The sequence below is a fragment of the Pinus tabuliformis genome, chromosome 1_2, assembly GCF_031772625.1.
Source record: "Pinus tabuliformis cultivar Carrire ecotype Pingquan chromosome 1_2, CPIR1, whole genome shotgun sequence".
NCBI lineage: Eukaryota > Viridiplantae > Streptophyta > Pinopsida > Pinales > Pinaceae > Pinus > Pinus tabuliformis.
Window position 1 is genome coordinate 716572144 of NC_142298.1, and position 288358 is coordinate 716860501.

Sequence of the window (288358 nt, forward strand, 5' to 3'; positions counted from 1 at the left end):
GGGAAAGAAAAGAAGAGCGGAAAATTAGAGCTTGTGCATATAGATGTATGGGGACCTGCTTAGGTATCATCTCTCGGTGGCTCTCATTATTATGTTACTTTTATTGATGACGCAACCAGAAAAACCTGGATTTATTGTATTCAAAATAAATCTAATGTATTTGATACTTTCAAGAAATGGAAAGCTTTGGTTGAAAATGAGACAGGAAAAAAGGTTGAAGTGTCTTGAATCAGATAATGGAGGTGAATATTGTAGCAAAGAGTTTGATAGGTACTATTCAGAGAATGAAATTCATAGAGAAAAGATAGTTCCAGGAACACCACAAGAAAATTGTGTGTCAGAAAGGATGAACATGACAATCATGGAGCGTGCAAGGTGCAGGGGGTTGCAAGAAGGATTGCCTTTACAATTTTGGGCAGATGCTGTAGATACTATTGTTTATCTAATAAACAGAGGGCCTTCAAGTTCCTTGGATGGTGGTATTCCAGAGGAGGCATGGACAGGTAACAAGGTAAACTACTCATTTTTAAAGACTTTTGGTTGTGAAGCCTTTGTCCACAATAATAAAGAAAACAGAACAAAGCTTGAAGAAAAATCAAATAAATGTACCTGTATTGGATATGGTGTTAATGATTTTGGTTATCACTTTTATGATTATGAAAAACACAAAATCATTAGGAGAAGAGATGTCATATTCAATGAAAAGGTTTTGTATAAGGATCATATGCAGGAAAAGAAACAAGGAAAAAGAAAATAGAGAATACACAGTGCTTGATGAGATCACAGAAAAAGTGAAGGTTCTTGAAAATCATAATGATCAACAACCAGAACAAATACAACAACCACAACAACAACAAGCACCTCAAACACTTGAAAGTGGTGTTATAAGATCTACCAGGATAAGTAGACCCCCTGAACGATACTCTCCTTCATTATATTATGTATTATTGACTGATTTTGGTGAACTAGAATGTTATGAAAAAGCAGTGCAGGTAGAAACTAGGAAGAAGTGGGAGAAAGCCATGAAAGAAGAGATGGACTCCTTAGCACATAACCAGACATGGGACTTAGTTAGGTTGCCTACAGGTAAAACAACATTGCAGAATAAATGGGTTTACAGGTTGAAGGAAGAAGATGGAGGTAGAAAAAGATATAAAGCTAGACTTGTGGTGAAGGGGTTTGCACAGAAAAAGGGTATAGAATTTGATGAGATATTTTCTCCTATTGTTAAAATGACTTCAATCAGAACTATTTTAAGTCTAGTAGCAGTTGAAGCTTTGCATCTTGAGCAGTTAGATGTAAATACAACCTTTCTCCATGGTACTTTGTAGGAAGAGATATATATGCAGCAGTCATAAGGATATGAGGTAAAAGGGAAGGAGAAAGTAGTGTACAGGTTGAAGAAGAGCTTGTTTGGCTTAAAACAGGCTCCAAGGCAGTGGTATCTAAAATTTGACAGGTATATGTCTGAACAAGGTTATACTAGATGTCACTTTGAGCATTGTATTTATCTCAAAAAGAAAAATGATGGTAGATATATTATATTGTTATTGTATGTAGATGACATGCTTATTGTAGGTTCTAACATGCAGGAAATAAATGTACTCAAAAGAAAATTGGCAAACTCATTTGCAATGAAGGATTTGGGTGTTGCAAAACAAATCCTTGGTATGAGAATAACTAGAGACATGAAGAATCGAAAATTAACATTGTCTCAGAGTGATTACATAGAAAAGGTGTTGAAAAGATTTAATATGCAGAATGCAAAATTAGTTAGTATACCTTTGGCTAGCCATTTCAAACTAAGTAAGGAGGTGTGTCCCAAGTCTCAGGAAGAAATCACTAATATGTCTAAAATTCCATATGCATCAGCAGTTGGAAGCTTAATGTATGAAATGGTCTACATAAGGCTTGATATTGCACATGCAGTAGGAGTTGTAAGCAGGTACATGAACAATCCAGGAAAGAACATTAGATGGCAGTGAAGTGGATTCTCAGGTATTTGAGAGGTACCACAAATCAAGAATTATTCTATGGTGGTTCAAACATTGCTCTACAGGGATATGTTGATGTAGATATGGCAAGTGATAGAGATAACAAGAGGAGCACCACAGGGTATGTGTTTACCATAGGTGGAACAGTTATCATTTGGGTCTCAAAACTGCAAAGTGTTGTTGCACTCTCAACAATGGAAGTAGAGTATGTTGCTGCTACAGAGGCTAGTAAGGAAATGATTTGGTTACAAAGGTTTCTAGATGAATTGGGTAAGAAGCAGGAGTTGGCAAAGTTATACAGTGACAGCCAGAGTGCCATACATCTTGCAAAGAAATATGCATTTCATTCTAAGGCTAAACATATACAACTCAAGTACGATTTCATACAATCAACTTTGGAAGATGGACAATTGAAGATGGAAAAGATACACACTAGCCAGAATCCTGCAGATATGTTAACAAAAGTTATAACAAGGGAGAAACTGAGATTCTGCTCAGTTTCAATTGGTCTTCAAGTATGATGATGAAGATGATAATTAGCCAGGTCCAAAGTGGAGCCATTTTCCAGAAAATGAAGCAGTGGTGGAGTTGTTATAATTAGTCTCCAAGTGGGAGATTGTTTGGTGTGGAGCCTGATTATCTTATTTATTCAAAGGTATTGCCGCACTGGACCCCAGTTTGTAATGTGGCAGAAATGCCGCCCATAAAATGTACATTGCCAGGGGGTCCAAGGGGGGCAACGATGATTATTTGGATCGGATCAGGGTAGCACCCGTGAAGCTAAAAATAGATGTAAAATTTCCTTGTAAACTATTGTAATTTCGTAGTCAATCTGGGCCATTCATTAGGTGGAGATATGATGGTAGAAGTTATGTTTAATTTAGGGGTTTTTACCTAGAAGGTAACCCCTTGCTATATATGAGTGAATTGTATTACGTCTATGCGGATCTATATTCTGAGCGAGAAAGAGAGAGGAGATTGTGTGAGAGCGAAGAGGGAATGACAACGAATTTGTTGTAGGTTGAATCTCTTTAGTTTGCTAGATAATATTAAAGGAGCGACTGGTTGTTTCTCCGTGGACGTAGCCCAAATTGGGTGAACCATGTATATTTGTGCCTCTCTTGTTTTATGCATTTTTTGTGTTTATATTTCTGCAATATTTTATGTGTTCCATTGCTCTATAATATATAATTTTCTAACATGAAGAAGGGATACTCCTTAGACCTATGGAAGATTCCATGGACATAAAGAGGAATTTAGATCTCTGTGGTAGCTTAGCTAGCAACTTTGATAGCAAATAAAATGATATGAATGAAAGGATCTTCTCTAGAAACAATATGATCTCTTATCTAAAAGAGATCAAGGACCTATTAGAGGCAAATCTCAAGCAAAAGGATTAGTTGTGATGCCAAGATATTGACATCCTTTAAAAATCCCATGTGGACCTATGAGTTATGCCCACATAACCTCCAAAATGAAGCAAGGTTACACCCTTTCATAAATTCGAAATTAAAAACTAATTAAATCCCTGTTCACTTAATCTTAATAAACCCCCATCAAATTATCGAAACCCAAAACAATAGAAAAGCTGACTATTCGCCCGATCAACGAAAAACAATGACATAACCTGTTGACAAGCCTGGTCCCACTTCAACTGCATCCGACCGGATCTCAAATAGATTTAACCCGCGTTGATAACATATCGGGTCTGATGTTTCCACAAACATTATCGTGTTAACTCTCCGTTGTTGATCTTACCTTTCAATCCGACGGTTGTTGGTTCACCTGATCAACAAAACTAATCATCGATCCTCCACCGTTGATCAAAGAATACTTGATCCAACAGTTAACAATGATATCGAAAGGGAATCTTGCACGATGTTTAATCGCCCTTACAGAGCCGATAAGGAATATAAATCCTTGATGTATAGATTTTCAGGTGCATTTTTGAAATTAAAGTTCAATCACTCAATGACGCGATATCCATTGGATATAAGAGGCCATCAAATCTACGGTTTACGGGACTTCAACTAGCACATGGTTTAAAAATGGGCTTAACCCCCGCAATCGACTGTGACCTAAGAGTTTGAATATGAGATCGACGACTAGGAGCGAGTGCGGGGCTTCAACCACGATCAAGAAATTCATACACTCCTACCCCCGCAGTTGCTGATCACCATCAGATCTGTCAGCCAATGAACGGTCCTGACTTATTTTGGGGTTTCTTCACAAATTATCAGTCAACTCAGTCTTTTGATGTTTTGGGTCTGTTTCCTGTATTAAATCGCATGCACATTCATTATAAAACACTTACGATGTTCTCACAACCAGATCATCATTGGTCAAACCTGTGATCAATGATGATTCATTCATTCATTCAATCTATGTCTGCTAATCTGGTAGGGATAATCCACATCAACCAGTTTTCTATGTTATATACAGAATACACACTCTTATCCTATATTCTGAGCATCAACAAACACAGTAATTCTCAGATCCTTAATCCAAAGACTAAAAGTTATAAACACACTCAATACTAAATTACACAAAGAAATACACAATCCACACTGTATTCATATTGATAAATACTTACAGAAGAAACAATCACGCTCGACTATTTCAGTTCTGCCCTCACTCATCCATCCTATCTTTCCATCTAAATGTAACCCCCTCACTCATTCCAAAAGATTACAATTTATATAAAATGCGGATTCATGAACCCATTTAGTTCAGATCCAGAAATATCTCATTCTTCCCTAAAGAATCTCTTCACTCCATTGTTTTCTCAAACAAATGCTAATTTAAGCTTTCACATCCCTCATATCCTATTCAAACTAGATAATCTAACTGCTTGGCCTGATCTCCACACAGGGAGGATCAATCAGATACTCATACCCTTTTTTGCTCAGATTTTGACAACAAATAAAACACTCTCATACATTTAAATTAATAAAATTAATTAATCTCTTATCTTCCAACCCTTTGTTAGCCACAACATGTGATTATACCATCACGTTGCTGACTAGGTCTAAATGTTCCTGCATGAGACTCACAAAGTTGAAAGTTTTCATGACCTCCTGGTCATGTGTTTCTTTTGCTGATCATCCAGTATCCCAAACTTTACTTTGTAATTGGTCATCACTTCCATCATGCTGCTGATTCATTTCTTCTGCCTCTGTCACTTCTGTTTTTCTAGGATTCCAAATCTTATGTTGTTGCTGTCCACTTTATTTGTTGATACAAATTTCTTTTGTTAATTTCTCTTCCTTGCTGTCTCTCTTCTTAACTGACTTCATCTTCCACACTTTCTCAACTTCCTCTTTACAATTTGTTCTTAGCTAAACTCCACTGACATCTGTCTACTGTACATTCTCCCTTACCATAGAAATTATGAAATTTCTGCCCAATTCTTCTTCACCTTTGCCATTTACAAATTGTTGCTTGTACTCTACAACTTCCCTTTCATTATCATTAAAGATAATCTTCCCCTTTATCTTATCAGGTTCATCTAATAACTTTTCTAGTAATTTGAATCTTCCCTCATCTCCAATAAGCATATCATTTGCATATGACTCCTCTTTCCTATATAAAACCGAATTTCTGCCACAATTATCAGATTTAAAGTTACTATGGATTTCTGTCTCCACAGATAACTCTGCCATCAAGTCCTTATACTAATCCTCTACAAAATTTATAAAACTGTCAATAAACTTCATTTGAGCACTTTCTTGTTCATTACAGAATATTCCCTATTTTGACACAAAAATGTCATTCAACAATTCAAGAATTAAATTCTCCTGAAATATATCATTGTGAAGTATCCTTTCACCTTTTGTACAACTAATTAATGTTTTTTCATCTTCACCTACAGCAGAAACGAAATTATGGTTTTCTAAAGCTTCATCATGGTTTACAGATTCATAAAAATAATCCACTTTAAAATCACAAAATTCCTGAACTTCTGTATTTGTCAACATCATCATAGATTCCTTCACATTTTCCACACTGTCTAGATCTTCTTCTGAAGATACTTCATTCTGGTTATCATCACAAATTTCCATTTGTTTGTCTTTAGCTTCCTTAGTCATGACAATTTCCCTGTCAATGCCATCATTCTCAAAAGTATTAAATACAAGCTTAAAATATCCTTCTATTTCAACTATTTCCTCAAACAGTTTCACTTCTTCATCAACATGCATAAGCACATTGTCCAATTGTTGTTCATCACCTATCAAACCTAAAAATATACACATCATGTCAGTTTCAAAAATACAAGGCTCTTCATCTGAACTCTCATTGACCAGACCTTCATGATCCTTTGAACTATTCGGATAGTTCACTAAGTTATTGAGAAAATCTTCCTCAACATCTCTGATTTCCTTTTCATCAAAGAAAACTTATGGGATTGTAGCTTCTTGAATTTGCTTGACAATTTCATCAGAAGTCTGCATAACATCCTCTTATCCTTCACAATTTTCTCCAGCACTCAGTTTATCCAAATAAGACAACAATGTCTCCTTCTCTTATATGATAAGACTTTGGTCTTTCAAAGATTTCCTTGACTTAACTTCTTCAGTTGAGTTCTTTGTGTCAGCTTCGCTTCTCTTCAGTTCACAACCCTATAATGCACTAGCTTCTCTCCCTCTGTCCATTTTCCATTGGTTTTCTATCCATGTTAATATTCCTTCTAACATGATCCAATAAGTTTTCACTAGGAGAAGACACAACAATTTACTCATACCTTTTAATTTTCTCCACCAATCAAAGTCTTGAAAGTCTTCCTGCATCTCCTTTTCTATTTTTCTTGTCTCTGCCTCTTTCACAGAGTCAATTTCATTTGGCTACATACCTACAACTTTACATTCACACAAATAATTAATCCCAAAATTATGAGATTCTCTTTCCTGTGAAGATGCTACCAACACCTTTCTCTCATGCTGATCTGTATAGATCATCTCTTCGTCACTATCATCACTATCTCCTTCCCAAGGAGAGATCCTTTCTCTAGTTCACAAATGTATTCTACTCCTTCATCGTCAACTTTTCGAAGCATTAATTTCTCAGCAAAAAATTCTTTGACAGGCCACTTAACTCTTTTCCCCACATAAATTCCCCGTTTCAAGTCTTCTCTAATTCCTTTTTGTACCAGATTCTTCAAATGACTGAGTTCTACCTTCATCTTAGCCAACTCTATGTCCATTTCTTCTTTACTCATTATTTTGAGTCCAACTGCTTTGGCACTCTTTTTTCTCTATCTGTAACTTTCCTCTGTACCCGTGTTATGACTATCAATAGTAAATTCCATTTCTTCCTCTGGTGAAATTTCCTTTTTCACTGGTGAGTTGCAACTAGGCCTTTCTTTCATCTGTAACAAGTCTCCTTCATGCCTGACCAAACTTTTCTGAGTTTAGCCTTTTGGCATCTATTGGTTATGTTCTCAAACCTTTCATTGACTAGCAATTCTACCCAACACTCCTATTGATGGAATTGTTATCTTTAAGACAACTCTACCCACAATCACAATTGTGGAGCTGCCTCAACAACTTCTACCCAATCGTAGTTGGAAGTTGTTCTCAGCATCTCTTGAACACTCTTTGCTCTAGGCTGTTGCATCTTTAATTGCTCACTTCCTTATTTCCTTCAATAATTTCATTTATTGTTGGGTACTGTCACCTTTACTCATCTTAGAGTTCTTCTTGCTTCATCTTCTTTAACATAGCTCATGTGTTATGATGCTGATACAATTCATTCTACCTTCTAGAAATTTCGTTGCTTCCATTGACCTGTACAATATTATCTCAAGATACATCAAAGTACCTTTCAAACCTACCAATTTTCCTTCAAAGATTTCTTAAAACTAATTCCCATTCCATCAGTTAAATCTTTGCCAAATGATTCATCTGTTCACTATTTCATTTAAACTTATCCATTCAAAAGACTCCATACAATCAACAACTATTCTTCATCTTACAATTAAGATTCAATTTGAAATTCACCTATATTTACAAATTCATGACACACTACAAATTCCTTCTGATAATCTGTTGTAAGCAAATCCTATCTTGCTTCTGCAAATTCCAAAATTCATTCCTTGTAGTGGTTCTTCTTTCAGATCTATCAAACCCAATCTCTGTTCTTTCAACCATCAATATCATTGTCTTCAACAATACTTTAAGAAATCCTTAATCACTAAAATTCTCCAAATCATTTAAATGATTTCAGTCATAACAATCCACTCTTCTATTTGACTTAATATTCAAAACCTTTTACTTCAATTTACCTTTTAAATCAAACCAATAATTCAATCAACTTACATGGAAATTTCATTTTCCTGAAAGGAAAACATCTTCTCCTCTGAAATTTCACTCCCTTGTTGTTCTTCAGACATTCAAAACAAATCTCTGTAAAATCACAAAATAAATCTTCTTACCAAATTTGCAATATCTTGTAGTAATTCCCAGATTTCAACAATTCTGACAGAATATCAAACTTCCTCTAATTAAGAATTCTGACAGGTATCTCCAATGTTCTTCTGATCATCCCAAGACTTTTTCCTTATAGTTTCTCTGTTGAAATTGCTTCATTCACTTCTTTATCACGGCTACTTGCTAAGAATAAAATTCAGCCCTTCAACCAAACTCCATAGAGCATTGGTCTGGCTTTGATACCAAAAATGATGCCAGGATACTGACATCCTTTAAAAATCCCATATGGACCTATGAGTTATTCCCACATAACCTCCAAAGTGAAGCAATGTTACACCCTTTCATAAATTTAGAATTAAAAACTAATTAAATCCCTGTTCACTTAATCTTAATAAACCCCCATCAAATTATCAGAACCTAAAACAATAGAAAACCCGACTATTCACCCGATCAATGAAAAAAAAAGACATAACCTATAAACAAGCCCGGTCCCACTTTCACTACATCCGAACAGATCTCAAATAGATTTAACCCGCATTGATAACATATCAGGTCTAACGTTTCCACAAACGTTATCACGTTAACTCTCCGCCGTTGATCTTACCTTTCAATCCAGCTGTTGTTGGTTCACCCGATCAACAAAACTAATTGGCGATCCTCCACTGTTGATTAAAACACACTTGATCCAATGGTTAACAACGATATTGGACGAGAATCTTGTGCAATGTTTACCCACCCTTACGGAGCCAATAAGGAATATAAATCCTTGATGTATAGATTTTCGGGTCTGTTTTTGAAATTAAAGTTCGATCACTCTATGACGCGATATTTGTTGGATATAAGATACCATCAAATCTACCGTTTGCGGGACTTCAACTAGAACACGGTTTAAAAACGGGCTTAACCCCCACAATCGACTGTGACCTCAGAGTTTGAATATGAGAATGACAGCTAGGAGCGAGTGTGGGGGTTCAACCACGATCAAGAAATCCATACAGTCCTACCCCCGCAGTTGCTGATCGCGGTTGGATCTGTTAGCCAATGGACAGTCCTGACTTATTTTTGGTTTTCTTCATAAATTATCAGTCAACTCAGTCTTTTGATGTTTCGGGTTTGTTTCCTGTATTAAACCACATGCACATTCATTAGAGAACGCTTACGATCTTCTCACAAGCAGATCACCATTGATAAAACCTGTGATAAATGATGATTCATTTCTTCATTCATTCTCTATCTGCTAATCTGGTAGGGATAATCCACATCAACCAATTTTCTGCGTTATATACAGAACACACACTCTTATCCTATATTCTGAGCATCAAAAAACACAATAATTCTTAGATCCTTAATCCAAAGACTAAAAGTTATAAACACACTCAATACTAAATTACACAAAGAAATACACAATCCACACTGTATTCATATTGACAAATATTTACAGAAGAAACAGTCACACTTGAATATTTCAGTTTTTCCCTCGCTCATCCATCCTATCTTTCCATCAGAATCTAACCCCCTCACTCATTCCAAAAGATTACAATTTATACAAAATGTGGATTCATGAACCCATTTAGTTCAGATCCAGAAATCTCTCATTCTTCCCTAAAGAATATCTTCACTCCACTCTTTTCTCAAACAAATGCTAATTTAAGATTTCACATCCCTCATATCCTATTCAAACCAGATAATCTAACTACTTGGCCTGATCTCCACGCAGGGAGGATCAATTAGCTACTTATACCCTTTTCTGCCTAGATTTTGACAACAAATAAAACACTCTCATACATTTAAATTAATAAAATTAATTAATCTCTTGTCTTCTAACCCTTTGTTAGCCACAACATGTGATCATACCATCACATTGCTAACTAGGTCTAAATGCTCTTGCATCAAGTTGCATGATTATGTCTTTGAGAATGATGAGTTGAGAAAAATAGTTATAGATTTAAATGCTCAACAAGAAGAGGCTAGTATTTTGAATGATATGTTGACCATTCAACTAAATGATAGATAATTTCACTATAAGGGACTACAATATGAAGTATTCTCATTGAGACATGACCTAGAAAGGGCAAGAAAAAATTTGTCTCAATACCATAAGCTTGAGGAGAGCAGGAAGGTTTTGGATGATATGATTGCTATGAAAAGATACCCTATAATAAAGGATATTTTGGGTCTAAAATAAGATTAAATATCCAATAAGGTAGTTGAAGGTCTAAATTATAGTAGAATAAAAGAGGTTGTTGGTCAACTACAGTAGCAGAATGTTAAGTAGAAACAAGGGAAGAAGCAACAATAGGATGTTGAGCAAGAGCATGAAGGAAGAGAGAGTAATAGATAGAGGAAGTAGTAGCAACACATAATTTCTCAAGATATAAATTCAAATAGTAGTGGAAGGCACATGAATAACCAACAAAGTCCTTTCCTTCTCAGGGACAATGATGTCAGGGAAAAGTTATCTTTAGTTCTGAAAAACCTTTTCATGGTTATTGTTTTTCTTGCAATAAATTTGGATATAAAGCCATAGACTCTAGATGGAATGCAAGAAAACAAAATGTGTTGGGTAGAAACAACCCAAGAATATACAAAGTCTCTAGGAGAATGTATACTAGCCATGAGGGAATTTCTGATAGGAATACTACCAACTACAACAATCTTTTTTCTCCATTCTTAAGCCATATTGAATGTTAAAATTATGGTAACTTTGGACATAAGGAAACAAACTGTTGATATACAAGGACAAAGCTTACTTCTCAGCATATGCATGCACATGTAACAACTCAAGATTTGAAGACAAAATAGAACAATAGAGCAGAGGAATATGATTTTGTCTTCAACGCTACATGTCAAAGGGAAATGCTGAGAAATAGAGGAAGAAATCATTAAGGAGCTGATTTTTATTTGAAGAAAAATCAAAGAGAGACTAAGAAGGATAATCCTCATATTCTAGTGGTTGAAACCCTTATGAGTACCATCTATAATGAGTGTAGGCTTCTGGAAATAAAGAGCGGCAATAGCCTAGTTAATCCATCCTCACAATTAAATCTGAAAGGTTGCAAGAGGACTTGGGTGTAGAAGGAGGAAACAAAGGAGGAGTGCCCTCTAGCCATGTGTAAGCGCGAAAATTCCGACATAAGGGAAAAAGAGAAGCTAGAAGGAAATTCTTCTTCAAGGACACTACCATTAAAGGTATGGAAGAAAAATGAGGAAAATCTACTCTGTGGGAGTAGATACTCTATTTCTCTTCATTGAAAGAAGAGAATTGCATCAAAGTGAGGCAAAATAAATAAGATGAAGGAAGCTATAAGGAATAGGTAGAGAGGTGCATCTGAATGATTAGAGGTATGATTGATTCCCCTTGATGACCATGATAATGAATTTTCTTATTTCAAATGTATCAACATTGGAAGGAGAGGACAATGCAATCAACTTGGTTTTAGGGGGAGTTCACAACACTTTATGTTGTGATAATAAGATGAGTTACAATAGAAGTGTGGAATGGAAAGATGCCCACAGTTAAGTCAACTCCACAGGTTCAGTCTCCATGCAGAAGCAAGGAAGAAAATGGAAGAAATCAAATACCCTTGACCAAGGAAAATTTTAGGGGCTAATATTCATAAATGGGCTAATTTTTCTTATTTTTCAAAAAAAAGATTCGTTAATTTTAATTTTTTCTAAAATTGATTCACCTAAAGTTTATAGGATAAAATTATCTTACCTTAAAAATGGCCAAAATTGCATATAGTCTATATAAAATCATTAGAAATTTGAATATTTTTACAAAAGTATCACCAAATATTTTACAATTTGCATATTAAGGACTAGTAAGATTCGCCAAGGTTTATAAACTTTAAGATAATTTATTGTCCTTAAAAGCTTCCCTGCCATTGACTCAGGGGGATCTACTTTAGTAAGTAGTAGCAGGAAATAATTTTCAACCTCAGGAAGAAAGGTTGCTAAGTAAATGAAATGTTTTCACCTTGGGTGAAATACCCTTATTTCATTGAAGTGGTGAATTCGATTATGCCTAACAATCTGGTGTTCATGAACAGAATTGGTACAAAATTTGCATGTCCCTTAGTTGTCAATTGGTATCTATATGTCAATTGGTAGTCTTGGGTTTAGGTGGAGAAAAGTTTTGGTGTAAATGAACATTTCTTCTTGAGAGGGAGTCATAAGATTTTTCCTAGTACAATATTTGATTTGTATCAATTTCTTGGTGCAAGCAGTATTACATAAGCAACAATCCATATGTGTAGAAGTATGGTCTCATGGGGAGAATATTTGTAGATCAAACTACTCAGGAGAAGTGAGCATAGTCTAATTAGTAGTAGCAACAGTGAAGAGAAAGTCGAAATGCATCACTAATGATTGGTATTTACATGTAGTAGCAATATGACGATCAATTTAATTTTATATCAATTTATTTTTAATTGGTAAAAAAAGATGCATTGACAGAGAAAGTATTCAGCCAACAACCCTAAGTTGTTCAAAATTGGAGGATTATTCTATGTAGAGGTGGTATATGTTTAGGGGGAGCATATCACGTATGTCCAATTTATAGAGCAACAATAGCTACAAGAAAGGAACAAGGAATTGTTTTTTTGGTGTTTAGTATTGTAGGTTTCTTTGCCCATGGTGAGTGAAAATTCTCCTAGATTATAGATTTAAAGGGCCTCATTAGAGATATGAGCCATTTAGAAGAGAAGTTTGCAGAGAAAAATGCACATCAGCAACCAAACCCTTCGGTTAGTAATTGTAAGGAGGATAAGAAGTAACTTGTATCCCTTTTCCATTGATGTCAAAGGGGGAGAGAAACTTATTGGAGAAGTTATGATGGCCCATGTAGAGGAGAGAAATCCATTGGTGTCTCATGCAAGGAGAAGTATGGAAGAAACATGAGGATTGGCCATCAATATGGAGAAGTGATGAGGTGTTTCCATCAATTCCAAAGGGGGAGATTGTTGGACAGTTGGAATTATCTGGGTGGCTAGTGGTGACAAGTGTGTTGGCATTGATGTCAACCAGATTAGCATTGAGGTTAGTGGCATTAGATTTTGGCATTGATGTGCATGGTGTGTCAAGCTCAGGGGGATTCCCATGGTTGTTACAGTCTCTTGTAGAGAACCACCATAGCAACAGACTTAATGGAGAATCCATAATAAGATGACTATGATGGATGGTGATTCCCATAATTTGAAGGCATTTCTACCACGGGAGTCCAGCTCAAATTCTCTTGGAAATGGCATAGTTGTATTTTGGCTTAAAAAATATTTCCAAAGGTATGTGGAAGTCTACAAATGATCTCATAGATTAGAATTTATTGAAAGTCAAAGTCAGGATCTCTAACTTCATATTTGCAGTGCCAAAAGTAGGTAAGAGACTCTTTAGTGGCATGCTAGTTTGGTAGTTTTTCCAACTATTGCGGAACTCCTTAGTTAGGTCGCCAAGGAAGCACCAGGTCAGAAGCCCAAAATCCTAAAACTTATTTAATAAGTGACTTGGATAGTCTGGAGCCAGGCTAGTGGGAACATTTCCTGGAAAGTCGGAAGCCTAGAAACTTGGATTTCTCGGAAGGTGAGAAGCTTAAGAGCCCACAACATTATTAACAAGTGGTCCATAAAGTTTGGAGTTGGGCTAGAGAAAACAAAAATTAATAGAACTGTCAATCGAGGATACCCATGACAAATATTTCCAGGAAATTTAGAAGCCTAGATTACCCAAAAGGTCGAAAGCTTATAATCAATTTCAATTAAGTGTTGGGGATTGCAGTGGGGCCAATAGGTGGAGGTCTTCATTACAAGAGGTTGACAGGTGGAAAGTTGGCCAAGCCCAGAACCTCCATTAACACCTTAAAGGAAGAGGAGTGGTTGTTTACAAGCATGCATTATCAATGGGGTGCACAAGTGGGCCATGACAGAAACCTGCAAGCCCATAGATCTTAAGGAGTGTTATTAAAATTAGAATCGGGCATCCAAGCATATCGGCTCCAACTCAGTAAGGGAATATGTATATGAGTGGTTCCCAGCAAACATCTATGTGGAAATTTCATGTGTTTTTGTGACTAATGACCGTGTTCCAAAGGAGTCTTCAAGCTATATACATAATGTTGTGAGCTTCGGCTCTAGAGTTCAAAAGCATGGATGATTCAATAGGTCTTTGTAAATATGCCATATGTGTCATTGTGCCACACTTATGAATAATGAAGCTTGAAATGGGTTGAAAAGTAAAAAAACCTTATTCCTTTGATAAGGTTCTTGGACACTTAGATGTATGGGACGCCAACTTTGGGAGAAGTCCTCCATCTTTGCTAGGGATGCCATATATCATAGCATGCCATATTCCTCCTTTTGTAGAGTTTGAATGAGCTGGTAGCTCTTGGGAATTGTGTGCCATAATTGGCCATCGCCATAGCTGGATTGGAAAAAGCCTCGGGTAGTTAGATAAATTCTCACAGTAGGGTTGGTGTTATTGGAATAATGGCGATTACAGAAACTGGTGGCAATGGCGATTGTCAAGGAACACTGAGTCAAGGCAGCAAGGATGATGATTGTGCAAAATAATTAATGGATTCTCTCTTAATAGAATTAATCCACCTCCGTTCTTAGTCGCACGCTAAGAAGAATTAAATGAGGAAAATAGCTCATGGATTTGACCATAGCTTAAAAAGACATGCGTAAGGTACATGATGATATCTATGAAGTAATTAAGAACCTTGGAGACCATTGTTAGAGCACACAAATGAACTAATAATTAATTTCCAGCATGAAGAAATGATCAGGTGCCCATTTTTCAATTTAATACGGTTGCAGTGGTTGAGTGAACAAAGCTCATTATTTTCATTAATTCAATTGCAATTGCCATGTATCAGACACTACAACATGAAGTAGAGACATGTGAAGACTACACTCTCGGGTAGTGTGTTTGACAAGGAATGGATTGTTCACTATGTGATAGTGGAACAAAATCAAGGATTACAATTGTACAATTTCGGGGATTGCACCATTGTGGAGAGTTGAGTGGAGAGCTATGAGTGCGTGAGGTTGTTGCAGAGAGAGATCGAGAGTGTGCCAGTGCAAAAATGGAGGTCAAGAGTGTTCTTGTGAGAGGCCAAGAGAGCCTGTGAAATAGAATGAGTTGAGCGCTAAGTGTATGCTACTGACATCCTAGATCTGTGTGTATGTGTGCTGCTGCAGAGAGCATAAACTAGAATGTTGCATGGAATGAGTAAAGATGAGGTTGTAGAGAAGAAAAAACATATGAAAGAAGGAAAAATGAGTGCCAAGGATAGTGAACATTAGTTCCTTATTGAGTGTGGGTTCGATCATGTAAACCAGAGAGTTGGTGCTTCCATTTATTGGGTATCTGAGGAGAGCTTGGAGGTTGTTGCTTCCTGCAAGTGGGTGCTTGCATAAATCTATGAAGTTTGTGTTTCATGGTAGGATAATCAGGTGTCTACAAAAGAAGGAAGTTGGTGCTTCCTACTAGTGGGTGGTAGAAAATAATCAAAGGGAGTTGGTGCTTCTTGTGAGTGGCGGCTCACAAAAAAAATTGTGTAATAGAGTAGGAGCTCATACTTACATTAAATAACAAACAAGCTTTGGTGATTTTTCTCCCGGAAGAGTTTCCATGTTAAACCTTTGTGTCTCATGTGTGTGTTTCTCATGATGAGTGTGTTTGTGTTGATTCATATGGATTTTGTTATGATTTTTTAATGGTTTCTCACATAATGGATTCCAAGTTTGAATGTGAAGAGATGAATTGACATAAAAGTTAAATTATCCTTAATATTGATTCACCTCCCCCTCATTATTAACATTCCAACATATTTTTAGTACCTTGGGGTTTGTATTCACCAGTGTATACTCCATCACTATTTAATGTGGGAATACATCAATGTCTCCAACTTGATAGATTCCTTCAAGTGTTTTACTTTAACACCTCTATTCACACTCGTTAGATTGTACTAGGTACCTTGATGCCCATTATCATTATCATTGGGTATTCTCACATTTGTTAATGGTATACATCAATGACTAATAATCAAATAATTTGTCACATGGTTGAATTCATCTCATATATTCCCATTGTGTTGAAATGTAGCTTTCATGGTTGGTTTTGAATACATTGAGTTGTTTTAGCATCTTTGTTCACTTGCTAGTCTCCTCGATTCTTGATAGTAATACTTATCTTCCTATGATGCTTCTCAGTTTAGTGAAATATTATATGTTGGCACCAATTTTTTTGGATATTTCCACCCTTTTATAGATGACTTTGATACTTCTTTGGAGGATTATTTGTTCACTCTAACATGTTCCATATTTCCTCCAAGGTTTTATACTTAAACATTATTTCTTTCTGTATTTTTTGTGGCTATGATCTATATTACGTGGCTTGGTTGTGTATTTTTTCATGACCATGATTGTCACTTCATGTGTAAATGTACATTAATTTGTAGTGCTATTTAATTGATGACAATGCTCTCCCTTCTTTGAGCATGGATTTTACCTCCTTGGGAGACGAGCTATCTTTCTTGCTTTTTGTTGTAGGTATTGTTTGGCCTAGTAGCTAGTGAACTCCTTTTGTTTCCTATTAATGGTGTCCTCCTAGTTATGGATAATGCATATTATCCATAACCCACCCTTCTAACCATATGAAATAGGGAGCATCTATTATGACACATTTTGCCACACTTTGCTCTGTGATGATTTATTGACCTATTTATTTCCCTGATTCCCTATCATAAATTGGATGTTCCTTGAAAATTATTTAGATACACTTTTAAAAAATACATACACACTCACTATTTTAGCATCCTATGTATGTCCATGAAACTTATAAAATCTTCTCATGTATATAAGAAATTATCCTTAAAAAGACTCACATATGCTTACAAATGCACCAAAAGATTTTTAATATGTGCATTTTCACACATTTTTGGACAACGTTTATAGGTTAGACTGGAAGCCACTTGTTGTATCTCATGATTTAACCACCTCAAGCAAGTTTTGGTGGTATAAAAGGATTCCATTGGTATGAGAAAAGTCATTTTTTTCCACAAGCAACCACACTTTGGCAATTTTTGTATGGTTTAGGTCTATCTATTTATGTGATTTTAAGCATTTCCCATTAGGAAACACTAGTTTCTTTATCTTCCTTATCTCTACCCTATATCATGATTTGTACTTTATCACCTTTGAGAGTGGAAGACTAGAGGGGGAAACCTTCATTGGCTCGTGAGGGAGGAATCTTGAGGATAGTTTTGTGCAATATGTATGATGATGAGTAGATATGTGTGTCTATATCATTGATACTATTAAAGAGTAAAGTAACTCATTCTCATTCCAATATTATTTTTATATGTGATTATTTTCTCTTCTATACCTTGAGATTGATCGAACTAACATTATGAATATATGCATGCTTTGATTCTCCTTGGTATGTTTGTTTTCCACTTGTGTTGTTTATGGGCCTGAGGTTCATGGATAGTGAGATAGGAAGAAGCAAAGACATCTACTACAACATCCAAACCTCCAAATAAGTGTCATATTTAAGAGATTAGTATTTTCCTTATTTTCATGTGATTTTGGTCTAATTTCTTGAATTTGTATTATCCATTATGCTAAGGTTTTCAACCCTAACCTCAGGGGAAGAATTTCCTCGACACTTTCCTAAAAGGTGTTTTTCTTGAAATATATAATAACTTGTTTCATTAATTTATCTCTATGCATTATTTTCTAAAACTCGTATACATGTAAAAATGATCTATATGCCTTAATTTATTAAAATATTATAGGATAAGTCAAAGTATAACCTCATCGGAATGTGCCTACAATACGCATTTAACTATATCATCCACCAATCACAAATATATCATATTAATACTAAATTAAAGACACATCACACCTATATTTGGTACCATACTTGAAAATCTATGGTTAGGAAGGAGTTTCTCCAAGGAAAAACTTTCCCTCTAATCTCTAAATCTGCTACACCTTCATGATGTGTTAACGAATATATAATCGCAATATTGTTTAATCATTCCAAGGCCATGTTTCATGTTTTGGGATTTGATTGAGCAAGGTGTATCGAGTTTATTATTAAATAATTGAATTCAAAATTAGAAATTAAAGCAATTTGTTAATATTTCACCAAAAAATTTTAATAGGGTTTTTTGAAATTTTATTTAAATTTAAATTTGAGAAATTAAATAAATACTATTATATATTTTAAATATTATTGAAAATTTCCCATATATATAATTTCTCACATCCAAATTCATATGTAATATATGAATGGAAGATTATTAATTTAAGGAATATATAAAATGTAACTTTTTTATCCTCACATTTCATTCTAAAGTAGGATATATGATTATGGACTAATTCAAGTATCTTTTCTCTTTATTTTTATTTTTAGTAGTTAACGAAGAATCATTATATTTATGACACTGTTTTTTATGTTCTAAGCAACTATTACAATAATTCAAAGTAATGCTATTAGTCTTAGTTTAATTCTTCTAAGTTTTGATTATTTTTTTTAGATATATTACAAGTTTGAATTGTAAAACTTACATAATTCAAGTGCTATAGGATTTTTTAATGCATTGAATCCATTTATTCAATAAAAAAGCAAAAAAAATACACGAATTTATAAAAAATTGTATCACTAGATTTTGGAAATAAATTTCATAAAAAAAAAAACCAAAACATACCATAGTTGTATTATGCCATGCTATGAAGCTCTTTCTACTTCATGTTAATTAAGTTGATAGAAATGGCTATTTCTAATAGGGATCACATTTTTAATAATACATTTTCAATATCTATTATTTTTAAAAATAATAAATATTGGGGGATTGTAGGATTTAAGAATCATGCAATATTTTTAGTGATAGTTAAGATAAATGAATTGAGATTTATTTCAAAGATAATTATGTTTTTTTTCGTACTTTTCAGTTGTGTTGTTTTACTATATTTTTCTTTTTACAAGTATTTTAAATGTATTTTATGTTTAATTCATATATTAATTCTTTTTATAATTGTTATTACTAATAATAAAATTATAACTTTGTCAATCTTTATAATTCTTTTTAATGTTTGATATTATGAAATGTATTATTGAATAAATATTTTGATATTTATTATAAATTGATATATAACAACATTTACAAATTTTTTAATTATAATTATTTTTAATATTGATATTATGAGATGTATTATTAAATAAATATCTTAATATTTATTATAAATTGATACATATCACTATTTACAAGCTATTTAATCTACATATATGATAATTATATTATTTATCAATTATATATATAATCATATCCTATATAACATGACATGAGATCTATTTTTAATTTTAATATTATTAATTAAAAAAAATTGACCACATTAAATAAATCCAATTAACATTTAAATTTCATTCTATTTTAATACCATTTAAATAATAATAGGTAAAAATACATTTCCAATAAACTATTTCACCATATAAACCCATCTATTATAGTGAAGAGGAATTACACATTTGTAATAATACTTCTTGTAATCGATTTTGTTTTGATGAATTTATTCCACTTCTAATAAATCGTTGAGTATAACTTTTGCTGCAGAGTTTTTTGCGTCCCTTTTGCGAGGCATTGGATTTCCAACATATTCTTCTGTCCATCCTTGCTCCGTACAAACACTCACTGTGTACACAAATTTCTTTGTAGCTGTTGGACCACCTTGCACAGGTCTAAAGAAACATAAATTCGAAAATCAGAAAATAAACTTTGAAATGCATGTCTTATTTATTGTTGTTAATTATGAGAATATCAAATAAAAATTAAAAAAGTAAAATCTCAATAATAAATTATTTAAATATTAAAATCAATTTGTTATTTTCTTCTTATTACTATTATTTAAAAAAAAAAAAATATTAGAAATAAATTAAAACATATTTTTTTTAATAATTTATATTAAACATATTTCCAACTAAAATGTCAATAAAACATTTACAATGAAAATAACATGATAATCTCATATTTTTTAATCAATATTCAGTGAAATTAATATGACTATAATAAATATAATTATTCCAATTAAAATTAATATGAATATAATAAATATGACTATTTTTATTAACGATGAGAAATTTTTTTCCTTTAAATTATTTAATTTAATTAAAACAAATGTTTCCAAAAAAATAATAAAAATTCTAAATGATAACAATTAACCTATTAAATTTAATCACCTTTAAAATAATTGTCCCCCTCCAAAAAAGGATCTCAATAGTTGATGTCAAAAAATTCCTTAATCTTATTATTATAGTCATTATATGGAAAATACTAAAATAGGTGGTGGTGGTGGTGTAATAATGTACTTAATCAAATTGATATTTAGAAGAAAACATGTATGTCATTAATATAAGTGCACTTATTATCATATTTCTCAATCTCTTTAGTATATTTTGTAAAAGATGTTACTATATCATTAATAAAAGTAAAATAGAGATTAGCACAATTAGATATAATGATTAAATTTGTTTTTTAAATTTGCATGTTGATAACTTTATGAAGGAGTACAACTTAAAATGATTTAAATTTCCATTTGAATTGAGACCACAAGTTTGAGAAGAGAACCATTACTCATTTGAAATCTTATCATGGCTTTGAAAACAAATGTAGTACCTTAGTTTTGATTCGAGAACAATTATGTGTAATTTTAAATATTATGAATCACCAAGTGCCAAGAGATGTAATATGTAAATATTGTATATTGAAAATAATAAAATGAAATACATTGTAATTTATATGAAAAACACAAAAAATTTTATAGTAGGATATGACTCCACAAGAGAGAGTGATGAAATGGAGGAATCAAATGGAAATCCACATACTCAATGTTCCAAGTCATTTTTCATTGAACATATTATCATTACTGTTAGGGTCCTATATTTCATAGGATGAATTGATTATAGCTGTAATTTTATATATGAGATGTTGTAAATAATCTTCCATGTTGAAAATTATTTCCAAAAGATAGAAAAAGAAAATCAAGAAAAAAAATGAAAAAGGGGATATGTGTGTGTGTGTGAAAAGAAAAAAAAAATCAAAATATGAAAAAAGAAGAAAAAGAATGAAAATACCTCATAAAAAATATGGATGCAAGTGAGCAAGTCAAAGTGCCACTCAAAAATGAAAAATTTCATTAGAAGTAGCTTAGAAAATTTTCAATAAAGTGTGCATCTTGTTTAAATGCCACATTGAATTAGGAGAAGTAAATTAGTTGTTTTAATCACACAATTTAAGCGTGCTTAAGACAAATCAAATAAAATTAGTTTAGATTAGTGAATAATTAGCCACACAATCTAATCATGGTTGAATTAGATTAGTGAGAATAAAAAATAATTAACCACAATGTTTAACTGTGGTTGATTAAGATTTAGATGTTAATATTAATTGTTAATTTAATCACAATTCTATTTGCAAATAAATTTGGATGTGACGTATTTTTGTCACTATGCAATAAAGGTGTAGCACATGTTCGAACGACCCCTATCCACCTTGCTCGGATCAACAGCGGGGGATGGTCTTCGGCCCTCTAGGCCCCTCCAAGATTTAATCGGTGGGGGGGTCCGAAAGGGCAGAATTGGTTGACAACATGGTGGCTCTAGAGTACTTCATAACCCCACCCCCCCACCTATTCCCGCTTATTGCTCCATCCCCCCTTCGAAAACCACCATCTTGCTTTCCCCCTCGCACGATCGTTGACCTTTGTTGCTCATGCGCCACTAAGCTCCCGCCATGTGGACTCCCCGGTCCCTACCATTTTCTCATACGCCATCCTTTTGCCTCCACTGCCTATCTTCCACCTCACCCCTGTGGACCCCGCTACCCATCCACCTGATCTGTCATCCTTTTGCCATATTCCATTAGTAGGTCTAGTTACCTTTTTCCCATGTCGCACTAGCTGACCCACATTCCTTCCACCAGAACGACCTCCTGTCATTACTTCTCCCTCATTCTGATGATGCCATCTCGCACTCCCACCACCACATCAACAAAATGTTTCTCAATAAATGCTTGTTTGTTTCCCATGACAATGGACCTACTCCATTTAAACGATTAATTAACAACAATAAGTTCATTTTTGCTATATAAAACCAACCAAAACCCGTTCTATTGCCTCTTTTCACCATTTCAGGATAATGGGAATTAGAGGCTTCAACACACAGTCAACCAGCCACAATCTACTTGAGCATTCAGCCAATGACCCATGCCATTACTATGAATAGTCAGCATAACCAACTAGTGCAACCAAGTGCCTTTTAGTGCCTGAATACCATTCTTCACCTTTTCTTTCCCAGATAATTCTGAATTCCTTTTTCTTTTCCCTTCGATAATGGCACCTAAAAGAAAATCTAAATCCTCTGATGACAACCCTAAGCTTTCCCCAACCATAGACCTAGATCATCAACCATTAATGGACCAATACTATAAGATTGTTGAAACCAATTTCGATTTTGACATGTATGAGCTTCATAGTTGGTTGAAGCAAAAGTTTCCTAACCTCAATGATGAATTCGGCCTTTAAGAATCTTCCATGACCCAATTCATCTTCCCAGAGACCTGTCACTTCCTAGAATTTGTGTCCTGGTGCCAATTTCGCTACATTCCCATCCAAAGAGAAATTGTGGCCCATAATGATGACATCATTTTCACCATCACTACAAAAACCATCTCTCAGATGCTACATTTTCCAAATTCTAACTCCCTGTAGCCATTTTCAGTAGATTCCCTCATGGAATTCTACAAAAACCTAACCTTCCCACAAAAAACCAAGATTTCTGAGATTTTTCTCCTGGAGGATGTCCAATTACCTAAGAGAAATCTCCCCTACTCATCCTCTATGTTCCCCGAGATGACTAAATAGGTAATTGCAATTATTTCATGTATACTTGACTATCAATCTGATCAGTGGGTTGATGAGGCCATTTTTGGTTTCCTATCAATATTTACAACTGGTGAGAAACCCCCTATTTTCAATTACAGTGAGTTCATTGTAGAGTCAATTCATGACCAACTCCTCAAGTTCTCTACTGAGGGGACTTTTAAGTATTCTTCAGTGTTGGTGTATTTATTTCTTTACCATCAAGTAGATAGGTTTTCATTCCCTTTGCAGAAATTAGATGATCAAAGTAATCCACAGTCTGTAATCCTTTGGACCTCCTTGGTGAGGAAAAATTCCACCGAGTACACCTTCTCTAATTATGTTGATCAATTCCTACATGCAGTTTCCATCTTACTAAACAATGATGTAGAACCTAGGATAAGACCATAAATACAAAGAATTATGCATCTCAGTGAGTAGACTAAAATAGGGGATTGGTATTTATACCAAAATTATACAAAAATAAGAGTTTATGGGTGGGAGTTGCCACCCTACAGGCTTCCTAAGTTTTTTCCCATGAGAATCTTCTCTTTGGAATATATTAGGTAGAGGGTACATATGGTTGATTTACATTTTGTTGTATCAAAGAAGAAGTCCCAGTTCAAGATCAAGGCACAGGTGGGACTATTTATTTGTAACACTAGGGAAACGAGTAAAGAGGAAGATTTACTCCTTACACAACTGAACTTTAAATTGAGCATTACCTAGTCATATGACCCTTTTGGAATCATCTCCAAGCTGAGAGAGGAACCAAAAACCACTCCCTACACTCACAGTCCAAGACCAGAGATATATCATTTCATGAATCAATGTCAATGGGAGGAGAACAAACTACAGGAGGCAAAAGAATAGGTCATATCTACAACAACCTCACAGAATCCAACACCTCAAGAGAAAAAAGACAAAAGACCAAGGGAAGAGGCTTCCCCTTCAGTGATAGAGATTTGAGTCAAAGAATTTCTGATATACAAAAAGAAGCACAATACTAGTTCTCAACTAGTTTTTCAGCAGGACGATGAGGGGCAGGCCACCATAGTCCTGCCATGCCATCATTCTTCTATAAGAAGAGAAGATATCTTCATAGGATCTCTAGCTTCCTTAGCTTCCCAAGATCCCCCAGATACATCGCATTCATCAAAATTGGTTTAGGACCAGGATGAACCAAATATCTTTGCAAAATATAAAGAAATTAAGAAGACGAACAAGAAGCTCAAAGCCTCCACATATACCCAATTCTGGAAGCAAACAACCTCTTCACAACACATCTTTCAACCTTTAATATAGAAAAGGGGAAAATGCAAATTGCATTCCTTCGAGCATAGATTCCTTTCCCAAGACTCTAATTGATCATAATAAATCAATTTTCTCCTTTGATGCTGAGCATATTCACCCCATTGACCAAATAGACTTGCATAAACAAAGTGCAAAAATGTTGCACTCTACCTTAACCAACACTTCCATGACAAATTCCAAGTTGCAGGCCTCACTCAGCAACATACAGTCACAATTAAAGCTTGAAAAGATTTCATCTTTGGCTAAGGACACCATGATCAAATCATTAGAGGACATGGTAATTAATCTAGGTATGACCCCAAAGATGTAAAAGCAACAGAGGGGATTGTAAGGAGGAAAATAACGGACATCGCAGCATTGAGGAAACAACTCAAACTTCTGTCCACTGAGGACCCCCAAGCTAAGGAAGTTGGGGAGCTTGAAAAAGAAAAAGGGAACATGTTCAAGATAATAATTGAACAAAGAAACTAGATTAAGGATATGGAAGTGGAAATGGAAAAATTTCTCAAGGAAAAGGAGCAGTCATCACAGCTAGCTATAGTGCCTCTAACAACAATACCTATTTTAGTATCAACAACAGTAGGAGCATCTACATCAACTGCAACACCAACACATAGTACATATTCTCCAAATAAGTTAGTTAAAGCCAAGTAAGACCTGTCCATTCAAGGGTGGGAAATTAAAAATTTAATGGATCAACTCAAAAATCTACAGGATCAGAAAATAAAGATATACAATTATTATGTAGCAGAGTTGGCTCACTCTAAAGATTGAATAGCTAGAAAGTGAGTCAGCCATGGCCTAGACTTTGGCACAGGAAAAGGCAACCATATGGATAGAAATTAGTGAGGTCATCAATGAAATATGGCCTTCAATTCAAATTATATTTGAACAAGAAAAGTTGATGAGGAAATAAAAAAGAAGCAATTGCACAAATAAAGGCAGATTTGAGACAAAGGCATGGAGAAGCTACATTTTTGATAAGGATATCTAATTCAGAAGCCAAGGAGGAGTTAGAAGAATTAGAAGTTGCAGATAAAACATAAACAATTTTAGAGGTGAGGAGGGTCATGACTAAGAGGAACCTGATGCTACAATTAGAAAACAAATGTCACAACATGGAGTCTAGTGTCCAAAAATTTCATCTCAATTTTAATGTGCTTAATCTAAAAGGACTGCTAGGACTAATAGGAAATGGAGACCAACTGATTATTTTAAATGACTACTACTATAAGCTATGCACTATTTCCCAATATAAATCAAAGTTTGTAGGAATTAAAGGAAGCATCACAGGGAAGGCTTTTTTGCAGGCTATAAATTTTGACCTATTCATCAAGCATGAGATCAAGCACTTGTTTCTCACCAAGCCTACTTTCAAAAGTATACTGAGGTAGATGAGACTTACAAGAAGTTAATAAATTTTTCTATCCCAAGTGAAGAGCATTGGGATAAATTATGTGAACTGCTAGAGAATTTTTTTTTACCTCCAACAACAAGACACCATGACAACACTTCTTCAAGCCCAGTCATCAGCAACAACCCTCGAGGATAGTGTCAATAGCCACAATGATTTCATATCTCCTATAATTTTGTTTTATTTTTGTAAAAAAATATTTGAGATATTTGTAAAAAATCTTGATATTTTATGTCAAGATATTTAGATAGAATTTGTAGAAATAATTCAGAATTTGAAGTATTGATGTTGGGATTCTTAATGAGAAAGACTACCAATCATTGTAAAGATGTTTACTGAGCTCAAGTGGCCATTTTCATTAATAAAATAAATTTGTTACACAATTAACGTGTCATAGCTGTGTGGCGAAGTTCTTCTTACTCTGATCTTGTATTTTCTCTGTTTTTATATTTCTTTCATTTCTTTATTGTTTTAAGAAGATTAAGCACAAAATTTATTTCAACACACTCTATCCTAGTTTAAAACAATAATCAATGTTTTCCACTAAAGTTTAAATATATCATTCAGGTAACAATGCTCTATATTTGAAGTGATTATTAATCTTTTCTTTCTTCTCCATTTCATAAACTACAAAGATCCAACAACATGCCTCCTTTCCATGTTACACTTAAGATTGATATTTCTGCAAATTGATCACTATAAGCCCCTTTGAATCCATTTCCCAATGGCTTTCCTTGTTGTTCCAACCAAACCATTTTAAAAAACCAAACCTTGAATTTTCACATCTAGCCTAAAATCCTACAAAAAAAACACAACTAAATCTGATAGAGAGATCACTCTCTGAGTTTAGAAGTGCTCGCTTCTAAACTTAAAAGTGGTTTTGTGGTTACTTTTGCAATTTCTTTTACAACCTTAAGAAATTACGAAGAGCTAACATCCTGGTGACCATACCAGGGACTTCAAAAAAATCAATTGTGTTAATTTTTTCCCTGGTAAATTTTTGTTTCAGTACTTAAAGTTATTTCTAGGTTTTGTGGCTTAAGAATAGATTTTTATTTAAGGCCATATTCCACCTCAAAATTTGTATATATCTTATCTGTGAATACTTAATAGTATATTTTTCTCCTAAAAGAATTTATACTAGAGCTAATCCAGATCCAAATCCACTGAAAATTGTAGAAAATCCATAAAAAATTCTTATAAAGAAAAATTTAGCTAACAACCAAGCAAGTAATAATCCTCTCCCTAGAGTTAATTCTCTGCCTAAAGGCTTTGAAATAGTAGAAGACATAGAATTTGATTTACCATTTGAACATAGTCTCTTCAAAACTAAATCTAATAGTTTTGTAGCTAAAACTGTTTTTGATGAAAACATCTTAAAACCCTACACTTCAAAACATAAAACTGTGAACTTAGACTATGAGGATGATGTCATCAAACAATTTAACAAACTTGAAGTGTTTGTGTCTGAACTAGATCAAGTTGTACAAAAATCTCTTGAATCACCTAAATCCTCAAATTCTTCTCTATTGTTTCATCCTCAACTCCTCCATTAATTCCGCTTAGTTTTTCTATTCCATTTGAAATTCCAGTTGTTCATACTACTCCTTTATATATTCCTACTATTGTCTCTCCCATAGATAGCCTTGGATTTCCTACAATACCAGTGCCTGGGCACATCTAAATTCTATGTATCTCATATGATCCTCAAGAAACCGAAGGCATCATATGCATCTTCTACACATAGTAATTACAAATATACAAATATACACATAACAACATGGGTTGGTTCCTTCATCCAAGGATATAAGCCATGTATTTATGGTATCCTTTCACATATACAACTCACAAGAATAAGGAAAAAACAAGTGGAGGCCGAGTAATCAAGGACTTACAATTTAATTAGATTTTGTAGAATAATGAAAAAAAGAAAGAGAATAATAAATCATCATATAGAGCTTGAAACATCAAGAGTTCTATACTTATCTGAGCTAAAGATAGATAGGTGGATGTAAGAAGAGTGAATTCTATGATTTCAGGAAGCGCACATTTAAAGATATAATCTCAGACTTGCATACAGAGATATGTATTAACTAGTTAACACTAATGAGTGTGTAAGAATATAAGAGATATTTCTGGCAGCTACAATTTCTTGAAATCAGAGAGGAAGTGTAAACATAATGGAATTTTAACAGAGAAACAACATACTGTAATACTCGAACATGGGAATCACCACTGTTTCATTCATATTAAGAAAGATGTAGATCTGGAATCCATACAACTTCAGAAGAACACATAATTTTTTCCTAGAATTCTGAACCTTTCTTCAATGTTTCTTCTTGGCTTTTATAAGGAGAGGGAGGGAAAGGAAATCAGTTATAGAAATATCTCCAGGATGAAGTTTAAAGTTGTCTGTATGAATGGTTGTCTCAGTGTGAATCCTTTAATTGTTACAGCAGGGAGATTCCTTTCTTGAAAATAAAACAGAATACAACACATCGATCAAAACAATCAAAACAGAATTAATCCATCAAAACTAAAATGATGGGCTCTAGAAATATCTTCATACCACTCTTCTTTGCTACCCTCTGGTCCGGGCATATTTCTATCAAGTCATGGTTAATCCTCTCTAGGTTGGTTCCTGGTCGCTTTGGCCTTAACTATCGACCCATCACACCCTTTTTCTCTCTGTCCTACACTATCGGTGTCTTGTTGCAGTGTAACAGCCGAATCTCTTAGCCATGGGCCTTTGTACCTCTAAAATAGGTGAACAGGTGACACTTTTGATTTCCACCCTTAGCCCCCTTATTACAACCCCTTTTGTAGTGCTTTGCATATGACCGGGGGCTGGGATCAAGGACTTATCCCTTTGAGCGCTAAGGATTTGCACAACTCCACGGAGGCCTTACTCCTTTCATAACTTGGATTACCTATGATTTCCTGTTACACCGCATTAGCTGACATCCCGAATGCGAACAATTCATGAAATATAGCCTATGGAACATTGCATTCGGGGGGGCCTTTTTCTTATTGCAATCACAGTCCTGCCTCTCGACGCTGAATACATTTTTCCTTAAGTTTCTCCCCTAGGCAGCCGTGATCATTGATATACGAGATGACATCATCATTGCCACGTGTCACCCTATGAGTGGTGACACGTGTCACTTGGAAATGGCCTCATAGGACCCATGAAAGCGCAAAAACCAAGTGACACGTTTCTGCTTGCCACATTAGCATCCATACCGCCACGTCACTAATGACATTAGCTGCCATGTCAGCTCTGAGAATGAATCACATGCCGCCACGTGGCCCCCTGGAGGAGAGAGAAAAATGCCTGCCTAGACCTGTTTTGTCATGCTTTTCCTTTGTATTTGGTTTTCGGCCCTCCCCGACAATTTTTCTCTACATTGCAATATTGGTGATTTTCAACAATTTGGAACAACAATCTTCGTCGATCGCCGATCGCTGATGGCACATGGAGGAGAGAGAATGTGGGCTGCTCGCCTTGTTTTTTCAAGCGTTTCCTTTGTTAACATTTTCATCCCTTTCCCAGCGATACAACATTATATCATAGATCGACCCTTGCAAGTCTTTGAAGTTTTGGATTAAGCATGTGCCCTGGGATCCCGCCGACATGCGATCTCAGCGATTGGCGGATCGCTGCTTATCATTCTTCCATTGTTCCTTGCTTGCTGAATTTTTCCAATAGCCAATTTGTGATTGCGATCAGCCTTCTAGACTTTCGATTGTGATTTTCCCTCCATAGTTAGTCATTTTTGGTTTGTAGAGCTTTTCGAAGGTACACATTCAAAATGCTTTATCGTTTTCTCCAAGAGTCCATTTTTGGACTTCCATATACCGTTGGAAAGCTCTTTCTGAGCACTGTGCAATGGGGAGGGTTTGATTCAGCTATGATATTTTCTATGGCCTAAGAAATGGGTTCCAAATTTCACTTCTCTTGGGAAACTTTGACGATTTGAAACCCACAATGCAGTGAGTGACAACATTGGCTCCAACTGGGGACAGTGCCTTGCTGGAAAGGTGATGAGGACCTGTAGACCAGTAGTCTTTCCTTCCATTGGGCATGGAGTTATTCTTAAACAAAATATAATTCCGTGAAAAGGAATTTTCTGAAAATAAACTAAAAAATTCAAATAACAATCTCAACATACACACTGGATATTTACAATGAGCAAGAGATAGATATCTCTAATTCTGAAAATAAAATTTTAGAAACTGACCATTTACAGGAAGTTCTAGCAGTTCACCATCCAAGTTTTCAAGCATGTAGGTGTTATTTCTCGTTTCTTTTGCAATCTTGAAAGGGTCAAACAATAGTGGACCAAACTTCCCATGTTTTTCTTCGTATTCTTGCCTAACATCCCATCTGAGAAAAAAATCTCCTTGCTAGAGAAGTTTGTCCTTAGCCTTCTTGTCAAATAGATATTTCATCCTTTGTTGGTAGTTTGACAGTTTGGTCCCCACCTGTTCTCTGTTCTTGTGAAGCTCCACCAGCTGATTTATTCTTCTAGTCAAGGCGCTAGGCTCTTCCTTGGCTTCTTGCAGCAACTTAACTACTGTCATTGCTAATTGGATAGGGAAGACAACAACATTTCCATATACTAGCTCAAAATGAGATTTCCCAATGGATCTTTTGGGTGTTACACGTTATCCCAAAGAGAAAACTTTAGTTAAGTGTACTAGTTCCTTTGATTTTCAGTGATGGTCTTCTTTAGAACTCTCATCAAAGTTTTATTAGAAGACTCAGCCAAGCCATTCCCTTGAGGGTAGTATGTAGTGGAGTGTCCAACAATGATGTTGAATTTGTGGCAGAAGTTGGTGAACTTGGCATATTTGAATACTTGTGCATTATCAGTGATGATTTTAAAAGGACACCCAAATCAGGATAGTATGTTCTCATCAATGAATTTTATCACCACTGGATCATTATCATTCCTAGCTTGGATAGCCTCTAACCGCCTTGTGAAATAGTCAGTGGCTGTTAAAATCCATTTGTGTTGGCCACTAGAAGGTGGGTTTCTTTCTCTGATGAAGTCCAATCCCCACTGTCTAAAGGGCTCCTCTACATGCATAGGAATCAGGGGGAGAGGATAAAAATTCTGTCTTTTAGTGAACAACTGGCATTTTTGGCATGACCTGACCTTAGAATAAACATCTCCAAACGGCATGGGCCAGTAAAATCCTACCTTGAGGATTTTGTGTGCTATTTCCTTCCAATTGCAATGTCATCCACATAATCCCCCATGGAAATCCTCAATCACTTCATGGGTTTCTCCCTCAACCAAACACAACAATAATACCCCCACCAGGTCCTTCCAGTAGAGCAGTATGTTGGATATAATGTATTTTTATGCTTGCAATATCAGACTCTGGTAGTTTGATCTATCCAGTCCATATTATAAACAAGAGGTAATGGACAATGTTCTTATACTTGGGTGATACCTCATACTTGGAATAGATCTTTTGTTCAACCATTTTAATTCTGCTATGTTCATCCTCTGGACTACCATCCTTTGTGATCAGGCTTATCCCTAGAGCTTGGTAGTTGGATTCAGACAAAATCTTGGCCAACCCCTGGCCTTTGATGAGCTTGGTAGGCTTGATTTCCAGCTCATATTCCTGTATTTTAGCTATCCATATGCCCCTCTTTCCTTCACTATCTACCTGCACCAAAATTTCTTTGACTGCAGTCATTGGGACAAATGCTGTGATTTCGAATTGCAGTACATACATACAGAATGACTTCAGCACCTTGACTAGTGCATAAGCTTGTTTCTCCAATATATCATACTTCAGCTCAGCGTCCCTTAGGACTTGGATGAAAAATGAAATGGGTTGCTTGCAACCTTCTTTATTTTTTTGTAACATCACAACAATAATGTTATGTGGAGAGGTGAAAGAAAAGATGTAGAAGGGCACTGAATAATCGGGGCTGACTAGCACTGGGGCCTCAACCAAAGCTTCTTTGATCCTTGTGAAAGAATCACAGGGGATGAAGCTCCACTTAACTTTGTTCTCCTTCTTGAGCATATATGTGATACCTTTAACTCTCTCAGCATAGTTGGGTATGAATCACATTAAGAAATTTATTCTCCCCAAAAAGGCTTGGACTTCTTTCTTGTTTCTGGGAAATGGGCTAAAGATGATGGCTTTGACTTATTCAGGATCAATATTTACTCCTTCCTGTGCTAATATGTGTCCATGTAGCTTCCCCTCACTCAGGGCGAACTGAGATTTCTTAGGATTCAGAGAGAGGCCATACCTTATGCACTTCTCGAAAGTGAGTTTTAAATGGAGGATATGCTCTTCATCAGTTTTAAAAAAGGTTGTGATGTCATCTAAGTAGACTCCCACAAATTTCTCTTGCTCACCCACGAAAGCTACGTCCATTTCTCTCTAAAATGTGGCCCCTACATTTATCAACTCGAACGGCATGCATGTGTACATGAAGGTTCCCCATGGGGTGGTGAAAGCAGTCTTTCTCTGGTCTTTGGGGTGGACGCCACTTGGTTATATCCTGAGAATCCGTCCATCATGGACATTCTGGCTACACCTACTACCTTCTGCAATATATTATCCATCTTGGGCAGAGGGTAGTTATCTTTTAGAGGCCTTGTTTAAATTCCGCAAGTCCACGCATAGCCTTATCTCTTCGCTCTTTTGATGGACAGGGACCATATTAGCTACCCACTCAGAGTATCTTAGAGGGACTATGATATTGGCATGCAATAGCTTCCTTAACTCCTTTTCAATGGAGGGGAGTAAGAGTGGATTTATCCCACCCTTCAAAGGAATTTTATGCTGAACAATATTTGTATCAAATGATTTCAAATCATTTTAAGACCAAGAAAATACATCTTTGTAAGTTTTAAATAGATCTAAATACCTCTGTCTATATTGCAAGGGGATTTATTTGGACAACCTGATCATCTAGGGTTCCTCCTTTGATCCGATGTTGTAGTCCTCTACTTTCTCATCCTTATTTGGGGCCATTTGTTTGGACGTTATGTCGTCTTTACTGAAAAGTATTTCAAGTGGAACAAGTCCACAAGGGATGGCGTTTCCTTTTAGTTGCAAATTGTTTTGCCCAACCACTTTGTCTTTCCATGGAGTGGCTTCTTGTTCTGCTTCTTCTTCTTCTTGATCAATGGTGGAGTGGGAAAAATCCCCAATGACTTCTATGAATATTTTGACTTGCTCGTCATCTTTGAATACCTACCAGTGTTTGACATTATCAGGTATTGAAGGAATGTGTCTAGCTTCTATCTCATATCTGAGGAGTGGACTCTATGGTGGCCTAAAAGTTCTTACAGCTACCATAAGAGAGTCAACCATCTTGTTTTCTTCCCTAGGAAGAAACTAGATGTTAAATGGAAAGAATAAATTGTTGATTAAGTCCCACACTTCATTTCAGTACATCCTCAGCCTGGGGTGTTTGGCCTGGGATTGATTTCTAATCTGCCTTACGACCAGTTCAAAATCTCCATAGACTACTAGGCATTCGATATTAATATTTTTTGTTGTTTGTAACCCCAGGAGAAATGCCTCATACTCTACTACATTGTTGGTTGCCTCAAATTCAAGCTTAAATGAGAGGGGTATCATGTTGCCTTCCGGGGATACCAACAATATTCCAGCTCCATTTATCTCTTTTGAATTTTTTCCATCGATGTACAATTTCCATATTTCATTTTCATTTAAATTTTGGTATTTCAACTGCCTTTTTAGGTGCATTGATGCTTCTTCTAAGAGGTTCTCATTTTCTTCTAAGACTAGGCAGGAGATGTCACTGTCTTTCCCATGTACTGGGGAGTTTTCTGAGCCTTTAGTTGGGGTCACAATTTTCAAAAGCCAAGATTCTATGTGCAACCTTCTTTTTTCACCTCCAAAATTGGGAATGGTGGCATAAGTCAGATCTAGCTTGATAGAGCCACCCACCTTGGAACCCCAAGATCTGGATAAGAGCATTCCAAAATGAGGAGGTATATCAACCACCACTATATCCATTACCACACTTTTCACTAGTATCTGAGCCAAGTTTACCACCAGATCGTTTATCATGGCTAAGCACTTGACTCTCTTAGAGTTAAAGGGGTACAAGTCTTTGTATGGTTTGGTGATCTCCAAACCCAGTTGTTCCATTACTGAGAATGGCATGAGGTTGTGGGAAGCTCCCGAATCCAACATGCATTTATGTAGAAAAAGGTCATGGATCACTGAAGTCACATAAAAAGGCATGGTAGAAGGATCTAACTCTTCCACATGCGGCCCAAAAACAACCATTGGCCTTTCCTCCTAGAGGTTTAAACTATGATGGGCTAGTGGTGAGATAGAGGGATGCATAAATTGAGAGATCTAAATAGGATGCTTTAGAAGCTCAGTTAGGGTAACATGAACGTTTACCTTCTCAGGCTCCTTCTAGAGATTGAATGCAAGTTGGACCTTTTCTGTACCTCTTGGATCTGTTCCTTCTTCCTTGCCAGTGGCATTTTTCAGCAGAATAGGTGTCTCTTTTTCTATGTGTCCCTTTGAACTAGTTCTTTCCTCATTAGAGGAGGACTTTATCTTGGAAGGGTCAAGATTTAGCTTACCCTTTCCTTTATTCAGTAGTGGGGGAACAACTTGAGGAGAAGCTTCCCTTTGTTGTTCTGGTTCTCTAGTCCTCTTCTTTGAAGATCTTAGGTCATACTTACGTTGTGGCTGTGATTGCATGAACTCTGCAAACCATTTGCAATAATAATCCATATATTCTTCTTTTTTTGTTCCTTCTCTATCATGGCTAGCCTCCTGGTGAGCCATATTCTCATATTCTTCTTCAGTAAAAGCAAAATACATATTTCCATGCATCTCTTATGTATTTGATGATTGTTCATCGGGACAATATTCCAAGTATAAAGGATGAGGGAATTGATCAAGATGTTCCTTTCTTTCCCTTGGAAGTAGTTGCAGTGGAGGCCTTCTATATTGAGGTTTATATCCCGATTGTTGACTTGAGCGTTTTATTGGAAAAATTCTTGTTCTCAATTTCCAGCTTTCCAAACTTTTGTGTTAAACTCATGATGGGTTTCTCTAGCTAATCCCACTTCGGATCTGATGATTCTTTCTCTTGACCAAAGGAGGATGCCTCCTCTTTCAATCTTTTGGGTTCAATAGTTTCTTGCTTTACCCTTGACTTGCCTGTTGAGACCATATTGGCTTCCACTTCAAGAGCATCAGTCTGAAGTTGTTCTAGAGTGAGAGACTTTCTTTCTCTCAAGGAAAAACCAATGTCAGACTCAAAAGCTCCTAGGAAAACCACACAAGCAATAGTTGGAGGAGGTTTTATGCTAGGAGGTAGGTTATTGTACTAATTATTGAATCTTTTGATAAATTATTAAGTATCCTCCTTTGGCTTTTTTCTTAGGGCATTAAAATCAACGAGGAGGTACTCATGATCCCTCTTTTCTCCCCATTTATGGGTGAAAGCGTTTTCCTTCTCTTCCCAGGAAGTGATGGAGGCATTGGGTAGATCTTTAAATCATTTTTTGGCTTCTCCCTCGAGACTTTGTACAAAAAGTCTCATGACGACATCCAGCTGATCCACATCTAGGATGTAAGAAAAAGAACTAAAGGATTCAATGTGACTCTTTGCCATGTTATCATCTTCCCCATTGAACCTAGGCATCTAGTTTAGGTGGTTTTGGGGAATTACACTTAGAGGCTGAGGTAAATTAAGAGGTGCATACTTATTGAGCAAAAATCTTGGGAGATCCATCTGGATTGGTGGAGGGGGATTAAAATTTTCTTGAGGAACTGGGGTCAAGACCATAGTGGTTGGAGGAGAAGCAGGGTATGTCAGGGCCTTAGGAGTAAGTCCTAAGTAGTGAGAAATAGTGGGCTGAGAATTGGAGGTGGAGGTGGCAAAGGTTGATGAGATGGTAGTACAAGCAGGGGGAGTTTTCTCTTTCCTGACTTTCTTGGACATTAACTTTTTTGGATCAGATACAAATGGGGCTTTATTTTGGGATGTATTTGAGTGAGTATGAGGCCTTTTAAAAGCCAGGGTTATGAATGATAATGAGGGGGGTGTGGAGTCACCAAGGTGATATGAATGAAATCATAATAGACTTCGCTCACCTACATGAAGGGTGTTCAATTTGTCATATCCTGGGGGAAAAATCCTTAAATAGGCTCCCAGACAATGGTGAAAAAAGATGTTGTCTCTCCCAGAGACAACCTTGGATTTCTTACAAGACTAGTGCGTGGGCACATCTAAATTCTATGTATCTCATATGATCCTCAAGAAACCGAAGGAATCATATGCATCTTCTACACATAGTAATTAGAAATATACAAATATACACATAACAACATGGGTTGGTTCCTTCATCCAAGGATATAATCCATGTATTTCTGGTATCCTTTCACATATACAACCCACAATAATAAGGAAAAAACAAGTGGAGGTCGAGTAATCAAGGACTTACAGTTTAATCAGATTTTGCAGAATAATGAAAGAAGGGAAAAAGAATAATAAATCATCACATGATAGAGCTTGAAACATCAAGAGTTCTATACTTATCTAAGATAAAGATAGATAGGTGGAAGTTAGAAGAGTGAATATTATGATTTCAGGAAGTGCACATTTAAATATATAATCTCATACTTGCATACATGCATATGTATTAACTATTTAACACCAATGAATCTGTAAGAATATAAAAGATATTTCTGGTAGCTACAATTGCTTGAAATCTGAGAGCAAGTGCGAACATAATGGAAGTTTAACAAAGAAAAAATATACTATAATACTCGAACATGGGAATCACCATTGTTTCATTAATATTAAGAAAGATGTAGATCTGGAATCCATACAACTTCAGAGGCACATATAGTTTTTTCCTAGAATTCAGAACCTTTCTTCAATGTTTCTTCCTCCCTTTTATAAGGAGAGGGAGGGCAAGGAAATCAGTTACAGAAATATATTCAAGCTAAATTTTACAGTTTTCTATATGAATGGTTGTATCAACATGAATCCTTTAATTTTTACAGCAGGGAGATTCCTTTCTTGAAAATAAAACAAAATACAACACATTGATCAAAACAATCAAAACAGAATTAATCCATCGAAACTGAAATGATGGGCACTAGAAATATCTTCATGCCACTCTTCTTTGTTGGCCTCTAGTCCGGGCATGTTTCTGTCAAGTCATGGTTAATCCTCTCTAGGCTGGTTCCTGGTCACTTTCTTCCTTAACTACCAACCCATCACGCCCTTTTTCTCCCTTTCATACACTATCGGTGTCTTGCTATAGTGTAATGACTGAATATCTTAGCCATGGGCATTTGTACCTCTAAAACAGGAAAACGTGCGGCACTTTTGATTTCCACCCTTAGCCCCCTTATTACAACCCCTTTTATAGTGCTCCGCATATGATCGGGGAATGGGACCAAGGACCTAGCCCTTTGAGTGCTAAGTCTTTCCATAGCTACCTAGGGGCCTTATTCATTTTATAACTTGGAATATGCCTGACACCCTCTTACACCACATCAACCGACATCCTTGGCATGAAAAATTCATGAAATATAGCCTATGGAACATCGTATTCGGGCGCCCTTTTTCTTATTGCATTCACAATCCCACCTTCGGGCGCTTAATACATGTTTCCTTAAGTTTCTCCCCTAGGCAGCTGCGATCGTCGATATGTGAGATGAAATCATCGTTTCCACGTGTCACCCCATGAGTGGTGACATGAGTCACCTGCAAATGGCCCCATAGGACCCTTGAAAATAGTGAAACCGAGTGACACGTGTCTACCTACCACATTAGCATCCATACCGCCACGTCATTAATGACGTCAACTGCCATGTCAGCTTTGAGAACAAATCACATGCCATCATGTGGTCCCCTGGAGGAGAGAGAAAAAGGCCTACCCAGCCGTATTTTGTCGCGCTTTTCCTTTGTTTTTGGTTTTTGGCCCTCCTCAACAATTTTTCTCTACATCGTAATATCGATGATTTTCAAAAATTTGGAACAACAACCTCCACCGAACGCCGATCGCCGATGCCACATGGAGAAAAGAGAAATTTGGCCACTCACCTTGGTTTTTTCAAGCATTTCATTTCTTAACATTTTAACCCTTTCTTGGTGATACAACATTATATCTTAGATTGGCCCTCACAAGTCTTTGAAGTTTTGGATTAAGCATGTGCCCTTGGATGTCGTCGATATGTGATATAAGCAATTGGTGGATCACTGCTTGTCATTTCGCCATTGTTCCTTACCTGTTGACTTCCGTTGATAGCTGATTTGTGATTGTGATCAACCCCCCAGACCATCAATTGTGATTTTCCCTCCATACTTAGTCATTTTTGGTTTGCTGGGATTTTCCAAGGTAGACCTTCAAAATGCTTTATCTTTTGCTCCAGGAGTCCATTTTTGGACTTCCATATACCGTTGGAAAGCTCTTTTTGAGCACTACACAATGGGGAGGGTCTGATTCAACTCTAAGATCTTATGTGGCTTGAGAAAGGGGCTCCAAATTTCACTTCTCTTGGGAAACTTTGACCATTTGAAACCCACAATGCAGTGAGTGACAACATCTGCCATATCTTCCCCTCTAGGTTTTATTGTTGTTTCTATTCCTGTATAAATTCCTTCTATTCCTACTACACCTCTAATAATAACCCCCATTTTCACTACACTCATTTCATATTCAACCACTACCAGTTCTACATCAGCACAACTAAGTGTAATTATACCCCCTATCATACCTTCCATACCCACACCTATTGTAGTTCCATCTACATCTCAAACACGAATCATGGCAGCTCGATATGACCCCTTGGTCCTATCTCCAGAACTCAATGCATTGCATCAAGATTACTAGAGTAGGATTCCTCAATTTGATATCATTGGGCCCATAACTACTCAGCAACATATTGATAAAATGAATGACTACTTAGACCTCCAAGAGATAGATGATGTTGATGTGAAAATGAGATTGTTTGCTCAAAGTCTCACTGGTGAGGTTAAAAAATGGTTTAAAGGGTTACCAACCAACTCTATCCCGGACCTTTCTCAATTTCATGACACCTTCCTTAGAAGATGGGAAGTGAAAAAGAACCCTTTACAAATTTTAGCAGAGTATGAAAGTATCAAAAGATCCCTAGGTGAATCAGTCTAGGACTATTGTATCAGATTTAACAATATCTATAACTCTATCCCTACAAAAATACAACCTCCTCTAGGGCTAGCCCTAATTAAATTCCCAGATGGTTTTGACCCTAATATGTCTTACCAATTAAGAGAAATAAACCCTGCAACCCTTGAGGAAAAAGAAATGTAGTTAGTGTTGAAGCCAATTTGTTAGCAAAGAGAGCTAGAATGAAAATTGAAAGGAGAGTTACTAAAAATAGGAACAAGCTTCTTCTTCCTTTGATGTTAAGTTGGACACTTTAGTAAAGACAAAGGAGAAAATGATGGAGATAATTTCTATAGTTGATATAACCCCTCTAAGGGAAAACCAAGGTGGTTCCCAAATTAGAAATCCAAATTTTAGGAAAAACCAACCTCAGATTAAACAACGAGAGTAGAGAGGCCAAAATGATCAGCAACAGATCAGGCCTCCATTTCAAGAAAACTATGCAGATGAGGAAGATGACATACTTGAAGATACTTAGGAAGATCAAATAAATTTTTTTGAGGAAACCAAAGCTGACCACATTTTCCTGACTTAGGAAGAGAAAGATTTTCCTACTCTCACAACTAGAAACCATTCCATTAGACTCTGAAGACTACAAAAAAGGATATCAAAACATAATTATGGAAGTATATAGACAATATAACTTGAGGAGTAAAAAGACTCCTAACACTCCTCTCAAAAACACTCCTGACAATCCTCCCAAAAATACTCCTAGAAATGCTCCCAAAAGGACCCAAAATGATACCCCCTATACTAGTCAGCCTAAAGATGATTCTCAGAAAGAAACTTCTAAGAAATAGGATGCAGCTATTAAAGAAATAGAAAAAACTCCTACATATTTTATCATTGAAAATGAATTGGCTAAAGTAAAAATCTCCATTCCCCTCACTGAATTAATCAACAAAAAGTCATACAGATCACAGGTTATAAAAGCTTTGAAGATAGGAGAAGGGAATGACACAGTAACTTTGGCTAATGACCGACCTAAGTTATTGTTTGGGCATGAGGTCGAATGAAAATATTAGGATGGCAGTGTACCCCCTTTCTACATTAGCTTGAAAATTCATGATAAAATTCTACACAATACTATGCTTGATTTTGGAGCCTCACATAATCTAATGCCTAGAGCTATTATGGAGAAACTAGGCTTAGACATAACCAGGCTTTACAAAGATTTATATTCATTTGATTAAAGTAAATTCATATGCTTAGGATTAATTAAATATTTATTTGTTACTCTAGTCCAAATACGAGCAAAGAGCTTGGTAATGGACATTATAGTAGCAGACATACCTCCTAAGTATGGAATAATTCTCTCTAGATCCTGGGGAGAAAAATTACAAGGCACTTTACAAATGAATATGACTTATGTTACAATTCTAGTGTTTGGTCAACCAAGAAGATTATATAAGGAAAAATTAATTAATTACATGTTTAGTAGTCAAGACAAACCCAACAATTACCTCGTGTATTCAGTATATTCAAACATGGATTCATTTATTTTTTACAGTAATGAATGTGTAGAAAAGGAAATTTCACACTTAGAAGTTGAAATCAGTGATACAGAGGAAATAAAATTAGATATTGAAGAAAAATATGTAGAGGGAGAGGCTCTTTGGAATATGAATTTTGATGTGGTTGTAAGTAAGGATGGAGTAGGGGCAGGTGTTTTCACTGTAAATTCATCCACAACTATGGAAAAGGGACATGGTTGCAAACTTAATTTTCAGTGCACTAATAACATAGCTGAATATGAGGCACTGATCTTAGGGATTAAAATTTTAAAGAGATTAGGAAAAAAGAAAATTTCTATGCACGGGTGTTCTGAGCTAATAATCAATCGAATTAAGGGTGAATATGTTGCTAAAAACCCTACACTAAGAGCTCATAGAAATGCAGTTTTACTTTTTGGAATGCTTTTCTGAATAAGATTTCTTTGTTATTCCTAGAGGCCAAAATATTTTAGCTGATTCCTTGGCTATGTTAGCCATCACTTGCAAAATGCCTTTTCATCCCAATAGGAAATATGTGGTTTAAGTGAAACACAGGCCAGTTGTTCCTAATAATGTAAGATATTGGCAAGTTTTCAGCAATGATAAACAAATAGAAAATTCTTACAAATGAAGAATTTGAGTCCGTAAATATTCATATAGAAAATGATATAGATGAAAATGAAAAAGAAATAGTGGTTAATGAAATTGATGATAATCAAGAAGAACTTGAGGTTCTGAAATTAAAGGACAATGTGTTACAAAGAGGATTGGTACCATTGGAAGATATTTTTGACTTTGATGATGTAGACAAGAAGCCAAAAATAGAACCTGTCAGAGCTGATGTAGAGAAGTGTAACATAGGAACTATAGAGAACCCCAAAATTGTCAAAATGTCTAAATCTCTAACTCCTAGAGAAAAACAAAAGTACGTTGAGATTTTTAAAGAATTCTCTGATGTGTTTGCATAGAGCTATGAAGACTTAAAATCTTATGATACAAATATAATTTAACACACCATTCCCTTCAAGGAATATCAAAATCCTCTTAAACAAAAATTGAGGAGAATAAACCCAATTTTACTACCTTTGATGGAAAATGAACTCAAGAAACTTTTCGATGCAAAGATCATTGTACCCCTCAGATTTTTAAAATGGGTCTCAAATCTAGTACCTACTAGGAAGAAAATAGGTGAAATTAGGATTTTTGTATATTTTATAAATCTTAACAAGGTTTCTCTGAAAGATAGCTATCCATTGCCCAAAATGGATCACATCCTACAAAAGGTAGTTGGCTCTAGTAGAATCTCAATGATGGATGATTTCTCAGGATACAACCAAGTTCTGGTTCATCCTAATGATCAACACAAGACAACATTTAATACACCATGGGGCACTTTTCTGTATGTAAAAATTCCTTTTGGCCTTATAAATGTTGGGGCTATTTTCCAAAGATAAATGGACATAGATGATATAACTGTGTTTTCAAAGACAGATGAAAAACACTTGCTGCATTTAAGAAGAGTTTTTGAAAAGTGTAGTAAATATGGTATCTCCTTAAACCCTAAGAAAACTCTTTTTGGTTTGGAAGAGGGAAAAATTCTAGGCCATATCATTTCTAAAGAATGTATTAGAATTGATCCTAATAGAGTCGAAGCCACACTGAAAATTGACCCTCCCAAAATCAAGAAAGAAGTTCAATCCTTCATTGGTAGGATAAATTTTCTCAGAAGATTTATTCCTAACTTAGTTGAAATTTTAAGATCCATTACAAATATGTTAAAGAAAGACATGGAAATAAAATGGAATACTGAAGCCAAGAAATCCTTTAGTGAAGTAAAGTTAGCTTTAACTACTGCTCCTATTTTGATAAGCCTTGATTTTACAAAGGATTTCATTATTTTTTCTTTTGCATATGAGCATACTATTGCAGTTGTTTTATTGCAAAAAAATAGTGAAGGCCATGAAAAACCCATAGCTTTTTTTAGCAGAGCTCTAAGGGATGCATCACTGAAGTACAACATCATGGAGAAATAAGCCTTTTCTTTGGTAAATACATTAAAGGATTTTAGAGTGTATACCCTAAATTCTCATATCATTGCATTTGTCCCAAGTGTTGTGGTAAAAGATATTCTCACACAGACTGACCCAGATGGAAGAAGAGGGAAATGGATTGTTGTGATCCTAGAGTATGACATTGAAATCAAACCAACCAAGCTCATCAAAGTTCAGGGATTGGCAAATCTAATTGCTGAGTCCAATTTTCATGCATTGGATATCAATTGTATTGCGACATTGGATGAACAGGAAGAGTTGGTGACTCCATAGGTGCCAGAGACCTTTTCTACCTCACCATGGTATGTAGACATAATCTTTGTATTGCAAAAATTACAAGCTCCTCCTAGTTTAACAAAGACAAAAGCTAGATTTATAAAACTGAAAGCTATGAAATTTGTTATTTTAGATCAGAATGTATATTATAAAGATTCTGGAGGTATTTTACTAAATTGTTCACTGAAAGATGAAGCAGACAGGGTCATGGAAGACTTTCATCAAGGAGATTGTGGAGGCCATTTTTAGTGGAAAACCACAACCAACAAAATCCTAAGGGATTACTTTTACTAGCCTACCTTGTTTGCAGACGTGCATAAAAAAGTCACCACTTTCCAGCAGTGTCAAATATTTGAAGGCAAGAGAAATATTTTGTCTTTACAATTGAAACCCATTTAAGTTGAAACTCCTTTTCAATAGTGGGGCTTGGATTTCATTGGTGAAATCCATCCCAGCTCATCAGGCCAGCATATATGGATCTTAACAGCCACTAATTAGTTTACCAAGTGGATTGAGGATATCCCAACCAGGCAAGCCACAAATACTATCATTATCCAATTTTTAGAAGGTAACATTATATCTAGGTTTGGATGCCCCCATAAGATTATCACTAACAATGTTGCAGCCTTTAAGTCAAAGAAAATGGTTGATTTTTGTAACAAATACCACATAATATTAGGACACTCAACTGCCTATTACCCACAAGGAAATGGGCTAATTGAGTCCCCCAACAAGAGTTTAGTCAACATCATCAAAAAGATACTGCAGTAGAATAAAATATCCTGGCATAAAAAGTTGATTAATGCCCCATGGGCTCACTAAATTAGCACCAAAAGTCTATTGGAATGTCTCAATTCCAGTTGGTCTATGGAGTTGATGCTATGTTTCCTGTTTCTATGGGAGTTTCTGTGTTACAATTGTTACAAGAATCACAAGTGGAAACTAAAGATTTACAAAGAGGGATCAACTAGACTATACAGTTGCAACAATCCATGCAAGAGGTGTATAACAAAACTCAACTTTTTCAAGAAAACATCAAAAAGATCTATGACAAAAGAACAAAAGCAGATGATTTCTAGTTAGGTGACTTGGTGTTAAAGAGGGAATCAAGGAATGAAGACAAGGAAATCATGCTAAGTTCGACAATTTTTGGAAAGGGCGATTTAAGATTGATGCTTTCAGATGCAATAATGCATTTTTATTGAAGGACTTGACTGAAGAAGCACTGCCTGGTGGACCTATCAATGAAAGACTTCTCAAACACTACTTTCCTCAAAGTTAAATAAGTTTCATTTAAAATCATTGTACATATCATTTTACTATTTCTACTACAAAATTGAGGGTGGCTCACATCATAAATTGAATCCCGAAGAGAAGGCCCTAAGTTTCGAATGATTTGTTACCCATATTTATGATTGACAGTAGGTGGATCAGCCTCAGTTGCAGAATAAAGACAGTTTTCCAAATGGATCAAGGCTACTGATCTACAATGTTCTTGACACCACACAAGGAGGGTGCCATCCCCATTGGTGCCACTATTAGGGTCCTATATTTCATAGGATGACTTGATTGTAGTTGTAATTTTGTATATTGTTAGGATATTCCGACACATTGGAAATAGTTAAGTATAACTTGGTCTAGTGTAGAGTTAGGTAAAGCGTGTTTCTTTACTATGTACTTTTGTAGCTTACAATCTGATGATCACGATATGTTCTAGACATGAAGTGATCCGATGATTCATTTTCTCCTCAATATTACTGACACTTGATTCGTGGCTTAACACCCGATTGGTCCATGATCTCTATTTAAAGAGCATGGAGGTTCATTTGTAGGGTAACTGTTCATGAGAGAAGCTTATGTAAATTTGCATTCTTTTATTAATAAATTCCCTAAAGTGGCCATGTTGGCTCAGGCCGTGGACTGTTTCCCTCTATGAGGGTTTTAACCAGGTCAAGAATACTGGTGTATTGATCTGTGATCTGTTTGTGAGTGGTGTCCTTTGGTGTTCTATATGAGGAACATACCCTGTAAATTCCTACAGGGTATCAGAGCTATTTGAGGGTCGTATCCATTCGTGATCCAAATCTGAAGCCGGTACAACTGCATCCAACTGTCATTTCCTAGATCTACTGTTTCTAACTGCTTTCGGGCTGAGAGGACTTCTCTATTGTGTTAGGAGCATATGTTCTAGTGAGTAACCCCTTTTGTTTCACATGAAAAGATTTCTGGTAGCCTTAGATACGTCATTTTTAAGATCTAGAGGTATACAGTCTTTATTTGCAGTTCTAGCTATTCATCTCTCTGTTTATTTCAGTTTATTTAGCTCTGTATTTTTTATTACCGGATATATACCTTTCATTTCTGCATATGCTCTTTTCCCCGCAGCTCTGTGTGATCTGGGCAAATCAGAAACAGAAAGGAAGGATTTTTCTCATGCGTATGCTCTTTTCCACCGTGCCTTAGTGTGATCTCAGAAAATCGGAAGCATTGAGGAAAATATTTAGTTTCCGGCTAAAGCCAGCTTCAAGCCATAAGGTTTGTTTTTTTTTGTACGTCCGTGTTGGATTTTGTGGTTTTTGTTTTGTAGGAAAAAAAGAGTTTTTTCAAGTAAGCATGCACTCCAAAGCTTCAATGACTAAAAAAAAAAAAACCCCCTTCCTCTTTCCCAAAAATTACTAACCTTTTAAATTAGCTCACTTGGTCCAAAGTTACTTTATGAGAATAGAGGTCTTGAGTTCAAGTCTTTCTTTTTTGTTGAGTTACTTTTTCAAAAATCACATGTAACTTATGTTTTAAAGTTACTTTATGAAAATGTGTTCTCACCCATTATAAAAAGTGAGTCACTTATAATTCTAAAGTCTCTTTATCTTTTATTTAAGTTAAATTTAGTGGGTAGCTCATAATGTACCAATGTAAAAGTGACTTTCACTTATTTATTAAAGTGAGTCACATAAAATATATATTTTTTTTAAGTGAGCTAATTAGATTAAGCTTGGAAAGGGGGGGATTTTTTTTAAATATAACATTATCATTCACTTCCGCACATTCACGCACTTCGTCGGCATCTTCAACAATTTTTCTTCAAAAAGCCATAGCTTCTTCGTCTGGAAGCCATTTTCAGAGCCGTTTTTTTTAATCAGCCTAATTTTTTGAGATCTTTCCATTGGAACACTTAGTTTCAGCATCTATAGCTTCAGTTTCTGTTAATTGGAAATTCCATGCCAAGTTATTATTGACAACACCAACTACTTCCAATGGTGGTCCTAGATTGTGGATTTACTTAGAAGTAAAGGTCTTTACAGAATAACCTCAGGCCAAGAAACCAAACCTCAAGATGAAGATAAGTCAGCCAAATGGGAAAATAGGCAAGATCAAGAACATGGGTTGATAGGGATGTCTATTTCTCCAGACCTTAGATTCCATATCGCAGAACTTGATACTCCTAGTGAAGCAATGAAACAACTCGCTAAAGTTTTTGGAATTAAAAATGAAATTAGGGCCCATCAACTTGAAAATGAGATGCTTACATTGGACCCCAATAATATTTCTTCCATTAAAGATTTTTTTTTCCAAGTTCAAGACCCTTATACTTCTCTTGGAAGGTGTTAAGGTTAAGAAAGAAGATGGTAGCCTTATTTATTCCATTCTTACTAAGTTGGGACCAACCTACTCTGTGTTTGCTTCCACCTTCCATTCTACTAGAGAAGCCTTTATTTCTCAAGGGCAAGACTACAAGTCCCCCTCTTTTGATGTCTTTTGTGATTCTTTAATAAGAGAACAAGAAAAGCTCTTATATCTTGGTCTTCTTAATATTGGAAACTCTTCTAAGAAAGCCTTAGCCGCCCAACAGTAACCAAATTCAAAGAATCATAAGAAGCAGTATCCTAAAAAGAATGGTCCTAAACGAAACAAGTGCCCTAAGAAATTTTAGTCTCAAAATGAAAAATCATTTCAACAAAATGATAAGGTAAATAAAAACAAAGGGAAGAAGACTGATAGGAATTGCCACGTTTGCAATCAAGATGGCCACTTAGAATCCAAATGCTTTAAGAAGATGGAGGCCTTGGAAGCAGAAATGAAGAAGCATAACATCCATTTGGAGCACTCTTCAACTTCAACTTCATCTTCAAGAAGAACATTTTTTGCATGTGGTTGTCAAGCATCTCGGTCTGGTTATGCACTAAATGTATCTTTTTCTTCTCATTCTCATGAGTGGCTCATTGATTCTGGAGCTTCTTATTAGATGACCAAAAACAAAGCCATGTTTTCTTCTTTAAATGATTGTAACACAAAACATTTATAGGTTGGTGATGATAGATCTCTTAGTGTTGTAGGGACTAGAACTGTTCATCTAGACAATGGTCAATTTAATGATGTATTATGTGTTCCAAACTTATCCTGCAACCTCCTATCTATATATCAGATAACTCATTCAGGTGAAGGTAAAATCATTGAATTTTCACCTCACGATGTTGTAATTAAGAACCTAAGAGATCCTAGACAGATTTTAGCTACTGGCATTGCTGATGATTCTACAAGGTTGTATAAGTTTAACAACTTTGGGTCATCAAATATTCCCTTGATATTTTTTGCTCATAATGATGAAGTGAGAAAACTTTCGCATGAGCGAATTGGTCACTTAAACTATTGCTCCCTTCAGAATCTATGTAAAGAAAATATGGTCACAGGTCTTCCAATGGCATCTTGTAGAGATGGTGTTTGTTTCGGATGTGTACTCGGAAAACATTGTTGGGATAGTTTTGAAAAACATGCCTCTTGGCACTCCTCAACTTCTTTACGCTTGTGCATAGTGATTTATGTGGTCCACTTCTAGTTGTTTCATTCTCTAGCTGCAAGTATTTCTTAACTTTCATTAATGATTTCTCGAGACACACTTGGGTATACTTCTTAAAACTCAAGAGTGAAGTATTTAACATGTTCTTGGCCTTTAAGGCCTTTGTTGAAAAACAATATGGACATCAAATTCTTAAGCTAACATCTGATAATGGCGAAGAATATGTTAACAACAAATTCATCAACTTTTGCAAAAAGAATGGAATTCAAATGAAACATACTATTCCATTTACTCCACAAAAAAAAGGTGTAGCTGAAATGAATAATTGCACCATAAAGGAAATGGATAATTGTATGCTTCAATCTAAAGGACTTAGTCTTAATTTTTGGGCAGAAGCAATTAATTGTGAAAATTATATAGTAAATCACACTCCTACTAAGGTTTTAAAGAATATCACTCCAGAAGAAGCGTGGAGCTCAATTAAACTAGATGTAAGTCACTTTTGTGTTTTTGGAAGTGAAGCATGGGCCCATATTCTAGATGAGAAACATAAAGCTTTAGAACTTAAGAGTGAAAAATGTATTTTTGTTGGATATCTTGAAGATGTAAAAGGATATAGACTTATTCCACTTAAGTCCAAAGATTTTATCATTAGAAGAGATGTAAAGTTTGTTGAAAATATATCGGCCTACGAGCTTAGTTTGACAGATGTGCCACCTCTCTCTATCCCTTCTACTTCCAAAAATATTTCTTCTTCAAATGATGACAGCGAGGATGACAATCCTCCCCCACCTTCTCAGGATCCTCCTTCAGCTCCCGAGCTTCCAAAATGGGTTCATGCTACTCGGGATGCAGCAAGTGCTCTTGCCAGTGATCCTACAGATCAGCGATGTACACGTTCTCAATTCGATAGAGCCTCTTCTTTACTGGCTCAAGGTTCAGCGAATTATGATCCTGACACCTTTGCAGAAGCTTCAGGCCATCTAGATTGGGACGCAGCTATGAATGAAGAATATCGTTCATTATTGGAAAATGATACATGGGGATTTTGTTCCTCTTCCAAAGGGACGAAAACTTGTTAGGTGAAAATGGGTTTATAGAACCAAGTATGGACCAGATGGAAAATTTGATAAACATAAAGCTCGTCTTGTTGCTAAGGGTTTTCACAAGTTGAAGGCATTGACTATACTGGAACCTTCTCCCCTGTTACCAAAATGAACTCTATCCGCCTTGTTCTTTCCCTTGCTGCCTCTTTCAAATGGGAAGTCCATCAGATGGATGTTAAATCTCCCTTCTTGCATGGGGACTTGCATGAAGAAATCTATATGAAACAACCTACTGGATTTATACAAACAGATTCCAGCCTTGTATGTCGGCTTAAGAAATCCCTTTATGGTCTCAAGCAAAACCCTCGGGCTTGGTATGCCAAAATGGATAGCTTTCTTTTAGAAACTGGCTTTTCTAGGTGTCATTCTGACAATACTGTCTACACCAAGAAAGTGGGGAAGTCTCTTATCATTATTGTTCTTTATGTTGATGATCTTATCCTTATTGGTAGTGATCCCAACCTTATAATCTATGAAGTCCAACCTTAAAAAGAAGTTTGAAATGATAGACTTAGGACACTTTATTTTCTTGGTCTTCAAGTCTTGCAATCTAAGGAAGGTATTTCCCTTTCCTGGTCCAAGTATGCCTATGATATTCTATGCCATTTTCACATGGAAGACTGTAAGCTAGCCTTTTTATGAAACCAGCTCAAGAAAAGATAGAAAAGATAGATCAACGCCTTAGAATTCAGCCTCTTCGAGGGGGAAACCTCCTTTACATTACATAAATGAACAATTCTTGGATGATTCAAATGACAAAACCTCCTTTCTATATATAGGAGTCTAAGGAGTTACAATATAATCCAGCCGACCTAACAATAATAATATAAAGCCACAAAAATAACAATAGAGGAATTCTATGGGGCACAGTAATAACAATATGGGGGCAATAGGGGCACAACAATATTAATAAGGGGTATAACTACAATAGTAATGGGGTAATCACTAGTATTATAGGGACCAAACATGCCCCTCGCCTTCAAAAAAGTGTTGTCCTCAACGCTTGAGTAGTTCTGGATACTTCTGCATAAAATTCTTATCCTCCCATGTGGAATCTTCAGCGGATAAGTTCTTCCACTTGATAAGATACTCTGAAATTGATCGATTTCGTAGCTGTTGAGTTCTTGTTTCTATGATTGCTTCCGGTTCCAATATAATTTTTCCTTCCTCGTCAAGTTCTGGCAATATTGTTTGAACTGGGAGCTTGTCGCCTATAACCTTCTTTAAACATGAAACATGGAAAACTGGGTGCAATAGAGAAGCTGCAGGAAGCTCCAATTTGTATGCCATAGTACCAATCTTTTGCAACACCTTGTATGGACCATAATACTTTGGTGATAATTTATTATCCTTCTTAGCTTGCTTGAGGGACATTTGCTTATATGGTTGTAGCTGTAGGAATACCCAATCACCTACATCAAAACTTCTTTCACTGCGATGTTGATCTGCCTGTTGTTTCATTCTATTCTGTGCCAACACGAGGTTATCCTTTAAGAGTTGGAGGACTTGTTATTGATGTTCGATGTGATGTTCAACTGCCTGAACCTTAGAATTTTCTCTTAAATATGATGTGATGGATGGTGGTTGATACCCATAAAGTGCCATAAATGTGGTCATTTTTGTTGCTGTATGGAAGGAAGTGTTATACCACCATTCAGCCAGAGGCAACCATTTGACCCATTGTGTCTGTTTATCAAATACAAAGCAACGAAGATATCCTTCCAAACATTTGTTTACTATCTCAGTTTGCCCATCAGATTGAGGATGATAAGATGAGCTATGAGCTAACTGAGTACCAAGACAAGAAAATAATTCTGTCCAAAAATTTCCAGTGAAAATGGGATCTCTGTCACTTACAATAATCTTTGGGTTTCCATGTAGCTTTTGAATTGTTTCCATAAATGCAGTAGAAACCGTACTGGCTTTAAATGGATGTGATAATGCACAAAAGTGTGCATACTTGGTAAGTCTGTCAACTACCACCATGATGACACACTTTCCCTCAGACTTGGGTAAACCTGTGATAAAATCCATTGAAACCTCCTCCCAACGTTGGCTTGGAATGGATAAAGGTTGTAATAGACCCAATGTCTTAATTGTTTCAACTTTATTTTGTTGGCAAACCAAACATTCCACCACAAACTTTTGAATATCTGATTTAAGGCCATCCCAAAAAAATTCCTTCTTAACCCTGTGGTAAGTTTTTAAAAATCCTGAGTGCCCTCCTAAGGGAGAAGTGTGCAATTCCATAAGAATCTTTTGTTTTAGCTGGGAATTCTTACAGAGGTATAAGCGATCTTTGTACCATAACGAATCATTTTGCCAGCTAAATGTATCAGACGTACTGGAATCTTGTTGTAGCTTTCGAATAAGTGCCCACACTTCTTCGTCATTCTTCCATTCCTCCCTTGCTTCGTTTATCCAATCTGGTTGGATAATAGAAATGGCGCACAACAATGCTTCCACATCCTCATCCTTTCTTGAGAGTGCATCTGCCACCACATTTTGCTTCCCTTTTTTGTAGATGATTTCAAAGTCATAACCCAACATCTTTGTGACCCACTTTTGTTGCTCTTCAGAGGATAATCTTTGTTCTAAAAAGTATTTAAGGCTATCATGATCCGTTTTTACCTTGAAGTGTCTTCCCATTAGGTAGGGTCGCCATTTCTTAAGTGCATGGAGTATTGCCAACATTTCCTTCTCATAAATAGCTTTTCTTAAAAACTTTCCCTTGATTGGACGACTTTCAAAAGCAATGGGTCTTTCATCTTGCATTAGAACAGCACCAATTCCATTTCCTGAAGCATCACATTCCACAATAAAGGTTTTTGTGAAGTCCGGTGTAGCTAAGACCGGTGCTTGGCACATTGCCTCTTTAAGATGTTCAAAGGCCTTTGTTGCTTCCGGAGTCCATGAAAATGCATCTTTCTTCAATAATGTTGTTAGAGGTGCTGCTATTCTCCCATAATTCTTAACAAACTTGTGATAATACCCTGTCAACCCAAGAAATCCTCGCAGATGCTTTATGGATGTGGGGATTTTCCATTCCTTAATGGCTTTAATTTTGCTAGGGTCTACCTTAACTCCTTCATGAGATACAATATGACCCAAATATTCCACCTCCTGGACTCCAAAGAAACATTTGGATCTTTTTGCATATAATTGTTTCTCCTCCAATAGTTGTAGCACCTTGTCAACATGTTCAACATGATCCTTCCAAGACTTGCTGTAGATTAGTATATCATCAAAAAATACTAACACAAATTTTCTAAGGAATGGTTTGAAAATTGAATTCATCAAACCTTGAAATGTTGAAGGTGCATTGGTAAGGCCAAAAGGCATGACCAAAAATTCATAATGACCCTCATGAGTTCTAAATGCTGTTTTTGGAATGTCTTCAATCTTCATTCTGATTTGATGATATCCTGAACGAAGATCCAACTTGGTGAAGTAAATTGATCCATGCAATTCATCTAGTAATTCATCAATGACAGGAATGGGGAACTTATCTTTAATAGTGAGCTTGTTGAGCTCCCTATAATCCAGACACATGCACCATGATCCATCCTTCTTGTGCACCAATACTACTGGAGCAGAGAAAGAACTTTGACTCGGTTGAATTATACCAGCCTCTAGCATTTCTGCAACCATACATTCAATTTCACTCTTTTGGACATAGGGATATCTGTACGGCCTGATGTTTGGAGGAACACTTCCTGGAATCAGATGAATAGCATGATCATGATCACGCATAGGTGGGAGACCTTTGGGAGTCTCAAATACCTTGGAATGATTGTCCAGGACTTTTTGGAGATCTGGAGAAATAGATGATTCCGATGTGGAAACATCTAGCGAACATAATTGTGCAATTACACCTCTTTGCTCCTTTTTTAGAAGCTTTGTCATACCATTAGAGCTGATTATCTTTCCTGGTTTCCCTGCAATACCCCTTAATTCAACTTCCTTTCCTTCCGTATAAAATTTGATGAAAAGTTCTTGAAAATTAAAAGCTATTGTACCCAAGGATTGTAGCCATTGGACTCCTAGTACAACATCAACACCTCCCATTGGAATGGAAAGCATTGGGCTAGTCAATACATATTCTCCCATGGATAGCTTGATATTATGGCACTTTCCAGAGCAATTTATTGTTCCTCCATTTGCAATCATCACTTGACACTCTGGTGCTGGATATAGGAAGCAATTCAATTCTTTTGCTACCCTACAATGAATAAAATTGTGGGTGCTTCCTGAATCAATCAACACTATTACCTTTTTCTTCTTGATTTGTCCTTCTATCTTGATGGTTTGAGGAGTGGTAATTCCCGCCAATGCATTACAAGATATGGTCGGATTTATTTGTTCTTCATCTAGGCTTTGTTCCTGGAGTATATCCTCTTCCTTTGACCTTTCTTGCTCCTTTTCTTCTTCCTCTTCACAATCTATGTAGAATAATTTCTTCTCAGCACACTTATGACCTTTAGTGTATTTGCTATCACAACTGTAACAAAGCCCTTTTGCTCTTTTTTCTTCCAATTGTTGTGGTGTCAACCTTATAGGTTGTGGAAGACTAGGGGCAACAACACTTCCCTCTTTATAGTTGTGAGTGGTATGCTTCCTGGTTGCCATAATTTTGCTTTCCATTTTTCTTGCTAACTTGAATGCCTTCTCTAATGAATCAGGTTCCCAAAGGCGAACATCATGTTGGATATTATCCTTTAAAGACCCTATGAACACATCAATCCTATGCTCCTCTGGAATATCCTTTACCCTTATGTTCAATTTTTGGAACTCCTCAATGTGCTCCATTATTGAACCCTTTTGTTTGAGACTTATCAATTGGCTAAAAAAAGTGTTTCTTTTTGTATCCTCATAATGTGCTATCAATTCTTCCGTAAAAATTGCCCAAGTGATAAATTGTTTACGAGAGCAAAGCCATTGATACCATACAAACTGATTTGGTTCCAAATATAAAGTTGCCATACGTACCTTTTGTGTGTTTTGCACATTATTGAGATCGAAAAATTGCTCCATCTGTAATATCCATGTTGCAGGATCCTTGCCATCAAACTTCCTCATATCGATTTTTGGAATATGGTGGGGCTTCGATCCAACATTAGAGTCTATGATATCATGATTGACATTTCTTTTTTTCGCATCATGAGTTTCCTTTACTACCTTTTCACCATTAGTAAGTATTTCTTGTAGAAAATTTGTCAAATTTGTCTTCATATCTGTCATGCCTGTCTTCAAGTTTGTATTCAAATCTATCTTCAATTCTTCCATGTCTGTCTTCAAATCTGTCTTCCAATCATCCATCTTAGATTCCATGCCATTTATCTTAGCTTCTGTTAGCTTTTGTGAGCGTGACATTTGTTACACTTGTTCTTGTAATTTTGATATATCATGTAGCATTTCTTCCTCTTCTTCATGAGTCATGCTAGAGCTTTCAGGTTCCTTACTAGGTGTTTGCATTTTCTTTCCTCAGGGCATCAGTCACTGATAATAATGCTTTACTATGCCCTTTGAATTCCTTCAAACCAAGCTTACGCAAAAATTTAAAAAAAACTACACACCTTTTTTCACTTTGTAGAAGCCTGATATTGAATCTGATGTATCTCTGTAATTTCAGCTCCTCCAATTTTGAAATTGTGATCTGTGGTAGCCTTCTATGTCCTCTTTCCAATGCCACAAGTTTGACCCAAATTGGATTCTCCAAGGAAGAGTTATGTGAAATCTCCCACAGTGACTTGATTATAGACTAGTTCAGTAGAGCGAACTTGTACGACGTGCCACAAGTCACTGTTTCGACCTTTGGATCTGAAAAATGCATACAAGAAACTACAGTCCGTCCTCTTTCTTTACCTTCTTACAAAATTTCAATCCGATTCCCAGAGAGAAAGTTATGACGATTTTCCCCAGGTCACCTGTTTTGAATGTAATTCAGGAATCTGCAAAAAGACCAAGTTCCTCAGATCATATCTTCGCAAATATAACGTAAAAAGCTCTGAAATTCGGACCCAAGGTTCAGCGCGATTTCTTCTCAAATGGGTTTTTTTTGTAACTTCTGAAAGGTCACAAAAAAAAAGTTATAGCGAAAATGCCACGATGACCTGTTTGGAGCAGCGAAACCCTAGAATAGAAAGCTCTGATACCAAATGTTATGAAACCAGCTCAAGAAAAGATAGAAAAGATAGATCAACGCCTTAGAATTCAGCCTCTTCGAGGGGGAAACCTCCTTTACATTACATAAATGAACAATTCTTGGATGATTCAAATGACAAAACCTCCTTTCTATATATAGGAGTCTAAGGAGTTACAATATAATCCAGCCGACCTAACAATAATAATATAAAGCCACAAAAATAACAATAGATGAATTCTATGGGGCACAGTAATAACAATATGGGGGCAATAGGGGCACAACAATATTAATAAGGGGTATAACTACAATAGTAATGGGGTAATCGCTAGTATTATAGGGACCAAACAAGCCCCTTCTCCCTTTTTGTCTGGAGCCAAACTTTCAGTCACTTGTACTTCCCCTGAATTTGATGCTACCTTATACTGTCAACTTGTAGGAAAACTTTTGTATCTGACCCATACTCATCCTGACCTTTTCTTTGTTGTTGGCCTTATTTCTTGGTTTATGAAAAAACCACATGAAAGTCATTGGGAAGAAGCTAAAAGAATACTTCATTATGTTCAAGGTACAATTCAGTTTGGGATTCATTATAGTGTAGAAGCATCTCCTCTATTGGTTGGTTTCACTGATTCTGATTGGGATGGTGACCCTGATGACCGGAAGTCTACTGCAGGTTATGTGTTCACTCTTGGTTCAGGATCTATTACATGGGCTTGCAAGAAACAAAGTTCCATTTCTCTTTCTTCAGCAAAAGTAGAGTATCGTGGTGCCGTAGAAGCCAGTAAGGAAGCCCTGTGGCTTCGTCAGATCCTGTCAGAGTTTGGCTTTCAGAAGCAACATCCGACTACACTTTGGTGTGATAATCAAAGTGTCATTCAACTATGCAAAGATCCAGTCCAACATTAGCGCAACAAACACATTGAACTTCACATGCACTTCATCAAAAAGCTCATTCATGACCATGTTCTTGAAATGCAATATTGTTCAACAAATGATCAAGTTGCAGACATATTTACAAGGGCTCTCACAGAGGTGAAATTTACTAAACTTTGATTTATGGTTGGAGTTCAGGAAATTGTCACTAAGGGGGGATAGGATCTAATGCCTCCTTCCTTCTCCTATTGTGTCATATTTGTACATCCTTCAATGCTATCCCAAGTTGTTCATAAGGGGGGATGTTAGGATATTCCGACACATTGGAAATAGTTAAGTATAACTTGGTCTAGTATAGAGTTAGGTAAAGTGTGTTTCTTTACTATTTACTTTTGTAACTTATAATCCGATGGTCATGATATGTTCTATACATGAAGTGATCTGACAATTCATTCTCTCCTCGGTATTACCGACACTTGATCTGTGGCTTAACACCCAATTGGTCCATGATCTCTATTTAAAGAGCATGGAGGGTCATTTGTAGGGTAACCTTTCATGAGAGAAGCTTACATAAATTTTCATTATTTTATTAATAAATTGCCTGAAGTGGTTGTGTTGGCTTTGTCCGTGGACTGCTTCCCTCTTTGAGGGTTTTAACAATGTCAAGAATACTGGTGTTTTGATCTATGATCTCTTTGTGAGCAGTGTCCTTTGGTGTTCTATCTGAGGAACTTACCCTATAAATTCCTACATATATGAGATGTTGTAAATAATATTCCATTCTGCAAGTTATTTCCAAAAGATAGAAAAAAAATTCAAGAAAAAAAAAATGAAAAAAGGGGATATAAAAAAATATATATGTGAAAAGAACAAAAAATCAAAATATGAAAAAAGAATGAAATACCCCATAAAAATTATGGATTTAAGTGAGCAAGTCAAAGTGCCACTCAAAAATGAAAAGTTGCATTAGAAGTATCTTATAAAATTTTCAATAAAGTGTGCAACTTGTTTAAATTCCACACTGAATTAGGAGAAGTAAATTAGTTGTTTTAATCACAGTTTAAACATGATTAAGATAGATTAAATATTTTTTTTTTAGATTAGTGAATAAATCAACCACAAAGTCTAACCGTGGTTGAATTAGATTAGTGAGAATAAAAAATAATTAACCTCATTGTTTAAGCATGGTTGATTAAGATTTAGATTTTAAGATTAATTGTTAATTTAATCACAATTTTATTTGAAAATAAAGTTGTATGTGATGTATTTTTGTTGCTATGCAATAAAGGTGTGGTGCATGTTTGAACGAGCTCGATCCACCTCCACTGGATCAACAAGAGGGGATGGTCTTTGACCCCCACCCCACCCTGAGCCCCTCCAAAATTTAATCACCCGGGGGGGGGGGGGGGTCTGAAAGGGCAGAATTGGTTGACAACGTGGCATCTCTAGAGTACTTCTCACCCCTAACACCCCTCCTATCTATTCTTTCTTACCGCTCCATCCGCCCTCTGAAAAATGTCATCTTTCTTTCCCCTCACATGACCATTGACCTTTGCTGCTCCTGTGCCATTAACCTCCTGCCATGTGGACTCCCCCATCCTTACCATTTTCTCATACGTGATCCTTTCCCCTCCACTACCTATCTACCACCTCACCCCTGCGAACCCTCCTACCCATCCATCTGATATGCCATCCTTTTTCCATATCCCATTAGCAGACCTGGTTACCTTTTCACCACGTCACACTAGCAGACTACACATCCCTTCCGCCAGAATGACCTCCTGTCATTACTTCTCCCCTAATATGATGATTCTATCTCACACTCCCGCCACCACATCAACAAAACGTTGTTCAATAAATGCTTTTCTGTTTCTCGTGACAACGGACCTGCTCCATTTAAACGGTTAAATAACAATGGTAAGTTCATTTTTACTATATAAACCCACCCAAAGCCCATCTTGTTGCCTATTTTCACTATTTAAAGATAACGAAAATCAAACACTTCAGTGCATAGTCAACCAGTCACAATTTACATCAACATTCAGCTAGTGACCCATGCCATCATCGTGAATAGTCAACATAACCAACTACTGTAACCAAGTGCCTTTTTGTGCCCGAATACCAGTCTTCACCTTTTCTTTCCTAGGTAATTCTGAATTTCCTTTTCTTTTCCCTTCAATAATGGCACCTAAAAGAAAATCTAAATCCTTTGACAACCATATGCTTCCCCCTAACATAGACCTAGATCATCAACCATTAGTGGACGAGCAATATAAGATTGTTGAAACCAATTTCGATTTTGACCTGTATGAACTTCAAAGTTGGTTGAAGCAAAAGTTTCTTGACTTTAGTGATGAATTGGGCCTATGGGAATCTTCCCTGCCCCAATTCATCTTCCCACAGACCTATCACTTCCCATAATTCGTGTCCTGGTGCCAATTACTCTACATCCCTAGCCAAAAGGCAATTGTGGCCCATAATAGTGACATCATTTTCAGCATCACTATAGAAACCATCTCTCAGATGCTAAAATTGCCAAATTATGACTCCCTGAAGCCATTTTCAGTAGATTCCCTCATGGAATTCTACAAAAACCTGACCTTCCCATAGAGAGCCAAGATTTTTGAGATTTTTCTCCCAGAGGATGCCCAATTACCTAAGAAAAAACCCTCCTACTCATCCTCTATGTTCCCCGAGATGACTAAATAGATAATTGCAATTATTTCATGTATACTTGGCTATCAATCCATTCAGTGGTTGAGGAAACCATTATTGGTTTCCTATCAGTATTTAAAACTAGTGAGAAAACCCATATTTTCAATTACAGTAATTTCATTGCAGAGTCAATTCATGACCAACCCCTCAAGTTCTATACTAAGGGGACTTTTAAGTATTCTTTAGTGTTGGTGTATTTATTTTCAAGTAGATATGTTTTCATTCCCTTTGCATAAATTAGATGATCAAAGTAACCAACAGTTTGTAATCCTTTGGACCTCCCCGGTGAGGGAAAATTCCACCGAGTACACCTTCTCTGATTATGTTGATCAATTCCTACATACAATTTTCAGCTTACTAAATAGTGATGTAGAGCATAGGATAGGACCAGAAATACAAACAATTCTTTATCTCACTAAGCAGACTAAAACAGGGGATCGGTATTTATACCAAAATTATATATATATAAGAGTTTATGGGTGCGATTTTCCACCCTACAGGCTTCCTAAGTTTTTTCCCATGAGAATCTTCACATTGGAATATCTTAGGCAGATGGTACATATGGATTATCTACATTTTGTTGTAGCAAAGAAGAAGTCCCAGTTCAAGATCAAGGCATAGGTGGAACCATTTATTTGTAACACTAGGGTAGTAGGTAAAATGGAAGATTCACTCCTTATACAACTAAACTTCAAATTGAGCTTTACTTGGTCATATGACCCTTTTTGAATCATCTCCATGCTGAGAGAGGAACAAAAAGCCACTCTCTACACTCACACTCTAAAACCAGAGATAGAGAAGTTCATGAATCAAAGTCAATGGGACGAGAACACACTACAGGAGGCAAAAGAACAAGTCATATCTACAACAACCTCACAGACTTCAGTACCTCAAGAGAAAAAAGACAAGAGACCAAGGGAGTGGCTTCCCCTTCAGTGAAAAAGATTGCTGTCAAAGAAGTTTTGATATACAAAAGGAAGCACATGACTAGTTCTCAACCAGTTTTTAAATAGGAGGATGAGGGGTAGGCCACCATAGTTATGATATGCCATCATGCTTATATAAGAAGAGAAGATATCTTCACAGGATCTCCAGCTTCCTCAGCTTCCCAAGATCCCGCAAATACAACTTAGACATCAGAATTGGTTCAGGACTAGGATGAACCAAATATATTTGCAAAATATAAAGAAATTATGAAGAAGAATGAGTAGCTCAAAGCCTCCACATACACCCAATTCTAGAATCAAACAACCTTTTCACAACACAAGCTTCTTTCAGCCTTTGATACAGAAAACAGGAAAATGTAAATTGCATCCTTCAAGCACAAATTTGATTTCCCAAGACTACAACTGATTACAAGAAATCTGTTTTCTCATTTGATGTTGAGCATATTTACCCCATTGACCAAATAGACCCGTATAAACAAACTAGAGAAATGTTGTACTCTACCTTAACCAACACTGCCATGAAAAATTCTAAGTTTCAGGCCCCACTCAACAACATTCAGTCATAATTAAAGCTTGAAAAGATTTCATCTTTGGCTAAGGACACCAAGATCAAATCATTAGAGGACCTTGTAATTAAGCTGGGGTATGACCCCAAAGATGTAAAAGGAGAAGAGGAGATTGTAAGGTGGAAAAATGCAGACATAGTAGCATTGAGGAAACAACTCAAACTTCCCTCCACTGAGGATCCCTAAGCTAAGGAAGTTGGGGAGCTTGAAAAATAAAAAGAGAACATGTTCAAGAAAATATTTGAACAAAGCAGCCAGATTAAGGATATATAAGTGGAGATGGAAAAGCTTCTCAAGGAAAAGGAGCAGTCATCACAGCTAGCTATAGTGCCTCTAACAACAATCCCTATTTTAGTATCAACAATAGCAGGAGCATCTACACTGACTGGATCACTAGAAAATAGTACAGATTCTCCAAATAAGATAGTTAAAGCCATGGAAGACTTGTCCATTCAAGGGCAGGAAATTAAAACGTTAAAGGATCGACTCAAAACTCTGGAGGACCAAAAACTAAAGATAGACAATTTTTATGTAGTAGAGTTGCAGAAAACTCACAAGCTCACTCTAAATATTGAATAGTTAGAAAGTGAGTCAGCCATGGCCCAGACTTTGGGACGGGAAAAGGAGACCATATGGATAGAAATTAATGAGACAATCAATGAAATATGGCCCTCAATTCAAATTATATTTGAACAACTAGAGTTGATCAGAAAATCAAAAGAAGCAGTTGCACAGATAAAGGCAGATTTGGGACATAAGCCTGAAGAAGCTACAACACTGATAAGGATCTTAAACTCAAAAACTAAGGAGGAGTTAGAAGAATTAGAAGTTGAAGATAGAAAAAAATAATTTTAGAGGTGAGAAGGGTCCTGACTAAGAGGAACCGGATGCTGCAATTAGAAAACAAATGTCACAACTTGGAGTCTAATGTCCAAAAATTTCATAGAAAGTTTAATGCACTTAATCTAAAAGGATTGCCAGGACTAATTGGAAATGGAGACCAACTCATTAGTTTAAAGGACTACTACCATTAGTTATGAACTATTGCACAAGATAAATCAAAGTTTATAGGCATTAAAGTAAGCATCACATGAAATGAATTGCCGGAGGCTATAGAGTTCGACCTATTCATCAAGCATGATATCAAGCACCCATTTCTCACCAAGCCTACTTTTCAAAAGTATACTGAGGTAGATGAGACTTATAGGAAGTTAATAAAGTTTTCTATCCCAAGTGAAGAGCGTTGCGATAAATTATGTGAATTGTTGGAGTAAAATAGTTTCACCTTCAACAACAATACAACCAGACAACACTTCTTCAGGCTCAGTAATCAACAACAACCCTTGAGGATAGTGCCAACGGCCACATCAGTTTCATATCCCCTATAATTTTTTTCTTTTTTTGTAAAAAATCTCTGAAATATTTTGTAATAAATATTTATATTTTATGTCAAGATATTTAGATAGAATTTTTATAAATACTTCAGAATTAGAAGTATTGATGTTGGGATTCGTAGTGAGAAATATTACCATTCATTGTAAAGTTTTTTACTGAGCTCAAGTGGCCATTTTCATTAATACAAGAAAGTTGTTACAGGATTCATGTGTCATAGATGTGTGGCTAAGTTCTTCTTACACTAATCTTGTCTTCTCTCTGTTTTCATATGTCTTTCATTTTTTTATTGTTTTAAGAAGATTAAGTACATAATTTGTTTCAACACACTCTATCCTGGTTTAAAGCAATAATCCATGTTTTCCACTCAAGTTTAAATATAGAATTCAGGTAACAAGGCTCTATATTTGAAGTGATTCTTAATATTTTCTCCCTTCTCCGTTTCATAGACTACAAAGATCCAACAACATGCCTACCTTTCCTTGTTACACTTAAGCTTGATATTTCTGCAAATTGATCACTCTAAGCCCCTTTCACTCCATTTCCCAATGGATTTCCTTGTTGTTCCAACCAAATCATTTTAAAAAACCAAACGCTGAATTTTCACATCTAGCCTAAAATCCTACAAAGAAAACAAAGCTAAATCTAACAGAGAGATCCATCTCTGAGTTTAGAAGGGCTAGATTCTAAACTTAAAAGTGGTTTTGTGGTTACCTTTGAAATTTCTCTTACAACCTTAAGAAATTACAGAGTGCTAACAATTACCATGTAATTTTCCTTTTGGCTCATTAAATACCATTCATTGAATGCATGTGCGAGGTTGGTAATAGAGTCATCTTAGCTACTGATTGAAACACAGGGAGATGCACACTCATGTAAGGGTTATGATAGGGTCAAATTACATATATATTATAGCGTGGAACAAACACAGTCATCTATGAGGACAACAAGAGGCAAGAAACCATGCATGAAAGGGGAAATTCATGTGGGGGTGAATAGGTAGTTTTTTAGTAGCAAGAGGGGAGGGAAATAAAGGAGAGTTCTAGAAAAAGGTGGAAGACATGATTGTATGTTAAGGATAGCTTGTGGAGCTAGTAATTGTTCTAATAACTAGGCTGATTTTCTTCTAAGGAGTTATCATTAAGAAAACTACCCAATATGTTGAATAAAGACTATGTGAGCACATCTGTAATACCTAGATTTCTTGGTGACTAGAAGTAAGAATTTTTTTCTTGCCTTTATGTTGAATCTATATAGGGGATGGAATCTATATAAGGGACTATAGTGCAAAGAATCTAATCTCATCCCTAAGGTTCCACAAATTTATGGGGAATATAGTTGGGTAGTTGGAGGGGTTATAAGAGTCACATCACAATGCGTTTACGAGGTACTGGGCCATGAGAATAGATAGTAGACATGCATAAAAGTTCTCCTATCCTTATGGACTCATAAACTCAACTCAAGAGTTACTTGAAACTAGAATAATTAGAGAAATAGAGTCTATAGTATCGTGAAATGTCTGACATCAATAACTAGTTATGTAAATCATCTAAAGGATAAGTGATCTATTCTCTATGTTATTTATTATGTAAATGTTATGTAATATATTACGTGTATAGCCTAATGTTTGGAAATGGAGAGTTTAGAAACAATTGGACCTTGTGTTCCACTTCCTTCTTTGGAGGTATTCCTTTAGGCTCCTACAACATTCCTTTGAATTATTGTTACAACTCTTCCAGTTGATGTCTCTATTCCAAATTGCACTTGTCCAATGATGCCCTTTTTCTCATTAACTCTTCTATAGATTAATTTTCCCTTAAATAGTAAAACATACTTCTTTTTTTTGTTTGAAGCTCAACTTTGTATTACTTCTTTAAAACATTACATTTGATAGGTCATTGTGCTATTGGCCGCCCTAAAGGGAAACCCACCCAATACCACATATTGAGTTTCTTCAGATTGCAAGTATTTCTTTCGATAAGCTTGCTAGACAAAATGAGGGTTCCTACTACTATGCCAAGAGTTACAAAAGGTTTGTCTCTCTTCTACAGATTCATTTAGACTTTGCCAAAACTTTAAGACAATATTCATTTTTGACTAGAACAAAATGGAGATTCATGATATGACTTGGTATCAATAGGAGGTCATGAAGCCATTTCCCAATAGGGAACCAAAAGATAAGAACCCTAATCCACTGTACAACAAGGGACTATGTACTAGCAACACATGGGGAAGCATGAAGCATGAACCACTAATGGACCATGAGCTGCAAAATTGCTTTGAACCATGAACCACAAGCTATTAAACCACTAAGAACCATTTCCATGAACCTCCAGTTGCAAATGATAGACCAGTGAAGTAGCACAAATGATAATCTAGTAATTGAGAAAAAGTTATGAGTCATGAAGCGACCAAGAAGCAAGGCTAGTCATTCCCAACCACACCTCCCATGGGGTCACATGGAATTTCCTACTACTTGCCACTAAGAACGATTCTATTGTATCCGAGAGCTATGAAGGGAAAGTCATGGGCTAGAGCAAGCCAATAACATGAGCTTGAAAGCACTAGGAATCACAATTATTGAGCATTCTTAGTTGTATGAATTATGGAATCCATACTCTCCATTCCAATTTTGCGCTTGATAGTTGCTCACTTTACATGTTTGTACAAAATCTGAGAGCCATAAGTGACAAGAAGAAGAAACAACCCAACCATAGATAGTTAGTCCTTAAAGCGCCATGAGTCTACATTATTGAAGCCTGTGAATGGTGATAAAACAAATAATACACTTAGAGGGTCGCACCATCATGTTGAAGCTAGGTGGCCAATTGAGAGACCCAAGCCAACCTATAAAATAAGGAGGTCGAGGGTGTTAAAGTGAAAAATCGAGAGTGAGGAAGAAATTCTATTACCAAGAGAGCCAAAGTAGGATTAGGAGCGGACCAATTAAGGAATGCGGGGAGAGGATAAATGAGACAAGCATGATGAATTTGTGATAATAGAACTGATATCATCATTTCCATTAACTAAAATTGATCAGAACAAGAATTGGGTGATAAAAATATACCAAAGAGAGGACACCTACTCATAATTATTCCACTCTCATTCAGCGCAGGAAGGAACCACTATAAACCATCATTCATTGCCATGATTTTCCTTGAAGAAAATCCATATTTTTCGTACAATTCCACAGGTTGGACTAGTGCGAGCATCATATCATAGTTATAACATGCTTGCTTATGAATTAAAGAGCCAAGTGTGCTAGCCAAGTGGTTGTCACTCCTGTTAAGCCTTAATCATCGTCTGGAAAACATTGTGTCTAGGCACCCACAATGGGGGAATTTATAAAACATACTTCTTGATAGAACTAAATAATTTATTTTCTTGGTTGGAACTTAACAATAAAATTTTAGACTTTTCCATATGTGCAAAAATCCTAAAGAAATTTCCATCCTTGATGACTTGATACTAGTTGACTCTTTGCATGATTATTTCATCCTACATGTAGAGATAGGGAATCCCAAATAACACTACACATACATAAACTAGAACTACATCTAACTCTACTTCATGAATAAAATCAACATTAACAACAAATTTTATTTTGCAAGATTTTTTTAGTTTGATTTCTACAAAAATATTTACCCATATCAATAGATATGGGATAGAATGATATTGAACATCCAATCCTAGTTTGTTGACCAAATTTACTACATTGAGATACATCTATGATCCTTAGTTGAACGTACAAGAATTTTTCTTTCTTCTTGACCTATATCTTTATATGGAAGTGTCTACTAATCTCCTTATCTTTCTATCATTGAAGGTGTTGGAAATATGATTATACTCGAAGGGGAAATGAATCAACATTTCTGGCGATAGAAGGAGGGCCTCCACTTGTTTATGGCTGAATGTCCTCTCACACCCACTCGCACTCCCACTCATTCATGCCCGAATCTGAATTTGGTTACTCCTCACCTCCTAGGATTGAACAAGAAATTTCATATCAACACCTTCGCTCTATCTGTCCAATCACCCGTTATTTTGTGAAAGGAGTTAGACTGATCCCGGGAATACAACATCTTCCATACGCATCAACAACGCCAAAAACCACTCCCATAGGGGTTGTTGTATCATCAATGGAAGAAGTAGTTCTTTCCACACTTGAAGGTATGGCAGAAGCTGTTGATAACAAAGAGGAACCTCCAGTCTTCCAACAGGGAGAACGAGACACCCTCGTGATCTTGGGCTCAGAATCCAATAGAGGAGGCAGAGGGGAAGGCAACGGAGGAGGTAGAGGTAGAGAAGAACCAACAGACTTAGAGCCAAAACCATCAAACTCTGAAGAAGAGGAGGAGGATGAAGAGAAAGAAGACATGGTTGAATAAAATCTAGAATGGTTGACTCATGGACCATTGGCTCTCTTGGGTGCTTTGCATAAGATGCCGAAGCAGTCAAAGATAATGAGCACAAATTTCAACCTTGACAACATAGTGAAGGCAGAAGATTACTTAGACAACCTCTACCTACCGCTGCAGACACTTAAGGTATGCCATGATGACATTGCATGTAGATTGGTCCCATGTACCTTGGATAGTCGCACAGCTGTATGGTATCACAACCTTCCTGTAAAATCCATACATAACTTGGGTATGTTCAAACATATGTTTCCGGAAAAGTTCATTGAGGACAAGACCCCAGCTATGTTACTTAAAGAATTGGGAGCTTGAAGGTGGAGGGGAAATAAAAGGTAAAAGATTTAAATCAAAGGCTTCTATGAATATTGAAAAAGTTTGCAAAAGACATGAGACCTCATGACTCCATTAATGTTGATTACTACACATCCATACTACCGACCAAATTGCATAGCTCGTCAAACGAGCCGTGAAACCAACACTATTAGAAAATTTCAAAGAGGCCATCACTGTTAAAAAGGACCAACGTGCAATTGGATTCATCAAGGATGATGAACCAACAAAGGACTCCAGAGAGGCAAGCAAGAAGCCACAGGCTATGACGATCAAGGGTAAGGATAGGGAAATAAGTGATATTGAAACCCTTACTCATCTTGTTAAAAAATTGACAACATAAGTGTTTGAGCTCAAACAAAAAAAAATTGACACATCTGTGAGCAGCCGATTACCTAGACAGAGACAAAGAAGCATGTCATCAGGCAACAATCGCCTCTCCACTAAATCTACACAGAGTTCAGTGTTCCAGCTCGAATAATGTGTGAATGAAAAATTTTGTTCACTTCATGAAGATGATCACTCGGAAGGGTCTTGTTCGGACTGGAAGTGAGTTGCAGGCTTAGTATGAAACCACACACTTGACATAGCGAGCAGAGTGCACAGACAACTGGGAGATATAGACAATGATGAAGATGTTGTGCCTAATGAGGCATCATTCTCTAGGCATGTTGTAAACATGTATCAGTGCTCACAAGCAGCACAGAAGACGAACACCGAGAAGCACCCCTAAAGAAAAATGACCGCTATAATCTTAGAAGTAAGGGGGCTCCCCTTACACTTGGGGAAGTGAAACAAAAGCTTGAACTACTGAGGAAGGTTGATCCATCTGCTGTCCAAAAGTAGAAAACACGAAGCAAGCCCAAGAAGATAGCAATGAACAAGAGTACATCCATGAGAAGAAAACTGCAAAACACTCTATTTGGAAACATGAATACGAGTCTTACCCTAGACACCTTGGTGAGTCTACCCTCTCTGGATTACAACATTGTGGATGAAATGAAGAAAAATCATGCAAACAATAGTTTCTTCGAGTTGGCTAAGATCCAGAGTTAGCAGGACATCCTGTTGCATGCACTGGGACAGACAATAGTGGACAACGAAACCTCTACTAGCATGGGAGTAAACACACCTCCCGAATCACTTTCAACTGTGCTAGACACATTCCGGATGGAAGAAGAAAACTATATTTTCCCTTCATTCCTTCTTTCATTCCAAATCTTCAATTGTAATGTTCACAACTATTTGGTTGATTATGGTGCGGAAGCCAACATCATGCCACTCTCCATTGCTAAAAATATCAATGCACAGTGGAGTAAGACATCCGCTCAGATCATCCAACTTGACCGAAAATCTGTACCAACCATTGGTGAACTTCAGGATGTGATTATTCGACTATCTCATGACGACTGAGTTAACCAGTGAATAAACATTGTTGTTGTGGACATACTAGAAGCATATGGCTTACTACTCAACAGAGATTGGTTGAGAAAGCTCAACGGATACTTTGCTACATACTAGTCGCACATGTGGCTTCTGTACAAGGGAAAAAAATAATCAAATCTAGGTGTTATCCGAGAGATATATGAGGCGCAATGTCACTCCCATCAATGGCAAAAACGAACTGTTTGCCTTTACAGAGCTCATGCTCAACAAATGCCTCTTGGAAACAACACTGGGGTGTTATCCTGCATGGCCAGTTTTGACCCCACCAGACACACAATTGGGTCTTCTTCCTTGCCCAACTGATGGAAATGAAACATGTATAGTACATTGTAATAGTAGTAGTAGCGACAACAGTAGCAGTAGTGTAAATGCATCGAACGGTCCATGTACAGATGAGTTGTGGACGATGTATTTCGATGGATCAAAGACATAGGATGGCTAAGGAGCTAGGTGTGTCTTGATCGACCCAAGCAATAGGAAACATTTGATTTTGAGTCGCTTGGAGTTTGAGTGCACAAACAACATTGCTAAATATGAAGCACTCGTGTTGAGCTTGCAGAAAGCCATTAGCCTGAATGTGGTCGCGCTCAAAGTGGTAGGTGATTTGAAAATACTAGTACGATAGGTACATAACACCATTCACTGTTTATCACCAAATCTCAAAAGTTACCAACAAGAGGTATGACAACTGATCTCTAACTTCCAAGATTCAATATCATTGTTGTACCAATAATGCGTAATGCAGCTGCCAATGCTTTGGCAAACACAGCTTCTAGAATGTCACCGCTTAGGGATAGATTTACTGCTGAAATTTTGTATAGACCATCTATCCCACATAAAATAACTAATTTATGGGTATTTTATGATGATCAACAGATACTGCATTTCATGGCCAACGTTGATACCTTCAAGGATGTAGTGATAGAGGAAGACGAGCACAAGCTATCTTTGCAAGTCAGGGAAAATATCAAGAAAGACCACCTCATCCCTATGGGTGTGGCATCTTTGGAAAAGATCTATGAGTTGCAAGAATGATTTGAGGGGATGAGGAACAACAAAACCCACAACTCTACCATGATGCACGAACTAATCAACTTGGGAACAGAACAAGATTTGATGTTCGTTAACCTCGGTACATGTTGCACACAGCAGGAGCAGAAAGCCTTTGTCCGCTTATTCAAATAGTATGGGGATGTGTTCGCATGGACATATGATGATCTGAAAAATTAGGACATGTGAATAATCCAACACATCATTCCGATCAAAGAAGGGGTCAAGCCATATCAATAGAAGATGAGGAAACTACATTTGTCACTTGAAGCCCTCATATAGAAAGAGCTCACCAAGTTTTTGGATGTACGGATCATATACAAAGTTCATCATTCTACTTGGGTTTCAAATATTGTTCTTGTATGAAAGAAGTCCAGGGAAATCTACTTGTGTGTTGATTTTCGGAACTTGAACAACACCTCAGACAAGGACAACTACCCCATGCTGTTTATGGAGCACATTTTGTAAACAATATCTAGGGCACAAATGTTTTCTCTACTTGATAGGTTTTTAGGATATAATCAGGCTCTGATAGCTGAATTTGATAGACTCAAAACTACCTTCCGTACCATTTGGGGTACGTTCGCATACAAACAAATGTCGTTTGGGCTTGTGAATTCAGGCGCAACCTTTAAATGCGCCATGGAAATTACCTTCCGCAGACTCATCGGATAGATCGTGGTGATGTACCTCGATGATGTGACTGTGTTTTCAAGAAAACGAGAAGACCACATACGCCATCTGAAGAAAACTTTTGAGCGATGTCGGTAATATGGGATTTCCTTAAATCCCAAAAAGAGCATATTTGCAGTGTCTAAGGGAAACCTCCTTGGAAACATCTTTTCCAGGAGCAGGATCAAGGTCGATCTAGACCAATTCCAGATCATCACGCAGATCCCTCATCCAACCAGTAAGAAAGAGATGTAGTCCTTCTTGGGAAAGATAAACTTCCTCTGGAAGTTCATCTCGGATTATGTGCAGATAGTAAAACCAATGCAAGCCATGATCAAGAAGGATGTAGCTTATAGCTGGGGTAAGAGGGAAAAGTATGCATTCACCCATATCAAGTAGGCTATTAAAAAACGCCTTCACTCTACAACGTAGATTTCAACAAAGAATTCCCGCTATACATCTTCGCCTCCGACGAGTTGCTCGTTGCAGTACTCACTTAGAAGGATGAACTGAATGATGAACGTCCCATCTCCTTCATGAGCGCAAGCATGCAGGGACCTAAACTCAACTACATAGTCATTCACAAACAAGCATATGTAGTATACAAGGCGGTGAAACACTTCAAACCCTACTTGCTAAAAAACCATTGCATAGTCTATGTGCCTCACCCAACAGTCCGCTCACTGCTTTTACAACAAGAGCTGGGTGAACGACGTGTGAACTGGATGACAGGCTTACAAGAGTATGATATTGACATCAAGCTAGTTGACACTATCAAAGGTCACGGTGTTTGCAGACTCGCAGCTGAGGCAGTACATGCACAGGAGGAAGAAGAAGAGTTCACCGGTTGAGAGTAGGAAATTGAAATGTATGATGTAGTGCAAGCACCACCCACTATAAACAGAAACTCTTGGTAGATATATGTGTGCCAATACTTTAATAAGGGCACCATACCCTCTCACTTTTCCATCAAAAAGAAAAGGGAATTTCATTTCAGAGCTTTAGCTTATCAGTTGGTGTGCAAAGTGATTTACAGAAAGCACAACAACAAAATATCGCTCAGGTGCCTGGAGGCAGATGAATCAGAGAAGGTTTTGCAAGATTTGCATGAAGGACCTACTGAGGGCCACTTCGCAAAAACAACTGCGCACAAAGTTATGTGAGTTGGGTTCTACTAGCCCACATTATTCAAGGATGCAATGCTCACGCCCACAAGTGCCCAGTCTATCAGCGATGCACTGACAGAACACGAAGGTCGACAACCCCACTGCACCCTATTGCATTGACTAAACCGTTCCAATAATTGTGCTTGGACATCATCGAGGAAATTTTCTCACATTCTTCGAAACAACACCACTACATTCTGACAACAGCTGATTACTTCACATGATGGACATAAGCAGTTCCGCTCAAGTAAGTGAACGATCAGGAGGTCATTAGCTTCCTCCAATAGAACATCATCTCAAGCTTTGGCATTCCGGTATCACTTGTGTTTGATAATGCAATGTACTTTTCATCTGTAAAGTTTTATGATTTTTCATTACAAAATGGTATTGTGCTAAAACACTCATCTAACTACTACCTGCAGGGAAACGGTCTCATAGAATCCACAAACAAAAACCTTATCCACATAATAAAAAGGAATGTTTACTCTGAGTAGTGTAACTGGCACTCTGCCTTAACGAATGCTTTATGGGTTGACCGTGTAATGCCCAAATCCTTTCTGAATAACTCACCATACTTCCAGGTCTATGGTAAAGAAACCATCCTACTGCCCAACATCTACTTGCCTGGCCTTCAGTTGTCTCAAGAATCACAAGGCAAGCCTTGCATGCTAGTTCAATGTAGGATGGATAGGCTTCGCAAACTGCAGGAAGAAAGGATGAAATAAAAATAAAAGTTTACACTCCACCAGAACTGTGTCAAGAGATGGTTCGACAAGAAGTCTGCAGGGAAATTTAACTTCGATGTTGGTGAATTACTCTTGAAATGGGACAAACCCCATGAAGACAAAGGAAGGCATACGAAGTTCCAGTCTCTGTGGATTGGTCTGTACATAGTCCATGAGAATCTTGGCCCACACACATACCATCTACAATTAGTTGATGAGAGTTTTGACAACCTTCCTCTCAATGACCAAGATCTCAAGCACTATTTTCAGTAGGTCGAGCCATGCCCCGCGCCATGTACATAGTTTTCTTACTGCTTGTTGTTTTCGCTTTTTTTGCTTTTCTTACTATTTTTGTTTTGTTTGTTTGGTACCCTGTTATTTTTTTTATTTTTTATTTTATATTTTATTATTATTATTATTATTAATTTTTTTTTTTTTTTTTTTTTTTTTTTTTTTTTTTTTTTTTTTTTTTCTGGAAATAAGTGTTGCCCTCTACTCAGTTCTGGTTTTTGAATGAATATGTGGCTGAGATCTGAAGAGACTTGTGACACTGTATCAATTGGCCAGTCCTGTGCCCGTCTTTGCTGTGCTTGGTTATAACCTTCGGCCGATGAAGCTTTGATTGAAAATACGAGCCGTCTGCAAGGGAAGCTTGGGTCCAACCATGAACCTGTGTCCACACTGGGAGACCCCATACCTGTACGCAGTCTTCTACTCTATGTGATCAAGCTCATCCAACTAGTAGAAACAGATAAGGGGAAAATCTAAATGAGAAAACCTATGTCAAAGGTCTTACATGCTTCTCTGAAGGAACAACCTCTTCTACTCTCAATAAGTTTGGCTTCCTCTTTTGCCCCAAAAATAAATAAGTTCCTATGCACAGTCCTCTTTAAAAAATACAATGGCGAAAGAAGAGAGAGGCTTCCTGCGTAGAGAAGTGAAGCATGCAACTCCATAGGGGTAATGACCAGGCTTGCTGGTAGTGGAGCAATGCATGTGTTCCTATGTGACTCCACCGGGGTATTATCCAGGCCTGCTGGCAGTAGAACAACACTAAAGATGAAAACTTATACTTTGAATTTTTTTAACTCGCGAGCCAAACTACCCTTCCTGATTTCCAAACACTGTGATCAAGCTTAAACTTTTGTTGTGTTTAACTGAGTTGGAAAAACATGAACCATGTTTATCCATGGGGTAAGTGGGAAAGCCAAACTAACCTGCAAAACGATTCAATAATCCCTAAAAGACCAAGGCCCTGTGTTGTCAATGAACCAAAATATAGAAGCTGGAATTCTACTAGTGTGTCGCCAAGTGTTGTAGCGGCTGCAACAACCTCCAAAATTTTGGTCTGCATCCAATTTCAAAGCCTCCCTTGAGTGTTTACTTAATGTTGCAATCACTTGGGTTCACCCCGTGGTCTCATGTTGAGTCTTTGCACCCTCTTTGCTTGAATGTTCAATAAACAACTTGTTGCATGTTGGTCATGATGTCACGCTTGCAACCATGTCCTAATCATGCACAAGGTCTTCACTTTGTGTGTACATGTTGTGTTCGCTATGTAAACATCCATCGCACTCACACACGAAGTTGTATGCATTTTCATGCAAGCATTGTTGTGGTCGTTCAACGATCCATCACAAGCGTCGCACTTGTCACTCGCACCATTGGTCAGCCATGTTGAGCATATGTTGCCTTCATGGTTTGAGGCATCTTGTCATCAAGTTATGTTGAGTGTGTGTCTGCAAGGTCACATATTCAAAAATTCACTCGCTCACACACTTAGTCATTTTGCTGAAGTTCTGACAACTGCATCACCCTTTAACATTTGGACCTTCACCCTGCAATCGTCTCAACCGATTATCACCCAAAACAAAGTAGAAGTGTCCAACAAGCCATTTCAATCTGCGCTACCTACAAGCTAATTAGCCAACCCTCTTTTTGGTTAATCAAAGAGTTTGACTGGCTAGTGACCCCAAGGCTCCCTCCCCTAAAAAATTGCACAGGAGCTGCATACCTTGCTCGCTCCGTTGACTGAGGAAAGACAGAAAAGATAGATGACAAGTGCTCATCCTTGTCTCCCTCCAGGAATTGCATAGTTTTTCCAGCTAGCCACCCAGTTAGTCAGCCAATTGCTCACCTAGAAAACTGCATAGATTTTTGAGCAAGCCCCTCAGTAGCCCAACATCCCGATTAGCTCAAAAACTACACAAAGGTGTTCAACAGGTCAGCCTCCTAGCAATTGCATTTTTTTTGTCTCCAGCAACCTCGTAGACCATTGCCAGCTCCCTCCAGAAATTATGCAGTTTTTGCTCCAAGACATCTCGAAGCTTGCTGCAACCTCCCTCCAAGAATTGCGCAATTTTTGTTGTCAAGCCTCTTGAAGCCCACAACTAGCTCCCTCCAGAAATTGTGCAGTTTTTTCTACCAAGGCCCTTTGCTTCCCAAACTACTTCCCTCTAGAGATTGTGCAGATATGCCCTCCAGTCGAGCCAGATCCTGAAGACAGTCACTACTGATATGGATTTTCCATCTCAGTCTCCCAGTGACCTTTGTGTAATTTTCACCAGTAGTGCTCGAAGCTCACATCCCAGCTTGAAACTTTTCCTACGCCATTTCAAAACCTTGTCCTCTCTTTGGTCACCTGCATACGAAAGCAAATAACCATGCATCATGGTAGACAAGGAGGTTTATGGATTCGATGTTGTCTCATCATGAGTGGCTACAGATACAAGTATATTGATAAGACATGATGTAATGACAGATGGGATGAACAAGGAGAGTACATGCAAGGAGATGTGCTTACAAACGGATGAATGAACGATGCATGCGAGGATGATTTTTAGCAAATGGATGAACATGCGAGGAGAATTTTTCACAAACAGATGAACATGTCAAGCATGCCAAAGTACAAGCAAAGGAGCAACATGCACATGCAAAATCAAGCGAATACCAAGACCATCGAAGACTCCACACACCTTGCCATGCAGAGGTGAAGCTATGATACACCAAGAGCACACCCATCACTCAAGAGAACTACAACTCGCCATGCACACTAGCAACAACATGAACATACCAGCAGTCATGTCGAGTTGTGTCATGATTCATGTCAACGACATCACTACTATGGGCCATACTATGTAAATCAACGAAATGTAACGTGGAAGTCCAAGAGACCCACATGTCATACGAAGAGTCATGTAAGGACAAAGAGTCAAACAAGTCAAACAGTCATGAGGGAAGTCGAGCAGTCACAAGGGACAATTTTACCCTTGGCTCTAAATACCCCCTCATTTGTACACGCAAAGGACTTTTCACCTTGGCTCCTCCCACATAGCCTTGAGAATCTATAATATTTTGATTGAGGAGCAAGTAGTGGCTCCAACGCCCCGCCCACAGGGTCAGTGATGTATGGTGTATTGATGTGTCTTGGAACTTTTGCTTAATTCAGAAGCCTGATAATAGGCCAACATGTTTTCACACGTGTTGTAGCTGTTTGTAAGATTAATCTTGAACATTTGTAATACATGTTACTTTAACATGTGTTAAACAATTGAAATTATTCCGTTGTTCTAATATATATATTTATGAAAATATGTTGTATAAGTAGTTAAAGTTGTCCTACCCATGTTGGTTACCTCCCAGGACATCAGACATAAACCTTCATGTAAACTTGTTATAACAACTGTCGCACTCGTACGGACTCTCCCACTGGGTGTTGTATGTGCTATCTTCCCTAGTGTGTTGTGACTGCTACATTCGTGTGGATTTCTCCTCCAAAAGATGTGCATGTATTGTTTTGTTATGTGCCTCTGACAGAGTTGTGACTTCCTCCCTTCCTATTGGAGGCTCACTCCCACCCTCTCTCTCTGTTGTGAAAGAACCTTGACACAAGTAACACTAGCACTCACTAGGCACGCAAACCTCGTTGTTCAAAAACAAAGTAGACTACTCTCTCGTGATGACAAGAAAGAGCTAAGGCAAACATTTAAGATAATGATAATTAGGCCATCATACCGAATGGGAATCCTACACCAAACAGTGTGAGGTCTAGTTGGTACTTCATACCAGGGAGATCCTCTAAACGTTGGCAGGTCTAGCACTATCAACAGGCACTAAGGTAATGTGGAAGGAAAGTGATGATAGGTGAATGTTAATAATTGGTGTGTAAGGTTGGTAAATTGAATTGACCCATTTATGCTTAATGATGACTTATGATATGATAATTAAGGATTAACCTAAATCTCTAGCGACGCGACCCAAGTGAATATGAATTTTAATTTTCAAAATGGACTAAGAAATCGGGATTGTGATGATGTGGCACAAGAGTAAACATGATGAGATTGCACAGATGAAATGGTTGAGTAGATGACATGGCACATGATTAAAGTGACACATGGCATGTAGATTCATGTCTTTTGGATGGTCAAGTGGCCTATTTTTAGGATGTAACATGTGGGACAACTTAGATGATAAAACATCTCAAGATGTTGTCACCTAAATGTGACGTGGAAATTCAGTGGTGGTGATATGCGATAAGGGGACATGGATGACAATATCACTGATAGAGGATAAAAAAAATTGTCAGTATATCACAGGAAGTCTCTTGACACTTAACAATGTGGCGCTTGCAAAATTTGAAAGGATAATAGAAAGAATGACTTGGGGACCAGAGGATCTTAATGGAAAAATTAGTGGCATATGATGGGAAAATTCACATCCACTGATTGGAATCGTGGTTGTACAACCTTGGCTATATTTCTGAGGATGGCTAATGTATTCACCTAGGTGTTTGTGACCATAATGACATAATCATAAGGATCTAAATTATGGTATTAATCCTTGATCTCCTTAATTGATGAATATGAAGTTGATCGGAGCTAAGAGCCCTTTGGATTGATGCATATGGTTATGGTCATTAGTCATATGATCCAATAGCCAGAGGGTAAGGGGCTACAAAATTTGGCATTCAAGAATTTTAGAAGATTTAAAATTGGTGTTTATGTGCCAAATTTGGTTAACAAAAATTAAATCCCACAGGAAAAAGAGAATTAAAGGAGAAACATACATAAATAGTAAACAAACTTGATGTGAACAATAAGTTCCCATGCACAACGAAAGTGACATCGTTGATGTATTGTCAAACAACTAGTTCAATTTGATCCAAGGAAAATTGGAGGGGATTTGAGATGTAGATAGAGAATGTGATGTTAGATTCATAACAAAAGGAGGAGTGGTTATTCATTAGGGGAATTTTGAGGTATAAAATGGGTCTCCTAAGAAAAATGTACAACCAAAATAAACTTTATAAGAACCAATAGGATTCAATATGATGATGTCAACCATGGAGGATGATTCACTATTTTTGGAGTAAAAAAGTAAAAAGATTAAAAAATAATAAAATAATAAAACTACTTTTTCAACTCGTATTTTCAACTTATCTCCCTAAAGTTTTACTCAAATTTCAAGCAGGATTACTCGTTGGATGCAAAATTTAATTTCTTATCCAAGGAGTATCCATGTTGCATATTTTTCGATGGACCCTGCTACACAAAAAAGGAGAAATATATGAAAAAACGTGATTGCAATCACGTTTTTCAAGTATTTCTCATTTTTCATGTAGTAGGGTCCATTGAAAGTATGCAACATGGGTACTCCTTGGATGAGGAATCAAATTTTACATCCAACGAGTGTTTTCTTCTCAAAATTTGAGTAAACCCATAGAGCTATAAGTTGAAAATATGAGTTGAAAAAATAGCTTTTCATTTTTTCCCTCTAAAATTTGATGATGTAATCTAATGTTATTTTATTATTTCGACTATTATTTTATAATTTCCTTAGGCGGCCCATTTTAGACCTCAAAATTCCCCTAATGGATAAATGTGTGAGAAAATTCTTGAATAGAGGACTCTTCATAGAAAAAAAAACAGAGAGAAAATATGATTATTTTGACTAGATATGGAGTTTGAGGAGAGGAGATGACGAGTAAAGGTTGAGAAAAGATATTAGTGGAGATATGGAGTGGTCTATGTAGAAGATGAGATAGTGTTATGCTACGCAGTGGTTGAGTTTGAGAATAAGAGGTTACTAAAGAGAAAGAAAATAAAAGAGAGTAGATATGAATGTTTTGATCAGATATGGGCCAAAGGTGAAGTTCTAATCTGAGGTAGATCAAGGAAAATTGGAAGATCTGAGATTTTAATAATTATTTCAATAATATCTGAGCAAAGAGCTTGCTAATATGAATTTGAAAATAAGATGAAAAAGGGATCTGCTAGGAAAAACAAGTTGGGGCATGTATATCAGGGAGTGGGTGCTTCCTTCAAGTTGGTGTCTATAAACTTCGGGGAGTTGGTGTTTCCTTTAGGCTTGAGACTATAAAACTCAGGGTGTTGGTGCTTCCTTCAAGTTGGTGTCTATAAACTTCGGGGAGTTGGTGCATCTAACATGTTGGTGCCTGCAAATATTGGGTGTTGGTGGTTCTAGCAAGTTTGTTCTTGCAAAGAAAATAAGGTTGGATCCTCTAGTAGGTTGTGGTCTACATAACTTGATGTAATATGGAGTTGGTTCTTGCACTTAAGTAATAATAAAAAAGAGTTTTTGATTTTCTCCCATATAGTTTCCACGTACAATTTTGGTGTCAAACCTTTTTATGATTAATATATTGTTGTCATATTGAATGTGTTTTATTGACTAATGAATTGGTAAAATTATTAAAATATTGATTCATCCCCTCTCAATATTTCTTGGTTTCCAACATTTTATCTCCAATATTCTCTCAACATCTTGAAAAAAATACTTTGTTTAAAATAAATAATAAATTATTTATATACTAAATTATATCTATGCTTTAATTTTTGGAATCCTATAGATGCGAAAATGATCTGTATGCCTAAACCTCATCCTACGAACTTCAGCTAAAATGGTAGAATCTGCCTACAACTCGCATTTAATTATGTCATCTACCAATAAAAAAAAGTATAGCACAAGTATAAGCATTTATTGATCTCCTTTACTATTAGATTAAAGGCACATAAGACCTGGATTTAGGTCATAATGGTAACTTCCCTTCTGAACCCATGTTAAAAGTGGATGGTTAGGAAGGGACTTCCAAGGGAAAAATTTCCTTTCAATCTCTAAATCTGTTGGATCTTGACAATATGGTAACGAATCTATAATTTCAAGATTGTTCCTTGGTCATGCTTTATGTTTTGCGATTTGGATTGAGCGTTTAATTTTTCAAAATAAACCATTTATTCCCATATGAATGAATATTAATAACATTTATATTCAAATATTTATGACAGTCTCTTTTGGTTTAATTAAGAATTTTTTAAGTTTTGACAACTTTTACTATAACTCAAAGCAATGCTATGAACTATAGTCTATGTTTTCAAAGTTTTGATTTTTTTGGGTAGATTTTCCATAAAATTATTTTCATTATCGGTTAGAATTATAAGTTTGAGTTGTGAAATCTGCATAGTTCAAGTTCTTTATAAAATTTTCAAGCTATTGAATCTAATTATACATTCAAAATTTAAATAACCAATAAATTATAACCGTGCAAAAAATTATATCACTAGATTTATGCAACATATTTCAACAAAGAAAAGCTAAAATGTATCAGAATTATACTATGTCATGTTGTGAAGTTCCTTCTACTTCATGTCAATTATTTGTATAAAGGTTCTTATTTCATAATAACACTTCCAAATTTTTTATTTAAATAATAATATCTATTGGAGGATGGTAGGGATTGAACTTCCATGGAAATTGTTTAGTAATAATTTGGATAATGGGTTGAGATTTGTCACAAAGGTATTTATACCATTTTTACTTTTAATTGTGTTACTTTATTGTATTTTTCTCTTTTTACATTTTGTTAATATATATATCCAATATATCACCCAAATAGAACGGGGAATTGAACTAATGACTTTACATCAAGAATGCCTTAAAAAAACCCCTGATCATCATCTATCCAAGACCCTATGGATCATATATACATATAATACTAATAATAATAAAATTATAATTTACTCCATCTTTATAATATACATATTTTTAATTTATAATATATAAAAATACATATTTAATAAACAAAATCACAATGCATTCATATACATAAATTTTGATAAAACTTCTGATAAATAACCAATAATTTAAGGTAAACATAGCTATTAAAGTAAAGAGGAATTACACATTCTCGGAAAATTATTGTAATAGAATTTGTTGTGATGGCTTTATTGAAAAAACTAATTCCATTTTGCATAAACGTTTTAACTAAAATCGTCGAGTATGGCTTTTGTTGCAGAGTTTTCTGGGTCTTTTTTTGGGAGGCATTGGATTTCTAACATATTTTTGGGTCTATCTATTTTTTTGTATAAATATTGATTATCTAGATATTTTTTCTTGTGGCGTAGTTTAACTTATAGATGAAATGACATTTTTCTCGATGTTTTTTCTGGTTAATTTTAATCAAAATTCGACAAAGAATTTTTAAGGCTTGAGCTTAAATTGTTTAATCTGTATAATTTGAGTGCCCTAGGGGTTTTTGTGAATCCATTTATGCATTTAAAAATGTATTTTAAACAACAAAAAATCTTGAAATTGTATTTCCATATTTTGTTGAATTCCGTGAAAAAGGTATTTCGTCTATAAGTTAGACTACACTTTTCTTTGTAGGTGATGGGTTTTTTTAGTATAAACTACTATTTGCATCAAAAGGGTGTAAAGACACGCCGATAGAAATGTAGATGAGTGTAGAGCGATAAAAACATATATAAATGTATAGCAACACAAAATCATAATTACATGAAACAAGTATTATATTTTTTATTTTAATATATCAAAATAATAATAATAATAAAAATTAATATTTTTGACATAAATTTAATGGAAAAATTATTAGATAAAAGTATTGATATAATATAAATAAGGAAACTTTTATTACTACTGGTTAAACTAGTAAATTTAAATTAATAAAATAAATATTTTTAATTAAAAGATGAATTAAATAAGATTTAATATATTATAATAATTAAAATATATAATTTAATATTTATCAAAATATATGATCTTATGAAAACCCTTACTTTTATATGTCGGCAAGTGTCCATAAAATAACAATCACCGAGGCTAATATCAATATTTGGAGCAATTATTCACCTAAAGTGAACCTAGAAGAATAAACCAAGCTCTGAGAAGCTCACGCAATAATAAAGTCTATCATTTTCAATTATAGAGTAAACAAGCAATCAAGGATAAATCATGGATCAATGCAAACCTTCTCACATACAACATAAATCATGGATCAGTGCAAGCCTTCTCATATACAACATATGACCATCTTTGACATCGACAATCTTCTTTTGTTAAAGCTTTACAATACTCTTTCAACTGGGTATCTACTTTAGTTGATAACCATTTCACCACATAACTATTTTACTGATCCAGAGCATTGGCTTCACTACATGTAAACTTATAAAACACATGTCATTTCTATCATCCTACAAGTTTTACCAAAAGTATACTTGTGTCCACTCTTCTCTATAAAAACATAGATTGATGAGATCGCATATACACTGTGTTCAAGCCCTCAAGGTCTTTGTCCTTATAAATTCTACTAATTGAGTTTCTTTTACCACGAAAGCAGCTTCTTTGAACCAACAAAAAAAGAAGCTTGTCATGGAATTTATGTCAGATAGTTGTACTATTTTGGTTTGGTTCTTGTAGTTTGAGGATGAAAAACATCAATAGAATTATAAACTTTACTTGTATTTTTGTAATAATTAAGGGAGATCTTCAGAAGAATTAGAATTTGAATTGCACCTTTCACAGAGATGAAAATATCTGAAAAGAGGTCAAAGCCACTAAAAGCCATGCATGATACCATATATTACCCTACAAGTCATATTTTTCTTTATAGCTTGGACACTTGCAATATCCCTGTGTTTTAGGTTTTCTTTCAAATTAGTCTAAGTGTTGTTGAATAGAACTATGTCATAAGATTTACCTACATTTGTTATAATTGTATCGGGCTAGGTGATCCTAGTGGATATTGGTGGTCAGCTGCCTATTCCACTTGGATCCCCACCATTGTTTATTTTTAGTTTCCTTATTTGTAGCACAACTTACTATTTTTGGCAGTTTTTTGAGTCATAAACTTCCAGAGCCGTTTTTATGGACTAAAAGGTGTTTTTAGGGAAAATAGAGAGATTGGAAAAGTCCAAAATTGGATTATTAGTAATTTTTTGGCCTCCTCTTTGAGATCTCCAAAATGGGGTATTATGATAGCCAAACGGAGATAGTATGCCAAAGTTACGACCCTAGGAAGTTGATGTACCAATTTACCCAAATGGGGCCCACAATTTTGGCGCTTCATCTCTTAGGGTTAGGTTTTTGGATATTTAGGGTTTTCCATTGTTTCTCAATAATAACTATGCCTTTGAGCCTCATTGTAACACAATTTAGAGTAATGTAGCCACCACATCTCTTCTCATAGATAAGCTACCATCGCCTAAGCTAGTTTATTTCCATCCTGTATGTAAACATATTTCAGTTCTTGATATTAATGAAATGAAGTGCTATTTCTGTTGCAACTCTTTATTTATGGTTATATCTATATTTTGTTGCATTCCTATTTAAGTTCGGATCACTAGGTGAAAGTGACGAGCTGGAGCAACAGCCGTGGCCAAGGCCATTGGTGCCTACAACAAAAATTGAAGGTCGTTGGCACCTACAATAGAAATTGAAGCTTCTAGCACGGAGTTGCATCAAACAGGGCATCACCACGCTTGTGTAAAGTAGATTTTTATAGTGTGAATCTCATTCTAGCTCATGTGGAGAAATGTGCTTATGTAAATTGTGGAGATGTGTTTAGCTTCGGGGAGATTTTCTGCAAATGATTGATCTTGAGTTGATCTAGAAGTTTTGTTCAGTCAAACGTTGCAAAGAAGGGGAAACACATCAACATGATCATTTTGTTGTTGAATTTGTCTTCGACTGTAGTCATGTATGAATGCATGACAACTCTGGTTAGTCTTTCTTCAACCCTAACGATAATGAAAGGTATGGGAAGTATGTATTTCTAGTTGCTTTTTTCGCAGGGTGACAACAACGTGAAACTCATTGTATGATCTAAAATTAATAATTGAAGGTTTCTTGAAAAATTTTGCAAGATAGTTTATGTTTTATGGGCGATGGATCGAAATAATGAAAGCACATAAACTTAATGATTTTAGTTAAATTTTGCAGATATAACTAGAGAAAAATAGACAATAAAAGTATCACACAATCAATAATTTGATGACAAAGTTCATGCCTCCTAAGATACATCTCCAGGTCCATCTTCCAATGTTGGCCCTTTATATTATATGCTCAAAATGTAAATTACATCAACATACAATGCTCAAATCATAAAATAATGTTGCTATTGTGTCCAAAACACCCAGAAACCCATGCATAGGCTCTTCTTGGGCTCAAAAAGACCAAAAAATGACCAATTTAGGCCACCTTATACCTTTTTCTACTATTAGTCTGCAAACTGACAAAATTGGCTAACCAGGCAATGAAACACTTCCTTTGGCAAGTCTGCAAGTGACAAATTCATGTGTTTTTGATGTTGACTCCACTGTGATTGGTGCAAATTGCCGAATAAATAAACACGCCAATAAGGGATGCACTCTTGTTCCTCTAGCCTTAGGTCATATGGTTATTAATGTGACTAGAGGTTGGGTGTAACAGGGTGCCACAGGCCCACCCCCTCCTCTATAGCGCTCGGTTCTAGGTTGACACATGTGACCAGGGTTGGGGCCACGTGCTCTACCCCTCCACCTTTGATCCCTCTACCATACCATTAATTATATTGTAATAAATGGGACTGGGGGCTGGGCTAACTGCGCACCTCGTCTTCTTCTACCACTCAATCATGTGGTGCCATGTAACCAGTGGTTGGGGCCACATGCCCCGCCCCCTACTACTAATGTTAAAACATTGAAATTTAAATACAATGTTGCCCATTGCATTTAATAAGTCATATGCTAGGTTCAATGGTGGAGAAGTTAGTTTGTTTGACGAATGTCATGGGGTTGAATCTGGTGGAGGCTTGTCGGTAGACCCATTCAAATTTTTGCATGAACCCTAAGGGCCATGTATCACCCTTTCATTAGGCCACGTGGCACTCTCGATTAGTCCACCTCAAAAACTCACTAACCAATGAAACTGCAACATTTGTCCTCGTATGGTCATGCCACATGTTAGTACATGACTGGCCCATCTTTCAGTCATACAACCCAGTCATATTTTTGACATCAACACCATTTCACTTTATGTATTGCCCAGTCAACAACCCAGTCAACCCAGCAAGTTGACATTTTAGTTGTTTTCCAAAAAATTCAAAACATAATAAATTTCTCATATGATGTTGGATTGAGGAAATTCAAGTGTCATTGGGATCAAAACAATGAGATCTACGATTAGGTGCTATTTTCGGGAGATTTTGAGAACTTTCATTTCTAAGCATATTTTTTATCCCCTAGATCATTCCTCCATAGTGGAAGCTTTTGGGCCACAAAAAGTTTGTTTTCTTTCTCAACAAGTAAGTGAGCATACAACTACCTCAATTTCCCAATCTCTATCTACCTTGATTTTCTTGGATTAGTACCTTTGAATCCCACTCGAAGATACTCCACATTGCCTCTGCATGAAGTCCTTATCCTCTTGTAAAGAATAGTGTCTTTCTGCAATTCTTTTGAATATTTAGGAGAACATTATTCTATAGATGGAATATGAATATTCTCTTCATGATCATCAATAATCAGAGGCTTATACAATCTCAAGTTTTCCACATTCACAATAGAATAAATTTGCATATAAGGTGGAAAATATAATTGGAAATCATTGTTACCAATCTTCTCTAAAATTTTGAAAGGACCATATTTGATTGGCTTGAGATTTTTACTTCCACCTTTAAGTCTTTCCTTGCTAATGTACAACCAAACTTGATCTCCCACTTGGCAATCATGATCAACTTGATGTTTGTCATGTGTTTCTTTGTATTGACTTTGCTTTTATTAAGCTTCTCTTGTACTCTTTGATGCACTAGTTAAATTTGTACAATGAAATTCTTGGCTTTGTCCACATCACTATGTACATAGACTGCAATATCTTTACCAAAGATGAAATCTAAAGGGGAGTTTGGAAAATAACCCAAACAAGATTCAAATGGAGATACTTGCGTAGATGAATGCTTGACATGATTGTAGGCATGCTAGATGTAATGCAAATGCTCATACCAAAGCTTAGGATGCTTACCACAATAGCCATGAAGTAGATGCACTAATGTTATTTTTACCACTTTTGCCTGGAAATCATTCTGTGGATGAAATGATGTGCTCTTCTTCAAATTTGTGTCCATGAGTTCCCATAAAATTGAGAAAAAATTCCCAACAAATCGAGAATCTAGATCAGAAATAATATAAGTGGGTAACACAAAGTGAACCCATACATTTTGGAAGAACATCTTTGTTGTCTGTTCAATTGTAATCTATTTCTTACATGGCATCAACACACACAATTTTCTAAAATGATCCATAACAACATATAGATAATCATTACCTTTTCTAGACATTGGTAGTCCTCCTAGAAAATCCATAGAAATACTTTCCCAAGGACAGGAATGAATAGGAATGTTAGGTCCCTATACTATTAGTGTAACCCCTTATTGTTATTAGTACAACCCTCTTATTATATTGTTGAGCCCATGTAGTCCCCATATTGTTATTATTCTGCCCCATAGAAGCCCACTATTGTTATTATTGTGCCCTTACATTATTATTGTTATGTTGGCTCTGATTATGTTATGACCCCTTAGACTCCTATATATATAAAGGAGGCCTTGTCATTTGTATCATCCAAGAATTGTTCATTTGTGTAATGTAAAAGAGGTTTCCCCCTTGAAGAGGCTGATTTCTAAGGTGTTGATCTTTCTTTTCTATCTTTTGGTGAGTTGGTTTCATAACATTTGGTATCAGAGCTTTGGATTCTAGGGTTTCGCTGCTCCAAACAAGTCATCGTGCCATTTTCACTTTTTCTGCGACATTTCAGAAGTGAGAAAAAAAACCCATTTGAGATGAACTTGCACTAAACCTTGTGTCCAAATTTCCGAGCTTTTCTGACTCTATTTTTGGAGATATGATGTAAGGAATTTAGGGTTTTTGCAAGCTCTAGAATTTAAACTTAAATAGGTCATCGCGGGATTTTCGCTATAATGGCTTGGTTACAAAGTTTTAGAAGCTAAACCGAAAACCCATTTGAGAAGAAATCGGTCTGAACCTCGGCTCCGAATTTCAGACCCTGTCTCACTATAGTTTTGGAGATATAGTCTGAGGAAGTTAGGGTTTTTGCAGACCCCTGAATTACATTCCAAACAGGTCACCTTGGGAAAATCATAATAACTGTCTCTCTGAGCATCAGATTGAAATTTCGTAAGAAGTTACAAAAAGAGGATGGATTATAGTTTCTTGTGTATAAGTTTCAGAGCCTAAGGTTGAAAAGTGACACGTGGCACTTCGTACAAGTTCGCTCTTCTGAACCAGTATATAATCAGGTCATCGTGGGATATTGTGTATAAATCTTTCTTGGAGAAATTTTTTTTGCTCAGACTGGTGGCATTAGAAAGAGGACGCAGAGGGCTACCATAAGTAGTAATTTCAGAACTGGAAGATTTGAAGTTACCGAGTTACAGTCGTTTCAATATCGATCTCCTAAAACCAAGAAAAGGCAATATGAGGAAGTTTGATGGCAAGGATTCGGTAAATTGGATACTATAGATGGAGCAATATTTTGATCTACATGAGGTGAAATGGTTACAAAAGGTACATATTTCATCTTATATTTAGAACCGGAGCAATTTTTATGGTACAAAGGGCTTTGTTCTAGTAAACCACTTGTTATGTGGTCAATTTTCACGGAGGAAATGATAGCACATTATGAGGATACAAAGCGAAACACCTTCTTTAGCCAATTGATAAATCTCAAACAAAAGTGTTCAATGGCAGAGAAAATTGAGGAATTTCAAAAATTGAATATAATGGTAAATGATATTCCAGAGAAGCAAAGGATTGATGTCTTCATAGGTACTTTAAAGGATAACTTTCAACATGAGGTTCATCTTTGGGATCCTGATTCATTGGAGAAGGCATTTAGGTGGGTAAGAAAAATTGAAAGTGAAATTATGGAAACAAGGAATCCCACCACTCACGACTATAATTATGGAAGTGTTTCTTCTCCTAGCCTTCCACAACCTACAAGTTTTACACCACAACAATTGGAAGAAAAAAGAGAAAAAGGGCTTTGTTACAATTGTGATAGCAAATGCACTAAAGGTCATAAGTGTGCTGAGAAGAAATTATTTTACATAGAGTAAGAAGAGGAGGAAGAAAAGTATCAAGAAACATCAAAAGAAGAGGATATACGCCAGGACCCAACCCCAGAGAATGAAGAAATGAATCTGACCATATCTTGTAAAGCATTGGCAAGAATTACCACTCCTCAAACTCTCAAGACAAAAGGACATATCAAGAAGAAAAAGGTTCAAGAAGTGAAAGATCACATAAATAAAGAAGAAATGAATCCAACCATATCTTGCAATGCAGTGGCCAAAATTACCACTCCTAAAACTATCAAGATAGAAGGACATATCAAGAAGAAAAATGTTCAAGAAGTGAAAGATCACATTGAGCACCAAGAAATGAATCCAACCATATCTTGTAAAGCATTGGAAGAAATTACCACTCCTCAAACTCTCAAGATAGAAGGACATACCAAGAAGAAAAAGGTTCAATCAGTGAAAGATCACATCGAGAATCAACAACAAGTTCTCCAAATTTTATAGGATAATGCCACTTTGGTGCAGAATCGAATGAAACAACAAGTAGATCAACATCGTAGTGAAAAAAGTTTTGATGTAGGTGATTGGGTATTTTTACGGCTACATCTCAAGCAAGCTATTTATAAGAAGGAATTGTTGGCAATATTACATGCACTTGAGAAATGGTGACCTTACCCAATGGGAAGACACTTCAAGGTAAAAATGGATCATGATAGTCTTAAATACTTTTTAGAACAAATATTATCTTTAGAAGAACAGAAAAAATGGGTCACAAATATGTTGGGTTATGACTTTGACATCATCTGTAGAAAAGGGAAGAAAATTTTTGTTGCATATGCACTCTCAAGAAAGGATGAGGATGTGGAAGCATTATTCTGTGCTATTTCTATTATCCAACCAAATTGGATAAACAAAGCAAGGGATGAATGGAAGAAGGATGAAGAAGTGTGGCCACTCATTCAAAAGTTGCAGAAGATCCCAGTTCAAACAATATTGCTAGGACTTGATGAGGAAGGAAAAATCATATTGGAACCTAGAGCAGTCATAGAAACAAGAACCCAACAGCTATGAAATAGATCAATTTTAGAGTATCTCATCAAGTGGAAGAACTTACCTGCTGAAGATTCCAGATGGGAGGACAAGAATTTTATACAGAAGCATCAAGAACTACTCAAGCATTGAGGACAACACTTTTTTAAGGAGAGGGGCATGTTAGGTCCCTATACTACTAGTGTAACCCCTTATTGTTATTAGTACAACCCCCTTATTATATTGTTGTGCCCATGTAGTCCCCATATTGTTATTATTGTGCCCCATAGAAGCCCACTATTGTTATTATTATGCCCTTACATTATTATTGTTATGTTGGCTCTGATTATATTATGACCCCTTAGACTCCTATATATATAAATGAGGTCTTGTCATTTGTATCATCCAAGAATTGTTCATTTGTGTAATTTAAAGGAGGTTGCCCCCTCGAAGAGGCTGAATTCTAAGGTGTTGATCTTTCTTTTCTATCTTTTTGTGAGCTGGTTTCATAACAAGGAAGGAGTGTACAAACACAATTTCATATTGCTAGGCTTGCTAATAGTACACATGGAACATCCTCTTACATATCTTGAAACACTTTCATTCATGTGAGGCCAATAACAATACCTATGAATTTGTACAACTATTTTGCCTCCACCAAAGTGACCAACAATAAGGGAAGTGTGGGCTTCCCTTATGACATTGACTCTTTCACCCTATGGAACACATAGCATGCAAAAATTATAGAACAACTTTTTATGAATATGATAATCCAACTCTTCAACATGATTTCCTTGAATCAAAGTTGCATAAACATATTTAAAATTGTCATCTTGAGCATATTGTTGAATATAAATTTCATGCATGATTGAGTTATGCTTAAGAATGATAGATGCATTAACAATAGGCCTTGGTAACATATCAACAACTTTTTTGTATATACATTTCTTGTACCTAATTACCAAATGAAATTTCTATAGGAATCCCATCCACTTGAAATTTCTAGCTTGTTGTAGCTTAGTTTGCAATTGTAAATATTGGAAAGGTTGATGGTAAGTATGAATAACCATTTGTTTACCCATCAAATACTGCTTCCATTTCTTCATGCTTTATACCAAAGTGTTGGGGCAAGGTCCCCTAGGGTCAATTTTGGGGCAAAAGCCCAAGTTTTGGGGCAAAAATCACAAGTTTTGTTGTATAGAATGTAAAGTCTCCGTAAATTGTGGTCGCGGGGCGCACAAATAGTAAAGTGTCATAAAGGGTTTCACTCTTCTTTTATGTAAGATGCATTGGATTTTATAGATCTACCCATGGCCCGTGGACCATGGGACTATATAAGTAGGAGAATCTTAGAGAGCCTAAAGGGATAACAAGTTGCGATTGTTAGGGTCCTATAATAATAGGATTCATAATTTTGAATTGACTATGGTCAGTATTGTAATATTATACATACCTTTTCTTTCTGCAAATGTTTTCTATATTAGAATTAAAAAATGTAAAGAGGGTATGTCCTAAAAGAATAATCAAAGGACAAAAAAAAGAAACAAAAGGACAAAAAGAATAAGAAAAGATCAAAAAATGAAAATATATGAACCCCAAATACAAAAACAGATCATGAAAGTGTGCAAGTCTAAATGCCACTACTATGTTACTTCTTCTGCAAATAATGGTTGTGTGCAGCTTGTCACACATGCCACAACCCATGGTAGTCAAACTGCTTAATCTTGACTATGTCATGCTTTGAATTTTATGTTTATAGTTAGAGAATAAAATCTGACCAAACAACTTAATCTTGGCAAATCAGTAGATAGGTAGAGAAATAAAAGGAACTCATCAGTTTAATCTAAGCCCTTGGAAGATATAAGGTTAGAAGTAGATAGTTTGTTTTATAAAAGAAAAGGAAAGAAAAGGGTATGCTAGCCTAAATGCACCCAAATAAGTATAAAGAAGAATAAAATGTTAGGGTAGGTAATGGGTAAGTAGAAGAAAGGTTGCTAAAGTATAAAGTTGATTGGATAAAAACACATTCATCATGCTTAGACATATGTGCTAATATGTATGATCAATTATGAAGGCAAAATCAAAGGTTTACAAATTAATTTAATTAACTACCCCTCAGTCATCTTTTTCCCTATACTTACTAATTTCCTGTTCACAAGTATGTTCTAAGTATTTTAAACCCTTCAAGTCAAAGAGGCTCAGAGCATTTCTCTTACTTTTGGTGGGACCGAACCCTTGGCTTAATGACTTATGGACATCAAGTGTTAGAATCCCCTTTATAAAAGTCATCCCCCTTAATTTCGCTAATAAAACTGTTTTTCCTAAGGATAAACTCCATTAGCCTATGAAAAGTGAGAAATGCCATGTTAAATCCCATTTCATTCAAAAACCCACAAAAGATTTTGTCCTATGTTTAGTGAATGAAAAGGAAATGTACAAATATTACATTACACTTAGTACTATTTTCATCTCGCTCATTTCATTTCATATTAATTTCTAATTTAATTATATAACTCCCATAATCCCCTGTTTCTCCTATATAAATAAATCCTTATGTATTATCTCCACCCACAGTTTAACTATAAATTATAGTTTTATTCTATTCCCCCTGATGAAACCCACTTAACCCATCAATTCTTCACGAAGTTAAGTTAAACCTTCATTAAAACCCGTTCGATCCCCTAACCCCATGATTAACCCCGCAATAATCACAATCCGTCATAATTAAAGCCCCTGGCCCCCCCCAAACCTTCGTCCATTTCCTCTGCGCTAGTCTGCCACCCAACTACCATCCAATCATCTACATCCAAATCAAATGGCACACAATCATATCGGGCTCGCCGGATGGCCGATCGCTACCTGCCCGATAAAGTAGTTTTCCCCTGAACCTGAAATGCTACATGTCAGGCACAGAGGTAGATTGAGTGATCCCTCCTCAATACCACCTTCGCCACAAAAGTGGTGTGATGGCCTGGGAAACCGCTTCCCCGCCCAACACGAGAAACCACTCACTATTCATAATATAAAAATTCCGTGCCAATTTACCCATTACCCGTTAAAACCCCGAAAACCCTCATTTTCATGCCTTTTACTCAGTTACACAATGAAACCTATCAAACCCTTCTGGTGCCACCCTGAGCCTCTGAGACATGATTTCACCATGGATTCCCTCCCGAACACCTTTCGGACTCTGTCCACAGTTCTTCCTAGTTTCAATACGGCCTCCGATCACCTCCTCGTAGACCTGTGTTGTATTAACAAATTGTTGTATTTTACAAGTAATTAGCAGAAGACCAGAGCTTGGATAAATAATTTTGATTCTAGTCACAAAACTTGTTTACTCCAAGACTTGAAAGGAAATCTATTTAAAAACCTTCATTCAAAAGAAGAAAACAATTATACACAGAACATAGAAAGAAATCATTCACACAGAGACATTGACTGTTAAAACAAAGGAACTAGACAGAGCATACAATCAAAAGACAAATAGATCAAACATACAGAAAGTTGATCAGTATCCATTACCATATGTTGATACATATAAAAAACTATATAATTTACTGTTGAAATACATAGTAAAAAGCTGAAATGTACAGTAAAAGTAAAAACATAGTAAAGGATATTGACAGGTCATCAAAGTAAAAGTGTATCAGATGAAAAGCTAAAGTAAATGAAGAATCCAACGTGAAAGATCAAACAACAAAGCAAAATATTAAGGCCAGTAGCACCAAAATAAAAGGGACAACATGAAAAACAGTTCAATAGTTGTCTCTATCTTCTTGCATAAAGATATTTATTTTTCCCTAGATTATTTCTGAATATAGTTTCAGATATTTTGTAACTTCATATGTATAAATACTTCATAATTCGAAGTATGTAGGGTGGATTCTTAGACATTTCTATAGACTTCTTGATCAAAAGGCTCTAAAGCTATTGTATCATGGACTGAGCCAACAAGCTGGATTGATGAATAAAGACAAGATATTTCACAGGATTCATGTGTTGAGCGAAGTGCAGACATGTATTTTCCCCTGCTGTTGTTATATTTATTAAATTTTTTCCACAATCTTTAATGTATTTCTGAATCTGAATGCTATAACTAGAACAATATCTCAGAATTTATTTAATTACATTTTGTTTTAATAGTTATTCTTATAAATGTTTTCAATTGATATCTAAGTTAAGGAATTCTTAATTGCTCCTTATTTTAGGTTGTTTCTTGCTAATCTAGATCAAAGGATTCTTAATTGCCCTTTGCTTTTGATTACCCTCCATTCCTCGTTTATATCTCGGTCTGAGAATTCTTAATTTCTCTCTCACCCTGATTAAAACCATTTCACCCCCCTTGTTCCAAAGACCTACACTTTACTCTGCTAGCTTGCCCTTTAAACATTCTCTTTAGTGAGTTGATCTAGTTCTGCTTCCTTTCTGTATGACTCCATAGCCCAATGGTCTAAAAGGCATCATTCTATCCATCTGTTTAAAGAATCCCACCACCCAATCTCAAATACAAATCAAAAACCTCAAGAACAATCATAACTAGCCTAAAATTCAAACAAACAAAGTTAAATAATACAGAGAGAGCCCTCTCTGAGTATAGGTTGGCTATATCCTACGCTCCAAAAGTGGTTTGTGGTTACCTCGGTGATTTCTTTCTTTAATCTTGAGAAATTATTGAGTGATGACATAGTGGCCATTCCGCTGGGGAAGACTAACATTTTTTTTCAGAAATATTTTATAGGTTCAGATCTGATCTATGATGGTGGATAGTGATCAGACACACAAAGGTTAAAATCACCCACCTGGTGACTCCAAATCAATTTCACAATCAAGACTCCACTGGAGGAATGAACTTGAAAGAACAATATGGGAAGATCAAGTTTCTAACTTGGATTGTTATCCAAGACATCATGTTTTTTCTCATCAAGAAGGTTTTTCAATGTATATTGTATTTTAGAGAAGATCTTAGATTAGTTTTTAATTATTTTCCTTTGAAAATCATAAATATAAAATCTCCTTACACATTTGAGCAGCATTATTCTAAATCTTATGTGATCATTTTCCAATTAAGAAATCTCAAATAATCAAGAATGACCTTACAATCCTTGTACATATTCCTGTACCTTGGAAAGTTCCTAATAGGTATAAGCTAGTCATCTTACCTCCTACACTCCATGCTTTCCCTAACAATTATTACAAGTATCTCCCTAGGTTTGATGGAGAAGATGGTAAAATCACTGCCCAAAAACATATTCAAGGTTTTGAGAATTATCTGGACTTATTTGAGATTGATGAAGATGATGTTAGAATCAGACTTTTTGCTCTCTCTTTGCAAAGTAGAGTAAAGAGTTGGTTCAAGAATTTACCTATTGCAAGCATCTCAAATTTCCAACAGTTTGTCAAAATTTTCCTTGATAGATGGACAATCAAGGTTAATCTTTTTGTGATCATAGAAGAATATAATCAGTTAAAAAGACAGCCAAATGAAACAATACAACAATTTTCTGACATATTTAATCAAGTCTATTATTCAATGCCATCAAATATAAGACCTCCTCCTGATTCAGCTCTCTTGCATTATCCAAAAGCATTTGATCCAGAGATAGAATTTTAGCTAAGAGAAAGAAACTCCTCAACACTGGAACAAATGCAGAACATTGTGGTAGATGTAGAAGTTAATCTGAAAATTAGAAGAGAAAAGTTGAAAGTAGGAGCGAAGAAGAACAACATTGCAGAGGTAAAACTTGACATTTTGGTAAGAAAAATAGAGGAAAGGATACAAAATATCACCATGAAAGATAATTTTTTTTCTCAAAATCACCATAACACATTTATTTCATAAAAAGAAGAGGTTGATAGCCATGAACGAATTCCTGCTAATTCCAACTACCATAGACCAGAAGATAGATTTATAGAGCAATATGTGGAGAAGAAATCTGTTGATCTAATGTGTATGTTTGATGATATTACTTCTCTTAATGATTTTCCTAAATATGATCAGTATGATGATAATTATGTTCTTCAAATCCAAACTAACTTTACAGAGCAATCAAAAACTAGTTTTTGGAAATAAAGTAATTTAGTTTCAGCAGCTTGAAAACAGTGATCATCTTATCCATATTAGCTATGAAAGTGAGGAAGAAAGTGTAGAAAATTTGGAAATAAGTGAAGCTTCTTTGTCTCTTTGTTTTTCTTTCATTTCAGTTCATCAGAGAAAACTTTAAAGAAATAAAAAATCAGTAGTCTTTAGGTATTAATATTGACAACAAAGAAGACAATGAAAATCTTAATCAGGATTATTTAGTTTCACAAGTGCAGTTATCAAATTCTATTGAGATGTCTGATCAGATGACACGGGAAAGTCCTATACCACTATGTTTTGAATCATTTTAGTTTTTAAAGGAAATTTGGTATAAAATCTCTAAAGAAAAGGATGAGTAGCTTGTAGAAATCTATGAAGTTCCATTCAAACCTATATGCAATAAGTTGCAGCAATCCTTCCAAGTTTTTTATGATCCAATAGCTGATATGTTGGATAATGAATGCAATCATAATTTTTCTCCATTAACTGACTATGAGAGTCAAAATCAAGATGATAAAGGTTTCACCAGACAGACATTTCAATCAGTAGAAATATCATCACAAAGCTTATCTGAAAATCTGCAGGGTGTTAAAGATAAAAATGACATTTCAGTTTCATGGCATGGAGGCCATCCAAAACAATTGTACAGTTGCTTAAATCAGTTGAAAAATAGTGTATATATTTTGGAAGATCCTTTTGTATAGTTTTTAGAGTCCACAAAGGAAATCAAGTATTTCCTTATCTTCTCATTGGTTGACAAGGTTATATTGGGTTGTAGAACTTTAGTTTTAATCACAAACAAGCACAAGTAGCAAAATCCACCAATGTATATGATGCTTGAATGGTTGCATTGGCTGTTTCATTTTACCTAACTAGCAGTTGGACAACTGATTAGAGTAAGTAGGTAGGATTTTAGTTTGATTAAATACAGTTTTTTAGCAGCAAGTTTATTTCAGATCAGATTTCAGTACAACATGTGTCAGATTTTAGTTTGCAGAAAAGGGTGTATTTTCAGTTCAAGAGTTTCAGTCACAGAGATTATACAACAAAGCATATACATGTTTGGGATTGGCCCAATGGATCAAGCTACTAGTCGACAGTGTTCTTAACATCTCACAAGGAGATGCCATCCCCATGTGAAGCCACTGTTAGGGTCCTATAATAATAGGATTCATAATTTTGAATTGACTATGGTTAGCATTGTAATATTATACATACCTTTTCTTTATGCAAATTTTTTCTATATTAGAATTAAAAAATGTAAAGAGGGTATGTCCTAAAAGAATAATCAAAGGACAGAAAAAGAAACAAAAGGACAAAAAGAATAAGAAAAGATCAAAAGATGAAAATATATGAACCCCAAATACAAAAACAGATCATGAAAGTTTGCAAGTCTAAATTCCACTACTATGTTACTTCTTTTGCAAATAATGGTTGTGTGCAGCTTGTCACACATGCCACAACCCATGGTAGTCAAACTACTTAATCTTGACTATGTCATGCTTTGAATTTTATGTTTATAGTTAGAGAATAAAATCTGACCAAACAACTTAATCTTGGCAGACTAGTAGATAGGTAGAGAAATAAAAGGAGCTCATCAGTTTAATCTCAGCCCTTAGAAGATATAAGGTTAGAAGTAGATAGTTTGTTTTATAAAAGAAAAGGAAAGAAAAGGGTATGCTAGCCTAAATGCACCCAAATATGTATAAAGAAGAATAAAATGTTAGGGTAGGTAATGGGTAAGTAGAAGAAAGGTTACTGAAGTATAAAGTTGATTGGATCAAAACACATTCATCATGCTTAGACATATGTGTTAATATGTATGATTAATTATGAAAGCAAAAGCAAAGGTTTACAAGTTAATTTAATTAACTCCCCCTCAGTCATATTTTCCCCTATACTTACTAATTTCCTATCCACAAGTATGTTCTAAGTACTTTAAACCCTTCAAGTCAAAGAGGCTCAGAGCTTTTTTCTGACATTTGGTGGGACCAGACCCTCGAATTAATGACTTATGGACATCAAGTGTTAGAATCCCCTTCATAAAAGTCACCCCCCTTCATTTCCCAAATAAAACTCTTTTTCCTAAGGTTAAACTCCATTAGCCTATGAAAAGTGAGAAATACCATGTTAAATCCCATTTCATTCAAAAACCCACAAAATATTTTGTCCTAAGTTAAGTGTATGTAAAGGAAATGTACAAATATTACATTACACTTAATAGTATTTTCATCTCCGCTCATTTCATTTCATATTAATTTCTAATTTAACTATAAAGCTCCCATAATCCCCTGTTTTTCCTATATAAATAAATCCCTATGTATTATCCCCACCCGTAGTTTAACTATAAATTATAGTTTTTATTCTATTCCCCCCGATGAAACCCACTTAACCCATCAATTCTTCACGAAGTTAAGTTAAACCTTCATTAAAACCCATCCGATCCCCTAACCCCATGATTAACCCTGCAATAATCACAATCAGCCGTAATTAAAGCCCCTACTCCCCCTTTAAACCCTTGTCCATTTCCTCTGCGCTAGTTTGCTGCCTGACTATCATCCGATCATCTATGCCCAAATCAAACGATGCATAGCCATATCGGGCTCACCTGATGGCCGATCATTACTCGCCCGATAAAGCAGTTTTCCCCGAACCACAAATGCTACGTGTCAGGCGCGGAGGTAGATTGGGTGACCCCTCCTCAATACCGCCTTCACCACAAAAGCGGTGCGATGGCCTGGGAAACCATCTCCCCTCTCAACCTGAGAAACCACTCACTATTCATAATATAAAAATTCTACGCCAATTTACCCATTACTCGTTAAAACCCTAAAAACCCTCATTTTCATGCGTTTTACTCAGTTAAACAATAAAACCTATCAAACCCTTCTGGAACCTCCTTAAGCCTCTGAGACATGATTTCACCATGGATTCCCTCCTGAAGACCTTCCGGACTCTATCCACAGTTCTTCCTAGTTTCAGTACGGCCTCCGGTCACCTCCTCGTAGACCTGTGTTGTATTAACAAATTGTTGTATTTTGCAGGTAATTAGCAGAAGACCAGAACTTTGATAAACAGTTTTGATAGTAGTCGCAAAAATTGTTTACTCCAAGACTCAAAAGGAAATCTATTTAAAAATATTCATTCAAAAGAAGAAAACAATTATACACAGAATATAGAAAGAAATCATTCACACAGAGACATTGAATGTTAAAACAAAGGAACCAGACAGAGCATACAGTCAAAATACAAAGAGATCAAACATACAGAAAGTTGATCAGTATCCATTACCATATGTTGATACATATAAAAAACTAAATAATTTACTATTGAAATATACAGTAAAAAGTTGAAATGTACAGTAAAAGTAAAAACACAGTAAAGGATATTGACAGGTCATCAAAGTAAAAGTGTATCAGATGAAAGGCTGAAGTAAATTAAGCATCTAGCGTGAAAGATCAAACAACAAAGCAAAATATTAAGGCCAACAACACCAAAATAAAAGGAACAACATGAAAAACAGTTCAATAGCTATCTCTATCTTCTTGCATGAAGATATTTATTTTTTCCTAGATTATTTCTGAATATAGTTTCAGATATTTTGTAACTTCATATGTATAAATACTTCATAATTCGAAGTATGTAGGGTGGATTCTTAGACATTCCCATAGACTTCTTGATTAAAATATTGTAAAGCTATTGTATCATGGACTGAGCCAGCAAGCTGGATTGATGAATAAAGACAAGCTATTTCACAGGATTCATGTGTTGAGCGAAGTGTAGACATGCATTTTCTCATGTTGTTGTTATCTTTCTTAAAGTTTTTCCACAATCTTTAATTTTTTTTTGAATTTAAATGTTATAACTGGAACAATATCTCAGAATTTGTTTAATTACACACTGTTTTAATAGTTATGCTTATAAATGTTTTCACCTGATATCTAGGTTAAGGAATTCTTAATTGCTCCTTAGTTTAGGTTGTTTCTTGCTAATCCAGATCAAAGGATTTTTAATTACCCTTTGCTTTTGATTACCCTCCATTCCTCATTTATATCTCAATTTGAAAATTCTTAATTTCTCTCTCACCCTGATTAAAACCATTTCATCCCCCTGTTCCAAAGCCCTGCACTTTACTCTGCTAGCATGCCCTTTGAACATTCCCTTTAGTAAGTTGATCCAGATCTGCGTCCTTTCTGTATGAATCCATAGCCCAATGGTCTAAAAGGCATCATTCTATCCATATGTTTAAAGAATCCCACCACCAAATCTCAAATACAAATCAAAAACCTCAAGAACAATCATAACTAGCCTAAAATTCAAACAAGCAAAGTTAAATCATACAGATAGAGCCCTCTCTGAGTATAGGTTAGCTAGAGCCTGTGCTCCAAACGTGGTTTGTGGTTACCTCGGTGATTTCTTTCTTTAACCTTGAGAAATTACTGAGTGATAATAATGATGATGAAGATGAATGTAATGGGTCAGTAGAAGAAAGAGCGAAGAAGTCTTAGAGTAGAAGAGAGTCTCTGTAACTATGTGCACAAAGGCCTAGAGTAGAGTCTGCAGCTGAGTGCGTGGACCCCTGCAGCTGAGTGTGCAGGGAAGTCTTGAGTCTATAAGCATAACTAAAGTATTAATAAAGAGATTATTCCAAAAAATCCTGTGTTTTGTCTATTTATTGTTGTTATGAATGACTACGCTTTTATGTTATAATGAATGATGGGTCTATGAAATAATACTGTATTAATGCGTGACTTTGCATGATTTATATTGTTATATGAACACAAGTAATGGTAATTGTTTATGCAAAGAATATCTTATTATATGCGGAAGTTATCAAACATTTAAGCCGATATGGGTAAATATAGAATTAGGAATAATGATAGAGGTGCGTAACTGGTTGATTCATTTGTTTAGGGTCTGCGAAAGACAGTCGTAGACCTTCACGAAGGTATAGAGGGTGGATAAAGGAAGGCATATCGATAAGCCTTAAAGGCTTATCGATCTACATGAAGGAAGGTTTAGGGCATAAAACAACATCACACTCATCTCTAGGTGCAGAAACTTTGTTCCAACATCCCCCCATACTTCTTCGACTGAGAATTCAGTTCGTGCTCCGTGGATTGATGATAAAAGGGCCAGTAGTGTAGGGATTTGTTTGGAAAAACTAACTCTGAACCTAGGTTAGGACCCACTAAGGCAAAAAATGGTTCCATTACTGGGACTTGAACCCGGGTCTCTCATGTGAGAGCCGAGTATCCTAACCAGCTAGACTACGAATGCCACTTGTTCCAGAAATTTGTGTAGACACCGCAACAACTTTTCTGCAACTTTTGCAAATTGGTGGGTCACGATGAATGTAACTATCGTAGCTATGAATTGATGATGGAATTTACGTCTGCATATTGAATGCAGATAGAAAATCGGCCTCCGGATCAAGGTGTTGGGGGAGCGCGCAGAGGATATCAAGGACACAGACGAGGCCGAGGAGGAGGAGGACCCAGTAGAGGTCGGGGACAAGTTATTTTCTACAATTTCAGAGTGCCAGGACAGTACGCACGGGAATGTATGAGCCATATGCACCTTTCATGATGATATTTTAGTCAGTTTGATCACATGATAAAAGACTTCCCTGTATTGATAGTGAAGATGTAGGAGAAGGGGGTACAACCTCAACAGCCTACCCAGAACCTGCAGATGATTAAGGTTGAATCCATAAAGAGGATCCTAATGTGAATATCGTGTTGCGAAGCGGAATGATGAATGGTGAGGATAAAGGAAAGCATCCTGAAGAAAGTGAGTGGGTGCGCAAGGCCTTAGAAAAATAGGTTGGGTTTGACTTGGAGCGCGTGAAAGAAACGTTCATGGAAGCGAAGAAAATCTTTGCTGAGGTTTCTACCTCAGGAACTCAAGACAAGCTATCTGAAGAGGCTGACCCCTCCATGCTTACCGCCTTCTTGGAGGCCTGTATGAAGTTGCTACGCGATAGCAAGGTTGTGAAAGGGTTACAAGAGTTGATAAATAAATGTGCTGGTAAAGAAAATGCTCCTGAAGGACCTTGCGTAGTTAGAAAAATTGGTAAACGCAAGGCCAGAATAGGGCATGAGATGAGGCTCATTGCGCAAATAGGAGAGTATGAAATGGATCAAGTTATTCTAGACTCGGGGTTAGATGCAAACGTATTTCCTAAACAGACATGGGAAAGAATGGGGAGACCTACACTACAATGGTCTCCGATTCAATTGAGGATGGTAAATCAACAGAAGATTATCCCCATGGGAATATTGCTAGGAGTGATAGTAGATATTGAAGGCACGAGCGTGTTGGCTGATTTTGAAGTAATAGAGATTATTGATGACATCAATCCATACCTTGCACTCCTTGGGATCGATTAGGATATTTACATGAATGGGGTAATCAATATAAATAAGCGGACAATGTCATTTGAAAGGAAATCACTCCATGTAGTAATAATTTTGGACCCTGCAGAACGACCACGCTATACTGAACCAGTCCGTGATTATGAATGCGACGATGATTTGGACCAGATCTACAAAATAACATCGCGAGAGCGAGATTGGGTTAATTCGACAGCAGATAGACGTATTGCATGGGACCACGAAATTTCCTGTACATCAGATTTGGATGAGGAATTGGAGGACTGGCAGAATGTATTGCACGAAGTATCTACATTGCGTTGTAACATGATGACTACATTATTGCACTGTGTATCGTCTGAGGTAAGAAGTTTGCCTTATTAGGATGGTCTAACTGATGTAGATAAATTTTTGGATGCATTTGAAAGGGAAGTATGAGAGAAGCATCACTTCCAAGCCTTGGATTTGGCATTGCACGCTATGTCTGCAAGATGGTGGGGTATGCATAAAGACAGTTTTGATGGATGGCGTGAGTATAAGAAAATGATGTGATTGCAGTTTGGTTGACCAAAAGTCCGGTTAATAGAGAAATATGATGGAAGGAATGATCTACATGATCATTTAGCAAAATGGACTATCCTTTATGGGATGGATCCACAACCTAAGTGGGTACATTTATTCTATCACACTTTGGATGTAATACCCATGAATTAGTACCCGAAAATAGAGCTCCACCATGACATTGAAGAGTGGGACATTTTGAGACACGGATTCTTGATGACATTCAACTTTGAAGATGGGTTTGAATGTATTGATGAAGTGCTACAGAAGGTCAAGGAAACAATATTCAGAATACCACATGATCCTTTGGATTTGATTCAACTAGATTGGAGCACCCAGCTATGCAATGCGTTGGAGTGCTATAATGTGAATATTGAAGAAGAATATGAGGATCCAAGGAATATTAATATCCCAGTGGCAGAAGGCCACCGTGAAGTTGAGGGACCACAGATAGAGAATCCAGATATCACCGCGCCACTAAAAACTAGACAAGTGAACATTGGCATAGAGGCAAAGCCGAAGTTTGCAAAGATATGGGACTATTGGGATGATGCTATAGTGGACAAGGTCGCTAAGTTTCTTCGCGAATATCAAGATTTGTTTCCCACAAAGTTTTCAGAATTAAAAGGCATCATAAGTGATTTGGGAGTAATGAAAATAACTTTGAAACCAGATGCGAAGCTTGTTAAGTAGAGACCATATTGCCTTAATCCCAAGTACAAGGAAAGGGTCCACTTGGAGTTGGACAAGATGCTTGCAGCTGGTATTATTGAACCAGTGGAGGAAACTGATTGGGTAAGTCCAATGGTAGTCTAGGAAAATAAGCAGAAGGATGAAATAAGTATTTGCATAGATCTCAGGAAGCTAAATGACGCTTGCATTCATGATACTTTTCAAACTCTATTCACAGGCAAAGTACTAGATAATTTTGGTGGGGAAGAGGCCAATTCATTCACTGGTGGGTTCTCTGGGTACCATCAGATAAAGATCGTGCCAGAAGACAGGAGTAAGACTACCTTCATGACTAACTGGGGATGCTTTCAGTATATGGTAATGCCATTTAGACTTGAGAATGCACCAACAATCTTCTTGCGCATAGTCATTGCGGTGTTTAAGGAGTTCATTCACAAGTTCTTGGAGGTATATTTTGATGATTGGACAATGTTTGGACTTGTAAAACACCATGTAGCTAGTTTACACTTGATGCTGGATATGTGTTGGAGGTATTAGATCATGCTAAACTTGAATAAGTTCTTATTTTGCGTCCCTTTCATAATCTTGCTGGGTCATGTAGTGTGCAGACAAGGATTAATCATGGACCCTACTAAGATCATGGTTATCATTAATTTGGAGGCACCAAGGAGTGTTAAACAATTACACGCAACACTAGGCCATACATGATATTATTGGAAGTTCATTAAAAGTTATGCTTAGATTACTGTGGCAATAGAAAAGCTACTAAAGAAGGATGCTACATCCTGTTGGGATGAAGAATGTTGGTGGAGTTTGGATGTATTAAAGGAGAAGTTGGTCACCAAACTGATCCTAGTCTTCCCAGATTGGAAGAAGGAATTTCATGTACATGTGGATGCATCATGTATTGCGCCAAGGGCAGTACTGACACATGCCGGTGAAGGAGAATTGGACCACCTTATAGCATTTGCAAACAGGAAGTTGTCTAAGGCAGAAAATAATTACTCGACGACAGAACGCAAAGGGCTGGCTATGGTGTACGTGCTCCAGAAGTTTAGACATTACCTGCTAGGCAGACATTTTAAGATGTATACAGACCACTCTACATTAAAGTACCTATTCAACAATCTTGTGTTGGGGGGGAATATGCAGATGGCTGCTATTGTTTCAAGAGTATGATTTCGAAGTAATTGTGATGCCAGGGCAATTGAATGTAGGACCAGACCATCTGTCACATATTGAAATAGGAGAGGAACCTACCAATTTGGAGGAAGGGTTGCCTAACGTGCAACTCTTTGCGGTGCACATAGCAGATAATCACTTTGTCGACATTACCACTTCCTGACTACAGGAATGGCTCTAAAGGGATACATGAGTCAACAGAAGAAAGAAATTGTAGTGCGTGCTGCACACTTTTCAGTTACTGTAGGGCATTTGTACAAGATGTGGTTGGACGAAATACTACGACATTATGTGCCTAATTTTAAATGGAATAGTATCCTTGTTGAAGCTCATGGAGGAGATGCAGGAGAACACTTTGCAGGGAAAGAAACTGCTCAGAAGATTTTACGCATTGGGTTGTGGTGGTTGATGTTACATAAGGATTCCAAAACATATTGTAGGGCATGCGATGCATGTCAGAGAACGGGCAAGCCGTTGTGGAGGGACAAGTTTCCTTTGAATTTGTAGGTATCATTGTAGCCATTTGAGAAATGGGCAATTTATTTTGTAGGACCAATTCAGCCTCCAGGAAAGAAGACAGCTGTGTGGTATATCATCACCGCGATCGATTATTTGACCAGATGGGCAGAGGCGTAACCCGTGAAGGATGTATAGGGGCGACAACAGTGAAATTTTTATTTGAATATGTGTTGACTTGGTTTGGTTGCCTGAAGATCTTGATGAGCGATCACAGTACGCATTTCCTTAATTAAACGATCAACGCGCTGACTGAAGAATTCTAGGTTTATCACCAGAAGAGTACACCATATCATCCTCAGGCCAATGGGATGGTTGAGGCGTTTAATATGATATTGGAGAACTCATTGACAAAGGTTTGCAATGTGTAAAGGAATGATTAGGACGTGTGCATACCAGCAATGTTATGGGCTTATAGAACTACTTGTAAGAATCTTACTGGTCAGAAACCTTTTAGGATGGTCTATGGTGTAGAGGCTATGATGCCTATGGAGTACATTGTGCCTTGTCTACGCATAGTGGATTTTACAGGAATGGCACATCACGGAGCCCTAGAAGAGAGGCTTGTGCAGCTAGCAGAGCTCAAGGAAGATGGATTTTTGGTTGGATTCCATCAACAGGTTTAGAAGGAACGTGAAAAGGCATGGCACGATCGATACATCAAACTGTACACCTTCAAGGTCAATAATTTAGTTTTATTATATGACAGTGAGTTTGATAAATTTCCAGGAAAATTTTAGATGCATTGGCTAGGGCCATATGTCATCAAAGATATCACCGATGGTGGAGCAGTTCAACTCGTAAAATTGAATGGAGATCCATTTCTAGGAAAGGTAAATGGAAGCTGATTGAAGCCATACATCGGGGATCTGGCCCAATGACTACATGATGGGAACACAGTCCTAGCACTCCAACAAGCTACGAGGAGGCACAAGACTATAAACTACACTGCCCTGTGTGTAGAGCTGTGCGAAATAGGAGGGTGTCACAGTACCAAAAGAAGTGCAAAGGGAGTTACGCTATAGGGGGAGAGACTGCGCAATGCAACTAGAAAGTGATTGTTATCGTCACTATTCATGATTTGACAGTGAGGAGATGGTTAAGAGGAGCGGGGGAGGGGGGGGTGGCGTTAATGGCATTTAAGGTTGAATTTAACAGTGAAATATTTGCAAATATTCTGCCAATATATAATTTATGGATGGATTTTGGGGGCAACAGTTGAATTTTATTTCTCATTTGCCTATAAATTACGTGTGGACGTCCAACGAAAAACACTTTGCATTTTTAGAATTTTTGCACTGTGCCGTCGATTGCCTATGAATCGTTCATATTGGGAGGATTTATTCATGAGACCTACATTTTCCAAGTTATCAGAGGTAAGTCAGACATTCAATCTGGAAAAGATGCTAGGACCAAGCCTCGCAAAAACTATGAGTACTAGTGGAGATGTCACTTTTGAGGGAGCGGTTTCGGAAGTTGTGAGCATGGAGGTTCCAGTAGCTGTGCCTACGGCACCGAGGTCACCTAGGCCGAAGCCTACGCCGATGACAGAGGTCCCCAAATTGAATAAGGAGAAGAAAAAGTAGATGATTCCAGCGTGAGATTCATGGCGAAAGCACTCTGCTACACAAGCTCAGAGGAAAGAAAACCCGAGCGTAAAGGAGAGGGGAAAAGTGGTGAATCTGGAGGTTGAGGAAGGCGCGGAAGATATAGCATTGAGGGGGTGGACCCTATATCTAGGTTGTGAGAGTATATACCTCCACGTAAGGGCAAAGTGAAGGTCCCGAAGGACCCAGACACAGGACAGTTCCTCGTCAACACACCCCTATTCTGCCTATTTACTCTATACTCGCTGATCAGGCTCAGCGCGTGCTATTCCCGGGTCTTGACTTATACTATCACACTTGCTTGCAGTGTGTGAATAAAATTGCCAAGGAGCATGGCCAGGTTGAGGCCAATATTCTTCAAAGAGCTAACAATAGCCTTGTCAGTGGTTGCCTCTGCGCTCAAATCTCCATCAAGCAATGCAACTGCCCAGATATCCAATGCTCGAACCATCTCTTTTGCTTGAGTGGTCCCTGGTGCCAAAATGGTTCTTGCAATGCTACTCTGTCCTGCACCTTCCTGGATTCTAGTTGTCTAGATCTGCAGCTCACGCAGATCCTTCTGGATGGTGCTCAGTTCCTACTTCTGCTACTATTTGAACTACTGCAGTAGTTCTTCTATTTTATCCAGCACCTTGTCTCAAATTTCATCCAAGCAGTTGCAAGGTGGCATGAGAATTTAAACTACACTACCTGGTGTGTAGAGTTGCACGACAAGGGGTCTATGCGAAATAGGAGGGTGTCACAGTACTAGAAGAAGCGCAAAGGGAGCTGCGTTATAGGGGGAGAGACCGTGTAGTGTAACCATAAAGTGAATGTTACCATCAATGTTCATGATTTGACAGTGAGGAAATGGTTAAGAGGTGCGGGGGGGCAACATTTAGGGCATTTAAGGATGAATTTAAGAGTGAAATATTTGGAAATATGCTTCCAATCTAGCATTTATGGACGGATTTTGGGGGGAACGGTCAAATTTGAATTCGAATTCACCTATAAATTACACATGGCCATCCAACAAAAAACACTTTGCATTTTTAGAATTCTTGCGATGTGCTGTCGATTGCCTATGAATCTCTTGTATTGGGAAGATTTAGTCATGAGCCCTACATTTGCAAAGTTATCAGAGGTAAGTCAAATGTTCATTTTGGAAAAGATGCTAGGACCAAGCCACGCGAAAACTATGAGTATTGGTGGAGATGTTTCTTTTGAGAGAGTAGTTTCGGAAGTTGTGAGCGTGAAGGTTCCAGTAGCAGGGCCTATGGCGCCGAGGTCCCCAAACTGAAGAAGGAGAAGCAAAAGCAGCCAATGCTGGTGTGTGGGTCACTGCAGAAGCACTCCACTACATAGGCCCAAAGGAAAGAAAAGCCGAGAGCAAAGGAGAAGGGGAAAGTGGTGAATCTCAAGGTTGAGGAAGGCACGGAAGATATAGACATTTAGGTGGTGGACCCTATATCTATATTTCTGAAGTATATCCCTCCACACAAGGGCAAGGTGAAGGTCCCGAAGGACCCAGACACGGGACAAATCCTCCTTAACACACCCCTGTTACTAGAGAACATAACCATTGAAGGTCCGCGCTTGGCAGAGATCCCACATTTAAAGCTAGAATATTGGGATTTGGAAAACCATGAGCAGTTCCCCTACCTGGCTATAGAAACCTATATGAAGAGGGTCTTCTACAAATATTCTGGTGTCATCGTGCTAGAGCCTGTGGAATGGATTCGCGGAGTAAACATGTCAGGGTTGCTGAACTTGTTATGGGTGCCCCACTACCATCACTCAAATATAAACCTAATCGTCATTAAGCAGTTTTTGTGCATGGTGCATGATGGGTGCTTATGGTTGAACGTGCAGATCCCTGTCACAGATATGCTAATCCATCGGATCATGCTATTTCCACATTCAGGATCAAATCCGGCCAAGGCGTCTGGCATATAGACTAGTGAGCGCGACCTCACTGAAAAGATGAAGGACAAGTTTAATCTTGTGAAGAATTCACTCAGTACTCGAAAAGGTTGCCATGCAAATTTTGGTTGGCAAGGTGATGAGCAAGTGTTGCACGAATGAGGTGCCAACAACAATGGTTTCGTTAGCAGCACAGTGTGTGGAGAGAATATAGTTCAACTGGGTGCGCTACTTGTTTAGTGAGTTCATCTCAAACTGCAGAGAGGCATAGGACGAAAGTAAGGCATTCCACTATTCATGGCTGTTCCTCTTAATAGTGCTCATCGCATGGGATTTGTCGGAGGATAGCCAGTTTCCTCCTGTGGAGAAGGATTTACCAGAAGCATCAAAGTTTACATCTCTCTAGGCCACAAAAGATGCTGCGTGGGTCACATAGAGCAAAGTATTTTGGGTGTTGATGGAGGTGAGCATTCTCATGGCTATCAACTAGAAGCCACGAATGTCACCAACCGTGTTTGAACAACTTTTAGTGTACGTGGAGTTCAAAAAAGATTTCCATCATGTGTATATCCGGGTGTGGAAGGATCGAGAGCAAATGTGGTTCAACCTTCCCTACCTTGCTATGGATGACGCTATTGCAGAGGTCATCAAGCGCTTGCCAATAGGGTGGAATTCTAAATCCGATGTGGCTGTCAAGACTAGCAAGTCCGTGGAGAAGAAGAAAAAGGAAGTGGCTAAACTAAAGGTTCAGCAGTTGGTTGAGAAGAGGAAGAAAGAGGCCGAGGAGAAGGCCCACGTAGAAGTAGAGTGCGCTGTGTAGGAATAGGCAAAATAGGAAGAGTACGACTCTTAAAGAAGTCAAAACTCTCCTTCACCCCAAACAGAGGAGGAAGATCGGTCAGAGTAGGGTAGCGGTGAGAAGTAGGAGAGCACTCCCTTCCGAGTGAAGCGGTACAAGGAGTAGGAAAAGGAAGGACTGTGGAAGAAGACAAAAGCCACCAAGTTGTTGCTGGAGATGATTACTTTGATGGATGGCGACTTAGATCAAATTGGAGATAAGGTGTGGGATAAAATAGAAGAACTATTGCAGAAGTAGTAGAAGCAATCATTGAGCACCATGTAGAAGGATCTGTGTGAGCTGCAGATCCAAACAACTAGAATCCAGGCAGGTGCAGGACAGAGCAATGCTGCATCAACCAGTTTGGCACTAGGGACCACTCAAGCAGCAGAGATGGTTTGGTCATTGGATATCTGGGGCAGTTGCACTACTTGATGGAACTTTGAGTGCGGAGGCGGTTGCTGACAAGGGTATTGTCAGCTCTTTGAAAAATATTGGCCTCAACTTGGTTTCACTCCACAGCAAGTTTCTTCACACACTACAAGCAGGTGTGATAGCAGAAGTTAAGGCCTAGGTGCAACGTGTGATGAGCCTAATCAATGAGTATAGTGTCAACAACGAAAAAAATTTCATGGAAAAATGAGCAGTGCTGGAGGCAGAGAAGAAATTTTAGGCGCAGAACGACCAACTTATAGTCATGGTAGCCGAGGCATGTAGAACAGTTCTTGAACTACATATTTCGGAGGAAGCACTGTTGGAGGCAAATATCAGGAAGTTGGTTGCAAGTGTGCATGACGCAAAGACGAAAGTGGCCAAGGTTCAGTTTGAACTGAACTTGAAAATCACTGAGTTAGAGTTGAAGTCACAACCTTCAACTCCAGCGGAGATCGGAGAATAGCACGAAGCCGCTATGAAGGATGGAGTCGCAGTAGTGGATGCTGCGGTAATGGATTGCACTATGCTCTTCAAGAAATCCATGGAGGTAGTCACAGCTCTATAGGAAGATCCTAACCTTCACTGGTTAAAAATACAAGCCCGTCAATTGTAGCAAAATTATGATGAAGCGAGAGCGAAAGCACACATCGTCGCCATAACATAACTATTGGCCAAGTTGCATGAGGAAAAATAGTTGCTTGAACAAGTGGAAGCAGCACAGAGGAAATAGGTGTTCTTCAAGGCTAGATGGGGACTTGGTTGGATGAGGCCTACATTATCTCGGTCAATATTGAGAAGAATTTGGCAAGCCTATAGAGAATACAACAGAAAATCAAGGAAGATAGCGTGGGACCATCAACAGAGTAACTAGTGGAGTGGATAAAACAGGAAGCCACGCAAAGCATGACTAAGGTAGTAGTAGCACAAGTAGAGTTGGGAGGTCTCCGTAGTAAGATCTCTATGCCAACAGAGTGACTCGAGGGCGAGTCACGATCTTTGTGTTGGGGACCTATTGTGGCAGGGTCCCCTAGGGTCAATTTTGGGGCAAAAGCCCAAGTTTTGTTGTATAAAATGTAAATTATCTGCAAGTTGTGGTTGCAGAGTGCACAGATAGTAAAGTGTGTCGACTTTTATGTAAGATGTGTTGGCTTTTATAGATCTACCCATGGTCCACGGACCATGGGATTGTATAAGTAGGAGATTCTTAGAGAGTCTAAAGGGACGATGAGTAGCGATGATGAAGACGAATGTAATTGGTCAGTCGAAGAAAGAGCGAATAAGTCTTAGAGTAGAAGAGAGGCTCTGTAGCTATGTGCACAGAGGCCTAGAGTAGAGTCCACAGTTGAGTGTGTGGATCCCTACAACTGAGTGTGCAGGGAAGTCTTGAGTCTATAAGCAGAATTGAAGTATTAATAAAGAGATTATTCCAGAAAATCCTGTGTTTTGTCTATTTATTGTTGTTATGAATGATTGTGCTTTTATGCTGTAATGAATAATGGGTCTATGAAATAATATTGTATTAATGCGTGACTTTGCATTATTTATACTGTTATATGAATGCAAGTAATAATAAGTGTTTACGTGAATAATATCTTATTGTATGTGGAAGTTATTAAACAATTAAGTCAATCTGGGTAAATACAGAATTAGGAATAATCATAGAGGCACGTAAGTGGTTGATTCACTTGTTTAGGGTCCACGAAAGACAGTTGTAGACCTTCACGAAGGTCTGGAGGGTGGATACATGAAGTCATATCGATAAGCCTTAAAGGATTATTGATCTATGCAAAGGAAGGTTTAGGGCATAAAATGACATCACACTCATCTCTGGTGTGGAAACTTGGTTCCAGCATCTCCCCATACTGCTTTGGGTGAGGCTTCAGTTTGCGCTCCATGGATTGATGCCAAAAGGGCCAGTAGTGTAGGGATTTGTTTGGAAAAACTAACTCTGAACCTGGGTCAAGACCCACTAAGCCAACAAATGGTTCCATTGCTGGGACTTGAACCTAGGTCTCTCAGGTGAGAGCTAAGTATCTTAACCAGCTAGACTACAAATGCCACTTGTTGCAAAAAATTATGTAGAAACCGCAATAGATTTTCTGCAACTTCTACAAATTGGTGGCTCGTGATGAGTGTAATTGCCATAGATATGAATCGATGATGGAAAGAATGCCCACATATCAAATGCAGATAGAAACTTGGCCTCTGGATCAAGGAATTGGGGAGCGTGCGGAGGATATCAAGGGCGCAGATGAGGCCGTGGAGGAGGAGGACCGGGTAGAGGTTGGGGATAGGTTATTTGCTACAAATACGGAGTGCTAGGACACTACGCACAAGAATCTATGATCCAGACACGCCTGTCGTGCCAATATTGTACTCAATTTGATCACGTGATAGAAAACTGCCCTGTATTGATAGCGAAGATGTAGGAGAAGAGGGCGCAGCCTGATCAGCCTACCTAGAACCTGTAGATGATGAGGGTTGAACCTTGCAAAGAGGATCCTAATGTGAATATGGTGCTGCGAAGCGGAATGACGACTAGTGAGGATGAAGGAAAGCAACTTGAAGAAAGTGAGTGGGTTTCAAGGTCCTAGAAAAAGAGGTTGGGTTTGACTTGGAGCATGCGAGAGAAATGTTCACGGAAGCGAAGAAAATCTTTACAAAGGCTTCTACCTTAGGATCTCAGGACAAGCTATCTGAAGAGGTTGACCCCTCCATGCTTACTACCTTCTTGGAGACCTGGATGAAGTTGCTATGCGATAGCAATGCCATGAAAGGGTTACAGAAGTTGATAAATAAATGTGTCAGTAAAGAAAATGTTCCTGAAGGACCCTTCGTAGTTATAAAAATTGGTAAATGCAAGGCCAGAATAGGGCATGAGATGAGGCTCACTGCGTAAATAGGAGAGTATGAAATGGATCAATTTATTCTGGACTTGGGATCAGATGCAAACGTATTTCCTAAATAGACATTGGGAATAAAGGGGAGACCTGCGCTACAGTGGTCTGTGATTCAATTGAGGATGGTAAATCAATAGAAGATTATCCCCATGGGAAGATTGCAGGGAGTGATAGTAGATATTGAAGGTGCGAGCACGTTGGTTGATTTTGAAATAATAGAGATTGTTGATGACAATAATCCCTGCCTCACACTCCTTGGGATTGATTGGGCTATTGACATGAATGGGATAATCAATTTAAAGAAGCGGACAATGTCATTTGAAAGGAAATCACTCCATGTAGTAATACCTTTGTACCCTACAGAAGGATTGCACTATACTGAACCAGTCCACGATTATGAAAGCGACGATGATTTGGACCAGATATACAAAATAACAACTTGAGACCAAGATTGGGTTGATCCGATAGCAGATGGACATATTTCATGGGACCGCAAAAGTTATTGTACATCAGATTCGGGTGAGGAATTGGAGCACTGGTTGAATCGGTTGCATGAAGTATGTACATTGTGTTGTAACATGATGAGTCAATCGTTGGGCTGTGTATCATCTGAGCTAAGAAGTTTTCCTTATTATGACGGTTTAACTGATGTAAATAAATTTTTGAATGCATTTGAGAGGGAAGTACCAGAGAATCATCGCTTCCAAGCCTTGGATTTGGCATTGTGTGCTACGCCTGCAAGATGGTGGGGTACGCATAAAGACTATTTTGATGGATGGTGTGAGTATAGGAAAGTGATGTGATTCCAGTTTGGTTGACCAAAAGTCTGGTTAATAGAGAAATATGATGGAAGGAATGATATGCTCGATCATTTAGCAAAATGGATTGACGTTTATGGGACGGAGCCGCAACCTGAGTGGGTACATTTATTCTGTCACACTTTGGATGTAATACCCATGAATTTGTACCTAGAAATAGAGCTCTGCCACGGCATTGAAGAGTGGGGCATTTTGAGACAGGGATTCCTGATGACATTCATCTTTGAATATGGGTTTGAATGTATTAACGAGGTGCTATAGATGGTAAAGGCAACAATCTTTATAATACCGCATAATACTTTGGATTTGATTCAACCATATTGGAGCACCTAGAAATGCCATGCACTAGAGTGCTATAATGTGGTTGTAGAAGAAGAAGACGAGGATCCAAGGAACATTAATATCCTAGAGGCAGAAGGCCACCGCGAAGTTGAGGGACCACAGATAGAGAATCTAGATATCACTGCGCCACTGAAGACTATAAAAGTGAACATTAGCAGAGAGGTGTAGCCGAAGTTTGCAAAGATATGGGACTAGTGGGATAATGTTATGGTGGACAAGGTCATTGAGTTTCTCCACGAATATAAGGATTTGTTTCCCATAAATTTTTCAGACTTAAAAGGCATCATAGGCAATTTGGGAGTAATGAAAATAACTTTGAAACCAGATGCAAAGCCTATTAAGCAGAGGCCATATCGCCTTAATCCAAATTACAAGGAAAGGGTCTACTTGGAGTTGGACAAGATGCTTACAGCCGGTATTATTGAACGAATGGAGGAATCTGATTGTGTGAGTCCAATGGTAGTCTAGGAAAAGAAGCAGAAGGATGAAATAAGGATTTGCGTAGATCTCAGGAAGCTAAATGATGCTTGCGTTCATGATCCTTTTCCAACTCTGTTCATAGATGAAGTACTCGATAATGTTGGCGGGCAGGAGGCCTATTCACTCACTGATGGGTTCTCTGGGTACCATCATATAAAGATCACGCTAGAAGATAGGTTTAGGACTAACTTCGTGACAGAGTAGGGATGCTTTCAGTATATGGTAGTGCCATTTGGACTTAAGAATGCACCAGAAATCTACTCGCACGTAGTAATTGCAGTGTTCAAGGAGTTCATTCACAAGTTCTTGGAGGTATATTTTGATGATTGGACAATGTTTGGAATGGTAAAACACCATGTAGCTAGTTTACGCTTGACACTGGATACATGTTGGAGGTATCAAATCGCGCTAAACTTGAAGAAGTGCTTATTTTACATCCCTTTCAGAATCTTGCTAGGTCATATAGTGTGCAGAAAAGGATTAATGGCAGACCCTGCTAACATCGTGGTTATCATTAATTTGGAGGCACCAAGGAGTGTTAAACTATTGCACGCAACACTGAGCCATACATGATACTATCGGAAGTTCATTAAAAGTTATGCTCAGATTACTGCGCCAATGGAAAAGATACTAAAGAAGGATGCTACATTCTGTTAGGATGAAGAATGTTGGTGGAGTCTGGATTTATTAAAGGAGAAGATGGTCACCGCGCTGATCCTAGTCTTCCCGGATTGAAAAAAGGAATTTCATGTACATGTGGATGCATCATGTATTGTGCTAGGGGCAGTACTCACACAGGCCGATGAAGGAGAACTGGATCACCCTATAGCATTTGCAAGTAGGAAGTTGTGTAAGGCTGAAAAGAATTACTCGATGACAGAGCGTGAAGGACTGGCTATGGTGTATGTTCTCCAGAAGTTTAGACATTACATGCTAGGCAGACATTTTCAGATGTATACAGACCACTTTGTATTAAAGTACCTAATCAACAAGCCTGTGTTGGGGGGGGGGGGGGGATATGGAGATGGCTGCTATTGTTTCAAGAGTATGATTTTGAAGTAGTTGTGAAGCCAAGGGCAATTGAATTCAAGACCAGACCATCTGTCGTACATTGAAACATGAGTGGAACCTACCAATTTGGAGGAAGGGCTGCTTGACGGGCAACTCTTTATGATGCACATAGCGGATAATCACTTTGTCGACGTTATCCACTTCTTGACTATAGGAATGACTCCAGAGGGATATACGATTCAACAGAAGAAAGAATTGGTAGTGTGCACTACAAAATTTTCAATAATTGTAGGGCATTTGTACAAGATGGGCTCAAATGAAATACTACGACGTTATGTGCCTAATTTTGAATGAAATAGCATCCTCGCTGAAGCTCATGGAGGAGCTGCGGGAGGTCACTATGCAGGGAAAGAAACAACGTGGAATATTTTACGCACTAGGTTGTGGTGGCCGACGCTGCATAAGGATTCCAAAGCATATTGTAGGGCATGTGATGCATGTTAGAGAATGGGCAGGCTGTCACATAGGGATGAGCTATCTTTGAATCCACAGGTATCATTGCATCCATTTGAGAAATGGGCAATTGATTTTGTAGGACCGATTTAGCCTCTAGGCAAGAAGATAGCTACATAGTATATCATCACCGCGAACAAGTATTTGACCAGATGGGTGGAGGTGCAGCCTGTGAAAGACTGTACACGAGCAACAATAGCAAAATTTTTATTTGAATATGTGTTGACCAGGCTTGGTTGCCCAAAGATCTTGATGAGCGATCATGGTACGCATTTCCTTAATGAAATGATTAGTGCGCTGACTAAATAATTCCACGGTTATCACTAGAAGAGTACGCCATATCATCCTCGGGCCAATGGGATGGTTGAGGCATTTAATAAGATATTGGAGAATGTGCTAACAAAGGTTTGCAATACGCAAATGAATGATTGGGATGTGCTTGTACCAACAATGATATGGGCTTATAGAACTACTTGTAAGAATCTTACTTGTCATACACCTTTTAGGTTGGTCTATGGTGTACAGGCTTTGATGCCTATGGATTACATTATGCCTACTCTATGCATAGTAGCTTTTACAGGAATGGCAGACCATGAAGACTTAGAAGAGAGGCTTGCGCAACTAGTAGAGCTCGAGGAAGATAGATTTTTGGTTGGATTCCATCAAGCGATTAAGAAGGAATGCAAAAAGGCATGGCACGATCAACAAATCAAACTACGCACCTTCAAGGTAAATGATTTAGTTTTATTATATGAAAGTAAGTTTGATAAGTTTCCATGAAAATTTCAGATGCATTAGCTAGGGCCATATGTCATCAAAGAGATCACCGATGGTGGAGCAATTTAGCTCGTAAAATTGAATGGAGATCCATTTCCGAGAAAGGTAAATGGAAGCCGATTGAAGCCATACACCGGAGATCTGACCCAATGACTACATGACGGTAGCACAGTCTTAGTGCTCCAAGCAGTTGCGAGGAGGCACAATGTTAGGTCCCAATAATACTAGTGATTCCACCATTACTATTGTCATTGTAGCCCTTATTGTTATTGTTGTGCCCTATTGTCCCCATATTGTTATTATTGTGCCCCATAGAAGCCCACAATTGTTATTGTTGTGCCCTTATATTATTATTGTTATGTCACATTTGATTATACTGTGACCCCTTAGACTCTTATATGTAGAAATGAGGTTTTGGTCATTTGTATCATCCAAGAATTGTTCATTTGTGTAATATAAAGGAGGTTTCCCCCTCAAAGAGGCTGATTTCTAAGGTGTTGATATTCCTTTTCTATCTTTTTGTGAGCTGGTTTCATAACATTTGGTATCAAAGCTTTGGATTCTAGGGTTTCGCTGCTCCAAAGAGGTCATTGTGGAATTTTCGCTATAACTTTTGTTCTGCAACATTTCATAAGCTAAAAAAAGACTCATTTAAGCTGAAATTGTACTAAACCTCGGGTCTGACTTTCAGATATTGTCTCGCTATATTTGGAGATATATGAACTACGGAAGTTAGGGTTTTTGCAGACTCTCAGATTACATTCCAAACAGGTGACCTTGGGAAAAGTGTCATAACTTTATCTCTGAGCATCAGATTGAAATTTCGTAAGAAGTTACAGAAAGAGGACGAATTGTAGTTTTCTGTGTATACTTGTCAGATACGAAGGTTGAAATAGTGACATGTGTCACGTCGTACAAGTTCTCTCTACTAAACAATTCTATAATCAGGTCATATTAGGAGATTGGGTATAACTCTTTCTTAGAAAATCCAATTTTCGTCCAACTGGTGGCATTCAAAAGAGGATTCAATGGGCTACTGTAGGAAAAAATTTCTGACCTTGGGGATCCACAGTTACAGAGATACAATAGATTCAATATCAATCTTCTACAAAGAAAAAAAAGGTGTGTAGTCTTTTTAAAATTTTGCATAATTTTGGGTTGAAAAATTAGTTTGAAGTTCAAAGGGCATAGTGAAGCATAATTATCATTAATTGATGCCCCGAAGAAAGAAAATGGAAACACCCAGTGAGCAACTTGAAAGCTCTAGCATGACTCATGAAGAAGAGGAAGAGATGAAACATGATATATCAAAATTATGAGACCAAGTGCAACAAATTTCACTCTCACAAAAGGTAACAAAAGCTAAGATTGATGGTGTAAAGAAAGGAGTGGAAGCTAATATGAATGGTGTGCAAGTTAAGATGGATGGTGTGGAAGCTAAGATGGATGGAATGGAAGCTAAGATGAATATCATGGATGCTAAGATGGATGGTATAGAAGAAAAACTGAAAGGCAACATGGAAGATTTGAAGATAGATTTGACTAAGTTGCTACAAGAAATGCTTACTATTTTTGAAAGGGTAGTAAAGGAAACTCATTATGAGAACAAAAGAAATTTTAATCATGATTTCATAGACTCTAACATTAGATTAAAGACCCACCATGTTCCAAAGATCGATATGAGGAAGTTTGATGGCAAGGATCCCGCAACATGGATACTACAAATGGAGCAATTTTTCGATCTCCATAATGTGCAAAACACACAAAAGGTACGCATTGCAACTTTATATTTGGAACCAAATCAATTTGTATTGTATCAATGGCTTTTCTCTCGTAAACAAATTGTCACTTGTGAAATTTTTACAAAAGAAATGATAGCACATTATGAGGATACAAAAAACAACACTTTTTTTAGCTAATTGATAAACCTCAAACAAAAGGGTTCAATGATGGAGCGCATTGAGGACTTCCAAAAATTGAATATAAGGGTAAAAGATATTATAGAGGAGCATAGGTTGATGTGTTCATAGGGACTTTAAAGGATAACATCCAACATGAGGTTCGCCTTTGGGAACCTGACTCATTGGAGAAGGCCTTCAAGTTGGCAAGAAAAATGGAAAGAAAAATTATGGCAACAAGGAAGCCTAACACTCACAACTATAAAGATGGAAGTGTTGTTGCCCCTAGCCTTCCACAACCTACAAGGCTGACACCCCAACAATTGGAAGAAGAAAGAGCAAAAGGGCTTTGTTACAATTGTGATAGAAAATACGCTAAAGGTCATAAGTGTGCGGAGAAGAAATTATTTTACATAGATTGTGAAGAGGAGGAAGAAAAGGAACAAGAAAAGTTAAAAGAAGAGGATATACGCCATGAACAAACCATAGAGAAATAATAAATGAATCCGACCACATCTTGTAATGCATTGGAAGGAATTACCACTCCTTGAACTATCAAGAAAGACGAACATATCAAGAAGAAAAAGGTAATAGTATTGATTGGTTCGAGTAGTACCCATAATTTTATTCATTGTAAGATAGCCAAGGAATTGAATTGCTTCCTATATCCAACACCGAAGTGTCAAGTGATGGTTGCAAGTGGAGGAACCATAAATTGCTTTGGAAAGTGCCATAATAATAAGCTATCCATGGGAGAATATGTATTGAATAACCCAATGCTTTCCATTCCAATGGGTGGTGCTGATGTTGTACTAGGAATCCAATGGCTACAATCCTTGGGTACAATAGCTTTTAAGTTTCAAGAACTTTTCATGAAATTTTCTTCGGAAGGAAAGGAAGTGGAATTAATAGGTATCACAAGGAAACTAGGAAAGATAATCAGCTCTAATGGAATGACAAAACTTCTAAAGAAAGAACAATGAGGCATAATTGCACAATTATGTTCACCAGGGGTTCCTGCATCAAAATCATCTATTTCTCTAGATCTCCAAAAAGTCTTGGACAATCATTCCAAGGTATTTAAGACTCCCAAATGTCTCCCACCTATTTGTGATCATGATCATGCTATTCATTTGGTTCTAGGAAGTGTTCCTCCAAACATCAGGTCTTACATATATCCCTATGCCCTAAAGAGTGAAATTGAACGTATGGTTGCCGAAATGCTAGAGGCTGGTATAATTCAACCTAGTCAAAGTTATTTCTTTTCTCCAGTAGTATTGGTGCACAAGAAGGATGGATCATGGTGCATGTGTCTGGATTATAGGCAGCTAAACAAGCTCACTATTAAAGATAAATTTCCCATTCCTATCATTGATGAACTATTGGATGAATTGCATGGATCAATTTACTTCACCAAGTTGAATCTTCATTCAGGATATCATCAGATCAGAATGAATACTGAAGAGATTCCGAAAACAACATTTAGAACTCATGAGGGCCATTATGAATTTTTAGTCATGCCTTTTGGCCTTTACCAATGCACCTTCTACATTTCAATTTTTGATGAATTCCATTTTCAAACCCTTCCTTAGAAAATTTGTGTTAGTATTTTTTGATGATATATTAATCTATATCAAGTCTTGGAAGGATCATGTTCAACATGTTGACAAGGTGCTCAAACTATTGGAGGAGAAACAATTATATGCAAAAAGCTCCAAATGTTTCTTTGGAGTACAAGAGGTGGAATATCTGGGCCATATTGTATCTCATGAAGGTTTTAAGGTAGACCCCAGCAAAATTAAAGCCATTAAGGAATGGAAAATCCCCACATCCATAAAGCATCTGCAAGGATTTCTCGGGTTAACAGGGTATTATCGCAAGTTTGTTAAGAATTACGGGAGAATAGCAGCACCTCTAACAACATTATTGAAGAAAGATGCATTTTTATGGACTCCAGAAGCAACAAAGGCCTTTGAACATCTTAAAGAGGCAATGTGCCAAGCACTAGTCTTAGCTACGTCAAACTTCACAAAAACCTTTATTATGGAATGTGATGCCTCAAGAAATGGAATTGGTGCTGTTTTAATGCAAGAAGAAAGACCCATTTCTTTCGAAAGTCATCCAATCAAAGGAAAGTATTTACACAAAGCTATTTATGAGAAGGAAATGTTGGCAATACTACATGCACTTAAGAAATGGCGACCCTACCTAATGGGAAGACACTTCAAGGTAAAAACGGATCATGATAGCCTTAAATACTTTCTGGAACAAAGATTATCTTCAGAAGAGCATCAAAAATGGGTCACAGAGATGTTGGGTTATGACTTTGAAATCATATACAAAAAAGGGGAGGAAAATGTTGTGGCAGATGCACTCTCAAGAAAGGATGAGGATGTGGATGCATTGCTTTGTGCCATTTCTATTATCCAACCAGATTGGATAAACAAAGCAAGGGATGAATGGAAGAATGACGAAGAAGTGTGGGCACTCATTCAAAAGTTACAACAAGATCCTAGTACATATGATACATTTAGTTGGAAAAATGATTCGTTATGGTACAAAGATCACTTATACCTATGTCAGAATTCCCAACTCAAACAAAATATTCTTATGGAATTGCACACCTCCCCTTAGGAGGGAACTCAAGATTTTTAAAAACTTACCACAAGGTTAAGAAGGAATTTTTTTGGGATGGCCTTAAATCTAATATTCAAAAGTTTGTGGCACAATGTTTGGTTTCCCAACAAAATAAAGTGGAAAGAATTAAGACCCTGATTCTATTACAACCTTTATCCACTCCAAGTCAACATTGGGAGGAGGTTTCAATGTATTTTATCACAGGTTTTCCCAAGTCTGAAGGAAAGAGTGTCATCATGGTGGTAGTTGATAGACTTACCAAGTATGCACATTTTTGTGCATTATCTCATCCATTTAAAGCCAGTACATTTCCTATTGCATTTATGGAAATAATTCAAAAGCTACATGGAAACCCAAAGATTATTGTAAGTGGTAGAGATCCCATTTTCACTGGAAATTTTTGGACATAATTATTTTCTTGTCTTGGTACTCAGTTAGCTCATAGCTCATCTTATCATCCTCAATCTGACGGGAAAACTGAGATAATAAACAAACGTTTGGAAGGATATCTTTGTTGCTTTGTATCTAATAAATAGACACAATGGGTTAAATGGTTGCCTTTTGCTGAATGGTGGTATAATACTTCCTTCCATATTGCAGCAAAAATGACCCCATTTATGGCACTTTATGGATATCACCCACCGTCCATCACATCATTTTTAAGAGAAAATTCTAAGGTTCAAGTAGTGGAAGATCACATCGAGCATCAACAACAATTTCTCCAACTCTTAAATGATAAACTAACTTTGGCACATAATAGAATGAAACAACAGGCAGATTAACATCGCAACTAAAGAAGTTTTGATATAGGTGACTAGGTATTTCTATGGATACAACCATATAAACAAATGTCCCTCAAGCAATCTAAGAAGTATAATAAATTATCACCAAAGTATTATGGTACGTACAAGGTGTTGCAAAATATTGGTACTATGGCATACAAACTGGAGCTTCCAGTAGCTTCCTGAGTGCACCTAGTTTTCCATGTTTCATGCTTAAAGAAGTTTATTGGTGACAAGCTCCTAGTTCAATCAATATTGCCATAACTTGACGAGGAAGGAAAAATCATATCGGAACCTGAAGCAGTCATAGAAACAAGAACTTGACAGCTGCGAAATCGATCAATTTCTGAGTATCTTGTCAAGTGGAAGAACTTACCCGCTGAAGATTCCACATGGGAGGATGAGAATTTTATTTAGAAGCATCTAGAACTACTCAAGCATTGAGGACAACACTTTTTTGAAGGGGAGGGGCATGATAGATCCCTATAATATTAGTGATTCCCCCATTACTATTGTAGCCCTTATTGTTATTTTTGTGCCCTATTGTGCCCATATTGTTATTATTGTGCCCCATAGAAGCCCACTATTGTTATTGTTGTGCCCTTATATTATTATTGTTATGTCGGCTTTGATTATATTGTGACCTTAGACTCCTATATATAGAAACGAGGTTTTGGTCACTTGTGTCATAAAAGAATTGTTCATTTGTGTAATGTAAATGAGGTTTCCCCCTCGAAGAGGCTAATATCTAAGGCGTTGTTCCTTCTTTTCTATCTTTTTGTGAGCTGGTTTCATAACACGCATGACTATAAACTACACTGCTCGATGTGTAAGGCTGCGTGACAAGGGGTCTGCACAAAACAAGAAGGTCTCACAGTACCAGAAGAAGCACGAAGGGAGATGTGCTATAGGGGGAGAGACCACGCAGTGCAACTAGAAAGTGATTGTTACTGTCATTGTTCATGATTTGACAGTGAGAAGACGGTTAAGAGGAGCGTAGGGGGGAGGCATTTCAGGCATTTAAGGATGAATTTAAGAGTGAAATATTTGGAAATATGATTCCAATCTAGCATTTATGGACGGATTTTTGGGGGAACGGTTGAATTTGAATTTGAATTTGCCTATAGATTACGCGTGGCCATCCAACGAAAAACACTTTGCATTTTTAGAATTCTTGTGATGTGCTGTCGATTGCCTATGAATTGCTCATATTGGGAGGATTTAGTCATGAGTCCTGCATTTTCCAAGTTATCAGAGGTAAATCAGACGTTCATTATGGAAAAGATGCTAGGACCAAGCCCCACAGAAACTATGAGTACTAGTGGAGATGTCACTTCTGAGGGAGTGGTTCCTGAAGTTGTGAGCATGGAGGTTCTAGTAGCAGTGCCTATGATGCAGAGGTTGCCTAAGCTGAAGCCTACGCTAGTGACAGAGGTCCAAAAAACGAATAAGGAGAAGCAAAAGTAGCCGATGCCGGTGCGTGAGTCACCACGGAAGCACTCCACTACAGAGGCCCAGAGGAAAGAAAAACTGAGTGCAAAGGAGAAGGGGAAAGTGGTGAATCTGGAGGCTAAGGAAGGCGTGGATAATATAGACATTGAGGGGGTGGACCCTATATCTAGGTTGCCGAAGTATATCCTTCCATGCAAGGGCAAGGTGAAGGTCCAAGAGGACCCAGACATGGGACAGTTCCTCCTCAACATACCCCTGTTACGAGAGAACATAGCCTTTGAAGGTCCACACTTGGTGTAGATCCCATATTTAAAGCTAGAATATTGGGATTTTTCAGACCACGAGCGGTTCCCCTACCTGGCTACAGACACCTACATGAAGAGGATCTTCTACAAAGAGTCTGGTGTCACCGCATTGGAGCCTATGGAATGGATTCATGGAGTAAACAAGTTAGGATTGTTGAACCTGTTGTGGTTGCCCCACTACCCTCACTCAAATATAAACCTGATCGTCATTAAGCAGTTTTTGTGCCTGGTTCATGACGGGTGCTTGTGGTTGAACGTGTCGATCCCCATCACGGATATGCTGATCCATTGGATCACGCTATTGTCACATTTAGGATTAAATTTGCCTAAGGTGTTTGGTGAAAGACAAGTGAGCGCAACCTTGCTGAAAAGATGAAGGACAAGTTTAAGCTTGTGAAGAAGTGTGCGAGTACTCGATTACCTCCATTAATGACCCCACGATAAAGGTTGCCACGCAAATTTTGGCTAGAAAGGTGATGAGAAAGTGCCACATGGACGAGGTGTCGACACCAGTGTTTTTGTTAGCAACATAATGCATAGAGGGTGTACAAGTCAACTGGGCGCCTACTTGTGTAGTGAGTTCCTCGTAAATTGCAGAGAGGCACATGATGAAAGTAAAGCATTCCACTATTCGTGGATGTTGCTCTTGACAGTGCTTGTCGCGTGGGATTTGCTGGAGGACAACCAATTTCCTCCTATTGAGAAGGATTTAGTGGAAGCAACAAAGTTTGCATCTCTCTGGGCCACAAAAGATGTCGTGCAGGTCACAGAGAGCGAAGTCTTTTGGGTACTAATGGAGGTGAGCATTCGCATGGCCATCAACCAAAAGCCGTGGTTGTCACCAACCATGTTGAACAACTTTTAGGGTGCGTGAAATTCAAAGCTAACTTCCATCATGTGTATATCCAGGCGCGGAAGGATCCAGAGAAAAACTAGTTCAACCTGCCCTACATTGCTATGGATGACGCTATTGCAGAGGTCATCAAGTGCTGGTCAATTGTAATGAATAAAATATATAAATAATATAAATTTAATGTAAATGATAATAATCATAATTAATTATTAGTTAATTAGTAATTAGGCTGAAGAGGCATGTCTAAATGATACGTGACTCTTCATGAAGAGACACTTGCATGGTATATAAGCAAGCATCTTGTTCTCATTTTAAATCATTCATTCTCATTCTTATTCATTTTAATATAATATTTATATCCTCAATGGATAATTTCATATTCCAAGTTTTCTGGAGTAATTAGTTTTTAGAAGGAACTTTGTTCACTTCATTTGGTATCAGAGCAATTCGGTCCTCTAGGTTGCTTAACCGGTGCACAAAGCTCGTTCTCCGATCCAAGTCTTTGGCTATCAACTCTTCGTCAAATTTATTGTTGTTGCAGTTCAAGCGTTTCGCTAAATATTTGGGAGTTTCTCCTTTTCTCCATTTTTCTAGGCCTTTGGCCATAAAAAAAATTAACCAAAAAAAAAATATAAGTAAATAAAATAAAATAAAAAAGAAGAAAAAAAAAAGTAAAAGAAAAAACAAAACTGATACAAAATCTCATACCAAGTATATTTAAAACCTTTTACGTGGAGAAGCCCGTGGTTTTAAAAACAACCCATGGTAATAGCCCATCGTATTTTAAAAGTTAAAGAAAAACAAGGATACAAAAGCTCTTACGTGAAAGGTAAATATTACTTTTTACAGGAGGTTTTAAAAACAACCCATGGTAATAGCCCATGGTATTTTAAAAGTTAAAGAAAAAATAGGTATACAAAAGCTCTTACGTGAAAGGTAAATATTACATTTTACTAGAAGTTTTAAAAACAACCCATGGTAATAGCCCATGGTATTTTAAAAGTAAAATAAAAAACAAAAGGGATACAAAATCTCATACCAAGTGATATTTAAAACTTTTTACGTGGAGAAGCCCGTGGTTTTAGAAACAGCCCATGGTATTTTAAAAGGAAAAGATATTTTGATAACATTGGAGAAAAAAGGTGTGATGTAAATAATTTTAATCATTCAAATCTAAAGATTGTGACCGTACCAAGAGTCACGTCTCATCCAAATTAGTCACGTCTCACCCAAATTTTCTGAGGAAAAAAATATTATTATAATTATAAGAAAGGATACTATATAAGCCTTATATAGTTACATATAAAAGGAAAAGTGGGTCTCAAAAAAGTATATATAAATTTTATATAATTCTAATTTTATAATATATATAAATTAAAATTATATAATATATATAATTTATTTTTATATATAAAAAAAGTTATTAGTATATAAATTTTTTTATTAAAAGAGTGAAAAAAGAAGAAGAAGAGAGAATATATATATATATATATATATATATATATATATATATATATATATATATATATATATATATTAGATTTTTATAAGAGAGAAGTGGAATATATTTTATAGATTAAGAGAATATATTAAAAAAAAAAGAGTGATTTATTAAAATATTTAATATTCAAGAAGCAAAAATAGAGACTAGTAATGAAAGGTTTCCTAGAACCTTTAGTAAAAGTGTTGATACATTATTTAAAATCAAAGGATCGCTCGTAGGAAGAGATATCATAATCACTATCAGTCCTGCTGAAAAAAGTAATTATGTTAGTCCTAAATGTGCTAACCAATTGGTGATTCCTGAATCAAATGTAGTTGAAAAGAATACTCTTGGCGAATATGACAAACAATATGACATAAGAAATCTACACCTAAGTATTGGAGATTACACTTTTACCTCACAATTCACCGTGAAAACCTTATATTCTAATGATAGTGACATTATTTTGGGATCCCCATGGATGGAAACTCTAGGTTCCTTTATTCTAAATACAAATTTTTTTTTGACATTTTCTTACAAAAATAAAAAAATAACGCTCCAAGATTTTACACTGGAACCAAACTCAGTAACGCCAAAAGATATCTCAGATATTTCAAAAGTAATTTCTCAAGAATGTAAAAAAGTATTACAAAATATGAAAAACGAAATTAATAAAATCACTGTTGATAAAAATGAAGAAGTTTCCAGACTTAAAATCCATAGTGAAAAATTGCTGACGCAATTAAGAAACTTAAGAAGGATAAGAAGTCATTAGAAAACTAGGTACATCAATTCACTCAAGAAGAAGCATTGAAATATCCAGTTGTAACAGTCCAAGTTGAAAATAAGGGAACGAATACAGATCTAGTGAATATGACAACTCAAGAAGACAAGTCAGTTGAAGAAAAGACACACTTAGATGTTGCAGTTCAAACAATGAACATCCCAAGTGAATGTTCCATAACCAACTCAACAACGTCTTCGCCAGAAGAAAATATAAAAATTGCCACATGCCCAATAAGGGAAAGTCAAACCAAAAAAGTTCCATATCGGCATCCGAATCATGAGAACAGATGAATCAACCATGCTACATATTTGAACCAGTCAAAAATGAAACAACAAATTGATGTTCCAGATAATAGTGATGTAACCTCAATCCAATCTTATGCTAACAAGTCATTACAAAATTCTAGTGATCAGAATATTATACAAAGGATTAATCTGGGATGGTCTGATCCCTTCTCAGTGCGACATTTTTGTTTGTCACTAAGAAGATCATACTAACTTGTATTGACGAGGATGACTATTTCGAGAGAGAAAGACATTCGAAGCCGAAAAAGAGATCAAGCCCTTTTCATCAACAAGCTTTGAGGACAAAGCTCTTTGAGGAAGGAGGCAATGTAACAAATAAAATATATAAATAATATAAATATAATGTAAATGATAATAATCATAATTAATTATTAGTTAATTAGTAATTAGGCTGAAGAGGCATGTCTAAATGAGACATGAATCTTCATGAAGAGACACTTGCATGGTATATAATCAAGCCTCTTGTTCTCATTGTAAATCATTCATTCTCATTCTTATTCATTTTAATATAATATTTATATCCTCAATGGATAATTTCATATTCCAAGTTTTCTGGAGTAATTAGTTTTTAGAAGGAACTTTGTTCGCTTCACCAATAGGGTGGCATTCCGCATCCGATGTGGCCACCGGGACTAGCAAGTTTGCGGAGAAGAAGAAAAAGGAAGCACCAAACAGAAGGTTCAACAGTTGGCTAAGAAGAGGAAGAAATAGGTCGAGGATATGGCCCGTGTAGAAGAGGATCCCGCTGCACAGGAACATGCAGAGCAAGAAGAGCACGACTCCGAAATAAATTAGAAGTATCCTTCACCCCAAACGGAGGAGGAAGAGCAGTCCGAGTAGGGCAACGGTGAGAAGTAGGATAACACTCCCTTCTTAGTGAAGAAGTACAGGGAGTAGGAAAAGAAAGGATCGCGGAAGAAGACAAAAGTTACCAAGCTGTCGCTGGAGATGATTACTTTGACGAATGGAAACCTGGATGAAATTGGAGACAAGGTGAGGGATACAATAGTAGAACTATTGTTGTAGTTCGAGAAGCAGTAGAAGCAGGCATTGAGCACCATCCAGAAGGATCTACGCGAGCTCCAGATCCAGACAACAAGAATCTAGGAAGGTGTAGGACAGAGCAGTGTTGTATCAACCAATTTGGCACCAGGGACCACTCAAGCAGTAGAGATGGTTCGGTCATTAGATATCTAGGAAGTCGCACTACCTGATGGAGCTTTGAGTGCAAAGGTGGCCACTGATAAGGTTATTATTAGCTCTTTGAAGAATATTGGCCTCAACCTAGCCGCGCTCCCCAACAAGTTTCTTCACACACTGCAAGCAGGTGTGATAGCAGAAGTTAAGGCCCGAGAGCAGTGTGCGCTGAGATTGATCAGCGAGTACAGAGTCAACAACGAACATATATTCGTGGTAAAATCAAAAGCGCTGGAGGGGGAGACGAAATTTCAGGCATAGAACGACCAAATTGCAGCCATGGTAGTCGAGGCATGCAAGACATTCCGTGAACTACATATTCTAGAGGAAGCGTCGTTAGAGGTGAAGATCAGGAAGTTGGTTGCAGGTGTGTGTGACATAAATACGGAAGTGGCCAAGGTTTAGTTTGAATTGAACTTGAAAATCATAGAGTTAGAGTTGAATTCACAACCTTCAACTCCACCAGAAATCAGAGAAAAAGGCGAAGCCGCTATGAAGGATGGAGTCTCAGCAGTGGATGTCGCGGTAATGGATTGCACTATGCTCTTCGAGCAATCCATGGAGGTAGTCATGGCTCTTCAGGAAGATCCTAACTTGCGGAGGTTAAACATAGAAGTTGTAGAAATTTTGAATAATATGACACTTATTCATAGAGATTATCCCAATTATACACTATTGCGGAATACATGCATAATACATAACCTCCTCTACATTGATCATAAATTTAGCAGCATTAAAAACAATGAAACATCAATCGCATGTGCACATTAACACAGTATGTAACCCAGGGAAAGCATACAGTTGAAAACCCCACACTATTTGTATATTATAATGATTGAGAACATGTAACAATACATAGTACAATACTCCTCACAAGTACTCAGTACTATCTCCACCTGTTACACACAAAACTAGCTCAGATCCGAACAAGTCACAGGTTCAAATCTCCTCCGCTACTTTTCCTGCCTCCACTGCACAATGCTGCAAGAGAATCATGTGAGCACAAGCTATAATTGCCTTGATGTTGGCCCACACTGCACAATCCTCATTGGCATTACTCAATCCATGCATGTGCAAATCTCATGCACAATTGATAGTCACAACTCACCCTTTCACTTACCTCTAACACCTGTCTCTGTTGAACTGTCCATGCACTGAGTTAACTGATGTATTATTTAGTTTCTTTATGAGTTAATAATTAGTGAATTAATTAATATTTAATTCACACAACTCATCACTAGTGTATTCTTTAGTTAGACTAAAATACAACTAGTTCAACTAAGTCAAATTGAACACAACTCCATCAACTCCACATCCAACTCCACAGAACTCACATGCATGAGTTCTAACTGAAGTCCTCCATGCAATAGATCAACTAAACACATAAGAAACCATGTGATTCCTTTTGTCAGCTGCATGTGCCACATCCAAAGCTCGAACTGAAGTGCTCCAAGAGAATAAGATAATGTTTAGAGTCCAAATATTACTAAGGGCTAATAATATTTGACTGTTTCTATTTTTAGCCTGGCAGTCTAAAAATAGACTCTGATCACTCTGCTGTGAACCAAAAATAGAAGTCCATCTATTTTTCCCAACATGACCAATCATCCATAAACATCATCCTGCAACTCATAGACCATGATCCATATGTCTAAAAATAGACATAGTCTAAAAATAGACATTGCACCAAAAATAGCCTGCGGGCCCACTTAGTGAAGGTGACTCCTTTCCACTAAGATCCATCATCTTGTTGCATTCTCAACACTCCCTCTCAACAAGATATGGATTATCTGCAACCCCTATCCTACCTCTGTAATGTTCTGCATGCAACACATTTGCCCGGTCCACTTGCTCCAACAACACTTGGAACAAAAACACTCCCAGCTGACCACTCTGTTGAGCTAGGAACATACTCTGATGCTGAAGCTCTACCTGCTGCTGACAAGTACTCCCTCTCTGACATCTGCGCTACTGCAACATCTCCATGCATCTCGCACCATTGCACACTTCTCTGTGCCACCTAGCACTGTGCAAAACACTTGTGCCTCTCACATTGTTGCAGCCTGCTAGCTATGCGCTGTCCTGGGATTCCCTACACTGTCGCTCTCTCTGCCGCTCCATCCGCATCTGTCTTTACCCAATCAGTCAGTTCCTGCTACTCCATATCGGGGCTCCCGTAGCAAGGTCTTATCTATGAGGTTGGGTACCTCAAGGATCCTGCCCCTCCTCCTTAGGATGATCAATCCACATCACCCCACCTCCTACCTGGAGGTATGGCTTCATGTGATCCCTCAGCCCACTTGGCTCGAAGTTTCCCCCTAATGGAGGTCTCTGCATGAGTAGATGTCTCTACTCGATCTCCTCTCAGCTTCCCCTGTTGTGGCTGCTCCACAACCTCCTAAAGCTGCTGCACCAATCATGGCTCCTCCACAATCGTCTGAGACTTCTTCTGGCTCTGCATGTTGAGAGGTAATATACCCTCCCTCTCAACCACCAAGTCTCCATCAGTTGCCTTGCTGCTCAAGGCTTTGCATGCATCTACATGCAACTGATAAAGGTTCCTGACTCGAACCCCTATCTTCTGGGTTTCTCCAGTTGTCTTGCTGCGCAGGAAAGCCTTTCCCTTGCTGAAGACAACATCATATCCCTTGTCTTCTAACATTGCCACAGAGATAAGATTCTTCTTCAATCCTGGAACATGCATCACTTCCTTCAATCTGAAGGGTTTACCAGACTCCCTCTCAAAGGAAATGGTACCGATACCGGTTGCACTGTATCTACCATCATCGCTCATCTCGATGTGCACTCCAAGATCTTTCTCATCCAGATCAGAAAAAAAATCTTGATCTCCTGTCATGTGAGAAGACACACCACTGTCCAAGAACCATACCGATCCCATCACACTTGATACCAAGCATGCGATCAGCGAAAAATCCAGCTCAAACTGCGAGGCTAAGGCCTCTCCCGCTGCAGATCCAACAACTTGCTTATTTTTCATGTTCTGCGGACAATCTGTGGCATCTCCATTCTCAGTTTTGATGTTTCTGAGTTTATCCTTGAGCACCATTCCACCAGCTCAAAACTCAACTGCTTCTAATCTAAAATTCGTGAGAACAAAGTATTTCTTGTACAGAAATCGACTGTATGGGCATTCACCGGATATCTCACCTTCCAAAAGAAGGATGAATCCAAAAGCTACCTGGCCCGATTACAGACTCTGCCTAAAGAAATAAAATGTAAACACTTTCTGAATAATAGATTTGATGATCAATCCCGCTTTGATATCTTGTAGAACTTTTTCTACAAATCAACCAGCTCTGATACCATGTAGAAACTTTTTCTACAAATCAACCAGCTCTGATACCATGTAGAAATTTTGAATAATATGACACTTATTCATAGAGATTATGCCGATTATACACTATTGCGGAATACATGCATAACACATAACCTCCTCTGCGTTGATCATCAATTTAGCAGCATTAAAAACAATGAAACATCAATCGCATGCGCACACTAACACAGTATGTAACCCGGGGAAAGCATACAGCTGAAAACCCCACACTATCTGTATATTATAATGATTGAGAACATGTAACAATACATAGTACAATACTCCTCACAAGTACTCAGTACTATCTCCATCTGTTACACACAAAACTAGCTCAGATCCGAACAAGTCACAAGTTCAAATCTCCTTCGCTGCTTTCCCTGCTTCCACTGCACAATGCTACAAGAGAATCACATGAGCACAAGCTACAATTGCCTTGATATTGGCCCACACTGCACAATCCTCAATGGCATTACTCAATCCATGCATGTGCAAATCTCATGCACAACTGATAGTCACAACTCACCCTTTCACTTACCTCTAACACCTGTCTCTGTTGAACTGTCCATGCACTGAGTTAACTTATGTATTCTTTAGTTTCTTTATGAGTTAATAATTAGTGAATTAATTAATATTTAATTCACACAACTCATCACTAGTGTATTCTTTAGTTAGACTAAAATACAACTAGTTCAACTAAGTCAAACTGAACACAACTCCATCAACTCCACATCCAACTCCACAGAACTCACATGCATGAGTTCTAACTGGTGTCCTCCATGCAATAGCTCAACTAAACACATAAGAAACCATGTGATTCCTTCTGTCAGTTGCATGTGCCACATCCGTAGCTCGAACTGAAGTTCTCCAAGAGAATAAGATAATGTTTAGAGTCCAAATATTACTAAGGGCTAATAATATTTGACTGTTTCTATTTTTAGCCTGGCAGTCTAAAAATAGACTCTGATCACTCCACTGTGAACCAGAAATAGAAGTCCATCTATTTTTCCCAACAGGACCAATCATCCATAAACAACATCATGCAACTCATAGACCATGATCCATATGTCTAAAAATAGACATAGTCTAAAAATAGACTTTGTGCCAAAAATAGCTTGCGGGCCCACTTAGTGAAGGTGACTCCTTTCCACTAAGATCCATAATCTTGTTGCATTCTCAACAGAAGTGTCTCAATTGGAGCAGAAGTATGATGAAGCGACAACGATGGCAGACATCATTTCCATAGCACAACGATTAGCCAAGCTGCATGAGGCAAAACAGTTGCTTGAACAGGTGGAAGCATCACAGAGGAAAGCGGTGGTCCTCAAGGCCAGATTAGGGCCTTAGTTGGATGAGGCCTACATTATCTCTGCCAATATTGAGAAGAAGTTGGCAAGCCTACAGAGCATGCAACAAAAAATCAAGGAAGATAGCGGGGGACTAGCAACAGAGTAGTTGGTGGAGCAGATCAAATAGGCAGCCACGTAAAGTGTGTCTGAGGTAGCAGTAGCACAAGTAGAGTTGGGAGGTCTCCGCAGTAATATCTTCACGCCAACAAAGTGAGTCAAGGGTGAGTCACGATTTTTTTGTTGGGGTCCTATTGGGGCAGGGTCCCCAAGGGTCAATTTTGGGGCAAAAGCCCAAGTTTTGGGCCAAGAAGCCCAAGTTTTGTAGTATAAAATGTAAAGTCTGCACAAGTTGTGGTCATGGGGCGCAAATAGTAAAGTGTCATAAATGGTTTCACCCTTATTTTATGTAAGATGTGTTAGCTTTTATAGATCTGCCCATGGTTTGTGGACCATGGGATTGTATAAGGAGGAGAGTCTTAGAGAGTCTAAAGGGATAATGACTAGCGATGATAAAGACAAATGTAATGGGTTAGTAGAAGAAAGAGCAAAGAAGTCTTAGAGTAGATGAGAGTCTCTATAGCTATGTGTGCAGAGGCCTAGAGTAGAGTCCGCAGCTGAGTGAGTGGACCCCTGTAGCTAAGTGTGCAGGGAAGTCTTGAGTCTATAAGAAGAACTGAAGTATTAATAAAGAGATTATTCTAGCAAATCCTATGTTTTGTCTATTTATTGTTGTTATGAATCACTGCGCTTTTACACTGTAATGAATGATGGGTCTATGGAATAATATTGTATTAGTGCGCAACTTTGCATGATTTATATTGTTATATGAATGGAAGTAATAGTAACTATTTACGCGAAGAATATCTTATTGTATGTGGAAGTTATTAAACACTTAAGCTGATCTGGGTAAATACATAATTAGGAATAGTCATAGAGGCATGTAACTAGTTGATTCACCTGTTTAGAGTCTGCAAAAGATAGTCGTAGACCGTCACAAAGGTCTAGAGGGTGGATAAAGAAAGTCATATTGATAAGCCTTAAAGGCTTATCAATCTGCACAAAGGAAGGTTTAGGGCATAAAATGACATCACGCTCATCTCTGGGTGCGGAAACTTGGTTCCAACATCCCACCATATTGCTTTGGGTGAGACTTCAGTCCGTGCTCCACGTATTGATGCCGAAAGGGCCAGTAGTGTAGGGATTTTTTTGGAAAAACTAACTCTGAACCTGGGTCAGGACCCACTAAACCAGCATACAACTCTTTATCATAAGTTGGATAGTTAATTACTGCATTGGTAAAGGTTTCAGAAAGATAAAAAATAGGCTTACCATACTGCATCAAAAACTTCTCCCATGATATAATCACTTGCATCAATTTGGATCTCAAATAGTTGCTTAAGATATGGAAGTGCTAGAACTGGTGTTGTACGGATTTTCTATTTCAATATATTGAATAATTTATGTTGCTTGCTTCCCCACTGAAAGACCTATTTCACACTTGACAAACCATGTAATGGTGCAGCAATGAGTGAGAAGTTAGCTATAAATTTTATCCAATATTGGGTTGCTCCCAAAAAGCTCCTAAATTTTGTTACATTGTTGCATTTAGTCCAATTTACAATAATTGCAACTTTTGAGGGACCAATCTTCAATTCACCCCTTCGTACAATATGACCCAAATAAACCAAAGAGGTTTCTGAAATTCACACTTATACATCTTCAAATACAATTTCTCTTTCTTCAAGACATTTAAAACTTGTTTCACATGTTTGACATGCTCTTCATGAGTCTTGTTGAAAATCAAAATATCATCTAAGTAGACTATGACAAAATCATTAAGGAATGGTCTCAACACATCATTCATAACTCTCATGAATGTTGCAGGTGCATTCCAAAGCCCAAACAACATAACTAACCATTCATACAAACCTTGTTTTGTATTGAAATCATTTTTCCAAATATCACCTTCAACAATCCTTATCTAATGATAACCTCTTCTCAAATCTAACTTAGTGAAGTAAACAACATCTTTTAGCTGATCTAACAATTCATCAATACGAGGAAGAGGATAACACTTTTTTACTGTGATTTTGTTCAAAGCTCTAAAATCCACACACATGTACCATGTACCATCCTTCTTTAGAACCAAGATAATATGAGACCCATAAGGAGATGTAATAGGCTTGATGACCCTTTTTTCAAGAAGATCTTGAATTTGGTTCTTGATTTCTGCATTCTCCAAAGATGGTATTCTCTACATCTCAATGTTTGAAAGAGGTGCATCCTGCTGGAAATGAATCTCATGTTGGATTCCTCTTTTAGGAGGAAAGCATACAGGTTCTTGAAACATCTTGTCATAAGTGTTAACAACTTCAACCAAATCATGCTTGAGTTTAGAATCACATCTCGTGAAAGCTTCAAACTCAACAATATCTTTAGCTTTAATCATCAATAACACAAAATTATTACCAGCATTTACAAGCCTTTTCATTTGACCAAAAATTACAAGAGATAAGTTCATCTTCTTGCGATGTGCTCTAACAATATAATCAACTACATATTTAAAAAGATGTTATTTTTTCTCATGATGATAGAATATGGCTTTTTGGTCATACAAGTATGGACTCCCTAAAACAATTCCACATATGTCAAGTGGGACAACATCAAGATCTACCTCATTTATAAAGTTTGCAGTGATGGCGAATTTAAGTTCACTTTTTCTTGTCACTTGCAATTTGGAATTTTCACATACCCAACCCAAAGGGTAAGGATTAGGATGAGGTGTAGTTTCTAATTTTAGTTTCCTGACAATTTCTTCAGAAATCAGTTTGACTTGGGATCAACTATCGAACAAGGTATCAACTTTTGTATTTTTTGTAATGACCCTAATATGGAAAAGCTCAATTCTTTATTTTTCCTTTTGAGACTCAATAGGCTTAATAAAAGAACTAGTACTTGCATTAGAAGATTTACCTTGAATTCCCATGGCTATGATTTTGGTTTCATCACCTGATCACATCCTACATCCTGTTGAGTTGTAGCAACAATCTTTTGTTTTCCCTTGTTATTGAACTTCTTTGGTCTCATTTTAGGATGTAGTTTCCAACAATGGTCTTCATCATGGCCTTATTTTGAGCAATGTTTACAGGTAAGTCTCTCTCCCTATTTCTTGACTATAGCAATTTTTTTTCCTTTGCCTTTAAGCTTCCCCTTTCCTTTGTCTCCAGATTTGGATGGTTTCTTGCTAGTATCTTGAGAAACATTCTTACCTCTAGCTTCTAAATGAGTTTCTTGAACACATATTTCATATAGATTAGTGGGATTAAACATAAGTATAATATGTCTCAAATAACTATGTAATCCACCAATGTATTTAAGGAGAGTGACTTGTAAAGATAAATAACTATGTATTTAATTATAGTATGTCTGAAATAACTATGTAATCCACCTATGTATTTAAGGAGAGTGTATTTATTGATGTCAGTGCCATGTCAGTGTATGACCTGCTCAGTCAGCAGCCCAGTCAACCCTACAAGTTGAATTTTTAGTTGTTTGCCAAAAAATTCAAAATGCAATAAATTTCTCATACGATGTGGGATTGAGGTGATTCAAGCGTTGTTGGATTTAGAATGATGAGATCTACGATTTTGTGCTAGTTTCAAGAGATTTTTAGTACTTTCATTTTTTAGCATATTTTTTATCCCCTAGATCATTGTGATGGATATGTTATTCGAGCTTAAGGTATTTCACATGGATGTTATGGTGGATATGATCATGGGTGATTTCAAGTATAAATCTATATATGGAGGAATACTATGGATATTTCCTTATATTAGATCACTCCCAACAATATCAATGAGGTTTTCAAAATGCTGAAGGACGAGCTCATGAAAACTTAGAGCAGAGAATTGGGGAAATATGGAGAATACAGGTGATCACCATGGTGAAAATGAGGATGATCATCCCCATTAGAATTCAGTGTTGCAAAAGGTGAGACAATACTACAAAAGGTGAAAAACAAAGCTACAATAATAATAATAATAATAATGTCATCGAAATCTTTACAATGTTGGACAACGAATCTCTACATTGTCCATCTCTACAGTGGAAGACAAAAAATATCTAGTGTCCATAAGAAGAACCTCACAATAAAACACCTATCCGCATAATTAGAAAATCAGAATATAAACTTTGAAATATATTTTTTATTTATTGTTGTTAATTATTTAATATCGAACAAAAAAATGTGACAAAATTATAATTCTTATTTACTTTTAAAGATAATAAATAATATATTATCTAACATATTATTTATAGTATTAAAATCAATTTCTTGAATTATATTATTGTTTATTTTATTTATATTTAAAATTTAACCTTTTAAACTAAAAAACAAAGAAGATAAATTTTAATTTTAAAAAAATATTAATAATTTACATTAAACACGTTTTTATTTAAAATGTTAGTAAAACATTCACAATAAAAATGAGATGATAATTTCATACTTTTAAATCTATAAAATTAATGACCCTAACAAATATGACAATTCTAATTAAACATCTATCATAATTAACTTTTGGAAAAAAAAAAAATTCCAAAATTGTTTTATTTAATTAAAAAATAATGTTTTGAAAATAATAACGATTTTTTTTAAGAATAATAATTAACGTGCTAAAATTAATCACCGTTTTGACATTTAAAATAAAGGCTCCCAAAAACCAATCAAGATCTCAATAGTAAGCCCCATTGGCTACCCAAAAACAATATCAATAGTTATGTTAGAAAATTCTTTAATTCTATTATTATAACCGTTATATAGAAAATACTAAAATAAAAGTTATATGGTGTTATGATCAAAATTTAAAAAGAAGAAAAAGATTAATGTTGGAATGCAATGTAATAACAAAAATGATGAATGATTATCATATTGTTCTTTATAAGGGGCCTCTTTTTTCCCACCCTTTTGGCATCTACTTGATCAAGTTTCTATTTAAAAGAGCAAGGTTATATCATTAATATAAGTAGAGGTATTATCATATTTCCCCTGGTAGGTTATGGAAAAACTATATACTAAATTCAAACTTTTTAGCACTTTTCTAAAAGATGTCACTAAGTAAAATAAACATTATAATACTTATTTTTTTTCCAAATATATATGGTGATAACTTCTTCAAAGGGTGCAATTTTATTAATATTTAAATGGGAATTACAATTTTGAGAACAGAATCATGGTTAGTTGGAAATCTTAACATGGTTTCGAAAACAAATGTAGTACCTTAGTTTTGATTCCCAAAACAACTAGGTATAATTTTAAATCATCATTACCATGTAATTTTCCTTTTGACTCATCAAATACCAATCATTGAATGCATGTGTAAGGTTGGTAAAAGAGTCATCTTAGCCAACCATTGAAATATGGGGGTATCTACACTAACGTAAGAGTTTTATGAGGGTCAAAATACATAGTTATGATAGCGTGAGATAAGTACAATCATTCATATTGACAACAAGAACCAGTAAATCATGCATGAAAGAGGAAAATCAAGTTGGGGTGAATAGGTAGTCTTCTTGGTAGCAAGAAGGGAGGACAATAGAGGAGAGTTCTAGAAAAGGAGGAATATATGATTTTATGTTAAGTATAGCTCATGGATCTAGCAATTGCACTGATAACTATGTTGGTATATCCCTATGAGAAATTATGATTTATAAAACTACCCAAGACCTTGCATAAAGGTTATGTAAGCACATTTGTAATACATATATTTCTTGGTGACCCTACCTAAAAACAAAATTGTTGGTCTTTTGTTGGATCCCTAGAGGAGATGGAGATTGTCTAAGGGACTATAATGCAAAGAAGGAAATTTTATCCTTGAGTTTGTGTAAATTGACGGGGAAGAGAGTTGGGTGGTTGGAAAGGTTATAGGAGCCATATCACTATGGTTTTACTAGGTATTGGCCTATGTGAGTAGATAATAAACATGCACAGGATCTTTCCTATCCTTATGTACTCATAACCTCAACTCAAGAGTGAGTTCCCACTAAAATAATTGGAGAAACATAGTCTATAGTAGGGTGAAATGTTTGACATCCATAACTAGTTGTGAAAATAATCTAAAGGATAAGTGATCTATTTTCTATGTTCTTTATGACGTAAATGTTATGTAATAGATTACATGCATAACATGATGATTAGAAATGGAGAGTCTAGCAAAAATTTGAACTCATGTTCCGCTTCCCTCTTTGGTAGTATCCATTTATTCTCCTAGAACACTTCCATATATGCATGTAGAAACTCTTCTAGTTGATGTATCTATTATGTATTGCACCCCTCTAAGGATGCCTTTTCTCTCACTAACCCTTCTACAAATTGATTTTCTCTTAAAATAATAAAACATACTTCTTGCTAGAACTAATTAGTTTATTGGCTTGGTTAGAACTTAGCGGTGAAATTTTAGACATTCCCTTATGTGCATTCGTGTTGAAGGACTTTCTATCCTTCACGAGGTGATACTAGTTGTATCTCTGCATAAATATTTTATCCTACATGACATATAGATAGGGACTCCCAAACACCAATCCACATACATCTAGTAGAACTACATTGAATTCTAGTTCATCAATAAAACCAACACTAACAACAAATTTTATTTTACACACACAGGCTTCACTATGGGAGAAATACCATACCAAGTGCATTCATGTTGGGGGATATATATTGAGGAAAAAAATATATAATATATTGAGCATATAATAGGAGGTAAAGGGTTTTTATATTTCCATGTATAAAAAATGGAGCTCAAAGTTAATGAAAAATATAAAGGGGTATAAAAAAATGTTAATGAAAAAATGGATACCTACAATATCTAGTGAAAGTAGGGGTTTTCTAAATTGGGAATTTGTATTGGGTTCATATTGGTAGGGGGTTAAATAATGTGACTTTTAGAGGTATTTTCCAACATGTAGTAAAATTAAGGGTATTGTTTAGTATGCCATGAATGTATATAATATGTCATAGGTTCATTAAGTGAAGCCCCCTTGATTTTACACTATTTTGTTAGTTCAATTCCTACATCCTTATTTACCCATCTTAATAAATAGGGGCTACAATGATATTAAGAATCTAATAACAATTTGTTGAACAAATATACTACAATGAGTTTCATTTGTGATTTTGAGTTGAATAAATAATATTTTTTTATATTCTTGACCTGTATCGTTATATGGAAGAGTCTTTTCATCTCCTTCTCTTCCTATTTTTGAAGGTTATACAAATTTGCCCCCTTCTTCATTGATGTATAGACAATATTATCATCCACATTCATTGTATTTTTCTTCTTTACATCCTTCTTCCATTTATTTAGGTTGACTCTGAATGTAGCTTCCAACAATTCTCCTTTGTGTGACCATCAACATTATAGTGGTTGAAATCATTGCTAGGATATTTCGATAGGCATGTTGTGTCTAATGTCTTGATGTCCATCCACCCTTTCCATTTATTTATCCCTTCTTTGGAATATTCATGGTGTTCCTTCTGTTTTGAACTACTTCCCTTTATTTTAGCCTATATTTTCTAGGAATTATGCATACTACCCAAGCCCCATTCACAATTAAAAGTTTGAACAACAACACTCTCCTTCGTAGGTGTTTGTGCTGACCCCCAAATACTAAAGCAGTACATCTATGTTTTTGGGAGAGATTTCGAACACTATTTCAATCTTCTTGAATTTTGTGATGTACTATTATACATTTTTCCCTTGTCTCTACTTAAAATAATTCTATTGGATCCAGTAATCCTCTAGATACCTAATAGAGTAGAATTGAAACTTTATCAAAGTCTTAAAATCCTCCCAGTTAGTGATTGGAGGATCACTTTCTTGCCTTATGTTTTCTATGTGGCTTTCCTACCTATTGAGTGCATGACCCTCTAGATTCAAATGAGTGAAAGAAAGTATATGTTCCTCCTTTGTATGGTGAGCATTAGAATAAAATTGTAACTAGTAAAAACAATGATTTAATTTCAAAGCATAAATTTCACCTTAATACAACTTAATGTTGACCTTCGCTTCCATGTTTAATAAGGACTATGAATGGTCCATAAAACTCAATTTGGTTTTTCTTTTTTCTAGTTCTTTGTTAGACCACTTCTCTAGTTCCTTTCGATCCCTTGATTATATCTATAAATTGACCTCTGAGTTGAAAACTCTATATTCTATGATTCCAATCTTGTTTTCTAGAGCTAGCATTAGGAAGGGAATATTACCACTGATATCTATGACCTACTCTTGCAACCTCACAACTTTCTCCTTTGCAAAGTCTGAAGGGTTATTGAAAATAGATTTGTCAACCATGGGTAGATTTTTATTACTTTTTTTCTTAAAAAAAAATATAGATTCTTGGCCACTTCCTTGAAAATACCCAAAGAAACCTAGCTTTGATACCAATACGATCTCTAAATTAGCATTGATGTTCCATTGGAGAGTTTGTCACAACATATTTGACAAAAATATACTAAAATACGAAATATATACTAGGAATATTTTTTCTTAGATTGATATATTTATTAAGTTATTATTTTCTTCTTATTCATGCAATAAATAAAATGTGGAAAATAGAGAAAAGGCTCACTCACAAACCATAACAACACCAAGATATGACCTAAAAGAAACCCTTTCAAGAGAAAACCCAACTAGAAGGTGAGGTTCCCTTTGCCTTTCTCTCTCTAAATGGAAATGAAACAAATACAAAGGAGTGAAATCCCTAGCTTGTGGACCACTACAAAACACAAAGCCTCTTTGTTCCTATCTATCCCCTCTCAACTACTCTACTCTAAAATAAAATGCACTAGAATAAAAGTGAGCCCCTTTTCCTTGTAGTGACCCCATTATAACATAGCCTAATAGCCATCTAGGGGTTAAATTTGGCCTATTCAACCCTCTATATGACTTACAAATCAACCCTTTTAGAGCCTTATTATAGGACCCATGTGCCTAGCCATTTTCTATGAGTAACGAGAGCTGGCATGCCATCCTCTTAAATTATGGTGGTCAAACATGGTAGGTAAACTTATGGAATGAATACATTTGTGTATTAACTTTGATTGATATGATTCTTACACTGTTGTAAACATATTTCCATATTGAATAGTGTCTAAGGATTTTATGCTTTAAAAACAAAGCTTATTCCCCAAAAAATGTTATTTAAGACATCAAACAAACCCTAGAAAGTTTTTTACTCCAATTCTCTAAACTGGGCCCCACCACTAAAATTATTCCTATAAGCTAATTTCTTTAGTTTTTCCACCCTAAAAGCATCAAGATGGATAAAAAAAGTATAATGATACAATATGGATCAATTATTGTCTTGAATGAGGATACCATGACTCAATGAAAACAAGGAGAATAAAAGTTAAAAAGAGAATGGAGATAAACCTGTGTTTGATAAGGCCTTCAATAAATGAATTTGTTTATATATATATATATATATATATATATATATATATATATATATATATATATATATATATATATATAGATATAGATATATATTACAAATTTATTTTAATTTCAAATTTATTAAATATCTTTAAAAGAATTGAGATATAATTGTTTTCATATTAAAAATATTTTAGTTTAAAATGTACTTATTTTACATGTCTGTATATTAATTAATTTTTAGTATAAGGAATTGATTTGACTAGTTATTATTATGTTTATTAAATATTGTTTAAGGTGATTAAATTAAATATCCTTGGGTGAAATACACTATTTTAGTACTGACTTGCAATAGGGTTGGTTGGTTCTGACTATTATCAGTGCAACATCTAAACGTGTTTCCAATTGACCTGCCCAATAATTAAAAACCCAAAAATTTTAGTCAATCAATTATAATCAATATTATTTAACATTTAACTACTTCCATGTCTGATTTAAATTGCAATTTTTAAAATACAGAAAATTTATATTACTAATTTATTAAAATTCATATGAAAATTTATTAAAAATCTTTTAATTATTAATTAAATTTTATAACCTAAGTGACTTGCAAAAAGAGATTATTCCATATCAATTAAATATTATCTATACTTAACAAGGAAATAGCTGCAAAGCTGCTTATCCTCCTAAATTAAATTTCGACAATAATTTTGTCTTTTGCAGGTGGTAAAGGTTTTGAAGTTAGCTTGGAAGAGATAAAAGCTTTTGTTATGGAAAAGTTCCACAAATGTACTTGGGATAAGGAGCTAGGAAGAAAGAAAAATTACACGTACTTGGGATAAGGAGCTAGGAAGAAAGAAAAATTACTATATTGAAGTGTTTAATCCCACTCATAATCATCAACCAAAAGCACACATAGAGGCCAATATCTCTTGGAGAGCCAAAATTCTTATTGTTCAGTTAAGGACTAATTCTCATCAACTCCGCTGTGAAGCAGGGCGTTGGAAAAGGCCAAAGGAAGTGTGGGAGGAAAGGGTATGCATTTTTTGTTCTTCCAGAAAAGTGGAAATAGAAAAACATTTCATTTTAGAATGTGAGGCCTTCAAAGACAACAGGGAAAGTGATGCAGATATGATGATAGCTAGCTCTTGAGATAATTTATTTAGCAAGGGGTTTATCGAGAAGCTGGGAGTATTTATTGTGAAGCTTCACAGAAAAAGGACTGAATACATTAAGCAGATGAAGAAGCAATCTGTACCATAGGCTATCTCTAGCCTCGTGGACATTAAAATAATTTATTTCTTTCTTTCTTCTTTCTTCTTCTATCAGTGAAGAAATTCCATTTTCATTTGGAGTGAAATTTGTTTGAATTTACAGTTGTGGGAATGATCGTTAGTCATCTCATTATCAAGATTTGTAAGTGCAATAAAGAATTCACAATGCCTTTATTGATAAAAGATGATATACAAAAAAGAAATATTGATTTAATTTTTTTTTCTAATTACCATGTTCACATGAAGATTTAATTTTTATACACTGCATGTCTATATATATGTGTGATCCCAAAATAGAAAAAGCTTTCAGATTAAAAAGATAATAAGAAAGTACAATAAAACAGGGATGTAGATCCCGTTAGTTCACCATTTTGGATGAAGCAAATCGGTTTCTTATTCTTCATTGATTATGCTCTTCAATTTATAAGAAGAGTAAGAAAAGTCCTATTTATAGTTTCTGAATCACAAAAAGATGAAACCTATGAAAAAATAGATAGGCTTAGATCAGAATGTCCCAATCGTTGAAAAGAGCCAGAGGCAAAGTATTGGAAGAAAATCTTGTTGTAACCTTCCTTTGAGAGGTGATCTGCTTCACTATTCTGGCTTCAATATATGTGAGTGATAGAGACAGAGCTGAAGGTCTAGAGAAGGATTTTGATTCGTCCAGGTTTGTTGAGTCGAAGGAGCCGTGATTGTTTGCCCATTCAATTATGGATTTGGAGTCTCCAAAAATAGTTAGAGTTGTAATGCCGAGCCAAGATGCATAGAAGAAGACCCCATAGAGCAAGGAGTTCTGCACGAGAATTAGATCCCATACCACAGTGCCAATGAAACCTATATAGACTCTCGGCGCTTAGATGGATAGCCATGCCGCATCCACAAGAGTCAAACAAAGAGGCCCCATCAAAAAACCGACTAGATAGGAAGACTAGATGTTTTAGAAGGAGAGGGGTTGATTTTTTGACGGGAGAGTATTCTCGAGAGTAGGAGAATATGTTGTAGCTAGTTTGGTTTGCCAGATGTTAGGAAGCACATTATCAAAAGTAAGGGACTTTCTAGATTTCCTGATTCCCCAGATGATGATGAAACCTAGCGTTCGGTGTTGTGGATGGTCCATAGACCAACAACCAAGGAATGAGAGGATGCCACTATGGTCCTAGATTATAGAGGGGTTTGTCATTTGAAGCACACTTTTCCAGACAGAGGAGGTAGGGGTGGAGTATGAAGAGATGATTGATGTCCCGGTAGAGGTAGCATCTTCCCGGTCCCTGAAAGGCCCTCTTGCAGAGTATTTCCCAAGTTAAATTTTTGTTGTGAGCCACTCACCAAGAAAACACTTTATTTTATGAGGGAAATTTCATTTCCAACTTCTAACCAACCAATGGAGGAGATAAATTTGCCTGAGAGACTGGTAGATTATCTTGTATGCATGACTCGATCTTGTAGTGAGCTGCCGCACCAAGTGAATTTGTCCTCTTTTGTGGATAGGACAATCCCTGATAGCTTTAGTTCAATGATATATGAAGTCCATTCCTGGAGCAAATGAACAGAGATTTCCAGCTCTTCCACGTCTTTCCAGTGTGTAAATGTGGAGGAAGAAAGATTTTTATTTGCAATGTCATATATCACAGAAAAACGGTGATTATGTCAAAAAAAAAAAATAGCGAAAAAGATAATAGGTGTGGACCTGATAGGCTAGATAGAAGATCCAGGCGGATTTTTGGAGTAGAACCCTTATAAAATTCTTTATATTTGAATATTCTTTTAAAATATCCCTCCTTTTAGCAGTCAGATACTAAGAATACCCAAGTGTATATCGATGCAAATATTGGATCTTTATGTGCACCGAAAAAAAATGTACATTGCATATTAAAAGAAACCGACAACCATTTCATTTTTCTAGAGGCTTGTTTTCATTTTCATGCTAGAGGATTTGTTTTCATTTTAATTTTGATGAAATATTATTGTGTGTGTGAGTATTCATATATTTAATTATTTGTGGTCAAGGTATCCTACCTTACATTGAAATTGATTTCAATTTTCTTTAATAAACTGGTTAATATTGATAATGAGGCCATTTACATTGGAATTTGGTTACTATTGTTTTTACAAACTCTTTGTTATGGAATCACCACACTTCTATGGAATCCATAATTTTTACGCATGGATCTTAGTTATCGGTTTGGAAAGTTTACTAACATATGTGGGTTTTGGTGTAGGAGAAAACCTCTTCATGGTATCGGAGTCTGGACCTAAGTTCGATTTGAGAGAGGGGTGTTGGGGGAATCACTACACTCTATGGAATCCATGATTTCCATAGAGGAGTATCAATGGAGATGGGGTTTCTAGAGCACCTTTTCAACTAAAGAAATCATGCCTAGAGAAACTCTCATGCATATATAGTCCTATTTGGGATTGGACCACAAAACCTGTGGGACTAAACTGGGTTGCTAGAGCACCTTTTCAACTCAAGAAATCATACCTAGAGCAACTCTCATGCATATATAGACCTATCTGGGATTGGACCACAAAACTTGTGAGAGCAAACTTCCTCACCTAACTGTTAAACCACATCCTCAGAATCCTCAGACTCATCTAAAACACCTTGTCCATCTAAGAAAATGGTTTTAAATAGTTTTATGTTTCGAGTGGTGTACTGTACCTTAAATGCAAAATAGATGAGAGAAATTTTCATCCAAGCAAGTTGGACCTGTAAAATATAGGGAATCCTATTGAAAAAATACATTTTTCCTATCAACCATATGGGGATAGTTGCATTGGTTTAAGCAATTTACCTCCTAGCAAACTCTGGATCCCAGAAAGAATTACTAGGAGTAGGATAGGAAAAAAACATAGCAACCAAGGAAAAGGTAGGTGTAAGTACATTTTTCACTGTATCAACTTTACCGCCACCAACGGCATAGGCATTTGATTTTGTCATATGAATCGATAGTCAAGAGCAAGGTAGACAAATTCAGCCTTAAATTTGGTTTTTTGAATGGAAAATGTTTTTGTTAGAAAATGTCTATAATCCCTACAATGAAATAACCATGTGGTCTCAACCATGTGGTCTCAACTATGTGGTCTCCCAATAGGAATAGGCCAATGTTGTGCACTACCATGATGATCATGAGTAGAGAAAGAAATATGAGGTTACAAAATGGATTCTTCATTTAGTCTACAAATGTTAGAGGAGATTCCTGCATGATGCTCAGTTTCAAGGGAAATATTCTAGCATATAAAATATATTTACATTTAAGTAGATATACATAATTTTTCCAGTTTAGTCCAATTAAGCTATACATATATTTAACTACATTCTTACACATCTCATCTCCACTATGCTATAAATGCACCTTTACACTTTTGCTTATTGCTTATTTTAAATATGTTTTTAAAAAACTTTCCAATTTACTTTATGTATAAGAAAACATGTTTTATCGAATCCTACACATGTTGATTTTGTGTCAATGACATTAAAACAAGTAATTATCCATGTGCTGATTTTGTGTCAATGAAATTAAAACAAGTGATTCTCCATGTGTTGATTGTGTAACAATGACAATAAAATAAGTAAGGAATGTAATTTTTTTTTTTGTTGACAGGGGAATCAGCAACTAGGGCAGCCTCGCAACTCACGTAACATGGGGTCGTTTTTGGCCACTACCACTATAACCCCTGGGAGACTGTGCCCGCCCCTCTCCACAACTCCAGGTTAGTCTGGGGGATTTGAACTCGTGACCTTCAATACAAAGCCCGCCTTTGTAACGAACTTCACCGCAATGTGATTACCAACTCGCCTACTGCCGTGGGGCTAAAGGAATGTAAATTATATGTTAAATATTAAACAAGAATAGTTTGTAAAATAGTGTCGACATGGTTTTTTTTATGATTAATTTATAAAATACTATTTAGGTTGGACACTTGACATTGCTAGAATGGAAAATGGCATCAAGGGTATTAGTATTGGTGTGAACTAGGCTAGCATTGATGTTCATGAAAAGATGATTGTGCTATGGGAGATGACTAGTGATGTGGCAGTTACAATCTTTAATAGAGAACCATCATAGTAGCATGTTAAGTAAAGAAGCTACAAATCTTATAACTATGATGATTGGGAGTCCAAAGATTTGAAGGAATTTCTACCTTAGGAGATTAGCTCACATTCCCTTGGAAATGACATAGTTAGACAATGCTCAGAAAGAACTTTCTAAGGATATTTCGAAGTCCAAAAAATGCCTCCAAGATCAAAAGTTATGTTCGGTCAAAGTTAGCAAGCCAAAAGTCAAAATTAGTGACCTCGCCATGGGTCCCAGCAACATGGTCATTGTACATGTGGTGGAATATGAATAGGTGGTAGATTTGTATTGGCCATTTTTAGCTCAAGAGGAAGTGTGCGGGTCTTGCCCAAGACATGTAACCCCAAAGGGTCTATCCCAAAAGTTACAAAGGTTTGTGCGAGGTGAAGTTTCAAGGTGACTAAGCAGTGGGAGGATGTGGAACTTTTCATGCTAGTGGATGAAGTGTTGATTGGAAATAGTCATTATAGGGACAAACCCCACTTAACACATAACCCCAGTGGAAAAACCCCAGAAGCTACAAAAGTTGGCACAAGGTTGAAGTGCTAGAGTGACGAGGCACTGGGTGAGATGGCATGCAACTGAAGGAATGGGCCTTGATTGGTGCAAGACTATATGAGAGGATCCCACTAGCCACATCACCCTAGAAGATCCAAAGGATTCACAAGGCTAGGTATGATGTCAGCATGATGTAACAATGAGCACGTGGCAATCTAGGTCCATGATACATGGCATGAAGATTCAACATTTTTGGGTACCCAAGAAGGCTGAAAATGGATAACACATGGCACCATTTAGAGAGTGACACATGATAGTTGGTATAGGTGGCAGACAAGTTAACATGTTGGATGTGACACATCATCGCAGGCAGTTTACGATTGGTGAAAGTTTGAAGAAAGGGGACCACGAAGGCATGTAATATTGGAGGTCTTATGATGGATAGTTTTGAAGGCATATCACTGTGAATTGTTGAGGTGACCAAGTGCCGAGGCATGTGGCAAGAACAGGTGGAATACAAACCAGGGATTTTGGAATAATATAATTCATGCATGTGGTTATAAGGCGATCCCATATGACACACAATCCTGGAGGTTACTACCCGGGAGTTTGAGTTGTAGTGCATATGTAAAATCCTAGGGTGATGAAGTAGTGAGACATGGTGGTATTGCAGTGAAAATTACAGGTCACACTGGCAATTGGTTAATTGGTTAGTAGCTACAATGGGTGGTCATAGGGGCACATAACCCCATTGGTTTTTCTCCATTGATTTAGAGGGCAGACATGTTCAAATAGCGTTGGGGGATAACAATGAGTTTATGACTTGGTTTTGTGTGCATTAGGTGACCAAGGGTGCAAAGGTTGGTGCATATTGATTAATCCCTTAGGGTATATAGCTTAAAGGGGATGAACATGTAGTCTAGCGATGGTTTTGCGATGGTTTTTATGTTTTATGTGACCAAGGGCTTTTGAGTCATATAGAAAGCATTACGATCTCACGTAATGAAAATCATTATGCAAATTTTAAGAGGAGTTGTGGGCTTAAGCATTTTAGGCCATTAATAATATAGAGAAGGTTTGGATAGGTCGACAATGTACTTGGCAGGGTCCCTCCATATTTAGCAGGTATGCCAAATTAGTTATTCACCATAATTGGATTATGGAGGATTAAACCAACTCACAAAAATATAGAAAAGATAGTTGAACGCCTTAGAATTCAGCCTCTTCGAGGGGGTAACCTCCTTTACATTACACAAATGAAAAATTCTTCAATGATACAAATGAAAAAACCTCATTTCTATATATAGGAGTCTAAGGGGTCATAATATAATCAGAGCCGACATAACAATAATAATGTAAGGGCACAATAATAACAATAGTGGGCTTCTCTGGGGCACAATAGTAACAATATGGGGACTACATGGGTACAACAATATAATAAGGGGGTTGTACTAATAACAATAATGGGTTAGACTAGTAGTATAGGGGCCTAACATGCCCCTCTCCTTCAAAAAGTGTTGTCCTCAATGCTTGAGTAGTTCTTGATGCTTCTGTATAAAATTCTTGTCCTCCCATGTGGAGTATTCTACGGTTAAGTTCTTCCACTTGATGAGATACTCTGAAATTGATCGATTTCGTAGTTGTTGGGTTCTTGTTTCTATGACTGCTCCAGGTTCCAATTTGATTTTTCCTTCCTCTTCAAGTTCTGGCAATATTGTTTGAATTGGAATATTTTGCAACTTTTGAATGAGTGGCCACACTTCTTTGTCCTTCTTCCATTCATCCCTTGCTTCATTTATCCAATCTGGTTGGATAATAGAAATAACAAGAAAGAAATGCTTCCACATCCTCATTCTTTCTTGAGAGTGCATCTACAACAAAAAATTTCTTCCCTTTTCTGTAGATGATGTCAAAGTCATAACCCAACATATTTGTGACCCATTTTTTCTGTTCTTCTAAAGATAATATTTGTTCTAAAAAGTATTTAAGACTATCATGATCCATTTTTACCTTGAAGTGTCTTCCCATTGGGTAAGGTCGCCATTTCTTAAGTGCATGTAGTATTGCCAACATTTCCTTCTCATAAATAGGTTGCTTGAGATGTCGCCATAAAAATACCCAATCACCTACATCACAACATTTTTCACTGCGATGTTGATCTACCTGTTGTTTCATTCGATTCTACACCAAAGTGGCATTGTCCTTAAAAGTTGGAGAACTTTTTGTTGATGCTCGATGTGATCTTTCACAGCTTGAACCTTTTTCTTATTGATATGTCCTATCTTAAGAGTTTGAGTAGTGGTAATTTCTTCCAATGCTCTACAAGATATAGTCGGATTCATTTCTTGATGCTTGATGTGATCTTTCACTTCCTGAACATTTTTCTTCTGGGTATGTCCTATATTGATAGTTTGAGGAGTGATAATTCCAGCCAATGCATTACAAGATATGGTTGGATTCATTTCTTCTTTCTCGATATGATCTTTCACTTCTTAAACCTTTTTCTTCTTGATATGTCCTTCTATCTTAAGAGTTTGAGGAGTGGTAATTCTTGTCAATGCTTTACAAGATATGGTCGGATTCATTTCTTCTTTCTCTGGGGTATGTTCCTGGCATATATCCTCTTCTTTTGATGTTTCTTGATCCTTTTCTTCCCGCCCTTCATATTTTATGTAAAATAATTTCTTCCCAACACACTTATGACCTTTAGTAGATTTGCTATCATAATTGTAACAAAGCCCCTTTTCTCTTGTTTCTTCCAATTGTTGTGGTGTAATACTTGTAGGTTGTGGAAGGCTAGGAGAAGAAACACTTCCATAATTATAGTCGTGAGTGGTGGGATTCCTTGTTTCCATAATTTCGCTTTCAATTTTTCTTGCCCACTTGAATGACTTCTCCAATGAATCAGGTTCCCAAAGACAAACTTCATGTTGAATGTTATCCTTTAAAGTACCTATGAAGACATCAATCCTTTGCTTCTCTAGAATATCATTTACCCTTATATCCAATTTTTGGAAGTCCTTAATGTGCTCTGCCATTGAACACTTTTGTTTGAGATTTATCAATTGGCTAAAGAAGGTGTTTCTCTTTGTATCCTCATAATGTGCTGTCATTTCCTCTATGAAAATTGACCATATAACAAGTTGTTTACGAGAACAAAGCCCTTTATACCATAAAAATTGATCCAGTTCTAAATATGAAGATGCAATACATACCTTTTGTAACAATGGTACACCATGTAGATCGAAATATTGCTCCATCTAAAGTATCCAATTTACCAGATTCTTGCCATCAAACTTCCTCATATCGCCTTTTCTTGATTTTAGGAGCTCGATCTTGAAATGACTATAACTCTGTAATTTCGGCTCTTCCAGTTCTAAAATTGTGACTTGCAGTAGCCCTCTGTGTCCTCTTTCCAATGCCACCAGTCTGATCAAAATTGGATTCTCCAAGAAAGAGTTATGCACAATCTTCCAAGATGACCTGATTATATACCTTTTCAGAAGAGAAAACGTGTATGAAGTGCCACGTGTCACTGTTTTGACCTTAGGATTTAAAAAATATACACAAGAAACTATAGTCCGTCCTCTTTCTGTAAATTCTTATGAAATTTCAATCTGATGCTCAAAACAAAAGTTATGACGATTTTCCCCAGGTCACCTATTTGGAATGTAATTCGAGAGTCCACAAAAAGGCCAACTTCCTCAGATCATATCTCCGTAAATATAGCACGAAAATATCTGAAATTCGGACCCAAGCTTTAGAACGATTTCAACCCAAATGGGTATTTTTAGCGTCTGCAACGTCACAGAAAAAAAGTTATAGCACAAATTCCACGATGACCTATTTGGAGCAGCGAAACCCTAGAATCCAAAGCTCTAATACCAAATGTTATGGAACCAGCTCACAAAAAGATAGAGAACATAGATCAACACCTTATAATTTAGCCTCTTCAAGGGGGCAACCTCCTTTACATTACACAAATGAACAATTCTTCGATGATACAAATGAAAATACCTCCTTTCTATATATAGGAGTCTAATGGGTCATACTATAATTAGAGCCGACATAACAGTAATAATGTAAGGGCACAATAATAACAATAGTGGGCTTCTATGGGGCACAATAGTAACAATATGGGGACTACATGGGTACAACAATATAATAAGGGGGTTGTACTAATAACAATAATGGGTTAGACTAGTAGTATAGGGGCCTAACACGTTAACATGTTGGATGTGACACATCATCCTAGGCAGTTTATGATTGGTGAAAGTTTGAAGAAAGGGGACCACGAAGGCATGTAATATTGGAGGTCTTATGATGGAGAGTTTTAAAGGCATATCACTGTGAATTGTTGAGGTGACCAAGTGCCAAGGCATGTGGCAAGAACAGGTGGAATACAAACCAGGGACGTTGGAATAATATAATTCATGCATGTGGTTATAAGGCGATCCCATATGACACACAATCCTGGAGGTTACTACCCGGGAGTTCGAGATGTAGTGCATATGTAAAATCCTAGGGTGACGACGTAGTGAGACATGGTGGTATTGCAGTGAAAATTATAGGTCACACTGGCAATTGGTTAATTGGCTAGTGGCTACAATGGGTGGTCCCATAGGGGCACATAACCCCATTGGTTTTTCCCCATTGATTTAGAGGTCAGACATGTCCAAATAGTGTTGGGGGATAACAATGAGTTTATGACTTGGTTTTGTGTGCATTAGATGACCAGGGGTGCAAAGGTTGGTGCATATTGATTAATCCCTTAGGGTATATAGCTTAAAGGGGATGAACATGTAGTCTGGCGATGGTTTTGCAATAGTTTTTATGTTTTATGTGACCAAGGGCTTTTGAGTCATATAGAAAGCATTACAAGCTCACGTAATGAAAATCATTATGCAAATTTTAAGAGGAGTTGTGGGCTTAAGCATTTTAGGCCATTAATAATATAGAGAAGGTTTGAATAGGTCAACAACGTACTTGGCAGGGTCCCTCCATATTTGGCAGATATGCCAAATTAGCTATTCACCATAATTGGATTATGGAGGATTAAATGCATCAACAATATTTGATGACTTCACCAAGTTTAACAGCACACCAGAGGCATTGCTCGAGTTAATGGAGACTAAAAATAATTAAGAAGCAAGGAAATGAGAAGGGATCAAGGGCCATGATTTTCCTGAGTTAATTAATGGAGCGTGGTTGAAACAAGAACAAGTAAAACTAGTACTAGAATAAATGGTGACAAAAAGGAGTTGAGAAGCAAGGCAACAAAGAAGGAAACAATTTTCCCAAGTTAGTTAATGGATCTTGGTTGGAAGAAGAACAAGTAAAACTTGCTACTGGAATTAATTGCGATAATAAAGAGTTGAGAAGCAAGGAAACGAGGACCATGATATATAGAAGAGGGTTAATGTAGATTAGACCAAAATATTAGAATGCCATGTCAAAGTACATCTCGAGCATTGGACAAACATGTTGTTTGTACAAGAAAAATTTAATGGAGGAGCTCCATGAGTGGTCAGGTTAGACTGAGATTTAATTCTCAGCATGGGAAAACACTCTAAATCCCATTCTATACATTAAATCAACTACAATGATTGATAAAAATATGTAACATCAAAATGATAACCCATTCTGAGAGTACACTTAAGTAGAGTGACGCATAAAAGGTCCAACATTGTTCCTTGTGTAACAGAGGAACAAAACTTAGGAACACTAAGTTTGAGAATGGGGCAATGAAACATTATTGAGAGTTGATAAGAAATATCTGAGTGAGTGTGTATTGTTGAGTGTGGCCAAGTGTTCTTGCGTAGAAGAGAAGGTCAAGAGCTCCTGATCATGGTGGATGTATGAGGGTTGATAATACAGAACAAAGTGTTGTTGCAGAATGGATAGAATGAGGAGAAGGCTGTGAGTATGTTGTTGATAAATATAGAGGGTCAATAATTTGTGATGGGCACAACATAAAATTAGGAAAATTTAGTGCTAGTAAAAAGGGCCAAGGATTGAGATAGACATAACTAAAATCAGGCCAAGTGGGTGCCATTACAGAGAGCAGGCATTTCCTTATTGAGTGTGGGTTGGAGTCTACAAAATAGCGAGTTCTATTTTCCATCTAGTGGATTTCTAAGTAGAGCTTGGAAGTTGGTGCCTCCTACAGGTGGTTGCTTGCATAAATCCATGAAGCTCCAAGTTGGTTCTTGCAATAAATCCAAGGAGTTGGTGCTTCAATTGGTGCTTCCATCAATCTCATAAGGTGCCTACAAAATAATGGAGTTGGTTCTAACGAAAAATCTAAGAGATTTTGTGCTTCCTGTGAGTGGTGACTTGCAAAAAGAATGGTGTAATAGAGTAGGAGCTCATATTTACATCATAAAACAGAGATTGGTGGTTGTTCTTTTTTGGGTTTTCATGTTAAATCCTATATGTTCATATGAGTATGTTGCTCATGGTATTATGATGTGTTTTATAATGATGCTACATGATACATTGTTGATGGTTTCTCACATGAATGGTTGCCTAAGTGAAATGAATATATAAATTGGGATAAAAATAAAAATTAACCTTAATACTAATTCACCCCCCTGTCAATATTAAACATTGTTTCCAACAATATGCATGGTTTTTCTATGGCTATCTTCTCCAATTCCAACAATGGCTTCCTATATATCAAAATGAATCCTTATGGGAATTTGAAGCACTATTTGGAGACAATATTGAGATTGATAGTCAACATGGATATTTACATGGATATTTTTCTTGTTTAGTTTCAATCAAGGTAAACATTTAAACATCTCAACTAATAGATATACTAACATCTCAACTAATAGATATACTAAGTGTTGTATATTGATATTGTGCAAATATATGTCCTCATTGAAGTTTCATTTTCTTTTATTTTTATTGTAACCATACTTTCATCCACTTTGCTTGAATGACCTTTAGCTATATAGCATTCCATGTTAGTGTTTCAATAACTAATGTTTTCTATGCATTTTTCCTTATGCATTTATGTTATATTTCTCTTTCATTCCATTGGATCAATCATTGCCTTCATTAGGTCAAAAATTGCTTCCTCACTTAGATGGGAGAAACTAGTCCCAAAGGAGGTTTCATTCAAAAGAAGTATCGTTCAACTTGTGGATGAAGGTCAAGTTATGGAGAGGAAAGAAGTAAGATGGTGATGCACTAGGTGATTTATCCACACTATTTGAAGAAAAGGAGAAAAGAGTTGATTTGTCCACACTATTTGGATGAGAGGAAGAAGGAGTATCAATTGGGTGATTTGTTCCCACTCATTAAACTAGAGGAAAAAAGGGCAACAAACATGGCACAACCTAACTCTCATTCTTTCATGGTTTGCTACATTTCTAATTTGCCTTAGTTTGTCATTCTACTTCGTACTTTATTTTTTATAATGATTTGGTATAACACAATCTGAGCATAGTGATTCGGGTGTAAATATGAACAATGCCAGGTGTAAAATTGAACAATGCCAGGTAGTGAGGAGATGGAAAGACCAAGAAAGCTATATTGAAGCACACCATCTGAGTTAGAGTATTTAGGAGATTTGATTGAAACACATTGTCAAAAATAGAATGTTTAAACATTCACAAATTACCAGAAATTAATTATTAAATTATAATAATTCAGAAAAATAAATTGCATACACCAAAAAAAAAATTCATATCTCCCAATCACAAATTTCATTCCTTAAATTCAATGAATATGAAATTTAATTGAATTTTTGGAATAAATCATATAATTGCAATATTCAAATAAACTTTAGATAAAGATTTAATTTTTTATAAAAGTGTACATGGTCAAAAGGCCTTAACTGTCAAGGAAAAAACTATAGTACCTGGGAGGGACGGACTAATAATATGAAATTACACGTAAACAAAGGATCTTAACTATCGAGACGAAGATTATATAAAAAATTATAATATATAAAAATGTAAAAAAGTAATAATACCTTATAAGATAACTAACATCCCGTCATTACCTTGCACAACAATTAACATCCCCTTATGTTACATGATTAAACTATACGTTGAAAGTACTAAAAGTACTAAAAATGTGTTTTGTGACCCCTCAAAAAAGATATATATATACCTTTTAGATGGTTGCATTAAGAAATTTTGTGGCATTGTAGATGATTATTGGATGAGATCAGTTAATTCTAAATTGAATATGGTATTATACCATATGTATTATTCTAACATTTATTTCTAATGATTGATATAAAATTTTGGTGATTTTGTGGATGATTGTAATTAAAAGCTTTTAGAATGGGATAGATTTTATATTTAGTTTTTAATAATTTAATTTTTAGACGAAGGAAAATGGGTAATCATTACAAATAGGAAAGCTATTATTAGGGATAGAGACTAAAAGGAGAGTAATCAATTAGAATTTGGAATAGTTTGGATTGATTTTGGGAACTGTCATGGATTTTCATAGAATAAAGGTCCTATGTTAAGTTGGATCCCTAGTCAAATTGATATTATCTTTTAGATGAAACTTGGGAGCATGATGAGTCTAAGGTCCCTCCCATAGATGGATACATTTTGTGGCTCAGAATTGTCATGGATTTTCATGGCATAAAAGTCCTATGTTAAGTTAGATCCCTAATGAAATTGATATTACCTTGATAGATGAAACTTGGGAGCATGGTGAGTCTAAGGTCCCTCCCGTAGATGGATTCATTTTGTGGTAAACTTGGAAGAAGCAATCCTCTAACAAGGGAACTGGATGAATACTATGTTATAGAAAAAAGTGCAACTCTCGTCACACTCATATTCATAATATAAACACCCTAAATCAATACATTTGGATCAAAATATTTGACATTAACACTAAGAGGATTTATATTGTAGCTTGTTAAAAATCTAGATAAGAATTTTTGTTATAATACTTTAGAGTAGGATATTCATAATCTAAGAAATGATGGTTATATCCTCTTTCTAGGAGACTCTAATGCTAGAACTACATACAACTAAGCTATCTTATGTAATTATTCAAACCCTAATCCCCTCCGACTAGATGATGACCTTGGTTTAGATAGTAGATTCAACAAAAACTTTGAATATGTAATTGAGAATTTATTTAGTATTGAGTTAGTCAAATATTTTATTTCTCAAACCTTTATAATTTGCAATGGTGTAATCTACGTGGCCAAACTCCAACAATATGACTTGTACCCATCGTTTTCAAAATGTAACATGTGGATTATTTGATATATGATATCCCTATTTCCAACCAAATTGTAAATGTTGACCTCTTAAATGACTATGAGACCCACTCTGGTCATAGACCTTTAGCCTTAACTATAAGAATTTCCATACAAAACAAGCACACACATGAGAATTGCAAGAGTCAAAGCCACATGATTTATGATATGAGTAAAACGGTTCTCTTCTGAAAGGATCATAATAGCGATTTACACTACTCAAATTATAAGAATAACATTGAGTACCTATATCATTATTTTATTACAACTCTCTCTACTTCCATTAACAATTTCTCTACCAAGGTGCCATATTAAAACAATAATAGAACTACCAACTCTTGGTATGATAATGATTGCAAAATTACTAGAAAAGAAATTAAGGATGCTCCTAATGAAACCTAAAATCTTGATAAGATAAATGTGTACAAAACTATTATTTAAAGAAAGAAATAATACTATATAAGTAAAAAACAAGAGTAGTTACTGCACCTCTATAAGCCTTAACCTAGAAAATTTTGGATGAAAATTATGATTTATAAGACTAAAGAAAATCATTTGATTCCTTTAAAGAGCTGGAATATTTACCTTGAAAACATCTATGAATACCCTAACACCTTGGAAACCATTTTGAATCCCACTATAGAGGGTAATATATTTTCTTTAGAAGATACTAAGTTTGGGGTTAAGTGGCCCACTAATTGGAAATATAAGGACACTAAAGGCTACTGAGCAGAAATTTTTAAAATGGGAGAATTTATTCTCATCCCACATATGCAAACGATCTTTAATTTAGTAGTGAAGCAAGACTTCTCTCAACCTTGGACATAAAGTAGTGTTGTTCCTATAATTAAAAGTGGGGATAAAAGAATTCCTTCTAAGTACACGACCATTATGATTAGCCACATTATATAGAATTTATAGATGCTTATTATGGAAAAGAAGATCAGTCTTTGGCTTGAAATCTATGCTAAAATAGCTATAAGACAAGATGGGGTTAGGAGATATCATTCAATTTTAGAGCATCTTGTTACTCTTAGGATAACTCCAAAGGAGTGACAAAATAATGAAATCAATGTCTTCTATTGTTTTTTTGACATTAGAAAATCTTTTGACACCATTCCTAGAACAAAGCTATGGAAAAGCCTAGAAGAAATAATGTTTAATGTCTAGGTGAGAGTTATTGTGACAGATCTATATGAGACTTTTATTTCCAAGATTAATACCATTGACTATTGCTTGGAGGAAATTAAATGAAATATTGGAGTCAAGAAAGGTGTCCCTTATCCCTTACCCTTTTTGGCATATACATTGATAAGCTAGAAGGGTGTTTGTAGGATGTAGGCTGTGTTGGCCCCACCTTCACTCATATGTGTTGGAAAGTGTAACTAGTTTCGGTCCTCATAATTGTCATTATACTCATATAGTTTTGCATATCTTATGTAACAAGAAAAATAAGAAAGACAAATATTATTTTCATTGATGGGTTTCATGCTCCATTTGAATGGCCAATTAGGTCAAGCATGAATTTCATGCTCCTAGGGTTTCTCAACTTAAGAGAATATTTTTCATGAGTCAATGATCAGGATTTAAATAGGAATGCAACAAAATATAGAGATAACCATATACACAAAGATGCAGCGGAAATAATACTTCATTTCATTAATGGAATACTGAAATATGCTTACAAACAATAATGGAAATAAACTAGCTAGGGCGATGGTAGCTTATCTCTGAGAAGAGATGTGGTGGCTACATGCCTCTGAAATGTTCTACAATGAGGCTCGAAGGCCTATTTATTGTTGAGAAACAATGGGAAACCCTTCACATTCCAAAACCTAACCCTAGAAGATGAAACGCCAAATTGTGGGCCCCGTTTTTGGGTAAGTTGGTACATCAACTTCCCGGGGTCGCGAATTGGTCGTATTATTTCTGTTTGACGCACATGATAGCCCGTTGGAAATATCTCTCCGAGGACTACGATGGAAAAGACGATTTTTTGGCAAAAACATTGTTGGCGTTAGATTTCCCAAAAAAGTTGTTTAGGGCCTCAAAATGGCTCCGGAAGTTTAGGACCCGAAAAAACTGCTAAAAATAGTAAACTGTGCTATAATTAAGGAAACTGAAAAAACTGAACGAAGAACTAGAGGGGATCCAAGTGAAATTAGTGAGTGGCCACAAATATCCACCTGGATCATTCCTCCCCCCTTAGGAAGCAATGGTCCCCATTGCGTTGAGTTCCTCCATGAGATGAGGGAACTTCTGCTGCACTTGGTCCCTGGTGAGCCACTTGCCCTGGTGAAGGAGTTGTCCTGCTTTGACAACTCGATATAGTTGGATATTATGCTGGCGAGTGTGCTTGATCTGTGTGTCCATGATCCGATTAGTTGTAGCTTGTTCCATGCAAGCTGGATTTAACTCTGTGGGTGTGAGTTGTTCTGCAATGTCGGATGTGTCTAGTAATGGTGGGAAGCATGGTCGACAATGGTCCACATTGAACACTCGGTGCAAGCGAAGGAATGGAGGAATGTTGTGCTTCAAAGCATTGTTGCCCGTAGCCTTGGTACTAGTGTAAGGACCATGTCGAAGTGGTCGGAGCTTCTGATGGGCTCTTGTAAGGCATTCTTTCTGCAGATGTAACCAAACTTTGTCACCCACCTGAAACTTATGTGGTACCCCTGTGGGTGAGGAGAAGTTGTTCATGTGTTCTATCATGACCGTATCCCTTTGCTGCTGCTTTTGTGTGGATGAACCCTTTGCGAGGGTCATGGATGTAGCAACGATCTTCCCCTTACTTTGGAAGTGAGCCAGACAGATGAATTTCTTGGTCTAGGAGATGAGCTTGGTGCCTTTCTTAGTAGTTATCAAAGAGGTGGCGGTAGGTGGGGCTACCTCTGGTATCCTGTATAATGAATCACCCAAAGAAATAATGACAGCGCGAGGCCTTGACTCATACACAGCATGTCGCCTCCACAAGTATGGCTAGCCTAATAGTACATTGCAAACATCCAGAGGTGTAACATCACACAATACCTCGTCTATGAAGGGCTTGATGCTGTAGGGAAGGCGGCACTACTGGCGAACTTTGAGATCTCGTCCTTCATGAAGCCACCCGATACTGTACGGCTGCGGGTGTGGTGTAGTCGGTAGGCCCAATCGCTTCATGACCTCTGCTGAAACAAGGTTCTTCTGGCTCCCACTGTCAACAATGAATTGCAACGGTGAACCCTTCACCCACATTTGTGAGTGGAAAAGGCGCTCCCCCTCCTCTGGGTCTTCAGGCTCATTCTTCTGGATCTTGGTGGTGGCAACAGTGGCACTGGGCTCCGCATCAATGATCTGCTTCCCTTTGCCATTCCCCTTGTCGGGTTCTGGCTCAGGGTCAAAACATGCATCTGATTCGGAAGCCTTCAACTCGGCCACCAGCGACTGCTTGGTCCGACACTCACTTGTGTTATGAGTGGGACCCTTGTGGAACGCACACCACTTTCCTGTGTCCTTCTTTGGCTTTGTGGTGTTGTTCTTTTCTTGCGGCTTCGACGAGTTGTTTTGGGTCACCTTGCCTTGGCTTTGTCCTTTGGGCTTTGGATTTGCAGATCCAAAGTCTCGCTTCTTCTGTTTGAACTTTTGCTCGATTTTGACAGCGTATCGGTATGCTGTGCCGAGTGAGGAGATGTTCAAGAACTCCATCTCTTCTTGGATGTATCTGTGTAGGCAGTCGCGGTATTTGAGTACCAGATGTAGCTCAGAATCTTTGATACCCAACTGTGTGCGAAGGGTATGGAAAATGTTTGTGAACTCTGGCACATCTTGGTCTCATCCCTGCCGCAGTGTGGTCCATTTGATGTATTTGTCCTCATAGCTTTTGACAGGGTAGTACTGCTCCTTGATGGCATCCCGAAAGTCATTCCAAGTGGGTGCGGCTGAAAATAGTGAGCCTGTACTTTCATCCTTCTGCTCGCAGTAGGTTTCCCACCAGTCCTTGATGTGGGGGGCTGCTTTGAGAAGAGCGAAAACAATCTTTTCCCGACTTGAAAATTCATGAACAGAAAAATACCCATCTAGCAAATTTAACCATTTATCTACGGCATCTGCGTCTATTCGACCCTTGAAGATGGGGATTTCAAAATTAACTTGTACCTTAAATGGTGTGGCGTTTCCAGAGTAGTTGTTGGAAGTCGATGCGTCGCCTCTAGGTAGCCGCTAAAGGATCTACGCAAAGCTATCCATCATCGCGTTCCTTTGCCGCTCGAGGGCTTCTTCAAGCAAGATTTTGATAGGATCTCCTGCCCCCTCGTATTTCTTCTCATCCGCCATGGGAGGTCGTCGAGATTTGCGAGGCTAGTCTTGCAAAGGTTCGACCAGTTCAAGCCCTAACTCCTTATATCCCGACCTCATTGGGGACATGCAAAGAAAAACAGAGAAAAAGCAGACTGCTTTGATACCACTGATCCAGATTTAAATAGGAATGCAACAAAATACAGAGATAACCATATACACAAAGATGCAGCGGAAATAATACTTCATTTCATTAATGGAATACTGAAATATGCTTATAAACAATAATGGAAATAAACCAGCTAGGGCGATGGTAGCTTATCTCTGAGAAGAGATGTGGTGGCTACATGCCTCTGAACTGTTCTACAATGAGGCTTGAAGGCCTATTTATCGTTGAGAAACAATGGGAAACCCTTCACATTCCAAAACCTAACCCTAGAAGATGAAACGCCAAATTGTGGGCCCCGTTTTTGGGTAAGTTGGTACATCAACTTCCCGAGGTCGCAAATTGGTCGTATTATCTTTGTTTGACGCGCATGATAGCCCGTTGGAAAGATCTCTCCGAGGACTACGACGGAAAAGACGATTTTTTGGCAGAAAAACCGCTGGCGGTAGATTTCCCAAAAAAGTCGTTTAGGGCCTCAAAACGGCTCTGGAAGTTTAGGACCCGAAAAAACTGCTAAAAATAGTAAACTGTGCTATAATTAAGGAAACTGAAAAAACTGAAAGAAGCACTAGAGGGGATCCAAGTGAAATTAGCGGGTGGCCACAAATATCCACCTGGATTAGTCAAGAGAGTCAGTATAATTTGAATAAGATCCATTTGGGCAAGTTGTAACATGTAAAAGAATTTATTTTTGAGTTTATAAAGTCATTTGTAACCTCCAAGACTGAGACGGCCCTTCCAGAGAAAGTCAGCATACAAGAGGCCTAACTCGACTTGAGAAGCATATATATAGAAGGAACTTCGACCTCATCAGCACACAATTATCTCATCTTCGATCTACAGTAAGTCAGCATAGAAGAGGCCTTATTTGACTTGAGAAGCATATATATAGAAGGAAATTCGACCTCATCAGCACACAATTATCTCATCTTCGATCTATAGTAAGAAATGAGAAGAAAAAGGGGGCGAAGGTCTAGGAGAAGGAAACATCTCAAGAAGAAACCTAAAATTTGATTTTTGATAACATTTTTTCTCACACATGCAAGAAAGCTAGGTTTTTGTAGTCTGTTGGGGGTCGAACTTGGAGGTATGAATTTCAAACCTAAGGTAGAGGGCCAAAGCTATGATTTGGAGTAAATTGAAGGAGTTTTGACCTTTGTCGAATTGGTTGATCTTTGAATTGCTTGGAAGAGATCATTGGAGGGATGACTTGGTTCTTAGAGGAGATCTTGGTATTGAAATTTGGGTCTTGGATTTCTCATTTGATCTGGTTCAATAACAAGAGAAGGGATTCTTTTGGTTTCTCCCTATGGAGGGGTTTTTCCTTGGTTTGGAGCCTACTTCTTGTGTCTATTGTCTTTATTCTTTATGCTCTTGATAATTGTTTGATGAAAAGAATCTAATAAAGAACAATAAGAAGCTAACTAAAGTTCACAAGAAATTATTAAAGATAAGGAGAATTGTTTAAATAGATTCCCTACTTGATTCTCCATCAGTATGGTCATAACTCTTCTCTTTTATGCTGATGATATTGTTCTCTTGGCAAGGAACCGTTATGATCTTGGAAAGAAACTCAAAATCCTAGTATATTTTAGCTCCAAGATGGATATGACTGTAAATACTGACAAAACAAAAGTCATGATAATTGAGTTAAAAAATATCACCTATGATACTTTAATTTATGATGACAACTCCTTGAAGGAAGTTCCTTCATACAAATATCTGGAAATTGACATCCATCATAAGCTCAATTAGAAATATAACATTTAGAAAAGGATAAATAGAGGTTTGAAAGCTTGCTATGTGCTTCAAATCAATTGTAAGTTGGAAGATATTTGGATTTGGGATAAAAGGAAGCTCCTCTTTAAGACTTTTGTCACTCGTATTATTTTATATGGATGTAAGGTCTAGGGTTGTAGTATATTCAGAGAATCATGGAGGAAGATTGAACAAATATGAAAGTAGTTGGTAACCTGTAACTTCAAGATTAGGGAAATACTACCTATAAACTACCCTCATGATTGAAGCAAGCGCTTCACCCATTGAAACCTTGCATATGACTAGGTACCTTATGTATAAGAAGAATTTGTACAACATGGATGCCAAGATGTTTCTTAAAATTGGTACTAAATCTAGCCAAAACCCCCACCTTAGACTCATGCGAGTGTGGTATAACAATGCCCAGTCTTTGGTAGACCATTGGGGAATTAAGGAGGAGATCATCTTATAGAATTTAGATAATATTAAAAACATTACTAATTCCAAAATTAAGGAGAAATTATGGAGAAATAAAGAGCTAGAGAGAAAAAAGAAACTATGATATTATAAGGAGGTACCACAATCTTGAAAACCAAAATTATCTATGTCTTAACTAATGTTATGAAGAAAATGAACATTCCAATGGTTATACCTAATTCTCATGAGATTCATAATAAAATTAGGCATTGTTCAATTTTGAAAACACCATGGGATGAAAGAGTTTGTCATTTGTGCAATCCTCGAAGGGTTGAAGATGAAATGTGTTTTCTCATAGATTTTTCATCTTATACTCACATTAGATCTAATTTTCAAAATATCTATTACACTTGACCTTTTAACTCAACAAAATTATGGTGATCTAAGAGCTATTCTCCCACTGCTTTTTTAGCATAGAGATACAATGCTAAAACCATATAGAACTTAGTCTACATTAATCATCATCATTGTCATATATATATATATATATATATATATATATATATGAAAAAAATGCTAGAAAAAAAATGTTTAATATTGTAATTAATTTTATTATAAATTTTTGAAAAATAAAACAAGATAAGTTAAAATATATTTCTATAATCATAACTAAAATATAAAATTTTAAAAGTTGCCCATGGGGCTCTGGATTGATGGTGAATGGGTGCACTGTTAAGGCACTCCTCTTTCCTCATATAACCAAGTCCATATAGAGGAGGACAAGTTGTAGGTCCCAAGTATGTGATCCAATAATTAAGTAGGGAGATTTGTTCCCATAGATTTTGTGGTCCAATCCTGGGCAAAACTATATATAACTCAAAGTTACTCTAGACATAATTTCAACATAATTTTAAATTAACCTAAAAGTATAACAAGAATTATATATATATATATATATATATATATTGGTTGATGACGTTTTTTATTATCTTTAACTTTATTCATGGACTCACTTTGTGCATACAAAGTATGAAATTTTTATTTATTAATTGTGATTTAATATTTGTATTAAAAAAATATTTAAAAAAATATCAATATTGTTTAGCAAATATAAAAAATAATATTGTTTTTTTTTAAATAATACTAACAACATTATTTTTAAAATTTTTAAAATAAAATATTTTATTTTTTTATTTTTAAAATTTTTTTATTATATTTATATATTATATATAATATATATATATATATATATATATATATATATATATATATATATATATATTTTAAAATAAATGATAACAATTTAATTTAAAAAAAAAAATTGCATTTAAATTTAAATTCTTAACTATCAAACATCTTTTATAAATATCATAACCATCCCATATTTATATTTAGAGTACTCATAAATGTCTCTCTAATTGATTCAAAGTTATTAAGGATGATAGGAATTTTGTATTTATTTTCATTAATTATTTATATTATTTCATATTTATAGTACTCATAAATGTCTTGTTAGTTGATTTTTATATTCAGAGTACTCACAAATTTGTTGAGAATGACAGGAAGTTTGTAATTACTTTTATTAATTATTTAAATGTGTTTATACTTAATTAATTTTTTATATAAGATAATATTTAGATATATATTATTTTATAATTTTCATAAAATATATGATTTTTAATTAAAAAAATAAAATTCAAAAAACAATTTTGAAGATGGATCGCCGGTTACTTCTATTCTTTCAATTTCTTCCATTAAAAAAAATACAGATATTTAAACATATTTTCAAATTAGAATTCTAGGAACACTTTCTTCCAACTTTGTCATAATATCATACGAGAAAATTAAATATATATTACTAAAATTTCATCTAGTTAAAAAAAAAAAATTTGTTTTAGAAATATAATTTTTTAATAAATAAAATATTTTTAAATAGCTTAAGTGGGTTTAATGGTTAAGAGTATGTGTTTCCTTTTAAAAGGTCACAGCTTCAAAACCAGAGGGGGTAGAGTATGTATCCCTTCGTAGACTTAGGGTCCCTTGTCCCAAGTCTCATACTTTAGTGTTTGACTTGGCTGTGACCTTAAAAATGAATATTATTATTATTATTAAATACTTTGAATATTATTATTATTATTAAATACTTTGAGTAAAAATGTTGAATTGAAAAAAGTTGAGTTAAATGGAATCCAAGAGAGTAAAGATAAAGATTTGAGAATAAGTTGAGTTAATGGAATCGAACAGACTAAAGATAAAGCTTTGAGAGCGAGCTGAGTTGAGTTGTATACAAAGGAAGTAAAGTCGTACTTGTAAAATGGCGGAGGCCAATGATTCCGGCTGCAAAAGGTGTTCAACTGACAGGTGCTATGCTTCTCCTCTTCTCGTGCCTTTTTTACTCTATCTTCCTCCTTTAGCATCTCCTTTAATTCCTTCAGAGCATGTTTAGCGGCCGCTTTCTGTGCCAATTCTTTTTTCTGGTCTTCACCAATCGCAACCCCTTTGCCATCGATAAATACCTTCACCCTCACTTTATTGCCCTTTCTAGAGTCTCTGTATTGTATTTGTTTCCTGTGCTTTTGGCAGAGTTCATTTAGTTCACTCACGGGATGCTGCTGCAGCGTCTCCGGGGTAACCAGAGGTTCTAACAAGGGCATGAATACCTGCAACTTGCATACAATTCTGAGATAAATCACTGTATACAACACTGAGATGACTCTTCAAATGGTAGGGGAACAAAGAATTTAAGGTAAATAAGTACCTCCCACACTCGATCCACAGAATGCCCACTATCAACCAATACTGCACCAGCTATAGATTCCAGTATGTCCGCCAGAACTTTGGGAGGATCGAAATACCCGCCATGTAAGGATTCGGATTCAGGCTCGTCTTCAATGGCTTTGACAAAGTTCTCAATCTGTACAACGGGAGTCATCTCATTATTCATCACAAAATCAATACGGAAACTTATGGATTTTTCTGACATAGAGATAATGAATTAGGCATTTAACCCTAAAATTCTGTAGTGAGATTCAAAACACTTAATTCCTAAATCTAGTTTATTGAATTTCTATATACAAAATTCTAATACGAAATTCAAAACACTCAATCATCAATTTTTATTTACAATCATTCAAAACACTCAATTACATAATCTAATTCATTGAATTTCTATCTCCAATTATTTAAAATTCTAATCCGAAATTCAAACAACTCACTTAATAGATCTAGTTTACTAGAATTTGTATTTACACTCAATTACTCAATCTAATTCATTGAATTTCTATTTTTTTTTCCAGGAAGGAAAAAACTTTATCTTTGTATTAAAAGAAAAAGAAAAAACTCTATCTTTGTATTAAAAGAAAAGGACAGTGTATAAGTTAGATTTAGTTCTTTACATCATATTTCTTCTAATTTTTTGTTCTATTGTCATTTCTAAGTTTTATATATCTATTTTCTGCTTTACAAAAGTGTCTTTCTTAACATCAAACTGTAACTTATAACCCTTATAATTTCTCATAAATGAACACTTTCATGGTTTAAAGAAACAAACCTTCCTTCAAAATCAAGTCTCTGTTAAAATGTCTCTTAAGAGTAGTTGATGCTGCCTGCATTTACCATGATACCTTGGTTGAACACTCAGTTTTTTTTACCTGTTTCCTTAGAAATACTTCATTTGGATAGGATATTTGCTGTCCAATTATGTTCTCTGTATATATGCTGGAAATGTGTATGATTAAAAGTCCTAACCAGGTTCAGGATCATGCATATATGCTAGAAATGTATATGATTAAAAATCTTTACTAGGTTCTGGATCCTCGTCATCCAATTTGCATGTATTGGTGGATCGAAATTAGTATACTTGTTTACCCAGTCAATAATTCCAAGTATCAGTGAATTGAAATCAGTATACTTGTTTACTTAGTCAATAATTCCTTTTGCATGTCCATATACCTATATTTTATCTAGCTTTAGCTATTTTGCTGCTATAAAAACTCCACATAATGCTGTAATCTCAACTTTGTTATTAAATCACATTCAGCCCTCCAACCAAAAAGAGTCCCCATAATGCTATAATCTCGGCTTTGTTGTTAGTTCACATTCCGCCCTCTCAAACCAGAAATAGAAAAAATTACTTGACTCAGTAACTATGACTAGTCAAACTATAACTAATATTTAAAAATCTAATATGAAATTCAAACTACTCAATCACTAGATCTAATTTACTGAATTTGTATTTACAATCATTCAAAATTTTAATATGAAATTCAAATCACGTAATCATCACTCGACTATATGTTTTGCTAGATCTAGTCTACTGAATTTGTAGAAATTCAAAACACTTAATCATCACTCGGTAACATTTCTTTTTAGTAGATCAGGCTTTTTTTACATAGAAATAGTAAATCAGGTATTTAAAGATAAAATTTTATTTTGAAATTCTAAACACTCAATCACTGGATCGATCTAGTTCAGTGAATTTTTATTTTATTTTATTTTTTTAAACGACACTTTTTTCCTCTACCTATTGAGGAATTGAGGAATCTAAAACTTAATCCAGATACATAGTCAACATTATAAGAGGCTCCAGAAAATTGATATTATAAATAAAAAATCTAAATAAAGAAGTAAAGATGACAACAATTTGTCCCACCACTGGACCTATCTACAATCCTTTAAAATTCTAATATGAAATTCAAAACACTCCTTCACCGAACTTTCTGTCTACACACACTTTTGAAATTGGACAGGAAGGCTTCTTCTTTTATCCATTTAAATTACAACCAATTTATAGATTTACATTACGTTAAGGCTCAGGTTCTGGTTCCATGCGGAGGTATTGATACTTATACATCTAAACTAGAACCAATTTATAGAGTCAAAGTTTAAACCATTACTTACATTACGTTGAAGCTCTGGTTGTTTCTTCATGCGGAGGTATTGATAAAATTTGTGCTTTACAGATACTCTTGCAAACTTCTCGTTATCGACGTTGCGAGAACGCAAGAATGTTAAATCGCCCTCGTCAAGTTCAGGGTACCTCCAGTAGAGATGCTTTGTTACGAGGTAGCTTAAAACAGAATCCCCCAAAAACTCGAGCCTCTGGTAGGATTTGGTGTCATTCATGGATGAATGTGTTATCGCTTCTTCCAGGAGGCTTTTGTTGTTGAATTTGTAGTTTAAAATCTCTTCTAGTTCAGCCAGATCCTCATCCTCACAGATACTGACAGACTGCAACGAACGACATATTTGATCCATATTATATGATCCTCAGTTTCGAAACCCAGAAACAGGAAGAGTTCGCCAGCAATAGCCGGAATGCAAAGTGCCAAGGGAATCGGTGCGCCCGTGGAAATTTATGTAAACGGAAAACCCGGGTTGTACAATTTCTTGGAATGCAAGGAAAGGTTCAAGTAACAGCTGAGAATTCTCTGTCACAACTAAAAAAAAGCGAATTCTGTGTCACAACTAATAATAATAAAAAGCGAAAGCGATTTAGAGAGAGGATTAACTTAAACTTGAAAGCGAAGTGTTCAAAGGTAAGGGATTAATCTAAACTTGAAATGGAAGTCATTACAAGGTTTTTCAGAATGTTGAATGTTAAATTCATATACAGTTAAAAAAACCAGTTTAAATAACACAAATCAAAATTTCACTTCAAATTTTTTCACAAATTTTCAAAATCTAAAAATTTTCATTTAAAAATTCCATAGTTACAGAGTTACCACTCAAGGCATTGGAGAGCACGTACCCAAAGCTCCACCGCTCATGGCAGTTTGGGAGCTGCTCGGCTCCAAAACCACAGGGAACTTCAACGTGTACTCTGGAGCTTTTTGGGAGCTTCACTGCAACAGATTTTTGATGTTTGGCAGCTTCACTGCAATAAATAACTGCGAAAGTAGGTGAATTTGACATTGCTAGCTTGGGCGTTGTTTCAACTGATGGAACCATGTGAAGCTAAGGGTATGCCGCTAGGTTTAGATTTGGATATGGGTCTGGAACTAAGAGAAACAACCTGTTTATGGAAAACCCTTCTATCCAAATGAAGATGAGGCATCTGGCCAATTGTGATTTTTGTCATTGGAAAGCTATTCATTCTCCTCATATCCCCGGATGGCCAATGAATATAAAAGAATTTAGGAAGATTGTTGGGCACCAGAAAAACCATCATTATGGCCCACACTGAATATACAAAAGATGTAATATAAAAGAAAAAAAATAGTTGAAATTATGAAATATAGATATTATTAAAGAAACAAATTTTATTTTAATTTTCATATTTATTTAAGTATAAAATATATATATTAACTTGGAAATCTATAATTTTATTATACAAACCCTTTTTAAAATAACATTAGATTTAAACTCTATTGTTTTAATTTATTTAATTTCTATTAATATATATTTTATTTTTTCTTATCTCTATTATAATTAGATGTAATATATATAATATTGGTGAGGTTACATCAAGGGCGAAGAATTGAACCAATGACTTAACATATAGCATTGCATGAAATCACCTAATAATCGAGTAATACCAATCTTTTTTCCAGTTTGAGAGTTCAGCATGTTTCTTTGCTAGGAAGGAATTTGATTGAGAAATTGTTGATGCATTAATATTTTGATTTTTTTTGGCAATGTTTCAAAGGTCAATCTTTTACATGTTTCTTTGCAATATGGAATTTGATTGACAAATTTTTGATGGAAATAAATAAATTATTTTATTTTTATTTTTAATATATAATAAATTTTAATATATTCTATTATTGCCACTCCCAACTTTATTTTACTTGTAAATTTAGACAATACTTCTAACCGTACTATTTCCACCTATCAAAAATACCCGTGTACCAGAAATTTATGCAACATAGAAAAATTCACTATCTGAAAATTGTCAGCAAATTCCCATACCTAAAATTCCAAAAATTCTCACTTAAAAATTCACTATCACAACTAATAAAGCGATTCAGAGAAAGTGGATTAACCTAAACTTGAAATCGAAACCAGTGTATCCTCTCAATAGGGTAGAGAGAAGATAACGTCTGTCTCTTTAATATTGAACGGAATACGAATTTTCACCATTTCTGTTTAATGCTCACCAGCAAGGTAAGAATCAATGAAGGACGAAATCACTATGTTCAAATCTCGAGGCGTGACTTATACACTTTACACCATAAGTCATATACGTTACCCCATTAAGTCATTAAGTCCATAGTGCAGGGAATATAAACAATATAAAAGTAAGGGGTAGTTTATCGAAAAATTTTCTCGATATTTAAAAGTGGTAGGAAAAAAAATTTCAAAAAATCTTGTAGATGCAGTGTTTGAATCATGTTTTTGATGACCGAAACAGATTCAACACCATCAAAAACCTTTAGGGCGCCTAAAATTATGAAGTTTGACAGCTTTTACTTGGATTTACAAAAATCCCTGCCATAGTTTTTCAAAATATGACCGGAATTTCCATATCTTTCGGGGCAAAACAACATAATTTTTAACACCATCAAAAACCTCTAAGACACCTAAAATTATGAAGTTTAATGGTTTTTACTTAGATTTAAAAAACTCTTTCCATACTTTTTCAAAATTAACTAGAATTTCCATAACTTATTAAGCAAAAACGCATAATCTTTAAACTACTGTTAAAAATAAATCCCATCACAAACACAGACTCCAATTTCTGAAATTTTAATGTTTGGAATCTATTAGCCAACAATCCCAACCTCATTACAAGTAATCATTAAACCACCCGTGGTGTTTGGAATCAATTAGCGAGTAGTCCCACCCTTATTACAAGTGGCCATTAAACCACCTTGAAAGTGTGGCAAGAAATTTACCGTTCCAACTTTAAATACAAGAAATTCCTTTTCATACATTAAAAAAGCCATATAAAAGAAAGTGATAGAAGACTTATTTTAACATTTTAAATTTAAAAATTCATTAATAAAAAAATAACGTGAACATCTTAATTTAAACTTATTTTATTTGTGTTTGTATATATTTACGAAAACAAATTAAAATTGATATTTTTATTTGCTTGGTAAAATATTTATATCTATTTTATCTTAAATTTTAATATAATAAAGTTATTTCATTTTAATTTTTAAAACAACAAATTTATAATAAAATACATTGAATTAATTTTAATATTTTTAAATTACTATTTTAGTTAAACAAATTAAAATTATAGATTTCAATAAAAATAACAAATTAATGTAATAAATTTTATTGAGATATAAAGTTTAATGAAAAAGTTTATTATAAGAATAAGGGAGATAGTTGTATATAATCATTTGTGGTTGAATAATTAAACAATTTGTTGTAAAAGAAAATGAATAGGTATTTTAAATAATGAGAATGGATGGAAAATCATGAATAGATGGTAAAAAAGAAAAGAAATGGTGAGAATAAGATCAAAATAATTTTTTAATTTTATCATTAAAATATTTCTAATAATTTATTTACCATTTACTATGATAGAGTATAAAAAATATATATTCTAGAAAAATGTTTAAAAATTATTTTGTCACAAAATTGATATCAATAAAAAGTTAAAAATATTTTACAACTCTTAAATATATAGGAAAAAAATAAATGACATTTGATGACTGCAATTAACTTGCCTATATCCAACAAAAATAATATTCACCCTTTTAACATGCAACAATGTGACACATCATGGTGACGGTCTAAACACTCAAATGATTAGTTCTCTAAATTGATAAACTATTTTGGCTTTCCAATTCCAAATTCCAAAATCAAATGGCACTAAAATAGTGATGAGGTTAAATTTACTCAAATCATTCAATTAATAATCCATAGTAAATAGGTTCAATAATTATTATTTAAACTTAAAGTGTGTTTATCCCTTAGATTTACCTTGGAATAACTGGCATCTTCATGAGTTCATGTAAGAACACACTTACTTGTAATATCAAACATAGTTTGTTACACTTAAATTTAAAGACTTTTTTTGTTTTGTAAACTTGGTAGGACTACATGTTTTTGGTCAAACATAACTTGTTACACTTATATTTAAGGACTTTTATTTTGTAAGCTTGGTAGGACTACATCTTTATCATGTGCAACTTCACACACTTATATTTAAAGAATTTTTTTTTGTAAGCTTGGTAGCGCTACATCTTTATCATGTCCAACTTCACACACTTATCTTTAAAGATTTTCCTTTTTGTAAGCTATTTGAACCCAAAACTTCCGATTCGGTGAGACTTCAATTCGATGACCATTGCCAATTGAGCTACCCCAAACATACTATATTTAAAGACTTTTATAAACATGAACATGTAGTTATATATTTTCCATTTATATCCACAACCTCCTCTTGCATTTAAGCATGGTTTAGGCTAGATATTTTTCACCTAGGGTAAATATGAAGTTCTATAGTATTTATATTTATATGTTTCTATCAATTTAAACAAAACAACATAGCTAAGGAGTTTACAAATATCTATACAATTAGTAAGGGAGTGAAGACCAAAATAAATCATATAAATAAGAGAAGCTTTCATTACGATTCATATAATCTTATTATAGGATTTTTATATATTTCTATGAATTTGAGTAAAACATCATAGTTAAGGAGTTTACAAATATCCATACAATTGGGGATGGAGTGACGAACAAAATCAATCATATAAATAAGATAAGCTTTCACTACGATTCAGATCATCTTATTATAGGAATTTTCTCAATTGGTTTAGCTTAGTTTTTGAGTGAAAATTTACATTAAATGCAACAAAGTGTTGGACATTAGATAAACCAATGCTCCCCATGTGTTTTGTGACATGGAATAATTGACTCTCGTGGATGCTTATCTTTGGCGATGTGATCGTTGACTAACACCTATGGGTTTTGGTTTAAAGACAATCAGGATTCCCAACAAGTGGTGTCAAAGTGTAGGTCACAAGTTTGATACACACCTGGCTCGCGTTAGGGGGGAGATTATTGGACATTGGATAAACCAACGCTCTCGTGTGTTTCATGACATGGAATAACTGCCTTTCATGGATCCTTATCTCTGGCGATGCGATCGTTGACTAACACCTGCGAGTTTTGGTTTAACGAAAATCGTGATTCCTAACACAAAGATCATGGGCAAGGACCAATAGCTAATTAACATCACAATATAGATTAAAAATCAAATAATCACATTCATAAAGATACATTGAATAAATATTTAAATGAGATAGATAGTAAATTCTATAGCAATAAAAGCTAATTAATCAAGTTATGCAACATTTATAAAAAAATAAATACACCTTTGGCATAGCCTCAGAATATGAAAAATCCTATTGGGTGTAAGAACAATCATAGTAAAAGTTATCCACACCCATGATATCGGTAACCCATGATATGTGGTGTAAGCTATGAAGTATGCAGAGTAATATAAAAAGTGATATGGAAAAGTTGAATGGGACCAATTTTTCTTTGTGGAAATCACATATGGAGAATGTTATAATTATGAAATAGCAATATTTTCCAATCGAAGAAGTGTAAAAGGTACCCTCAACAGTGAGAAATGAAGCTTGGATTCATTAGACAGGAAGGCCATTGCTACAATTCGACAATGCCTAGCAAAGAGTTTCTACTTCAATGTAGCAGGTAATAAGACAACAGAAGGACTATGAAAGAAGTTTCATTATTTGTATGAGAAGAATACAACTTCAAATAATTTTTTTTTGATGAAGAAGCTATATAACCTAAATATGAACAAGGGTGCTTTAATTGTAAATCATTTGAATGAATTTAGTATAATTACTAGGCACTTTTTCTTTGTCAGAATTGTTTTAGAAAATGAAATGAATCCCATCCTACTTTTGTGTTCCATGCGAGATAGCTACAAGAATTTGATAGTAGTTATGAGTACTTCAACACATGTTGTGACCTTGAAGTTTGATGATATTAGCAACATTTTAATGAATGAGGACTTGCAATGAAAATTAATTACAAAAAATAGGGGAGAGAATCTCTACACTTAGCTCATTGTGGAAGGAAAATGGAATGTAGGAGACATGGGTATTCAAAATGAAGAGGTAGATTGAAATGAACGACATGAAGACACATTTTTTTTCACTGTGGGAAAGAAGGACATAAGAAAAATGATTTTTGGTTTTGGAAGAAGGAAAAAAAGGAACAAAAATCAATCAACACATAAAATATCAAGTAGCACAAATGAAAGTGAGACCACTATTGTATCTTTTGAAAGTGATGTCATATTTCCTATTTTAGTAGAAGAAACATGTTTATATACTTCTACCTATAACCTGATTTCGTATTTGACTCTGGGAATATCACCATGTGACAAATGGAAGAAATATTTTATTACATATGAAGCGAGTGATCATGGTAGAGTACATCTAGGAAATAATCATTTTTGTAATTATTGTTGGAGGGGGAGATATCTAAATTAAGTTAATGAATGGACAAGGTATCTTCATAAAACATGTTAGGTATGTCCCAGAGATGTGTATGATTTTGATCACTATGGGATGATTGGATGATGAAGGATGCTCCACAACCTTTGGGAAATGTGGTTGGAAAATTAGTAAAGGTTCATTGGTGTTGGATAAAGGATTCAAGATAGGAACCTTGTATACAATAAGGGGAGCAAAAAAGATACCATATGAAACTATTATTGCAGAGGGAGGAAACTCAATGGAGTTATGGCATAAGCGCTTGGGCCACATGAGTGAAAGGACCTAAAAGTTCTTGTTGGTAAAAATCTACTTCGAGGTATGAAACCTTATGAATTTGATTTTGTGATCAATGTATTTTATTGTAGGGAATGAAGAGTTTCTTTTATGAGAGGTTTTCATTAAAGATTTTTCTTTCATTAGAATTAATACACTCTGATTTGTTTGGGCTAGTGAATTTTAAGTATTTTGGAGGAGCCTCATATTTTTTCACATTCATAGATGATGAATCCAATAAGGTTTGGGCCTACCCTATGAAAAGTAAAGGTGAGTTGTTTGAAATATTTCAAAATTTTCATTTTCTTTTTATAAGTTGAATTTCTATTACCTACAATTTGCAAAATTACAACCCAAATATATCTTCCCTCTAATTATGTTTTGCTAACAGAGGAAGGTGAACCTCATTTTTTTCAAGAATCTTGTGAAGTGAAAACTAACAAAAAGTAAAAGAAAGTAATGTAGGAAGAAATGGGCTTTCTATTGGAAAAAGAAAATTTTGGAGTCAGTGAAGCTTCAAAAGGAAGAAATTCCCTACAAAACAAATGGGTATATAGGATTAAACATGAGGGTGAAGAGAATAAGGAGTGACACAAAGCAAGGCTAGTGGTGAAGGGATTTTCCCAGAAGGAAGGTATTGACTTTACAAAAAAAAATCACATATTTTTAAAATGTCATCCATAAGAGTTATCCTTAGTATTACTACTTGTTTATACTTGTAATGTAAACAAATAGAGTTGAAAAAAACTTTCCTCATGGAGAATTAAAGGAGGAAATTTATATGGAACAACTAAATGGATTCACGGTAAAAGGTAAAGAGCACCTTATATGTTGGTTGAAGAAGAGACTTCATGGGATAAAACAGGCACCTCGCCCATGGTACAAGAAAATTGATTCATTTACGCTAGAGAATGGCTTCAAAATATTAGAGGCTAATCATTGTATCTACATCAAAAGGTATGCATAAGAAAGGTATATTATAATTATTATTTCATGTGGATGATATGCTAGTTATTGGGCATGATGAAAACAACATTTGAAGGTTGAAGAAATATTTGAGGAGTCAATTAGCAATGAAAGATTTAGGTCCAACACAACAAATATTGGGCATGAGGATTATACATGATAGAAAGAGACAAATGTTGTGGATTTCAAAATAAAAATATATTGAGAAGGTGTTAGACAAGTTCAATATGAAGGATGCCAAACCAATTGGTACATCCATACAATCACATTTCAAACTTTGTGCTGATTTGTGCCCTTATGACAACAAGAAGGAGGAGCAAATGACCAAAATCCCTTATGCTTCAGTGGTTGGTAGCTTGATGTATTCCATGGTATGTAGTCATCTAAATATTACATATTTAGTGGGAGTAGCAAGTAGGTTCCTTGGAAATCTAGACAAACAACAATACCAGGTGGTATAGTGGATTTTAAGGTATTTCAAGGGTACTAGTAGTTATTGTTTATGTTTTGGTAATAATAATGTTGTTCTTGAAGGTCAAACTGATGCTAATATTGGTGGATATGTGGATACTAGAAATTCCAACACTGATTATTTAGATATGATTGGAGATGTAACAATGTATTGGATGTGTAGAATATAGAAAGTAGTAGCCTTCTCCACAACACAGGTACAATACATAACTACCAAAAAAGTTTGCAAAATAATTTTGTGGATACAACGATTCTTAAGAGAAATGGGAATAAAAAAAACACAAATATGTGTTGCATTGTGATAGCCAAAGTGCTATTCATTCAGCAAAAAATCCAACATATCATTCGAAGACAAAGCACATTAATGTTTGATATTATTGGATTGACAAATGTTAGATGATTGCTGCTAAAGTTGGAGAATATATATAATAAAGAAAATCTAGCTAATAAGTTGATGAAAAATATCTTGGGAAAGGACCAGTAGAAAAGAGAGAGAAAGAATGTCAAAAATATTCATGCAATCTTCTATTTTGTCTCAAGTGGGAGATTGTTTGGTGTGAGATCAAATAAAGGTAAACAATGTATGGACCCATGCTATTAGTAACCCAATGTATTGTCCCAAGGTATTGGGGCCATGGTATTATAATGATATCTATTTTTAGAAGGCTGTGAGTAAAAAAAGGTGGGTGAAATGTGATATTTTAATTTTTTTTAATTAGAAAACTACTAATCCCTTTCCTTTCCTCGTCATTTCCCTAATAAAGTTTCTTACATAACATAAATCTTGTATCTATTGTATGAGTATTTTTATTTTTTAGATTATTTTTTTGTTATCTCGTATTAGCAATCCCAAGACATGTAATTTCCTCTTATTATTATAACTTGTTTACAAGTAATCTACTAAATAAACCAAACTATGAATTCTATAATTCTTTTATTGTAAAATGGATAACCTTTTTAAATGATACAATTCTCGCATATGCAGAGAGAGTAAACTCAAAATATCTTAGAGATAACTAAGTATGAACATTGTCTTAATTTTAACAAATAATCAATATTATTAGGTATTATCTAATGAATAAACCAAACTATGAATCTGTTGAAGCCCTGAAAATCGGGTCGACAACAAGGGGGAACCCGCCCGGTCCGGACCTTGGTTGGTAGCACCTTATCCGTTTGGTATAGCGGGTCCGACTGGGGATAACGGGACCAGTTTCCCAATCTATGAGTGTCTGTGTGTAGAATTCGATGTTGTTGATCTAGCAGTTCCTATTTAAGATATTCTAATTCAAACATTAATCTAATTCTATGCTATTCTAATCTAATAAGCAGTAACATCTAAGTCTATACTAACCCGGGATGTAATTCTTTTATTATGCGATCTAAAGAGATTTCAAATAACAACTGGTAATAAATATCATTAAGCGATTATAAGAAAGGAAATCAATAAAGATGAACCACTTCGCATAAAAAGTTAGACGAAACAGTTGTGAAAAACATATCGCATAATGAGCTATTCATACATTAAGCATAAATAAAAGGCTATCACCATACAAAAGTGCCAAATGATAACTCAGGCATTCATGCAATAATACATAAACAATTAAAAACCGTATATCACTTTAACATATAAGCAGAAATGGTCAAGAGATAAAAGTACCATTTATGACTAGTCCTACTCATAAGCTTCAAGCGACAATAATTTATCTCTCCTTGCTCTAACATCCACTAAGAGTACAGAAGTGCAACATCAGTAGCAGATATCAAATGCAAACATCAACAAATCTTGATCCATTCATTCACCAAAACCTCCTCTGAGGGTGCAAAATTGCATGTTCTGAGGACAAGTTTTTGATAAATTTCTAGACCCTTCTCTAAATGCATGAGAAGGGTTTAAATACTACTAACTAAATCTAATAATAACTTATTTACAAAAATTTAGGATGCGGTTTAAATGACCGCCCTTTTTCTAAGCAAAATTAAAGCGAAAATTGAATCCATAACTAAACTACTTCTGTATTTGGTCTTTAAAACTGCATGTATGCAGCATCGGTTTAAGGAGAATCAGCTGGTTGAGTTCTGCTTTTAACTGAGCTGAGAAAATGAAATTGATGAGAGCTGGTGCCATCTTTTTGGCCACATTTATGATACACTTAACAGTCATCCACTGGCTATGCGGCTTCACCAAGCATGCCCAGTAATATTCCCAATTTAACCTGTTCAACCCTTGAATTGCTTTTGCCTTTTCTTGGGCTCTCTGTTTCCATTCTGCCTCTAGTTGTAGTTTGTTCGGTAAATATCCTGGGGTGGTTTCTGCGATCAAATTTTCCCTGTGCAAATTCTCATTTACACAATCAATAAGACTGCTTGCTGCCGTGGCTCCTGTTTCTGCCGCTTGTTCTACCTCCCTGATTTGATCGTCCCATTTGTTAAAGAGCAGTTCTTTATGGTTCTCATTTATCCTTGGTGCGCCTGCTCTTTTTCCCTCATCTTCATCCTACCAAGTCAAGTACTCAGTCACTCGTTTATCAATCATATCATAGTCACTTCGTAAATCGACCACTTGATTAGTGATCTTATCACTAATTTCACAATAATAACTCCACTGTGATATCTTTTGGCCCAACACTTCTTGCTGCTGTAGTAATTGTTCATTCAAGGAAATAGATTCTGAAATAAAATCTGTAAGCTTAGGGTCGTCTTTGTGCATCTCTTGTAAATCCTATAACTACTTTCCTTTCTCATCCAAACTTTTCTGATATCCTATCTGCATTTGTTGGAAGTCCTGCTGCAACCTTTCAAGCTGTTTCTGTGCTTCATTATTGGTGTTAGCTTGTTGCAATTGTTGTTGCAGTACTTGTATCTGATCTTCCCGTTCTTTTAACAATTGCTGTACTTCAGATGCTTTATCAATAGTCGCAGAGGCATATGCTCCTGCGATTTGAGATATTTTGGTGAGATTTTCAGTAGGATTGCTAGTGGGATCTTTCCACAAGACGTCTAATTGTTCTGTGTCTTGAGAGAGTGTATTTTCCAATTTCCTTTTCTTTCTCTATCTTCTTACCGCTGCTTTATGCTGTGGACTATAAAATATATCCAGAGGGGGAATTTCTTCTATGTTGAGTATAAGCTCAGAAGATGGGGCAACAGTAATATGCTGCGTATCTGAGACATCGCTGACTATTGTTGTGACTATTTCTTGTGTTACCTGTGTATTGCTCACAGGTGTTTTCAGGGCTTGTCCTTCAAGATTGATCAGTTCGTTGAAGGTTTCCCATTCTTTATCTAATTCGGTTGTGACTGGTGGTGCTTGAATGATGAGAGGAGGAGGATCTCTTTGCGGGGAGGCAATAACCTGCTGTTGTAGAAGTTCCATTGACTGAGCAGTATCCTTAGCTGACTCTTCACTCCTATCCTGGTCATTTCCGGATCTTTTAGAGTGTTCGGGAATTTCTTGTTCAGACTTGGATTTAGATCCGTTAGTGCTTGAACTCCCACTGAGACTAACGCTTGGAGTTGGTTCTCTTGCGAATAGTCGTAGTTTCTCTAGAGGAATACTGGCTAATCTTCTTTCTCTGTATATCATGAACTTTTGAAAATCTTCTGGAGACAATTGCAATTGGGCTTCGCGCAAAATATCTTGAAGTGTGCTTTTCTGTTGGAATATATCATCAAATAAATCCTTTTTCCCAACGAACACTTTTATCTTGACTGTAGTTGTGAAATTCTGGGCAACCTCATTCGGGTCAAATGGTCTTCCCGAGAATTTAAATAGTTGTAAACATGTCATATTATGTACTTCAGTGAGCGCATGACCTACATCAAATAGCGAAAAGGCCCCACAGGCTACAGGAAACTATGGCCATATAGCCTTCTTTTTGTCCTTTAAGTCTTTAGTTAGGCCACCTTCTCCATAGGTTTGATATGCAATCTCTCGAGCTAGGAGTTTATCAGGGATATACAAAGGTAGAACATGAGGGGATGCAATACTTCTAAATACCCTAACATAAGTAAACAATTCCTCTCCGAACCATCTTGCGACGGGGAGGATATCTACCTCTGCTTCAGGTGAGCACCTCGGGGGGTATTTATCATACAACATTCTATACAAGGGCAGCATAATTCCATGACAAATTTGGTAGAAGTATGGAGTGAACTGAGAGTCCCACAATTCCTTATGATAGACATGGATGGGTAAGGGGTCTTGAGTTCTCCACTTCCAACCCATAACAAGAAACTTAGAAACATAACATATTGAATCCATAATATATGCAGCCAGGTAAAAAGGAGGATAAATTCTTTGAGACGTAGCTCTTTTGGACCAGTAACTGACAATAGCCGTGATTAGGTTATTAGATAAAATTTTGGCCCAATCTATAATAGTGGCATTTGTGGCAGCATCTAGTACCGGTAACCATTCAGATGAAAATTTATTGATATCTGGCATTCCAAATATTCTACAAAGCATGGCAGCAGCAAAGCAATATGGGGAGGTAAGGGAACCAGTACTGTACATACCATGTTTATCTTTCTTGAGTGGTTTGTCTTTCCTGGACCAGTATTTGGTGGTTTCTGCCAGGTTCTGGTTCTCCTTTACGAATTTCTCTATGAATTGCGTGTTATAAGTTGCCTGCATGGCTTAGGAAGATGATAGATGAGCTTTAAATCCTGCGTAGCGAATGAACCGATGAGTCCTTGACCATGAACCTTGAACTGTCTATTTTTTATTTCTGTGCTATCAAGTACCCACTTGACCATATCTGTGTATGGGAGGATTTTTGGCCTCGCTGCTATCCGATGTAGGAATGAGCAAGCTAGCTCTGTTAGGGTTGCTTTAGAAGAACTCCGTGAGCCCGCAACAGCAATAACTTCCATTACTCTGGGGTTCTCCTCTTCGAGTAGCCTATACATGCCTTCCCATGTAGCTATTCCTGCGTCTCTGTTACAAGTCATGTCTGTATACAAAGGTGCCATTTCCTTTTCTTCGGAGCTCGGGGCTTTGTTTTTCTTTCCCATTTCAATCCGTGTATTGCTTTGTATCGTCCTCCGTTCTCCGTTCCTGCAATTCACAAGTAAAGTAGAAATGAATGACCAGGGAGGGTGATGGGAGAGTTTTAAATGCCGCAGACATACCAAATACACCACCTTACGTGAAGTGATTCTTCAAAAAGCACGCGTTCATATTCTATTAATAACTGACAACTAAATCCTTTATTAGCATTTAAAGCGCATAATCATGTGTGAGCTTATGGAAAATACTTTTCTTGAATATCATGCCCGAAAGATCTGCGATGGAGCGATTTTGCGATTTGCTTCACAACATCGCAGATCGCACCATCGCATATCACAACATCGCAGCATCACAGCATCGTTCAAACACAACATCGCTATGTTGATCTGGCCTGACATCGCAATCATTGCTTTATCGCGAGATTGAAATATCGCAATATCGCAGATCGTAGGAGTTTTATGTATAACAAATTTCGTTAACCTGTTTCTTGCGAGATGCGATCTTGCGATCGGCGTCATCGCAAATCGGTAAATTCTGAAGTGTTTCATATAAGTTTTGCTGAATGCGACGCGATATTTGTTCAATGCCACGATCTTGCAAATGCCGGGATTGCACTTGAACGGTGGCATCCTACTATCTTTTTACGATGTGATAATAAAGATTTTTCCCTCATCATAAACTTAGATTTTAAGTATTCAAAGGAGTTTCCTAAGCTTATGATGGTAACTTTATTTGCGGAAAGGAATTTAAGCACTACTTTTGCTTTTCCTAGATTTTAACTAAGGGTCCCCACACATTTAGCATTTCGAATGATGCTTAAATGAGAGGGGGGGTGTTGTTGGTCACAACAATTGGCGATTCACTTGGAAGAACCAGTTATCTCTGTTTTCCTGTTGAATTTTCTAAACTTCCAAAATAGAAAATTTTCCGAAAAGTTAAACTTTGTTATGGAAAGATAAAGTACATTATGCTCTAACCTGTTAATGACATTTTGTTTCGACTATTTTCAATTTTTATTATTTTCTTCCTCAGGCTAGTTCTTGTATTTACATCAGTCACTACTTGGTCTGTAAAAGATAAAACAAAGTCTTCTTTGTAAACAGTTTTAAATATGCTCATTTGTCGTAGGTAGAGCCTCTGCTACCAGCAGGCGTTTATAGCCTCGACAGGGTTACCTGTTACCCAACAATGATCCTGTATCCTACTTAAGGTAGCCTACAACTTTCAAAGAAAAATCCATATCCACACTTATTGCTTTGATTTTTTTTTTACTCTTAAAGAACAATGTCTTGGTTTGGTAGCCAAATTATGACACAATCATTCACTTGATTTATAACTTTGCTGAACAAGCTGGCTCGTGATGAGACCCCTTGTCTTTTGATTGCAACAATCTTGAGTCATTGCCCTGTTGTTGTGTACAGTATGGAAAAGTCAGCAAGTTATAATATCTGTGATTATGATAAGCCGGCTCATGATGAGACCTCTTATTCTTCAAGATAAAGTGTATCCTTGGGTTGTTCCTCTGAAAGTTGTGATTTCCTTAGCAGGGAGGAAGTCATTGTTTCCTTAAGATAGCTCTGGACGACAATAATAGAGTTTTTGGAAACAACTGTTCTACAGAGAATCTTTATTTTGTTATTGATACCTTTCATTGTATTGAGATAAAACAATTTCTTCACTAAAGGTTGCTTTCATCAAACTTTATGAAGTTGAAACTAGTATCATATCTAGACTAGAGTCTTTAACTGTATCTATCAATAATAAAGATCAGTTTTCTAGAACATTTGCTATTTATACAAGTGAAAAGTTCAAAATCTGAAAGAGAATTGGTGTCTTTTCGTAAATGCCAAATGCAGTTATCGATAACAGATTTTATTATGGAAAAACATATTTAAGAAAATGAGAGGTAACTATTCCCTTGGATTATTTATATGATATGAAGAGGACTAATTACTTCTTTTATTTTTCCTGCAAACTGTTAAAAATAAACTATCAACCTAACAACCTAACAAAATTAATTCTACTCCTATTTTAACTATATACATAAAATTGACTAGGTATAATGATATTTCCAGTGTAACCATTTTCTTATTTTTATTCCTAGACATATATACATTTCAAATATTAGTACTAGCAATAACATTTTTCCTGAACTGAAAACGTTAAATGTGAAATTAGAATGCACAACTATTGTCAGAATTTTGCTCGCAATCTCCTTCTTATGAAATTTTCTTTCTAATTGAATACCTATTGGATCATAAAAATCAGGATGAGTTTCCATTATGGATTGGTAAACGTTCAATAGGAAAGATGACAGGCCAGATTAAGAATATGAATTTTTGGATTTAATAGCCTGTAATGTATTATTAATGTTATGTGTGAAAGCTAAGCTTTTGACAATTTCTAGTGAAAGAAAAGTTTCCAAATATATCTCTCTGAATGGATCAATGAAGAATGGATGGAAATCTCTCAAAGGAAAATTATCAATTAAATTGAATTGCTGGCAATTTTCTAAAAATACATTCTTTTGTTGATATTGTATTGGATAAGATAGAAGCTTTTCAAAAAACATTGATATTGATTGGAATTGAAATTGAAATAGTTCTACATTCTTTCGAAAAACTTCAATTTTCCAAAATGCTAAAACATCACTCGAATGTTTGATAGTTTTGTGCTCAGTATGCCAGAGTAATGTGTCAAGAGTCTGAAAATTAAAATCTAAAGCAAAATCTAGTTTTATACAAAATGAGGGCAAATGGAAAAGAATGCAATGATTATCTGTACAACTAGTTTTATAACACAATTGGGATCGTTTTGAAATATTTTCTTTTTTCAGAAGGATTGGCCAGAATTATGGAATTCGAGTAATTTTGAATTCCATCTTGTGAATTAGAAAACAAATTATGATTGTGAACAGGTGTGAAGGTTTGTTCATGATATGAATCATAGATTGGGATATTCTCTTGGATAGTGAAATCATGCAGATGATTTGCTGCTTTAGAATGAGGATCGGTTGAAATGATTTTTGATTTAAAATACCTCTCATTCTCAGATGTTATTTGAAGTTTTTGATGATTCTCTCGAGATAAATCAACATCTTCAATATCAAAGTAATTATCATAAATGACTTCACAATATTCCCTAGATTGCTCTTTTTCATCCAGTATATTCAAACAAGGAGGGACAATCCTTTCATGTTTGTTAATGGCAAAAGGGTGTTCTATAGCTAGTTCTCTATCTTGAAAATTTAATGGTGATTCATTTAGATCAGTCTCTATATTTTCTGAAATATCGTTAATATTGAGGGGAGAAAAATTACCATCATTAAAAATATCAGGATAAAGAGAAAAATGTGACTCTGAAATAATGCATTTAAAAATATCTTTCTGTGAGAAATCTTGTGCATTACATTCATCGTAGATTTCAGGTTTTATATCATACCTTTGTGTGCTCATGTTTTTTGGAAGAAGATTATTTTGCTGTTCTAACCTTTGCATTTGCATTTGTCGAGTTGCGATCATATTTTCTGAATTTTTCTCAAAGTTGCTTTCTGATTCCAAGGCAACCTTTCTTCCAAAATTACCACTTTTGTCTTCTTGTATTGGATCAGACATATCCTCTAAGCTTTGGGAAACTTCTTCATCATGATTTATTTGCACATCCAAATTGGATTTCTCATTTATATTAGAAGAAAATGGAACAAAGCTTGGACTAATTTCCACTGGATCGGGAATAGGAGGCAGAGAATAATTATGATCAACACAATCTAGTGATTCTTCACTTATGGGTTCATTTTCAACATCATATTTCAAACAATTAAGATGAAATCGAATATTAAAATCTCTAACAGACTCATCTTCTTTGCGTAGATATTCAATTTCATCATATACCTGATCATAATCATAGCAATCAAATTTACAAACGAAAACCGTGACAAATTGATCCCAGTTGTGAATTGAGGCAACCGGAAGGGTTCTACACCAGTTTCTAGCTTCCGCTACAAATGTGAGAGTAAAAATTCTGCATAAAATTCCTTCATCAATTCCTTGAAAATTTGAATTTGAAACATTTTGAATAAATTGAAGGGCATGATTAAAAGCAAAAGAATTTCTCTTACCATTGAATTTTACTTGAGACAAGAGTCTTACCACTTCGTGTGGAGTGTTGGAAGAGTCACGAACATGGATACAACTCCAAATGGGAAGTTTAAGAGAGGCCATCCTAATTCGAATGTTATAATTGAAAACAAACCCCAACAGACAACATGTTTCACGCCCTCCTTCTAGTGCCAAATATGTTGAAGCCCCGAAAATCGGATCGACAACAAGGGGGATACCCGCCCGGACCAGACCTTGGTTGGCAGCTCCTTATCTGTTTGATATAGCGGGTCCGACTAGGGATAATGGGACCAGTTTCCCAATCTATGAGTGTGTGTGTGTAGAATTCGATGTTGTTGATCTAACAGTTCCTATTTAAGATATTCTAATTCAAACTTTAATCTAATTCTATGCTATTCTAATCTAATAAGCAGTAACATCTAAGTCTATACTAACCCGGGATGTAATTCTTTTGTTATGCGATCTAAAGAGATTTCAAATAACAACTGGTAATAAATATCATTCAGCGATTATAAGAAAGGAAATCAATAAAGATGAACCACTTCGCATAAAAAGTTAGACGAAACAGTTGTGAAAAACATATCGCATAATGAGATATTCATACATTAAGCATAAATAAAAGGCTATCACCGTACAAAAGTGCCAAATGATAACTCAGGCATTCATGCAATAATACATAAACAACTAAAAACTGTATATCACTTTAACATATAAGCAGAAATGGTCAAGAGATAAAAGTACCATTTATGACTAGTCCTACTCATAAGCTTCAAGCGACAATGATTTATCTCTCCTTGCTCTAACATCCACTAAGAGTACAGAAGTGCAACATCAGTAGCAGATATCAAATGCAAACATCAACAAATCTTGATCCATTCATTCACCAAAACCTCCTCTGAGGATGCAAAAGTGCATGTTCTGAGGACAAGTTTTTGATAAATTTATGGACCCTTCTCTAAATGCATGAGAAGGGTTTAAATACTACTAACTAAATCTAATAATAACTTATTTACAAAAATTTAGGATGCGGTTTAAATGATCGCCCTTTTTATAAGAAAAATTAAAGCGAAAATTGAATCCAGAACTAAACTACTTCTGTATTTGGTCTTTAAAACTTCATGTATGCAACATCGGTTTAAGGAGAGTCGGCTGGCTGACTTCTGCTTTTAACTGAGCTGAGAAAACAAAATCGATGAGAGCTGGTGCCATCTTTTCGGCCGCATTTATGATACACTTAACAGTCATCCACTGGCTATGCGGCTTCACTAAGTATGCCCAGTATTATTCCCAATTTAACTTGTTCAGCCCTTGAATTGATTTTTCCTTTTCTTGCACTCTCTGTTTCCATTCTACCTCTAGTTGTAGTTTGTTCGGTAAATATCCTGGGGTGGTTTCTGCGATCAAATTTTCCCTGTGAAAATTCTCATTTACACAATCAATAAGACTGCTTGCTGCCGTGGCTGCTGTTTCTGCCGCTTGTTCTGCCTCCCTGATTTGATCGTCCCATTTGTTAAAGAGCAGTTCTTTATGGTTCTCATTTATCCTTGGTGCGCCTGCTCTTTTTCCCTCATCTTCATCCTGCGAAGTCAAGTACTCAGTCACCCGTTTATCAATTGGATCATAGTCACTTCGTAAATCGACCACTTGATTAGTGATCTTATCACTAATTTCACAATAATAACTCCACTGTGATATCTTTTGGCCCAACACTTCTTGCTGCTGTAGTAATTGTTCATTCAAGGAAATAGATTCTGAAATAAATTCTGTAAGCTTAGGGTCATCTTTGTGCATCTCTTGTAAATCCTATAACTGCTTTCCTTTCTCATCCAAACTTTTCTGATATCCTATCTGCATTTGCTGGAAGTCCTGCTGCAACCTTTCAAGCTGTTTCTGTGCTTCATTATTGGTGTTAGCTTGTTGCAATTGTTGTTGCAGTACTTGTATCTGATCTTGCCATTCTTTTAACAACTGCTGTACTTCAGATGCTTTATCAATAGTCGCAGAGGCATATGCTCCTGTGATCTAAGATATTTTGGTGAGATTTTCAGTAGGATTGCTAGTGGGATCTTTCCACAAGACGTCTAATTGTTCTGCGTCTTGAGAGAGTGTATTTTCCAGTTTCCTTTTCTTTCTCTGTCTTCTTACCACTGCTTTATGCCGTGGACTATAAAATATATCCAGAGGGGGAATTTCTTCTATGTTGAATATAAGCTCAGAAGATGGGGCAACAGGAATATGCTCCATATCTGAGACATCGCTGACTATTGTTGTGACTACTTCTTGTGCTACCTGTGTATTGCTCACAGGTTTTCTTAGGGTGTTTCCTTCAAGATTGATCAGTTCGTTGAAGGTTTCCCATTCTTTATCTAATTCGGTTGTGACTGGTGGTACTTGAATGATGAGAGGAGGAGGATCTCTTTGTGGGGAGGCAATAACCTGCTGTTGTAGAAGTTCCATTGACTGAGCAGTATCCTTAGCTGTCTCTTCGCTCCTATCCTGGTCATTTACGGATCTTTTAGAGTGTTCCGGCATTTCTTGTTCAGACTTGGATTTAGATCCGTTAGTGCTTGAACTCCCACTGAGACTAACGCTTGGAGTTGGTTCTCTTGCAGATATTCGTAGTTTCTCTAGAGGAATACTGGCTAATCTTCTGTCTCTGTATATCATGAAATTTTGAAAATCTTCTGGAGAAAATTGCAATTGGGCTTCGCGCAAAATATCTTGAAGTGTGATTTTCTGTTGGAATATATCATCAAATAAATCCTTTTTCCCAACGAACACTTTTATCTTGACTGTAGTTGTGAAATTCTGGGCAACCTCATTCGGGTCAAATGGTCTTCCCGAGAATTTAAATAGTTGTAAACATGTCATATTCTGTACTTCAGTGAGCTCATGACCTACATCAAATAGCGAAAAGGCCCCACAGGCTATAGGAAACTATGGCCATATAGCCTTCTTTTTGTCCTTTAAGTCTTTAGTTAGGCCACCTTCTCCACAGGTTTGATATGCAATCTCTCGAGCTAGGAGTTTATCAGGGATATACAAAGGTAGAACATGAGGGGGTGCGGTACTTCCAAATACCCTAACATAAGTAAACAATTCCTCTCTGAACCATCTTGCGACGGGGAGGATATCTACCTTTGCTTCAGGTGAGCACCTTGGGGGGTCTTTATCATACAACATTCTATACAAGGGCAACATAATTCCATGACAAATTTGGTAGAAGTATGGAGTGAACTGAGAGTCCCACAATTCCTTATGATAGACATGGATGGGTAAGGGGTCTTGAGTTGTCCACTTCCAACCCATAACAGGAAACTTAGAAACATAACATATTGAATCCATAATATATGCAGACAGGTAAAAAGGAGGATAAATTATTTGAGATGTAGCTCTTTTGGACCGGCAACTGACAATAGCCGTGATTAGGTTATCAGATAAAATTTTGGCCCAATCTACAATAGTGGCATTTGGGGCAGCATCTAGTAATGGTAACCATTCAGATGAAAATTTATTGATATCTAGCATTCCAAATATTCTACAGAGCATGGAAGAAGCAAATCAATATGGGGAGGTAAGGGAACCTGTTGGGTCCCTATAATACTAGTGATTACCCCATTACTATTGTAGTTATACCCCTTATTTATATTGTTGTGCCCCTATTACCCCCATATTTTTATTTCTGTGCCCCATAGAATCCCTCTATTGTTATTTTTGTGGCTTTATATTATTATTGTTAGGTCGGCTGGATTATATTGTGACTTCCTAGACTCCTATATATAGAAAGGAGGTTTTGTCATTTGTATCATCCAAGAATTGTTCATTTATGTAATGTAAAGGAGGTTTCCCCCTCGAAGAGGCTGAATTCTAAGGCGTTGATCTATCTTTTCTCGAGCTGGTTTCATAACATTTGGTATCAGAGCTTTGGATTCTAGGGTTTCGTTGCTCCAAACAGGTCATCGTGGCATTTTCGCTATAACTTCTTTTCTGTGATGTTTCAGAAGTCGCAAAAAAAACTATTTGAGAAGCAATCGTGTTGAACCTTGGGTCCGAATTTCAGAGCTTTTCGCAGGATATTTACGGAGATATGATCTGAGGAAGTTGGTCTTTTTGCAGACTCCTGAATTACATTCAAAACAGGTGACTTGGGAAAAATCATCATAACTTTCTCTCTGGAGATCGGATTGAAATTTCGTAAGAAGGTACAGAAAGAGGACGGACTGTAGTTTCTTGTGTGTGTGTTTTAGATTTAAAGGTTGAAACAGTGACTCGTGGCACGTCGTACAAGTTCGCTCTACTGAACCAGTCTAAAAACAAGTCACTGTGGGAGATTTCACATAACTCTTTCTTGGAGAATCCAATTTGGCTCAGACTTGTGGCATTGGAAAGAGGATGCAGAAGGCTACTACAGGTAGCAATTTCAGAATTGGATGATCTGAAATTACAGAGATACATCAGATTCAATATCAGGCTTCTATAAAGTGAAAAAAGGTGTGTAGTTTTTTTTTAAATTTTTGTGTAAGCTTGGTTTAACGGAATTCAAAGGGCATAGTAAAGCATTATTATCGGTAACTGATGCCCCGAGAAAAGAAAATGCAAACACCTAGTAAGGAACCTGGTAGCTCTAGCATGACCCATGAAGAAGAGGAAGAAATGCTACATGATATGTCAAAATTACAAGAACAAGTGCAACAAATGTCACGCTCACAAAAGCTAACAGAAGCTAAGATAAGTGGCGTGGAATCTAAGATAAATGGCGTGGAATCTAAGATAAAGGGCATGGAAGCTAAGATGGATGATTCGAAGACAGACTTGAAGAGAGACATGGCAGATTTGAATATAGATATGAAGACAAACATGGAAGAATTGAAGAAGTTGCTACAAGAAAGGGTCACTAATGGTGAAAAGGTGGTAAAGGAAACTCATGATGAGAACAAAAGAAATGTTAATCATGATTCCATAGATGCTAATGTTGGATCGAAGAATCACCATATTCCAAAAATCGATATGAGGAAGTTTGATGGCAAGGATCCCGCCACATGGATATTACAGATGGAGCAATTCTTCGATCTCAATAATGTGCAAATCGCACAAAAGGTACATATGGCAACTGTATATTTGGAACCAAATCAGTTTGTATGGTATCAATGGCTTTGCTCTCGTAAACAATTTATCACTTGGGCAATTTTTACGGAAGAATTGATAGCACATTATGAAGATACAAAAAGCAACACTTTTTTTAGCCAATTGATAAGTCTCAAACAAAAGGGTTCAGTAATGGAGCACATTGAGGAGTTCCAAAAATTGAACATAAGCGTAAAAGATATTCCAGAGGAGAATAGGATTGATGTGTTCATAGGGTCTTTAAAGGATAATATCCAACATGATGTTCGCCTTTGGGAACCTGATTCATTAGAGAAGACATTCAGGTTAGCAAGAAAAATGGAAAGCAAAATTATGGCAACCAGGAAGCATACCACTCACAACTATAAAGATGGAAGTGTTGTTGCCCCTAGTCTTCCACAACCTATAAGGTTGACACCACAACAATTGGAAGAAAAAAGAGCAAAAGGGCTTTGTTACAGTTGTGATAGCAAATACACTAAAGGTCATAAGTGTGCTGAGAAGAAATTATTCTACATAGATTGTGAAGAGGAAGAAGAAAAGGAGCAAGAAAGGTCAAAAGAAGAAGATATACTTCAGGAACAAAGCCTAGATGAAGAACAAATAAATCTGACCATATCTTGTAATGTATTGGCGGGAATTACCACTCCTCAAACCATCAAGATAGAAGGACAAATCAAGAAGAAAAAGGTAATAGTGTTGATTGATTCAGGAAGCACCCACAATTTTATTCTTTGTAGGGTAGCAAAAGAATTGAATTGCTTCCTATATCCAGCACCAGAGTGTCAAGTGATGATTGCAAATGGAGGAACAATAAATTGCTCTGGAAAGTGCCATAATATCAAGCTATCCATGGGAGAATATGTATTGACTAGCCCAATGCTTTCCATTCCAATGGGAGGTGCGGATGTTGTACTAGGAGTCCAATGGCTACAATCCTTGGGTACAATAGCTTTTAATTTTCAAGAACTTTTCATCAAATTTTCTACGGAAGGAAAGGAAGTTGAATTAAGGGGTATTGCAGGGAAACCAAGAAATATAATCAGCTCTCATGGTATGACAAAGCTTCTAAAAAAGGAGCAAAGAGGTGTAATTGCACAATTATGCTCGCTAGATGTTTCCACATTGGAATCATCTATTTCTCCAGATCTCCAAAAAGTCCTGGACAATCATTCCAAGGTATTTGAGACTCCCAAAGGTCTCCCACCTATGCGTGATCATAATCATGCTATTCATCTGATTCCAGGAAGTGTTCCTCCAAACATCAGGCCGTACAGATATCCCTATGTCCAAAAAAGTGAAATTGAACATATGGTTGCAGAAATGCTAGAGGCTGGTATAATTCAACCGAGTCAAAGTTCTTTCTCAGCTCCAGTAGTATTGGTGCACAAGAAGGATGGATCATGGCGCATGTGTCCGGATTATAGGGAGCTCAACAAGCTCACTATTAAAGATAAGTTCCCCATTCCTGTCATTGATGAATTACTGGATGAATTGCATGGATCAATTTACTTCACCAAGTTGGATCTTCGTTTGGGATATCATCAAATCAGAATGAAGATTGAAGACATTCCGAAAACGGCATTTAGAACTCATGAGGGTCATTATGATTTTTTGGTCATGCCTTTTGGCCTTGGAAAATATTCGTGACATGCCAGAGGATGACTGTAACTCATGTTTGATAAAGATGTCAAGACACCTTGATGATCTAGAAACTCTTGACGACTTATGTGACATACACATGATGACGTATCTTATCTCGAATGATCTTGATGATGGAAGATTTTATGATGATATGGAAAAGTCAATGCTGCATATGCTTAATGGAATATCACTATCTTGATGACATTATAAGCCTATGATGACAAAACCTAACAAGAAGCCAAACCATGAAGAAGCCTAACTGCCCTACCTCAAAATCTGCACTAATAAATAAACAGTCACATTAAAAAATAGGTTTTACTACCTTAGAGGAAGAACTTATCTATGAGACCTTCACCATGCTTTAGAGCATATTTTTATCTTTCCAATGAGCTCTTACTTGGCCTGAAACTCCACATAGTTTGGGAGATATTTATTTTTTAAGTTAGAAATATTAATCTGGTCCTTGAACCGACCTGTGCTAGGCCTCTCATGTTGGCCTCCTTCAAATAGACATGTCCCTTCAGATTTTAAACAAAATCACTATATATATACAGTTCAAAATCCTCATTCTAGCATCCTTTTTTGGTGAACATTTCAGAGACAAGGCAGAGAAACAAGACAAAAAGCCGATGAGGACAGTTGAGGGATTTTTTTGGCATACTTCAGTGTTGGATATCTTTGAAGCTATGGAATTGCAGATCTATGAAGAACTTGGATCTGTTGTTAAGCACATAATTTCCACCTTATTTACAGACATATCTGTGAAATATTGGATCTGTGATTTCATCCTTGTGAAACAGAATTCGAGCCTGCAATTTCATTTTTACACCGATGAATATTTCTATAAATTTTGTCTATAGTGGAGACTGTATGTTCGAACCCTCTTTTTTGTGGAGCTAAATTTCAAACCTTTGGCCACCTCCTTGGAACAAAATCTTGGCCTTATATGAGCTTATGAAGGGACGTTTAGACCTGTGCATAAGACTGTGGAAATTGCAGATGTACATATATTTTTGAGGTAGGATCTGTCAAGACACTTCAGAATTCAGACTTACTAACCTCTGAAAATACCTTATTTTTGGACCTATGGTAAGAAGGCTCAAACCTCAGTTCAGTGGTGTTACACCTTGAAATTGAAGATGTAATACAACCATAGTGTAGAAGCTCGAACGACATTTTTGTGGTATTACACAAGAAGCAATACAACTATGGAGGCTGAGAAGGGTTATACCTATTTAGGTTATCATTTGAAGAGAGCCGAAGAATTCACCAACGTTGAAGGATCATCTAAGGGATAACTATGTTGAGATCAGACTTCTGAAGGCTTAGACTTATGCGAAGTCTATTATACTCGGACCCTATCATAGCTTTGGAGTATGAAACATCGTTAAACTTTGAAGAAGGCTTGGATACTGTGGACAGAGACTTTCTATGGGTTAGGTACAATGGATAGTGGCTTAGATGGCTTAGTTTGTATGAAGAATTGAAGGCAAAATGTTGTGACAAATGCTACTCTCAGACTGTGGAGATCATGCCTAGATTCATAGTTAAGTTATGATTATAGCATTAACACTCTTATATCTACAATGAAGATATAGCTATAATGAAGGAAGGTGGTGGAGACTTATATTGGACAGTCAAGCATAGTTTTTGGAAATTTTCACATGACTGTGGAATGGACCTCCTATGGTGAACACCTGTAGTGATCTATGTGATTGGAAAGAAAAAAAATTGGGATACCTTGAAGTCACCCTTGAAACAAATCATTGAACATCATTGAAGTATATGGAGATTTGAGCCCAGACTAGGTGAATTTGGAATCTTGTACTAGTGTAGTGGCTTTAGAAGCCCTTAGAAAATGAAGTATTAGGACCTTTGGAGAAATGAAATAATTAGAATGCTTGAAAAGTACTTCAAGCACATTCAAGACACCTTGAAGCATGTTGCAAAGATACTTTTGGAGATCATGATGCATTGATGATGTCATCATGATGCGACCTTGGAGAATTGTGTTTTGGATACTATGAAGGACAACAGAGACACATTCATGTGAAGAAGACAAGGTTGTCATTGATGAAGTGATTTGGAGAAGGCATTGATGAAGAGATTGACAAGGATCGTTGAAGAAGACATTGGGAGCCGTAAAGTATAAATAAATATATCTTAACGAAGTAAAGCAAGGGTTGGTGCCCAATAGGTTGGAGCCTAGAAAACACAAGGTTGGTGCCTTAGAGGATAGGGTTGGAGCCCTAGAGGATTAGAGTCATCCAGAAACCAGGTCGGAGCTTGAACCAGATATAGGGTTGGAGCCCTTGAGGTTGGGGCCTCAAAATTGATAAGGTTGGAGCCTTGGAAGTCCATGTTGAAGCTTGGAAAATACATGTTGGAGCCTGGGAGATTGAATATCGGTGTCTTCATCTAGGGTTGAAGCCCTACATATATTGTACTTGATTTATTGAAGAAATTAATAAAAGAATTTATTCTTATTGTTCATTTTGTGTTCTAAATATAAGTGATCTAACTGGTAAAAGTAATAATTGAAAAGGAATATTGATTCACCCCCCCGTAGTATTTCCAACAATTGGTATCAGAGCCAGTACCTTCACTCAAAGCCTAACAACTTGAAGGTTGATCCTAAACAGATCAAGGAATGGCAAAAATTTGATTCCATCATTAGTAATACTGAGCATTCAAGGATTCAGGACACCTGAGGTGAAAAATGGTCAAAAATTAGTAATCAATACAATTCCGATTGATGGAACAAGCGGCCCACCCATGACTCATAAGGATGTAAAAATAATCCCAGAAAATCACTCCGATGAAATTATTTTACATGTAGAAAATATGCCACCATTAGTGTCTTATACAACCCTAAGCATAAGGCTGTAATCAAAAGACAAAGGAAAAAGAGGAAAGCTAATTAATCTCCTCTTTTGACTTCACAAATGAAGATAACAAATGTGGTATGGAGAGAAGAAGTTAATCCTTCTGAATATCTCACCAAACTTTCTCTGTATGCTGGAGCATACACAGCGGCTACAATGGATAAAGCATCAGAGGTCAGTAATTTGTTAAAAGAAAAATACCAAGCAATCATTTTGCTAGAAGCACGGGCACAAGAGAAATAATAGAAGATATAACAACTGGAACAACAGATAGCAGTCCAGAGGCAGTTAAATTACCAATTGAATGAGAATTTGCTCAAAGAAAAGCAAAGGATTGATGAGCATGCAATTCATAAGCAACAGGAACTATCCCAAGCATTGAGTAAGTTGCAATAATTAAATGAACAATTGACTAAATCAAAAGAACAACATATCACTAAACTATCACTCTAGATAGAAAGATTCAAGGAGTATCCCCAAGTGGGAGAATTCAGATCGAAGGCCCTACAAATTACCAGGGCATTGTCTAGTCAGTTGAGCCTATTATGTCATAATATCTCGTTCTTCTTTTGTGGGAAATTTCATCATCCATGGTTGAAAAACCAGTTGATAGGAGACTAAACTTGGAAAAAGCAGATGAAATATTAACAAATTTTCTCTCTTGGTAAGAAACTAAAGAGGGAAAACCAATCTACGACAAATTCTAGAATCGCATAAAGAAATTCTATTTACTGAATGGAAATCTCAGCTAATGAAGGCAGAAAGAGCGACATCAAGATGCATATCGGCAATAGGCAACGTGGTTGAATTGATTAATAATAGTCTTTATTTATCAAATTTAATAACAGAGTGTTCTCCAGGGAAACTTCCATCAGTAAAAACATTAGAACGGACATGGAAACAAGAGCTAGAGCAGAGGGAAAGATTGATCGCAGGTATTCAAAGTTTAACATGGGAAACCTTTTGGTTTTTCCTTGTCAAACCATATAGTCAGCGGACAACAATGAAATGCCTTACCGATGCAATCAGCCATACGATTTCTGAACTTACTGATGCCACATACACTGCTTAGTTACACTCACGCATGAGTCATCCACCAGAACTTCAACCGATGCTCACCGTTTGTTAGCTCTGATCACAAGATGATCACCCAATACAGTGAACCATTTTGACCGGCTACAACATGCCTATTTCAAGAAGATTTCACATTTTTGTGATTTGGTTATACTAGCGCATAGCATATTTATTTCATAGTTTGTTAGTTTAAATAGTATTTATAGACCCTTTCATGTTTTTAGAAAGGGTCCTCAATTTTTTGTATTAAGACTTGGATCGGAAGTTGCATTACTGTACTTCCAATATATTTATTTTTTATAAAAAGTGGACTTGAATTCTGAGTTCTGATGGAGAATTCTTTTATATGATATGCACTATTGCTTCCTATAAAAGTATTTCGAAGTTAAAAGGAGGTGTCTGAATGCGATTCATATCGGAGGAGACTCAAATGCATATGGTACTACTATCAATGTTTTTGCTTCATGCTTTTGTGTGAATCATCATTTATTTATTTTTCTATTATTGATATATGTATATGTTTTTACAACAATTCTTTGACTTATCACTATTGAATGTTTAAGAGTTGTTATTTTCATACATATGTATGTCAATAATATATAAATATTAGTGTGATAATGTTTTAATTATTACTTTGTTCAACTACTTGAACAAAGTAATTATCACATGAATGGTTATGTCATAATATCTCACTCGTTCTTCTTTTGTGGCAAATTTCATCATCCATGGTTGAAAAACCAGTTGATACGAGACTAAACTTGGAAAAAGCAGATGAAAGATTAACAAATTTTCTCTCTTGGTAAGAAACTAAAGAGGGAAAACCAATCTACGACAAATTCTAGAATCGCATAAAGAAATTCTATTTACTGAATGGAAATCTCAGCTAATGAAGGGAGAAAGAGCGACATCAAGATGCATATCGGCAAGAAGCAACGTGGTTGAATTGATTAATAATAGTCTTTATTTATCAAATTTAATAACAGATTGTTCTCCAGGGAAACTTCCATCAGTAAAAACATTAGAACAGACGTGGAAATAGGAGCTAGAGCAGAGGGAAAGATTGATCGCAGGTATTCAAAGTTTAACATGGGAAACCTTTTGGTTTTTCCTTGTCAAACCATATAGTCAGCAGACAACAATGAAATGCCTTACCGATGAAATCGGCCATACGATTGTCGAACTTACTGATGCCACATACACTGCTTAGTTACACTCACGCATGAGTCATCCACCAGAACTTCAACCGATGCTCACCGTTTGTCAGCTCCAATCACAAGATGATCACCCAATACAGTGAACCATTTTGACCGGCTACAGCATGCCTATTTCAAGAAGACTTCACATTTTTGTGATTTGGTTATACTAGCGCATAGCATATTTATTTCATAGTTTGTTAGTTTAAATAGTATTTATAGACCCTTTCATGTTTTTAGAAAGGGTCCTCAATTTTTTGTATTAAGACTTGGATCGGAAGTTGCATTACTGTACTTCCAATATATTTATTTTTTTATAAAAAGTGGACCTGAATTCTGAGTTCTGATGAAGAATTCTTTTATATGATATGCACTATTGCTTCCTATAAAAGTATTTTGAAGTTAAAAGGAGGTATCTGAATGCGATTCATATCGGAGGAGACTCAAATGCATATGGTACTACTATCAATGTTTTTGCTTCATGTTTTGTGTGAATCATCATTTATTTATTTTTCTATTATTGATATATGTATATGTTTTTACAACAATTCTTTGACTTATCATTGTTGAATGTTTAAGAGTTGTTATTTTCATACATATGTATGTCAATAATATATAAATATTAGTGTGATAATGTTTTAATTATTACTTTGTTCAACTACTTGAACAAAGTAATTATCACATGAATGAATATTTTTGTTTATGAGTAGAGTCATCTATATGCCTACTTGTCAATAAGAACCATTAAAAATTGCACTAAGAAAAAGAGTTCCGGGATAGATTAGTTACTTTTATATTGTTGCATTTTATAGATAATCGATCATTCCCATTAGATATTAGAAAATCGATCACTTATCCATCCCACTTATAAATCATTGGGAAACTGGTCCCATTATATCCAGTCAGAGCCACCACACCAAACAGAAAAGGAGCTGCTTTTAAGGTCCAGACCGGGTGGTTCTCCCCGATGTTGATGTAACAATTTTCGAGGCATCAACATTTTTGGCACTAGAAGGAGGGCATGAGCTATGAATGGTGAGAAAATTTAAATTTATAATCCATTCTGAGAGTAAATCTCCCTCCACCTCACCTTTGACTTCTCCCTCGCATGCTAAATCTCCAGTTTCTAAGCGAGAAGTTGAGGAAACAACAACCACTGCTCAACTCCAAAACATCTTAGATAAATCAACTCTAGAATCTCCTAAAGTACAGTCTCTAATTCATAAACTTCAAGGATTCTCAATATCACCACAGAAATCTAAGTTATCTCAAGGCAGTGTGACTTCGCAATTCATTCCTTCTCATCCCCTCACCAGACTTCAGAGTGAAAAGCTTGGTATTGAACCTACTGAATTACCTTTTCCTAAATGAAAAAGAGCAAGGAAGACAAATGAAGGGTCTAATAGTGAAACTTTCTCATCATCATCATCCATTTCATCTTCTCCATTGCAAAGTCAACCATCCACTCCCCCACTCCAAATTGTCATTCAACAGGGTACTGGAACTTCAACATCTGCCTCTCAACCATCTGGAACTTCAATATCTGCTCCTTCCCAACCATCTGGGACTTCATATGTGCTATCATCCATTAGTAGCTCAACAATGGCACAGAACCAATGGAACAATCCTGGTGCGGTCACAATGCTTGCACCTTTGAACCCATTACTAGCTCATCCTGAGAAATGGTTGCCAAAATTCAATCCAGATGCATGCATGTAGGCAGATGAACACATAAACAACTTTATGTTGTCAGTCAATTTAAAAGGAGTTACTGAAGAAGACTTGGTTGTCAGAATTTTCCCGTATACCCTATAAGGATCAGTCGGGTCTTTGTACTTTTCCTTACCATCAGGATCCATTACTAGTTGGAATATTTTCCAAGATCAGTTCTTAACTGAATATGGTGATGACAGATTTGTAGCAACGTTAATCAATGATCTCTCAAATCTCAAAACGGAATCTAGAGAGCCTATAAAATAGTTTAATTCACGATTTAATAAACTCTTAAATAAGATTCCTACTGCCTCAAAACCTAGAGAACAGGTTAGAAGTGAATGGTATATATCAGCCTTACCTTCAAACATAGCTATCTTTGTAGATAGAGCTGCAAAACCTACTCTAGCAGAGAATATGAAAGAGGCAATTGTTGTGGAAAAACGTATCATCGCCTTAGAAAAGAAAGCTACTCTTGAAGATAGAAAATCTAAAAAAGTCACCTTCAAAGATGATTCAAAGAAGAAAATGGCTAAAGATCCATACGATATGGAAGGTCTCCAAAAGGTTCTAAAAACTATGTCAAATGAAATGATAGAAATTAAGAAACAAGTAGCTGAGACCTCAGCTAAGAAGCCATTTAGAAACTTTAAGAAACCAAAATGAAAACCCCCTAATGCTATATCGAACACAAAGTCAGACCCTGAGGACGATGAAGAAGAAGACATAGTCTTATCATCTAAAGAAACTGAAGAAGAGGTAGCTGTAGAATGTCATGGGATGTGGGACTTTATTTTGCCCAATTCTGATGCTGAAAATGAACAAGAAGCTTTTCCAGTAAGTAACATGAGTAAAGGGACTCCTAAACCTATTCAAACAACTCAAAAGAAAAAGAACATGGGTACACTACTAAAGAAAGGGCTCCTACAAAGAAGTCTACAACGATACCTACTCAAAATCAACCATCAGCTTCCAATCCACCTTCATCATCTAAAACATTAGTAGTTGCAGACTCTATGGATTACAACATCATTGAAGACATGAAGAAAATGAAAGAAAATATCACGATGTTTGATCTTGGTAAGCTTAAACATCAACAAAAATTGTTGCTCAATGAATTAAATGTAGTACCTTATTCTCCTCTTTCGAACGTTGTATTGTCCAAAGCTGCTAATAAGACAGGTAAGCCACCAACAAGTAGAGTAGAAGCTACTGATGTTGTTCTAATCAGAGATAGATCAAATTCCCATACTCCTCCTTTTCTTCTGACCTACGAGATTTATAATAGAAATCTGCACAATTGCCTGATAGACTCAAGGGCTTCATCAAATATAATGTTAGATTCAGTTTGTTTTAAACTGAATATTGAACCCCAAAATTCTGTAGTGCATATTATCGAGTTGGATAGAACTAAGGTCCAAGTATTGGAAGAAATCAACTCAGTTACCATTAGGTTATCAGTTGATCCAAGAGTGGTTCAGAGAATTGATATATTAATTGCTGATATTCCTGAGTTTTATGTTTTGATTTTAAGCAGAGACTGGTCTGAGAAACTTCATGGTTACATTTCTACCGATTAGTCTCACATGTGGCTTCCCTATAAGGGGAAGCCAAATCATATTAAGATTGATCGGGAGAAGCATATGACTCATACCATAACCGATTTTGAACAAGAAAACGAGCCTATAGCATTCAACAATAATATTCTTGGTAACTACTCATCTGAATCATTCTTTGGTAATTTTAATGCTCAATCATCACCTTTCTTAGTCAATATTTTGACATCTCAAATTGAAATTTTTTCCCAAACAGATACATCAAGATGTGTTAAGATTGCTGAGGAAATTGTAAATAAAACTGTAGATAAACTTTTGTTTTGGTCATTATATTTTGATGGGTCTAAATCTAATGACGGTGCAGGAGCAGGATGTATTTTAGTTAGTCCTGAGGGAGAAAAGACTATGCTATCATGTATATTAGAATTTGAGTGCACAAATAATAATGTTGAATACGAAGCCTTGATTCAAGGACTTTACAAAGCAATAGCTCTTAAGGTACAATATTTGAAAGTGTTCTGTGACTCTAATATTGTTATAAAGCAAGTGAGAAATACTATATATTTCCTTTCTAGTTACCTTAAACATTATCAATCCCTGGTACAAGACCTTGTATCTCATTTTCTAGCATTTAATATTTCTCCCATTCCTAGATCTTAGAATGCATCAATAGATTTACCAGCCAATGTTGCTTCTAAGCTCCTTCTATCTGAATATTACAGTCCCGATAGATTTTCAGTAGAGTTAATTTTTAGACCATTGATTCTCGATAATGTCACTAACTAGCGAGTGTTCAATCATGACGATGACATTTTAAATTTTTTAACTTTTGAAGTCCTATGATGATCAAATTATTGATGAAAGTGAGCATGATTTTCAAATGAAAGAAAAAGCTGAAGAAAATTCAATACCTAAACTAGTGGTTAAACTTGAAGACATTTATGACATCAAAGATAGGTTTAAACATGTTACTAATTGAAAGCTTTAAAGTTCTACTTTGAGATTTGAATTAATAAATCTTGGCACAGAGGCCAAACCACAAAATATCAATCTGGGATTAGGACTTACTTTAGAAGAAAGATTTGCATTTATCAGATTATTGAATAGATATAAAAATGTCTTCGCTTGGAATTATGATGACTTGAAAACATATGATACTTCTATCATACAACATACAATTCCAATGATATCTGAAGAAAAACCAGTACAACAAAAATTAAGGAAAATTCATCCGAACCTCGAAAGTAAAATAAAAGCTGAGTTAAACAAACTCTTGAAGGCTAAGATAATTTTTCCTGTTAGACATTCAAATTGGGTGTCCAACTTGGTGCCAGTGAGAAAGAAGAATGGTGACATTAGAATTTGCATTGATTTCAGAAATCTTAATAAAGCGAGTCAAAAGGATAACTTCCCACTACCAACAATGGAGCAAACTCTGCATTCAGTAGTTGGTTCTGAATTAATGTCTTTTTTAGATGGTTTTTCAGGGTATAACCAAATCTTGGTGCACCCCGATGATAGACTCAAGACTACTTTCAGAACTAAGTGGGGAACTTATGCCTATCAAAAAATGCCTTTCGGTTTAATTAATGCTGGAGCTACCTTCCAAAGAGCGATGGATATAACATTCAAAGGTATGATTAATAAATCAGTAGTTGTCTATTTGGATGACATTACTGTCTTCTCTAAGAAAAGAGAAAATCATTTACATGATTTGAAACAAATCTTTGAATGTTGTAAAAGGTACAGGATTTCACTAAATCCTAAGAAGTTAGTTTTTGCTCTCAACCAAGGTAAACTCTTGGGATTCATTGTTTTAGAAGATGGTACTTATATCGATCCAGATAGAATTAAAGAGATTTCTGATATTCCATTTCCACATAATAAAAAATCAATGCAATCATTTTTAGGTCAAATAAATTTTGTAAAAAGATTTGTTCCAGATTTTTCACAGATTGTTTTACCATTACAAATCATGATTTATAAATATTCAATGTTTAAATGGGGGCCTATAGAGAGGGAATTTTTTGATTCGATCAAGCAAGCAATCATAAATTCTCCTGCATTAAACACTCCCAATTTTTCAAATCATTTTATTTTATACACTCTGGCATCTGATTCATCTTACGCAGCAGTGCTGACACAAATCAATGAACAAAACTTGGAAGCACTAATATCAATTTATAGTTCAAATATTCAAGGTGCTGAACTTAATTACTCTGAAGTTGAAAAGCAAGCCTTTGCTGTATTCAAAGCCATTAAACACTTTAGGCCCTTTCTCTTAAAGGCTCACACAAAAGTTATAGTCCCTTTTTTAGCAGTAAGACAGTTACTAGTTCAAAGGGAATTGGGAGAAAAAAGGGCAAACTGGGTCACAACATTACAAGAGTATGATTTGGATATTAGACCAGCAAAGATTGTCAAAAGCCAAGGTTTTTGTAGGTTGTTAGTAGGATCTTCTAATATTCAGGAACATGAAGGTACAAAAAATATTGAAGAAATGAAGGAGATAAGTACCATCATATCTGAATCCCAATATGCATATTTGATATTTTATTTGAAAAAATGATATAGTCCTTCTAATATTTACTATAAAAATAAACGTGCCATATGACTCAAAGAAAAACACTTCATGATGGTTGATTATGTGTTGTTTAGAAGGAATTATGATTCGATTTTGTTAAGATGCTTAGAAAAACCTGAAGCGCAAAAGGTCTTGCAGGAGTTACATGACTGTCCAACAGGAGGACATTTTGGAGCTGATACAACAGCTCACAAAATTATTCATGTTGGGTATTGTTGGCCTAACTTATTCAAAGGTACCCATGAATATGTAAGGAAATGCAGAACATATCAAACTACCAGTGGATGACAAAAGAAGCCAGCTTTTCCTTTGCAACCAGTCAACATTGAGCAACCCTTTGAACAATGGGGATTGGATATCGTTGGAGAAATTAGTCCACATTCATCTAAATAGCACAGGTATATCCTTACAGCTACAGATTACTTTACTGAGTGGGTAGAAGCAATTCCTTTGAATACAACAAACTTTGAAGCAATCATTGAATTTATAGACCAGTTCATTATTACCAGGTTTGGTGTGCCAAACGCTCTTATTTTTTATAATGCATCTTATTTCTCTGGTAATTCCATACATGAATTTGCTATCAAAAGAGGATTCAAATTGAATATTCTGCAAACTACTACCCTCAGGATAATAGTTTAGCAGAATCCACCAATAAAAATCTTATCAAAATCATTAAGATAACTATTGATCAGAATCATAATAATTGGTATAAGTCTTTGATATTTGCATTATGGACAGACTGTATAACATAGAAGGCCTCAATAGGCACTTCTCCATTTAATCTAGTGTATGGAAAGGAGGCTGTCATACCATCAAACTTAGTACTTCCATCACTAGCTTTAGTGCAGTTTGTTGAAGAAAATCCCTCATCTTCTTTTCAATTGAGACATAATCAGATCCTGAAATTAGAAGAAGAAATGGAGAAAGCCTGAACTACACTTGCGAAGCATCAAAAAATTATTAAGTCTTATTTTGATACAACTTCCTCCGGCCCAAAACTTTTACAAGTTGGTGATCTTGTTTTGAAATGGGACAAAGCCCGCGAGGATAAAGGAAAACACACTAAATTTCAGAAAATGTGGCTCGGACCATTTCAAATCAGCAAGAAAATAGGCCCATCAAAATTCATATTGCAAGATCTATCAGGAAAGAGAGATTCTCTTCCTGTCAATGGGCTTATTTTGAAAAAATTCTTCACTTGAGGAGGTAACCCCTTCTCACTTTATAAATATTCAATTTTCAGCTATATTTATGTGAGTAATTAATTTTATTTCTTTCTTGGGAAATAAAGTTATAAATAGCCCTCCATTGGTTTTTACTATTTTGAAAAGGTTACTTAAAAGAAAAATAGTGTTAATATTTACTTTTGATAGATGAAAGCCTTGAAGGAAAAGAAGAAAGTTCTAAGAAATTAAGTATAATTAAACTCTGAAAACCCTATTTATTTTTGTAAAATATTCTCAAAACTTGAAAATACTGTAAATCATTCTAAGTTTTAAAAGCCTAAGAAAGGTTATCAATAGAAAGCAAAAACTGATCCAATCTTAGCATCTTCAACTCTTAAAATTGTCATCCATGTTCTCTTATGGAGAAAATTATTCACACCATCCATCAAAGTTTATAATTTTTTAGAGTGTAATTCTAAAATATATTGGATATAAGAGATAAGAGGTCTCATTATGAGCGTGCTGACCATGATCATAGGGGACTAGTTCAACTGACATTACCGATACTGCATACCAAAAAAAGGGTGATGGCTTATAATTATAAGACAAGGGGTCTTATCACAAGCCAACTTGTTCATTGAAATTACAACCAGTGAATGGCATTGTCAACAGCTGGCCAACAAACCAGGACAATGGCTTTTTATCTTACAAAATAAAGAAATAAGGAAAAAAAGGAAAATTCAATACAAAATGTGTGGAAACATATCTTTTAGATTCATTTTTTTAAATTATACTCTGAAATGGATGGGACAATGAATGATCAAATGGTTAAAAGGTAACTCTTTCGAGACTATAAACGTTTGCTGGCAACAGGGACTCTACCTACGACAAAGGAGTCATAATAAAAGCTAATTTAGAGAAGTCTCTTGTTTTATCATTATCAACCAAAAAAAGATTTACTTAAACTTAGAATGTATGAAATTTTGAGATGAGAAAAGAGATAACAAAAATAGTTTTCATTATATTTAGAGTTTATGATTACCTAGTTATATTAGATTTTCTCTATCCATTAAGGTTTTCAGATTAAGAAGGTTAAAATATTACATTACTTTCTCAGAGATAACTGTTTCTTCCAGTGAATCGCCAATTGTTGTGCTGTACAACAACCCCCCATTTCTAAAAAACTTTTACACAAATTTTTTAATAAGAAATGGGTCCCTTTTTGAATAATCTTAGTAAGATTTGTGAGTTGATAAATAAAATTGGTATTGACCTCATTATAAGAAAAATCTTTATCAAAAGGCTCGATGTAAATAATTCATTTTGTAAAGCCTTTTGAAAAGTACAAAGTGTTCCTTTGAAAAATATTATAAATAATTCTACATTGTGATAAAGCGATTGGAGATCGCGTATCGCAATGACAAAGGGACACACATAAACAGGGCCTCATCAAATCCTCCGATCCGATAAAGGTAAGTGAAATTGGCAATCAGAGATATCATATGACAAAGGGCTAAAAGCGCAAGCTAAACCCCCGATTGCGATCAATCAATAAGGCGCGCATCTCAAGAGGAAAACATACGTTAAATGGTTTGCATGCATAATACTCCACTTTATTATGATATCACTTTATCAGCAATCAGAGATATTCATTGCAAGTGATGAAGCCTATCCCTTTGAAACTCTCGATTGCGATTTGCGATTTATCGCCGATCGCCGATCGAGGAAATCTAGAGACACGCTTGAGGTAATCATTCAATATATGATCGATGAGACTAGTATTTATGATATTGATTCATCACGATTGGCAGCTCAAACGGCTATTAAATTTCACGGTTAAGAGTAAATCCTTCAAAGATTTCACTCATGGTGGTTCTTAACTACATCCGACTTATCATATGTCAATCACCTTAATTCTGTTCATTTTCATATTGGCTTTTAGCGGAAATATCCCTGTGTTACGATTTGTAATTGTCTGTGTAGAGTTTCTTTGAACTCATGAACCCAGAGAAAATGGGGAAGAAATCTAAGAAGGCCAAGGCAACTCCTGTAGCTAAAGAACCAAAACCAAGAAAGAAGGGACTAATATCAGATACAACATGTCTCGGTCTGGGAAATACGAGCTGGGAAAGCATCTACAATTTGATAGAAGCAGAGGAGCCCAAAGAATTGGAAGAGGAAGCCACAGTCGATTCCACTAGCAAGTCAGAAGGAACTCTCAAAGAATTGGCCTATTGATACCTTCACAGGATAGCAGCGCGGGCCAAAATTTTGTCATACATTGATGTGGTTAGATGGGTCATCAAGAAAATCCCAACTTTAGATAGAACATTTTCTGTGGCTGATGGAAAGATGTTCGGGTCATTCCAACCTGAATATCTCAAGAAAATGTACCATCTACCTCCGCCCGAGAAGCGATATAACAAGGAATTCCTAGAAGCATTTGCAAAACAAAATGACTTGGAATCGGACCCGATCAAACATTGGAGGCATTTCCAGGAGTAACATAGGTAGGAGTCATCTATTAAGTATTCTGTTGACTCATTAGCTTCTCTTTATTGCTATGCTGGCGCTATGATGCGTAGACTGTGGGGACAACATGATTCTACAAGATTTACTATAAATATGGTCCCGTTAATGGAAGCTGTGATTAATAGTTATGTTATGGATTGGGAAAATATTCTATCTGATAGACTAGCCATTGAGATATTAGAATACAGAAGGAAAGCATATACAACTTCTTGGATCATTCCTCCTTTCTACTACAATGCATATATTCTAGATATTATTTGTTTTAACTCTGAATACCTTGTACTCAGATGGAAGTGGACTTCCCAAGACCCTAATCCTATTCATATCTATCACAAATAGTTGTGGAAGGCCCACTATAAGAATCAGTTATATAGAATTTGCAACGGTTTTGTCCTACCTGTATATTATTCTATCTTCAATAGGCCTACCCCTAGGATATCTCAAGAAGTAGAAATTGACCTAACAACAGTGGGTAGCTGGTTCGGACAAGAGAAATTCACTTATGTGAGGCTTTTTGGTAGTCTTACCAAACCCCATGTTCTTCCTCTATATGTTCTTGATAAACTGTTAGCCCGAGAATTGGCATATAAGATAAGAGTTGAAGGAACGTCAAGAACCCTGAAGGATTCCAAGAAACATATGTGGCCTACATTCCCCCTACGGTGTGGCATTTTTACCTTACATGATTATAAGCATGCAGAGAAAGAGGCAGAGAAGATTCAGATGCTGAATCTTGCCACCATTCCGAATAGGAAATATGACCCAAGGAAGGTTGCCCATAACGTTACCTCTCAAGCTAAACTTACCAAATTTGATCATGAAGCAGATGACTTTGATGATTTATTTGCTTCAGCCAAAATATTTTATCGGGTTAAAGGATTGGCTAGGATCAAATATGGAGATGAAGGGTTAGAAAAATTCAATAGGCTCAGAGCCCAGAGGTTGCAAACTCTACCTTTGGACCTATTAGCTACAGCCCCAATAGTTCAGCCATAGAGTTAAAGTGAATAGAAAGCTGCTGATAATACTCCTGCAGTGGAGAAGGTTCTTGAAAAGGAAAAGTTGCCAGAGTAGGATTAGGGACAAGAAACAAGTATTGGACTCCTCGATTCAAGCATTTATGTTGATCCTAAACTGATCAAGGAATGGCAGCAATTTGATTCCATCATTAGTAATACTGAGAGCCTTCAAGGATTCAACACACTTGAGGTGACAACTGGTTAGAAATAAATCCCTCGAAACCTTTAGAAGCGTAGTATCATAGGTTTTTGAAATTAATAAGATTAATAAGATTAATTAATTAATTAATTTAATTTTAATTAAATTAAACTAATTAAAATTACATTAATCAATTAAAATAGTTAAATTAAATTAAATTAATTAAAATAAATAAATTAATTTATTTTTTAAAATTTATTGTTTTAATTAATTAAATTAATTTGAATTAATTAAATTAATTTTAAATAAAAATAAAAATTAAAACTGAAAGTTAAATAAAAATTAACATTTGATAAAATAAAATAAATTAAAAATTAAAAATTAATTAATTAATTGATGAATTAATCAAAATAAAAATCTACTTATTTATCAATTAAACAATTAGGGTTAAATAAAATTAACAAAATTATGAATTAAATTAATCAAATAAAATAAAATTAATCAACTAATTAATTGAATTAATTAAACAAGAATGTTTCTTTATTTGATACTTAGGATTAATTAACTAAAATAATAATAATAATAAAAACAATGGATAGAATTATAATTAATTAATTAATTAATTAAAATAATTTATGAATCAATTATATTAATTAAAATATATTTTTAGATTCTTAGGTTAAATAAAATAAAAATAAAAATAAGAAAATTAATAGAAAGGAAGATAAAAAATTAAAACAATAAAACTAACCTATAATCAAGGGAATAAGTAGGATTAATAATCTACATATTAAAATCAATTAAGTAAAACAATTAAAATAAAATCAAAATTAATTAATTAATCTAAAATTATTAAAATATTCATATGTATATATAAGGGTCGGCCTCTAGTTATAGCCCACATAGCGGACCAGGAGAATACTTCCATTTTTATGCAGGCATGGAAATCATCAGCACAACTAAACCTGCCCCCGGAATGGCATCAAATCTGGGAGGACTATACAAATGCATTAAGTGAATCCCATATTCGTATCAAAGAAGGACCAGACGATCTCATGTGGGATAAGGCAGATCACGGTTTTTATACACCAAAGGAAGGATACCTGGTTTTGATTGAAAATAAAAAGCCAGAAATAATACAGAATTGGTGGATGATCATGTGGAAATTAAAATCCCCTCCCAGAACTAAACTCTTTTTTTGGTGTTTACTCCGGAACAAGATCCCCACTGGGGAAGCACTCATGCACAGATCTGTACATGGACCCACCTGGTGCATCCTGTGTAAACAGCAATCGGAATCGACTACACATCTCTTCCTTGCATGTGAAGTCACTAAACAGATATGGAAGACAGTAACATAGGAGCTAGGAATTGTGAGTAAATGGGAAAATGAAACCATCTCTACAGCATGGGAGAATTGGTATCAAACACACTCCGGTTCAAATGGCGCGTGCCTTCCCCTTATCATCAGCTGGGCGATCTGGCTGGCAAGAAATAAAATGATATTTGAGAATGGATCGATTCGCTGGCAATCGGTGACCACCAAAATTATCGCAGCATACCATGAATTGCCAGCCATCACACCTCCTCGCATTCGCAGACCCGCTGACCCGGATCCAATTGATCAATCTATACCTTGGGCCTTCTTCGATGGAGCCGCTCAACAGCATGGATGTGGCGGGGGGTTCCTTCTTAATATAACAACGAATCATCATTACAAAGTGAAGATGGGCTTAGGCATGGGAACAAACAATTTTGCTAAACTTATATCCATCAGACATCTTATGCACTTTGCATTAAACCATGACTGCAGAGAGTTACAGATATTTGGAGATTCAAACATTATCATTAATTGGATCAATCTAAAAACTAGATGCCACGCACACACACTCTTAAATATATTGGATGAAGTGATGCACCTCAAAGCACATTTTAACTCCATTATTGTTCATCATATTTACAGGGAACACAATCACTGTGCCGACGGATTATCCAAGGAGGCCACGCACCTTCCAGCAGGACAGTGGATAATCAGCGAACAAAGGGGTAATGCACATTACCAATACTTCCACAGGCCCCACATAGATCAAGTCTACCCTCGGGTGGATGACCATTGATACTTGTGTTTTTTTTGTAATGTATATAAGCTGTTAAATTGAAATCTAGCAGCATCCTGCGAGATGCAAGTATATATATTGCCTATTTACATACACCCTGCGTGGTGTTTTTTGACATTTTGAAACAACATCATCCTGCGTGATGATTTTTTGGATATGACAGAGACATGTACAGGAAAGACCATAGACTTTTATAAGTCACGAAGAATTAGCATATGCTGAATAGCATTTACTACATGTAATTTTTCACCACATAATGAAAGATTACGATTTTTCCTTGGGAAAAAAAAAATAAGGGTCGGCCTCTTTATAAAATTTATCAAGGTTTAGGTTTATTTATACTCTGGTCGCAAGATTCTTCTCTCAAGGAACTATCAATCATATTCTAAAATTAGTCCTGATGATGGACTCCCTTTGGGGTTTGAAACGTCGATAGAATGAACATGATACTGTGGATAATCTGGATCATGCTACTCCAAGAAACAACCAGAAAAGCTTAAAATCCAACAATCAATACAGTTCTGACTGAAGGAATAAGCGGCCCACCCATGACTCATAAGGATTTAGAAATAATCCCTGAAAATCCCTCCGATGAAATTGTTTTACATGTAGAAGAGATACCACCATTAGATGTATTCTACAGCCCTAAGCATAAGGCTGTAATCAAATGACAAAGGAAAAAGAGGAAAGTTGATCAATCTCCTCTTTTGACTTCACAAATGGAGATAAAAAATGTGGTATGGAGAGAAGAAGTTAATCGTTCTGAAGATCTCACCAAACTTTCTTAGTATGCTGGAGCATACATAATGGCTACAATGGATAAAGCATCGAGGGTCAGTAATTTGTTAAAAGAAAAAGGCCAAACAATCATTTTGCTGGAAGTACAGGCACAAGAGAAAGAACAGAAGATAGAATAGTTGGAACAATAGTTAGCAGTCTAGAGGCAGTTAAATGACCGATTGAATGAGAAATTGCTTAAAGAAAAGCAAAGGATTGATGAGCATGCAATTCATAAGCAACAGGAACTATCCCAAGAATTGAGTAAGTTGCAATCATTAAACAAACAACTTACTAAATCAAAGGAAGAACAGATCGCTCAATTATCACTCCAGATAGAAAGATTCAAGGAGTATCCCCAAGTGGGAGAATTCAAATCAGAGGCCCTACAAATTACTAGGGCATTGTCTAGTCAGTTAAGCCTATTATGTCATAATATCTCACTCGTTCTTCCTCTGTGTGAAATTTCATCATCCATGCTTGAAAAATCAATTGTTGCGAGACTAAACTTGGAAAAAGCAGATGAAAGATGAACAAATTTTCTCTCTTGGCAAGAAAATAAAGAGGGAAAAGCTGCCAATCTACCACAAATTCTGGAATCACATAAAGAAATTCTATTTACTGAATGGAAATCTCAACTAATGAAGGCAGAAAGAGTGACATCAAGATGCAGATTGGAAACAGGCAATGTGGTTGAATTGATTAATAATATCATTTTTTTATCAAATTTAATAACAGAGTGTTCGCCAGGGAAACTTCCATCAGTAAAAGCATTAGAACAGACGTGGAAACAGGAGCTGGAGCAGAGGGAAAGATTGATCATAGGTATTCAAAGTTTAACATGGGAAACCTTTTTGTTTTTCCTTGTCAAACCATATAGTCAGCGAACATCAATGAAATGCCTTACTGATGCAATCGGCCATATGATTCCAGAACTTACTAATGCCACATACACTACTCAGTTACACTCACGCATGAGTCATCCACCAGAACTTCAGCCGATGCTCGCCGTTTGTTAGCTCCAATCACAAGATGATCACCCAATATAGTGAACCATTCTGACCGACTGTAGCATGCCTATTTCAAGAAGATTTTCACATTTTTGTGATTTGGTTATAGAGTGCATAGCATATTTATTTCATAGTTTGTTAGTTTAAGTAATATTTATAGACCCTTTCATATTTAGAAAGGGTCCTCAAATTTTTGTATTAAGACTTGGACCGGAAGTTGCACTATTGTATTTCTGTTGAAGCCCCGAAAATCGGGTCTACAACAAGGGGGATACCCACCCGGTCTGGACCTTGGTTAGCAGCTCCTTTTCCATTTGGTATAGTGGGTCCGACTGGGGATATGGCACCAGTTTCCCAATCTATGTGTGTGTGTGTGTGTTGAGAATTGATATTTCCTTCCTAATGATGTCTAAGTAAAATGCTTTTATTCTAAATCTAATCTAATTGTATTCTAATAAACAGAAATATCTAATTCTAAACTAACCTGGGATTTAGTCTTTCTGTTATACGATCTAAAATAGTTTCAAATGACAATTGGTAATAAAGATCATTCAACTGCTATGAGAAAAGAATTCAATAAAGATAAATCATTTCATATAAAAATTTAGACGAAAGAATTGTGAAAAACATATCGCATAATAAGTCACTCATATATTAAGCATAAATAAATAACTATCATCGTACAGAAGTGCCAAATGATAACTCAAGCATTCACACATTCATATATAAATAACTGAATATGAATATCAACTTAACACATAAGAAAAAATAGTTAAGAGATAAAAGTACCATTTATAACTAGTTCTACTCATGAGCTTCAAGCAATAATGATTTATCTCTTCTTAATCCAACATCTACTAAGAGTACAAAAGTGCAACATCAGTAGCAAATATTAAACGTAGATATCAATAAATCCTGTTCCATTCATTCATCAAAACCTCCTCAGAGGGTGCAAAAGTGCATGTTCTGAGGGCAAGTTTTTGACAAATTTCACGACTCTTCTCTAAATGCATGAGAAAGGTTTAAATACTACTTAGCTAAATCTAAAAATAATTTATTACAAAAATGTAGGATACAGTTTAAATAACCGTCCTCATTTTAGGAAAAAATAAAGCAAAACTTAAAAATAAAACTGAATCTAAAACTAAACCGAAAACTAACTATCTATGTATCTGTTCCTTGTAGTCACAAGCGTTCAACATTTGCTTGAGGAGAGTTGGATGGCCTACCTCTGACTTTAGCTGTCCTGCGAAAACGAAATCAGCAAGAGCTGGCGCCATCTTCTTGATAGAATTAATGATACATTTGAGATTCATGCACTCGCTATGTGGTTTTACCAAGTACGTCCAGTAAGAATCCCAATTCAACTTGGTTAACCTTTTGATGGACTCTGATTTCTCTTGAGCCTTCTGTCTCCATCTTGTCTGTAGATGCTGTACATTTGGTAGATATTTACATACCACTTGCAAATACTTCTGATAAATACCATTGGTTTTAGAGTTCAGGTTTTTCTTTTCGGTTTTAGCGCCTTTTTATACAAATTTTCAGGCTTACAGGTGACTGAGCAATTAGAGGATTTCCTTCTCGAGGGGTTTTGAATCAGAAAGTGCCTCCGTTTCTTGATCTGGGCTTCACTAATGTGATTTTTGCTTCTTGCGCGGTTTTTGTTAGAGGATATAAACCTTAAATTTTGTGGAAAGAATGATTCCATGAATTCTTGGTTCTGAGTCTTAAAACATCTGTTTGTGATATTAGCGCTATCCAGTACCCATTTGACCATGTCCGTATATGGAAGAATTTTGGGCCTCGCCACTATCCGGTGCAAGAACGAACATGCCAGTTTTGTAATCGATGCCTCCGAAGACCCATGTGAGCCTGCAGTAGTTGTAACCTTCATTATTGTGGAATTTTCTTCCTCGAGTAGATTGTACATTCCCTCCAAAGTACTAATATTGGCATCTTTGTTACAGGTGGTGTCTATGTACAAGGGCGTCATTTCTTTATCTTCAGAACTCGGAGCTTTACCCTTCTTTCCCATAATGTTCTAAACACTGCTTTATATATTTCTCTGACCTTCACTCCTGCAGTTTACAAATGATGCAAGAGTAATGATAAGAACAAAAAGGTGACGGGAAAGATTTAAATGCTTGAAAGCATATAAAATATATCACCCTATGTGAAATGGCTCTTCAATCAAATCAAAACCATATTCCATTAATGATTACTAACTCACTCATTAATTATCATTAATGTGCATAATTGGACATCGGTTTATGGAAAAAGCTTTTTCAAACAATGAACCCAGTAAATTTGCGATAGGGTGATTTTGCAATTTTCTTCACAATATCGCTAATCCGTTGCGTGTGGCAATCGTTTGTTAATGTGTTTTCTGCGAAATGTGATTTGCGAGACACGCCATCGCATATCGGCGGTTCGAAGTATTTTACCTTAAGTTATATTTGAGACATGTGATGCGATGAGGGTCTTATGATTTCAGATCGCGATTTCACAATTTTAAGATTCCGCTTGTAGGAAGAGATCCATTACCTTTTTGCGATGCGACGCTCTTTATTAAAGGAGTGGTTTTATTTGAACTTCATCATAAACTTAAGTGTTTTTTGGGTTTTTTGGAATCCTCCTAAGTTTATGATAGTAAGTTTTATCCAAAAAAGGGAATAGAAGCACTAAAAAAAAATTAATAAGGGTTCCCACTTATTTAGTATTAATGATAAAACTAAATAAGAAGGGGGGTTGTTGCTAGCCACAACAATTGGCGATTCACTTGGAAGAACCAGTTATCTCTGCTTTTTTTTTGAATTTTCTAAACTTCCAAAATAGAAAATTTTTCAGAAAATCAAACTTTATTATAGAAAGATAAAGTACACCATGCTTTCAGCTGCCAATGATAGTTTGTTTCTTCTATGTTAACTTTGGTTATTTACTTCCTATAGCTAGTCATTGCATCTACATCAGTCACTACTTAGTTTATAGAGATAAAGACAAAGACTTCTCTGTAAATTAGTTTTAAATATGCTCATTTGTCGTAGGTAGAGCCTCTACTGCCAGTAGGTGTTTATAGCCTCGACAGGGTTACCTGTTACCTAGCAATGATCCTGTATCCTACTTGGAGAAATATACGATTTTCAAAGGGAAATCCATATCCACACTTATTGCTTTTATTTTTTTTAATCCTTAAAGAACAATGCCTTGTTTTGGTAACCAAATTATGACAGTGCCATTCACTTGATTTATAACTTTGCTGAACAAGTTGGCTTGTGATGAGACCCCTTGTCTTTTGATTATAATAGTCTTGAGTCATTGCCCTGTTGTGGTATGCAGTTTTGGCAAAGTCAGCAAGCTATAATATCTATGATCATCATAAGTCGGCTCGTGATGAGACCTCTTATTCTTTAAGTTGAAGTGTATTGTTGGATTATTCCTTGAAGCTCGTAATTTCCTAGGTGGGGAGGAAGTCATTGTTTCCTTAAGAATAGCTCTGGACGACAATGGTAGAGTTTTTGGAAAGAGCTTTTCTACAGAGAATCTTTGTTTTGTTATTGATACCTTTCATTTGACTGATATAAAACAAATTCCAACTAAAGGTCGCTTTTTATCAAAATTTACAAGGTTGAAACTAGTATCATTTTTAGGCTTATAGCCTTTGACTGTATCTTTGAATAATAATGACCAATTTTCTAAATCAGTTCTATTTATACAAGCGAAAAAACAAAATCTTAAAAAGAAATACTTGTCTTTTTCGTGAATTCCAAATGTAACCATTTACAACTGGTTTTATTATCAAATTAAAAGAAAAACTAATTTACAAAAATAGAAGAATGATCTCCTATGGAAAGTATTTTTTGAGGATCTACCCGTTAACAGGTAAAGATTCTCTTTTTCCTGTTAAATCCTATAACATAAAAGTAGATGAACCTATGATTTCTGCAATTTGAAAAGGGCTAAGCCACATTCGTTGAAATTTCGTATGTTTTCCCTCTTCCTCATGAGCCTTATCCCATTTTAAAACGAGATCTCTAATCTGAAAGTCCTTTCTGCTTATCATATTTGAATCAAAAGAAGCTTTTACTAATGCTTGGTGATGAGCATGAGTTATTTTAGCCTGTTCTCGTTGCTCTTCTAGCTTGAGGATTTGCAGCTGCCTTAGTTGTAAAGAAGAATTTGGTGTTTCATCAATATATTGAACTAAGGCCAAAGAAGGAATCGCTAGATGAGTTGGGAGGACCAATTCTTTCCCATAAACTAAATTAAAGGGAGAAATGCCAATGGAGGCTTTCTGCGTTATTCAGTCTACTCATAGAGCATATATTAAGGATTTGTGCCAATTCTTATAAGTTTGATCAATGGTTTTCTTAATGATTCTGATTAAGTTTTTATTCATTGATTCAGCTAATCCATTTCCCTGTGGATAATAATTGGCAGAGTACTTAAGCTTAAAACCTCTTTTGAGCGCAAATTTAGTCATAGCATTGCCAGAAAAATACGATGCATTATCAAACATTAAAGCAAAGGGTAAACCAAACCTGGTGATTATGAACTGATCTATGAAATCAATGATGTGTTCGGCATTAGTTGTTCTGAGAGGTACTACTTCTACCCATTTAGTAAAATAATCTGTAGTTGTAAGGATATACGTATGCTGTTTAGAAGAGTGAGGAATGATCTCACCTGTTATATCCAATCCCCATTGATCAAAAGGTTGGTCAATATTGATTGGTTGCAAAGGCAAAGATGGCTTCTTTTGTCTCCCAGCAGCAGTTTGAAAAACTTGGCATTTCCTTACGTAGCTATGTGCATCTTTGAATAATGTAGGCCAATAGTACCCTGCACGCAAGATTTAATGTGCGGTAGCATCTCCAGCATAATGTCCACCTGCTGGTCCATCCTGGAGTTCCTGCAACACCTTTTCAGTTTCAAATTTCTCAAGACATCTAAGGAGAACATAATCATAATTCATCCTAAAAAGTACATCGTTCACGAGTTGATATTGCTTAGCCTTCAACCTTAGAGCTCTTTTCTTTGTATAATCAAGGTTTGAAGGAGTGTATCCATTCTTTAGATACAATATGATATCAGCGTATAATGATTCAACATCATTTAGGCTTACCTTATACGTTTGTATTTCTGCAGATGGTATTTCAGAAATGAGCGATGCTCCAGCCAGCATTTTACAAAAGCCTTGACCTTTTACAATATTTGCTGGTTTAATTTTTGTTTCATATTCTTGTAAGGCAGTAACCCAATTGGCTCTTTTCTCACTCACGTCTTTCTATACTAAGAGATTTCTTACCACTAGAAACGGTACTATGATTTTTGTATGGGTTTTTAGTAGAAAGGGTCTGAAATGTTTGATCGCTTTGAAAACAGCATAAGCTTGTTTCTCGACGTCTGAATAATTTAATTCAGCCCCTTGTAGATTTGAACTGAAAAAGGCAATTGGGATTTCTGCCTTGTCTTGATTTGCTTGAGTGAGTATCACAGCATATGATTTATCAAAGGAAAATGTATATAAAATGAATGGATCGGAAAAATTTGGAGTTGCTAAAGGTGGAACTTTTACAATTGCTTGTTTAATCAAATTGAATGCTTCATATTTGTCTTGGCCCCATTTGAAGATTGAATTCTTTTTCATCATTGCTTGTAAGGGAGATACGATTCTTGAAATATATGGAACAAATCTCTTTACAAAATTAATCTGGCCAAGGAAAGATTGCATAGCTTTCTTGTTGTGAAGTAAGGGTATTTTGGAAATCTCTTTGATTCTATCAGGATCAATATGTATTCCAGATTTTGACACTATAAAACCAGGAAGTGAAATTCCATACCTTTGGCAACGTTGGAAGATCTGTTTTAAATATTTAAGATGATTCCCTCATTTCTTGGAATATACAGTTATATCATCCAAGTAGATTACTACTGATTTGTTTATTGATCCCTTAAATGCGATGTCCATGGCCCTTTGAAATGTGGCGCCAGCGTTGATCAGACTGAAAGGCATCTTTTGATATGCATAAGTACCCCATTTGGTTATGAACGTGGTCTTTAATTGGTCATCGGGATGAACCAAAACTTGGTTGTAGCCTAAGAATCCATCCAAGAAAGATATTAATTCTGAGCCTGCAACTGCTTGTAATATTTGCTCCATAAGAGGCAAAGGAAAATTATCCTTTTGGCAGGCTTTGTTAAGATTTCGAAAGTCAATGCAAATTCTAATGTCTCCATTTTTATTTCTAACGAGAACCATATTGGAAACCCATTTAGAATGTCGAACGGGAAAAATGGTCTTGGCTTTCAATAATTTATTGAGTTCAGATTTAATCTGGTTTTCCATATTAGGGTGGATTTTTCTCAGCTTTTGCTGGACAGGTTTTTCATCATTTATCATTGGGATAGTATGTTGGATGATAGAAGTGTCGTAAGTCCTAAGTTCATCATAGTTCCAGGCAAAGACACTTTTGTATTGTTTCAAGAGACAAACATACGCTAGTTTTTCCTCAGGGGCTAGGCCAAGACCTAGATTGATATTCTGCGACTTGGTATTAGTTCGTATATTTACTAATTCATTGTTCAGAGTTGAACCTTTGAAGTTTTGAATTGGTAGATCTTTTGAATCGGTCTTCCAGATCATATAGGTCTTCCAATTTGACTACTAATTTTGGCATAGAATTATTAGTGCTATCTTGTTGCAATTGTTTGTCATGTTGGTCCTCATCAATTATCTGATTACTGTAAGATCCCTTTGATGTGAGGAAGCTTACAATATCAGGATCATCGTTGAAAATTCTCCAATTTGTAATGTTATCAGGAATCGAGGGTCTAAAAATCAATTCGATTGAAAATCTATCAGGGCTATAGTCTTCTGAAGGAATGAGCTTAGAAGCTACATTTGCCAAGAGGTCAGCACTAGCATTCTGGAGTCTAGGAATTGATGAAATATTGAATGCTATAAAATGTTCAGTCAGATCTTGTACTAAAAATTGATAATGCTTTAAATGACCTGATAGACAATGTATAGTATTTCGTACCTATCTGATTACAATTTTAGAATCTCCGAAGACTTGTAGATACTTGATATCTAATCCGATTGCTTTGTATAATCCTTGGACTAAAGCCTCGTACTCTGCAGTATTATTGGTGCAATCGAATTCGAGTCTACAAGTTAGCATATTTTTGTTTCCCTCTGGACTGATTAATATGCATCCTGCTCCTGCTCCCTCGTTAGACTTAGAACCGTCAAAAAATAACTTCCAAAATAAAGATTTATTTACAGGACTATCTATAAAATTAATACATTTAGAACTATCTGTTTGAGAAAAATTTTCTACTTGAGATAAAACAGAATGTTCTAAGTAAGGCGAAGTATGAGCATTAAAATTTCCTAAGAAAGAATCAACAGAATAGTTTCCAATTATATTGTTGCTGTATGCTACAGGTTCATTTTCTCCTTCCAATTCTGTTACTATGTATTTCTAATGTCTTTCTCGCTCAACCTTTATTTGATTTGGTTTACCATTGTAAGGGAGCCACATATGCGACCAATTAGTTGCAAAATATCCGTGAAGTTTTTCAGACCAATCTCGGCTAAGAATTAAGGCATAAAATTCTAGAATATCTGCAATTAAAATGTCGATAACTTGACATACCTTTGGGTTAGATGACAGCCTTATGGTAACCTGATTTAGTTCGCCAATCACTTCAACTTGCAACCGATCTAGCTGAACTATGTGCACTATAGATTTTTGAGATTGAACGTTCAACTTTGCACATATTGATTTAGGTAAGAAATTAGATGAAGCTCCTGAACCGACTAAACAATTATGCAATTTTTTGTTGAAAACTTCATAAGTAAGAAGAAATGGGGGAGTATGAGATCTTGACCTTCCTCCAATTAGAGCGATATCGTTTGGATCAACTTTATTAGTCGCATTGGTTGGAGGCCTTCCCATCTCATGAGAAGCTTGTGAGATTACAGCTGCGGGTAAAGGTGCAACTGGTACTGCATGCAATTCTTTCAAAAGTACCTTTTGCTGATGTTTTAACTTGCTCAATTCGTAAAAAGTGATGTTAGCCCTAGTCTTCTTCATGTCTTCTATGATATTATACTCCATCTCATAAAAAACAATCAACATTTTAGATGGAGTTGGTGAATCTGTTTGGACTGGGCTTGTTTGAGTCTCTTTGGGTGACGTTTTCTTAGCTGTGACTTTATCCTTGGGTGTTGAGCTTGCGCTCTTTGGCTTAGGAGTAGGTTGAGGAGGATCAAGTTGATTTCTACTTCTAGTACTACCTGGTGATGCCTCTTGATCCTCTTCATCTGGTAGGATTAAATCCCACATACCTTGTACTTCTACAACTTCTTCTTCATTGGTAGGCTCTTCGTTAGCAATTTCCTCTTCTTCCTCTTATGATTCAGCATTTGTAATAGAATTGGGAGGCTTTGAATTAGTTGAAGGATTTATTCTATAAGGCTTGTATGGCTTTTTAGAAGAAGTTTCTGCTACCTATTTCTTAATGTCAACCATTTCGTTAGACATGGTTTTCAAAACTTTCTGCAATCCTTCTAAATCGAATGGGTTTTTTGATTGTTTCTTCTTTGGATCTTCTTTGAAAGTGACCTTCTTAGATTTTCGTTCATCAACAACGTTTTTCTTTTCTAAGGCTATGATACGTTTCTCTATTGCTATTGCTTCCTTCATAATTTCGGCCAAAGTTGTTTTGTTAGCCCTATCAACGAAGATTGCTATGTTTGATGGTAAAGTAGAGATGTACCATTCACTTCGAACTTCTTCACTAGGCTTGGAAGCAGTAGGAATTTTGTTCAAAAGTTTATTGAAATGTGAATTAAAATCTTTGATAGGTTCCTTTGACTTAGCCCTAAGGTTAGACATGTCATTGATCAATGTCGCAGTAGACCTGTCATCACCAAACTTAGTCAAGAATTGTTCTTGGAAAATATCCCAACTAGTGATAGATCCAGAGAGTAATGAGAAATACCATGATTTGGCTGCTCCTTGCAAAGTGTAAGGAAATAGACGGACAACAACATCTTCATTATTAAACCCATTGAGATTTATAGATAACATAAAGTTGTTTATATGTTCTTCTGCTAGCATGTCTGCTTCAGGATTGAATTTAGGTAGCCATTTTTCAGGATGGGCCAGTATTTGACTCAAGGGTGCAGGCATTAAGACTACCCCTGGGTTATTCCATGGAGTTTGGGCCATCGTTGAACTATTAACAAAGGAAATCACAGAAGATGATCCTTGAGGTTGGGAAGATGAGGATATTACAGTTCCAGATGATTGAGAAGGAGAGGTGGAAGTTCCAGTGGACTGGTGTACAATGATCTGAAGTGGAGGGGTGGATGGTTGACTTCGCGGAGGAGAGGTTGAGATGGATGATGATGACAAAAGAGTCTCGCTATTAGACCCTTTAGGTGATTTCTTTGCTCTCTTCCTTGTAGGTAGAGGTAACTCAGTTGGTGCAATACCAAACTTTTCGCTCTTCAATCTGGTAAGAGGATGAGCAGGGTTATATTCCGAAGTCACACTACCTTGAGATTTTTCAGATCTTTGGGGTGATATAGAAATTCACTGAAGTTTATGGATCAAAGATTCAACTTCATGAGGTTCAATACTAGATTTCTCTAAAATATTCAGGTTTGTGGCAGTGGTTGTTGTTTTATTGACTTCTTGATCAAGATTTAAAGATTGTAAATGCGATGGAGAAGCAGGGGGAGATGGTGAGGGTGATTTACTCTCAAAATGGTATTTAGATTTATATTTACTTGCCATTCACAGTTCGGGGCCCTCCTTCTAGTGCCAAATATGTTGAAGCCCCGAAAATCGGGTCTACAACAAGGGGGATACCCAACCGGTCTGGACCTTGGTTAGCAGCTCCTTTTCCGTTTGGTATAGTGGGTCCGACTGGGGATATGGGACCAGTTTCCCAATTTATGTGTGTGTGTGTTGAGAATTGATACTTCCTTCCTAATGATCTCTAAGTAAAATGCTTTTATTCTAAATCTAATCTAATTATATTCTAATAAACAGAAATATCTAATTCTAAACTAACCAGGGATTTAGTCTTTCCGTTATGTGATCTAAAATAGTTTCAAATGGAAATTGGTAATAAAGATCATTCAACTGCTATGAGAAAAGAATTCAATAAAGATAAACCATTTCGTATAAAAAGTTAGACGAAATAATTGTGAAAAACATATCGCATAATAAGTCACTCATATATTAAGCATAAATAAATAGCTATCACCGTACAAAAGGGCCAAATGATAACTCAAGCATTCATGCATTCATATATAAATAACTAAACATGAATATCACCTTAACACATAAGCAGAAATAGTTAAGAGATAAAAGTACCATTTATAACTAGTTCTACTCATGAGCTTCAAGCAATAATGATTTATCTCTTCTTAATCCAACATCTACTAAGAGTACAAAAGTGCAACATCAGTAGCAGATATTAAACGCAGATACCAATAAATCCTATTCCATTCATTCATCAAAACCTCCTTAGAGGGTGCAAAAGTGCATGTTTTGAGGGCAAGTTTTTGACAAATTTTAGGACCCTTCTCTAAATGCATGAGATGGGTTTAAATACTACTTAGCTAAATCTAAAAATAATTTATTACAAAAATGTAGGATACGGTTTAAATGACCGTCCTCATTTCAGGCAAAAAATAAAGCAAAACTTAAAACTAGAACTGAATCTAAAACTAAACTGACAACTAACTATCTCTGTATCTGTTCCTTGTAGTCGCAAGTGTTCAACATTTTCTTGAGGAGAGTTGGCTGGCCAACCTCCGACTTTAGCTGTCCTACGAAAATGGAATCAGCAAGAGCTGGCGCCATCTTCTCGGCAGAATTAATGATACATTTGAGAGTCATGCACTGGCTGTGTGGTTTTACCAAGTACGTCCAGTAAGAATCCCAATTCAACTTGGTTAACCTTTTGATGGACTTTGCTTTCTCTTGAGCCTTCTGTCTCCAGCTTGTCTGTAGATGTTGTACATTTGGTAGATATTTACATACCACTTGCAGATATCTTTGATAAATACCACTAGTTTTAGAGTTCAGGTTTTGCTTTTCTCTTTTAACGCCTTTTTCTACAAATTTTCGGGCTTACAGGTGACTGAGCGATTAGAGGCTTTCCTTCTTGAGGGGTTTTCCCTAGCGATCCGTTTCTTGATCCGGGCTTCACTGGTGTGATTTTCGCTTCTTGCGCGTTTTTTGTTAGAGGATATAAACCTTAAATTTTGTGGAAAGAATGATTCCATGGGTTCTTGGTTCTGAGTCTTAAAACGTCTGTTTGTGATATTAGCACTATCCAGTACCCATTTGACCATGTCCATATATGGAAGAATTTTGGGCCTCGCCGCTATCTGGTGCAAGAACGAACATGCCAGTTCTATAATTGATGCCTCGGAAGACCAATGTGAGCCTACAATAGCTGTAACCTCCATTATTGTGGGATTTTCTTCCTCGAGTAGACTATGCATGCCCTCCCAAACAGTAATGTCGACATCTTTGTTACAGGTGGTGTCTGCGCACAAGGGCGTCATTTCTTTATCTTCAAAACTCGGAGCTTTACCCTTCTTTCCCATAATGTTCTGAACACTGCTTTGTATATTTCTCTGACCTTCGCTCCTGCAGTTTACAAATGATGCAAGGGTAATGATAAGAACAAAAAGGTGACGGGAAAGATTTAAATGCTTGAAAGCATATAAAATATATCACCCTACGTGAAATGGCTCTTCGATCAAATCAAAACCATATTTCATTAATGATTGCCAACTAACTCATTAATTATCATTAACGCGCATAATTGGACATCGGTTTATGGAAAATGCTTTTTTGAACAACGAACCTAGTACATCTGTGATAAGGCGATTTTTCAATTTGCTTCGCAATATCGCAGATTGCAATATTGCTAATCCACTGCGTGTGGCATTCGTTCGTTAATGTGTTTTTTGCGAAATGCGATTTGCGAGACACGCCATCGCATATCAGCGGTTCGAGGTATTTTACCTTAAGTTATATTTGAGGCATGCGATGTGATGAGGGTCTTATGATTTCGGATCGCGATTTCGCAATTTTAAGATTACGCTTGTAGGAAGAGATCTTTTACCTTTTTGCGATGCGACACTCTTTATTAAAGGAGGGGTTTTATTCGAACTTCATCATAAACTTAAGTGTTTTTTGGTTTTTTGGGAATTATCATAAGTTTATGATAGTAAGTTTTATCCAAAAGAGGGAATAGAAGAACTAAAAAAAAATTAATAAGGGTCCCCACTTATTTAGTATTAATGATAAAACTAAATAAGAAGGGGGGTCGTTGCTGGCCACAACAACTTCCGATATATTTATTTTTTATAAAAACTGGACTTGAATTCTGAGTTTTGATGAAGAATGCTTTTATATGATATGCACTATTGCTTCCTGTAAAAGTATTTCGAAGTTAAAAGGTGGGATCTTAATGCGATTCATATTGGAGGAGACTCAAATGCATATGGTAATACTATCTATGTTTTTGCTTCATGCTTTTATGTGAATCAACATTTATTTATTTTGCTATTATTGATATATGTATAGGTTTCTACAACAATTCTTTGACTTATCACTATTGAATGTTTAAGAGTTGTTATTTTCATACATATGTATGTCAGTAATATATACACATTAGTGTGATAACGTTTTAATTATTACTTTGTTCAACTACTTGAACAAAGTAATTATCATATGAATGAATATTTTTGTTTATGATTAGAGTGATCTATATGCCTACTTGTCAATAAGAACCATAAAAAAATGCACTAAGAAAAAAGATTTCCTGGGATAGATTAGTTACTTTTATATTGTTGCATTTTATAGATCATCCACCATTCCCATTAGATATTATAAAATTGATAACTTATCCATCCCACTTATAAATCATTGGGGAACTGGTCCCATTATATCCAATCAGAGCCACCACACTAAACAGAAAAGGAGCTGCTTTTAAGGTTCGGACCGGGTGGTTTTCCCCGATGTTGATGCAACGATTTTTGAGGCATCAACACATACACATGGTGACATATCTTACATCAGATGATCTTGATGATGGAAGACTTTATGATGATATGGAAAAGTCAATGTTGCATATGATTAATGGCATATCACTATCTTGATGAAATTATAAGCCTCTGATGAAGAATCATAACAAGAAGCCAAACCATGAAGAAGCCTAACTGCACTACCTCAAAATCTGCACTAATAAATGATGAGTCACATTAAAAAATAAGTTTTACTACATTAGAGGTAGAATTTCTCTATGATAACTTCACCATCCTTTAGAGCATATTTTTAGATTTCCAATGAGTTATTACTTCGTCTGAAACTCCACATAATTTGGGAGATATTAATTTTTTATGTTAGGAATATTAATCTGGTCCTTGAGCCCACCTCTGCTAGGCCTCTCATGTCGGCCTCCTTGAGATAGATGTGTCCCTTCATATTTTAAGAGAAATTACTATATATATACAGTTTAGACTCCTCATTCTAGCATCCATTTTCGGTGAATATTTCAGAGACGAGGCAGACACACAAGATAAAAACCCGAGGAGGACAGTTAAGGATATTTTTGGGTATACTTCAATGTTGGATATCTTTCAAGATGTGGAATTGCAGATCTATGAAGAATTCAAATCTACTATGAACAACAAAATTTCTGCCTTATTTACAGAGATATACGTGACTACTCGGATCTATGACTTCAGGCTTTCGAAACATAACTCGAGCCTACAATCTCATTTTAAGACCTGTGAATATTTTTGTAAATTCTCCCTATAGTGGAGATTGTATCTTCGACCTTTTTTTTGTGGAGCTGAATCTCAGACCTTCGGCCACCTCCTTGGAATAGAATCTTGGCCTTGTATGAGATTGTGAAGGGACATTTAGACCTATGCAAAAGACCATGGAAATTTCAGACGTACATATATTTTTGAGCTCGGATCTGTCAAGACACTTCAGAATTCAAACTTACTAACCTATGAAAAAATATTATTTTTGGACCTGTCTTAAGAAGTCTCAAACCTTGGTCCAATGGTGTTAAACATAAGAACTATGGTGTTACACCTTGAAATTGAAGATGGTAATACAACCATATTGTAGAGGCTTGAAGGTTATTTCTGTGGTAATACAATAGGGGAAATACAACTGTGGAGGCCAAGAAGGGTTATACCTGTTTTGATTATCATTTGAAGAGAGCTGAAGAAGTCACCAACGTTGAAGGATCAGTTAAGGGCTATCTACATTGAGATCAGACTTTTGAAGGTTTAGACTTATGTGAGGGCTATTATACTTGGACCCTATGACATCTTTGGAGTATGAAACATTGTTAAAATTTGAAGAAGGCTCAAATACTATGGACAGAGACATTCTATGGGTCAGGTATAGTGGACAATGGCTTAGATGGTTTAGTTTGTATGAAGCACTAAAGGAACAATGTTGTGACAAATGTTGCTCTGAGAATGTGGAGATCAAGCCTAGATTCAAAGTTGAATTATGATTGCAGCATCAACACTCTTATATCTATAGTGAAGGAAGGTGGTGGAGACCTATATTGAACAACCAAGCACAGTTTTTGGAACTCGTCACATGGCTTTGGGATAGCCCTCCTATGGTGAACTCCTGTGGTGATCTATGTGATTGGAGAGAAATAAAATTGGAATACCTTGAAGTCACTCTTGAAGCAGATCATTAAACATCGTTGAAGTATATGGATATTTTAGCCCAGACTAAGTGAATTTGGAAGCTTGTACTAGTGAAATAGCTTTGGAAACCCTTAGACAATGAAGTTTGAGGACCTTTGGAGCCGTGAAATACTTCAAACTCTTGAAGAGTACATGGAGCACATTGAGGACACCTTGGAGCATCTTGTGAAGATACTTTTGGATATCATGATGCGTCGATGATGTCATCATGAAGTGACCTTGGAGAATTGTGTTTTGGGTACCATGAAGGACAACAGAGACACCTTCATGTGAAGAAGACAAGGTTGTCATTGATGAAGTGATTTGAAGAAGGAATCACTGAAGAGATTGACAAGGCTCGTTGAAGAAGACATTGGGAGCCATGAAATATAACCAAATATATCTTAAATAAGTAAAACAAGGGTTGGTGCCCAAGAGGTTGGAGCCTCGAAAAGACAAGGTTGATGCCTTAGAGGGTAGGGTTGGAGCCCTAGAGGATTAGAGTCCTCAAGAAATCAGGTCAGAGCCTGAACGAGATATAGGGTTGGAGCCCTCGAGGTTGTTTCCTCAAAATTGACAAGGTTGGAGCCTAGGAGATTGAGGATTAGTGTTTTCATCTAGAGTTGGAGCCCTACACATATTTACATGATTTATTGAAGAAATTAATAAAATAATTTATTATTATTGTTGATTTTGTCTTCTAACTATAAGTGATCTAACTAGTAAAAGTAACAATTCAAAAGGAATATTGATTCACCCCTCCTGCTCAGTATTTCCAACATTTGGTATCAAAGCCAGTACCTTCACTGAAAGCCTAACAACTTGAAGGTTGATCATTAGAACACAAATCGCAAAGCCAAGGAAGAAAGTCTCCAATCCTCGTAATGATGTGTCTCCCTCAACCATCGAAATTGAAGTCAATCAATTTGTGAAGGCTCCATTGTTCAATGGAAACTTTGATATATGGGAGGCAATAATGAGGAATTTCTTAAGGAATCAAGGCATTGAAGTCTGGAAATTGGTGATTGTTGATAGAATGATGGATGGAGAATCCAAGTAGCACAATACGAGAGCAATGAAAGCAATCTTGAATGGGCTACTTGATTTTATGAAGGCCAATTTTGAAAAATGTTCATCAACAAAAGGAATATGGGATAAAATTCATTATCTTCACTCAAAAGGAGCGTTGACAATGATCTCTAGTCAAGAAAATGATGGAAAACAAGAATGAAATTCACAGCCCATCAAGGAAGTGGAAGATAAGATTGATAACATCAAGGCTAAAGAATACCTAGAAGATGAAGAGAATGAAGAATATTTTGAAGAATATCTCCTCACTAAACTTATGTCTTCCATAGAAGAGATTAATAATTTGAAAAACTAAAATGAGGAACTTAAGAAGAAAGCGTAAGTTGGTGACTAGGAAAAGACAAGGAAGGAAGTTGACCTTTTCAAGCTTCAAGTACAAGAAAGAGATGAGGATCTCACCAAACTCAAGGAGGTATTTCATCAAAATAAAAGAAAGCATCATGAATAAGTCATATCCATGACAAATTAATTGGATAAGGCAAAGAAAAGGGAAGAATATTTGTCAATCCACCTTGAACAAAGATTCAAGAACTTCAAAAAACTTGAAGCAGAGGTTGGTCAATACAAGGAAGAGGTCTCCTCCCTTAAATCACGACTAGAAGAAGCAAGGAAATAAGCACAGCGAACTGAGAAGGAAATGGAAGAATTGGCATTCATAGAAGGACAAATTGATAAAATAGAAAAGGAGAACAACACCATGACATGCCAACTAGAAAAGAAGGATGATGACATCATCAAGTTAAGAGTAGAAATCATCTCACTTAAGGCCCAATCATGTGAAGCAACCAAGATGAAGGAATAAATGGAGATCATACTCCCAAAAAAATATGAAGAATGCAAGAAAATGAAGGAAGAAATTGTCTTTCTTAAAGAGGAAGTTGATTTATTGAAAAAGAACTTGATGACTTCACAAACCCTATATAGCACCCCAAGTCATAAAATGTACCCCCTTAATAAATAAGGCCTTCGCTATGCAGGTGAATCCTCAAGGAAGAAGGAAAATTCTTCAAACAAAAAGGATGTGAGGAAGCTAGGAAGAAATGTTGATGCTCCAAGCAAAGGAAAGAGTCAAGTTGACATTAGAAAAAATCCATCTCCAAGAAGAAATGAAGATGGTGGCAAGGATGCAGGAAGCAATGGTTATCATCAAAGGATCCCAAGGAAAAAAGAATTCAGAAGTACATCAAGGAAACCTTCTTCTCCTAGTTACCAAATATATTTCTTGGTTATTGCTATTCTTGTAAAAAATTTGGGCACATGGCAAAAGATTGTAGGGCATATCACAAAGACATATTTAATGGTCCTCATCAATCTTCGAGAAGCAATTTTGCAAGAAGTCACAAATTCTTATTCATGAACAACATAGAGTGCTTCAAGTGTCATAACATTGGACATATGGCACATGATTGTAACTTGACTTGGACCCCTACACAAGCTAGAACCGTGCCAGAGAAGAAAGTTACACAAGTATGGAGAAGGAAGCAAATTGAATCCAGAAGTCTCTTGAACACTCCAGCCAACAACACATGTTGTTGACCTGATGAAGTTATCCTTGATATTCCAAGTATTTGATGGGGAGACTCTACCAAAAGGAAGACCATGCATATAATTAGGGGGATCTTATGATGATTAATCATTCTTGTAGAAGCCATCCGTGAATGGGCCTTATGAAATCCTTGATGAGCTATATTGAAAATCATTCTTTGATAGATCATTTCTCAAGAACACTCCATTGAAGAACATGATCTCTTATCTATCCAATGGATTGTTGTTAAATATGTCTCCCACTTGATTACTAAGCAGGTGATATTTCCTGAGCTAGAGGAGGTTGTGTAGACAGGGAGAGTTAGTTCATCAGATAAAGGAATCTAAGCACATCTATCATGAACTACATTGCCAGAAAGAAGAGCATCGTGACACAGGGAATAACATAACTATGAAGAACTACTATTCATGAAGAAAAGAAGCAACTTGATAGGAGGAGTAGTTGGGCACCCCATTTTCCATTGATGTCAAAGGGAGAGAGAATATTGGAAGGGCAAGAATATTTCCATCGATGACAAAGGGGGAGATTTTTAATCTAGGTTTTCATTGGTGTAAATTTGGCATTGGAAAATATTCTTGACAAGCCAAAGGATTACTATAACTCATGTTTGATAAAGATGTCAAGACACCTTGATGATCTAGAAACTCTTGATGGCTTATGTGGCATACACATGATGATATATCTTACCTCGGATGATCTTGATGATGGAAGACTTTATGATGATATGGAAAAGTCAATGTTGCATATGATTAATGGCATATCTCTATCTTGATGACATTATAAGTATATGATGAAGAAGCCTAACAAGAAGCCAAACCATGAAGAAGCCTAAATGCTCTACCTCAAAATCCACACTAATAAATGACCACTCATATTAAAAAATATTTTTTACTACCTTAGACACATGATTTAACTATGAGACCTTCACCATCCTTTAGAATGTATTTTTTTCTTTCGCATGAACTCTTACTTGGCCCGAAACTCCACATAGTTTGGGAGATATTAATTTTTTAAATTAGGAATATTAATCTAGTCCTTGAGGCGACTTGTGCTAGGCCTCTCATGTCAGCCTCCTTCAAATAGATGTGTCCCTTCATATTTTAAGCGAAATCACTATATATATATATCTATATATATATATATATATATATATATATATATATATATATATATATATATATATATATATATATATATATATATATATATATAGTTTGGAATCCTCATTCTAGCATCCATTTTCAATGAAGGTTTGAGAGACAAGGCAGAGAAGAAAGATAGAAAGTTGAGGAGGATAGTTAAGGATATTTTTTGGCACACTTCAGTGTTGTGAAGCACATAATTTCTACATTATTAATATAAATATCTGTGACAGCTCAGATCTGTGATTTCGGCCTTGTTAAATTAAATTTAAGCTTGTAATTTCATTTTCAAACCTATGAATATTTCTGTAAATTCTTCCTGTAGTGGAGATTATATCTTCGACCCTTTTTTTTGTGGAACTAAATCTCAGACCTTCAGCCACCTCCTTGGAATAGAGTCTTGGCCTTGTATGAGCTTGTGAAGGGACATTTAGACTTGTGCATAAGACTATGGAAATTGCATACGTACATATAGTTTTGATCTCGGATCTGTCAAGACACTTTAGAATTTAGACTTACTAACCTATGAAAAATCTTATTTTCGCACCTGTGTTAAGAAGTCTCAAACCTCGGTTGGGTGGTGTTAAACTTCAGAATTGTGGCGTTACACCTTGAAATTGAAGATGGTAATACAACCATAGTGTAAAGGCTCGAAGGGTATTTTTGTGGTAATACAACAGAATTAATACAACTGTGGAGGCTAAGAAGGGTTATACTTGTTTGGGTTATCATTTGAAGAGAGCTGAAGAAGTCACCAACATTGAAGGATTAGCTAAGGTATATCTATTTTGAGATCAGATTTTTGAAGGCTTAGACTTATGTGAGGGTTATTATACTCGGACCCTGTGATAGTTTTGGAGTATGAAACATCATTAAACTTTGAAGAAGGCTCAGATACTGTGGAAAGAGACTTTCTATGGGCCAAGTATAGTGGACAGTCGCTCAGATGGTTCTGTTTGTATGAAACATTGAAGGAAAAATGTTGTGACAAATGTGGCTCTCATACTGTGGAGATCAAGCCTGCATTCAGAGTTGAATTATGATTGCAGCATCAACACTCTTATATCTAGAGTGAAGATATAGTTACTGTGAAGGAAGATGGTGGGGACAAATATTGGATAATCAAGCCTAGTTTTTGGAACTCGTCACATGGTTGTGGAATAACCCTCTTATGGTGAACTCCTATGGTGATCTATGTGATTGGAAAGAAAGATAATTGGAATATCTTGAAGTCACCCTTGAAGCAGATCATTGACCATCATTAAAGTATATGGAGATTTGAGCCTAGACTAAGTGAATTTTGAAGGTACCAGTGCAAAACTTCTGAAGCCCTTAGATAATGAAGTATTAGGACCATTGGAGCAGTGAAATACTTAGAAATCTTGAAAAGTACTTGGAGCATCTTGCAAAGATAGTTTTAGAGATCATGATGCATCGCTGATGTCATGATGAGGTGACCTTGGAGAATTCTGTTTTGGGTACCATGAAGGATGCCAGAGACACCTTCATGTGAAGAATACAAGGTTGTCATTGATGAAGTGATTAGAAGGAGGCATTGTTGAAGATATTTACAAGGCTCATTGAAGAAGGCATTGGGATATGTGAAGTATAACCAAATATATCTTAACAAAGTAAATCAGGGATTGGAGCACAAGAGGTTGGTGTTGTGGAGGATAGGGTTGGAGCTCTAGAGGATCAGAGTTCTCAAGAAACTAGGTAAAAGCTTGAACTAGATATAGGGCTGGAGCCCTTGAGGTTGGTGCCTCAAAATTGACAAGGTTGGAGCCTTGTAAGTCCAAGTTGGTGCTTGGAAAATACAGGTTGGAGCCTGGGATATTGAAGATCGGTGTCCTCATCTACGGTTGGAGCCCTACATATATTGTACTTGATTTATTGAATAAATTAATAAAATCATTTATTCTCGTTGTTCATTTTGTGTTCTAAATATAAGTGATCTAAGTAGTAAAAGTAACAATTGAAAAGGAATACTAATTCACCCCCCCTCTTAGTATTTCCAACAGTAATATGGTGTGACTAATATGTCATACCTAATAGAGCCTTATTATGAGTTTGATAAAAAAACACATGGTTGGTTTCATCTCCATTATCACATGAAGGATTCATCAAAACAAAACTTAGGCAACAAGCAAGTTAGGAAAGAAGACAACAAAGGTAGTCTCCATAAAGTGTGAATTCATTACTATTGAATCCAAGGTAACGAGATCAATTCTAGGAAACATTGTTGGCCTAAACGCGGTGTATGCTATTCGTAGAATCCAACAACCAAACCTTCATTGTTGCTCTAAGATTCTAGCAACCAAATTTACATGTATTGTTTACTAATCCTTCAGGATTATTATTGTACATTATGTAATTAGTTTTTGATTTAGTTATTACCCTTAATAAGTTACCCAGACACAAATGCCTCGTACCTAGATTTCATATGTATAAATAGGTGATTGTTTATCATTAATACAATCACTCTTTCATTATGGAGTTTATTCATCCTATGTACAGTAGTATCAAAGCTTCCATATTGTTCATAAAATACATGCAGCTGTGTTCCTCTGATCCTATTGGTGTGATTATTCAGAGGTTCGTGTAGAGCAAGATAATGGGTGAATAATATTTTGAAGGTTTTAAAAGAAGTGGGAAAATACTTCCTTCTATATGCATTTGGGGTTTGATGCAATTGATCAAACTTGTGATCGCAATTGTCCAGCTGAAGTTTTGGATTGACATCTGTCAATCCTCAAGGTAATCATGGGATTGTAACTACCATCAGGTCATGTGGAGAACCATCTATGTGTTTATGATGATATTAGTTGGTTTGACCTAATGGATGTCATCTAATTATCATAGTGGTGAGGTTGAGAGGGTGATGACAATGAGGGTTGAACACCAGGGAAGGACGAAGACTAGGGAATTTCTACTACTGCATTTTCTCTCCCCTTGTTGCATGTCGATGCAAAATTTGAAGGGGCTTCCTCTAAAGAAAGGAAGTTTGTCAAAGGGTGTGCAATTGGTTAATAATTTGTTATGGTTTCTGCTACTAAATGAGCCTTAAAAGGTGTAATTCACATCATTATTTATGACTCATGTTTAAAATGTTTGTGAATGATATAGTTGTAGCAATTAAATATTGTCCTTGTATTTTATTTGAGGTGGAATTCAGAAAACATAATTTTATTTCCGACGATGGTGTATTTGGAGATTAATTGAATCATAAAGTAAGCCTGGAGTTTATAGTATGTATATATATATATATATATATATATATATATATATATATATATATATATATATATATATATATATAGATATTTAAGGTCATGGTGTTAATTTTAAATAATTTTTTAAAAATGAAAGAGAAAATTGATTTTTCATTAAGTTTTTTAAAGGAGGAAGCAGTGAGATTTGAACATAGTTCTTTGTTGGGTTATTTTTGAAGCCCACCATTAGATCACAACAAACATTTATTTAAATTAAAAGGATAAAGAGACTTGTGTTTCTCTTCTTTAAAGAATATTGCACATAATTCATATTTGCAAAAGGATTTGTTTGTCTGCAAACAATCATGACCACTTCGATATCAATATTGGAGTTATGCTTAACAAAAAGGAGAATTACCAAGAATGGATTAAAAATATTAAAAGTGCAATTATTTTTAACGATTTGTGGGAAGGATTTTGTTAGGGAATGAAAGAGAGAGATGACAAAGAAATTGCACCTAAGCCACCTGATGATGAAAATTATCATGTAATTTGGGAGACAAAAGACAAGAAGGCATATGCATTAATCACTACATCAGTGACAGAGGAGGTAAGAAAATATGTTGTTTCTTGTGATATTGCATTTGAAGCATGACAAAAATTGAAGGAACTTTATGATTCATACTTAGAACTTGAAATTATTCAGTTATTGTTAAGATTTTTTAATTTGGAGATGAAAGAAAATCATCCTTTGAAGATGGCCTCTAAAACAAAAGTTATTTTTCATGACACAAAATCCACTGGTGTTGAAGTAGATTTGCAATTTATTTCTTTCGTTAAAGCTCTCCACCCTATCTATTCACACTACCTGGAATCTCTTCAAGTTAGTGGATGATTGAAAGATATTAAATTTGATAAACTTGTGAACAAAATTGCTGAGAGAGCGAAGACCTGTGGGAAGAAAGAGCCTCCAAAAAATTCTAATGTAGAAAATTTATGCCTTGCACAAAAAGATCAGAAGTCTCATGGTGAAACTTATAAAGGTGAAAAATGTACTAGAGGTTGTGGTAGAATAAATTATAGAGGAAGCGGGGGGGGGGGAATTGATAAGGGATATAGAGAAAAAAGAAATTTGAATAATATACCAAGTATCAAATGTTTTAGATGTGGTAAAGTTGGTAACACTGGTGCTAATTGTCAAATTCCTTGGGAAAAATTCATTGAAAGGAGAGAACAATTGAATGAAAAGAAATATCATTCACCACCAGATAAGGGAAAATCATCAGAGTCTACACATTACATTTTTTCCCATTGATATTTTAATATTAATGATGTCTTTAGTAAAACATTTTCTTCTTGGTAAGACAGTTGGATTTTGGATTTAGGTGCCACATGTCATATGACATTTAGAAGAGAATTTTTTGAAGAATTCAATGACGAAGTTGATGGAGTAGTATACTTTGCTGACAAATCTCAAATTAAGCCTTTAGAATTGGATCCATTCATTTGTAGATACTAAAGCTTGAAGATTATGTTCTATAGGATGTCATTTACGTTCCACAATTTCAATGAAATCTAATCTCTTTTATACATATTTGACAGCAAGAGCATTCCATACATATCTTCAATGGCATCATTGATATACATAGAGCATCTAATCATGCAGTTATTATGACCAATGTTGAAGAAGGTATGCCTTTAAAATTGAATGCTACATCATCTGCTATATATTCTCATGATAGTTCTGCTCTTTTAGCACAACAAAGTGATATTGTACCTTCTAGTTTATTATGGCATACTCGTTTTGGTCACATTAACTATGACAATAGCAAAATTATGAGATAAAAAGGTGTAAAAGGATTGCCTATAATTTCAAGAAAGATTACACCATGTGATGCTTGTATTTTGAGGAAACATTCTAAGTAACCTTTTCACAGAAATTCTTCTAGAGATTCAAGAAAATTATGTCTCATACATTCAGAACTATGTAGTCCTATGCCTGTTGTAACTGCCAATGGTAATAAATATATGTTGACATTTATTGATGATTATTCGATAATGTATTGGGTGTATTTGTTAAAAGATAAGTCACACATATTTGAAAAATTTAAAACTTTTCATTTGATGATAAAAAATGAAACTCGACTGAACATTCGCATTCTTATAGTTGATAATGGTTTTTGAGTATTCTTCTAATGCTTTTGAACAATATTTGAAGGACAATGACATCAAACATTAGACTACAATACCTTACAATCTATAGCAAAATGGTGTTGCAGAGCGTATGAATAGGACATTACTTAATATGGTTAGATCCATGATGTTTTTTTAAGAATGTTAAGTTGATGTTTTGGGGAGAAGTAGTTATGTGTGCAAGTTATATTCACAAACATTGTCCTTCTGTCATTAATAATAAATATCCTTATCAAATATGGTATAATCATATTCCTGTTATTCAACATATTAGGGTCTTTGGTTATCTATTCTATGCATTGATTCCTAAACATGAGTGCAACAAGTTGGGTTCCAGGAGTCACAAATCTATTTTGCTAGGATATTCTGCTACTTCCAAAGCTTATATGTTGTATGATGATGAGAAGAAGAAATTTGTTATTTCAAGATCGACATATTGAAGTGGGGGTTCCCATTCTAGATCGATATGTGGTCCTTCCATCTTTGACTCATGAGAATGTTATTACTGAAAATGATGTTCGACATAATTTGATAATGATGTTCGACATACTGAAGTGGGGGTTCCCATTCTAGATCGATATGTGGTCCTTCCATCTTTGACTCATGAGAATGTTATTGCTGAAAAAAATTTGGATGATAGTAATGTTTCTGTAGGACCCGAAATTGCCCTTGAAGAGCCTATTCTTGAGCCTTCTTTTTAAGATGAGCAACCATCACAACCACGTCATCAACCTTTACGAAGATCCACACATGTTTGGAGATTTCCAAGAAAGTATGATGACTTGGAAACATGAAATTATTCTAAAGGTGATGTTACTTTGAGTTACGGTAATTTTTTTCTTAACTGTGGGTTCAATCATTCTACAATTAGTGAATCCATTTGTTTTGAAGAAACTGCTAATTGTGATGAATGGAAGGATGCAATGAAAAAGGAGTATGATTGTTAGGTCCCTATAATACTAGTGATTCCCCTATTACTATTGTCATTTTATCCCTTATTGTTATTGTTGTGCTCATATTGTCCCCATAATGTTATTATTGTGCCCCATAAAAGCCCACTATTGTTATTGTTGTGCCCTTATATTATTATTGTTATGCAGACTTTGATTATATTGTGACACCTTAGACTCCTATATATAGAAATGAGGTTTTGTTATTTGTATCATCCAAGAATTGTTCATTTGTATAATTTAAAGGAGGTTTTCCCATCGAAGAGGCTGATATTGAAGTCGTTGATCTATCTTTTCTATCTTTTTGTGAGCTGGTTTCTTAACATTTGGTGTCAGATCTTTGGATTCTAGGGTTTCGCTACTCCAAACAGGTCATCACAAAATTTTTGTTATAAAATTGTTTCTTCGACATTTTAGAAACTGAAATTAAAACCCATTTGAGTTGAAAGCTCGATGAAGCTCGGGTCTGAATTTCTGATATTTTCTCACTATATTTTCGGATATATGATCCAAGGAAGTCAGGGTTTTTTTCAAGCTCACGAATTACATCCCAAAAATGTGACCTTGGGAAAATCGTCATAACTGTCTCTCTAAGCGTCAGATTGAAATGTCGTAAGAAGTTATAGAAAGAGGACATAATGTAGTTTGTTTTCTATAATTTACAAATCTAAAGTTAAAAACAGTGACGCGTGGAACTTCATACATGTCTTCTCTACTGACAAAGTATATAATCCATTCATTGGGAGATTGGACATAACTCTTTCTTGGGGAATCCAATTTCAATCAAACTAGTGGCATTGGAAAGAGGACTCAGAGGGATAGCGCAAGACACAAGTTCAAAATTTGGAGATCTGAAATTACAGAAATAGAATATATTCAATATCGAGCTCCTACAAAGCGAAAACAAGTGTGTAGTCTTTTTAAAATTTTGCATAAGTTTGGGTTGAAAAAATAGTTTGAAGTAATTCAAAGGGTATAGTGAAGCATAATTATCATTAGTTGATGCCTCGAATAAAGAAAATGGAAACACCTAGTAAGCAACCTGAAATTTCTAGCATGACTCATGAAGAAGAGGAAGAAATGCAACATGATATATGAAAATTACAAGACCAAGTGCAACAAATTGTACTCTGAAAAAATGTAACAGAAAATAAGATGGATGGTTTAAAAAAGGCATGGAAACTAATATGAATGATGTGGAAGTTAATATGGATGGCGTGGAAGCTAATATGGATGGCATGGAAGCTAAGATGAATGGTGTGGACGCTAAGATGGATGGTATAGAAGAAAAACTGAAGGGCAACATGGAAGATTTGAAGATAGTTTTGACAAGGCTGCTACAAGAAATGCTTACTAATGGTGAAAGGGTAGTAAAAGAAACTTATTATGAGAACAAAATAAATGTTAATCATGATTTCATAGACTCTAACATTGGATTGAAGACCCACCATGTTCCAAAGCGTTATCACTCAGGTTTTCCCCAAAGTTGTAAGAAAGGGAAGGATGCCGAGGTAACCACAAACCAATATTTTAGATACATAATTTAGCCAACTGTATCCAGAGAGGGATCTCTCTTTATGATTTAGCTTTGTTTTTAAAGGTATTAGGCTAGTTGTGAAGTTCAAGGGTTTTGTTTTGGGTTTGGGTGGTGAGATTCAATAGAACAGAGAGGTAAGATAGAATAGTTCAGTCCATTGGACATGATGGAGTCAAAGAAGATGGCTTTCTGAATTTGGTTTCTTAAGAGAGGGTGGCTTCACAGAGCAAGGTAGTCAAACAGGGAACAAATGAAGGATTGAAATAGATGGAATAGGCTTAAATGGGTGAAGGGCAGTTAAGAATCCTTCAACATATTGAAAGAGGGAAAATGGGTGATTACTGATAAGGAGCAGTCAAGAATTCCTTAGCAAATAAACAACATGAAAGAATCAGGAAACAGGAGAAATTAAGAATTCACTTCTTATTCTAATTCTGAAGAAAACACAGAGAATAATAAAGACTAAAAACAGAGTGCGATCAAGCATATTCTGAATTAACTATTTTCTTTATCATTCAGTTTATGAAACACAGTTGATATAACAAACCAGAAAACTGTAAAACACAAGATATAGGGGACTTATTGATCCGGAGTTTGATTCATGAATTCTGTGACAAGTCCTCTACTTCAATTCTTCATCTAGTAGGCCAGACAATAGTTGATTCCAACAACTCTTTATTCCAAAATTTCGGTATTACAACACAGTCTAGGAAATCCACAAACCCCAGACCACCCCAATACTCCAAAGGAGGGTGTATTTATACAACAAAATATGTACAACCTATATCTCATAACAACTGTGAGATAATATCTAGGGTGACTAATAATAATTTACAAGAAAAATAGAAACAACTAACTGATGTAGTGCTGGAGGCAGGCCTTTAGGGTTCGGCTTGCAGCTGTCTTCAGTAGTAGCTCTACGCCCAATGCTTGTCTTAAATGTGCTCTTTAATTCTGATCTGTTGCTTTTAATTTTGCTCTGACACTCTTTATTTCTGATTTGATACACTTTAATGCTTGAACTAATACTCTTTGACTTGTTTTGATGCTCTTTAATGCTGAACTGACCCCTGCTCACCGCTGTCTGGCATTTCGCCCAAAATTTCCTTTTTCCAATGGTAACGATGTAACTATGGAAAAACACCTATTTTGGGGGCACTGGAGGTTGTTCTGCACCTTTTGATTCATAACACTTAGCTCTTTCTATGGTTGGTATGCTAACTTCCTGCAGAGATTGCTGAGAAGCCCTGGCAATCGATGCGCTGATGGCCATGTATTGAGAAAATTTACATGTACTTGTGTCAAAAAGGAGGAAACCGTACACTGGAGGGTTGGTTGACAGGTGGAGGGGCTCGTTGGTGGAACATTTTCTAGTCCGGAGGCGGTCGAGAATGAACTGCGAACATGGTAGATATCATGCCCGGAGCGCCGTTTGCAGCAAAACATAGCAAAAATGACCTTTTTCCCTTTTATTTTGACACATTGAAGTTTTGGTGGGAACTTATGATTTGAAGGATGAATGACATCAGCGAAAGTACGGGGTAGGTGACATTAGGAAGAGGACAATATGACGTGGCGGGTGATGACAACAGATGGTGGTAAGCGATTTGGCCCGCACCGCTTTTGGGGCTGGGTGGTTTCGGGCAGGGAGGGAGTGAGCACCCCGGATGGGTGACGTGTGTCCTTGGTATGGCGAAAAAACCACTCGCGGATCACACGTTAAAAGGCAGAGGTTAGGGGGGTCGTGAAATGATCATCGACCATTAGATGCGAGGGCGCTGATCGGACGGTGGACGAAACATGAACTTGGCAGGAGGTTAGTGCGCGGGCCCGAAACAAATAAACCATGTTTTAACTTTTCCGGGTTTGCTTTTTCGGTCGGGGTTTGGTTATTTAATCAACCCGGTTGGTTAATTAAACCCAGATGGCATGCAATGGAGGCTATTAACAAGTTCCATAGAAACTTACTAATCCTTGTTTGAACAGTGATATGATCGTATTCGACCAGAGGCGGGGATACATAGTATTTGGGGTTTTTTTATTATATGTACATAATACGGGACAGGGTAATTTTGCTAAGGGATTTATATAATAAGTGTTAAAGTTAATATGACTTATGAAATGATAATATGCGTTAAGTTTAAAAAACAATTTTGACTTTTGTATTTAAAGTTAGGCTAGAGCTAAAAAAGGGCTTTTATGGAGAATATTTGCCATTTTCCTAAGCAAAATAGGGTTTTTATTTGGGCTTTTGATGAAAGTGGAAGGAGTGGCTTTTTAGTGATATTAAGCAGATCTTAATACCTTTGGGGGGAAATTAGTAAATGATTAGGGGAAAGTATGAAGGGGAATTAGTTATGAAACCTTGCCTCACTTGAGCTACATCAAGAGTAATGTCTGCCATGGCACTTGTGACAAAAGTAAAAGTTAACACATTGAAAGACATGATCCATCACAAGTATCATTCTGCAACACCAATCTACCTACCCTGCCTACTTTAGTCTTAGCATTTTTTGCTTCTTTCTTTGGGTGCACTTAGACTGGCAAAACCCTTAACAACTTTTCTTTTCTTTGCATGGTAAGCCTACCTAAGTCTACATTTATTAATTCCAAGGGCTCAGATTAAACTATTGAGCTCCTTTGCTTCTCTACCTATCTACTTATCTGCCAAGATTAAACAGTTTGGATAGATTTTATTCTCTATGTCTAAAACATGAAATTCAAAACATGAACTAGCCAAGATTAAGCTGTTTGGCTATTCATCAACTGTAGCATGAATTTAACAAGCTGCACACAATACTTATTTGCAAAAAATGGAAAAGTAGTGGCATTTTGGACTTGCACACTTTCCTGGTCTTTCTTTACTTGGGGTTCATTTCTTTCATTTTTTTCTTTTTTGACTATTTTATTCTTTTTACCCTTTGATTTTTCTTGTAGGGTATACCCTCTTTACATTTTTTAATTTTTTTGATAATATGGAAAACCTTTGCAACAAGGAAAGGGATGAACATATTACAGAGCTCAACAAGTCAATCATGAAATATGACACCTATTGGTATAGGAGTATAACAGTGGCTCCACTTAGGGATGGCTTTCCCTAGTGGAAAGTCAATAATAGTAGGTCAGAGAGCCTTGTGAATAACTTTTGCTATGCTATGAAATCTTCCTTTGTTGGTTGCTTTATTGTATATATGACAGCACACTTGTGAGGCTTAGGGCCTTCTCTTCGGGCTTCAACTGCAGCAAGTTACTATCCAATCCGAACTGTGACATTTGTTAAGGATATAGTATGTACATTTTAGAGTCAAAATGCATTAAAAAACTAGATCAAAGTAATGTTTCAGTGTTTGACCATTCACTGGTCCTTCTTCTGTTTCTGTGCCATCCAGGCTCTTCAGAAGTAAGTATTGTTCCCTTGCAATGCCTGGATGATAAACGGCCCTTTCCACAGGAAGTCAAACTTCCCATGTTTTCTTTTGTCTTCTCTCCTAGAATCCCACTTCAGAACTTTGTCTCCAACGTAGAAGTCTTCTACTTTGGTCCTTTTATCAAATATTTTCTTGAGTTTTTCTTGCAACACTTGGTATCTTTGGTGCACTTCTTCTCTGGTCTGCTACAAATGGATGGCCTGATTTATTCTCATTTGAATGTCATTGGGTTCCACCCGAGCTTCTTTTAGTAATTTCATTGCAGGAACTCCCAAAGATGAAGGAAACACAACCTCCATGCCATAAACTAACTCATAAGGGCTAGTTCCAATAGATCTCTTTGTAGTAAGTCTGTCTGGCCATAGTGCATTTGTGAGTTTCTTGTGTCAATTCTTCTTGTTCTCTTCCAACAATTTCTTAATAATATTGATCAGGATTTTATTGGAAGACTCATCTAGACCATTACCTTGAAGGTAATATGCTGTGGAATGGCCTAAAGTGATATTCTATTTGTTACAGAAATTTATCAGCTTCTTGGACTTGAAGGCAACAACATTATCGATTATGATCTTTTCAGGACAACCAAACCTAGAAAAGATGTTGGTCTCTAAGAATCCTATAATCACTGTATCATTGGCTTGTCTAGCAGGAATGGATTATATCCATTTGGTGAAATAGTCTGTGGCAGTAAGAATCCATTTATGTTGGCCAGAAGAGGGAGGATGGATTTCTCCAATGAAGTCCAAACCCCATTGTTGAAAGGGTCTTTCAGTGGCAATTGGTCTCAAGGGTAAGGGTAATAGTTTCCTTTTGCCTTCAAAAATTTGGCATTTGTGGCAAGCAGTGACAAACTTCTTTACATCAGCGAACAAGGTTGGCCAGTAAAATCCAGCCCTTAGGATTTTGTCTGCAGTTGATTTCCAGTAAAGGTGTCCACTGCAGTCCCCTGCATGAAATTCTTTGAGAACTTTGTCAGCTTCTTCCTTTATTAAACAATTCAATAGAATACATTCATGATTTTTCCAAAAAAGAGCATTATCTAAAATACAGAATTTTGAAGCTTTCATTTTTAAAAACCTTTTCTTTGTTCTGGATAACCCTGGAGGAGCCTGCAAGTTTAATAATACATGAATTATATCAGCATACCAAGGTGATTCTAAGAAGGCCTATCTGATTTGTTGAGTCACCATCTCCTGTTCGTTATCCAGTTCATTAATATCCAGGGCTTGAAAGTTTGTTTCAGTCATGAGTTTAGCCAATCCCTGTCCTTTTATCAGCTTTGTAGGTTTTATTTCAATATCATACTCCAATATTTTAGCTATCCATTTACCTCGTTTGCCTTCATTTCCATCCTGAGTCAGGATGTCTTTGACAACAACATTTCGTACATAAGCTACTACATGTGAGTACAATATATAGACTCTGAAGTCTTGAATAGCTTTCACAAGTGAAAAAGCCTGTTTTTCCATTATTTTGTAATTTAAAGGTGCATCTCTAAGTGCTTTACTGAAAAAGGCTATGGGTTTTTCACATCCTTGATCATATTTTTGTAGTAAAATAGCTGCTATAGTCTGTTCTGATGAAAATGAGAAAATTATGAAGTCTCTATCGAACTTTGGACTTGTGAGGACTGGTGTTCTGGTCAAAGCCATTTTAATTTCTTCAAATGCTTGTTTGGCTTCTACTGTCCATTTAACCTTTGAATACTTTTTTAACATATTGTTCAGTAATCTTGTTAATTCAGCCAAATTAGATATGAATCTTCTCAAAAAGTTAATCTTCCCTAGGAAAGCTTGAAGTTCTTTGACATTTCTGGGGTGGGGGATTTGCAGAATAGATTTTATTCTAGTAGGATCAATTCTGATGCTATATTTGGAGATGATATGGCCTAGTAGTTTGCCTTCTTCTAGACCAAACAAAGATTTTTTAGGATTCAGTGAAATACCATACTTTCTACATTTTAGGAACACTTGTCTCAAATAATCTAAATGTTGCTGATTTGATCTAGAAAACACAGTGAGGTCATCTAGATATACAACCAGAAAATCATGAATTTCTTTTGCAAAAGCTATGTCCATTGCTCGTTGAAAGGTTTCCCCTGCATTCTTAAGTCCGAATGGAATTTTAACATATTTGAATGTACCCCATAGTGTTGTGAATGCAGTCTTTTCTTGGTCATCAGGATGAACCAAAATCTGATTAAAACCTGAAAACCCATCCAAAAGTGAAATCCTAGAAGCACCTACTACCCTTTGCAAAATATGATCCATCTTAGGTAAAGGGTAATTGTCCTTTAAAGAAACCTTGTTTACATTTCTTAAGTCAACACATAATTTGATTTCTCCTGTTTTCTTCCTAGTAGGCACTAAATTAGACACCCACTCCAAAAATCTGATTGGAGCAATTATCCCTGCATCATGCATTCGTTTGATTTCTTTTTCAATTAAAGGAAGCAGTGTAGGGTTGATTCTTCTGAGTTTCTATTTGAATGGTTTTGATTTTCCTTGAGGGGTATTGTATGTTGAATTACAAAGGTGTCGTAAGATTTCAGGTCTTCATCGCTCCAGACAAAAACATCTTGGAATTCTTTGATCAATTCAACATATTTAAGTTTTTGATCAAGGGGCAAAGATTTGGACAATTTCACCATTTTTGGATTCTTTTTAGTTCCTATGTTGTAGTCTTCAATGTCTACTTTTGGAGGTTCCGTCTGGGGTTTCTTTGGAATATCGTTGAAATCAAAGAGATCTTCCAAAGGAGTTAATCCTTTGGGCAAATGATTGTCTTTCAAATTGATAATTTCAGATTCTCCTTCAATAATCTCATCAACATCTGTTTCTTTAAGATCCTGTATTTCCTTTTTAGTAAATTTCATTGGATGAAGCATTTGAGTTGCATTTTCTGCTGAAATGTCTGTTTCTATCTGATTTGTTAGATCAAACTCACTAACTCACTTTCAAACACTTTCCAGTTCTCTTCATTATCAGGTATGGTTGGCCTGTGTCTAATTTCTGCTGTGAATTGATGATTTGGTTCAAATGGTAATTTACAGGTGCTGGTAAACATTGCTAGGCTATGAGCTTGCAAGTTATGTTTTCTTGGGATTTTGGCAAGCTGAGTTTCTAGAAATGTATTGAGGATCTCTATAGCTATTCCTCTGTACTCTCTCAATCTGGGATCATTTGTTAAGAACTTCCCTTTTATCTGTTGAATAATTAAATTAGAATCTCCTAGGATTGACACTCTAGTTGCTCCCAATTTCTTGACCAGTTTAAGACCTAGCAGTAGAGCTTCATATTCAGCCATATTATTAGTGCACCTAAAGTTTAATCTGTAGGCATGACCTTCAGCATGATTGTTCTCAAGATTGTGCACCCAGACTCCTGCTCCTGCTCCTAACTTGTTCACAGAACCATCAAATTCTAAGTACCAAAGGATTTCAAGTTCATAATTAGTATCTGGAGTTTCAGGGATCTGTTTAATAGAGAGATCTAGTTTTTCAGTTTCTTCTGGTTTATCTGATGTTTCATGATTTTCAGAAATTTCTTGGATTCGAACACTAGACTTTTGATTTGTAATTCTTTCTGTTGCATCTGCTAAACCTTTCATTTCATGTGGGGGACCAATTTTAGCATTGTAAAGGATAAAAGAATCCATATCTGAATGTACTGAGTAGATAGGGAAATTTTGAGGTTTCTCTTGACTACTTACTACATACTTCATTAAGGTTTCTTTGTATAGTCTTTTGGGTTGACCAAACACTGAAATAGTACCGTAAGACATATCTAACTATAGAGATCCTTGAAGCTTTGCACCCCAAGATCTAGACAATAACATACCATACTTTGGTGGAATATCAGCTACTACTATGTCCATTAAGATGGTTTTGGCAGGATATTGGACAAGTGACACACATAAGTCTTTGATTAAACCCAAACATTTGACCTGACTTGAATCAAAAGAGAAAAGGTCCTTATATGGCCTGGTGATGTCAAGATCAAGTTTCTCCATTACAGATTTAGGCATTAAGTTATGGGAAGCACTAGAATCAAACATGGCATTATGGAGTATTTTATCATGTATGTTTAAACCTACATAGAAAGGAGGAACTTCTCCCTCTACTATTTTTCCGTTTACTCCAGGGCCAAATATCAATTCAGGTTGGGTGTCAAAAACGTTTATTGAATCTTCGTTCACAGAGATTTTGAGTGATTTGCTGATTTGACTTCTGTAGACATCATGTTTAGCTAATTCTAATAATGGAACAACTATCTTTAGTTTGCCTACTTCTGTGTCAAGATTGAAAGGTTTTTCGTTCTAAGTTCTTGTATTTCGGACAGCTGAATTTTCTGTGTTTCTCTCCTCTTCAGGCATGGGATTACGAGCTGAAGTTGTTTCCAAATCAAGTTTTAGAGGCTCTTCTTCTTTTCCTTTAGAAGGAATAGGAGTGGAAGGTTGTCTGTTATGTGGCTGATTGTCTAATATATCTTCAACGATTGGGTTATTAGGGTTCAGACCTGTTTTAGAAAGAATATGTACAGGTGGGGTACTGATCTTACCTTTGTTAGGCTGCTTGGTATCTTTCTATTTATTGGTTTCAGGGACATCTATTCTTCTGCTCCTCAGATTGTATTGTTTTTGGACTTCATAAATGGTTGTATCATATCCCTCCCTAAAGTCAAATGATTCACCTGACTGAGTTTGGAATTGTTTAAGGATGTGAGCTTCTTGATCCTCTTGGGTCAAGAAAAATTGTTGCTCATTGTTGAGTCCCAGTAGATTGATTTGAGTGTCTTCTCTTGGTTCATCAGAAGTTGAGGCTTCAGTATAATTTTCTTGAAATGGGGGCCTAATATTTTGGTCAGGTCCTGTCTTTCCAGTGTTAGGATTTTGGTTCTTCCTGAAATTTGGATTTCTCCCAGTATTGCTTGGTTGACCATCCCAAGGGAATTTTCTCTCAATTGTTTCTAATTTATCTCCAAGTTTATCCATTCCTTTAATAATTGCATCTAATTTATGTTCAAAGGTAGAAGGTTCTTCTTTGAAAGGTGTTCTCCTTTCAGCTCTGGCTCTAGATCATTTAGATATTAGGTTGGCCTCCACACTGACATCTATACTTTTCATCTCTTCTAAGTTTCGAGGAGCTCTTTCCCTAAGTTGGTATGCCATATTAGAATCAAATGCATCAGGGAATTTAATCAAGGCCAAATCTAGAGGAGGTCTGAGATTTTGAGGAATAACATTGTAAACATTATTGAATCTGGTACAGTAATCTTGGACAATTTCTTGTGTGCCTCTTCTTAGGTTTTCATACTCTGATAAAATGTGGAGAGGATATTTCTTCTTTTCCCATCTATTCAATAATGTCTGAGCTTGTGGGTCATTGATATTGTTTGCAGGGAGGGCTCTAAACCAGGTTCTAACATCACCAGTTAAAATTTGAACAAATACTTTCATTCTAACATCATCATCATCAATATCATAACTTTCAAAATAGTCAGTCATTTTCTTGGTATGTTGTTGAGCCATGTAAGTACCAGTACCTTCAAAATAGGTGATTTTGCTTTGATAGTCTTGGGACAATGCCTCTGGATTGGCAGGTAAGTTTAGGGGAGTATATCGGTTTGCCATGGTGGCAAAACTTGATGTGACGACTAGAGGAATAGGGATAACAATGGGACTGTGTGTTGTCAATGGAGGAGTGGAAAGGGTAGTTGGAGAAGCTGATGGTAAACTTGGAGAAGCTGTTGTAATCACAGAAAGGTTTGTTGTTCTTCCAGAGGTAAGCTCAGATTGAATGGAGTTCTACAAATGTCTGTCAAGGTGTGAACTAGCAGAATTTTCTTGGCTCTCTTGTCTTCTAAGAATCCTAGAAATCAGATTAGGATTTTCAAACACAGGTGGGGGATTAGGATCAGGATTTGATTTGGTGTAATGAATCCTTTCTGAAGCCAATTTCTAGGTATGTTTTGGTTTTTTCTTGAAATAGTTTTAACAATACAATTTTATACAGTCTCCTCTAGGAGGTTTTAGATGCGGGAGTTTTGAACCTTCCTAAATACTTCTTCTTTTTTTTTGAAAAAAGGAACTGATCAAGTATTTGAAACTAGATGTTTAGTCCATAAACTAGACTGGAGATAGACTGAAGCAGCATTCATTTACTTCTACAATTGCAAAGAAAAAGCATTTCAAAGACTACCTGGCTAACTTCAGGCTCCATCTGTAGTTTATGTAGCAAACAATAGTAACAAACAATTATTCAGGTCCCCAGTGAAGTCACCATTGATGTTATCACTCAGGTTTTCCCCAAAGTTGTAAGAAAGGGAAGGATGCCGAGGTAACCACAGACCAATATTTTAGATACAAAATCTAGCCAATCTGTATCCAGAAAGGGCTCTCTCTTTATGATTTAGCTTTGTTTTTAAAGGTATCAGGCTAGTTATGAAGTTAAAGGGTTTTTTTTTGGGTTTGGGTGGTGAGATTCAATAGAACAGAGAGGTAAGATAGAATAGTTCAGTCCATTGGGCATGATGGAGTCAAAGAAGATGGCTTTCTGAATTTGGTTTCTTAAGAGAGGGTGGCTTCACAGAGAAAGGTAGTCAAACAGGGAACAAATGAAGGATTGAAACAGATGGAATGGGCTCAAATGGGTGAAGGGCAGTTAAGAATCCTTCAGCATATTGAAAGAGGGAAAATAGGTGATTACTGATAAGGAGCATTAAAGAATTCCTTAGAAAATAAACAACATGAAAGAATCAGGAAACAAGAGAAAATAAGAGTTCACTGCTTATTCTAATTCTGAAGAAAACACAGAGAATAATAAAGACTAAAAATAGAGTGCAATCAAGCATATTCTGAATTAACCATTTTCTTTATCATTCAGTTTATGAAACACAGATGATATAACAAACCAGAAAACTGTAAAACACATGATATAGGGGACTTATTGATCCGGAGTTTGATTCATGAATTCTGTGACAAGTCCTCTGCTTCAATTCTTCATCTAGTAGGCCAGACAATAGTTGATTCCAACAGCTCTTTATTCCAAAATTTCAGTATTATAACATAGTCTAGGAAATCCACACACCCCAGACCACCCTAATACTTCAAAGGATGGGGTATTTATACAACAAAATATGTACAACCTATATCTCACAACAGCTGTGAGATAATATCTAGGGTGACTAATAATAATTTACAAGAAAAATAGAAACAGCTAACTGATGTAGTGCTAGAGGCAGGCCTTTAGGGTTCGGCTTGCAGCTATCTTCTGTAGTAGCTCTGCGTCGACTGCCTGTCTTAAATGTGCTCTTTAATTCTGATCTGCTGCTTTTAATTTTTCTCTGACACTCTTTATTGCTGATCTGATACACTTTAATGCTTGAACTGATACTCTTTGACTTGTTTTGATGCTCTTTAATGCTGAACTGACCCCTGCTCACCGTTGTCTGGCATTTCGCCCAAAATTTCATTTTTCCAAGGGTAACGGTGTAACTATGGAAAAACACCTGTTTTTGGGGCACTGGAGGTTGTTCTGCACCTTTTGATTCATAACACTTAGCTCTTTCTGTGGTTGGTATGCTAACTTCCTGCAGAGATTGCTGAGAAGCCCTGGCAATTGATGCGCTGATAGCCATGTATTGAGAAAATTTACAGGTACCTGTGTCAAAAAGGAGGAAACCATAAATTGGAGGGTTGGTTGACAGGCGGAGGGGCTATTTGATGGAGCCTTTTCTGTTCCGAAGGCGGTCTAGAATGAACTGCGAACCTGGTAGATATCATGCTCGGAGCACCGTTTGCAGCGAAACATAACAAAAATGATCCTTTTCCCTTTTATTTTGACACAATGAAGTTTTGGCGAGAACTTATGATTTGAAGGACGGATGACATCAGCAGAAGTATGGGGCAGGTGACGTCAGCAAGAGGACAATATGACGTGGCGGGTGATGTCAGCAGATGGTGGTAAGCAGTTTGGCCCGCACCGCTTTTGGGGCTGGGCGGTTTCGGGCGGGGAGGGAGCAAGCACACCGGATGGGTGACACATGTCCTTGGTACGACGGAAAAACCACCGGCCTATCATGCGTTAAAAGGTGGAGGTTAGGGGGGTCACGAAATGATCGTCGACCATTGGATGCGAGGGCGCTGATCGGATGGTGGACGGAACATGAACTTGGCGGGAGGTTAATGCGTGGGCCCGAAACAAATAAACCATGTTTTAATCGTTCCGGGGTTTGCTTTTTTGGTTGGGGTTTGGTTATTTAATCAACCTGGATGGTTAATTAAACCCAGATGGCACGTGGTGGAGGCTATTAACAAGTTCCAGAGAAACTTACTAATCCCTGTTTGAACAACGATATGGTCGTATTCGACCGAGGGCAGGGATACATAGTATTTGGGCTTTTTTATTATATGTACATAATACAGGATAGGGTAATTTTGGTAAGGGATTTATATAATAAGTGTTAAAGTTAATATGACTTATGAAATGATAATAAGCGCTAAGTTTAAAAAACAATTTTGACTTTTGTATTTAAACTTAGGCTAGAGCTGAAAAAGGGTTTTTATGGAGAATATTTGCCATTTTCCTAAGCAAAATAGGGTTTTTATTTGGGCTTTTGATGAAAGTGGAAGGAGTCGCTTTTTAGTGATATTAAGCAAATCTTAATACCTTTGGGGGGGAATTAGTAAATGATTAGGGGAAAGTATGAAGGGGAATTAGTTATGAAACCTTGCCTCGCTGAGCTGCATCAAGAGTAATGTTCGCCATGGCACTTGTGAAAAAAGTAAAAGTTAACACATTGAAAGACATGATCCATCACAAGTATGATTCTGCAACACCAATCTACCTACCCTGCCTACTTTAGTCCTAGCATTTTTTGCTTCTTTCTTTGGGTGCACTTAGACTGGCAAAACCCTTAACAACTTTTCTTTTCTTTGCATGGTAAGCCTACCTAAGTTTGCATTTATTACTTCCAAGGGCTCAGATTAAACTGTTGAGCTCCTTTGCTTCTCTACCTATCTACTTATCTGCCAAGATTAAATAGTTTGGACAGATTTTATTCTCTATGTCTAAAACATGAAATTCAAAACATGAATTAGCCAAGATTAAGTTGTTTGGCCATTCATCAATTGTAGCATGAATTTAACATGCTGCACACAATGCTTATTTGCAAAAAATGGAAAAGTAGTGGCATTTTGGACTTGCACACTTTCCTGGTCTTTTTTTACTTGGGGTTCATTTCTTTCATTTTTTTCTTTTTTAACCATTTTATTCTTTTTACCCTTTGATTTTTCTTTTAGGATATACCCTCTTTACACTTTTTACATTTTTTGATTTTTTTGATAATATGGAAAACCTTTGCAACAAGGAAAGGGATGAACATATTACAGAGTTCAACAAGTCAATCATGAAATATGACATCTATTGGTATAGGTGTATAACACAAAGATCGATATGAGCAAGTTTGATGGTAAGGATCCCATAACATGGATACTATAGATGGAGCAATATTTCGATCTCCATAATGTGCAAAACACATAAAAGGTGCGCATTGCAACTTTATATTTGGAACCAAATCAGTTTGTATGGTATTGATGGCTTTGCTCTCACAAACAAATTGTCACTTGGGAAATTTTTATGGAAGAAATGATAGCACATTATGAGGATATGAAAAGCAACACCTTTTCTAGCCAATTGATAAATATCAAACAAAATGGTTCAATGGTGGAGCACATTGAGGACTTCCAAAAATTGAATATAACAGTAAAAGATATTCCAGAGCAGCATAGTATTGATGTGCTCATAGGGAATTTAAAGGATAACATCCAGCATGAGGTTCACCTTTGGAAACTTGATTCATTGGAGAAGGCATTCAGGTTGGCAAGAAAAATGGAAAGCAAAATTATGGCAACAAGGAAGCCTACCATTCACAATTATAAATATGTAAGTGTTGTTTCCCCTAGCCTTCCACAACCTACAAGGTTGACACCACAGAAATTGGAAGAAAAAAGAGCACAAGGGCTTTGTTACAATTGTGATATCAAATACACTAAAGGTCATAAGTGCGCTGAGAAGAAATTATTTTACATAGATTGTGAAGAGGAAGAAAGAAATGAACAAGAAATGTCAAAATAAGTGGATATACACCAGGAACAAACCTTAGAGAAAGAAGAAATGAATCTGACCATATCTTGTAATGTATTGGCCATAATTACCACTCCTAAAACTATCAATATGGAAGGACATATCAAGAAGAAAAAGGTAATAGTGTTGATTGATTCGAGTAGTACGCATAATTTTATTCATTGTAAGATAGCCAAGGAATTGAATTGCTTCCTATATCCAGCATGAGAGTTTCAAGTGATGGTTGCAAGTGGAGGAACCATAAATTGCTCTGGAAAGTGCCATAATATAAAGCTATCCATGGGAGAATATGTATTGAATTTCCCAATGATTTCTATTCCAATAGGTGGTGTTGATGTTGTACTAGGAGTCCAATGGCTACAATCTTTGGGTACGATAACTTTTAATTTTCAAGAAATTTTCTTGATTTTTTTTTGGAAGGAAAGGAAGTTGAATTAAGGGGTATCGCATGGAAACCAGGAAACATAACTAGCTCTAATGGAATGACAAATCTTCTAAATAAAGAACAATGAGGCGTAATTGCATAATTATGTTCACTTGAGGTTCCCACATTGAAATAATCTATTTCTCTAGATACCCATAAAGTCTTGGACAATCATTCCAAAATATTTGAGACTCCCAAAGGCCTCCCACCTATTTGTGATCATGATTATGCTATTAATTTGACTCCAGGAAGTGTTCCTCCAAACATCAGGCTTTACAAATATCCCTATGCCGAAAAGAGTGAAATTGAACGTATGGCTGCAGAAATGGTAGAGGATGGTATAATTCAACCTAGTCAAAGTTATTTCTCTGCTCCAATAGTATTGGTGCATAAGAAGGATGGATCATGGCGCATGTGTGTGGATTACAGGGAGCTCAACAAGCTCACTATTAAATATAAATTTACCATTCCTATCATTGATGAATTGCGTGGATCAATTTACTTCACCAAGTTGGATCTTCATTCAGGGTAACATCAAATCAGAATGAAGATTGAAGACATTTTGAAAACAACGTTTAGAACTCATGACGACCATTATGAATTTTTGGTCATGCCTTTTGGCCTTACCAATGCACCTTCTACATTTCAAGGTTTGATTAATTACATTTTCAAACCATTCCTTAGAAAATTTGTGTTAGTATTTTTTGATGATATACTAATCTACAACAAATCTTGGAAGGATCATGTTCAACATGTTGACAAGGTGCTCAAACTATTGTAGGAGAAACAATTATATGCAAAAATCTCCAAATGTTTCTTTGGAGTACAAGAGGTGGAATATTTGGGTCATATTGTATCTCATGAAGGTGTTAAGGTAGACCCTAGAAAAATTAAATCCATTAAGGAATGGAAAATCGCCACATCCATAAAGCATCTGGGAGGATTTCTCGGGTTGATAGGGTATTATCACAAGTTTGTTAAGAATTATGGGAGAATAATAGCACCTATAACAACATTATTGGAGAAAGATGCATTTCCATGGACTCCAGATGCAACAAAGGCCTTTGAACATCTTAAAGAGGCAATGTGCGAAGCACCGTCTTAGTTACATCCGACTTCACAAAAACATTTATTGTGGAAAGTGATGGCTCAGGAAATGGAATTGGTGTTGTTTTAATGTAAGAAGAAAGACCAATTTCTTTCGAAACTTGTCCAATCAAAGGAAAGTGTTTACACAAAGCTATTTATGAGAAGGAAATGTTGGCAATATTACATGCACTTAAAAAATGTCGACCCTACCTAATGGGAAGAAACTTCAAGGTAAAATGGATCATGATGGTATTAAATACTTTTTAGAACAAAGATTATCTTCAGAAGAGGAACAAAAATGGGTGGCAAAGATGTTAGGTTATGACTTTGAAATCATCTACAAAAAATGGAAGAAAAATGTTGTGGCAAATGCACTCTTAAGAAAGGATGAGGATGTGGAATCATTGCTTTGCACCATTTCTATTATCCAACCATATTGGATAAATGAAGCAAGGGATGAATGGAGGAATGATGAAGAAGTGTGGTCACTCGTTCCAAAGTGACAACAAGATCCTACTACATCTGATACATTTAGTTGGAAAAACGATTCGCTATGGTGCAAAGATCACTTATACCTATGTAATAATTCGCAACTCAAATAAAAGATTCTTATGGAATTGTACACCTTTCCCTTAGGAGGGAACTCATGATTTTTAAAAACTTACCACAGGGTTAAGAAGGAATTTTTTTGGGATGGCGTTAAATCTGATATTCAAAAGTTTGTGGCGGAATGTTTGGTTTGCCAACAAAATAAAGTTGAAACAATTAAGACCACAGGTCTATTGCAACCTTTATCCATTCCAAGTCAACGTTCAAAGGAGGTTTCTATGGATTTTATCATAGGTTTATCCAAATCTGAAGGAAAGAGTGTCATCATGGTGGTAGTTGACAAACTTACCAAGTATGCACACTTTTGTGCATTATCTCATCCATTTAAAGCCAATATAGTTTTACTACATTTATGGAAACAATTCAAAAGCTACATGGAAACCCAAAGATTATTGTAAGCGACAGAGATCCCATTTTCAGTGGAAATTTTTGACATAATTATTTTATTGTCTTGGTGCTCAGTTAGCTCATAGTTCATCTTATCATCCTCAATCTGATGGGAAAACTGAGATAGTAAAAAATTGTTTAGAAGGATATCTTCGTTGCTTTGTATCTGATAAACAGACACAATGGGTCAGATGGTTTCCTCTGGCTAAATGGTGGTATAACACGCCCTTCCATATTACAGCAAAAATGACCCCATTTATGGAAATTTATGGATATCACCCACCATCCATCACATCATATTTAAGAGAAAATTGTAAGGTTCAAGCAGTGGAAGATCACATCAATCATCCAAAACAAGTTCTCCGACTCTTAAAGGATAACCTCACTATAGAATGAAACAATAGGCGGATCGACATTGCATCGAAAGAAGTTTTAATGTATGTGACTACATATTTCTATGGCTAAAACCATATAAGTAAATGTCCCTCAAGAAAGCTAAGAAGGATAATAAATTATCACCAAAGTATTATGGTCCGCACAAGGTGTTGCAAAAGATACTATGGCATACAAATTGGAGCTTCCTGCAACTTCCCGAGTGCACCCAATTTTCCATGTTTCATGCTTAAAGAAGATTATAGGTGACAAGCTACCAATTCAAAAAATATTTCCATAACTTGACGAGGAAGGAAAAATCATAGTGGAACTTGAAGCAGTCACAGAAAAAAGAACTTGACAGCTACGAAATCGATCAATTTCGAAGTATTGCATCAAGTGGAAGGACTCACCCACTGAAGATTTCACATGCGAGGATGAGAATTTTATACATAAGCATTTAAAACTACTCAAGTGTTGAGTGAAACACTTTTTTGAAGGAGAGGAGCATGTTAGGTCCTTATAATACTAGTGATTCCCCCATTACTATTGTCATTGTAGCCCTTATTGTTATTGTTGTGCTCTGTTGTCCCCATATTGTTATTATTGTGCCCCATAAAAGCCCACTATTGTTATTGTTGTGCCCTTATATTATTATTGTTATGTCGGCTTTGATTATATTGTGACACCTTAGACTCCTATATATGGAAAGGAGGTTTTGTCATTTGTATAATCCAATAATTTTTCATTTGTGTAATGTAAAGGAGGTTGCCCCCTCGAAGAGGCTGATTTTGAATTTGTTGATCTATATTTTATATCCTTTTGTGAGCTGGTTTCTTAACATTATGCACTTATTAAGAATGGAACTTGGAGGTTAGTGGATCCTCCTATTGGTGTCAAACACAATGGTTGGAAATGGGTGTATAATTTCAAGTACAAGGAATATGGTTCACTTGATAAATACAAGGCAAGGATTGTAGCAAAAGGCTATGCTCAGAAGGAAGGCATTGAAAACACAAAGACGTTTTCTCCTACAACAAAATGGGGTACAATTAGAACTTTATTTTCTCTTGCATCTCAGAATATCTAGAAGATAGACCATATGGATGTTAAAATAATTTTTTTGAATGGTGATTTGAAGGAGGATGTTTATATGTTTTAGTCTGAAAGTTTTTCTATTAAAGGTAAAGATAAAAAGGTATGTAAGTTGGTGAATGAATTGTATGGAATAAAACATGCATCTCGTGCATGGTATGCAAAACTAACTGAACACCTTCTCAAGTTGGATTATAAGTTGTTTGATCTACATGATGCAACTCCTTTTGTTAAGAAAGTTGGAAAGTTGATTGTATATTTGGTTGTCTATGTAGATTATTTGATGATCAAAGGAAATAATGATGACTATATAACATCCGCTAATAGAGAGTTAATGCAAATTATTGACATGACAGATTTGGGTTTATTATATTATTATTTAGGGATTGAAGTTGGCTAGAAACCCAAATACATTTTTATTTCCCAGAAGAAGTATATTCAAGACAACTATTGGAAATATTTGGGATGGAGGATTATAACCCCATTACTACTCCAATGGAGTAGAATTTGAATATTACTTCAATTTAAGGAACTACATTTGAAGATATAACAAAGTATAAGAAACTTGTTGGAAGTTTGAATTTTCTAACTACTACTCTACCTGACATTGCTTTTGTTGTAGGGATAATTTCCATATTCATTCATCAACCATGTGAAGGTCATTTGAATGTGGTGAAACAAGTGCTGAAGTATTTGAAAGGCACTCGAACATATGACATCAAATATTCCAAATTTGTAGATTTCCATCTCATTGAATATTTAGATTCTGATTTTGATGGAGATAAGGAGAATGGGGTCTCTACTTGTGGTTATTTGATGAATATTGGAGCAACAACCATCAATTGGAGATAACGCAAGAAATTTGTTCCTGCTGATTCTACTACCGAAGCCAAATATGTTTTACAAACTCAAGCTACAAAAGGAATCATTTGTCTTCACAAAGTACCTGAAGGCTTTCAGGAGAAACAAAAGGATTCAACTCCACTACTGATTGATAACTCTTCTACAATTCAGTTAGCCAAGTAACCCAAGTTTCATGATCGAAGCAAGCATATTAATACCAAATACCACTTGATTTTACATTATGTAGAGGCCAAAGTTATTCATTTGACACATCATCCTACTTGAGAGCAAATTGAAGACATATTTACTAAGGCTCTCGCAAGTGAAAAGTTTGAAAAGTTTAGAATGTTACTTGGCATGTCAGACATCCCTTCAGATTATCGGGGGAATGTTAACTAATCCTTCAGGATTGTTACTGTACATTATGTAATTTGTTTTTTTAATTTCTTACCATTAATAAGTTAACGAGACACAATTGTCTTGTACCTAGATTTCATATGTAAAAATATGTTTTTTTATCATTAATATAATCGCTCTTTCATTGTGGAGTTTATTCAGCTTGTGTATTGTTAAAGAAAGATAGCTCAGAGATTATTTTATGTATAGAGTCCATAGTTGTGATTAGAAACCATATTTATTCTTTGGTTTAGTTCATGAACTCCAAATAAATAAACTAGTAGGCATCCCTTTTATTAACAAAGATTTGGATGGTATATATATATATATATATATATATATAGATATAGATATATATATTCTTCAATAATTAGTAGTTCCTAAGCATACATTATTTTCCTTTGTGTTTAATTAAGAGTATATCATGAGGAAGTATTTTTATAAAAGAGGTGGTGTAACATGTTGTGCCCTATGTGTAAATAAGTGTAAATATCTCCTGGTCAGTATGGGTTCTCATATGTAGTCGAAGGTAAGCATCGGTATAATTGCTAAATTTCATTACTATTATATTAATCTATTTGGTTAGACATTTTTTATGCCAAGAACTATATAGGGAAACTTATCTTCTATGTGACCATCCTCTAGTTAACATTCTTCCACTTGGAATGCATTTGACTTCAAATAGGTTAATATGATGAGTGATTTTAACTTCTGTTGTCTGATGAGATGCCTAAAATATTATATCCAATCTTCTATGGGTAAGGAAAACCCCCTCTCTCTTAGTAGATAGGCTAATGAATTATTAAAATAACCTTTGCTATTGAAAAAAAATGAAAATGTTGGTTTCTCTTCAAATGTTGTCTAAAAATGGAAATGGAATGAAAAACAATGTTTTCTATAATTGTTTCCATTTTGAAGGGTAAAAAATCATTTTTATCGGATGGCTCCACAAAGGTTTGTGGCTGGTCATCATCCACAATCTTAGCAAGGTGATTTTGGGCTTTTGACACAGACAAAAAAGGCTCATGAATTACACAATCATCTAGATCATCTCAGCGATAATGGTCCAGGTAATTCTCCATATGCCCCTTCCTCAAGCATTGATGTTTCTATTTCACATGGTTCTGATGCTCATAAGGGTCCTATTCATTTGGGTGAAGATGTTCACAAGATGGTCAATACTTCCTCATGTGTCAACCCTATGATTTGAGTTGGTAGATTGAGGATTTGTGAATCTTTGTCTCATGACAATGTCCTTCATGGGGAAACTAGTGGATCTGTTCATCCTCATCTTGTGTCTTCCTCTAAAGTTCTTTCTTGGGACAAGGATGATATGTCCCTCTTGATCTGCAACCCTTTGTCTCAACTTATCATATTTGGGTCATTCCAGTAGAAACATTCCTCCAGTATGTCTATAGATTCTGAACTCGGTGCACTTCCAAGGGTGGAGTTAGTTAGGTTGGAACCACTAGCTATTATGAAATCATTCTTCGAGACAAAGGTCGAAATCATTAGCCATAACTGGAGGAAGAATATGAATACTTGTGAAGAGAAGGGAACTAAATTTAAAAATGTGTCAACATGCTCACATACATCCCAGGATCTACAATTTTCCTTTTTAGTGGTAGACGAAGATCCTGTACTTTCTCACATTGATACATGTTACCTTTTTGGAGAAATCATGGTATCATATTTCTCTCGATCCTAGGTCCTTACAGGGATATATTACATTAATCTTCCACTCTAATGATCATTACATCACTCAACATAAGGGGACTAGGATTAGCATTGAAAGTACATTCCCTTCGAAATATTATAAAGATGCAGAGATAATGGTTGCATGGGAAAAGCCTTCAAAAGTTTTATTAAATATTTGCGTTGACTATAATGTATGTGAGACTAGTACATTTTGCCACTCAGGGGGATTTCCAATCATGTGGGACCCAAAACATATTAATCTTTAGGCTTTTAATTCTATTGCATGGATCATTTTGACTAGTTTTGCAAGCGGGTGTAACGCCCATCTTCGTACTATCAATATTTATGCCCCTTTTTCTTATAGAAAGGCTTTCTCTAATAAAAAGGATTTATTTGATCATTTAGAACAATGTTGTTTGATGGATATGAATTCATTAATTATGGATGACTATTTTAATATAACCATTGAGTATGATGAGATTTGGGGGATTAAGAGCAAGGTGGACTTATTGGGGTTGGGTTGTGTTATATTCTTTCCACGACTAGCCCACGTAGCTAACCGAGGGATTAGAGGGGGGATGATGCCCCCCTTCTTTGTGCCGATTATGTAGCAGGGGGGGTCACAAGGGGTTTGAGGGGTACCTATAACCCCACTTTATGGGGTCCGGGGTAGCGCTCCAGAAAATTTTGGTTTTGGACCCTATGTTAGGTTGGGCGGAAACACCTATGGCTTTGTGCATGATTTTCGTAGATGTTTTTTGGGCAAGATGGTTTTCGGTCCATGGTATTAGACGCGATGGTTTTCGGTCCATGGTATTGGATGCTTCGACATGTATAAATATGTATTATAACATTGAAATGAACATCATGAAAAATCAAGCTGGTAGTCCCAGTTTTGGGATCCAGGGGAAATCTCTGTGTATATGTGTTTTATGTGTTATGATCTCGCATTGTTTATTTTTTGTGTTTTAGAATTCATATGTAGGTAATTTTTGTACGGGGTTAAAACCTACATTTGGTATCAGAGCAGTTTTGGCTTCAAGGGGATGCCTTTGTTGCTGAGGGGTTTCACTCAGGCCTGTGGTAGACCCTATTCAGTGGGAGACCTGCGAGATTGATTCTGGTGGTGAAAGAAGATGGCGAGTAGTGGAAAGATAAAGTTCAAGAAATTTAATGGTCAAAGTTTTGAGTTGTGGAAACTCAATATGCAGGATCTATTGGTGGATAAAGGTCAGTGGATTGCGGCAGATCCGAGTAGTAAACCAACGGGAGTGTCCGATGAAGAATGGAAGAGGTTGGATCAAAAGGCAAAGAGCACAATACGATTGTGTGTCTCAGATTCAGTATTGCTGAATGTATTAGGGGAAGCTACGACGAAGGCTTTGTGGGACAAGTTAGGGACTTTGTACCAATCTAAGTCTCTGGTGAATAAACTGTTCCTACAAAAAAAGCTGTATAACTTGAGGATGAAAGATGGAGACTCAGTGACAGAGCATTTGAACGCATTTAATACTGTGGTAAGTCAGTTAGCATCTATTGATATTAAAATTTCAGATGAAGATAAGTGCATCAGTTTGTTGTTTTCTCTACCAGATTCGTGGGATAGTCTAGTTATTGCAATAGGTAGCAATGCAACTACCTTGCAGTTTGATGAAATAGTCTCATCCTTGCTGATGGAGGAGATGAGATGGAAAAATATGGAGAGACAGAATGGTGATGCTTTGTCTATATGAGGACGGTCCCAGAACAAAAACAAAAATAAGTCATCGAGTGGGAGATCTAAATCTAGAGCGAGATCTAAATCTCCAGGAAAACCTGTAAATGTGGTGTGCTGGAAATGCGGAAAGGAAGGGCAATACAAAAGGGACTGTAAATCTAAAGCTCCTGATAAAGGAAAGGGATTTGATGATGCACCTCCTGCAGAGGCGAAAACCACCTCAAATGAAGGTGGGGATGTGTACTTGGCTTCTTCAAGTACACATGTATATCATGAGGCATGGTTGATTGACTCAGGTGCATCCTTTCACTTCACTCCCCATAGAGAGTGGTTCTATGAGTATGAGAAATACGATGGTGGTGATGTCTTCTTAGGGGATGATAGGAAGGCTAGAATCATTGGTCGCGGAAAATTAAAGTTGAAGTTGCAAGGTCGAAGGGTTAGAACACTCCCGGGTGTTCTGAATATTCCTGCATTGGCCAGAAATCTGATTTTTGTAAGCAAGTTGGATGATGCAGGTGTAAAAACAGTGTTCGAGAATGATACCTACAAAATGGTTTGGGGAGCACTGGTATTAATGCAGGGAGTATGAATTGGAACTCTGTACAAGCCGTTGAAAATAATACTGAGAGGGGGGGGGGTGAATCAGTATTATCTAATTCTTTTAAAAATATCTTCCTTATTTATACTTTGAATTATTCTTCAGATATTGATCGTTACTTTGTATGTCAGTATCATAAAATAATGAGCATGAACAAGAAAAACAGATAGTCACACCAAAGAACACCAGATATAAGGTGGAAACCCAATGTGGGTGAAAACCACCTGCTGCAATATGTCTCTATCTTCTTTCAATTAGAAACTTCTTTTACAATGATTTTGTACTGGTGCAGTCCTTTACCAGTACGCAGGCTGCAACCTGCAGAGAGCTACAATTCTCTCTCGTTTTCTAGTTTCTCCTGGAAGGGAGCTACAACCCCCTACTTCTTTTTATTCAAGGACCACTTTTCATCAATTTTCAAACTGGATCCAAGAAGATCAAATAACCATCAAGTACATGCAAATCACCAAAACTCCTTATACAATCAACCAAAGAATCACCCAACTTCTCAGAATGCTGTAAACAGAAAGATAGAACCAGAAATATAAACCCAGAACTCTGCAGCAATAGATAAAAGATACTCAACAATGTTTTAAGACAGATCCGCAGTTTTTCCTTATCTGAGCTGCGTGACTCCGCACTCCGCCTTCTGCTTTCCTGCGTATCCACGCAGAGGGCCTTCTGTTACACTGCGTACATCCACTCTTCACCTTCTGTCTCGCTGCGTACCTCTACTGTAACTCCGCACCTGTACCTTCTATCGCGCCGCGTACGCCTACTGTATCTCCGCAGCTGTGCCTTCTATCGCACCGCGTGCCTCCGCAACTGTACCTTCTGTCGCACCGCGTACTTCTAATGTACCTCCGCACTGTGCCTTTCTGCGCTCCACGTGTCTCCGCACTGTGCCTTTTTGCGCTCCGCGTGCCTCCGCACCTGCACCTTCTTCTGGACTGCGGACCTCTGCAACTTCACTTTCACTGGACTGCGAACCTCCGCATCTGCACTGTGAATTGCCTGCGGACTTTTGATTTGAACCAGATTAACACCCTTCCAATGTTCCACTGACAGTCAGATGCACAGATCTGATCATGCGCTCATGAGATCACGACTTGATAGATTCACCTTCAACTTTACTTTGATTTAGATCAATTTTTTAACATTGATAACCCAATATTTTAGATCTTAAGATATTCAATTTGCAAAGATGCATTAGCCAAGTGATCTCGTTCCCTATTTATAGTCAAGCCCTTATTCACACCATGGGACAAAACCATCAAAAACCAATACAAGGGATCCAAACCGGGGCTTAATTAGATCCTATACCACGGGCCAAAACCATAGGATCGTGAACAACGGGCTAAATACCATGGGCCAAACATAAGAAACCCCATGTGAGCGCACTTCTCTGCCTTGAAGTGAGTGAACTGGGGGACCACACCTTCTGAACGGATAACTTGTGGGTATGACCGCACTTCCTAGACGGAGAACCTGTGGGTCCACACCTTTTGAACCATTCACCTGCGAACCTCTTGATTTCCATCATTTTGAGAGCCTGAACAGAGCTTTGCCACTTGAGTGAGTTTCCATCAAGTACAACACTTATATCATAGATCCATACTAGAACCATAATGCCAACAATCTCCCCCTTTGGACTTGATGGCAACCTCAATATCCTCAACGTCATTCTCCCCCTTTGACATCAAGGGCAAAGGATTATGCTCCCCCTAAGAACATGCTCCCCCTGACTATAAACCAGATCTGCAAGGAAGAACCATAATCCACCAAACACCATAAATGACCATGAAAGAGATAGAGACATATTGCAGAAATATTCCTTTTGTACTTCCTCCATAATGCCAACAATGCATTATATTCTCCCCCTGAACCTGTGTCATTCGATCGTTGACCAATCCGCAACTCAGCAAATGTACGCATATACCCCGGATGAACCTTGCGTACAACCAACAATCAGAAGAGAGTCAACAACAAGATGATGCATCAACAACCCCCAGCTTTTGCCTGAGGTATTCAAAGGTCTCCCTGGGCAATGGTTTGGTGAGTATATCAACAACTTGTTCCTTAGAAGGAACATACTCCAACTTGACCTTCTGTTCAAGCACTTGTTCCCGGAGAAAGTGATACTTGATTGGTATGTGCTTGGTCTTTGAATGCATGACTAGGTTCTTTGAAATGCTGATTGCACTTGTATTATCACATAAGATGGAGATAGGTGGTGTACAAGTGATTTGAAAATCCTACAAGGTCTGCATCATCCAAAGGAGTTGAGTGCAGCAAGATGCAGCAGCCACATATTCCGCTTCAGCTGTAGATAAAGCAATTGAACTATGTTTCTTGCTGAACCAAGATACTAATCTGGAACCCATAAAGAATGCACCACCACTTGTGCTCTTCCTATCATCCACGCTTCCAACCCAATCTGCATCCGTATAAGCATGAAGCGTGACATCTGTATCTCTAGGATACCATAAGCCATAGTTTTGAGTCCCTTGAAGATATTTGAAAATTCTCTTCACTGCTTGAAGATGAGTTTCCTTTGGATTTGCCTGAAATCTTCCAACTATTCCCACTGCATACATGATGTCTGGTCGCGTACCTGTCAAATAAAGTAGACTTCCAATCATAGATCTGTAGGTTGGTTGATGCACTGCTGCTGATTCATCATTTGCACTGAGGCTACATCCTGTGACCATGGGTGTACATACTGGTTTTGCATCTTCCATGCCATATTTCTTCAAAATCTGCTTGAGATACTTGGTTTGAGAAAAGAAGATCCCTCCTTCATTTTGCTAGATTTGCAATCCAAGAAAATATGTCAGTTCTCCAAGCAAGGACATTTCGAATTCTTTCTGCATCACCAAGGCAAAGTTTTGACTCATAGCTTCTTCATTGCTGCCAAAGATAATATCGTATACATACACAACAAGTATTAGCAATTTGTCATTTTCAATTTTTATATAAAAATTGCTATTTGTTGATCCTTTTGAAAAACCTTGTTGATGAAGATATTTGTCCAAACGATAGTACCAAGCCCTTGGAGCTTGTTTAAGGCGATAGAGAGCCTTTTTCAGTCTGCATACAAGATTTGGATCATTTCCAAGAATGAACCCATCTGGCTGCTCAATGTATACTTCTTCTTCTAAATCTCCATTCAGAAAGGCTGATTTCACGTCCATTTGAAATACTTTGAACTTTTGAAAACTTGAGAGAGAAAGGAACATTCGGATGGCCTCAAGTCTTGCAACAGGAGAAAAAGTTTCTTCAAAATCTATTCCTTCTTGCTGGGCATACCCTTTACAAACAAGTCTACCCTTGTTTCTAATTACTTCCCCATTTTCATTCAACTTATTCTTGAAGATCCATTTTGTCCCTATAACATTCTTATTCTTTGGTCTAGGAACCAACTCCCAAGTGTTATTCTTTTCGATCTGCTCAAGTTCTTCATCCATTGATTTGACCCAACATTCATCTTTGCATGCCTCTCTTACATTTTGTGGTTCAGTGGAGGAGAATAATGCCAAATAGCTTGAAGCTTCTCCAATTGTTCTTCTTGTTTGTACACCTGCTTCTTTCTGCCCCAAAATCTGAGATTCTGGGTGATTCTTCTGAACATACCTGGATGGAGTCTTCTCTTCTATCCCTATTTGTTCCTCTGGTGCTTCTTGAGGTTCTTCTTCTTCATCATTCTGTCTTTGAGGGTAGTCTTCTTCTTCTTCGATATTTTCATGATTTACTTGCCTAGGAATGTATCCTGTTTCATCAACCACTACATCAATGTTGTCAACAATTCTTCCAAGCCTTTTATTGTAGCACTTATATGCTTTGCTGTGTGGAGAATAACCAAGAAGAATGCCTTCATCTGCGCTAGGTTCAAGTTTGCCAAGTTGCTCATCAGTATTCTTAATATAGCATTTGCTCCCAAAAATTTTGAAATGCTTTACCGAAGGAGTCTCACCATACCAGAGCTCATGAGGAGTTTGAGTGCTGTTTACTCGGACATTTTTTTTGTTGAGAATAACAACCGCAGCATATGCAGCTTCACCCCAGAAAGTTGCGGGAGCTCCAGACTCATCAAGCATAGCACGAGCCATTTGTTGGACTGTTCTGTTCATCCTTTCCACCACTCCATTTTGCTGAGGAGTTCTAGCTGTAGAGAATTCTCTTCTTATCCCATGTTCTTCACAGAAATCGAAAAATTCATTTGAGGTAAACTCCCCACCTCTGTCGGACCTGAGGCACTTAATTTTATAACCTGATTCATTTTCAACCAAGGTTTTGAAGGATTTGAATTTTTCGAATGCTTCGTCTTTGTGCTTCAAAAGTCTTAACAAAACAAACCTGGAGAAATCGTCAATGAATAATATCAAGTATTCTTCTCCTCGAGGTGACCTTGTCCTGAAAGGACCACATACCTCTATATGGACTAGTTCAAGAGGCCTGCTAGCTGATCCTTCCTTCTCAGGGAAGTTGGTTCTGGTTTGCTTACCAAACTGACATGATTTACATATGGTGTTGTCTGGAATTTTGATATCTGGAAGACCACGAACTGCCTGATATTTGCATGCCTTTCTTATTTGTGAAAAGCTTAGATGCCCCAACCTCTGGTGCCATAACCAATGTTCATTATCCTTGCTCAAATAGCATTGTTGTTGTCCTTCTTCAAATATGTATAGATTATTTGGAGTTCTTCTGCCTTTGATCACTATTTTCCCTGTATCAAGATCACGAACACTACACCCCTTTGATCAAAATATTACTTTGGTTCCTTGATCGCACATCTGACTGACACTTAGAAGATTATGCTTCAAGCCATCAACATACAAAACATTTCCAGCTTTGACCTTTTCTTTCAACTGAGCAATGCCTTTTCCTTTTATAGCTGCAGGAGTATCATTTCCAAAAGAAACTTTCTTTCCCTTTCCTAAAGCAGAATATGATTCAAGTTTTTCTTTATCACCTGTCATATGCTTCGAACATCCATTGTCGATGTACCATAGATTTTCCTGTCCTTCTGCATAAAAGGCTATCCCACATCTTTCTGTTTGTGGTTCCTTTATTCTCCATGTTCTGGTGCTTGAGGCTTGTTCCTTTGTCTGCTGAAACCTGCTCCTGCATTCAGAATCTTCATGACCGAAGTTATTGCAAATAGAACATTCAATTTCATTTTCAAGAGCCGAAAATTTGTTATAGGTCCTTTTTGTAATCCCAGTCATACTTCTTTGTTTTTGAGCTTCTCTAGTCATGATAGTTTTATATGCAACACATTGAGCTGCTTTGTGACCAAAGTTATGGAAAGAGAAGCATTGTCCATTGAAGAAACTTCTGCGGTTATCAAATCTACCTGGCAAACGATTATAATTTCTATTGTCATCCATTCTTGAAGCAAATTGAGAAGATTTTACCTGTGGCTGGTTGTAGCTTTTGTTCACCCTTAAGACGGATTGCCCCTGTTTTACCTGATAGTCTTTGTTTGTTCTTGATGTAATTCGTCCCTGCTTTACCTGGTGATCTCCATTGTGCTTTTGCTCATTCCTTCTTGATGCATCAAGATAACTCTTTGAGGTGGATGCTTGAGATGTTTCTCCATTATACCCCAGACCTGTCGTGTTTAGTGGAGAACGCTGTACATTGATGATCTCATCCAGAGTTTCAGATCCTTTGACAAACTTAAGATTAATAGCCTTTGTTTTCTCAATTTCTTTTCTAAGGCCAACAATTTCACATTCTAACTTTTCAAGAAATTTTTCTTTTTCATCAATTTGAAATTGTAGAGTATCAATGATCACATTCTTTTCTTCTATACATGTCTTGAGTCTAGAAATCTCTTCATAAAAGCTATCCACATCTATAGCATCCATGTAATCCTCATCTTCAAAGGCCATTAAAAGTTTATAGTCATTACCTCGTTCATCTTCATCACTATTTGATAGACCATCACTGTCTTCATGAGTGTAGTAGCTTTTCTTATTTGCATTCTATTTCTTGTTCCATCTGATAGGTTCCTTTCCCTTGTCGATCTTATCCTTATGAGGAAATTTGGCAGCATAGTGACCTACTCTTCCACAAGCAAAGCATTTGAAGGGTAACTTACCTCTGAACTGTCCAGCACCCCGTTGAAGATTTCTGACAAAATTTGATTCTTCTTCTTCTTCTCACCCATGTCCTGATTCATAGTACTCTTCTTTGCCTGAAGCCTTGAAGGCAGCTTCTCTCCTGTCAGATGGGCCTCCTTTCCTCATTTCATAAGTAGTTAGAATTCCATGCAATTGTGACATTTTAAGATGTTGTAGATTCTCTTTTTCTTCTATAGCAGAAACTTTAGATTCAAACCTAGGTGACAAAGATCTTAGAACTTTTTCAACCACAACAGCCTCTTTTATTTCTTCACCCAAATTTTTCATACAATTAACAATCTCATCCACACGAAGAAAATATATAGCAACACTTTCATCATTATACATCCTGAGATTTTCATACTGAATTCTGAGGGTTTGAAGTTTTTCCCGTTTTACCTGTTCATCTCCTTCATATCTCAAAACAATCTTGTCCCATATCTCTTTTGCGGACTTAAACTGCATTACCTTAACAAATTATGATTGAGATAGGCATCCTAAAAGAGTATTAACTGCCTTTGCATTTGTTTCATATTTCTTCTTTTCAGCCGGATCTGTAGGAGTTGCAGAAGGAAAAGTATACCCTGTATCTATGATATCCCAGACTTCTGTACCAAGAGATTGAAGATAGGCAGTAACTCTTACCTTCCAATAAACGAAGTTTGTCCCATCAAAAATTGGTGGCCTGATTGATGCTTCCCTCTCGTAGTTTCTCATGATGATAGATCTTCCTTCAAGCAATCAAGCTCCTTCAGAAGGACCTGCTCTGGTACCAATTGTTGAAAATAATACTGAGAGGGGGGGGGGGGTGAATCAGTATTATCTAATTCTTTTCAAAATATCTTCCTTATTTATACTTTGAATTATTCTTTAGATATTGATCGTTACTTTGTATGTCAGTATCATAAAATAATGAGCATGAACAAGAAAAACAGATAGTCACACCAAAGAACACTAGATATAAGGTGGAAACCCAATGTGGGTGAAAACCACCTGCTGCAATATGTCTCTATCTTCTTTCAATTAGAAACTTCTTTTAAAATGATTTTGTACTGGTGCAGTCCTTTACCAGTACGCAGGCTGCAACCTGCAGAGAGCTACAACTCTCTCTCGTTTTCCAGTTTCTCCTGGAAGGGAGCTACAACCCCCTACTTCTTTTTATTCAAGGACCACTTTTCATCAATTTTCAAACTGGATCCAAGAAGATCAAATAACCATCAAGTACATCCAAATCACCAAAACTCCTTATACAATCAACCAAAGAATCACCCAACTTCTCAGAATGCTCTAAACAGAAAGATAGAACCAGAAATATAAACCCAGAACTCTGCAGCAATAGATAAAAGATACTCAACAATGTTTTAAGACAGATCCGCAGTTTTTCCTTGTGTGAGATGCGTGACTCCACACTCCGCCTTCTACTTTCCTGCGTATCCATGCAGAGGGCCTTCTGTTACACTGCGTACATCCGCTCTTCGCCTTCTGTCTCGCTGCGTACCTCTACTATAACTCCGCACCTGTGCCTTCTATCGCGTCGCGTGCGCCTACTGTGTCTCCGCAGATGTGCCTTCTATCGCGCCGCGTGCGCCTACTGTATCTCTGCAGATGTGCCTTCTATCGCGCCGCGTGCCTCCGCAACCGTAGCTTCTGTCGCGCCGCGTACTTCTAATGTACCTCTGCACTGTGCCTTTCTGCGCTCCATGTGCCTCCGCACTGCGCCTTTTTGCGCTCCGCGTGCCTCCGCACCTGCACCTTCTTCTGGACTGAGGACCTCCGCAACTTCACTTTCACTGGACTGCGAACCTCCGCATCTGCACTGTGAATCGCCTGCGGACTTTTGATTTGAACCGGATTAACACCCTTCCAATGTGCCACTGACAGTCAGATGCACAGATCTGATCATGCGCTCATGAGATCACGACTTGATAGATTCACCTTCAACTTTACTTTGATTTAGATCAATCTTTTAACATTGATAACCCAATATTTCAGATCTTAAGATATTCAATTTGCAAAGATGCATTAGCCAAGTGATCTCCTTCCCTATTTATAGTCAAGCCCTTATTCACACCATGGGACAAAACCATCAAAAACCAATACAAGGGATCCAAACCGGGGCTTAATTAGATCCTATACCATGGGCCAAAACCATAGGATCGTGAACAACGGGCTAAATACCAAGGGCCAAACATAAGAAACCCCATGTGAGCGCGCTTCTCTGCCTTGAAGTGAGTGAACTGGGGGACCGCACCTTCTGAACGGATAACCTGCGGGTATGACCGCACTTCCTGGACGGAGAACCTGCGGGTCCGCACCTTTTGAACCATTCACCTGCGAACCTCTTGATTTCCATCATTTTGAGAGCCTGAACAGAGCTTTGCCACTTGAGTGAGTTGCCATCAAGTACAACACTTGTATCATAGAGCCATACCAGAACCATAATGCCAACACAAGCTGCAAGGTAGCACTGTTATTGATGGGTGCAACAGTTTTGTGGTTCCTGAAAGTGGAGCAGAAAATCTAGTGGTCTCTGGAGAGAAGACCATGTTGTGGCATCAAAGGCTTGGACATATTGGAGAGAAGGGCGTTTGAATACTTCATGGTAAAGGTATGGTAGAAGGTATGAGTAATATCTCTTTGGATTTTGATTTCTGTGAAAATTGTGTATATGGGAAGCAGAATCGGGTGAGTTTCCCCTCTAGTAGTAGGAGGGTGAAACATATATTAGAACTTGTGCATAGTGATGTGTTTAGACTTGTGAAGGTTCCATCATTGGGTAAGTCTGTGTTCTATGTATCATTTATAGATGACTTCTTAAGGAATACATGGATATATTTCCTTAAGAAGAAATCTGAAGCCTTTGACAGGTTTAAAGAATTTAAGGCTCTCATGTAAAATCAAATAGAGAAGAAGATAAAGGTGTTGAGGACAGATAATGGTGGAGAGTTTTGTAGCAAGGAATTTGAAGAATTCTGTAAGAAGTGTGGTATAGCATGACAGAAGACTACTCCATATACACCTCAGCAAAATGGAGTTGCAGAAAGAATGAATAAGACGTTGATGGAAAGGGCAAGAAGCATGCTTAGTGGTGGCGAGTTAGGACAAGAATTCTGGGCAGAGGCGGTGGATACTGCATGTTACCTAGTCAACAGGTCACCTTCATCAGCGTTGGAGGATAAGACTCCATAATAGGTATGGACTGGTAAGAAACCCTCTCTTTCACATCTGAGGGTATTTGCATGTGATGCATATGTACATGTTCCATAGGAGAAACGAACCAAGTTGGATAGTAAATCTGAAAAGTGCATCTTTATTGGGTATAAGGAAGGTTTAAAGGGTTATAAGCTTTGGAACCCAGTTACACGGAAGGTTGTGTACAACCAAGATGTGGTTTTCAGAGAGGTAAAATATGTTATTAAACATGAAGTCCAACCAAAGGAACCTGAGAAGATAGAGTTTGAGCTTAAGGAGGAAGAATCAGAATCTATAACAGAGGAGGAATCAGAAGATGAAGAGCCACAAACTCCCGATGTGAGAAGATTAGTTTGAGAAAGAAGGCAGCTAGAAAGGTATAGTTCATATGCTTTCTGTTCAAATTTTGCTTTATCTATTACTGACGATGATCCCATAATTGTGAAGGAAGCAGTGGATTCAGAGGATGGAAAACTCTCGAAAGAGGCCATGGTTGATGAAATGACATCTTTGTACAAAAATGAGGCTTGGGATCTAGTGGAGTTGCCAGCTGGAAGGAAACCCATTGGCAGCAAATGGGTGTTCAAGAAGAAGACAAATGCAGAAGGAAAGGTGGAGAAATACAAAGCTCGGTTGGTAGCAAAAGGTTATTCCCAGGTGTCGGGAATTGATTTTGGTGATATTTTTTCTCTTGTTTCCAATGTAACTTCTATTAGATTACTTTTATCTGCTGCAACTGCTTTTGATTTTGAGGTAGAACAGATGGATGTGAAGACAACATTTCTTCATAGGGATCTGGAAGAGGAAATATACATGAAGCAACCTGAAGGCTTTGCGGTGAAGGGTAAGAAAGAACTGGTATGCAAGTTAAAGAAGTCTCTGTATGGGTTAAAATAGTCACCAAAGATGTGGTATCAGAAATTTGATACATTTATACGGGGACTTGGCTTCACCAGAAGCAAAGCAGATCACTGTGTGTATTTTAAATTAATTGGTGACCATGTTATTTATCTGGTATTATATGTGGATGATATGTTGCTGGTTGGAAATGACAAAGAAATTATCCAAGATTTGGAGACCCAATTGTCCTCCAAATTCGACATGAAAGATCTTGGTGCTGCAAACTATATTTTGGGCATGGAAATTAAAAGAGATCAGGCAAAGAGGAAGCTTTGGTTAAACCAGAGGAAGTATGTTGAGACAATACTATAGAGGTTTAATATGCAGGATAGTAAACCGGTGAAGGTTCCTATTCCTGTAGGTGTGAGGTTATCTGCTGAACAGTGTCCCAAGACACAAGAAGAGGAAGAGGACATGTCCCGTGTTCCATATGCAAGTGCAGTTGGTAGCTTGATGTATGCAATGGTTTGTACTAGACCAGACATTCTACATGCAGTGGGAGTATTGAGCAGGTTTATGTCTAAACCAGGGAAGGAGCACTGGACAACAGTGAACGGGTTTTCAGGTATTTGTGTGGAACTAGTGATTATGGTTTGTGCTACCAAGGAAGATCAAGATTGGACAGAATGTTGGATATTCGTGGCTTTGTTGATGCAGACTGGGCTGGAGATCTAGATTAGAGAAGATCTACAAGTGGGTATGTGTTTAACCTATTTGGAGGTGCAGTCAGTTGGATGAGTAAGAAACAATCTGTAGTGGCACTATCAACTATAGAGGAAGAATACATTGCAGCCACTCATGCAAGCAAGGAAGCAATTTGGTTGTAGAGATTGTGTTCAAGTATGGGGTTAATACAAGGAGTTATAAGGATAGTCTATGACAACCAAAGTGCAATTTTCTTGGAAAAGAACCGGGCCCGCATATCATTCAAAGACAAAGCACATTGATGTTCAGTATCACTTTGTGAGGGATATGATAGAAGACAAAAAGGTGTTGCTTGTAAAGGTGGACACTTTGAATAATACTACAGATGCATTGACAAAATCTGTGAGCTCTGAGAAGTTCTCTTGGTGTAGAGAGACAATGTGTGTTTCAGGGCTAGAAAAATGACTAAGCTCTCTTGTGGCCCCCTGTGGAAAGAAAACAACAAGTGGGAGAATGTTGGGTTGTGTTATATTCTTTCCATGACTAGCCCATGTAGTTAACCGGGGGGTCAGAGGGGGGGCGAAGCCCCCCTTCATTGCGCCGATTATGTATCGGGGGGGGGGGGGTCACAGGGGGTTTGAGGTGTACCCGTAACCCCACTTTATGGGGTCCAGAGCAGCGCCTTGGAAAATTTTGGTTTTGGACCCTATGTTAGGTTGGGCAGACCCACCTATGGTTTTGTGCATGATTTTCACACAAGTTTTTTGGATGCGATGGTTTTTGGTCCCTGGTATTGGACGCGATGGTTTTCGATCCATGGTATTGAATGCTTCGAAATTTATAAATATGCATTATAACATTGAAAGGAATATAATGAAAAATCAAGATGGTAGTCTCGGTTTTGGGATCCAGGGGAAATATTTGTGTATATGTGTTTTATGTGTTATGCTCTCGCATTTTTTATTTTCTATGTTTTAGAATTCGTATGCAGGTAATTTCTGTATGGGGTTAAAACCTACAATTGGGATCGTATTTTAATGATATATTCAATCTATATATGTTGAAGAACATCATCCTTTGTTTGAAGAGACCCACTTGCACGGTGGCTTTACTCAATGAACCTCTGACATATCATGTGTCGTTGTGACATATTAAACAATACCCTTGATTTGACTACATATTGGAAAACACCTCTAAAATCACATTATTTAACCCCTCCCTATATGAACCCAATACACCTTCCCAATTTAAAGAAACCCCTACTTTCACTAGATATTGTAGGTATCCATTGTTGATTAGAATTTTTTATGCCCCTTTTTATTCTTTCATTAACTTTGAGCTCCATTTTTTATAGCTTCCAATATAAAAACCATTTACCCCCCTTTATATGCTCAATATATTATGTCATTTTTTCCTCAATTATATATATCCCTTAATATGAACGCATGTGTTATGGTATTGATCCTCCAGTGATTTCCTCGTGCCCACATGGCATAATGGATGATTTGAGACAGAGGGAATTTCTAAGAGATTGGACAAATTATTTGTCCATCCAAATCTAGTAGGTACTTTGAAGGATTTGAAGTCACACATCTCACTCTAAAATATTTTTGATCATGAAACATTTTTCTTGTCTTGCACAGGAGAAAATTATCATATGGATTTTCCATTTAAGTTTAAGAATTCATGTTTGAAACTAAAAGACTTTGATGACCTGGTTACATCATGTTGGAGCAAGCCCCTATGTTTTCCATTTCGTAGCAGGATGGAATCTATAAGTTCCAAACTCAAATTATTAAAACTAGGAAAGAAAAAAGAAAAAGGAATTAACACATGAAATGAATGACATAGATTTAACTCTTAAGGATTTAAATGACCCGTCCAATCATTTATATTTCTTAGATTTTTCAAAGAAGACAGTGATGGATTTAAAAGTGAGAATGAGCTAAATCCTAAAGATGCAGGAGGAGGAATGGAGGTTTAAGAGAAGGGCCACCTAGGTGGCAGAAGGGGATAAGAATGCCATATATTTGCATAGACATGGATCTAAAATAAGGAAGGAAAATGGAATTTAGGGAACAATGGATGATGAAGGAAAATATATCACTTCACAATCCAATATTTAACATGCAACAATGGTATTTTTTAGTAAGCATTTCAGAGAGAAAATTTCTAACTTTTCAAATAAGATGGAGTTCATTCAACACATTCCAAGAATGCTTGAGACTAAGGATAATGATCACATGGGGATGCTAATTACTAAGAAATAAATTATAGAGGTTTTTAAATTCATGTGCTAAGGACAAAATCCCCGACCTTGATGGTTGGACAATGGAACTATTTCTATATTTTCTGGATTTGATGATTACTGATCTTCATGAGGTGGTAGATGAATCCTAGATTATATGTTCAATTACAGGCTCTATTAATGCCAAATTTATTACCCCTATTCCTAACACTCCTGAGCCTTTTACATTTCCAAATTACATGCCCATCTCATTATGTAACTTTGTGCACAACATAATATAAAAAATAATTGTCAACCGATTCAAGACCACAGTCGAAACATATATCATCGGAGCAATGTGGTTTTCTTGAATAGAGACATATAGAAGATGTTGTTGCAATCACAGAAGAATGTATACATTATACTATGTCACATAAGCTAGAAACTTTCGTTATATGGATAGATCTTGTGAAAGCATATGATGGTGTGGGCTGGGAATTTCTAAGATTGATTCTCCATAATATTGGGCTCAGAGTATAGGTGATTGAATGGATTATGGCATGTGTTATCTCAGTAAATTATGTGGCTATCATCGATTCTCTTCCATTAAATTTTTTTAAGGCATCGAGGGGTCTTATAGAGGCTTGTGCCTTGTCCCCACTTTTATTCTTGCTCATTATTGATGATTTGAGTAGTAGGATTGGTGATGCTCACTACAAGGGCTTGATTAAAGGATGTTGGTTGACTAGGAAAATCAACATTAGACATTTGATGTTCATGGACAACGTATTGTTCATTGGAGAGGTCTCCATTGTTAAATGGTACAACTTTTATCATATTATTTCTTCTTTTGGGAAGGCTTTAGGGTTACTCATGAAGAAATACAAGTCAAATTTGATATCGAATTCCAAAGAGGAGGCAACGGTCAATGAGATCCGTCATATATTTGAGTAAAATCGATCCCTATGGATGGTTTTTGATATCCTAGTTTTATGTTGAAAGCTAATAATTATGGAAATATGGATTGGGATTGGTTGATTAGAAAATTTGATAAGAATTTATCTTTGTGGAAAAACATGTGGCTCTCTTTAGGCCAGAGATTTATATTAATCAAGTCTATTTTACAAAGTATTTTTTTGTATTGGATGCATCTCTACATGCTTATGAAAGAAATCATTCATAAAATTAAATCTATCATTGCCAAGTTTCTATTGGACGGGCCTAGTATTTTGAGGAAAATACACCTTTTCCACTTGGCAGTGATTTCCTGCAAGGTGGAGACAAGTGGTTGGGGTATTAAGGATACTGAAGGTTTTAGTGGGGCATTACATATCAAGAATTTATGGATGGATTTAAGTGAAAATGGTTAATGGAAACAAATAATCAATGGTAAATATCTATATATAAAAAAATGAGATGTGGATCAAAGAACAAAGACAGGAGAAAAAGACAACATCATCTATTTGGTGCAGTATGATGAAGATTAAGCATTCGTTTCTTGGGAGCCTATAATGGGAGGTAGGTTCAAGTACAAATATAGAGATTAGATTGGATTTTATTAAAGGATTTGTTGATAACCATACACTATCAACCCCTCTTCTTCAAAATATACATAATATTGGTATTTTCTTTCTTAACCAAAATTATGTTGATCATTTTCATTTTCCTGTTTCTCACTCATGGCGCAACACTAATGAGATTGGACTTAAAGGACCGTTATTTTATGAATGGGAAAATTACATTTTATAGCTAACTTAGCTGACACTAATTTTTATAGAGAATGGGGATGATTTGGCATGGGAGGTTCGTGTATATAAGGGACATATTTTTCTAAAAGAGGTATACAACCTATTCTCTCTAGTATGTAGCTTGTTGGATGACTTTTTATGGTTTTAGAAATCATGGAAATGGGATATCCCACAAAAAATTAAATGTTTTTGTTTCCTGGTTTTACATAAAAAAATTCTCACCCAGGATAATCTCCTCAAAAGACAAATTGTGGGACTAGGGATATGTGTTCTTTGCATGTCAAATATTTAGGATGTGGGATATCTATTTCTCACATTCCCATTTACAATTTTGGTTTGGCTATAGGTCATACGTTTGTTCAATATTGATGCAGTCTATATTACAAGCTCAAATAATGAATGTTTCTCACATTGGTTTGACTATTACAACGAATTATGTATTCTACCCTTTTATACATTTGGGGTATATGGCGAAGTGGTAATTCAAATATATTTGATTAGAAGTTAGTAGATGTGAGAGGCACAGTTGAGAAGATTAAATCTTATTTTGAAGAGATTGGCCTTGGAAAGAAGCTACAGGCTAAGAGATATGTCTAGTATAAGGAGTTGTAGCATAACTTCCTCGTCAGATTTTTTGACAAGGCATCATCACAAAGGATTGGTGGTTGCAATGATTTTATAGTCTTGTGGCCTAGTAGGCATTACCATTTATGGTGCACTGGTGGTGAAGGCTGCAATAGTCGTGCCGAGCTAATAACGCTTTGGGGAGTCCTCATTTACACCAAATGGTTGGGTATTGATGAGTTTCATGTTTATGGTGATTCAAAAGGGATGATTGGCTGGGTATTGGGCTTTCTCATTTTGACCCACCTTCTCTCTCCAATTGGATGTGACATATCAGAACTATGGAGAAGACTTTCCAGAGTATATCTTTCATCCATATATATATATATATATATATAATTGAATTAGGCTACCAATTATTTGTCAAAACAAGGATGTTCTTCATCACCGAGCTAGATCAAATTCTATACTTTTGAATATGGAATTCTTCACAATTTGGGGAGTATCAAAATACTATATTTCACATAGAGTTAGATAGGATAGGATTTTTTTATGGCATATTGTTTTATTTTTTGCTGGTACATGGACCATGGCTTGTATGTCTTGAAAGAAAAATTTTATACATTTTTTCTATAGAAAGAATTTAATGAAGATAGATAATACTTTATGTTAGATAGACAACTATGACATATGAGGGACATTTAAGAAAATATGATGTTAACGTAGATCTTGACTGAGAGATTTTGTATTTGAGGAACAACATGGGAAGAACATAGATAGTAAAAGGCATATATAAAATATTTTATTAATAATATTATGTCATTTTCTTCCTCTGAAAAAACATCCATTTTTAACTAAACAACTCTCATTTTTTAAGGATGTTTATAGTTTTTCAAGTGCCATAAATTGTTCTTATTCATTTACCTCAAGTCTATGTCTACCCAAAGATATGGTAAATCCCTCATAATTATGTTTTCCAAAGCTTATATTATGTCAACAAGCCAAAATGTTATTTATTTTAAATAATATTTTTCCATCCCATTTACTCTAGATAGTCCAAGGACTTAAGAGATTTCCTTTTTTTATTTAATGCACCAATAAATTAATCAGGTTGAATAGAGCTACGCAATGTAGTGTTGATTGAGTTTGTCCCCAACCTATATGGTGTTACTTATTCTCCCTCGTACGTATGGGTTCCCACGAGATCATCAAATAAACCGGCTCTCTTGGTCCATTTGTGGATTCCTATGAATCATCACACGTCAACATGCAACCAATGCATTAGCCATAGTATCATAGAAAATAATCCACATGTCAAGTCTTGCATGTCATCATGAGAACATTCATCATTGTTAATCAAAACATTATGAATAATAACGAACTTTATGCTCATGCATGTCATAAATTTGTATGCAACTATCACATGCTTCACCTCATGAAATACACATTAACATCATAAGTTATAACATTAACATATTTGCATCAAGGACATATCATGACTTCACATAATAAATGAACCACATGTCAATAAACCTCATATTATAGCATCATAATTCCTATGCATATCATCACGTAGTAAATGAATATGTCAATATACCTTGACATAACATCATAATGCCTATGCATATCATCATCGTCATAAGGATACATCATCACTATTGTAACAACTATATAAATATGAACCACATGTGCATGATCACTCTCATACCATCATATCATGAAACATTATCAATATGAGAACATCTCAATACTTATAGAATAATGCTCTATAAGCATTCTTATCATGATTCATCAGAAAAAAAATCAATTTCATTTACTTTACAAACATTCAACTATGAACTAAGATTATTCAACATCCATCTAGGATCTTTGTTATCTCATCAGTGTTATTAGTGTTATGTTTTCATCAAGATACCAATTACTTTTTCAATAATCATTTCCACTTCTTTCAACTAGGAAGTTGACCCCTTATACCATAGGTATAATCATCTAAGTACATTGTTAAATTTCACATGAGCCTCATCATCTTGAGTCTTAATCTCTCATCATATATTCTTCCTCCCCCAAGGAAATTCTGGTGAAATTCATTGTTAAGATATTACTAGTTATACAATCATTATTTAAATCATCTATCTCAAAATTGAAATCCCTTGGTTTTACATCCATTTACCCTTTGGCCTACTGATTCCAATACCACTATATGCAGTTGCGTATAAATGCTAGGTCATCATGATTTAATTTTATATCATGCTTAATTTACTTGCATGAGGGTTTGTTGATCCATGTTGACTTATACATACATCACTTAACCATTATCATTTTCATCCAAAAAAAATATTTTCTTATCTCGTCAAGTTCCTATCTCAATACCACTTGATTGCTTTATCGTAAATTCACCCTTCTTCAAGTTGGACAAGAGACTCTTTCTCATTAAAAAGTAGATTTTGAAACAGTTGGAAACACTACTACCATCATTGTCCATGAAAAATTTAAATGTGTGGTGTTATGTGGAAACAACCTTTTTTAATGCTATGGGAACAAAACGTCTTCATATTTTTAAACTATGTAGATCATCACTATGACCATTACCAATCATGTTTCTCGGTCCACTCATCAATACCCTCAAAAGAACATTCTTCTTGATAGAACATCCCTTCATTTCCTCCTACCAGATATTCATAGATATATTTTTATTTTTCTCCTAGTCTTAATTTCCTAATATTCCATGTCTATTAGCTTCAAAAATGGAAATTTCTTCACTTCATTCTATTTATTAAATTGACTTTAATTTCTCACTTCCAGTCATTGTGGTTTCTTTTCCTTCTCTCTTAAAACATAGCACTGATATACTTTGGAAATGTTATTACTATTTTCCAACTTGGGTAATACCTGATAAATAAATTCATTAAGATGGTTACCAAATGTAATCCGCTTATCATTTCCTATTTTAAGACATCAACATAATAAAATTGCCTGATCATACATCTTGTTATCCATAATTCATGTATATAGTTAGTCACCTATGGAAAACCTTACAATGTGGCTCTCCCATTAGAGGGAAAAACTATTATAGATGTTGTCATGCCCATAACTTATCTCCTCCAATTGATCAATTTTTCTTTGTTATTATACCTTCTAGGTTCCTTCAGAATGACCTTCATTATTACCATGATTATTCAACTTTATTAGTTGATTGCCAATATTTTCTTCTTTATGTGCATCATCCTTAGATAGACCTTATAGTGATACCTTTAGAGTACCAAGTTCCATTATGTTCTAAAATAGGTTGCCTCTTCTTATTGATTTCTTACCCTTCTTGTGACACTTCCTCTCAACCACCTTAAGCATCTGATCCAAGTTGGCCATAATCACATGAACTATCATTAGTTATCATCATTAGAAAAATTGCAAGTTTCTCCTTTCCATTTCTTGTTAGACAACTTTATCCACTATATGCAATTAACCTTGTATCACGAAACCTCTTGTAACATTATACTCAACATCATAACAGTTAATTAAACTAAACTGAACCAATAAATCGTATCAGCAAGTGGGATTACCGAATTAGAACAATGCTAACAATCCCATACCATTAAATGTAAATTATCCATTCATCATGCGTGTTAACAGCTGAAAAAGAACTCAAGAAAATTCGTGCTCATTTATTTAGTATCTACGTAAAACTATTCGTTCCTCTATGGTGCCAGGTCTCAAATGGTCATAAGGGTGAACTATTTAACTCAGTTAATTATGAAACTATGTTTGGGTTTCTACATCAGTAATGAGAGATCAATTACATAGACACCACGAAACTCTATTTAAAGAACTGATTTCAATTGAAGAAAATACATGCAACCAGAGAATGAAATAACAACAATAAATTAATTCTAATGCAAATCAAACATTTAATCAAGCAAACTATTCCAAATCTGTAAGATTTTGCCACTGAGACTAAAATATACCACCATGTAGTTTATATATATACTCTGTAATTTGTTTACTTAATGCATAAAATCATGATCCGATGCTAAAATCACCAAATCACATACGTTTGCAACTCTAATTATACTCTTTTCAAAGTAAGTAACTGCATCATATCAATGATATGATAACAATGGCCACTGCGTAAAGTGATTATCAAAAGAACGCCTATTTCTTGGTTTATTTCTCGTTCTAATTGATTTAGTCATTGAAACTTTCTTCCTTTTCTGCAATTGTTAGGGATGGTGGATACTGTATATATATAAATAATTTTTTTTTTGTAAAAATCCCAGCCAAAGTTATATGATATATCAACACGCTTATCAACAAATATAGTTTGAACTTTGAACATCCTTAATGAAATATTCTCCAAAGCCTAGATTTAAAATTTAAAACAGTAAATGGACACGTGGACTTTCATATGCTTTTTCCGAGATCAATTTAATGGGATGGTATCCTAACCAATATTCTTTGTCCATGGTATACTTTTGAAAGGAACAATGAGATTATCCAATATATATTTGCCTACATGAACCTTGTCAATTTTATTCTAAGTATGTTGCACAACATGTACTTTGTTCTAGCAACCAGAATTTTTATGAGAAACGTCTTCAAATAATAGTTGACTAATATAATCCTTAAAAGGAAGATTTATGGCTCAGACATACAAGAAGATTCGTCAAGTATTCTCAGGAAGATAAGAATGAATTAAATTATACGTACGTACAAATAGTCTCTAAAGCAAAATTGTTTAGAGGAATAAGGTGTAACTACCCAGAGAAAGTTTTTAAGAATATTTATTATTTCTGATAGGAAGTTGTCATGCACTTATGAAAGCTTGACAAGTTAGAAAAACAAATATGCCAGTGGAGCAGTTCACACAAAGTCTCACTTGCTGAAAAATGTCTCAAAATAGACAATGATTTTAGCAATTTTCTAACATAAATATTGGGAATGTTGGATGGCTTTTCAGAATTGGCATTACATGCGGTTATTAAATTTGGTACAAAGCTTATGGAATACTGCCTTTTGGATGTTAGCAATAAGTGAGTAATGTTAAAATAACTATTATGTTATGAGTGGAGAAGTATAAGTAATAAGACTTGGAATCAAAGTCATCGAAAATTAAGACTTCAGTCAACAAGCCACATACAGGCTTAGATTTCAATGTGCAAAATGTTTGCCATCGCCCATTTGGCCATAAACGGTGAGATTTTTGTTTTATACACCTGAAAAAGTGTTTTTTTTCACTAACAATGTCCACTGAGTTTCCTATAGTATGATAGTGTGAAGATATGTTTCCTATAGTTGGGGTTATTCATATTATACTATTATTTGATTATCAATATGAAGTTTATTTGAATTTTGTGAAGTACTTGGCGCACTATACGGAAAAGAAGAATTTATTCTAGTCACATTTACAAATATACAATCACAGGAAAATAAAAACAACTTCATTTACACATCCCGATGTTGCATTAATCGTTATCGGGATAATATCGGCGCGAGGAAAAAATTGGAAAACATCGTAATTATTGGGAAATAATCGGGAAAAAATCGTTTGGTACAAAAATATTCATTTTTTTCAATTTTTTTAATATTTAAACCATCTACAACATAAAATAAATACATTGACACATAAATATGATAAAAGAACTAATATATAAGATGTTTAATATCATTTCTAGTGCTAAAATCACACATAACATTGAATCATGTCCTGAATAGTAAGTCTTGACTCCTGAGTCCCAACTCAGCCTCAAAATATCAACAAAAAATATAATAATGTATCTCATCATGTCATAATGTCATATACAATAAAATGAAGAAAATAACTAAAGTCTAATCCTATTGATTTCCTCTGCCCCTCTTGCGAGAAAATGCCACAGCTTTCCCTTTCCCTCTAGATGTAGATGCTGGTGCTGGTGGAGTTGGCAGTGGAGTCTGCTATGCTCTAGAAGCTGAAGAACTAGAAGTAGGAGCTATAGGAGGTAGACCACATCCTCTACTGGTGGCAGGGGTAGCCTAGGCAGGTGGTGTCACCTGGAAACATTACAATCTTCCAATCCTGAAATCCTGAAAAACTGATAAGTCTGCTACATTTTGAATGAAATCTAAAATTCTACTTTCTCCATATGAAATCCAATGAGGCCGGAACCACTCTCAAACATCCTGAGTCATTTCATGGTAATGTTAAAAATTTAAGTAAAAGTGTTCCATTCTTTTACTTTAAGAATTTAACATTACCATGAATAGCATATCAATACTAGGGCCTAGACTTGATCATTAAGCTGCACCACTCAAAAATTATTTGTTTCTTTAAAAACAAATTGCATTTCGAACATTTAGCATCTCTTATAAAACCTCACTGCCCCTACTGTGCAAATGATTTCATAAAAAACAAAAAAAAAACATTATAAAACCTCGCTGCCGGAGACCCCCACGATAATTTCGATTGTTATCGCGATAAATTCGAATTTATCGCGATAATTTCATAAAAATCGGCCAAAAAAATTACCAGCGATAATTTCGTATAAAAATCGTGATAAAATCATTGTATCGAAAAAATCGCGATAATTTGAATTTATCGCGATTTTATTGTGATTTTCACAACGCTGACACATCCAACATAAAGAAAACAGAGTCAATGGTTTTCTATGTTCTAAATCCCAGGCTTGGTTGTTGGCACCTCACATCGTTGCCTTTTGGAACAATGCCCATGACTCTCACCATTCAGCTTTGTTTCCCAAATGGAATAAAAAACATAGTGATTCTGCAACAATCTGATTCTATAGCAAAATTTATAAAAATGTTAAAAATGTAAATTAACGCACAGGAAAGCAAATAACAAAATGAAAAGAATTAACTTGCAATAACATAAATTAACTCACAATTATATACAGAGATTGAAGAAAAGTGCCTCATCTCAAATGGGTCCCCTCAAGACTCGACCTGTGTAGAGGCACTTTGAAACAGAAAACCCTCTACTCTTTTCACATCCACATTGGATGGCAGTTTCATTGTTCCCAGAGAAATAGGTTCTCCAAAATCCCCTGTTTCAACTATACCGCCTCCAAAATTAGTAGCATTCACAGTCCATATTGATTTATCATGGATTGGGCTTAGAAATATATTGCCAGGAAAAGGGTTTAGATTGAGAAGGCCGCCAAAATTGGGTGTGAATTCAGCTCTGTTAAGCGGGCCTGCGGAACACATTGGGCCATGGGAAGAACAGGGAGGAATCGAAAAAGCAGAATTCACATGAACCCCACATAGATTAGTGCATTTCAAGCCAATGCCCGAGGCCATTAGAGTAGCAGAAACTTTCTCGGAGACTGTAAATTTTTTTTTTTAGTGAGTAATATTCCAGATATTAGTTTATTGGTTTTTGCATTGAGTTGGATAAAAAAACGATGCGAAATTGCTGATCCGTGTTTGTTTCAGTTAAATTTTCTTGATTACCCTTTAGTCCACGAAACTAGGCAAATCCAAGAAGCTCAATCGTACTACGAATTAAAAAAAAACGTAACTTTGCATCACATGTTCTCGTGCACTTTAAATAAAACAATTGCTGAGGAAACTCCGCAACATAGAGCCAATTCAAGCTCTAAATAAAACCCTTACTCTACACAAAGCGCGATCTTCAAAGAACCCGCTGAAAGCTGGGCGAGTTCTTCGAAACAACTTTCGAGGATTTCTCAGCCGGTTAAACTCAGATTTAAGTCCTATAAATTCTCTGCTTTGCACAAAACACCAGATTTGACAAATCCACGGACATCCTAGCGGATTCTGCCAGATTTGCACTTCGAATTGAACAATTTCTGAGGATCCCTTGCAACTTAGACTCAATTTAATGCAAAACACCAGATTTAAAGAATCCACTAAAACCCTAGCGAATTATCTGGGGTATAAAGCTCTGAAAACAAAAGCTTCCACAAGCAAAGCAATGCAATACACAGTTCCTCAAAATCTAGGCTGCGATAGACACTGCTATCTCGATTCAAACTCTCGCTTTTCGGCCTTTCAAGCAAGCAACCCAACCTGTGTATATATGCCTTGTGTAAAACCTCGAATGTCAACACAAAAGATCTATACTTTCAGGTTTTAAAGCCATAAAATCTCAAAACCCCGATGTCTGTAGCTTCCAAGAAGCAATGATCTGTGTTCAAAGATTGAAATTTTTAAGATTCGAAGCTTACCGACACGATAAAGCCTGCAACGACAAACCCTTGGGCGGTGTTGTTCGAACTCGCAGCCTCCATTCACATCCACCAGCATACTGTAATTTACCGATCCAAAACCATTAAAATGAAAACCCATGCACTGGCTTTCCAAAATCATCATTTGCTAGCCAACACTTGCCAGGAATTCTTTGGTATAGTAAGTTCTAAAGAAGGAACGGGTCATAAAGAGGAAGAAACGAACAAAAGAAAGAAATTATATTAGGAAAGGTGCAGAGTTCTATAAAATTGACCTAGACATTAAAATGTCTATATGCCCTAAGAGTTGAAATTAAATCGACCATCAAACTGATATGTAATTGAATAAAAATAATCAATATCACAATGTAACTGTATTACATGAAGTTTGATCATTACAGTCTCTTAATGTGATTCTCAGTCATCAAATATCTTTAACTCTTTTAAAGTAAATTTATTAGTCTGTCGTATAATAAGCACCACTCATATTACCCTACCGTATCACACAAATTCAATAACTTTCAATACGGCATGCTACAGTGTTTATACTTTTACAACGGTATCTTTATTTACAGAATTTTGTCATGAAAATCATCTATTAGATACCGGTTGCCAAGAAATTGTCAGAACATACACATCCTCTTATGGAAGGTGTTCTAACCAAAATTTTAAAGCCTTAAGGTCCTGAAGGGTTTGAACTTGCTCTGATACCATATGTAACAGCCCAAAATAAACATGTAACTAATCAACTAATTAACATCAAGTTCAAACTATGAGTAGCACTTACCTATGGTTGAAGCCGGCTTACCGCAACGAGGTTTTGGGGACGACTATTCACCCAACCGTAGGCTCAATTGTGCAAGGATTTGCTACAACTGGCCACCCCGAGCCCTCAATCAACCTACTACTGCCAGTGACTCCTAAGTCTTAGAACACCATTCTCCCAAGGGAATGAAAGAAAGAAACTCAAAAAGATGGAATGCCTTCCGTCCTCCTCACCCTCTAATAAATAGAGCAAACATTGGATGGGGAACCACATGCACACACTCCATGTGTCTACATGCGACTTTGATTTTTAGCTTTATTTATTTTTCTTTTGATTTTTTTAGTTTTCTTGTTTTATTTCTTTTCTTTTCTTTAGCTTTCTTGTTTTATTTTCTTCTTTTTCTTGTTTTATTTCTATTTATTCTTATTTAGAGAATAAGCATTATTATTATTATTATTATTTTGTATATATTTTTAATATCATTTATGATTTATTATTTTTATTATTTATTATTTATTATTAAGGGAAGGGATATTACATATGGTATCAGAGCTACATATGCCAATGGTTCCTTGTCTTGTGTATAGCTCTTGATGAATAGCTCTTTAAGGGCTATGGGACCATCTTGAGGATGCCAAGTGCCTAATGTTCTAGGCTAGGTGCCTGTTATTGGATTGGGATGCTGAAGTCTGAAAGGGATGTAAAGCACTTCGATGCCTAGGGCTGTGCACCTTAGTAGTTGTGGAGGGAGCTGGCCAACCTTGTGAGATGCCCAGAGTCATTGAGTACTGTACCGGATTCTTGCCTTGGGGAAGATGAGGTCCGAGTCAGGTGCGAGCCTTGGGGCCAGCCTTGGACTAGGATATAGACCGGGTCAAGCTTATGCCTGGTGCGAAAAGTGGGAAAAAGATAGAGATTCCTTGAGATTTCCCGGGGTGTTGGGGACATTCGATGCTTGCTGGTTATACTAGTTCAGCAGAGGGTGTTGGCAACATGAAGTAAATAAAAATAAATAATAAATAATAATAAAAATATAACTTCCCTCCCCTTAACAATAAATAATAAAATAAATAACTTCAGGACGAAGTTCCTTAAAGTGGGAGAGTATGTAATATCCCTTCCCTTAATAATAAATAATATAAATAATAAATAATAAACAATAAATAATATAAGTAATATAAATAATAAATCACTTAAATAATTAAAATAATAAATCATAAATGATATTAAAAATATATACAAAATAATGAATAATAATAATAATAATGGTTATTCTCTAAATAAGAATAAATAGAAATAAAACAAGAAAAACATGAAAAATAAGAAAATAAAACAAGAAAACTAAAGAAAAGAAAAGAAATAAAACAAGAAAACTAAAAAAATCAAAAGAAAAGTAAAGAAAGCTAAAAATCAAAGTTGCATGTAGACACATGGAGTGTGTGCATGTGGTTCTCCATCCAATGTTTGCTCTATTTATTAGAGGGTGAGGAGGATGGAAGGCATTCCATCTTTCCGAGTTTCTATCTTTCATTCTCTTGGGAGAATGGTGTTCTAAGACTTAGGAGTCACTAGCAGTAGTAGGTTGATTGAGGGCTCGGGGGTGGCTAGTTGTAGCAAATCCTTGCACAATTGAGCCTATGGTTGGGTGGAGAGTCGTCCCCAAAACCTTGTTGCGGTAAGGAAGCTTCAACCATAGGTAAGTGCTACTCATAGTTTGAACTTGATGTTAATTAGTTGATTAGTTACATGTTTATTTTGGGTTGTTACACGCAAGTAGATTGAATGATGTTTTCCCTTTCCATCCTCAACTTCTTCATATTTTGAAGAGGTGGATTTATAGTAAATCAAGGTTTCAATTATAAAATGTTATTCTATAAAGAGATAGGAACAAGTTTATGAGCACCAATCTCGACAATGGGGGGAGGGGGGGTGTGGGGCTAGGGAGATATTGATATCCCATTTGGTATTAGGTTGTGCTACTAACTATATGGTACTTAAATAGTTATAATCCTCATTAATGACCCTTGATTCATTTAACTATAGTAGTTCATCCAACCATTTTGCAACTGATTCTATTTCTTCATCAATTTTGTAATTTTTATTCTATGGATTCCAGCATATATATATATATATATATATACATGAAGAATACTTTTTTTATGCATTTATCAAATTTATCCAATAATTAAGTATTTTCAAGACTAGGGGTTCTATTTTGATTTCACCACTTGTCAATCATTTTGAATTCAACATAGTCTACTCATGCCCATGGACGCCTTTTACCATCACTCCAAATTCGACATAATTTGGTTGCACTGATGACAACCTCTTTCCAAAAAATACTTAGACGACAATGCACATTACAATTTTGCTAGTGTTTTAGGCATCAGATTATCAAGAAGAGTTGTGATGTATTTAAAATTTCTAGACAAAATTGATATGCATGGATGATTACATTTACACTATGATATCTCATGAGGCTTCATAGCATATATGTTTACCTCTCTAGTTCTAGTTGCTGATAGTAGTAGTTTTAGCCTCCACTACAATTCCAAGTAGTAAAGTTGCTCCATGTAATAAGTGGTCTTAGCCTCTACTCACGGGGGCTTCACTCAATGAACCTATGACATATCACGTGTGTTCATGGCATACTAAAAAATGCCTCTAGTTTGACTACATACTGGAAAATACGTCTAAAAATAACATTATTTAACCTCCTACCAATACGAACTCAATACACCTTCCCAATTTAGAAAAACCCCCACTTTCACTAGATATTATAGGTATCCATTTTTTCATTAATTTCTTTTATACCCCTCTATATTTTTTAATTATCTTTGAGCTCCATTTTTTATACCTATCAATTTAAAAACCCTTTACCTGATATATATCTCCCAATATATTATGTCATCTTTTCCTTAATATATATCCCCCAATATTAATGCACATGGTATGGTATTTGTCCCCTAGTGAACCCCTTGTGCCTCAACTACAATTCTTGGTTGCAACATTAACATAATATGATTATTGATCATTATTCTAATATCAATTTCTATGACTCCAATGATCATTCATTACCGAGTATACCCTAATTCATTCCATTACGAAGCATAGAGGAAGGGTTGAGGCAAAACAATTTTCTAAGGTTGAGAGAAAGGCAGTGTAGGAGTGTGTTAGTCGTGGCTGTAATAGTTCAGTGGAAAATCAAGTGATAGGGTCTTGTAGGTGTTTCAAATTCAGATATTAATCAATTTTAAATAGGTAACCCATGAGTAATTCATAAATTTCTTATTTTTAAATTGAATTAAAAATTCCAAAAATTGCATAAATGAAATTGAACTCCACCAGAGAATTATGTCCCATCTATAGTGTGTTCTACAAATAGAAAAAAAATGAATATAATTTTTCAATAGTTATAAAAAAGAGTTTTGATTGCATCTAGAGGGGCTCTACAATTGAATATGGGGGAGATCTTGTAATGGAGTGTTAGATGCGGTGTTGTAGTCAAACACTAAATCAAACAATAATAATATTAAATCATAATGTGGGTTTAA

The 288358-nt window shown here is 36.1% G+C and overlaps 1 protein-coding gene across 2 annotated transcripts; it reads right to left on the bottom strand.

Moving 5' to 3' along the window:
* Positions 1–19844: 19844 nt before the first annotated feature.
* LOC149207750 (ribonuclease 3-like protein 2) lies at positions 19845–167832 on the bottom strand. 2 transcript variants are annotated; one of them, XM_089393945.1, is made up of 4 exons: positions 167302–167832; positions 165161–165316; positions 164710–165068; positions 19845–20161 (listed from the first exon to the last, which is right to left on the bottom strand). In XM_089393945.1, exons 1-4 carry the CDS (start codon positions 167656–167658, stop codon positions 19993–19995), a joined length of 1041 nt encoding a protein of 346 aa, XP_089250071.1. In that variant the 5' UTR covers positions 167659–167832; the 3' UTR covers positions 19845–19992. The 2 variants fall into 2 exon arrangements, with proteins under 2 accessions (XP_089250071.1, XP_089250072.1); XM_089393946.1 differs by having other exon boundaries at positions 164710–165062; positions 167302–167826.
* Between the last annotated feature and the right edge of the window lie 120526 nt (positions 167833–288358).

Excerpts from the sequence above, each read along its gene's own strand:
- LOC149207750 (XM_089393945.1), bottom strand. The coding sequence starts at position 167,658 with ATGGATCAAATATGTCGTTCGTTGCAGTCTGTCAGTATCTGTGAGGAT. Across the intron at positions 165,317-167,301 it reads AACCAGAGCTTCAACGTAAT|ATTGAGAACTTTGTCAAAGC; the intron begins GTAAGTAATGGT and ends CCCGTTGTACAG. Across the intron at positions 20,162-164,709 it reads TGGCCTCCGCCATTTTACAA|ACCTGTGCAAGGTGGTCCAA; the intron begins GTACGACTTTAC and ends ATGTTTCTTTAG.